Below are 246,768 nucleotides of genomic sequence, written 5' to 3' on the forward strand. Positions count from 1 at the left end.
TACTTGTGAGCATAGCAGTCTTCCAAACTGTTGACCAGGCTTCAGTTCAAATCTTTTGTATTTCATCTGCTGTGTCTTTCACATTCTGTCTTCTTAAGCCGCGACAGCAAACTGATGATGAGTGTTGACAAATGAATATTGAGCAAAATGAGGTCAATTAATATTTTAAAAGAGAAAATGAAAAAATAAAACTTAAAAAAGAATGGAGCTCATTTATTTTGAGTCGATTGATGCATCAGTACGTGAATCAAAGTAAACGAACATAAAAAATACCCATTCAAATCGATCAGTTTTCAACTAGAGAGATTGAAACGCGTCGTATCTGTCTCAAGCCTCCGTAACTGTTTATGTTACAACTCCACATCTGCAATAAATGGTGGTGGAGCTAGAGCGGTGTTTGTCAAACCATGAGACATACCAATAATCGGTCTTCTCACAAAAACATCTGTAGCATCTGAACCGTTTGACCTACAACATCGTATGACCACTCCCTGGAAAGGGGAGACCCTCACAAACACGGTGGTGTTCTCAATTTGTCTCTACGTCCCCCACAAGTGTCAGGGGACTCGTCTGAAGTCGGAACCCTCTATGTGCAAACATCTGTTTGTAGAATCCAAAATCTTTGGGCTACAAACTAATGTGACCCCACTTGTCACAATGTTCTCCATTTTGCCCTACGTTATCCACAAGTGTCACGGGACTAATCTGAAGGTAACAGGTACTGATTAAAATGATAGATTTTTTAACCAGGGACCTCTCGCACCCTAAGCCATAATAGTACAACTATACCAACGATCCGTTTGGTCAAAGAATTTTCACTTTCCACAAAAATGGCGGTCAGGATATGAATCGATGTCTCCATGTTGCTTACGAGCTTCGCATAGCATTGGTGGTATAGTGGTGAGCATAGCTGCCTTCCAAGCAATTGACCCGGGTTCCATTCTCGGCCAATGCACAGCATGAGATATTCACTAGTTTTAGGGGCTGGGTGTCATTTCAAGTGTATTACATTGGAATCATTGTTCGTGGAAGTCAGATTTGCTCATAGTTTTTGCAGGTTTTCTAAATGAAGTGCGATATTGAGCCAACTAGTAAATATCACAATAGATACGCAGTCCATCGCCTAAACCATTCAGCCACCTCGTCCTGCGCCCAAGAGGTGGCTGTTTGCAACCAGTGGCCAGAGATCTGCCTGTCTGAGCTTGTTAAAAGATCTGCAAAAGGGCTCATCTGGGATTTGAACCCGGGACCTCTCGCACCCAAAGCGAGAATCATACCCCTAGACCAACGAGCCTTAGACAAGAATAAAATTGTTTTGCTTTCTGCGGCAATTACAATGAGGATATCAATTGTTCTTGTCCATGGTGCTTGGAAAGATTGAACCTCATGTGAGTGTTTGTGCTATACTTGTGAGCATAGCAGTCTTCCAAACTGTTGACCAGGCTTCAGTTCAAATCTTTTGTATTTCATCTGCTGTGTCTTTCACATTCTGTCTTCTTAAGCCGCGACAGCAAACTGATGATGAGTGTTGACAAATGAATATTGAGCAAAATGAGGTCAATTAATATTTTAAAAGAGAAAATGAAAAAATAAAACTTAAAAAAGAATGGAGCTCATTTATTTTGAGTCGATTGATGCATCAGTACGTGAATCAAAGTAAACGAACATAAAAAATACCCATTCAAATCGATCAGTTTTCAACTAGAGAGATTGAAACGCGTCGTATCTGTCTCAAGCCTCCGTAACTGTTTATGTTACAACTCCACATCTGCAATAAATGGTGGTGGAGCTAGAGCGGTGTTTGTCAAACCATGAGACATACCAATAATCGGTCTTCTCACAAAAACATCTGTAGCATCTGAACCGTTTGACCTACAACATCGTATGTATGACCACTCCCTGGAAAGGGGAGACCCTCACAAACACGGTGGTGTTCTCAATTTGTCTCTACGTCCCCCACAAGTGTCAGGGGACTCGTCTGAAGTCGGAACCCTCTATGTGCAAACATCTGTTTGTAGAATCCAAAATCTTTGGGCTACAAACTAATGTGACCCCACTTGTCACAATGTTCTCCATTTTGCCCTACGTTATCCACAAGTGTCACGGGACTAATCTGAAGGTAACAGGTACTGATTAAAATGATCGATTTTTTAACCAGGGACCTCTCGCACCCTAAGCCATAATAGTACAACTATACCAACGATCCGTTTGGTCAAAGAATTTTCACTTTCCACAAAAATGGCGGTCAGGATATGAATCGATGTCTCCATGTTGCTTACGAGCTTCGCATAGCATTGGTGGTATAGTGGTGAGCATAGCTGCCTTCCAAGCAATTGACCCGGGTTCCATTCTCGGCCAATGCAGAGCATGAGATATTCACTAGTTTTAGGGGCTGGGTGTCATTTCAAGTGTATTACATTGGAATCATTGTTCGTGGAAGTCAGATTTGCTCATAGTTTTTGCAGGTTTTCTAAATGAAGTGCGATATTGAGCCAACTAGTAAATATCACAATAGATACGCAGTCCATCGCCTAAACCATTCAGCCACCTCGTCCTGCGCCCAAGAGGTGGCTGTTTGCAACCAGTGGCCAGAGATCTGCCTGTCTGAGCTTGTTAAAAGATCTGCAAAAGGGCTCATCTGGGATTTGAACCCGGGACCTCTCGCACCCAAAGCGAGAATCATACCCCTAGACCAACGAGCCTTAGACAAGAATAAAATTGTTTTGCTTTCTGCGGCAATTACAATGAGGATATCAATTGTTCTTGTCCATGGTGCTTGGAAAGATTGAACCTCATGTGAGTGTTTGTGCTATACTTGTGAGCATAGCAGTCTTCCAAACTGTTGACCAGGCTTCAGTTCAAATCTTTTGTATTTCATCTGCTGTGTCTTTCACATTCTGTCTTCTTAAGCCGCGACAGCAAACTGATGATGAGTGTTGACAAATGAATATTGAGCAAAATGAGGTCAATTAATATTTTAAAAGAGAAAATGAAAAAATAAAACTTAAAAAAGAATGGAGCTCATTTATTTTGAGTCGATTGATGCATCAGTACGTGAATCAAAGTAAACGAACATAAAAAATACCCATTCAAATCGATCAGTTTTCAACTAGAGAGATTGAAACGCGTCGTATCTGTCTCAAGCCTCCGTAACTGTTTATGTTACAACTCCACATCTGCAATAAATGGTGGTGGAGCTAGAGCGGTGTTTGTCAAACCATGAGACATACCAATAATCGGTCTTCTCACAAAAACATCTGTAGCATCTGAACCGTTTGACCTACAACATCGTATGACCACTCCCTGGAAAGGGGAGACCCTCACGAACACGGTGGTGTTCTCAATTTGTCTCTACGTCCCCCACAAGTGTCAGGGGACTCGTCTGAAGTCGGAACCCTCTATGTGCAAACATCTGTTTGTAGAATCCAAAATCTTTGGGCTACAAACTAATGTGACCCCACTTGTCACAATGTTCTCCGTTTTGCCCTACGTTATCCACAAGTGTCACGGGACTAATCTGAAGGTAACAGGTACTGATTAAAATGATAGATTTTTTAACCAGGGACCTCTCGCACCCTAAGCCATAATAGTACAACTATACCAACGATCCGTTTGGTCAAAGAATTTTCACTTTCCACAAAAATGGCGGTCAGGATATGAATCGATGTCTCCATGTTGCTTACGAGCTTCGCATAGCATTGGTGGTATAGTGGTGAGCATAGCTGCCTTCCAAGCAATTGACCCGGGTTCCATTCTCGGCCAATGCAGAGCATGAGATATTCACTAGTTTTAGGGGCTGGGTGTCATTTCAAGTGTATTACATTGGAATCATTGTTCGTGGAAGTCAGATTTGCTCATAGTTTTTGCAGGTTTTCTAAATGAAGTGCGATATTGAGCCAACTAGTAAATATCACAATAGATACGCAGTCCATCGCCTAAACCATTCAGCCACCTCGTCCTGCGCCCAAGAGGTGGCTGTTTGCAACCAGTGGCCAGAGATCTGCCTGTCTGAGCTTGTTAAAAGATCTGCAAAAGGGCTCATCTGGGATTTGAACCCGGGACCTCTCGCACCCAAAGCGAGAATCATACCCCTAGACCAACGAGCCTTAGACAAGAATAAAATTGTTTTGCTTTCTGCGGCAATTACAATGAGGATATCAATTGTTCTTGTCCATGGTGCTTGGAAAGATTGAACCTCATGTGAGTGTTTGTGCTATACTTGTGAGCATAGCAGTCTTCCAAACTGTTGACCAGGCTTCAGTTCAAATCTTTTGTATTTCATCTGCTGTGTCTTTCACATTCTGTCTTCTTAAGCCGCGACAGCAAACTGATGATGAGTGTTGACAAATGAATATTGAGCAAAATGAGGTCAATTAATATTTTAAAAGAGAAAATGAAAAAATAAAACTTAAAAAAGAATGGAGCTCATTTATTTTGAGTCGATTGATGCATCAGTACGTGAATCAAAGTAAACGAACGTAAAAAATACCCATTCAAATCGATCAGTTTTCAACTAGAGAGATTGAAACGCGTCGTATCTGTCTCAAGCCTCCATAACTGTTTATGTTACACCTCCACATCTGCAATAAATGGTGGTGGAGCTAGAGCGGTGTTTGTCAAACCATGAGACATACCAATAATCGGTCTTCTCACAAAAACATCTGTAGCATCTGAACCGTTTGACCTACAACATCGTATGACCACTCCCTGGAAAGGGGAGACCCTCACGAACACGGTGGTGTTCTCAATTTGTCTCTACGTCCCCCACAAGTGTCAGGGGACTCGTCTGAAGTCGGAACCCTCTATGTGCAAACATCTGTTTGTAGAATCCAAAATCTTTGGGCTACAAACTAATGTGACCCCACTTGTCACAATGTTCTCCGTTTTGCCCTACGTTATCCACAAGTGTCACGGGACTAATCTGAAGGTAACAGGTACTGATTAAAATGATAGATTTTTTAACCAGGGACCTCTCGCACCCTAAGCCATAATAGTACAACTATACCAACGATCCGTTTGGTCAAAGAATTTTCACTTTCCACAAAAATGGCGGTCAGGATATGAATCGATGTCTCCATGTTGCTTACGAGCTTCGCATAGCATTGGTGGTATAGTGGTGAGCATAGCTGCCTTCCAAGCAATTGACCCGGGTTCCATTCTCGGCCAATGCAGAGCATGAGATATTCACTAGTTTTAGGGGCTGGGTGTCATTTCAAGTGTATTACATTGGAATCATTGTTCGTGGAAGTCAGATTTGCTCATAGTTTTTGCAGGTTTTCTAAATGAAGTTCGATATTGAGCCAACTAGTAAATATCACAATAGATACGCAGTCCATCGCCTAAACCATTCAGCCACCTCGTCCTGCGCCCAAGAGGTGGCTGTTTGCAACCAGTGGCCAGAGATCTGCCTGTCTGAGCTTGTTAAAAGATCTGCAAAAGGGCTCATCTGGGATTTGAACCCGGGACCTCTCGCACCCAAAGCGAGAATCATACCCCTAGACCAACGAGCCTTAGACAAGAATAAAATTGTTTTGCTTTCTGCGGCAATTACAATGAGGATATCAATTGTTCTTGTCCATGGTGCTTGGAAAGATTGAACCTCATGTGAGTGTTTGTGCTATACTTGTGAGCATAGCAGTCTTCCAAACTGTTGACCAGGCTTCAGTTCAAATCTTTTGTATTTCATCTGCTGTGTCTTTCACATTCTGTCTTCTTAAGCCGCGACAGCAAACTGATGATGAGTGTTGACAAATGAATATTGAGCAAAATGAGGTCAATTAATATTTTAAAAGAGAAAATGAAAAAATAAAACTTAAAAAAGAATGGAGCTCATTTATTTTGAGTCGATTGATGCATCAGTACGTGAATCAAAGTAAACGAACATAAAAAATACCCATTCAAATCGATCAGTTTTCAACTAGAGAGATTGAAACGCGTCGTATCTGTCTCAAGCCTCCGTAACTGTTTATGTTACAACTCCACATCTGCAATAAATGGTGGTGGAGCTAGAGCGGTGTTTGTCAAACCATGAGACATACCAATAATCGGTCTTCTCACAAAAACATCTGTAGCATCTGAACCGTTTGACCTACAACATCGTATGTATGACCACTCCCTGGAAAGGGGAGACCCTCACAAACACGGTGGTGTTCTCAATTTGTCTCTACGTCCCCCACAAGTGTCAGGGGACTCGTCTGAAGTTGGAACCCTCTATGTGCAAACATCTGTTTGTAGAATCCAAAATCTTTGGGCTACAAACTAATGTGACCCCACTTGTCACAATGTTCTCCGTTTTGCCCTACGTTATCCACAAGTGTCACGGGACTAATCTGAAGGTAACAGGTACTGATTAAAATGATCGATTTTTTAACCAGGGACCTCTCGCACCCTAAGCCATAATAGTACAACTATACCAACGATCCGTTTGGTCAAAGAATTTTCACTTTCCACAAAAATGACGGTCAGGATATGAATCGATGTCTCCATGTTGCTTACGAGCTTCGCATAGCATTGGTGGTATAGTGGTGAGCATAGCTGCCTTCCAAGCAATTGACCCGGGTTCGATTCTCGGCCAATGCAGAGCATGAGATATTCACTAGTTTTAGGGGCTGGGTGTCATTTCAAGTGTATTACATTGGAATCAATGTCCTTGTTCGTGGAAGTCAGATTTGCTCTTCGTTTTTGTAGGTTTTCTAAATGAAGTGCGATATTGAGCCAACTAGTGAATATCACAATAGATACGGAGTCCATCGCCTAAACCATTCAGCCACCTCGTCCTGCGCCCAAGAGGTGGCTGTTTGCAACCAGTGGCCAGAGATCTGCCTGTCTGAGCTTGTTAAAAGATCTGCAAAAGGGCTCATCCGGGATTTGAACGCGGGACCTCTCGCACCCAAAGCGAGAATCATACCCCTAGACCAACGAGCCTTTGACAAGAATAAAATTGTTTTGCTTTCTGCGGCAATTACAATGAGGATATCAATTGTTCTTGTCCATGGTGCTTGGAAAGATTGAACCTCATGTGAGTGTTTGTGCTATACTTGTGAGCATAGCAGTCTTCCAAACTGTTGACCAGGCTTCAGTTCAAATCTTTTGTATTTCATCTGCTGTGTCTTTCACATTCTGTCTTCTTAAGCCGCGACAGCAAACTGATGATGAGTGTTGACAAATGAATATTGAGCAAAATGAGGTCAATTAATATTTTAAAAGAGAAAATGAAAAAATAAAACTTCAAAAAGAATGGAGCTCATTTATTTTGAGTCGATTGATGCATCAGTACGTGAATCAAAGTAAACGAACGTAAAAAATACCCATTCAAATCGATCAGTTTTCAACTAGAGAGATTGAAACGCGTCGTATCTGTCTCAAGCCTCCATAACTGTTTATGTTACACCTCCACATCTGCAATAAATGGTGGTGGAGCTAGAGCGGTGTTTGTCAAACCATGAGACATACCAATAATCGGTCTTCTCACAAAAACATCTGTAGCATCTGAACCCTTTGACCTACAACATCGTATGACCACTCCCTGGAAAGGGGAGACCCTCACGAACACGGTGGTGTTCTCAATTTGTCTCTACGTCCCCCACAACTGTCAGGGGATTCGTCTGGAGTCGGAACCCTCTATGTGCCAACTTCTGTTTGTAGAATCCAAAATCTTTGGGCTACAAACTAATGTGACCCCACTTGTCACAATGTTCTCCGTTTTGCCCTACGTTTTCCACAAGTGTCACGGGACTAATCTGAAGGTAACAGGTACTGATTAAAATGATAGATTTTTTAACCAGGGACCTCTCGCACCCTAAGCCATAATAGTACAACTATACCAACGATCCGTTTGGTCAAAGAATTTTCACTTTCCACAAAAATGACGGTCAGGATATGAATCGATGTCTCCATGTTGCTTACGAGCTTCGCATAGCATTGGTGGTATAGTGGTGAGCATAGCTGCCTTCTAAGCAATTGACCCGGGTTCGATTCTCGGCCAATGCAGAGCATGAGATATTCACTAGTTTTAGGGGCTGGGTGTCATTTCAAGTGTATTACATTGGAATCAATGTCCTTGTTCGTGGAAGTCAGATTTGCTCTTCGTTTTTGTAGGTTTTCTAAATGAAGTGCGATATTGAGCCAACTAGTGAATATCACAATAGATACGGAGTCCATCGCCTAAACCATTCAGCCACCTCGTCCTGCGCCCAAGAGGTGGCTGTTTGCAACCAGTGGCCAGAGATCTGCCTGTCTGAGCTTGTTAAAAGATCTGCAAAAGGGCTCATCCGGGATTTGAACGCGGGACCTCTCGCACCCAAAGCGAGAATCATACCCCTAGACCAACGAGCCTTAGACAAGAATAAAATTGTTTTGCTTTCTGCGGCAATTACAATGAGGATATCAATTGTTCTTGTCCATGGTGCTTGGAAAGATTGAACCTCATGTGAGTGTTTGTGCTATACTTGTGAGCATAGCAGTCTTCCAAACTGTTGACCAGGCTTCAGTTCAAATCTTTTGTATTTCATCTGCTGTGTCTTTCACATTCTGTCTTCTTAAGCCGCGACAGCAAACTGATGATGAGTGTTGACAAATGAATATTGAGCAAAATGAGGTCAATTAATATTTTAAAAGAGAAAATGAAAAAATAAAACTTAAAAAAGAATGGAGCTCATTTATTTTGAGTCGATTGATGCATCAGTACGTGAATCAAAGTAAACGAACGTAAAAAATACCCATTCAAATCGATCAGTTTTCAACTAGAGAGATTGAAACGCGTCGTATCTGTCTCAATCCTCCATAACTGTTTATGTTACACCTCCACATCTGCAATAAATGGTGGTGGAGCTAGAGCGGTGTTTGTCAAACCATGAGACATACCAATAATCGGTCTTCTCACAACAACATCTGTAGCATCTGAACCGTTTGACCTAAAACATCGTATGACCACTCCCTGGAAAGGGGAGACCCTCACGAACACGGTGGTGTTCTCAATTTGTCTCTACGTCCCCCACAAGTGTCAGGGGACTCGTCTGAAGTCGGAACGCTCTATGTGCAAACATCTGTTTGTAGAATCCAAAATCTTTGGGCTACAAACTAATGTGACCCCACTTGTCACAATGTTCTCCGTTTTGCCCTACGTTTTCCACAAGTGTCACGGGACTAATCTGAAGGTAACAGGTACTGATTAAAATGATAGATTTTTTAACCAGGGACCTCTCGCACCCTAAGCCATAATAGTACAACTATACCAACGATCCGTTTGGTCAAAGAATTTTCACTTTCCACAAAAATGACGGTCAGGATTTGAATCGATGTCTCCATGTTGCTTACGAGCTTCGCATAGCATTGGTGGTATATTGGTGAGCATAGCTGCCTTCCAAGCAATTGACCCGGGTTCGATTCTCGGCCAATGCAGAGCATGAGATATTCACTAGTTTTAGGGGCTGGGTGTCATTTCAAGTGTATTACATTGGAATCAATGTCCTTGTTCGTGGAAGTCAGATTTGCTCTTCGTTTTTGTAGGTTTTCTAAATGAAGTGCGATATTGAGCCAACTAGTGAATATCACAATAGATACGGAGTCCATCGCCTAAACCATTCAGCCACCTCGTCCTGCGCCCAAGAGGAGGCTGTTTGCAACCAGTGGCCAGAGATCTGCCTGTCTGAGCTTGTTAAAAGATCTGCAAAAGGGCTCATCCGGGATTTGAACGCGGGACCTCTCGCACCCAAAGCGAGAATCATACCCCTAGACCAACGAGCCTTAGACAAGAATAAAATTGTTTTGCTTTCTGCGGCAATTACAATGAGGATATCAATTGTTCTTGTCCATGGTGCTTGGAAAGATTGAACCTCATGTGAGTGTTTGTGCTATACTTGTGAGCATAGCAGTCTTCCAAACTGTTGACCAGGCTTCAGTTCAAATCTTTTGTATTTCATCTGCTGTGTCTTTCACATTCTGTCTTCTTAAGCCGCGACAGCAAACTGATGATGAGTGTTGACAAATGAATATTGAGCAAAATGAGGTCAATTAATATTTTAAAAGAGAAAATGAAAAAATAAAACTTAAAAAAGAATGGAGCTCATTTATTTTGAGTCGATTGATGCATCAGTACGTGAATCAAAGTAAACGAACGTAAAAAATACCCATTCAAATCGATCAGTTTTCAACTAGAGAGATTGAAACGCGTCGTATCTGTCTCAAGCCTCCATAACTGTTTATGTTACACCTCCACATCTGCAATAAATGGTGGTGGAGCTAGAGCGGTGTTTGTCAAACCATGAGACATACCAATAATCGGTCTTCTCACAACAACATCTGTAGCATCTGAACCGTTTGACCTACAACATCGTATGACCACTCCCTGGAAAGGGGAGACCCTCACGAACACGGTGGTGTTCTCAATTTGTCTCTACGTCCCCCACAAGTGTCAGGGGACTCGTCTGAAGTCGGAACCCTCTATGTGCAAACATCTGTTTGTAGAATCCAAAATCTTTGGGCTACAAACTAATGTGACCCCACTTGTCACAATGTTCTCCGTTTTGCCCTACGTTTTCCACAAGTGTCACGGGACTAATCTGAAGGTAACAGGTACTGATTAAAATGATAGATTTTTTAACCAGGGACCTCTCGCACCCTAAGCCATAATAGTAAAACTATACCAACGATCCGTTTGGTCAAAGAATTTTCACTTTCCACAAAAATGACGGTCAGGATATGAATCGATGTCTCCATGTTGCTTACGAGCTTCGCATAGCATTGGTGGTATAGTGGTGAGCATAGCTGCCTTCCAAGCAATTGACCCGGGTTCGATTCTCGGCCAATGCAGAGCATGAGATATTCACTAGTTTTAGGGGCTGGGTGTCATTTCAAGTGTATTACATTGGAATCAATGTCCTTGTTCGTGGAAGTCAGATTTGCTCTTCGTTTTTGTAGGTTTTCTAAATGAAGTGCGATATTGAGCCAACTAGTGAATATCACAATAGATACGGAGTCCATCGCCTAAACCATTCAGCCACCTCGTCCTGCGCCCAAGAGGAGGCTGTTTGCAACCAGTGGCCAGAGATCTGCCTGTCTGAGCTTGTTAAAAGATCTGCAAAAGGGCTCATCCGGGATTTGAACGCGGGACCTCTCGCACCCAAAGCGAGAATCATACCCCTAGACCAACGAGCCTTAGACAAGAATAAAATTGTTTTGCTTTCTGCGGCAATTACAATGAGGATATCAATTGTTCTTGTCCATGGTGCTTGGAAAGATTGAACCTCATGTGAGTGTTTGTGCTATACTTGTGAGCATAGCAGTCTTCCAAACTGTTGACCAGGCTTCAGTTCAAATCTTTTGTATTTCATCTGCTGTGTCTTTCACATTCTGTCTTCTTAAGCCGCGACAGCAAACTGATGATGAGTGTTGACAAATGAATATTGAGCAAAATGAGGTCAATTAATATTTTAAAAGAGAAAATGAAAAAATAAAACTTAAAAAAGAATGGAGCTCATTTATTTTGAGTCGATTGATGCATCAGTACGTGAATCAAAGTAAACGAACGTAAAAAATACCCATTCAAATCGATCAGTTTTCAACTAGAGAGATTGAAACGCGTCGTATCTGTCTCAAGCCTCCATAACTGTTTATGTTACACCTCCACATCTGCAATAAATGGTGGTGGAGCTAGAGCGGTGTTTGTCAAACCATGAGACATACCAATAATCGGTCTTCTCACAACAACATCTGTAGCATCTGAACCGTTTGACCTACAACATCGTATGACCACTCCCTGGAAAGGGGAGACCCTCACGAACACGGTGGTGTTCTCAATTTGTCTCTACGTCCCCCACAAGTGTCAGGGGACTCGTCTGAAGTCGGAACCCTCTATGTGCAAACATCTGTTTGTAGAATCCAAAATCTTTGGGCTACAAACTAATGTGACCCCACTTGTCACAATGTTCTCCGTTTTGCCCTACGTTTTCCACAAGTGTCACGGGACTAATCTGAAGGTAACAGGTACTGATTAAAATGATAGATTTTTTAACCAGGGACCTCTCGCACCCTAAGCCATAATAGTAAAACTATACCAACGATCCGTTTGGTCAAAGAATTTTCACTTTCCACAAAAATGACGGTCAGGATATGAATCGATGTCTCCATGTTGCTTACGAGCTTCGCATAGCATTGGTGGTATAGTGGTGAGCATAGCTGCCTTCCAAGCAATTGACCCGGGTTCGATTCTCGGCCAATGCAGAGCATGATTTATTCACTAGTTTTAGGGGCTGGGTGTCATTTCAAGTGTATTACATTGGAATCAATGTCCTTGTTCGTGGAAGTCAGATTTGCTCTTCGTTTTTGTAGGTTTTCTAAATGAAGTGCGATATTGAGCCAACTAGTGAATATCACAATAGATACGGAGTCCATCGCCTAAACCATTCAGCCACCTCGTCCTGCGCCCAAGAGGTGGCTGTTTGCAACCAGTGGCCAGAGATCTGCCTGTCTGAGCTTGTTAAAAGATCTGCAAAAGGGCTCATCCGGGATTTGAACGCGGGACCTCTCGCACCCAAAGCGAGAATCATACCCCTAGACCAACGAGCCTTAGACAAGAATAAAATTGTTTTGCTTTCTGCGGCAATTACAATGAGGATATCAATTGTTCTTGTCCATGGTGCTTGGAAAGATTGAACCTCATGTGAGTGTTTGTGCTATACTTGTGAGCATAGCAGTCTTCCAAACTGTTGACCAGGCTTCAGTTCAAATCTTTTGTATTTCATCTGCTGTGTCTTTCACATTCTGTCTTCTTAAGCCGCGACAGCAAACTGATGATGAGTGTTGACAAATGAATATTGAGCAAAATGAGGTCAATTAATATTTTAAAAGAGAAAATGAAAAAATAAAACTTAAAAAAGAATGGAGCTCATTTATTTTGAGTCGATTGATGCATCAGTACGTGAATCAAAGTAAACGAACGTAAAAAATACCCATTCAAATCGATCAGTTTTCAACTAGAGAGATTGAAACGCGTCGTATCTGTCTCAAGCCTCCATAACTGTTTATGTTACACCTCCACATCTGCAATAAATGGTGGTGGAGCTAGAGCGGTGTTTGTCAAACCATGAGACATACCAATAATCGGTCTTCTCACAACAACATCTGTAGCATCTGAACCGTTTGACCTACAACATCGTATGACCACTCCCTGGAAAGGGGAGACCCTCACGAACACGGTGGTGTTCTCAATTTGTCTCTACGTCCCCCACAAGTGTCAGGGGACTCGTCTGAAGTCGGAACCCTCTATGTGCAAACATCTGTTTGTAGAATCCAAAATCTTTGGGCTACAAACTAATGTGACCCCACTTGTCACAATGTTCTCCGTTTTGCCCTACGTTTTCCACAAGTGTCACGGGACTAATCTGAAGGTAACAGGTACTGATTAAAATGATAGATTTTTTAACCAGGGACCTCTCGCACCCTAAGCCATAATAGTACAACTACACCAACGATCCGTTTGGTCAAAGAATTTTCACTTTCCACAAAAATGACGGTCAGGATATGAATCGATGTCTCCATGTTGCTTACGAGCTTCGCATAGCATTGGTGGTATAGTGGTGAGCATAGCTGCCTTCCAAGCAATTGACCCGGGTTCGATTCTCGGCCAATGCAGAGCATGATTTATTCACTAGTTTTAGGGGCTGGGTGTCATTTCAAGTGTATTACATTGGAATCAATGTCCTTGTTCGTGGAAGTCAGATTTGCTCTTCGTTTTTGTAGGTTTTCTAAATGAAGTGCGATATTGAGCCAACTAGTGAATATCGCAATAGATACGGAGTCCATCGCCTAAACCATTCAGCCACCTCGTCCTGCGCCCAAGAGGTGGCTGTTTGCAACCAGTGGCCAGAGATCTGCCTGTCTGAGCTTGTTAAAAGATCTGCAAAAGGGCTCATCCGGGATTTGAACGCGGGACCTCTCGCACCCAAAGCGAGAATCATACCCCTAGACCAACGAGCCTTAGACAAGAATAAAATTGTTTTGCTTTCTGCGGCAATTACAATGAGGATATCAATTGTTCTTGTCCATGGTGCTTGGAAAGATTGAACCTCATGTGAGTGTTTGTGCTATACTTGTGAGCATAGCAGTCTTCCAAACTGTTGACCAGGCTTCAGTTCAAATCTTTTGTATTTCATCTGCTGTGTCTTTCACATTCTGTCTTCTTAAGCCGCGACAGCAAACTGATGATGAGTGTTGACAAATGAATATTGAGCAAAATGAGGTCAATTAATATTTTAAAAGAGAAAATGAAAAAATAAAACTTAAAAAAGAATGGAGCTCATTTATTTTGAGTCGATTGATGCATCAGTACGTGAATCAAAGTAAACGAACGTAAAAAATACCCATTCAAATCGATCAGTTTTCAACTAGAGAGATTAAAACGCGTCGTATCTGTCTCAAGCCTCCATAACTGTTTATGTTACACCTCCACATCTGCAATAAATGGTGGTGGAGCTAGAGCGGTGTTTGTCAAACCATGAGACATACCAATAATCGGTCTTCTCACAAAAACATCTGTAGCATCTGAACCGTTTGACCTACAACATCGTATGACCACTCCCTGGAAAGGGGAGACCCTCACGAACACGGTGGTGTTCTCAATTTGTCTCTACGTCCCCCACAAGTGTCAGGGGACTCGTCTGAAGTCGGAACCCTCTATGTGCAAACATCTGTTTGTAGAATCCAAAATCTTTGGGCTACAAACTAATGTGACCCCACTTGTCACAATGTTCTCCGTTTTGCCCTACGTTTTCCACAAGTGTCACGGGACTAATCTGAAGGTAACAGGTACTGATTAAAATGATAGATTTTTTAACCAGGGACCTCTCGCACCCTAAGCCATAATAGTACAACTATACCAACGATCCGTTTGGTCAAAGAATTTTCACTTTCCACAAAAATGACGGTCAGGATATGAATCGATGTCTCCATGTTGCTTACGAGCTTCGCATAGCATTGGTGGTATAGTGGTGAGCATAGCTGCCTTCCAAGCAATTGACCCGGGTTCGATTCTCGGCCAATGCAGAGCATGATTTATTCACTAGTTTTAGGGGCTGGGTGTCATTTCAAGTGTATTACATTGGAATCAATGTCCTTGTTCGTGGAAGTCAGATTTGCTCTTCGTTTTTGTAGGTTTTCTAAATGAAGTGCGATATTGAGCCAACTAGTGAATATCACAATAGATACGGAGTCCATCGCCTAAACCATTCAGCCACCTCGTCCTGCGCCCAAGAGGTGGCTGTTTGCAACCAGTGGCCAGAGATCTGCCTGTCTGAGCTTGTTAAAAGATCTGCAAAAGGGCTCATCCGGGATTTGAACGCGGGACCTCTCGCACCCAAAGCGAGAATCATACCCCTAGACCAACGAGCCTTAGACAAGAATAAAATTGTTTTGCTTTCTGCGGCAATTACAATGAGGATATCAATTGTTCTTGTCCATGGTGCTTGGAAAGATTGAACCTCATGTGAGTGTTTGTGCTATACTTGTGAGCATAGCAGTCTTCCAAACTGTTGACCAGGCTTCAGTTCAAATCTTTTGTATTTCATCTGCTGTGTCTTTCACATTCTGTCTTCTTAAGCCGCGACAGCAAACTGATGATGAGTGTTGACAAATGAATATTGAGCAAAATGAGGTCAATTAATATTTTAAAAGAGAAAATGAAAAAATAAAACTTAAAAAAGAATGGAGCTCATTTATTTTGAGTCGATTGATGCATCAGTACGTGAATCAAAGTAAACGAACGTAAAAAATACCCATTCAAATCGATCAGTTTTCAACTAGAGAGATTGAAACGCGTCGTATCTGTCTCAAGCCTCCATAACTGTTTATGTTACACCTCCACATCTGCAATAAATGGTGGTGGAGCTAGAGCGGTGTTTGTCAAACCATGAGACATACCAATAATCGGTCTTCTCACAACAACATCTGTAGCATCTGAACCGTTTGACCTACAACATCGTATGACCACTCCCTGGAAAGGGGAGACCCTCACGAACACGGTGGTGTTCTCAATTTGTCTCTACGTCCCCCACAAGTGTCAGGGGACTCGTCTGAAGTCGGAACCCTCTATGTGCAAACATCTGTTTGTAGAATCCAAAATCTTTGGGCTACAAACTAATGTGACCCCACTTGTCACAATGTTCTCCGTTTTGCCCTACGTTTTCCACAAGTGTCACGGGACTAATCTGAAGGTAACAGGTACTGATTAAAATGATAGATTTTTTAACCAGGGACCTCTCGCACCCTAAGCCATAATAGTAAAACTATACCAACGATCCGTTTGGTCAAAGAATTTTCACTTTCCACAAAAATGACGGTCAGGATATGAATCGATGTCTCCATGTTGCTTACGAGCTTCGCATAGCATTGGTGGTATAGTGGTGAGCATAGCTGCCTTCCAAGCAATTGACCCGGGTTCGATTCTCGGCCAATGCAGAGCATGATTTATTCACTAGTTTTAGGGGCTGGGTGTCATTTCAAGTGTATTACATTGGAATCAATGTCCTTGTTCGTGGAAGTCAGATTTGCTCTTCGTTTTTGTAGGTTTTCTAAATGAAGTGCGATATTGAGCCAACTAGTGAATATCACAATAGATACGGAGTCCATCGCCTAAACCATTCAGCCACCTCGTCCTGCGCCCAAGAGGTGGCTGTTTGCAACCAGTGGCCAGAGATCTGCCTGTCTGAGCTTGTTAAAAGATCTGCAAAAGGGCTCATCCGGGATTTGAACCCGGGACCTCTCGCACCCAAAGCGAGAATCATACCCCTAGACCAACGAGCCTTAGACAAGAATAAAATTGTTTTGCTTTCTGCGGCAATTACAATGAGGATATCAATTGTTCTTGTCCATGGTGCTTGGAAAGATTGAACCTCATGTGAGTGTTTGTGCTATACTTGTGAGCATAGCAGTCTTCCAAACTGTTGACCAGGCTTCAGTTCAAATCTTTTGTATTTCATCTGCTGTGTCTTTCACATTCTGTCTTCTTAAGCCGCGACAGCAAACTGATGATGAGTGTTGACAAATGAATATTGAGCAAAAGGAGGTCAATTAATATTTTAAAAGAGAAAATGAAAAAATAAAACTTCAAAAAGAATGGAGCTCATTTATTTTGAGTCGATTGATGCATCAGTACGTGAATCAAAGTAAACGAACGTAAAAAATACCCATTCAAATCGATCAGTTTTCAACTAGAGAGATAGAAACGCGTCGTATCTGTCTCAAGTCTCCATAACTGTTTATGTTACACCTCCACATCTGCAATAAATGGTGGTGGAGCTAGAGCGGTGTTTGTCAAACCATGAGACATACCAATAATCGGTCTTCTCACAAAAACATCTGTAGCATCTGAACCGTTTGACCTACAACATCGTATGACCACTCCTTGGAAAGGGGAGACCCTCACGAACACGGTGGTGTTCTCAATTTGTCTCTACGTCCCCCACAACTGTCAGGGGACTCGTCTGGAGTCGGAACCCTCTATGTGCCAACTTCTGTTTGTAGAATCCAAAATCTTTGGGCTACAAACTAATGTGACCCCACTTGTCACAATGTTCTCCGTTTTGCCCTACGTTTTCCACAAGTGTCACGGGACTAATCTGAAGGTAACAGGTACTGATTAAAATGATAGATTTTTTAACCAGGGACCTCTCGCACCCTAAGCCATAATAGTACAACTATACCAACGATCCGTTTGGTCAAAGTATTTTCACTTTCCACAAAAATGACGGCCAGGATATGAATCGATGTCTCCATGTTGCTTACGAGCTATACATAGTATTGGTGGTATAGTGGTGAGCATAGCTGCCTTCCAAGCAGTTGACCCGGGTTCAATTCCTGGCCAATGTAGAGCATGAGATATTGACTAGTTTTAGGGGCTGGGTGTCATTTCAAGTGTATTACATTGGAATCAATGTCCTTGTTCGTGGAAGTCAGATTTGCTCTTCGTTTTTGTAGGTTTTCTAAATGAAGTGCGATATTGAGCCAACTAGTGAATATCACAATAGATACGGAGTCCATCGCCTAAACCATTCAACCACCTCGTCCTGCGCCCAAGAGGTGGCTGTTTGCAACCAGTGGCCAGAGATCTGCCTGTCTGAGCTTGTTAAAAGATCTGCAAAAGGGCTCATCCGGGATTTGAACCCGGGACCTCTCGCACCCAAAGCGAGAATCATACCCCTAGACCAACGAGCCTTAGACAAGAATAAAATTGTTTTGCTTTCTGCGGCAATTACAATGAGGATATCAATTGTTCTTGTCCATGGTGCTTGGAAAGATTGAACCTCATGTGAGTGTTTGTGCTATACTTGTGAGCATAGCAGTCTTCCAAACTGTTGACCAGGCTTCAGTTCAAATCTTTTGTATTTCATCTGCTGTGTCTTTCACATTCTGTCTTCTTAAGCCGCGACAGCAAACTGATGATGAGTGTTGACAAATGAATATTGAGCAAAAGGAGGTCAATTAATATTTTAAAAGAGAAAATGAAAAAATAAAACTTCAAAAAGAATGGAGCTCATTTATTTTGAGTCGATTGATGCATCAGTACGTGAATCAAAGTAAACGAACGTAAAAAATACCCATTCAAATCGATCAGTTTTCAACTAGAGAGATAGAAACGCGTCGTATCTGTCTCAAGTCTCCATAACTGTTTATGTTACACCTCCACATCTGCAATAAATGGTGGTGGAGCTAGAGCGGTGTTTGTCAAACCATGAGACATACCAATAATCGGTCTTCTCACAAAAACATCTGTAGCATCTGAACCGTTTGACCTACAACATCGTATGACCACTCCTTGGAAAGGGGAGACCCTCACGAACACGGTGGTGTTCTCAATTTGTCTCTACGTCCCCCACAACTGTCAGGGGACTCGTCTGGAGTCGGAACCCTCTATGTGCCAACTTCTGTTTGTAGAATCCAAAATCTTTGGGCTACAAACTAATGTGACCCCACTTGTCACAATGTTCTCCGTTTTGCCCTACGTTTTCCACAAGTGTCACGGGACTAATCTGAAGGTAACAGGTACTGATTAAAATGATAGATTTTTTAACCAGGGACCTCTCGCACCCTAAGCCATAATAGTACAACTATACCAACGATCCGTTTGGTCAAAGTATTTTCACTTTCCACAAAAATGACGGCCAGGATATGAATCGATGTCTCCATGTTGCTTACGAGCTATACATAGTATTGGTGGTATAGTGGTGAGCATAGCTGCCTTCCAAGCAGTTGACCCGGGTTCAATTCCTGGCCAATGTAGAGCATGAGATATTCACTAGTTTTAGGGGCTGGGTGTCATTTCAAGTGTATTACATTGGAATCAATGTCCTTGTTCGTGGAAGTCAGATTTGCTCTTCGTTTTTGTAGGTTTTCTAAATGAAGTGCGATATTGAGCCAACGAGTGAATATCACAATAGATACGGAGTCCATCGCCTAAACCATTCAGCCACCTCGTCCTGCGCCCAAGAGGTGGCTGTTTGCAACCAGTGGCCAGAGATCTGCCTGTCTGAGCTTGTTAAAAGATCTGCAAAAGGGCTCATCCGGGATTTGAACCCGGGACCTCTCGCACCCAAAGCGAGAATCATACCCCTAGACCAACGAGCCTAAGACAAGAATAAAATTGTTTTGCTTTCTGCGGCAATTACAATGAGGATATCAATTGTTCTTGTCCATGGTGCTTGGAAAGATTGAACCTCATGTGAGTGTTTGTGCTATACTTGTGAGCATAGCAGTCTTCCAAACTGTTGACCAGGCTTCAGTTCAAATCTTTTGTATTTCATCTGCTGTGTCTTTCACATTCTGTCTTCTTAAGCCGCGACAGCAAACTGATGATGAGTGTTGACAAATGAATATTGAGCAAAAGGAGGTCAATTAATATTTTAAAAGAGAAAATGAAAAAATAAAACTTCAAAAAGAATGGAGCTCATTTATTTTGAGTCGATTGATGCATCAGTACGTGAATCAAAGTAAACGAACGTAAAAAATACCCATTCAAATCGATCAGTTTTCAACTAGAGAGATTGAAACGCGTCGTATCTGTCTCAAGTCTCCATAACTGTTTATGTTACACCTCCACATCTGCAATAAATGGTGGTGGAGCTAGAGCGGTGTTTGTCAAACCATGAGACATACCAATAATCGGTCTTCTCACAAAAACATCTGTAGCATCTGAACCGTTTGACCTACAACATCGTATGACCACTCCTTGGAAAGGGGAGACCCTCACGAACACGGTGGTGTTCTCAATTTGTCTCTACGTCCCCCACAACTGTCAGGGGACTCGTCTGGAGTCGGAACCCTCTATGTGCCAACTTCTGTTTGTAGAATCCAAAATCTTTGGGCTACAAACTAATGTGACCCCACTTGTCACAATGTTCTCCGTTTTGCCCTACGTTTTCCACAAGTGTCACGGGACTAATCTGAAGGTAACAGGTACTGATTAAAATGATAGATTTTTTAACCTGTTAGGGCTAGGGGGCAGCATTGACACGGCTGGATAAAAAACATACCCGATTTAATCTGGTTACCACTCCTACTCAGTAACTAGAATATGCATATACTTATTACATATGGATAGAAAACACCCTAAATTTTCTAAAACTGTTTGAATGGTGTCTGTGAGTATAACAGAACTCAAATGGCAGGTCAAAACCTGAGAGATTCCTTTACAGGAAGTGGCCTGTCTGACCATTTCTGGAACTTCTTTGCCATCTCTATCATTTACTAAGGATCTCTGCTCTAACGTGACACTTCCCACGTCGTCCATAGGCTCTCAGAGCCCGGGAAAAAAGAGAATGTCGTCATTCCAGCCCCAGGCTGAAACACATTATCGCCTTTCTCAAGTGGCCCATCAAGAGACACTAGCTTATGCGCGTGACCCCGACCGCCCCCGCCTTTGGGATTTTTTCCTCTGTTTGCCGAAAAGGAGATTCCCTGTCGGAATATTATCGCTTTTCTACGAGAAAAATGACGTAAAAATTGATTTTAAACAGCGGTTGACATGCTTCGACGTACGGCAATGGAATACTTTGAATTTTATTGTCAGGAATTGCGCCAAGCGCGCGACACTTCTTTACTATTTCGGATAGTGTCTGGAACGCACGAACAAAACGCCGCTATTCGGATATAACGATGGATTATTTTGGACCAAACCAACATTTGTTATTGAAGTAGACGTCCTGGGTGTGCATTCTGACGAAGACAACAAAAGGTAATGACATTTTTATAATAGTAAATATGATTATGGTGAGTGCTAAACTTGCCGGGTGTCTAAATAGCGAGCCCGTGATGCCTGGGCTATGTACTTAGAATATTGCAAAATGTGCTTTCACCAAAAAGCTATTTTAAAATCGGACATATCGAGTGCATAGAGGAGGTCTGTATCTATAATTCTTAAAATAATTGTTATGCTTTTTGTGAACGTTTATCGTGAGTAATTTAGTAAAATGTTAGCGAATTCCCCGTAAGTTTGCGGGGGGTATGCTAGTTCTGAACGTCACATGCTAATGTAAAAAGCTGGTTTTTGATATAAATATGAACTTGATTGAACAAAACATGCATGTATTGTATAACATAATGTCCTAGGGTTGTCATCTGATGAAGATCATCAAAGGTGAGTGCTGCATTTAGCTGTCTTCTGGGTTTTGGTGACATTATATGCTGGCTTGAAAAATGGGTGTCTGATTATTTCTGGCTTGGTACTCTGCTGACATAATCTAATGTTTTGCTTTCGTTGTAAAGCCTTTTTGAAATCGGACAGTGTGGTTAGATTAACGAGAGTCTTATCTTTAAATGGCTGTAAAATAGTCATATGTTTGAGAAATTGAAGTAATAGGATTTTGAAGATTTTGAAAATCGCGCCACAGGCTGGCAGTGGCTGTTACGTAGGTGGGACGAATTCATCCCGCCGGTCCCATAGAGGTTAACCAGGGACCTCTCGCACCCTAAGCCATAATAGTACAACTATACCAACGATCCGTTTGGTCAAAGTATTTTCACTTTCCACAAAAATGACGGCCAGGATATGAATCGATGTCTCCATGTTGCTTACGAGCTATACATAGTATTGGTGGTATAGTGGTGAGCATAGCTGCCTTCCAAGCAGTTGACCCGGGTTCAATTCCTGGCCAATGTAGAGCATGAGATATTCACTAGTTTTAGGGGCTGGGTGTCATTTCAAGTGTATTACATTGGAATCAATGTCCTTGTTCGTGGAAGTCAGATTTGCTCTTCGTTTTTGTAGGTTTTCTAAATGAAGTGCGATATTGAGCCAACGAGTGAATATCACAATAGATACGGAGTCCATCGCCTAAACCATTCAGCCACCTCGTCCTGCGCCCAAGAGGTGGCTGTTTGCAACCAGTGGCCAGAGATCTGCCTGTCTGAGCTTGTTAAAAGATCTGCAAAAGGGCTCATCCGGGATTTGAACCCGGGACCTCTCGCACCCAAAGCGAGAATCATACCCCTAGACCAACGAGCCTAAGACAAGAATAAAATTGTTTTGCTTTCTGCGGCAATTACAATGAGGATATCAATTGTTCTTGTCCATGGTGCTTGGAAAGATTGAACCTCATGTGAGTGTTTGTGCTATACTTGTGAGCATAGCAGTCTTCCAAACTGTTGACCAGGCTTCAGTTCAAATCTTTTGTATTTCATCTGCTGTGTCTTTCACATTCTGTCTTCTTAAGCCGCGACAGCAAACTGATGATGAGTGTTGACAAATGAATATTGAGCAAAAGGAGGTCAATTAATATTTTAAAAGAGAAAATGAAAAAATAAAACTTCAAAAAGAATGGAGCTCATTTATTTTGAGTCGATTGATGCATCAGTACGTGAATCAAAGTAAACGAACGTAAAAAATACCCATTCAAATCGATCAGTTTTCAACTAGAGAGATTGAAACGCGTCGTATCTGTCTCAAGTCTCCATAACTGTTTATGTTACACCTCCACATCTGCAATAAATGGTGGTGGAGCTAGAGCGGTGTTTGTCAAACCATGAGACATACCAATAATCGGTCTTCTCACAAAAACATCTGTAGCATCTGAACCGTTTGACCTACAACATCGTATGACCACTCCTTGGAAAGGGGAGACCCTCACGAACACGGTGGTGTTCTCAATTTGTCTCTACGTCCCCCACAACTGTCAGGGGACTCGTCTGAAGATAACAGGTACTGATTAAAATGATAGATTTTTTAACCAGGGACCTCTCGCACCCTAAGCCATAATAGTACAACTATACCAACGATCCGTTTGGTCAAAGTATTTTCACTTTCCACAAAAATGACGGTCAGGATATGAATCGATGTCTCCATGTTGCTTAAGAGCTTCACATAGCATTGGTGGTATAGTGGTGAGCCCTAGCTGCCTTCCAAGCAGTTGACCAGGGTTCGATTCCCAGCCAATGCAGAGCATGAGATATTCACTAGGTTTAGGGGCTGGGTGTCATTTCAAGTGTATTACATTGGAATCAATGTCCTTGTTCGTGGAAGTCAGATTTGCTCTTCGTTTTTGCAGGTTTTCTAAATGAAGTGCGATATTGAGCCAACTAGTGAATATCACAATAGATACGCAGTCCATCGCCTAAACCATTCAGCCACCTCGTCCTGCGCCCAAGAGGTGGCTGTTTGCAACCAGTGGCCAGAGATCTGCCTGTCTGAGCTTGTTAAAAGATCTGCAAAAGGGCTCATCCGGGATTTGAACCCGGGACCTCTCGCACCCAAAGCGAGAATCATACCCCTAGACCAACGAGCCTTAGACAAGAATAAAATTGTTTTGCTTTCTGCGGCAATTACAATGAGGATATCAATTGTTCTTGTCCATGGTGCTTGGAAAGATTGAACCTCATGTGAGTGTTTGTGCTATACTTGTGAGCATAGCAGTCTTCCAAACTGTTGACCAGGCTTCAGTTCAAATCTTTTGTATTTCATCTGCTGTGTCTTTCACATTCTGTCTTCTTAAGCCGCGACAGCAAACTGATGATGAGTGTTGACAAATGAATATTGAGCAAAATGAGGTCAATTAATATTTTAAAAGAGAAAATGAAAAAATAAAACTTCAAAAAGAATGGAGCTCATTTATTTTGAGTCGATTGATGCATCAGTACGTGAATCAAAGTAAACGAACGTAAAAAATACCCATTCAAATCGATCAGTTTTCAACTAGAGAGATTGAAACGCGTCGTATCTGTCTCAAGCCTCCATAACTGTTTATGTTACACCTCCACATCTGCAATAAATGGTGGTGGAGCTAGAGCGGTGTTTGTCAAACCATGAGACATACCAATAATCGGTCTTCTCACAAAAACATCTGTAGCATCTGAACCGTTTGACCTACACCATCGTATGACCACTCCCTGGAAAGGGGAGACCCTCACGAACACGGTGGTGTTCTCAATTGGTCTCTACGTCCCCCACAAGTGTCAGGGGACTCGTCTGGAGTCGGAATCCTCTATGTGCCAACTTCTGTTTGTAGAATCCAAAATCTTTGGGCTACAAACTAATGTGACCCCACTTGTCACAATGTTCTCTGTTTTGCCCTACGTTTTCCACAAGTGTCACGGGACTAATCTGAAGATAACAGGTACTGATTAAAATGATAGATTTTTTAACCAGGGACCTCTCGCACCCTAAGCCATAATAGTACAACTATACCAACGATCCGTTTGGTCAAAGTATTTTCACTTTCCACAAAAATGACGGTCAGGATATGAATCGATGTCTCCATGTTGCTTAAGAGCTTCACATAGCATTGGTGGTATAGTGGTGAGCCCTAGCTGCCTTCCAAGCAGTTGACCAGGGTTCGATTCCCAGCCAATGCAGAGCATGAGATATTCACTAGGTTTAGGGGCTGGGTGTCATTTCAAGTGTATTACATTGGAATCAATGTCCTTGTTCGTGGAAGTCAGATTTGCTCTTCGTTTTTGCAGGTTTTCTAAATGAAGTGCGATATTGAGCCAACTAGTGAATATCACAATAGATACGCAGTCCATCGCCTAAACCATTCAGCCACCTCGTCCTGCGCCCAAGAGGTGGCTGTTTGCAACCAGTGGCCAGAGATCTGCCTGTCTGAGCTTGTTAAAAGATCTGCAAAAGGGCTCATCCGGGATTTGAACCCGGGACCTCTCGCACCCAAAGCGAGAATCATACCCCTAGACCAACGAGCCTTAGACAAGAATAAAATTGTTTTGCTTTCTGCGGCAATTACAATGAGGATATCAATTGTTCTTGTCCATGGTGCTTGGAAAGATTGAACCTCATGTGAGTGTTTGTGCTATACTTGTGAGCATAGCAGTCTTCCAAACTGTTGACCAGGCTTCAGTTCAAATCTTTTGTATTTCATCTGCTGTGTCTTTCACATTCTGTCTTCTTAAGCCGCGACAGCAAACTGATGATGAGTGTTGACAAATGAATATTGAGCAAAATGAGGTCAATTAATATTTTAAAAGAGAAAATGAAAAAATAAAACTTAAAAAAGAATGGAGCTCATTTATTTTGAGTCGATTGATGCATCAGTACGTGAATCAAAGTAAACGAAAGTAAAAAATACCCATTCAAATCGATCAGTTTTCAACTAGAGAGATTGAAACGCGTCGTATCTGTCTCAAGCCTCCATAACTGTTTATGTTACACCTCCACATCTGCAATAAATGGTGGTGGAGCTAGAGCGGTGTTTGTCAAACCATGAGACATACCAATAATCGGTCTTCTCACAAAAACATCTGTAGCATCTGAACCGTTTGACCTACAACATCGTATGACCACTCCCTGGAAAGGGGAGACCCTCACGAACACGGTGGTGTTCTCAATTTGTCTCTACGTCCCCCACAAGTGTCAGGGGACTCGTCTGGAGTCGGAACCCTCTATGTGCCAACTTCTGTTTGTAGAATCCAAAATCTTTGGGCTACAAACTAATGTGACCCCACTTGTCACAATGTTCTCTGTTTTGCCCTACGTTTTCCACAAGTGTCACGGGACTAATCTGAAGATAACAGGTACTGATTAAAATGATAGATTTTTTAACCAGGGACCTCTCGCACCCTAAGCCATAATAGTACAACTATACCAACGATCCGTTTGGTCAAAGTATTTTCACTTTCCACAAAAATGACGGTCAGGATATGAATCGATGTCTCCATGTTGCTTAAGAGCTTCACATAGCATTGGTGGTATAGTGGTGAGCCCTAGCTGCCTTCCAAGCAGTTGACCAGGGTTCGATTCCCAGCCAATGCAGAGCATGAGATATTCACTAGGTTTAGGGGCTGGGTGTCATTTCAAGTGTATTACATTGGAATCAATGTCCTTGTTCGTGGAAGTCAGATTTGCTCTTCGTTTTTGCAGGTTTTCTAAATGAAGTGCGATATTGAGCCAACTAGTGAATATCACAATAGATACGCAGTCCATCGCCTAAACCATTCAGCCACCTCGTCCTGCGCCCAAGAGGTGGCTGTTTGCAACCAGTGGCAAGAGATCTGCCTGTCTGAGCTTGTTAAAAGATCTGCAAAAGGGCTCATCCGGGATTTGAACCCGGGACCTCTCGCACCCAAAGCGAGAATCATACCCCTAGACCAACCAGCCTTAGACAAGAATAAAATTGTTTTGCTTTCTGCGGCAATTACAATGAGGATATCAATTGTTCTTGTCCATGGTGCTTGGAAAGATTGAACCTCATGTGAGTGTTTGTGCTATACTTGTGAGCATAGCAGTCTTCCAAACTGTTGACCAGGCTTCAGTTCAAATCTTTTGTATTTCATCTGCTGTGTCTTTCACATTCTGTCTTCTTAAGCCGCGACAGCAAACTGATGATGAGTGTTGACAAATGAATATTGAGCAAAATGAGGTCAATTAATATTTTAAAAGAGAAAATGAAAAAATAAAACTTAAAAAAGAATGGAGCTCATTTATTTTGAGTCGATTGATGCATCAGTACGTGAATCAAAGTAAACGAAAGTAAAAAATACCCATTCAAATCGATCAGTTTTCAACTAGAGAGATTGAAACGCGTCGTATCTGTCTCAAGCCTCCATAACTGTTTATGTTACACCTCCACATCTGCAATAAATGGTGGTGGAGCTAGAGCGGTGTTTGTCAAACCATGAGACATACCAATAATCGGTCTTCTCACAAAAACATCTGTAGCATCTGAACCGTTTGACCTACACCATCGTATGACCACTCCCTGGAAAGGGGAGACCCTCACGAACACGGTGGTGTTCTCAATTTGTCTCTACGTCCCCCACAAGTGTCAGGGGACTCGTCTGGAGTCGGAACCCTCTATGTGCCAACTTCTGTTTGTAGAATCCAAAATCTTTGGGCTACAAACTAATGTGACCCCACTTGTCACAATGTTCTCCGTTTTGCCCTACGTTTTCCACAAGTGTCACGGGACTAATCTGAAGGTAACAGGTACTGATTAAAATGATAGATTTTTTAACCAGGGACCTCTCGCACCCTAAGCCATAATAGTACAACTATACCAACGATCCGTTTGGTCAAAGTATTTTCACTTTCCACAAAAATGACGGCCAGGATATGAATCGATGTCTCCATGTAGCTTACGAGCTATACATAGCATTGGTGGTATAGTGGTGAGCACAGCTACCTTCCAAGCAGTTGACCCGGATCAATTCCTGGCCAATGCAGAGCATGAGATATTCACTAGTTTTAGGGGCTGGGTGTCATTTCAAGTGTATTACATTGGAATCAATGTCCTTGTTCGTGGAAGTCAGATTTGCTCTTCGTTTTTGCAGGTTTTCTAAATGAAGTGCGATATTGAGCCAACTAGTGAATATCACAATAGATACGCAGTCCATCGCCTAATCCATTCAGCCACCTCGTCCTGCGCCCAAGAGGTGGCTGTTTGCAACCAGTGGCCAGAGATCTGCCTGTCTGAGCTTGTTAAAAGATCTGCAAAAGGGCTCATCCGGGATTTGAACCCGGGACCTCTCGCACCCAAAGCGAGAATCATACCCCTAGACCAACGAGCCTTAGACAAGAATAAAATTGTTTTGCTTTCTGCGGCAATTACAATGAGGATATCAATTGTTCTTGTCCATGGTGCTTGGAAAGATTGAACCTCATGTGAGTGTTTGTGCTATACTTGTGAGCATAGCAGTCTTCCAAACTGTTGACCAGGCTTCAGTTCAAATCTTTTGTATTTCATCTGCTGTGTCTTTCACATTCTGTCTTCTTAAGCCGCGACAGCAAACTGATGATGAGTGTTGACAAATGAATATTGAGCAAAATGAGGTCAATTAATATTTTAAAAGAGAAAATGAAAAAATAAAACTTAAAAAAGAATGGAGCTCATTTATTTTGAGTCGATTGATGCATCAGTACGTGAATCAAAGTAAACGAAAGTAAAAAATACCCATTCAAATCGATCAGTTTTCAACTAGAGAGATTGAAACGCGTCGTATCTGTCTCAAGCCTCCATAACTGTTTATGTTACACCTCCACATCTGCAATAAATGGTGGTGGAGCTAGAGCGGTGTTTGTCAAACCATGAGACATACCAATAATCGGTCTTCTCACAAAAACATCTGTAGCATCTGAACCGTTTGACCTACACCATCGTATGACCACTCCCTGGAAAGGGGAGACCCTCACGAACACGGTGGTGTTCTCAATTTGTCTCTACGTCCCCCACAAGTGTCAGGGGACTCGTCTGGAGTCGGAACCCTCTATGTGCCAACTTCTGTTTGTAGAATCCAAAATCTTTGGGCTACAAACTAATGTGACCCCACTTGTCACAATGTTCTCCGTTTTGCCCTACGTTTTCCACAAGTGTCACGGGACTAATCTGAAGGTAACAGGTACTGATTAAAATGATAGATTTTTTAACCAGGGACCTCTCGCACCCTAAGCCATAATAGTACAACTATACCAACGATCCGTTTGGTCAAAGTATTTTCACTTTCCACAAAAATGACGGCCAGGATATGAATCGATGTCTCCATGTAGCTTACGAGCTATACATAGCATTGGTGGTATAGTGGTGAGCACAGCTACCTTCCAAGCAGGTGACCCGGATCAATTCCTGGCCAATGCAGAGCATGAGATATTCACTAGTTTTAGGGGCTGGGTGTCATTTCAAGTGTATTACATTGGAATCAATGTCCTTGTTCGTGGAAGTCAGATTTGCTCTTCGTTTTTGCAGGTTTTCTAAATGAAGTGCGATATTGAGCCAACTAGTGAATATCACAATAGATACGCAGTCCATCGCCTAATCCATTCAGCCACCTCGTCCTGCGCCCAAGAGGTGGCTGTTTGCAACCAGTGGCCAGAGATCTGCCTGTCTGAGCTTGTTAAAAGATCTGCAAAAGGGCTCATCCGGGATTTGAACCCGGGACCTCTCGCACCCAAAGCGAGAATCATACCCCTAGACCAACGAGCCTTAGACAAGAATAAAATTGTTTTGCTTTCTGCGGCAATTACAATGAGGATATCAATTGTTCTTGTCCATGGTGCTTGGAAAGATTGAACCTCATGTGAGTGTTTGTGCTATACTTGTGAGCATAGCAGTCTTCCAAACTGTTGACCAGGCTTCAGTTCAAATCTTTTGTATTTCATCTGCTGTGTCTTTCACATTCTGTCTTCTTAAGCCGCGACAGCAAACTGATGATGAGTGTTGACAAATGAATATTGAGCAAAATGAGGTCAATTAATATTTTAAAAGAGAAAATGAAAAAATAAAACTTAAAAAAGAATGGAGCTCATTTATTTTGAGTCGATTGATGCATCAGTACGTGAATCAAAGTAAACGAAAGTAAAAAATACCCATTCAAATCGATCAGTTTTCAACTAGAGAGATTGAAACGCGTCGTATCTGTCTCAAGCCTCCATAACTGTTTATGTTACACCTCCACATCTGCAATAAATGGTGGTGGAGCTAGAGCGGTGTTTGTCAAACCATGAGACATACCAATAATCGGTCTTCTCACAAAAACATCTGTAGCATCTGAACCGTTTGACCTACACCATCGTATGACCACTCCCTGGAAAGGGGAGACCCTCACGAACACGGTGGTGTTCTCAATTTGTCTCTACGTCCCCCACAAGTGTCAGGGGACTCGTCTGGAGTCGGAATCCTCTATGTGCCAACTTCTGTTTGTAGAATCCAAAATCTTTGGGCTACAAACTAATGTGACCCCACTTGTCACAATGTTCTCTGTTTTGCCCTACGTTTTCCACAAGTGTCACGGGACTAATCTGAAGATAACAGGTACTGATTAAAATGATAGATTTTTTAACCAGGGACCTCTCGCACCCTAAGCCATAATAGTACAACTATACCAACGATCCGTTTGGTCAAAGTATTTTCACTTTCCACAAAAATGACGGTCAGGATATGAATCGATGTCTCCATGTTGCTTAAGAGCTTCACATAGCATTGGTGGTATAGTGGTGAGCATAGCTGCCTTCCAAGCAGTTGACCAGGGTTCGATTCCCAGCCAATGCAGAGCATGAGATATTCACTAGGTTTAGGGGCTGGGTGTCATTTCAAGTGTATTACATTGGAATCAATGTCCTTGTTCGTGGAAGTCAGATTTGCTCTTCGTTTTTGCAGGTTTTCTAAATGAAGTGCGATATTGAGCCAACTAGTGAATATCACAATAGATACGCAGTCCATCGCCTAAACCATTCAGCCACCTCGTCCTGCGCCCAAGAGGTGGCTGTTTGCAACCAGTGGCCAGAGATCTGCCTGTCTGAGCTTGTTATAAGATCTGCAAAAGTGCTCATCCGGGATTTGAACCCGGGACCTCTCGCACCCAAAGCGAGAATCATACCCCTAGACCAACGAGCCTTAGACAAGAATAAAATTGTTTTGCTTTCTGCGGCAATTACAATGAGGATATCAATTGTTCTTGTCCATGGTGCTTGGAAAGATTGAACCTCATGTGAGTGTTTGTGCTATACTTGTGAGCATAGCAGTCTTCCAAACTGTTGACCAGGCTTCAGTTCAAATCTTTTGTATTTCATCTGCTGTGTCTTTCACATTCTGTCTTCTTAAGCCGCGACAGCAAACTGATGATGAGTGTTGACAAATGAATATTGAGCAAAATGAGGTCAATTAATATTTTAAAAGAGAAAATGAAAAAATAAAACTTAAAAAAGAATGGAGCTCATTTATTTTGAGTCGATTGATGCATCAGTACGTGAATCAAAGTAAACGAAAGTAAAAAATACCCATTCAAATCGATCAGTTTTCAACTAGAGAGATTGAAACGCGTCGTATCTGTCTCAAGCCTCCATAACTGTTTATGTTACACCTCCACATCTGCAATAAATGGTGGTGGAGCTAGAGCGGTGTTTGTCAAACCATGAGACATACCAATAATCGGTCTTCTCACAAAAACATCTGTAGCATCTGAACCGTTTGACCTACACCATCGTATGACCACTCCCTGGAAAGGGGAGACCCTCACGAACACGGTGGTGTTCTCAATTTGTCTCTACGTCCCCCACAAGTGTCAGGGGACTCGTCTGGAGTCGGAATCCTCTATGTGCCAACTTCTGTTTGTAGAATCCAAAATCTTTGGGCTACAAACTAATGTGACCCCACTTGTCACAATGTTCTCTGTTTTGCCCTACGTTTTCCACAAGTGTCACGGGACTAATCTGAAGATAACAGGTACTGATTAAAATGATAGATTTTTTAACCAGGGACCTCTCGCACCCTAAGCCATAATAGTACAACTATACCAACGATCCGTTTGGTCAAAGTATTTTCACTTTCCACAAAAATGACGGTCAGGATATGAATCGATGTCTCCATGTTGCTTAAGAGCTTCACATAGCATTGGTGGTATAGTGGTGAGCATAGCTGCCTTCCAAGCAGTTGACCAGGGTTCGATTCCCAGCCAATGCAGAGCATGAGATATTCACTAGGTTTAGGGGCTGGGTGTCATTTCAAGTGTATTACATTGGAATCAATGTCCTTGTTCGTGGAAGTCAGATTTGCTCTTCGTTTTTGCAGGTTTTCTAAATGAAGTGCGATATTGAGCCAACTAGTGAATATCACAATAGATACGCAGTCCATCGCCTAAACCATTCAGCCACCTCGTCCTGCGCCCAAGAGGTGGCTGTTTGCAACCAGTGGCCAGAGATCTGCCTGTCTGAGCTTGTTATAAGATCTGCAAAAGTGCTCATCCGGGATTTGAACCCGGGACCTCTCGCACCCAAAGCGAGAATCATACCCCTAGACCAACGAGCCTTAGACAAGAATAAAATTGTTTTGCTTTCTGCGGCAATTACAATGAGGATATCGATTGTTCTTGTCCATGGTGCTTGGAAAGATTGAACCTCATGTGAGTGTTTGTGCTATACTTGTGAGCATAGCAGTCTTCCAAACTGTTGACCAGGCTTCAGTTCAAATCTTTTGTATTTCATCTGCTGTGTCTTTCACATTCTGTCTTCTTAAGCCGCGACAGCAAACTGATGATGAGTGTTGACAAATGAATATTGAGCAAAATGAGGTCAATTAATATTTTAAAAGAGAAAATGAAAAAATAAAACTTAAAAAAGAATGGAGCTAATTTATTTTGAGTCGATTGATGCATCAGTACGTGAATCAAAGTAAACGAACGTAAAAAATACCCATTCAAATCGATCAGTTTTCAACTAGAGAGATTGAAACGCGTCGTATCTGTCTCAAGCCTCCATAACTGTTTATGTTACACCTCCACATCTGCAATAAATGGTGGTGGAGCTAGAGCGGTGTTTGTCAAACCATGAGACATACCAATAATCGGTCTTCTCACAAAAACATCCTTAGCATCTGAACCGTTTGACCTACACCATCGTATGACCACTCCCTGGAAAGGGGAGACCCTCACGAACACGGTGGTGTTCTCAATTTGTCTCTACGTCCCCCACAAGTGTCAGGGGACTCGTCTGGAGTCGGAATCCTCTATGTGCCAACTTCTGTTTGTAGAATCCAAAATCTTTGGGCTACAAACTAATGTGACCCCACTTGTCACAATGTTCTCTGTTTTGCCCTACGTTTTCCACAAGTGTCACGGGACTAATCTGAAGATAACAGGTACTGATTAAAATGATAGATTTTTTAACCAGGGACCTCTAGCACCCTAAGCCATAATAGTACAACTATACCAACGATCCGTTTGGTCAAAGTATTTTCACTTTCCACAAAAATGACGGTCAGGATATGAATCGATGTCTCCATGTTGCTTAAGAGCTTCACATAGCATTGGTGGTATAGTGGTGAGCATAGCTGCCTTCCAAGCAGTTGACCAGGGTTCGATTCCCAGCCAATGCAGAGCATGAGATATTCACTAGGTTTAGGGGCTGGGTGTCATTTCAAGTGTATTACATTGGAATCAATGTCCTTGTTCGTGGAAGTCAGATTTGCTCTTCATTTCTGCAGGTTTTCTAAATGAAGTGCGATATTGAGCCAACTAGTGAATATCACAATAGATACGCAGTCCATCGCCTAAACCATTCAGCCACCTCGTCCTGCGCCCAAGAGGCGGCTGTTTGCAACCAGTGGCCAGAGATCTGCCTGTCTGAGCTTGTTAAAAGATCTGCAAAAGGGCTCATCCGGGATTTGAACCCGGGACCTCTCGCACCCAAAGCGAGAATCATACCCCTAGACCAACGAGCCTTAGACAAGAATAAAATTGTTTTGCTTTCTGCGGCAATTACAATGAGGATATCAATTGTTCTTGTCCATGGTGCTTGGAAAGATTGAACCTCATGTGAGTGTTTGTGCTATACTTGTGAGCATAGCAGTCTTCCAAACTGTTGACCAGGCTTCAGTTCAAATCTTTTGTATTTCATCTGCTGTGTCTTTCACATTCTGTCTTCTTAAGCCGCGACAGCAAACTGATGATGAGTGTTGACAAATGAATATTGAGCAAAATGAGGTCAATTAATATTTTAAAAGAGAAAATGAAAAAATAAAACTTCAAAAAGAATGGAGCTCATTTATTTTGAGTCGATTGATGCATCAGTACGTGAATCAAAGTAAACGAATGTAAAAAATACCCATTCAAATCGATCAGTTTTCAACTAGAGAGATTGAAACGCGTCGTATCTGTCTCAAGCCTCCATAACTGTTTATGTTACACCTCCACATCTGCAATAAATGGTGGTGGAGCTAGAGCGGTGTTTGTCAAACCATGAGACATACCAATAATCGGTCTTCTCACAAAAACATCTGTAGCATCTGAACCGTTTGACCTACAACATCGTATGACCACTCCCTGGAAAGGGGAGACCCTCACGAACACGGTGGTGTTCTCAATTTGTCTCTACGTCCCCCACAAGTGTCAGGGGACTCGTCTGAAGTCGGAACCCTCTATGTGCAAACATCTGTTTGTAGAATCCAAAATCTTTGGGCTACAAACTAATGTGACCCCACTTGTCACAATGTTCTCCGTTTTGCCCTACGTTTTCCACAAGTGTCACGGGACTAATCTGAAGGTAACAGGTACTGATTAAAATGATAGATTTTTTAACCAGGGACCTCTCGCACCCTAAGCCATAATAGTACAACTATACCAACGATCCGTTTGGTCAAAGTATTTTCACTTTCCACAAAAATGACGGTCAGGATATGAATCGATGTCTCCATGTTGCTTAAGAGCTTCACATAGCATTGGTGGTATAGTGGTGAGCATAGCTGCCTTCCAAGCAGTTGACCAGGGTTCGATTCCCAGCCAATGCAGAGCATGAGATATTCACTAGGTTTAGGGGCTGGGTGTCATTTCAAGTGTATTACATTGGAATCAATGTCCTTGTTCGTGGAAGTCAAATTTGCTCTTCATTTTTGCAGGTTTTCTAAATGAAGTGCGATATTGAGCCAACTAGTGAATATCACAATAGATACGCAGTCCATCGCCTAAACCATTCAGCCACCTCGTCCTGCGCCCAAGAGGCGGCTGTTTGCAACCAGTGGCCAGAGATCTGCCTGTCTGAGCTTGTTAAAAGATCTGCAAAAGGGCTCATCCGGGATTTGAACCCGGGACCTCTCGCACCCAAAGCGAGAATCATACCCCTAGACCAACGAGCCTTAGACAAGAATAAAATTGTTTTGCTTTCTGCGGCAATTACAATGAGGATATCAATTGTTCTTGTCCATGGTGCTTGGAAAGATTGAACCTCATGTGAGTGTTTGTGCTATACTTGTGAGCATAGCAGTCTTCCAAACTGTTGACCAGGCTTCAGTTCAAATCTTTTGTATTTCATCTGCTGTGTCTTTCACATTCTGTCTTCTTAAGCCGCGACAGCAAACTGATGATGAGTGTTGACAAATGAATATTGAGCAAAATGAGGTCAATTAATATTTTAAAAGAGAAAATGAAAAAATAAAACTTCAAAAAGAATGGAGCTCATTTATTTTGAGTCGATTGATGCATCAGTACGTGAATCAAAGTAAACGAATGTAAAAAATACCCATTCAAATCGATCAGTTTTCAACTAGAGAGATTGAAACGCGTCGTATCTGTCTCAAGCCTCCATAACTGTTTATGTTACACCTCCACATCTGCAATAAATGGTGGTGGAGCTAGAGCGGTGTTTGTCAAACCATGAGACATACCAATAATCGGTCTTCTCACAAAAACATCTGTAGCATCTGAACCGTTTGACCTACAACATCGTATGACCACTCCCTGGAAAGGGGAGACCCTCACGAACACGGTGGTGTTCTCAATTTGTCTCTACGTCCCCCACAAGTGTCAGGGGACTCGTCTGGATTCGGAACCCTCTATGTGCCAACTTCTGTTTGTAGAATCCAAAATCTTTGGGCTACAAACTAATGTGACCCCACTTGTCACAATGTTCTCTGTTTTGCCCTACGTTTTCCACAAGTGTCACGGGACTAATCTGAAGATAACAGGTACTGATTAAAATGATAGATTTTTTAACCAGGGACCTCTCGCACCCTAAGCCATAATAGTACAACTATACCAACGATCCGTTTGGTCAAAGTATTTTCACTTTCCACAAAAATGACGGTCAGGATATGAATCGATGTCTCCATGTTGCTTAAGAGCTTCACATAGCATTGGTGGTATAGTGGTGAGCCCTAGCTGCCTTCCAAGCAGTTGACCAGGGTTCGATTCCCAGCCAATGCAGAGCATGAGATATTCACTAGGTTTAGAGGCTGGGTGTCATTTCAAGTGTATTACATTGGAATCAATGTCCTTGTTCGTGGAAGTCAGATTTGCTCTTCGTTTTTGCAGGTTTTCTAAATGAAGTGCGATATTGAGCCAACTAGTGAATATCAAAATAGATACGCAGTCCATCGCCTAAACCATTCAGCCACCTCGTCCTGCGCCCAAGAGGTGGCTGTTTGCAACCAGTGGCAAGAGATCTGCCTGTCTGAGCTTGTTAAAAGATCTGCAAAAGGGCTCATCCGGGATTTGAACTCGGGACCTCTCGCACCCAAAGCGAGAATCATACCCCTAGACCAACCAGCCTTAGACAAGAATAAAATTGTTTTGCTTTCTGCGGCAATTACAATGAGGATATCAATTGTTCTTGTCCATGGTGCTTGGAAAGATTGAACCTCATGTGAGTGTTTGTGCTATACTTGTGAGCATAGCAGTCTTCCAAACTGTTGACCAGGCTTCAGTTCAAATCTTTTGTATTTCATCTGCTGTGTCTTTCACATTCTGTCTTCTTAAGCCGCGACAGCAAACTGATGATGAGTGTTGACAAATGAATATTGAGCAAAATGAGGTCAATTAATATTTTAAAAGAGAAAATGAAAAAATAAAACTTAAAAAAGAATGGAGCTCATTTATTTTGAGTCGATTGATGCATCAGTACGTGAATCAAAGTAAACGAAAGTAAAAAATACCCATTCAAATCGATCAGTTTTCAACTAGAGAGATTGAAACGCGTCGTATCTGTCTCAAGCCTCCATAACTGTTTATGTTACACCTCCACATCTGCAATAAATGGTGGTGGAGCTAGAGCGGTGTTTGTCAAACCATGAGACATACCAATAATCGGTCTTCTCACAAAAACATCTGTAGCATCTGAACCGTTTGACCTACACCATCGTATGACCACTCCCTGGAAAGGGGAGACCCTCACGAACACGGTGGTGTTCTCAATTTGTCTCTACGTCCCCCACAAGTGTCAGGGGACTCGTCTGGAGTCGGAACCCTCTATGTGCCAACTTCTGTTTGTAGAATCCAAAATCTTTGGGCTACAAACTAATGTGACCCCACTTGTCACAATGTTCTCCGTTTTGCCCTACGTTTTCCACAAGTGTCACGGGACTAATCTGAAGGTAACAGGTACTGATTAAAATGATAGATTTTTTAACCAGGGACCTCTCGCACCCTAAGCCATAATAGTACAACTATACCAACGATCCGTTTGGTCAAAGTATTTTCACTTTCCACAAAAATGACGGTCAGGATATGAATCGATGTCTCCATGTTGCTTAAGAGCTTCACATAGCATTGGTGGTATAGTGGTGAGCATAGCTGCCTTCCAAGCAGTTGACCAGGGTTCGATTCCCAGCCAATGCAGAGCATGAGATATTCACTAGGTTTAGGGGCTGGGTGTCATTTCAAGTGTATTACATTGGAATCAATGTCCTTGTTCGTGGAAGTCAAATTTGCTCTTCATTTTTGCAGGTTTTCTAAATGAAGTGCGATATTGAGCCAACTAGTGAATATCACAATAGATACGCAGTCCATCGCCTAAACCATTCAGCCACCTCGTCCTGCGCCCAAGAGGCGGCTGTTTGCAACCAGTGGCCAGAGATCTGCCTGTCTGAGCTTGTTAAAAGATCTGCAAAAGGGCTCATCCGGGATTTGAACCCGGGACCTCTCGCACCCAAAGCGAGAATCATACCCCTAGACCAACGAGCCTTAGACAAGAATAAAATTGTTTTGCTTTCTGCGGCAATTACAATGAGGATATCAATTGTTCTTGTCCATGGTGCTTGGAAAGATTGAACCTCATGTGAGTGTTTGTGCTATACTTGTGAGCATAGCAGTCTTCCAAACTGTTGACCAGGCTTCAGTTCAAATCTTTTGTATTTCATCTGCTGTGTCTTTCACATTCTGTCTTCTTAAGCCGCGACAGCAAACTGATGATGAGTGTTGACAAATGAATATTGAGCAAAATGAGGTCAATTAATATTTTAAAAGAGAAAATGAAAAAATAAAACTTCAAAAAGAATGGAGCTCATTTATTTTGAGTCGATTGATGCATCAGTACGTGAATCAAAGTAAACGAATGTAAAAAATACCCATTCAAATCGATCAGTTTTCAACTAGAGAGATTGAAACGCGTCGTATCTGTCTCAAGCCTCCATAACTGTTTATGTTACACCTCCACATCTGCAATAAATGGTGGTGGAGCTAGAGCGGTGTTTGTCAAACCATGAGACATACCAATAATCGGTCTTCTCACAAAAACATCTGTAGCATCTGAACCGTTTGACCTACAACATCGTATGACCACTCCCTGGAAAGGGGAGACCCTCGCGAACACGGTGGTGTTCTCAATTTGTCTCTACGTCCCCCACAAGTGTCAGGGGACTCGTCTGGAGTCGGAACCCTCTATGTGCCAACTTCTGTTTGTAGAATCCAGATCTTTGGGCTACAAACTAATGTGACCCCACTTGTCACAATGTTCTCCGTTTTGCCCTACGTTTTCCACAAGTGTCACGGGACTAATCTGAAGGTAACAGGTACTGATTAAAATGATAGATTTTTTAACCAGGGACCTCTCGCACCCTAAGCCATAATAGTACAACTATACCAACGATCCGTTTGGTCAAAGTATTTTCACTTTCCACAAAAATGACGGCCAGGATCTGAATCGATGTCTCCATGTTGCTTCCGAGCTATACATAGCATTGGTGGTATAGTGGTGAGCATAGCTGCCTTCCAAGCAGTTGACCTGGGTTCAATTCCTGGCCAATGTAGAGCATGAGATATTCACTAGTTTTAGGGGCTGGGTGTCATTTCAAGTGTATTACATTGGAATCAATGTCCTTGTTCGTGGAAGTCAGATTTGCTCTTCGTTTTTGTAGGTTTTCTAAATGAAGTGCGATATTGAGCCAACTAGTGAATATCACAATAGATACGGAGTCCATCGCCTAAACCATTCAGCCACCTCGTCCTGCGCCCAAGAGGTGGCTGTTTGCAACCAGTGGCCAGAGATCTGCCTGTCTGAGCTTGTTAAAAGATCTGCAAAAGGGCTCATCCGGGATTTGAACCCGGGACCTCTCGCACCCAAAGCGAGAATCATACCCCTAGACCAACGAGCCTTAGACAAGAATAAAATTGTTTTGCTTTCTGCGGCAATTACAATGAGGATATCAATTGTTCTTGTCCATGGTGCTTGGAAAGATTGAACCTCATGTGAGTGTTTGTGCTATACTTGTGAGCATAGCAGTCTTCCAAACTGTTGACCAGGCTTCAGTTCAAATCTTTTGTATTTCATCTGCTGTGTCTTTCACATTCTGTCTTCTTAAGCCGCGACAGCAAACTGATGATGAGTGTTGACAAATGAATATTGAGCAAAATGAGGTCAATTAATATTTTAAAAGAGAAAATGAAAAAATAAAACTTCAAAAAGAATGGAGCTCATTTATTTTGAGTCGATTGATGCATCAGTACGTGAATCAAAGTAAACGAATGTAAAAAATACCCATTCAAATCGATCAGTTTTCAACTAGAGAGATTGAAACGCGTCGTATCTGTCTCAAGCCTCCATAACTGTTTATGTTACACCTCCACATCTGCAATAAATGGTGGTGGAGCTAGAGCGGTGTTTGTCAAACCATGAGACATACCAATAATCGGTCTTCTCACAAAAACATCTGTAGCATCTGAACCGTTTGACCTACAACATCGTATGACCACTCCCTGGAAAGGGGAGACCCTCACGAACACGGTGGTGTTCTCAATTTGTCTCTACGTCCCCCACAAGTGTCAGGGGACTCGTCTGGAGTCGGAACCCTCTATGTGCCAACTTCTGTTTGTAGAATCCAGATCTTTGGGCTACAAACTAATGTGACCCCACTTGTCACAATGTTCTCCGTTTTGCCCTACGTTTTCCACAAGTGTCACGGGACTAATCTGAAGGTAACAGGTACTGATTAAAATGATAGATTTTTTAACCAGGGACCTCTCGCACCCTAAGCCATAATAGTACAACTATACCAACGATCCGTTTGGTCAAAGTATTTTCACTTTCCACAAAAATGACGGCCAGGATCTGAATCGATGTCTCCATGTTGCTTCCGAGCTATACATAGCATTGGTGGTATAGTGGTGAGCATAGCTGCCTTCCAAGCAGTTGACCTGGGTTCAATTCCTGGCCAATGTAGAGCATGAGATATTCACTAGTTTTAGGGGCTGGGTGTCATTTCAAGTGTATTACATTGGAATCAATGTCCTTGTTCGTGGAAGTCAGATTTGCTCTTCGTTTTTGTAGGTTTTCTAAATGAAGTGCGATATTGAGCCAACTAGTGAATATCACAATAGATACGGAGTCCATCGCCTAAACCATTCAGCCACCTCGTCCTGCGCCCAAGAGGTGGCTGTTTGCAACCAGTGGCCAGAGATCTGCCTGTCTGAGCTTGTTAAAAGATCTGCAAAAGGGCTCATCCGGGATTTGAACCCGGGACCTCTCGCACCCAAAGCGAGAATCATACCCCTAGACCAACGAGCCTTAGACAAGAATAAAATTGTTTTGCTTTCTGCGGCAATTACAATGAGGATATCAATTGTTCTTGTCCATGGTGCTTGGAAAGATTGAACCTCATGTGAGTGTTTGTGCTATACTTGTGAGCATAGCAGTCTTCCAAACTGTTGACCAGGCTTCAGTTCAAATCTTTTGTATTTCATCTGCTGTGTCTTTCACATTCTGTCTTCTTAAGCCGCGACAGCAAACTGATGATGAGTGTTGACAAATGAATATTGAGCAAAATGAGGTCAATTAATATTTTAAAAGAGAAAATGAAAAAATAAAACTTCAAAAAGAATGGAGCTCATTTATTTTGAGTCGATTGATGCATCAGTACGTGAATCAAAGTAAACGAATGTAAAAAATACCCATTCAAATCGATCAGTTTTCAACTAGAGAGATTGAAACGCGTCGTATCTGTCTCAAGCCTCCATAACTGTTTATGTTACACCTCCACATCTGCAATAAATGGTGGTGGAGCTAGAGCGGTGTTTGTCAAACCATGAGACATACCAATAATCGGTCTTCTCACAAAAACATCCTTAGCATCTGAACCGTTTGACCTACACCATCGTATGACCACTCCCTGGAAAGGGGAGACCCTCACGAACACGGTGGTGTTCTCAATTTGTCTCTACGTCCCCCACAAGTGTCAGGGGACTCGTCTGGAGTCGGAATCCTCTATGTGCCAACTTCTGTTTGTAGAATCCTAAATCTTTGGGCTACAAACTAATGTGACCCCACTTGTCACAATGTTCTCTGTTTTGCCCTACGTTTTCCACAAGTGTCACGGGACTAATCTGAAGATAACAGGTACTGATTAAAATGATAGATTTTTTAACCAGGGACCTCTAGCACCCTAAGCCATAATAGTACAACTATACCAACGATCCGTTTGGTCAAAGTATTTTCACTTTCCACAAAAATGACGGTCAGGATATGAATCGATGTCTCCATGTTGCTTAAGAGCTTCACATAGCATTGGTGGTATAGTGGTGAGCATAGCTGCCTTCCAAGCAGTTGACCAGGGTTCGATTCCCAGCCAATGCAGAGCATGAGATATTCACTAGGTTTAGGGGCTGGGTGTCATTTCAAGTGTATTACATTGGAATCAATGTCCTTGTTCGTGGAAGTCAGATTTGCTCTTCATTTCTGCAGGTTTTCTAAATGAAGTGCGATATTGAGCCAACTAGTGAATATCACAATAGATACGCAGTCCATCGCCTAAACCATTCAGCCACCTCGTCCTGCGCCCAAGAGGCGGCTGTTTGCAACCAGTGGCCAGAGATCTGCCTGTCTGAGCTTGTTAAAAGATCTGCAAAAGGGCTCATCCGGGATTTGAACCCGGGACCTCTCGCACCCAAAGCGAGAATCATACCCCTAGACCAACGAGCCTTAGACAAGAATAAAATTGTTTTGCTTTCTGCGGCAATTACAATGAGGATATCAATTGTTCTTGTCCATGGTGCTTGGAAAGATTGAACCTCATGTGAGTGTTTGTGCTATACTTGTGAGCATAGCAGTCTTCCAAACTGTTGACCAGGCTTCAGTTCAAATCTTTTGTATTTCATCTGCTGTGTCTTTCACATTCTGTCTTCTTAAGCCGCGACAGCAAACTGATGATGAGTGTTGACAAATGAATATTGAGCAAAATGAGGTCAATTAATATTTTAAAAGAGAAAATGAAAAAATAAAACTTCAAAAAGAATGGAGCTCATTTATTTTGAGTCGATTGATGCATCAGTACGTGAATCAAAGTAAACGAATGTAAAAAATACCCATTCAAATCGATCAGTTTTCAACTAGAGAGATTGAAACGCGTCGTATCTGTCTCAAGCCTCCATAACTGTTTATGTTACACCTCCACATCTGCAATAAATGGTGGTGGAGCTAGAGCGGTGTTTGTCAAACCATGAGACATACCAATAATCGGTCTTCTCACAAAAACATCTGTAGCATCTGAACCGTTTGACCTACAACATCGTATGACCACTCCCTGGAAAGGGGAGACCCTCACGAACACGGTGGTGTTCTCAATTTGTCTCTACGTCCCCCACAAGTGTCAGGGGACTCGTCTGAAGTCGGAACCCTCTATGTGCAAACATCTGTTTGTAGAATCCAAAATCTTTGGGCTACAAACTAATGTGACCCCACTTGTCACAATGTTCTCCGTTTTGCCCTACGTTTTCCACAAGTGTCACGGGACTAATCTGAAGGTAACAGGTACTGATTAAAATGATAGATTTTTTAACCAGGGACCTCTCGCACCCTAAGCCATAATAGTACAACTATACCAACGATCCGTTTGGTCAAAGTATTTTCACTTTCCACAAAAATGACGGTCAGGATATGAATCGATGTCTCCATGTTGCTTAAGAGCTTCACATAGCATTGGTGGTATAGTGGTGAGCATAGCTGCCTTCCAAGCAGTTGACCAGGGTTCGATTCCCAGCCAATGCAGAGCATGAGATATTCACTAGGTTTAGGGGCTGGGTGTCATTTCAAGTGTATTACATTGGAATCAATGTCCTTGTTCGTGGAAGTCAAATTTGCTCTTCATTTTTGCAGGTTTTCTAAATGAAGTGCGATATTGAGCCAACTAGTGAATATCACAATAGATACGCAGTCCATCGCCTAAACCATTCAGCCACCTCGTCCTGCGCCCAAGAGGCGGCTGTTTGCAACCAGTGGCCAGAGATCTGCCTGTCTGAGCTTGTTAAAAGATCTGCAAAAGGGCTCATCCGGGATTTGAACCCGGGACCTCTCGCACCCAAAGCGAGAATCATACCCCTAGACCAACGAGCCTTAGACAAGAATAAAATTGTTTTGCTTTCTGCGGCAATTACAATGAGGATATCAATTGTTCTTGTCCATGGTGCTTGGAAAGATTGAACCTCATGTGAGTGTTTGTGCTATACTTGTGAGCATAGCAGTCTTCCAAACTGTTGACCAGGCTTCAGTTCAAATCTTTTGTATTTCATCTGCTGTGTCTTTCACATTCTGTCTTCTTAAGCCGCGACAGCAAACTGATGATGAGTGTTGACAAATGAATATTGAGCAAAATGAGGTCAATTAATATTTTAAAAGAGAAAATGAAAAAATAAAACTTCAAAAAGAATGGAGCTCATTTATTTTGAGTCGATTGATGCATCAGTACGTGAATCAAAGTAAACGAATGTAAAAAATACCCATTCAAATCGATCAGTTTTCAACTAGAGAGATTGAAACGCGTCGTATCTGTCTCAAGCCTCCATAACTGTTTATGTTACACCTCCACATCTGCAATAAATGGTGGTGGAGCTAGAGCGGTGTTTGTCAAACCATGAGACATACCAATAATCGGTCTTCTCACAAAAACATCTGTAGCATCTGAACCGTTTGACCTACAACATCGTATGACCACTCCCTGGAAAGGGGAGACCCTCACGAACACGGTGGTGTTCTCAATTTGTCTCTACGTCCCCCACAAGTGTCAGGGGACTCGTCTGGAGTCGGAACCCTCTATGTGCCAACTTCTGTTTGTAGAATCCAAAATCTTTGGGCTACAAACTAATGTGACCCCACTTGTCACAATGTTCTCTGTTTTGCCCTACGTTTTCCACAAGTGTCACGGGACTAATCTGAAGATAACAGGTACTGATTAAAATGATAGATTTTTTAACCAGGGACCTCTCGCACCCTAAGCCATAATAGTACAACTATACCAACGATCCGTTTGGTCAAAGTATTTTCACTTTCCACAAAAATGACGGTCAGGATATGAATCGATGTCTCCATGTTGCTTAAGAGCTTCACATAGCATTGGTGGTATAGTGGTGAGCCCTAGCTGCCTTCCAAGCAGTTGACCAGGGTTCGATTCCCAGCCAATGCAGAGCATGAGATATTCACTAGGTTTAGAGGCTGGGTGTCATTTCAAGTGTATTACATTGGAATCAATGTCCTTGTTCGTGGAAGTCAGATTTGCTCTTCGTTTTTGCAGGTTTTCTAAATGAAGTGCGATATTGAGCCAACTAGTGAATATCACAATAGATACGCAGTCCATCGCCTAAACCATTCAGCCACCTCGTCCTGCGCCCAAGAGGTGGCTGTTTGCAACCAGTGGCAAGAGATCTGCCTGTCTGAGCTTGTTAAAAGATCTGCAAAAGGGCTCATCCGGGATTTGAACTCGGGACCTCTCGCACCCAAAGCGAGAATCATACCCCTAGACCAACCAGCCTTAGACAAGAATAAAATTGTTTTGCTTTCTGCGGCAATTACAATGAGGATATCAATTGTTCTTGTCCATGGTGCTTGGAAAGATTGAACCTCATGTGAGTGTTTGTGCTATACTTGTGAGCATAGCAGTCTTCCAAACTGTTGACCAGGCTTCAGTTCAAATCTTTTGTATTTCATCTGCTGTGTCTTTCACATTCTGTCTTCTTAAGCCGCGACAGCAAACTGATGATGAGTGTTGACAAATGAATATTGAGCAAAATGAGGTCAATTAATATTTTAAAAGAGAAAATGAAAAAATAAAACTTAAAAAAGAATGGAGCTCATTTATTTTGAGTCGATTGATGCATCAGTACGTGAATCAAAGTAAACGAAAGTAAAAAATACCCATTCAAATCGATCAGTTTTCAACTAGAGAGATTGAAACGCGTCGTATCTGTCTCAAGCCTCCATAACTGTTTATGTTACACCTCCACATCTGCAATAAATGGTGGTGGAGCTAGAGCGGTGTTTGTCAAACCATGAGACATACCAATAATCGGTCTTCTCACAAAAACATCTGTAGCATCTGAACCGTTTGACCTACACCATCGTATGACCACTCCCTGGAAAGGGGAGACCCTCACGAACACGGTGGTGTTCTCAATTTGTCTCTACGTCCCCCACAAGTGTCAGGGGACTCGTCTGGAGTCGGAACCCTCTATGTGCCAACTTCTGTTTGTAGAATCCAAAATCTTTGGGCTACAAACTAATGTGACCCCACTTGTCACAATGTTCTCCGTTTTGCCCTACGTTTTCCACAAGTGTCACGGGACTAATCTGAAGGTAACAGGTACTGATTAAAATGATAGATTTTTTAACCAGGGACCTCTCGCACCCTAAGCCATAATAGTACAACTATACCAACGATCCGTTTGGTCAAAGTATTTTCACTTTCCACAAAAATGACGGTCAGGATATGAATCGATGTCTCCATGTTGCTTAAGAGCTTCACATAGCATTGGTGGTATAGTGGTGAGCATAGCTGCCTTCCAAGCAGTTGACCAGGGTTCGATTCCCAGCCAATGCAGAGCATGAGATATTCACTAGGTTTAGGGGCTGGGTGTCATTTCAAGTGTATTACATTGGAATCAATGTCCTTGTTCGTGGAAGTCAAATTTGCTCTTCATTTTTGCAGGTTTTCTAAATGAAGTGCGATATTGAGCCAACTAGTGAATATCACAATAGATACGCAGTCCATCGCCTAAACCATTCAGCCACCTCGTCCTGCGCCCAAGAGGCGGCTGTTTGCAACCAGTGGCCAGAGATCTGCCTGTCTGAGCTTGTTAAAAGATCTGCAAAAGGGCTCATCCGGGATTTGAACCCGGGACCTCTCGCACCCAAAGCGAGAATCATACCCCTAGACCAACGAGCCTTAGACAAGAATAAAATTGTTTTGCTTTCTGCGGCAATTACAATGAGGATATCAATTGTTCTTGTCCATGGTGCTTGGAAAGATTGAACCTCATGTGAGTGTTTGTGCTATACTTGTGAGCATAGCAGTCTTCCAAACTGTTGACCAGGCTTCAGTTCAAATCTTTTGTATTTCATCTGCTGTGTCTTTCACATTCTGTCTTCTTAAGCCGCGACAGCAAACTGATGATGAGTGTTGACAAATGAATATTGAGCAAAATGAGGTCAATTAATATTTTAAAAGAGAAAATGAAAAAATAAAACTTCAAAAAGAATGGAGCTCATTTATTTTGAGTCGATTGATGCATCAGTACGTGAATCAAAGTAAACGAATGTAAAAAATACCCATTCAAATCGATCAGTTTTCAACTAGAGAGATTGAAACGCGTCGTATCTGTCTCAAGCCTCCATAACTGTTTATGTTACACCTCCACATCTGCAATAAATGGTGGTGGAGCTAGAGCGGTGTTTGTCAAACCATGAGACATACCAATAATCGGTCTTCTCACAAAAACATCTGTAGCATCTGAACCGTTTGACCTACAACATCGTATGACCACTCCCTGGAAAGGGGAGACCCTCGCGAACACGGTGGTGTTCTCAATTTGTCTCTACGTCCCCCACAAGTGTCAGGGGACTCGTCTGGAGTCGGAACCCTCTATGTGCCAACTTCTGTTTGTAGAATCCAGATCTTTGGGCTACAAACTAATGTGACCCCACTTGTCACAATGTTCTCCGTTTTGCCCTACGTTTTCCACAAGTGTCACGGGACTAATCTGAAGGTAACAGGTACTGATTAAAATGATAGATTTTTTAACCAGGGACCTCTCGCACCCTAAGCCATAATAGTACAACTATACCAACGATCCGTTTGGTCAAAGTATTTTCACTTTCCACAAAAATGACGGCCAGGATCTGAATCGATGTCTCCATGTTGCTTCCGAGCTATACATAGCATTGGTGGTATAGTGGTGAGCATAGCTGCCTTCCAAGCAGTTGACCTGGGTTCAATTCCTGGCCAATGTAGAGCATGAGATATTCACTAGTTTTAGGGGCTGGGTGTCATTTCAAGTGTATTACATTGGAATCAATGTCCTTGTTCGTGGAAGTCAGATTTGCTCTTCGTTTTTGTAGGTTTTCTAAATGAAGTGCGATATTGAGCCAACTAGTGAATATCACAATAGATACGGAGTCCATCGCCTAAACCATTCAGCCACCTCGTCCTGCGCCCAAGAGGTGGCTGTTTGCAACCAGTGGCCAGAGATCTGCCTGTCTGAGCTTGTTAAAAGATCTGCAAAAGGGCTCATCCGGGATTTGAACCCGGGACCTCTCGCACCCAAAGCGAGAATCATACCCCTAGACCAACGAGCCTTAGACAAGAATAAAATTGTTTTGCTTTCTGCGGCAATTACAATGAGGATATCAATTGTTCTTGTCCATGGTGCTTGGAAAGATTGAACCTCATGTGAGTGTTTGTGCTATACTTGTGAGCATAGCAGTCTTCCAAACTGTTGACCAGGCTTCAGTTCAAATCTTTTGTATTTCATCTGCTGTGTCTTTCACATTCTGTCTTCTTAAGCCGCGACAGCAAACTGATGATGAGTGTTGACAAATGAATATTGAGCAAAATGAGGTCAATTAATATTTTAAAAGAGAAAATGAAAAAATAAAACTTCAAAAAGAATGGAGCTCATTTATTTTGAGTCGATTGATGCATCAGTACGTGAATCAAAGTAAACGAATGTAAAAAATACCCATTCAAATCGATCAGTTTTCAACTAGAGAGATTGAAACGCGTCGTATCTGTCTCAAGCCTCCATAACTGTTTATGTTACACCTCCACATCTGCAATAAATGGTGGTGGAGCTAGAGCGGTGTTTGTCAAACCATGAGACATACCAATAATCGGTCTTCTCACAAAAACATCTGTAGCATCTGAACCGTTTGACCTACAACATCGTATGACCACTCCCTGGAAAGGGGAGACCCTCACGAACACGGTGGTGTTCTCAATTTGTCTCTACGTCCCCCACAAGTGTCAGGGGACTCGTCTGGAGTCGGAACCCTCTATGTGCCAACTTCTGTTTGTAGAATCCAAAATCTTTGGGCTACAAACTAATGTGACCCCACTTGTCACAATGTTCTCTGTTTTGCCCTACGTTTTCCACAAGTGTCACGGGACTAATCTGAAGATAACAGGTACTGATTAAAATGATAGATTTTTTAACCAGGGACCTCTCGCACCCTAAGCCATAATAGTACAACTATACCAACGATCCGTTTGGTCAAAGTATTTTCACTTTCCACAAAAATGACGGTCAGGATATGAATCGATGTCTCCATGTTGCTTAAGAGCTTCACATAGCATTGGTGGTATAGTGGTGAGCATAGCTGCCTTCCAAGCAGTTGACCAGGGTTCGATTCCCAGCCAATGCAGAGCATGAGATATTCACTAGGTTTAGGGGCTGGGTGTCATTTCAAGTGTATTACATTGGAATCAATGTCCTTGTTCGTGGAAGTCAAATTTGCTCTTCATTTTTGCAGGTTTTCTAAATGAAGTGCGATATTGAGCCAACTAGTGAATATCACAATAGATACGCAGTCCATCGCCTAAACCATTCAGCCACCTCGTCCTGCGCCCAAGAGGCGGCTGTTTGCAACCAGTGGCCAGAGATCTGCCTGTCTGAGCTTGTTAAAAGATCTGCAAAAGGGCTCATCCGGGATTTGAACCCGGGACCTCTCGCACCCAAAGCGAGAATCATACCCCTAGACCAACGAGCCTTAGACAAGAATAAAATTGTTTTGCTTTCTGCGGCAATTACAATGAGGATATCAATTGTTCTTGTCCATGGTGCTTGGAAAGATTGAACCTCATGTGAGTGTTTGTGCTATACTTGTGAGCATAGCAGTCTTCCAAACTGTTGACCAGGCTTCAGTTCAAATCTTTTGTATTTCATCTGCTGTGTCTTTCACATTCTGTCTTCTTAAGCCGCGACAGCAAACTGATGATGAGTGTTGACAAATGAATATTGAGCAAAATGAGGTCAATTAATATTTTAAAAGAGAAAATGAAAAAATAAAACTTCAAAAAGAATGGAGCTCATTTATTTTGAGTCGATTGATGCATCAGTACGTGAATCAAAGTAAACGAATGTAAAAAATACCCATTCAAATCGATCAGTTTTCAACTAGAGAGATTGAAACGCGTCGTATCTGTCTCAAGCCTCCATAACTGTTTATGTTACACCTCCACATCTGCAATAAATGGTGGTGGAGCTAGAGCGGTGTTTGTCAAACCATGAGACATACCAATAATCGGTCTTCTCACAAAAACATCTGTAGCATCTGAACCGTTTGACCTACAACATCGTATGACCACTCCCTGGAAAGGGGAGACCCTCACGAACACGGTGGTGTTCTCAATTTGTCTCTACGTCCCCCACAAGTGTCAGGGGACTCGTCTGGAGTCGGAACCCTCTATGTGCCAACTTCTGTTTGTAGAATCCAAAATCTTTGGGCTACAAACTAATGTGACCCCACTTGTCACAATGTTCTCTGTTTTGCCCTACGTTTTCCACAAGTGTCACGGGACTAATCTGAAGATAACAGGTACTGATTAAAATGATAGATTTTTTAACCAGGGACCTCTCGCACCCTAAGCCATAATAGTACAACTATACCAACGATCCGTTTGGTCAAAGTATTTTCACTTTCCACAAAAATGACGGTCAGGATATGAATCGATGTCTCCATGTTGCTTAAGAGCTTCACATAGCATTGGTGGTATAGTGGTGAGCATAGCTGCCTTCCAAGCAGTTGACCAGGGTTCGATTCCCAGCCAATGCAGAGCATGAGATATTCACTAGGTTTAGGGGCTGGGTGTCATTTCAAGTGTATTACATTGGAATCAATGTCCTTGTTCGTGGAAGTCAAATTTGCTCTTCATTTTTGCAGGTTTTCTAAATGAAGTGCGATATTGAGCCAACTAGTGAATATCACAATAGATACGCAGTCCATCGCCTAAACCATTCAGCCACCTCGTCCTGCGCCCAAGAGGCGGCTGTTTGCAACCAGTGGCCAGAGATCTGCCTGTCTGAGCTTGTTAAAAGATCTGCAAAAGGGCTCATCCGGGATTTGAACCCGGGACCTCTCGCACCCAAAGCGAGAATCATACCCCTAGACCAACGAGCCTTAGACAAGAATAAAATTGTTTTGCTTTCTGCGGCAATTACAATGAGGATATCAATTGTTCTTGTCCATGGTGCTTGGAAAGATTGAACCTCATGTGAGTGTTTGTGCTATACTTGTGAGCATAGCAGTCTTCCAAACTGTTGACCAGGCTTCAGTTCAAATCTTTTGTATTTCATCTGCTGTGTCTTTCACATTCTGTCTTCTTAAGCCGCGACAGCAAACTGATGATGAGTGTTGACAAATGAATATTGAGCAAAATGAGGTCAATTAATATTTTAAAAGAGAAAATGAAAAAATAAAACTTCAAAAAGAATGGAGCTCATTTATTTTGAGTCGATTGATGCATCAGTACGTGAATCAAAGTAAACGAATGTAAAAAATACCCATTCAAATCGATCAGTTTTCAACTAGAGAGATTGAAACGCGTCGTATCTGTCTCAAGCCTCCATAACTGTTTATGTTACACCTCCACATCTGCAATAAATGGTGGTGGAGCTAGAGCGGTGTTTGTCAAACCATGAGACATACCAATAATCGGTCTTCTCACAAAAACATCTGTAGCATCTGAACCGTTTGACCTACAACATCGTATGACCACTCCCTGGAAAGGGGAGACCCTCACGAACACGGTGGTGTTCTCAATTTGTCTCTACGTCCCCCACAAGTGTCAGGGGACTCGTCTGGAGTCGGAACCCTCTATGTGCCAACTTCTGTTTGTAGAATCCAAAATCTTTGGGCTACAAACTAATGTGACCCCACTTGTCACAATGTTCTCTGTTTTGCCCTACGTTTTCCACAAGTGTCACGGGACTAATCTGAAGATAACAGGTACTGATTAAAATGATAGATTTTTTAACCAGGGACCTCTCGCACCCTAAGCCATAATAGTACAACTATACCAACGATCCGTTTGGTCAAAGTATTTTCACTTTCCACAAAAATGACGGTCAGGATATGAATCGATGTCTCCATGTTGCTTAAGAGCTTCACATAGCATTGGTGGTATAGTGGTGAGCCCTAGCTGCCTTCCAAGCAGTTGACCAGGGTTCGATTCCCAGCCAATGCAGAGCATGAGATATTCACTAGGTTTAGAGGCTGGGTGTCATTTCAAGTGTATTACATTGGAATCAATGTCCTTGTTCGTGGAAGTCAGATTTGCTCTTCGTTTTTGCAGGTTTTCTAAATGAAGTGCGATATTGAGCCAACTAGTGAATATCACAATAGATACGCAGTCCATCGCCTAAACCATTCAGCCACCTCGTCCTGCGCCCAAGAGGTGGCTGTTTGCAACCAGTGGCAAGAGATCTGCCTGTCTGAGCTTGTTAAAAGATCTGCAAAAGGGCTCATCCGGGATTTGAACCCGGGACCTCTCGCACCCAAAGCGAGAATCATACCCCTAGACCAACCAGCCTTAGACAAGAATAAAATTGTTTTGCTTTCTGCGGCAATTACAATGAGGATATCAATTGTTCTTGTCCATGGTGCTTGGAAAGATTGAACCTCATGTGAGTGTTTGTGCTATACTTGTGAGCATAGCAGTCTTCCAAACTGTTGACCAGGCTTCAGTTCAAATCTTTTGTATTTCATCTGCTGTGTCTTTCACATTCTGTCTTCTTAAGCCGCGACAGCAAACTGATGATGAGTGTTGACAAATGAATATTGAGCAAAATGAGGTCAATTAATATTTTAAAAGAGAAAATGAAAAAATAAAACTTAAAAAAGAATGGAGCTCATTTATTTTGAGTCGATTGATGCATCAGTACGTGAATCAAAGTAAACGAAAGTAAAAAATACCCATTCAAATCGATCAGTTTTCAACTAGAGAGATTGAAACGCGTCGTATCTGTCTCAAGCCTCCATAACTGTTTATGTTACACCTCCACATCTGCAATAAATGGTGGTGGAGCTAGAGCGGTGTTTGTCAAACCATGAGACATACCAATAATCGGTCTTCTCACAAAAACATCTGTAGCATCTGAACCGTTTGACCTACACCATCGTATGACCACTCCCTGGAAAGGGGAGACCCTCACGAACACGGTGGTGTTCTCAATTTGTCTCTACGTCCCCCACAAGTGTCAGGGGACTCGTCTGGAGTCGGAACCCTCTATGTGCCAACTTCTGTTTGTAGAATCCAAAATCTTTGGGCTACAAACTAATGTGACCCCACTTGTCACAATGTTCTCCGTTTTGCCCTACGTTTTCCACAAGTGTCACGGGACTAATCTGAAGGTAACAGGTACTGATTAAAATGATAGATTTTTTAACCAGGGACCTCTCGCACCCTAAGCCATAATAGTACAACTATACCAACGATCCGTTTGGTCAAAGTATTTTCACTTTCCACAAAAATGACGGTCAGGATATGAATCGATGTCTCCATGTTGCTTAAGAGCTTCACATAGCATTGGTGGTATAGTGGTGAGCATAGCTGCCTTCCAAGCAGTTGACCAGGGTTCGATTCCCAGCCAATGCAGAGCATGAGATATTCACTAGGTTTAGGGGCTGGGTGTCATTTCAAGTGTATTACATTGGAATCAATGTCCTTGTTCGTGGAAGTCAAATTTGCTCTTCATTTTTGCAGGTTTTCTAAATGAAGTGCGATATTGAGCCAACTAGTGAATATCACAATAGATACGCAGTCCATCGCCTAAACCATTCAGCCACCTCGTCCTGCGCCCAAGAGGCGGCTGTTTGCAACCAGTGGCCAGAGATCTGCCTGTCTGAGCTTGTTAAAAGATCTGCAAAAGGGCTCATCCGGGATTTGAACCCGGGACCTCTCGCACCCAAAGCGAGAATCATACCCCTAGACCAACGAGCCTTAGACAAGAATAAAATTGTTTTGCTTTCTGCGGCAATTACAATGAGGATATCAATTGTTCTTGTCCATGGTGCTTGGAAAGATTGAACCTCATGTGAGTGTTTGTGCTATACTTGTGAGCATAGCAGTCTTCCAAACTGTTGACCAGGCTTCAGTTCAAATCTTTTGTATTTCATCTGCTGTGTCTTTCACATTCTGTCTTCTTAAGCCGCGACAGCAAACTGATGATGAGTGTTGACAAATGAATATTGAGCAAAATGAGGTCAATTAATATTTTAAAAGAGAAAATGAAAAAATAAAACTTCAAAAAGAATGGAGCTCATTTATTTTGAGTCGATTGATGCATCAGTACGTGAATCAAAGTAAACGAATGTAAAAAATACCCATTCAAATCGATCAGTTTTCAACTAGAGAGATTGAAACGCGTCGTATCTGTCTCAAGCCTCCATAACTGTTTATGTTACACCTCCACATCTGCAATAAATGGTGGTGGAGCTAGAGCGGTGTTTGTCAAACCATGAGACATACCAATAATCGGTCTTCTCACAAAAACATCTGTAGCATCTGAACCGTTTGACCTACAACATCGTATGACCACTCCCTGGAAAGGGGAGACCCTCGCGAACACGGTGGTGTTCTCAATTTGTCTCTACGTCCCCCACAAGTGTCAGGGGACTCGTCTGGAGTCGGAACCCTCTATGTGCCAACTTCTGTTTGTAGAATCCAAAATCTTTGGGCTACAAACTAATGTGACCCCACTTGTCACAATGTTCTCCGTTTTGCCCTACGTTTTCCACAAGTGTCACGGGACTAATCTGAAGGTAACAGGTACTGATTAAAATGATAGATTTTTTAACCAGGGACCTCTCGCACCCTAAGCCATAATAGTACAACTATACCAACGATCCGTTTGGTCAAAGTATTTTCACTTTCCACAAAAATGACGGTCAGGATATGAATCGATGTCTCCATGTTGCTTAAGAGCTTCACATAGCATTGGTGGTATAGTGGTGAGCATAGCTGCCTTCCAAGCAGTTGACCAGGGTTCGATTCCCAGCCAATGCAGAGCATGAGATATTCACTAGGTTTAGGGGCTGGGTGTCATTTCAAGTGTATTACATTGGAATCAATGTCCTTGTTCGTGGAAGTCAAATTTGCTCTTCATTTTTGCAGGTTTTCTAAATGAAGTGCGATATTGAGCCAACTAGTGAATATCACAATAGATACGCAGTCCATCGCCTAAACCATTCAGCCACCTCGTCCTGCGCCCAAGAGGCGGCTGTTTGCAACCAGTGGCCAGAGATCTGCCTGTCTGAGCTTGTTAAAAGATCTGCAGAAGGGCTCATCCGGGATTTGAACCCGGGACCTCTCGCACCCAAAGCGAGAATCATACCCCTAGACCAACGAGCCTTAGACAAGAATAAAATTGTTTTGCTTTCTGCGGCAATTACAATGAGGATATCAATTGTTCTTGTCCATGGTGCTTGGAAAGATTGAACCTCATGTGAGTGTTTGTGCTATACTTGTGAGCATAGCAGTCTTCCAAACTGTTGACCAGGCTTCAGTTCAAATCTTTTGTATTTCATCTGCTGTGTCTTTCACATTCTGTCTTCTTAAGCCGCGACAGCAAACTGATGATGAGTGTTGACAAATGAATATTGAGCAAAATGAGGTCAATTAATATTTTAAAAGAGAAAATGAAAAAATAAAACTTCAAAAAGAATGGAGCTCATTTATTTTGAGTCGATTGATGCATCAGTACGTGAATCAAAGTAAACGAATGTAAAAAATACCCATTCAAATCGATCAGTTTTCAACTAGAGAGATTGAAACGCGTCGTATCTGTCTCAAGCCTCCATAACTGTTTATGTTACACCTCCACATCTGCAATAAATGGTGGTGGAGCTAGAGCGGTGTTTGTCAAACCATGAGACATACCAATAATCGGTCTTCTCACAAAAACATCTGTAGCATCTGAACCGTTTGACCTACAACATCGTATGACCACTCCCTGGAAAGGGGAGACCCTCGCGAACACGGTGGTGTTCTCAATTTGTCTCTACGTCCCCCACAAGTGTCAGGGGACTCGTCTGGAGTCGGAACCCTCTATGTGCCAACTTCTGTTTGTAGAATCCAGATCTTTGGGCTACAAACTAATGTGACCCCACTTGTCACAATGTTCTCCGTTTTGCCCTACGTTTTCCACAAGTGTCACGGGACTAATCTGAAGGTAACAGGTATTGATTAAAATGATAGATTTTTTAACCAGGGACCTCTCGCACCCTAAGCCATAATAGTACAACTATACCAACGATCCGTTTGGTCAAAGTATTTTCACTTTCCACAAAAATGACGGCCAGGATCTGAATCGATGTCTCCATGTTGCTTCCGAGCTATACATAGCATTGGTGGTATAGTGGTGAGCATAGCTGCCTTCCAAGCAGTTGACCTGGGTTCAATTCCTGGCCAATGTAGAGCATGAGATATTCACTAGTTTTAGGGGCTGGGTGTCATTTCAAGTGTATTACATTGGAATCAATGTCCTTGTTCGTGGAAGTCAGATTTGCTCTTCGTTTTTGTAGGTTTTCTAAATGAAGTGCGATATTGAGCCAACTAGTGAATATCACAATAGATACGGAGTCCATCGCCTAAACCATTCAGCCACCTCGTCCTGCGCCCAAGAGGTGGCTGTTTGCAACCAGTGGCCAGAGATCTGCCTGTCTGAGCTTGTTAAAAGATCTGCAAAAGGGCTCATCCGGGATTTGAACCCGGGACCTCTCGCACCCAAAGCGAGAATCATACCCCTAGACCAACGAGCCTTAGACAAGAATAAAATTGTTTTGCTTTCTGCGGCAATTACAATGAGGATATCAATTGTTCTTGTCCATGGTGCTTGGAAAGATTGAACCTCATGTGAGTGTTTGTGCTATACTTGTGAGCATAGCAGTCTTCCAAACTGTTGACCAGGCTTCAGTTCAAATCTTTTGTATTTCATCTGCTGTGTCTTTCACATTCTGTCTTCTTAAGCCGCGACAGCAAACTGATGATGAGTGTTGACAAATGAATATTGAGCAAAATGAGGTCAATTAATATTTTAAAAGAGAAAATGAAAAAATAAAACTTCAAAAAGAATGGAGCTCATTTATTTTGAGTCGATTGATGCATCAGTACGTGAATCAAAGTAAACGAATGTAAAAAATACCCATTCAAATCGATCAGTTTTCAACTAGAGAGATTGAAACGCGTCGTATCTGTCTCAAGCCTCCATAACTGTTTATGTTACACCTCCACATCTGCAATAAATGGTGGTGGAGCTAGAGTGGTGTTTGTCAAACCATGAGACATACCAATAATCGGTCTTCTCACAAAAACATCTGTAGCATCTGAACCGTTTGACCTACAACATCGTATGACCACTCCCTGGAAAGGGGAGACCCTCGCGAACACGGTGGTGTTCTCAATTTGTCTCTACGTCCCCCACAAGTGTCAGGGGACTCGTCTGGAGTCGGAACCCTCTATGTGCCAACTTCTGTTTGTAGAATCCAGATCTTTGGGCTACAAACTAATGTGACCCCACTTGTCACAATGTTCTCCGTTTTGCCCTACGTTTTCCACAAGTGTCACGGGACTAATCTGAAGGTAACAGGTACTGATTAAAATGATAGATTTTTTAACCAGGGACCTCTCGCACCCTAAGCCATAATAGTACAACTATACCAACGATCCGTTTGGTCAAAGTATTTTCACTTTCCACAAAAATGACGGCCAGGATCTGAATCGATGTCTCCATGTTGCTTCCGAGCTATACATAGCATTGGTGGTATAGTGGTGAGCATAGCTGCCTTCCAAGCAGTTGACCTGGGTTCAATTCCTGGCCAATGTAGAGCATGAGATATTCACTAGTTTTAGGGGCTGGGTGTCATTTCAAGTGTATTACATTGGAATCAATGTCCTTGTTCGTGGAAGTCAGATTTGCTCTTCGTTTTTGTAGGTTTTCTAAATGAAGTGCGATATTGAGCCAACTAGTGAATATCACAATAGATACGGAGTCCATCGCCTAAACCATTCAGCCACCTCGTCCTGCGCCCAAGAGGTGGCTGTTTGCAACCAGTGGCCAGAGATCTGCCTGTCTGAGCTTGTTAAAAGATCTGCAAAAGGGCTCATCCGGGATTTGAACCCGGGACCTCTCGCACCCAAAGCGAGAATCATACCCCTAGACCAACGAGCCTTAGACAAGAATAAAATTGTTTTGCTTTCTGCGGCAATTACAATGAGGATATCAATTGTTCTTGTCCATGGTGCTTGGAAAGATTGAACCTCATGTGAGTGTTTGTGCTATACTTGTGAGCATAGCAGTCTTCCAAACTGTTGACCAGGCTTCAGTTCAAATCTTTTGTATTTCATCTGCTGTGTCTTTCACATTCTGTCTTCTTAAGCCGCGACAGCAAACTGATGATGAGTGTTGACAAATGAATATTGAGCAAAATGAGGTCAATTAATATTTTAAAAGAGAAAATGAAAAAATAAAACTTCAAAAAGAATGGAGCTCATTTATTTTGAGTCGATTGATGCATCAGTACGTGAATCAAAGTAAACGAATGTAAAAAATACCCATTCAAATCGATCAGTTTTCAACTAGAGAGATTGAAACGCGTCGTATCTGTCTCAAGCCTCCATAACTGTTTATGTTACACCTCCACATCTGCAATAAATGGTGGTGGAGCTAGAGCGGTGTTTGTCAAACCATGAGACATACCAATAATCGGTCTTCTCACAAAAACATCTGTAGCATCTGAACCGTTTGACCTACAACATCGTATGACCACTCCCTGGAAAGGGGAGACCCTCGCGAACACGGTGGTGTTCTCAATTTGTCTCTACGTCCCCCACAAGTGTCAGGGGACTCGTCTGGAGTCGGAACCCTCTATGTGCCAACTTCTGTTTGTAGAATCCAGATCTTTGGGCTACAAACTAATGTGACCCCACTTGTCACAATGTTCTCCGTTTTGCCCTACGTTTTCCACAAGTGTCACGGGACTAATCTGAAGGTAACAGGTACTGATTAAAATGATAGATTTTTTAACCAGGGACCTCTCGCACCCTAAGCCATAATAGTACAACTATACCAACGATCCGTTTGGTCAAAGTATTTTCACTTTCCACAAAAATGACGGCCAGGATCTGAATCGATGTCTCCATGTTGCTTCCGAGCTATACATAGCATTGGTGGTATAGTGGTGAGCATAGCTGCCTTCCAAGCAGTTGACCTGGGTTCAATTCCTGGCCAATGTAGAGCATGAGATATTCACTAGTTTTAGGGGCTGGGTGTCATTTCAAGTGTATTACATTGGAATCAATGTCCTTGTTCGTGGAAGTCAGATTTGCTCTTCGTTTTTGTAGGTTTTCTAAATGAAGTGCGATATTGAGCCAACTAGTGAATATCACAATAGATACGGAGTCCATCGCCTAAACCATTCAGCCACCTCGTCCTGCGCCCAAGAGGTGGCTGTTTGCAACCAGTGGCCAGAGATCTGCCTGTCTGAGCTTGTTAAAAGATCTGCAAAAGGGCTCATCCGGGATTTGAACCCGGGACCTCTCGCACCCAAAGCGAGAATCATACCCCTAGACCAACGAGCCTTAGACAAGAATAAAATTGTTTTGCTTTCTGCGGCAATTACAATGAGGATATCAATTGTTCTTGTCCATGGTGCTTGGAAAGATTGAACCTCATGTGAGTGTTTGTGCTATACTTGTGAGCATAGCAGTCTTCCAAACTGTTGACCAGGCTTCAGTTCAAATCTTTTGTATTTCATCTGCTGTGTCTTTCACATTCTGTCTTCTTAAGCCGCGACAGCAAACTGATGATGAGTGTTGACAAATGAATATTGAGCAAAATGAGGTCAATTAATATTTTAAAAGAGAAAATGAAAAAATAAAACTTCAAAAAGAATGGAGCTCATTTATTTTGAGTCGATTGATGCATCAGTACGTGAATCAAAGTAAACGAACGTAAAAAATACCCATTCAAATCGATCAGTTTTCAACTAGAGAGATTGAAACGCGTCGTATCTGTCTCAAGCCTCCATAACTGTTTATGTTACACCTCCACATCTGCAATAAATGGTGGTGGAGCTAGAGCGGTGTTTGTCAAACCATGAGACATACCAATAATCGGTCTTCTCACAAAAACATCTGTAGCATCTGAACCGTTTGACCTACAACATCGTATGACCACTCCCTGGAAAGGGGAGACCCTCACGAACACGGTGGTGTTCTCAATTTGTCTCTACGTCCCCCACAAGTGTCAGGGGACTCGTCTGGAGTCGGAACCCTCTATGTGCCAACTTCTGTTTGTAGAATCCAGATCTTTGGGCTACAAACTAATGTGACCCCACTTGTCACAATGTTCTCCGTTTTGCCCTACGTTTTCCACAAGTGTCACGGGACTAATCTGAAGGTAACAGGTACTGATTAAAATGATAGATTTTTTAACCAGGGACCTCTCGCACCCTAAGCCATAATAGTACAACTATACCAACGATCCGTTTGGTCAAAGTATTTTCACTTTCCACAAAAATGACGGCCAGGATCTGAATCGATGTCTCCATGTTGCTTCCGAGCTATACATAGCATTGGTGGTATAGTGGTGAGCATAGCGGCCTTCCAAGCAGTTGACCATGGTTCGATTCCCAGCCAATGCAGAGCATGAGATATTCACTAGGTTTAGGGGCTGGGTGTCATTTCAAGTGTATTACATTGGAATAAATGTCCTTGTTCGTGGAAGTCAGATTTGCTCTTCGTTTTTGCAGGTTTTCTAAATGAAGTGCGATATTGAGCCAACTAGTGAATATCACAATAGATACGGAGTCCATCGCCTAAACCATTCAGCCACCTCGTCCTGCGCCCAAGAGGTGGCTGTTTGCAACCAGTGGCCAGAGATCTGCCTGTCTGAGCTTGTTAAAAGATCTGCAAAAGGACTCATCCGGGATTTGAACCCGGGACCTCTCGCACCCAAAGCGAGAATCATACCCCTAGAGCAACGAGCCTTAGACAAGAATAAAATTGTTTTGCTTTCTGCGGCAATTACAATGAGGATATCAATTGTTCTTGTCCATGGTGCTTGGAAAGATTGAACCTCATGTGAGTGTTTGTGCTATACTTGTGAGCATAGCAGTCTTCCAAACTGTTGACCAGGCTTCAGTTCAAATCTTTTGTATTTCATCTGCTGTGTCTTTCACATTCTGTCTTCTTAAGCCGCGACAGCAAACTGATGATGAGTGTTGACAAATGAATATTGAGCAAAATGAGGTCAATTAATATTTTAAAAGAGAAAATGAAAAAATAAAACTTCAAAAAGAATGGAGCTCATTTATTTTGAGTCGATTGATGCATCAGTACGTGAATCAAAGTAAACGAACGTAAAAAATACCCATTCAAATCGATCAGTTTTCAACTAGAGAGATTGAAACGCGTCGTATCTGTCTCAAGCCTCCATAACTGTTTATGTTACACCTCCACATCTGCAATAAATGGTGGTGGAGCTAGAGCGGTGTTTGTCAAACCATGAGACATACCAATAATCGGTCTTCTCACAAAAACATCTGTAGCATCTGAACCGTTTGACCTACACCATCGTATGACCACTCCCTGGAAAGGGGAGACCCTCACGAACACGGTGGTGTTCTCAATTGGTCTCTACGTCCCCCACAAGTGTCAGGGGACTCGTCTGGAGTCGGAATCCTCTATGTGCCAACTTCTGTTTGTAGAATCCAAAATCTTTGGGCTACAAACTAATGTGACCCCACTTGTCACAATGTTCTCTGTTTTGCCCTACGTTTTCCACAAGTGTCACGGGACTAATCTGAAGATAACAGGTACTGATTAAAATGATAGATTTTTTAACCAGGGACCTCTCGCACCCTAAGCCATAATAGTACAACTATACCAACGATCCGTTTGGTCAAAGTATTTTCACTTTCCACAAAAATGACGGCCAGGATCTGAATCGATGTCTCCATGTTGCTTCCGAGCTATACATAGCATTGGTGGTATAGTGGTGAGCATAGCGGCCTTCCAAGCAGTTGACCATGGTTCGATTCCCAGCCAATGCAGAGCATGAGATATTCACTAGGTTTAGGGGCTGGGTGTCATTTCAAGTGTATTACATTGGAATAAATGTCCTTGTTCGTGGAAGTCAGATTTGCTCTTCGTTTTTGCAGGTTTTCTAAATGAAGTGCGATATTGAGCCAACTAGTGAATATCACAATAGATACGGAGTCCATCGCCTAAACCATTCAGCCACCTCGTCCTGCGCCCAAGAGGTGGCTGTTTGCAACCAGTGGCCAGAGATCTGCCTGTCTGAGCTTGTTAAAAGATCTGCAAAAGGACTCATCCGGGATTTGAACCCGGGACCTCTCGCACCCAAAGCGAGAATCATACCCCTAGAGCAACGAGCCTTAGACAAGAATAAAATTGTTTTGCTTTCTGCGGCAATTACAATGAGGATATCAATTGTTCTTGTCCATGGTGCTTGGAAAGATTGAACCTCATGTGAGTGTTTGTGCTATACTTGTGAGCATAGCAGTCTTCCAAACTGTTGACCAGGCTTCAGTTCAAATCTTTTGTATTTCATCTGCTGTGTCTTTCACATTCTGTCTTCTTAAGCCGCGACAGCAAACTGATGATGAGTGTTGACAAATGAATATTGAGCAAAATGAGGTCAATTAATATTTTAAAAGAGAAAATGAAAAAATAAAACTTCAAAAAGAATGGAGCTCATTTATTTTGAGTCGATTGATGCATCAGTACGTGAATCAAAGTAAACGAACGTAAAAAATACCCATTCAAATCGATCAGTTTTCAACTAGAGAGATTGAAACGCGTCGTATCTGTCTCAAGCCTCCATAACTGTTTATGTTACACCTCCACATCTGCAATAAATGGTGGTGGAGCTAGAGCGGTGTTTGTCAAACCATGAGACATACCAATAATCGGTCTTCTCACAAAAACATCTGTAGCATCTGAACCGTTTGACCTACACCATCGTATGACCACTCCCTGGAAAGGGGAGACCCTCACGAACACGGTGGTGTTCTCAATTGGTCTCTACGTCCCCCACAAGTGTCAGGGGACTCGTCTGGAGTCGGAATCCTCTATGTGCCAACTTCTGTTTGTAGAATCCAAAATCTTTGGGCTACAAACTAATGTGACCCCACTTGTCACAATGTTCTCTGTTTTGCCCTACGTTTTCCACAAGTGTCACGGGACTAATCTGAAGATAACAGGTACTGATTAAAATGATAGATTTTTTAACCAGGGACCTCTCGCACCCTAAGCCATAATAGTACAACTATACCAACGATCCGTTTGGTCAAAGTATTTTCACTTTCCACAAAAATGACGGTCAGGATATGAATCGATGTCTCCATGTTGCTTAAGAGCTTCACATAGCATTGGTGGTATAGTGGTGAGCATAGCTGCCTTCCAAGCAGTTGACCAGGGTTCGATTCCCAGCCAATGCAGAGCATGAGATATTCACTAGGTTTAGGGGCTGGGTGTCATTTCAAGTGTATTACATTGGAATCAATGTCCTTGTTCGTGGAAGTCAGATTTGCTCTTCGTTTTTGCAGGTTTTCTAAATGAAGTGCGATATTGAGCCAACTAGTGAATATCACAATAGATACGCAGTCCATCGCCTAAACCATTCAGCCACCTCGTCCTGCGCCCAAGAGGTGGCTGTTTGCAACCAGTGGCCAGAGATCTGCCTGTCTGAGCTTGTTAAAAGATCTGCAAAAGGACTCATCCGGGATTTGAACCCGGGACCTCTCGCACCCAAAGCGAGAATCATACCCCTAGACCAACGAGCCTTAGACAAGAATAAAATTGTTTTGCTTTCTGCGGCAATTACAATGAGGATATCAATTGTTCTTGTCCATGGTGCTTGGAAAGATTGAACCTCATGTGAGTGTTTGTGCTATACTTGTGAGCATAGCAGTCTTCCAAACTGTTGACCAGGCTTCAGTTCAAATCTTTTGTATTTCATCTGCTGTGTCTTTCACATTCTGTCTTCTTAAGCCGCGACAGCAAACTGATGATGAGTGTTGACAAATGAATATTGAGCAAAATGAGGTCAATTAATATTTTAAAAGAGAAAATGAAAAAATAAAACTTCAAAAAGAATGGAGCTCATTTATTTTGAGTCGATTGATGCATCAGTACGTGAATCAAAGTAAACGAACGTAAAAAATACCCATTCAAATCGATCAGTTTTCAACTAGAGAGATTGAAACGCGTCGTATCTGTCTCAAGCCTCCATAACTGTTTATGTTACACCTCCACATCTGCAATAAATGGTGGTGGAGCTAGAGCGGTGTTTGTCAAACCATGAGACATACCAATAATCGGTCTTCTCACAAAAACATCTGTAGCATCTGAACCGTTTGACCTACACCATCGTATGACCACTCCCTGGAAAGGGGAGACCCTCACGAACACGGTGGTGTTCTCAATTTGTCTCTACGTCCCCCACAAGTGTCAGGGGACTCGTCTGGAGTCGGAATCCTCTATGTGCCAACTTCTGTTTGTAGAATCCAAAATCTTTGGGCTACAAACTAATGTGACCCCACTTGTCACAATGTTCTCTGTTTTGCCCTACGTTTTCCACAAGTGTCACGGGACTAATCTGAAGATAACAGGTACTGATTAAAATGATAGATTTTTTAACCAGGGACCTCTGGCACCCTAAGCCATAATAGTACAACTATACCAACGATCCGTTTGGTCAAAGTATTTTCACTTTCCACAAAAATGACGGTCAGGATATGAATCGATGTCTCCATGTTGCTTAAGAGCTTCACATAGCATTGGTGGTATAGTGGTGAGCATAGCTGCCTTCCAAGCAGTTGACCAGGGTTCGATTCCCAGCCAATGCAGAGCATGAGATATTCACTAGGTTTAGGGGCTGTGTGTCATTTCAAGTGTATTACATTGGAATCAATGTCCTTGTTCGAGGAAGTCAGATTTGCTCTTCGTTTTTGCAGGTTTTCTAAATGAAGTGCGATATTGAGCCAACTAGTGAATATCACAATAGATACGCAGTCCATCGCCTAAACCATTCAGCCACCTCGTCCTGCGCCCAAGAGGTGGCTGTTTGCAACCAGTGGCCAGAGATCTGCCTGTCTGAGCTTGTTAAAAGATCTGCAAAAGGGCTCATCCGGGATTTGAACCCGGGACCTCTCGCACCCAAAGCGAGAATCATACCCCTAGACCAACGAGCCTTAGACAAGAATAAAATTGTTTTGCTTTCTGCGGCAATTACAATGAGGATATCAATTGTTCTTGTCCATGGTGCTTGGAAAGATTGAACCTCATGTGAGTGTTTGTGCTATACTTGTGAGCATAGCAGTCTTCCAAACTGTTGACCAGGCTTCAGTTCAAATCTTTTGTATTTCATCTGCTGTGTCTTTCACATTCTGTCTTCTTAAGCCGCGACAGCAAACTGATGATGAGTGTTGACAAATGAATATTGAGCAAAATGAGGTCAATTAATATTTTAAAAGAGAAAATGAAAAAATAAAACTTCAAAAAGAATGGAGCTCATTTATTTTGAGTCGATTGATGCATCAGTACGTGAATCAAAGTAAACGAACGTAAAAAATACCCATTCAAATCGATCAGTTTTCAACTAGAGAGATTGAAACGCGTCGTATCTGTCTCAAGCCTCCATAACTGTTTATGTTACACCTCCACATCTGCAATAAATGGTGGTGGAGCTAGAGCGGTGTTTGTCAAACCATGAGACATACCAATAATCGGTCTTCTCACAAAAACATCTGTAGCATCTGAACCGTTTGACCTACACCATCGTATGACCACTCCCTGGAAAGGGGAGACCCTCACGAACACGGTGGTGTTCTCAATTTGTCTCTACGTCCCCCACAAGTGTCAGGGGACTCGTCTGGAGTCGGAATCCTCTATGTGCCAACTTCTGTTTGTAGAATCCAAAATCTTTGGGCTACAAACTAATGTGACCCCACTTGTCACAATGTTCTCTGTTTTGCCCTACGTTTTCCACAAGTGTCACGGGACTAATCTGAAGATAACAGGTACTGATTAAAATGATAGATTTTTTAACCAGGGACCTCTGGCACCCTAAGCCATAATAGTACAACTATACCAACGATCCGTTTGGTCAAAGTATTTTCACTTTCCACAAAAATGACGGTCAGGATATGAATCGATGTCTCCATGTTGCTTAAGAGCTTCACATAGCATTGGTGGTATAGTGGTGAGCATAGCTGCCTTCCAAGCAGTTGACCAGGGTTCGATTCCCAGCCAATGCAGAGCATGAGATATTCACTAGGTTTAGGGGCTGTGTGTCATTTCAAGTGTATTACATTGGAATCAATGTCCTTGTTCGTGGAAGTCAGATTTGCTCTTCGTTTTTGCAGGTTTTCTAAATGAAGTGCGATATTGAGCCAACTAGTGAATATCACAATAGATACGCAGTCCATCGCCTAAACCATTCAGCCACCTCGTCCTGCGCCCAAGAGGCGGCTGTTTGCAACCAGTGGCCAGAGATCTGCCTGTCTGAGCTTGTTAAAAGATCTGCAAAAGGGCTCATCCGGGATTTGAACCCGGGACCTCTCGCACCCAAAGCGAGAATCAGACCCCTAGAGCAACGAGCCTTAGACAAGAATAAAATTGTTTTGCTTTCTGCGGCAATTACAATGAGGATATCAATTGTTCTTGTCCATGGTGCTTGGAAAGATTGAACCTCATGTGAGTGTTTGTGCTATACTTGTGAGCATAGCAGTCTTCCAAACTGTTGACCAGGCTTCAGTTCAAATCTTTTGTATTTCATCTGCTGTGTCTTTCACATTCTGTCTTCTTAAGCCGCGACAGCAAACTGATGATGAGTGTTGACAAATGAATATTGAGCAAAATGAGGTCAATTAATATTTTAAAAGAGAAAATGAAAAAATAAAACTTCAAAAAGAATGGAGCTCATTTATTTTGAGTCGATTGATGCATCAGTACGTGAATCAAAGTAAACGAACGTAAAAAATACCCATTCAAATCGATCAGTTTTCAACTAGAGAGATTGAAACGCGTCGTATCTGTCTCAAGCCTCCATAACTGTTTATGTTACACCTCCACATCTGCAATAAATGGTGGTGGAGCTAGAGCGGTGTTTGTCAAACCATGAGACATACCAATAATCGGTCTTCTCACAAAAACATCTGTAGCATCTGAACCGTTTGACCTACACCATCGTATGACCACTCCCTGGAAAGGGGAGACCCTCACGAACACGGTGGTGTTCTCAATTTGTCTCTACGTCCCCCACAAGTGTCAGGGGACTCGTCTGGAGTCGGAATCCTCTATGTGCCAACTTCTGTTTGTAGAATCCAAAATCTTTGGGCTACAAACTAATGTGACCCCACTTGTCACAATGTTCTCTGTTTTGCCCTACGTTTTCCACAAGTGTCACGGGACTAATCTGAAGATAACAGGTACTGATTAAAATGATAGATTTTTTAACCAGGGACCTCTCGCACCCTAAGCCATAATAGTACAACTATACCAACGATCCGTTTGGTCAAAGTATTTTCACTTTCCACAAAAATGACGGTCAGGATATGAATCGATGTCTCCATGTTGCTTAAGAGCTTCACATAGCATTGGTGGTATAGTGGTGAGCATAGCTGCCTTCCAAGCAGTTGACCATGGTTCGATTCCCAGCCAATGCAGAGCATGAGATATTCACTAGGTTTAGGGGCTGTGTGTCATTTCAAGTGTATTACATTGGAATAAATGTCCTTGTTCGTGGAAGTCAGATTTGCTCTTCGTTTTTGCAGGATTTCTAAATGAAGTGCGATATTGAGCCAACTAGTGAATATCACAATAGATACGCAGTCCATCGCCTAAACCATTCAGCCACCTCGTCCTGCGCCCAAGAGGTGGCTGTTTGCAACCAGTGGCCAGAGATCTGCCTGTCTGAGCTTGTTAAAAGATCTGCAAAAGGGCTCATCCGGGATTTGAACCCGGGACCTCTCGCACCCAAAGCGAGAATCATACCCCTAGACCAACGAGCCTTAGACAAGAATAAAATTGTTTTGCTTTCTGCGGCAATTACAATGAGGATATCAATTGTTCTTGTCCATGGAGCTTGGAAAGATTGAACCTCATGTGAGTGTTTGTGCTATACTTGTGAGCATAGCAGTCTTCCAAACTGTTGACCAGGCTTCAGTTCAAATCTTTTGTATTTCATCTGCTGTGTCTTTCACATTCTGTCTTCTTAAGCCGCGACAGCAAACTGATGATGAGTGTTGACAAATGAATATTGAGCAAAATGAGGTCAATTAATATTTTAAAAGAGAAAATGAAAAAATAAAACTTCAAAAAGAATGGAGCTCATTTATTTTGAGTCGATTGATGCATCAGTACGTGAATCAAAGTAAACGAACGTAAAAAATACCCATTCAAATCGATCAGTTTTCAACTAGAGAGATTGAAACGCGTCGTATCTGTCTCAAGCCTCCATAACTGTTTATGTTACACCTCCACATCTGCAATAAATGGTGGTGGAGCTAGAGCGGTGTTTGTCAAACCATGAGACATACCAATAATCGGTCTTCTCACAAAAACATCTGTAGCATCTGAACCGTTTGACCTACACCATCGTATGACCACTCCCTGGAAAGGGGAGACCCTCACGAACACGGTGGTGTTCTCAATTTGTCTCTACGTCCCCCACAAGTGTCAGGGGACTCGTCTGGAGTCGGAATCCTCTATGTGCCAACTTCTGTTTGTAGAATCCAAAATCTTTGGGCTACAAACTAATGTGACCCCACTTGTCACAATGTTCTCTGTTTTGCCCTACGTTTTCCACAAGTGTCACGGGACTAATCTGAAGATAACAGGTACTGATTAAAATGATAGATTTTTTAACCAGGGACCTCTCGCACCCTAAGCCATAATAGTACAACTATACCAACGATCCGTTTGGTCAAAGTATTTTCACTTTCCACAAAAATGACGGTCAGGATATGAATCGATGTCTCCATGTTGCTTAAGAGCTTCACATAGCATTGGTGGTATAGTGGTGAGCATAGCTGCCTTCCAAGCAGTTGACCAGGGTTCGATTCCCAGCCAATGCAGAGCATGAGATATTCACTAGGTTTAGGGGCTGTGTGTCATTTCAAGTGTATTACATTGGAATCAATGTCCTTGTTCGTGGAAGTCAGATTTGCTCTTCGTTTTTGCAGGTTTTCTAAATGAAGTGCGATATTGAGCCAACTAGTGAATATCACAATAGATACGCAGTCCATCGCCTAAACCATTCAGCCACCTCGTCCTGCGCCCAAGAGGTGGCTGTTTGCAACCAGTGGCCAGAGATCTGCCTGTCTGAGCTTGTTAAAAGATCTGCAAAAGGGCTCATCCGGGATTTGAACCCGGGACCTCTCGCACCCAAAGCGAGAATCATACCCCTAGACCAACGAGCCTTAGACAAGAATAAAATTGTTTTGCTTTCTGCGGCAATTACAATGAGGATATCAATTGTTCTTGTCCATGGTGCTTGGAAAGATTGAACCTCATGTGAGTGTTTGTGCTATACTTGTGAGCATAGCAGTCTTCCAAACTGTTGACCAGGCTTCAGTTCAAATCTTTTGTATTTCATCTGCTGTGTCTTTCACATTCTGTCTTCTTAAGCCGCGACAGCAAACTGATGATGAGTGTTGACAAATGAATATTGAGCAAAATGAGGTCAATTAATATTTTAAAAGAGAAAATGAAAAAATAAAACTTCAAAAAGAATGGAGCTCATTTATTTTGAGTCGATTGATGCATCAGTACGTGAATCAAAGTAAACGAACGTAAAAAATACCCATTCAAATCGATCAGTTTTCAACTAGAGAGATTGAAACGCGTCGTATCTGTCTCAAGCCTCCATAACTGTTTATGTTACACCTCCACATCTGCAATAAATGGTGGTGGAGCTAGAGCGGTGTTTGTCAAACCATGAGACATACCAATAATCGGTCTTCTCACAAAAACATCTGTAGCATCTGAACCGTTTGACCTACACCATCGTATGACCACTCCCTGGAAAGGGGAGACCCTCACGAACACGGTGGTGTTCTCAATTTGTCTCTACGTCCCCCACAAGTGTCAGGGGACTCGTCTGGAGTCGGAATCCTCTATGTGCCAACTTCTGTTTGTAGAATCCAAAATCTTTGGGCTACAAACTAATGTGACCCCACTTGTCACAATGTTCTCTGTTTTGCCCTACGTTTTCCACAAGTGTCATGGGACTAATCTGAAGATAACAGGTACTGATTAAAATGATAGATTTTTTAACCAGGGACCTCTCGCACCCTAAGCCATAATAGTACAACTATACCAACGATCCGTTTGGTCAAAGTATTTTCACTTTCCACAAAAATGACGGTCAGGATATGAATCGATGTCTCCATGTTGCTTAAGAGCTTCACATAGCATTGGTGGTATAGTGGTGAGCATAGCTGCCTTCCAAGCAGTTGACCAGGGTTCGATTCCCAGCCAATGCAGAGCATGAGATATTCACTAGGTTTAGGGGCTGGGTGTCATTTCAAGTGTATTACATTGGAATCAATGTCCTTGTTCGTGGAAGTCAGATTTGCTCTTCGTTTTTGCAGGTTTTCTAAATGAAGTGCGATATTGAGCCAACTAGTGAATATCACAATAGATACGCAGTCCATCGCCTAAACCATTGAGCCACCTCGTCCTGCGCCCAAGAGGTGGCTGTTTGCAACCAGTGGCCAGAGATCTGCCTGTCTGAGCTTGTTAAAAGATCTGCAAAAGGGCTCATCCGGGATTTGAACCCCGGACCTCTCGCACCCAAAGCGAGAATCATACCCCTAGACCAACGAGCCTTAGACAAGAATAAAATTGTTTTGCTTTCTGCGGCAATTACAATGAGGATATCAATTGTTCTTGTCCATGGTGCTTGGAAAGATTGAACCTCATGTGAGTGTTTGTGCTATACATGTGAGCATAGCAGTCTTCCAAACTGTTGACCAGGCTTCAGTTCAAATCTTTTGTATTTCATCTGCTGTGTCTTTCACATTCTGTCTTCTTAAGCCGCGACAGCAAACTGATGATGAGTGTTGACAAATGAATATTGAGCAAAATGAGGTCAATTAATATTTTAAAAGAGAAAATGAAAAAATAAAACTTCAAAAAGAATGGAGCTCATTTATTTTGAGTCGATTGATGCATCAGTACGTGAATCAAAGTAAACGAACGTAAAAAATACCCATTCAAATCGATCAGTTTTCAACTAGAGAGATTGAAACGCGTCGTATCTGTCTCAAGCCTCCATAACTGTTTATGTTACACCTCCACATCTGCAATAAATGGTGGTGGAGCTAGAGCGGTGTTTGTCAAACCATGAGACATACCAATAATCGGTCTTCTCACAAAAACATCTGTAGCATCTGAACCGTTTGACCTACACCATCGTATGACCACTCCCTGGAAAGGGGAGACCCTCACGAACACGGTGGTGTTCTCAATTTGTCTCTACGTCCCCCACAAGTGTCAGGGGACTCGTCTGGAGTCGGAATCCTCTATGTGCCAACTTCTGTTCGTAGAATCCAAAATCTTTGGGCTACAAACTAATGTGACCCCACTTGTCACAATGTTCTCTGTTTTGCCCTACGTTTTCCACAAGTGTCACGGGACTAATCTGAAGATAACAGGTACTGATTAAAATGATAGATTTTTTAACCAGGGACCTCTCGCACCCTAAGCCATAATAGTACAACTATACCAACGATCCGTTTGGTCAAAGTATTTTCACTTTCCACAAAAATGACGGTCAGGATATGAATCGATGTCTCCATGTTGCTTAAGAGCTTCACATAGCATTGGTGGTATAGTGGTGAGCATAGCTGCCTTCCAAGCAGTTGACCATGGTTCGATTCCCAGCCAATGCAGAGCATGAGATATTCACTAGGTTTAGGGGCTGGGTGTCATTTCAAGTGTATTACATTGGAATAAATGTCCTTGTTCGTGGAAGTCAGATTTGCTCTTCGTTTTTGCAGGATTTCTAAATGAAGTGCGATATTGAGCCAACTAGTGAATATCACAATAGATACGCAGTCCATCGCCTAAACCATTCAGCCACCTCGTCCTGCGCCCAAGAGGTGGCTGTTTGCAACCAGTGGCCAGAGATCTGCCTGTCTGAGCTTGTTAAAAGATCTGCAAAAGGGCTCATCCGGGATCTCTCGCACCCAAAGCGAGAATCATACCCCTAGACCAACGAGCCTTAGACAAGAATAAAATTGTTTTGCTTTCTGCGGCAATTACAATGAGGATATCAATTGTTCTTGTCCATGGTGCTTGGAAAGATTGAACCTCATGTGAGTGTTTGTGCTATACTTGTGAGCATAGCAGTCTTCCAAACTGTTGACCAGGCTTCAGTTCAAATCTTTTGTATTTCATCTGCTGTGTCTTTCACATTCTGTCTTCTTAAGCCGCGACAGCAAACTGATGATGAGTGTTGACAAATGAATATTGAGCAAAATGAGGTCAATTAATATTTTAAAAGAGAAAATGAAAAAATAAAACTTCAAAAAGAATGGAGCTCATTTATTTTGAGTCGATTGATGCATCAGTACGTGAATCAAAGTAAACGAACGTAAAAAATACCCATTCAAATCGATCAGTTTTCAACTAGAGAGATTGAAACGCGTCGTATCTGTCTCAAGCCTCCATAACTGTTTATGTTACACCTCCACATCTGCAATAAATGGTGGTGGAGCTAGAGCGGTGTTTGTCAAACCATGAGACATACCAATAATCGGTCTTCTCACAAAAACATCTGTAGCATCTGAACCGTTTGACCTACACCATCGTATGACCACTCCCTGGAAAGGGGAGACCCTCACGAACACGGTGGTGTTCTCAATTTGTCTCTACGTCCCCCACAAGTGTCAGGGGACTCGTCTGGAGTCGGAATCCTCTATGTGCCAACTTCTGTTTGTAGAATCCAAAATCTTTGGGCTACAAACTAATGTGACCCCACTTGTCACAATGTTCTCTGTTTTGCCCTACGTTTTCCACAAGTGTCACGGGACTAATCTGAAGATAACAGGTACTGATTAAAATGATAGATTTTTTAACCAGGGACCTCTCGCACCCTAAGCCATAATAGTACAACTATACCAACGATCCGTTTGGTCAAAGTATTTTCACTTTCCACAAAAATGACGGTCAGGATATGAATCGATGTCTCCATGTTGCTTAAGAGCTTCACATAGCATTGGTGGTATAGTGGTGAGCATAGCTGCCTTCCAAGCAGTTGACCATGGTTCGATTCCCAGCCAATGCAGAGCATGAGATATTCACTAGGTTTAGGGGCTGGGTGTCATTTCAAGTGTATTACATTGGAATAAATGTCCTTGTTCGTGGAAGTCAGATTTGCTCTTCGTTTTTGCAGGATTTCTAAATGAAGTGCGATATTGAGCCAACTAGTGAATATCACAATAGATACGCAGTCCATCGCCTAAACCATTCAGCCACCTCGTCCTGCGCCCAAGAGGTGGCTGTTTGCAACCAGTGGCCAGAGATCTGCCTGTCTGAGCTTGTTAAAAGATCTGCAAAAGGGCTCATCCGGGATTTGAACCCGGGACCTCTCGCACCCAAAGCGAGAATCATACCCCTAGACCAACGAGCCTTAGACAAGAATAAAATTGTTTTGCTTTCTGCGGCAATTACAATGAGGATATCAATTGTTCTTGTCCATGGTGCTTGGAAAGATTGAACCTCATGTGAGTGTTTGTGCTATACTTGTGAGCATAGCAGTCTTCCAAACTGTTGACCAGGCTTCAGTTCAAATCTTTTGTATTTCATCTGCTGTGTCTTTCACATTCTGTCTTCTTAAGCCGCGACAGCAAACTGATGATGAGTGTTGACAAATGAATATTGAGCAAAATGAGGTCAATTAATATTTTAAAAGAGAAAATGAAAAAATAAAACTTAAAAAAGAATGGAGCTCATTTATTTTGAGTCGATTGATGCATCAGTACGTGAATCAAAGTAAACGAACGTAAAAAATACCCATTCAAATCGATCAGTTTTCAACTAGAGAGATTGAAACGCGTCGTATCTGTCTCAAGCCTCCATAACTGTTTATGTTACACCTCCACATCTGCAATAAATGGTGGTGGAGCTAGAGCGGTGTTTGTCAAACCATGAGACATACCAATAATCGGTCTTCTCACAAAAACATCTGTAGCATCTGAACCGTTTGACCTACACCATCGTATGACCACTCCCTGGAAAGGGGAGACCCTCACGAACACGGTGGTGTTCTCAATTTGTCTCTACGTCCCCCACAAGTGTCAGGGGACTCGTCTGGAGTCGGAATCCTCTATGTGCCAACTTCTGTTTGTAGAATCCAAAATCTTTGGGCTACAAACTAATGTGACCCCACTTGTCACAATGTTCTCTGTTTTGCCCTACGTTTTCCACAAGTGTCACGGGACTAATCTGAAGATAACAGGTACTGATTAAAATGATAGATTTTTTAACCAGGGACCTCTCGCACCCTAAGCCATAATAGTACAACTATACCAACGATCCGTTTGGTCAAAGTATTTTCACTTTCCACAAAAATGACGGTCAGGATATGAATCGATGTCTCCATGTTGCTTAAGAGCTTCACATAGCATTGGTGGTATAGTGGTGAGCATAGCTGCCTTCCAAGCAGTTGACCATGGTTCGATTCCCAGCCAATGCAGAGCATGAGATATTCACTAGGTTTAGGGGCTGGGTGTCATTTCAAGTGTATTACATTGGAATAAATGTCCTTGTTCGTGGAAGTCAGATTTGCTCTTCGTTTTTGCAGGATTTCTAAATGAAGTGCGATATTGAGCCAACTAGTGAATATCACAATAGATACGCAGTCCATCGCCTAAACCATTCAGCCACCTCGTCCTGCGCCCAAGAGGTGGCTGTTTGCAACCAGTGGCCAGAGATCTGCCTGTCTGAGCTTGTTAAAAGATCTGCAAAAGGGCTCATCCGGGATTTGAACCCGGGACCTCTCGCACCCAAAGCGAGAATCATACCCCTAGACCAACGAGCCTTAGACAAGAATAAAATTGTTTTGCTTTCTGCGGCAATTACAATGAGGATATCAATTGTTCTTGTCCATGGTGCTTGGAAAGATTGAACCTCATGTGAGTGTTTGTGCTATACTTGTGAGCATAGCAGTCTTCCAAACTGTTGACCAGGCTTCAGTTCAAATCTTTTGTATTTCATCTGCTGTGTCTTTCACATTCTGTCTTCTTAAGCCGCGACAGCAAACTGATGATGAGTGTTGACAAATGAATATTGAGCAAAATGAGGTCAATTAATATTTTAAAAGAGAAAATGAAAAAATAAAACTTAAAAAAGAATGGAGCTCATTTATTTTGAGTCGATTGATGCATCAGTACGTGAATCAAAGTAAACGAACGTAAAAAATACCCATTCAAATCGATCAGTTTTCAACTAGAGAGATTGAAACGCGTCGTATCTGTCTCAAGCCTCCATAACTGTTTATGTTACACCTCCACATCTGCAATAAATGGTGGTGGAGCTAGAGCGGTGTTTGTCAAACCATGAGACATACCAATAATCGGTCTTCTCACAAAAACATCTGTAGCATCTGAACCGTTTGACCTACACCATCGTATGACCACTCCCTGGAAAGGGGAGACCCTCACGAACACGGTGGTGTTCTCAATTTGTCTCTACGTCCCCCACAAGTGTCAGGGGACTCGTCTGGAGTCGGAATCCTCTATGTGCCAACTTCTGTTTGTAGAATCCAAAATCTTTGGGCTACAAACTAATGTGACCCCACTTGTCACAATGTTCTCTGTTTTGCCCTACGTTTTCCACAAGTGTCACGGGACTAATCTGAAGATAACAGGTACTGATTAAAATGATAGATTTTTTAACCAGGGACCTCTCGCACCCTAAGCCATAATAGTACAACTATACCAACGATCCGTTTGGTCAAAGTATTTTCACTTTCCACAAAAATGACGGTCAGGATATGAATCGATGTCTCCATGTTGCTTAAGAGCTTCACATAGCATTGGTGGTATAGTGGTGAGCATAGCTGCCTTCCAAGCAGTTGACCATTGTTCGATTCCCAGCCAATGCAGAGCATGAGATATTCACTAGGTTTAGGGGCTGGGTGTCATTTCAAGTGTATTACATTGGAATAAATGTCCTTGTTCGTGGAAGTCAGATTTGCTCTTTGTTTTTGCAGGATTTCTAAATGAAGTGCGATATTGAGCCAACTAGTGAATATCACAATAGATACGCAGTCCATCGCCTAAACCATTCAGCCACCTCGTCCTGCGCCCAAGAGGTGGCTGTTTGCAACCAGTGGCCAGAGATCTGCCTGTCTGAGCTTGTTAAAAGATCTGCAAAAGGGCTCATCCGGGATTTGAACCCGGGACCTCTCGCACCCAAAGCGAGAATCATACCCCTAGACCAACGAGCCTTAGACAAGAATAAAATTGTTTTGCTTTCTGCGGCAATTACAATGAGGATATCAATTGTTCTTGTCCATGGAGCTTGGAAAGATTGAACCTCATGTGAGTGTTTGTGCTATACTTGTGAGCATAGCAGTCTTCCAAACTGTTGACCAGGCTTCAGTTCAAATCTTTTGTATTTCATCTGCTGTGTCTTTCACATTCTGTCTTCTTAAGCCGCGACAGCAAACTGATGATGAGTGTTGACAAATGAATATTGAGCAAAATGAGGTCAATTAATATTTTAAAAGAGAAAATGAAAAAATAAAACTTCAAAAAGAATGGAGCTCATTTATTTTGAGTCGATTGATGCATCAGTACGTGAATCAAAGTAAACGAACGTAAAAAATACCCATTCAAATCGATCAGTTTTCAACTAGAGAGATTGAAACGCGTCGTATCTGTCTCAAGCCTCCATAACTGTTTATGTTACACCTCCACATCTGCAATAAATGGTGGTGGAGCTAGAGCGGTGTTTGTCAAACCATGAGACATACCAATAATCGGTCTTCTCACAAAAACATCTGTAGCATCTGAACCGTTTGACCTACACCATCGTATGACCACTCCCTGGAAAGGGGAGACCCTCACGAACACGGTGGTGTTCTCAATTTGTCTCTACGTCCCCCACAAGTGTCAGGGGACTCGTCTGGAGTCGGAATCCTCTATGTGCCAACTTCTGTTTGTAGAATCCAAAATCTTTGGGCTACAAACTAATGTGACCCCACTTGTCACAATGTTCTCTGTTTTGCCCTACGTTTTCCACAAGTGTCACGGGACTAATCTGAAGATAACAGGTACTGATTAAAATGATAGATTTTTTAACCAGGGACCTCTCGCACCCTAAGCCATAATAGTACAACTATACCAACGATCCGTTTGGTCAAAGTATTTTCACTTTCCACAAAAATGACGGTCAGGATATGAATCGATGTCTCCATGTTGCTTAAGAGCTTCACATAGCATTGGTGGTATAGTGGTGAGCATAGCTGCCTTCCAAGCAGTTGACCATGGTTCGATTCCCAGCCAATGCAGAGCATGAGATATTCACTAGGTTTAGGGGCTGGGTGTCATTTCAAGTGTATTACATTGGAATAAATGTCCTTGTTCGTGGAAGTCAGATTTGCTCTTCGTTTTTGCAGGATTTCTAAATGAAGTGCGATATTGAGCCAACTAGTGAATATCACAATAGATACGCAGTCCATCGCCTAAACCATTCAGCCACCTCGTCCTGCGCCCAAGAGGTGGCTGTTTGCAACCAGTGGCCAGAGATCTGCCTGTCTGAGCTTGTTAAAAGATCTGCAAAAGGGCTCATCCGGGATTTGAACCCGGGACCTCTCGCACCCAAAGCGAGAATCATACCCCTAGACCAACGAGCCTTAGACAAGAATAAAATTGTTTTGCTTTCTGCGGCAATTACAATGAGGATATCAATTGTTCTTGTCCATGGAGCTTGGAAAGATTGAACCTCATGTGAGTGTTTGTGCTATACTTGTGAGAAAAGCAGTCTTCTAAACTGTTGACCAGGCTTCAGTTCAAATCTTTTGTATTTCATCTGCTGTGTCTTTCACATTCTGTCTTCTTAAGCCGCGACAGCAAACTGATGATGAGTGTTGACAAATGAATATTGAGCAAAATGAGGTCAATTAATATTTTAAAAGAGAAAATGAAAAAATAAAACTTCAAAAAGAATGGAGCTCATTTATTTTGAGTCGATTGATGCATCAGTACGTGAATCAAAGTAAACGAACGTAAAAAATACCCATTCAAATCGATCAGTTTTCAACTAGAGAGATTGAAACGCGTCGTATCTGTCTCAAGCCTCCATAACTGTTTATGTTACACCTCCACATCTGCAATAAATGGTGGTGGAGCTAGAGCGGTGTTTGTCAAACCATGAGACATACCAATAATCGGTCTTCTCACAAAAACATCTGTAGCATCTGAACCGTTTGACCTACACCATCGTATGACCACTCCCTGGAAACGGGAGACCCTCACGAACACGGTGGTGTTCTCAATTTGTCTCTACGTCCCCCACAAGTGTCAGGGGACTCGTCTGGAGTCGGAATCCTCTATGTGCCAACTTCTGTTTGTAGAATCCAAAATCTTTGGGCTACAAACTAATGTGACCCCACTTGTCACAATGTTCTCTGTTTTGCCCTACGTTTTCCACAAGTGTCACGGGACTAATCTGAAGATAACAGGTACTGATTAAAATGATAGATTTTTTAACCAGGGACCTCTCGCACCCTAAGCCATAATAGTACAACTATACCAACGATCCGTTTGGTCAAAGTATTTTCACTTTCCACAAAAATGACGGTCAGGATATGAATCGATGTCTCCATGTTGCTTAAGAGCTTCACATAGCATTGGTGGTATAGTGGTGAGCATAGCTGCCTTCCAAGCAGTTGACCATGGTTCGATTCCCAGCCAATGCAGAGCATGAGATATTCACTAGGTTTAGGTGCTGGGTGTCATTTCAAGTGTATTACATTGGAATAAATGTCCTTGTTCGTGGAAGTCAGATTTGCTATTCGTTTTTGCAGGTTTTCTAAATGAAGTGCGATATTGAGCCAACTAGTGAATATCACAATAGATACGCAGTCCATCGCCTAAACCATTCAGCCACCTCGTCCTGCGCCCAAGAGGTGGCTGTTTGCAACCAGTGGCCAGAGATCTGCCTGTCTGAGCTTGTTAAAAGATCTGCAAAAGGGCTCATCCGGGATCTCTCGCACCCAAAGCGAGAATCATACCCCTAGACCAACGAGCCTTAGACAAGAATAAAATTGTTTTGCTTTCTGCGGCAATTACAATGAGGATATCAATTGTTCTTGTCCATGGTGCTTGGAAAGATTGAACCTCATGTGAGTGTTTGTGCTATACTTGTGAGCATAGCAGTCTTCCAAACTGTTGACCAGGCTTCAGTTCAAATCTTTTGTATTTCATCTGCTGTGTCTTTCACATTCTGTCTTCTTAAGCCGCGACAGCAAACTGATGATGAGTGTTGACAAATGAATATTGAGCAAAATGAGGTCAATTAATATTTTAAAAGAGAAAATGAAAAAATAAAACTTCAAAAAGAATGGAGCTCATTTATTTTGAGTCGATTGATGCATCAGTACGTGAATCAAAGTAAACGAACGTAAAAAATACCCATTCAAATCGATCAGTTTTCAACTAGAGAGATTGAAACGCGTCGTATCTGTCTCAAGCCTCCATAACTGTTTATGTTACACCTCCACATCTGCAATAAATGGTGGTGGAGCTAGAGCGGTGTTTGTCAAACCATGAGACATACCAATAATCGGTCTTCTCACAAAAACATCTGTAGCATCTGAACCGTTTGACCTACACCATCGTATGACCACTCCCTGGAAAGGGGAGACCCTCACGAACACGGTGGTGTTCTCAATTTGTCTCTACGTCCCCCACAAGTGTCAGGGGACTCGTCTGAAGTCGGAACCCTCTATGTGCAAACATCTGTTTGTAGAATCCAAAATCTTTGGGCTACAAACTAATGTGACCCCACTTGTCACAATGTTCTCTGTTTTGCCCTACGTTTTCCACAAGTGTCACGGGACTAATCTGAAGATAACAGGTACTGATTAAAATGATAGATTTTTTAACCAGGGACCTCTCGCACCCTAAGCCATAATAGTACAACTATACCAACGATCCGTTTGGTCAAAGTATTTTCACTTTCCACAAAAATGACGGTCAGGATATGAATCGATGTCTCCATGTTGCTTAAGAGCTTCACATAGCATTGGTGGTATAGTGGTGAGCATAGCTGCCTTCCAAGCAGTTGACCATGGTTCGATTCCCAGCCAATGCAGAGCATGAGATATTCACTAGGTTTAGGGGCTGGGTGTCATTTCAAGTGTATTACATTGGAATAAATGTCCTTGTTCGTGGAAGTCAGATTTGCTCTTCGTTTTTGCAGGTTTTCTAAATGAAGTGCGATATTGAGCCAACTAGTGAATATCACAATAGATACGCAGTCCATCGCCTAAACCATTCAGCCACCTCGTCCTGCGCCCAAGAGGTGGCTGTTTGCAACCAGTGGCCAGAGATCTGCCTGTCTGAGCTTGTTAAAAGATCTGCAAAAGGGCTCATCCGGGATCTCTCGCACCCAAAGCGAGAATCATACCCCTAGACCAACGAGCCTTAGACAAGAATAAAATTGTTTTGCTTTCTGCGGCAATTACAATGAGGATATCAATTGTTCTTGTCCATGGAGCTTGGAAAGATTGAACCTCATGTGAGTGTTTGTGCTATACTTGTGAGCATAGCAGTCTTCCAAACTGTTGACCAGGCTTCAGTTCAAATCTTTTGTATTTCATCTGCTGTGTCTTTCACATTCTGTCTTCTTAAGCCGCGACAGCAAACTGATGATGAGTGTTGACAAATGAATATTGAGCAAAATGAGGTCAATTAATATTTTAAAAGAGAAAATGAAAAAATAAAACTTCAAAAAGAATGGAGCTCATTTATTTTGAGTCGATTGATGCATCAGTACGTGAATCAAAGTAAACGAACGTAAAAAATACCCATTCAAATCGATCAGTTTTCAACTAGAGAGATTGAAACGCGTAGTATATGTCTCAAGCCTCCATAACTGTTTATGTTACACCTCCACATCTGCAATAAATGGTGGTGGAGCTATAGCGGTGTTTGTCAAACCATGAGACATACCAATAATCGGTCTTCTCACAAAAACATCTGTAGCATCTGAACCGTTTGACCTACACCATCGTATGACCACTCCCTGGAAAGGGGAGACCCTCACGAACACGGTGGTGTTCTCAATTTGTCTCTACGTCCCCCACAAGTGTCAGGGGACTCGTCTGGAGTCGGAATCCTCTATGTGCCAACTTCTGTTTGTAGAATCCAAAATCTTTGGGCTACAAACTAATGTGACCCCACTTGTCACAATGTTCTCTGTTTTGCCCTACGTTTTCCACAAGTGTCACGGGACTAATCTGAAGATAACAGGTACTGATTAAAATGATAGATTTTTTAACCAGGGACCTCTCGCACCCTAAGCCATAATAGTACAACTATACCAACGATCCGTTTGGTCAAAGTATTTTCACTTTCCACAAAAATGACGGTCAGGATATGAATCGATGTCTCCATGTTGCTTAAGAGCTTCACATAGCATTGGTGGTATAGTGGTGAGCATAGCTGCCTTCCAAGCAGTTGACCATGGTTCGATTCCCAGCCAATGCAGAGCATGAGATATTCACTAGGTTTAGGGGCTGGGTGTCATTTCAAGTGTATTACATTGGAATAAATGTCCTTGTTCGTGGAAGTCAGATTTGCACTTCGTTTTTGCAGGTTTTCTAAATGAAGTGCGATATTGAGCCAACAAGTGAATATCACAATAGATACGCAGTCCATCGCCTAAACCATTCAGCCACCTCGTCCTGCGCCCAAGAGGTGGCTGTTTGCAACCAGTGGCCAGAGATCTGCCTGTCTGAGCTTGTTAAAAGATCTGCAAAAGGGCTCATCCGGGATCTCTCGCACCCAAAGCGAGAATCATACCCCTAGACCAACGAGCCTTAGACAAGAATAAAATTGTTTTGCTTTCTGCGGCAATTACAATGAGGATATCAATTGTTCTTGTCCATGGTGCTTGGAAAGATTGAACCTCATGTGAGTGTTTGTGCTATACTTGTGAGCATAGCAGTCTTCCAAACTGTTGACCAGCCTTCAGTTCAAATCTTTTGTATTTCATCTGCTGTGTCTTTCACATTCTGTCTTCTTAAGCCGCGACAGCAAACTGATGATGAGTGTTGACAAATGAATATTGAGCAAAATGAGGTCAATTAATATTTTAAAAGAGAAAATGAAAAAATAAAACTTCAAAAAGAATGGAGCTCATTTATTTTGAGTCGATTGATGCATCAGTACGTGAATCAAAGTAAACGAACGTAAAAAATACCCATTCAAATCGATCAGTTTTCAACTAGAGAGATTGAAACGCGTAGTATATGTCTCAAGCCTCCATAACTGTTTATGTTACACCTCCACATCTGCAATAAATGGTGGTGGAGCTAGAGCGGTGTTTGTCAAACCATGAGACATACCAATAATCGGTCTTCTCACAAAAACATCTGTAGCATCTGAACCGTTTGACCTACACCATCGTATGACCACTCCCTGGAAAGGGGAGACCCTCACGAACACGGTGGTGTTCTCAATTTGTCTCTACGTCCCCCACAAGTGTCAGGGGACTCGTCTGGAGTCGGAATCCTCTATGTGCCAACTTCTGTTTGTAGAATCCAAAATCTTTGGGCTACAAACTAATGTGACCCCACTTGTCACAATGTTCTCTGTTTTGCCCTACGTTTTCCACAAGTGTCACGGGACTAATCTGAAGATAACAGGTACTGATTAAAATGATAGATTTTTTAACCAGGGACCTCTCGCACCCTAAGCCATAATAGTACAACTATACCAACGATCCGTTTGGTCAAAGTATTTTCACTTTCCACAAAAATGACGGTCAGGATATGAATCGATGTCTCCATGTTGCTTAAGAGCTTCACATAGCATTGGTGGTATAGTGGTGAGCATAGCTGCCTTCCAAGCAGTTGACCCGGCTTCAATTCCTGGCCAATGCAGAGCATGAGATATTCACTAGGTTTAGGGGCTGGGTGTCATTTCAAGTGTATTACATTGGAATAAATGTCCTTGTTCGTGGAAGTCAGATTTGCTCTTCGTTTTTGCAGGTTTTCTAAATGAAGTGCGATATTGAGCCAACTAGTGAATATCACAATAGATACGCAGTCCATCGCCTAAACCATTCAGCCACCTCGTCCTGCGCCCAAGAGGTGGCTGTTTGCAACCAGTGGCCAGAGATCTGCCTGTCTGAGCTTGTTAAAAGATCTGCAAAAGGGCTCATCTGGGATTTGAACCCGGGACCTCTCGCACCCAAAGCGAGAATCATACCCCTAGACCAACGAGCCTTAGACAAGAATAAAATTGTTTTGCTTTCTGCGGCAATTACAATGAGGATATCAATTGTTCTTGTCCATGGTGCTTGGAAAGATTGAACCTCATGTGAGTGTTTGTGCTATACTTGTGAGCATAGCAGTCTTCCAAACTGTTGACCAGGCTTCAGTTCAAATCTTTTGTATTTCATCTGCTGTGTCTTTCACATTCTGTCTTCTTAAGCCGCGACAGCAAACTGATGATGAGTGTTGACAAATGAATATTGAGCAAAATGAGGTCAATTAATATTTTAAAAGAGAAAATGAAAAAATAAAACTTCAAAAAGAATGGAGCTCATTTATTTTGAGTCGATTGATGCATCAGTACGTGAATCAAAGTAAACGAACGTAAAAAATACCCATTCAAATCGATCAGTTTTCAACTAGAGAGATTGAAACGCGTAGTATATGTCTCAAGCCTCCATAACTGTTTATGTTACACCTCCACATCTGCAATAAATGGTGGTGGAGCTAGAGCGGTGTTTGTCAAACCATGAGACATACCAATAATCGGTCTTCTCACAAAAACATCTGTAGCATCTGAACCGTTTGACCTACACCATCGTATGACCACTCCCTGGAAAGGGGAGACCCTCACGAACACGGTGGTGTTCTCAATTTGTCTCTACGTCCCCCACAAGTGTCAGGGGACTCGTCTGGAGTCGGAATCCTCTATGTGCCAACTTCTGTTTGTAGAATCCAAAATCTTTGGGCTACAAACTAATGTGACCCCACTTGTCACAATGTTCTCTGTTTTGCCCTACGTTTTCCACAAGTGTCACGGGACTAATCTGAAGATAACAGGTACTGATTAAAATGATAGATTTTTTAACCAGGGACCTCTCGCACCCTAAGCCATAATAGTACAACTATACCAACGATCCGTTTGGTCAAAGTATTTTCACTTTCCACAAAAATGACGGTCAGGATATGAATCGATGTCTCCATGTTGCTTAAGAGCTTCACATAGCATTGGTGGTATAGTGGTGAGCATAGCTGCCTTCCAAGCAGTTGACCCGGCTTCAATTCCTGGCCAATGCAGAGCATGAGATATTCACTAGGTTTAGGGGCTGGGTGTCATTTCAAGTGTATTACATTGGAATAAATGTCCTTGTTCGTGGAAGTCAGATTTGCTCTTCGTTTTTGCAGGTTTTCTAAATGAAGTGCGATATTGAGCCAACTAGTGAATATCACAATAGATACGCAGTCCATCGCCTAAACCATTCAGCCACCTCGTCCTGCGCCCAAGAGGTGGCTGTTTGCAACCAGTGGCCAGAGATCTGCCTGTCTGAGCTTGTTAAAAGATCTGCAAAAGGGCTCATCTGGGATTTGAACCCGGGACCTCTCGCACCCAAAGCGAGAATCATACCCCTAGACCAACGAGCCTTAGACAAGAATAAAATTGTTTTGCTTTCTGCGGCAATTACAATGAGGATATCAATTGTTCTTGTCCATGGTGCTTGGAAAGATTGAACCTCATGTGAGTGTTTGTGCTATACTTGTGAGCATAGCAGTCTTCCAAACTGTTGACCAGGCTTCAGTTCAAATCTTTTGTATTTCATCTGCTGTGTCTTTCACATTCTGTCTTCTTAAGCCGCGACAGCAAACTGATGATGAGTGTTGACAAATGAATATTGAGCAAAATGAGGTCAATTAATATTTTAAAAGAGAAAATGAAAAAATAAAACTTCAAAAAGAATGGAGCTCATTTATTTTGAGTCGATTGATGCATCAGTACGTGAATCAAAGTAAACGAACGTAAAAAATACCCATTCAAATCGATCAGTTTTCAACTAGAGAGATTGAAACGCGTAGTATATGTCTCAAGCCTCCATAACTGTTTATGTTACACCTCCACATCTGCAATAAATGGTGGTGGAGCTAGAGCGGTGTTTGTCAAACCATGAGACATACCAATAATCGGTCTTCTCACAAAAACATCTGTAGCATCTGAACCGTTTGACCTACACCATCGTATGACCACTCCCTGGAAAGGGGAGACCCTCACGAACACGGTGGTGTTCTCAATTTGTCTCTACGTCCCCCACAAGTGTCAGGGGACTCGTCTGGAGTCGGAATCCTCTATGTGCCAACTTCTGTTTGTAGAATCCAAAATCTTTGGGCTACAAACTAATGTGACCCCACTTGTCACAATGTTCTCTGTTTTGCCCTACGTTTTCCACAAGTGTCACGGGACTAATCTGAAGATAACAGGTACTGATTAAAATGATAGATTTTTTAACCAGGGACCTCTCGCACCCTAAGCCATAATAGTACAACTATACCAACGATCCGTTTGGTCAAAGTATTTTCACTTTCCACAAAAATGACGGTCAGGATATGAATCGATGTCTCCATGTTGCTTAAGAGCTTCACATAGCATTGGTGGTATAGTGGTGAGCATAGCTGCCTTCCAAGCAGTTGACCCGGCTTCAATTCCTGGCCAATGCAGAGCATGAGATATTCACTAGGTTTAGGGGCTGGGTGTCATTTCAAGTGTATTACATTGGAATAAATGTCCTTGTTCGTGGAAGTCAGATTTGCTCTTCGTTTTTGCAGGTTTTCTAAATGAAGTGCGATATTGAGCCAACTAGTGAATATCACAATAGATACGCAGTCCATCGCCTAAACCATTCAGCCACCTCGTCCTGCGCCCAAGAGGTGGCTGTTTGCAACCAGTGGCCAGAGATCTGCCTGTCTGAGCTTGTTAAAAGATCTGCAAAAGGGCTCATCTGGGATTTGAACCCGGGACCTCTCGCACCCAAAGCGAGAATCATACCCCTAGACCAACGAGCCTTAGACAAGAATAAAATTGTTTTGCTTTCTGCGGCAATTACAATGAGGATATCAATTGTTCTTGTCCATGGTGCTTGGAAAGATTGAACCTCATGTGAGTGTTTGTGCTATACTTGTGAGCATAGCAGTCTTCCAAACTGTTGACCAGGCTTCAGTTCAAATCTTTTGTATTTCATCTGCTGTGTCTTTCACATTCTGTCTTCTTAAGCCGCGACAGCAAACTGATGATGAGTGTTGACAAATGAATATTGAGCAAAATGAGGTCAATTAATATTTTAAAAGAGAAAATGAAAAAATAAAACTTCAAAAAGAATGGAGCTCATTTATTTTGAGTCGATTGATGCATCAGTACGTGAATCAAAGTAAACGAACGTAAAAAATACCCATTCAAATCGATCAGTTTTCAACTAGAGAGATTGAAACGCGTCGTATCTGTCTCAAGCCTCCGTAACTGTTTATGTTACAACTCCACATCTGCAATAAATGGTGGTGGAGCTAGAGCGGTGTTTGTCAAACTATGAGACATACCAATAATCGGTATTCTCACAAAAACATCTGTAGCATCTGAACCGTTTGACCTACAACATCGTATGACCACTCCCTGGAAAGGGGAGACCCTCACGAACACGGTGGTGTTCTCAATTTGTCTCTACGTCCCCCACAAGTGTCAGGGGACTCGTCTGGAGTCGGAATCCTCTATGTGCCAACTTCTGTTTGTAGAATCCAAAATCTTTGGGCTACAAACTAATGTGACCCCACTTGTCACAATGTTCTCCGTTTTGCCCTACGTTTTCCACAAGTGTCACGGGACTAATCTGAAGGTAACAGGTACTGATTAAAATGATAGATTTTTTAACCAGGGACCTCTCGCACCCTAAGCCATAATAGTACAACTATACCAACGATCCGTTTGGTCAAAGTATTTTCACTTTCCACAAAAATGATGGCCAGAATATGAATCGATGTCTCCATGTTGCTTACGAGCTATACATAGCATTGGTGGTATAGTGGTGAGCATAGCTACCTTCCAAGCAGTTGACCCGGCTTCAATTCCTGGCCAATGCAGAGCATGAGATATTCACTAGTTTTAGGGGCTGGGTGTCATTTCAAGTGTATTACATTGGAATCAATGTCCTTGTTCGTGGAAGTCAGATTTGGTCTTCGGTTTTGTAGGTTTTCTAAATGAAGTGCGATATTGAGCCAACTAGTGAATATCACAATAGATACGCAGTCCATCGCCTAAACCATTCAGCCACCTCGTCCTGCGCCCAAGAGGTGGCTGTTTGCAACCAGTGGCCAGAGATCTGCCTGTCTGAGCTTGTTAAAAGATCTGCAAAAGGGCTCATCCGGGATTTGAACCCGGGACCTCTCGCACCCAAAGCGAGAATCATACCCCTAGACCAACGAGCCTTAGACAAGAATAAAATTGTTTTGCTTTCTGCGGCAATTACAATGAGGATATCAATTGTTCTTGTCCATGGTGCTTGGAAAGATTGAACCTCATGTGAGTGTTTGTGCTATACTTGTGAGCATAGCAGTCTTCCAAACTGTTGACCAGGCTTCAGTTCAAATCTTTTGTATTTCATCTGCTGTGTCTTTCACATTCTGTCTTCTTAAGCCGCGACAGCAAACTGATGATGAGTGTTGACAAATGAATATTGAGCAAAATGAGGTCAATTAATATTTTAAAAGAGAAAATGAAAAAATAAAACTTCAAAAAGAATGGAGCTCATTTATTTTGAGTCGATTGATGCATCAGTACGTGAATCAAAGTAAACGAACGTAAAAAATACCCATTCAAATCGATCAGTTTTCAACTAGAGAGATTGAAACGCGTCGTATCTGTCTCAAGCCTCCATAACTGTTTATGTTACACCTCCACATCTGCAATAAATGGTGGTGGAGCTAGAGCGGTGTTTGTCAAACCATGAGACATACCAATAATCGGTCTTCTCACAAAAACATCTGTAGCATCTGAACCGTTTGACCTACACCATCGTATGACCACTCCCTGGAAAGGGGAGACCCTCACAAACACGGTGGTGTTCTCAATTTGTCTCTACGTCCCCCACAAGTGTCAGGGGACTCGTCTGGAGTCGGAATCCTCTATGTGCCAACTTCTGTTTGTAGAATCCAAAATCTTTGGGCTACAAACTAATGTGACCCCACTTGTCACAATGTTCTCCGTTTTGCCCTACGTTTTCCACAAGTGTCACGGGACTAATCTGAAGGTAACAGGTACTGATTAAAATGATAGATTTTTTAACCAGGGACCTCTCGCACCCTAAGCCATAATAGTACAACTATACCAACGATCCGTTTGGTCAAAGTATTTTCACTTTCCACAAAAATGACGGCCAGAATATGAATCGATGTCTCCATGTTGCTTACAAGCTATACATAGCATTGGTGGTATAGTGGTGAGCATAGCTACCTTCCAAGCAGTTGACCCGGCTTCAATTCCTGGCCAATGCAGAGCATGAGATATTCACTAGTTTTAGGGGCTGGGTGTCATTTCAAGTGTATTACATTGGAATCAATGTCCTTGTTCGTGGAAGTCAGATTTGCTCTTAGTTTTTGCAGGTTTTCTAAATGAAGTGCGATATTGAGCCAACTAGTGAATATCACAATAGATACGCAGTCCATCGCCTAAACCATTCAGCCACCTCGTCCTGCGCCCAAGAGGTGGCTGTTTGCAACCAGTGGCCAGAGATCTGCCTGTCTGAGCTTGTTAAAAGATCTGAAAAAGGGCTCATCCGGGATTTGAACCCGGGACCTCTCGCACCCAAAGCGAGAATCATACCCCTAGACCAACGAGCCTTAGACAAGAATAAAATTGTTTTGCTTTCTGTGGCAATTACAATGAGGATATCAATTGTTCTTGTCCATGGTGCTTGGATAGATTGAACCTCATGTGAGTGTTTGTGCTATACTTGTGAGCATAGCAGTCTTCCAAACTGTTGACCAGGCTTCAGTTCAAATCTTTTGTATTTCATCTGCTGTGTCTTTCACATTCTGTCTTCTTAAGCCGCGACAGCAAACTGATGATGAGTGTTGACAAATGAATATTGAGCAAAATGAGGTCAATTAATATTTTAAAAGAGAAAATGAAAAAATAAAACTTCAAAAAGAATGGAGCTCATTTATTTTGAGTCGATTGATGCATCAGTACGTGAATCAAAGTAAACGAACGTAAAAAATACCCATTCAAATCGATCAGTTTTCAACTAGAGAGATTGAAACGCGTCGTATCTGTCTCAAGCCTCCATAACTGTTTATGTTACACCTCCACATCTGCAATAAATGGTGGTGGAGCTAGAGCGGTGTTTGTCAAACCATGAGACATACCAATAATCGGTCTTCTCACAAAAACATCTGTAGCATCTGAACCGTTTGACCTACACCATCGTATGACCACTCCCTGGAAAGGGGAGACCCTCACAAACACGGTGGTGTTCTCAATTTGTCTCTACGTCCCCCACAAGTGTCAGGGGACTCGTCTGGAGTCGGAATCCTCTATGTGCCAACTTCTGTTTGTAGAATCCAAAATCTTTGGGCTACAAACTAATGTGACCCCACTTGTCACAATGTTCTCCGTTTTGCCCTACGTTTTCCACAAGTGTCACGGGACTAATCTGAAGGTAACAGGTACTGATTAAAATGATAGATTTTTTAACCAGGGACCTCTCGCACCCTAAGCCATAATAGTACAACTATACCAACGATCCGTTTGGTCAAAGTATTTTCACTTTCCACAAAAATGACGGCCAGAATATGAATCGATGTCTCCATGTTGCTTACAAGCTATACATAGCATTGGTGGTATAGTGGTGAGCATAGCTACCTTCCAAGCAGTTGACCCGGCTTCAATTCCTGGCCAATGCAGAGCATGAGATATTCACTAGTTTTAGGGGCTGGGTGTCATTTCAAGTGTATTACATTGGAATCAATGTCCTTGTTCGTGGAAGTCAGATTTGCTCTTAGTTTTTGCAGGTTTTCTAAATGAAGTGCGATATTGAGCCAACTAGTGAATATCACAATAGATACGCAGTCCATCGCCTAAACCATTCAGCCACCTCGTCCTGCGCCCAAGAGGTGGCTGTTTGCAACCAGTGGCCAGAGATCTGCCTGTCTGAGCTTGTTAAAAGATCTGAAAAAGGGCTCATCCGGGATTTGAACCCGGGACCTCTCGCACCCAAAGCGAGAATCATACCCCTAGACCAACGAGCCTTAGACAAGAATAAAATTGTTTTGCTTTCTGCGGCAATTACAATGAGGATATCAATTGTTCTTGTCCATGGTGCTTGGATAGATTGAACCTCATGTGAGTGTTTGTGCTATACTTGTGAGCATAGCAGTCTTCCAAACTGTTGACCAGGCTTCAGTTCAAATCTTTTGTATTTCATCTGCTGTGTCTTTCACATTCTGTCTTCTTAAGCCGCGACAGCAAACTGATGATGAGTGTTGACAAATGAATATTGAGCAAAATGAGGTCAATTAATATTTTAAAAGAGAAAATGAAAAAATAAAACTTCAAAAAGAATGGAGCTCATTTATTTTGAGTCGATTGATGCATCAGTACGTGAATCAAAGTAAACGAACGTAAAAAATACCCATTCAAATCGATCAGTTTTCAACTAGAGAGATTGAAACGCGTCGTATCTGTCTCAAGCCTCCATAACTGTTTATGTTACACCTCCACATCTGCAATAAATGGTGGTGGAGCTAGAGCGGTGTTTGTCAAACCATGAGACATACCAATAATCGGTCTTCTCACAAAAACATCTGTAGCATCTGAACCGTTTGACCTACACCATCGTATGACCACTCCCTGGAAAGGGGAGACCCTCACAAACACGGTGGTGTTCTCAATTTGTCTCTACGTCCCCCACAAGTGTCAGGGGACTCGTCTGGAGTCGGAATCCTCTATGTGCCAACTTCTGTTTGTAGAATCCAAAATCTTTGGGCTACAAACTAATGTGACCCCACTTGTCACAATGTTCTCCGTTTTGCCCTACGTTTTCCACAAGTGTCACGGGACTAATCTGAAGGTAACAGGTACTGATTAAAATGATAGATTTTTTAACCAGGGACCTCTCGCACCCTAAGCCATAATAGTACAACTATACCAACGATCCGTTTGGTCAAAGTATTTTCACTTTCCACAAAAATGACGGCCAGAATATGAATCGATGTCTCCATGTTGCTTACAAGCTATACATAGCATTGGTGGTATAGTGGTGAGCATAGCTACCTTCCAAGCAGTTGACCCGGCTTCAATTCCTGGCCAATGCAGAGCATGAGATATTCACTAGTTTTAGGGGCTGGGTGTCATTTCAAGTGTATTACATTGGAATCAATGTCCTTGTTCGTGGAAGTCAGATTTGCTCTTAGTTTTTGCAGGTTTTCTAAATGAAGTGCGATATTGAGCCAACTAGTGAATATCACAATAGATACGCAGTCCATCGCCTAAACCATTCAGCCACCTCGTCCTGCGCCCAAGAGGTGGCTGTTTGCAACCAGTGGCCAGAGATCTGCCTGTCTGAGCTTGTTAAAAGATCTGAAAAAGGGCTCATCCGGGATTTGAACCCGGGACCTCTCGCACCCAAAGCGAGAATCATACCCCTAGACCAACGAGCCTTAGACAAGAATAAAATTGTTTTGCTTTCTGCGGCAATTACAATGAGGATATCAATTGTTCTTGTCCATGGTGCTTGGATAGATTGAACCTCATGTGAGTGTTTGTGCTATACTTGTGAGCATAGCAGTCTTCCAAACTGTTGACCAGGCTTCAGTTCAAATCTTTTGTATTTCATCTGCTGTGTCTTTCACATTCTGTCTTCTTAAGCCGCGACAGCAAACTGATGATGAGTGTTGACAAATGAATATTGAGCAAAATGAGGTCAATTAATATTTTAAAAGAGAAAATGAAAAAATAAAACTTCAAAAAGAATGGAGCTCATTTATTTTGAGTCGATTGATGCATCAGTACGTGAATCAAAGTAAACGAACGTAAAAAATACCCATTCAAATCGATCAGTTTTCAACTAGAGAGATTGAAACGCGTCGTATCTGTCTCAAGCCTCCATAACTGTTTATGTTACACCTCCACATCTGCAATAAATGGTGGTGGAGCTAGAGCGGTGTTTGTCAAACCATGAGACATACCAATAATCGGTCTTCTCACAAAAACATCTGTAGCATCTGAACCGTTTGACCTACACCATCGTATGACCACTCCCTGGAAAGGGGAGACCCTCACGAACACGGTGGTGTTCTCAATTTGTCTCTACGTCCCCCACAAGTGTCAGGGGACTCGTCTGGAGTCGGAATCCTCTATGTGCCAACTTCTGTTTGTAGAATCCAAAATCTTTGGGCTACAAACTAATGTGACCCCACTTGTCACAATGTTCTCCGTTTTGCCCTACGTTTTCCACAAGTGTCACGGGACTAATCTGAAGGTAACAGGTACTGATTAAAATGATAGATTTTTTAACCAGGGACCTCTCGCACCCTAAGCCATAATAGTACAACTATACCAACGATCCGTTTGGTCAAAGTATTTTCACTTTCCACAAAAATGACGGCCAGAATATGAATCGATGTCTCCATGTTGCTTACGAGCTATACATAGCATTGGTGGTATAGTGGTGAGCATAGCTACCTTCCAAGCAGTTGACCCGGCTTCAATTCCTGGCCAATGCAGAGCATGAGATATTCACTAGTTTTAGGGGCTGGGTGTCATTTCAAGTGTATTACATTGGAATCAATGTCCTTGTTCGTGGAAGTCAGATTTGGTCTTCGGTTTTGTAGGTTTTCTAAATGAAGTGCGATATTGAGCCAACTAGTGAATATCACAATAGATACGCAGTCCATCGCCTAAACCATTCAGCCACCTCGTCCTGCGCCCAAGAGGTGGCTGTTTGCAACCAGTGGCCAGAGATCTGCCTGTCTGAGCTTGTTAAAAGATCTGCAAAAGGGCTCATCCGGGATTTGAACCCGGGACCTCTCGCACCCAAAGCGAGAATCATACCCCTAGACCAACGAGCCTTAGACAAGAATAAAATTGTTTTGCTTTCTGCGGCAATTACAATGAGGATATCAATTGTTCTTGTCCATGGTGCTTGGAAAGATTGAACCTCATGTGAGTGTTTGTGCTATACTTGTGAGCATAGCAGTCTTCCAAACTGTTGACCAGGCTTCAGTTCAAATCTTTTGTATTTCATCTGCTGTGTCTTTCACATTCTGTCTTCTTAAGCCGCGACAGCAAACTGATGATGAGTGTTGACAAATGAATATTGAGCAAAATGAGGTCAATTAATATTTTAAAAGAGAAAATGAAAAAATAAAACTTCAAAAAGAATGGAGCTCATTTATTTTGAGTCGATTGATGCATCAGTACGTGAATCAAAGTAAACGAACGTAAAAAATACCCATTCAAATCGATCAGTTTTCAACTAGAGAGATTGAAACGCGTCGTATCTGTCTCAAGCCTCCATAACTGTTTATGTTACACCTCCACATCTGCAATAAATGGTGGTGGAGCTAGAGCGGTGTTTGTCAAACCATGAGACATACCAATAATCGGTCTTCTCACAAAAACATCTGTAGCATCTGAACCGTTTGACCTACACCATCGTATGACCACTCCCTGGAAAGGGGAGACCCTCACAAACACGGTGGTGTTCTCAATTTGTCTCTACGTCCCCCACAAGTGTCAGGGGACTCGTCTGGAGTCGGAATCCTCTATGTGCCAACTTCTGTTTGTAGAATCCAAAATCTTTGGGCTACAAACTAATGTGACCCCACTTGTCACAATGTTCTCCGTTTTGCCCTACGTTTTCCACAAGTGTCACGGGACTAATCTGAAGGTAACAGGTACTGATTAAAATGATAGATTTTTTAACCAGGGACCTCTCGCACCCTAAGCCATAATAGTACAACTATACCAACGATCCGTTTGGTCAAAGTATTTTCACTTTCCACAAAAATGACGGCCAGAATATGAATCGATTTCTCCATGTTGCTTACAAGCTATACATAGCATTGGTGGTATAGTGGTGAGCATAGCTACCTTCCAAGCAGTTGACCCGGCTTCAATTCCTGGCCAATGCAGAGCATGAGATATTCACTAGTTTTAGGGGCTGGGTGTCATTTCAAGTGTATTACATTGGAATCAATGTCCTTGTTCGTGGAAGTCAGATTTGCTCTTAGTTTTTGCAGGTTTTCTAAATGAAGTGCGATATTGAGCCAACTAGTGAATATCACAATAGATACGCAGTCCATCGCCTAAACCATTCAGCCACCTCGTCCTGCGCCCAAGAGGTGGCTGTTTGCAACCAGTGGCCAGAGATCTGCCTGTCTGAGCTTGTTAAAAGATCTGAAAAAGGGCTCATCCGGGATTTGAACCCGGGACCTCTCGCACCCAAAGCGAGAATCATACCCCTAGACCAACGAGCCTTAGACAAGAATAAAATTGTTTTGCTTTCTGCGGCAATTACAATGAGGATATCAATTGTTCTTGTCCATGGTGCTTGGATAGATTGAACCTCATGTGAGTGTTTGTGCTATACTTGTGAGCATAGCAGTCTTCCAAACTGTTGACCAGGCTTCAGTTCAAATCTTTTGTATTTCATCTGCTGTGTCTTTCACATTCTGTCTTCTTAAGCCGCGACAGCAAACTGATGATGAGTGTTGACAAATGAATATTGAGCAAAATGAGGTCAATTAATATTTTAAAAGAGAAAATGAAAAAATAAAACTTCAAAAAGAATGGAGCTCATTTATTTTGAGTCGATTGATGCATCAGTACGTGAATCAAAGTAAACGAACGTAAAAAATACCCATTCAAATCGATCAGTTTTCAACTAGAGAGATTGAAACGCGTCGTATCTGTCTCAAGCCTCCATAACTGTTTATGTTACACCTCCACATCTGCAATAAATGGTGGTGGAGCTAGAGCGGTGTTTGTCAAACCATGAGACATACCAATAATCGGTCTTCTCACAAAAACATCTGTAGCATCTGAACCGTTTGACCTACACCATCGTATGACCACTCCCTGGAAAGGGGAGACCCTCACAAACACGGTGGTGTTCTCAATTTGTCTCTACGTCCCCCACAAGTGTCAGGGGACTCGTCTGGAGTCGGAATCCTCTATGTGCCAACTTCTGTTTGTAGAATCCAAAATCTTTGGGCTACAAACTAATGTGACCCCACTTGTCACAATGTTCTCCGTTTTGCCCTACGTTTTCCACAAGTGTCACGGGACTAATCTGAAGGTAACAGGTACTGATTAAAATGATAGATTTTTTAACCAGGGACCTCTCGCACCCTAAGCCATAATAGTACAACTATACCAACGATCCGTTTGGTCAAAGTATTTTCACTTTCCACAAAAATGACGGCCAGAATATGAATCGATTTCTCCATGTTGCTTACAAGCTATACATAGCATTGGTGGTATAGTGGTGAGCATAGCTACCTTCCAAGCAGTTGACCCGGCTTCAATTCCTGGCCAATGCAGAGCATGAGATATTCACTAGTTTTAGGGGCTGGGTGTCATTTCAAGTGTATTACATTGGAATCAATGTCCTTGTTCGTGGAAGTCAGATTTGCTCTTAGTTTTTGCAGGTTTTCTAAATGAAGTGCGATATTGAGCCAACTAGTGAATATCACAATAGATACGCAGTCCATCGCCTAAACCATTCAGCCACCTCGTCCTGCGCCCAAGAGGTGGCTGTTTGCAACCAGTGGCCAGAGATCTGCCTGTCTGAGCTTGTTAAAAGATCTGAAAAAGGGCTCATCCGGGATTTGAACCCGGGACCTCTCGCACCCAAAGCGAGAATCATACCCCTAGACCAACGAGCCTTAGACAAGAATAAAATTGTTTTGCTTTCTGCGGCAATTACAATGAGGATATCAATTGTTCTTGTCCATGGTGCTTGGATAGATTGAACCTCATGTGAGTGTTTGTGCTATACTTGTGAGCATAGCAGTCTTCCAAACTGTTGACCAGGCTTCAGTTCAAATCTTTTGTATTTCATCTGCTGTGTCTTTCACATTCTGTCTTCTTAAGCCGCGACAGCAAACTGATGATGAGTGTTGACAAATGAATATTGAGCAAAATGAGGTCAATTAATATTTTAAAAGAGAAAATGAAAAAATAAAACTTCAAAAAGAATGGAGCTCATTTATTTTGAGTCGATTGATGCATCAGTACGTGAATCAAAGTAAACGAACGTAAAAAATACCCATTCAAATCGATCAGTTTTCAACTAGAGAGATTGAAACGCGTCGTATCTGTCTCAAGCCTCCATAACTGTTTATGTTACACCTCCACATCTGCAATAAATGGTGGTGGAGCTAGAGCGGTGTTTGTCAAACCATGAGACATACCAATAATCGGTCTTCTCACAAAAACATCTGTAGCATCTGAACCGTTTGACCTACACCATCGTATGACCACTCCCTGGAAAGGGGAGACCCTCACAAACACGGTGGTGTTCTCAATTTGTCTCTACGTCCCCCACAAGTGTCAGGGGACTCGTCTGGAGTCGGAATCCTCTATGTGCCAACTTCTGTTTGTAGAATCCAAAATCTTTGGGCTACAAACTAATGTGACCCCACTTGTCATAATGTTCTCCGTTTTGCCCTACGTTTTCCACAAGTGTCACGGGACTAATCTGAAGGTAACAGGTACTGATTAAAATGATAGATTTTTTAACCAGGGACCTCTCGCACCCTAAGCCATAATAGTACAACTATACAAACGATCCGTTTGGTCAAAGTATTTTCACTTTCCACAAAAATGACGGCCAGAATATGAATCGATGTCTCCATGTTGCTTACAAGCTATACATAGCATTGGTGGTATAGTGGTGAGCATAGCTACCTTCCAAGCAGTTGACCCGGCTTCAATTCCTGGCCAATGCAGAGCATGAGATATTCACTAGGTATAGGGGCTGGGTGTCATTTCAAGTGTATTACATTGGAATCAATGTCCTTGTTAGCGGAAGTCAGATTTGCTCTTAGTTTTTGCAGGTTTTCTAAATGAAGTGCGATATTGAGCCAACTAGTGAATATCACAATAGATACGCAGTCCATCGCCTAAACCATTCAGCCACCTCGTCCTGCGCCCAAGAGGTGGCTGTTTGCAACCAGTGGCCAGAGATCTGCCTGTCTGAGCTTGTTAAAAGATCTGCAAAAGGGCTCATCCGGGATTTGAACCCGGGACCTCTCGCACCCAAAGCGAGAATCATACCCCTAGACCAACGAGCCTTAGACAAGAATAAAATTGTTTTGCTTTCTGCGGCAATTACAATGAGGATATCAATTGTTCTTGTCCATGGTGCTTGGAAAGATTGAACCTCATGTGAGTGTTTGTGCTATACTTGTGAGCATAGCAGTCTTCCAAACTGTTGACCAGGCTTCAGTTCAAATCTTTTGTATTTCATCTGCTGTGTCTTTCACATTCTGTCTTCTTAAGCCGCGACAGCAAACTGATGATGAGTGTTGACAAATGAATATTGAGCAAAATGAGGTCAATTAATATTTTAAAAGAGAAAATGAAAAAATAAAACTTCAAAAAGAATGGAGCTCATTTATTTTGAGTCGATTGATGCATCAGTACGTGAATCAAAGTAAACGAACGTAAAAAATACCCATTCAAATCGATCAGTTTTCAACTAGAGAGATTGAAACGCGTCGTATCTGTCTCAAGCCTCCATAACTGTTTATGTTACACCTCCACATCTGCAATAAATGGTGGTGGAGCTAGAGCGGTGTTTGTCAAACCATGAGACATACCAATAATCGGTCTTCTCACAAAAACATCTGTAGCATCTGAACCGTTTGACCTACACCATCGTATGACCACTCCCTGGAAAGGGGAGACCCTCACAAACACGGTGGTGTTCTCAATTTGTCTCTACGTCCCCCACAAGTGTCAGGGGACTCGTCTGGAGTCGGAATCCTCTATGTGCCAACTTCTGTTTGTAGAATCCAAAATCTTTGGGCTACAAACTAATGTGACCCCACTTGTCACAATGTTCTCCGTTTTGCCCTACGTTTTCCACAAGTGTCACGGGACTAATCTGAAGGTAACAGGTACTGATTAAAATGATAGATTTTTTAACCAGGGACCTCTCGCACCCTAAGCCATAATAGTACAACTATACCAACGATCCGTTTGGTCAAAGTATTTTCACTTTCCACAAAAATGACGGCCAGAATATGAATCGATTTCTCCATGTTGCTTACAAGCTATACATAGCATTGGTGGTATAGTGGTGAGCATAGCTACCTTCCAAGCAGTTGACCCGGCTTCAATTCCTGGCCAATGCAGAGCATGAGATATTCACTAGTTTTAGGGGCTGGGTGTCATTTCAAGTGTATTACATTGGAATCAATGTCCTTGTTCGTGGAAGTCAGATTTGCTCTTAGTTTTTGCAGGTTTTCTAAATGAAGTGCGATATTGAGCCAACTAGTGAATATCACAATAGATACGCAGTCCATCGCCTAAACCATTCAGCCACCTCGTCCTGCGCCCAAGAGGTGGCTGTTTGCAACCAGTGGCCAGAGATCTGCCTGTCTGAGCTTGTTAAAAGATCTGAAAAAGGGCTCATCCGGGATTTGAACCCGGGACCTCTCGCACCCAAAGCGAGAATCATACCCCTAGACCAACGAGCCTTAGACAAGAATAAAATTGTTTTGCTTTCTGCGGCAATTACAATGAGGATATCAATTGTTCTTGTCCATGGTGCTTGGATAGATTGAACCTCATGTGAGTGTTTGTGCTATACTTGTGAGCATAGCAGTCTTCCAAACTGTTGACCAGGCTTCAGTTCAAATCTTTTGTATTTCATCTGCTGTGTCTTTCACATTCTGTCTTCTTAAGCCGCGACAGCAAACTGATGATGAGTGTTGACAAATGAATATTGAGCAAAATGAGGTCAATTAATATTTTAAAAGAGAAAATGAAAAAATAAAACTTCAAAAAGAATGGAGCTCATTTATTTTGAGTCGATTGATGCATCAGTACGTGAATCAAAGTAAACGAACGTAAAAAATACCCATTCAAATCGATCAGTTTTCAACTAGAGAGATTGAAACGCGTCGTATCTGTCTCAAGCCTCCATAACTGTTTATGTTACACCTCCACATCTGCAATAAATGGTGGTGGAGCTAGAGCGGTGTTTGTCAAACCATGAGACATACCAATAATCGGTCTTCTCACAAAAACATCTGTAGCATCTGAACCGTTTGACCTACACCATCGTATGACCACTCCCTGGAAAGGGGAGACCCTCACAAACACGGTGGTGTTCTCAATTTGTCTCTACGTCCCCCACAAGTGTCAGGGGACTCGTCTGGAGTCGGAATCCTCTATGTGCCAACTTCTGTTTGTAGAATCCAAAATCTTTGGGCTACAAACTAATGTGACCCCACTTGTCATAATGTTCTCCGTTTTGCCCTACGTTTTCCACAAGTGTCACGGGACTAATCTGAAGGTAACAGGTACTGATTAAAATGATAGATTTTTTAACCAGGGACCTCTCGCACCCTAAGCCATAATAGTACAACTATACAAACGATCCGTTTGGTCAAAGTATTTTCACTTTCCACAAAAATGACGGCCAGAATATGAATCGATGTCTCCATGTTGCTTACAAGCTATACATAGCATTGGTGGTATAGTGGTGAGCATAGCTACCTTCCAAGCAGTTGACCCGGCTTCAATTCCTGGCCAATGCAGAGCATGAGATATTCACTAGGTATAGGGGCTGGGTGTCATTTCAAGTGTATTACATTGGAATCAATGTCCTTGTTAGCGGAAGTCAGATTTGCTCTTAGTTTTTGCAGGTTTTCTAAATGAAGTGCGATATTGAGCCAACTAGTGAATATCACAATAGATACGCAGTCCATTGCCTAAACCATTCAGCCACCTCGTCCTGCGCCCAAGAGGTGGCTGTTTGCAACCAGTGGCCAGAGATCTGCCTGTAGGAGCTTGTTAAAAGATCTGAAAAAGGGCTCATCCAGGATTTGAACCCGGGACCTCTCGCACCCAAAGCGAGAATCATACCCCTAGACCAACGAGCCTTAGACAAGAATAAAATTGTTTTGCTTTCTGCGGCAATTACAATGAGGATATCAATTGTTCTTGTCCATGGTGCTTGGATAGATTGAACCTCATGTGAGTGTTTGTGCTATACTTGTGAGCATAGCAGTCTTCCAAACTGTTGACCAGGCTTCAGTTCAAATATTGTGTATTTCATCTGCTGTGTCTTTCACATTCTGTCTTCTTAAGCCGCGACAGCAAACTGATGATGAGTGTTGACAAATGAATATTGAGCAAAATGAGGTCAATTAATATTTTAAAAGAGAAAATGAAAAAATAAAACTTAAAAAAGAATGGAGCTCATTTATTTTGAGTCGATTGATGCATCAGTACGTGAATCAAAGTAAACGAACGTAAAAAATACCCATTCAAATCGATCAGTTTTCAACTACAGAGATTGAAACGCGTCGTATCTGTCTCAAGCCTCCGTAACTGTTTATGTTACAACTCCACATCTGCAATAAATGGTGGTGGAGCTAGAGCGGTGTTTGTCAAACCATGAGACATACCAATAATCGGTATTCTCACAAAAACGTCTGTAGCATCTGAACCGTTTGACCTACAACATCGTATGACCACTCCCTGGAAAGGGGAGACCCTCACGAACACGGTGGTGTTCTCAATTTGTCTCTACGTCCCCCACAAGTGTCAGGGGACTCGTCTGAAGTCGGAACCCTCTATGTGCAAACATCTGTTTGTAGAATCCAAAATCTTTGGGCTACAAACTAATGTGACCCCACTTGTCACAATGTTCTCCGTTTTGCCCTACGTTTTCCACAAGTGTCACGGGACTAATCTGAAGGTAACAGGTACTGATTAAAATGATAGATTTTTTAACCAGGGACCTCTCGCACCCTAAGCCATAATAGTACAACTATACCAACGATCCGTTTGGTCAAAGAATTTTCACTTTCCACAAAAATGACTGTCAGGATATGAATCGATGTCTCCATGTTGCTTACGAGCTTCACATAGCATTGGTGGTATAGTGGTGAGCATAGCTGCCTTCCAAGCAGTTGACCAGGGTTCGATTCCCAGCCAATGCAGAGCATGAGATATTCACTAGGTTTAGGGGCTGGGTGTCATTTCAAGTGTATTACATTGGAATCAATGTCCTTGTTAGCGGAAGTCATATTTGCTCTTAGTTTTTGCAGGTTTTCGAAATGAAGTGCGATATTGAGCCAACTAGTGAATATCACAATAGATACGCAGTCCATCGCCTAAACCATTCAGCCACCTCGTCCTGCGCCCAAGAGGTGGCTGTTTGCAACCAGTGGCCAGAGATCTGCCTGTCTGAGCTTGTTAAAAGATCTGAAAAAGGGCTCATCCGGGATTTGAACCCGGGACCTCTCGCACCCAAAGCGAGAATCATACCCCTAGACCAACGAGCCTTAGACAAGAATAAAATTGTTTTGCTTTCTGCGGCAATTACAATGAGGATATCAATTGTTCTTGTCCATGGTGCTTGGATAGATTGAACCTCATGTGAGTGTTTGTGCTATACTTGTGAGCATAGCAGTCTTCCAAACTGTTGACCAGGCTTCAGTTCAAATCTTTTGTATTTCATCTGCTGTGTCTTTCACATTCTGTCTTCTTAAGCCGCGACAGCAAACTGATGATGAGTGTTGACAAATGAATATTGAGCAAAATGAGGTCAATTAATATTTTAAAAGAGAAAATGAAAAAATAAAACTTAAAAAAGAATGGAGCTCATTTATTTTGAGTCGATTGATGCATCAGTACGTGAATCAAAGTAAACGAACGTAAAAAATACCCATTCAAATCGATCAGTTTTCAACTAGAGAGATTGAAACGCGTCGTATCTGTCTCAAGCCTCCGTAACTGTTTATGTTACAACTACCACATCTGCAATAAATGGTGGTGGAGCTAGAGCGGTGTTTGTCAAACCATGAGACATACCAATAATCGGTATTCTCACAAAAACATCTGTAGCATCTGAACCGTTTGACCTACAACATGGTATGACCACTCCCTGGAAAGGGGAGACCCTCGCGAACACGGTGGTGTTCTCAATTTGTCTCTACGTCCCCCACAAGTGTCAGGGGACTCGTCTGAAGTCGAAACCCTCTATGTGCAAACATCTGTTTGTAGAATCCAAAATCTTTGGGCTACAAACTAATGTGACCCCACTTGTCACAATGTTCTCCGTTTTGCCCTACGTTTTCCACAAGTGTCACGGGACTAATCTGAAGGTAACAGGTACTGATTAAAATGATAGATTTTTTAACCAGGGACCTCTCGCACCCTAAGCCATAATAGTACAACTATACAAACGATCCGTTTGGTCAAAGTATTTTCACTTTCCACAAAAATGACGGCCAGAATATGAATCGATGTCTCCATGTTGCTTACAAGCTATACATAGCATTGGTGGTATAGTGGTGAGCATAGCTACCTTCCAAGCAGTTGACCCGGCTTCAATTCCTGGCCAATGCAGAGCATGAGATATTCACTAGGTATAGGGGCTGGGTGTCATTTCAAGTGTATTACATTGGAATCAATGTCCTTGTTAGCGGAAGTCAGATTTGCTCTTAGTTTTTGCAGGTTTTCTAAATGAAGTGCGATATTGAGCCAACTAGTGAATATCACAATAGATACGCAGTCCATTGCCTAAACCATTCAGCCACCTCGTCCTGCGCCCAAGAGGTGGCTGTTTGCAACCAGTGGCCAGAGATCTGCCTGTAGGAGCTTGTTAAAAGATCTGAAAAAGGGCTCATCCAGGATTTGAACCCGGGACCTCTCGCACCCAAAGCGAGAATCATACCCCTAGACCAACGAGCCTTAGACAAGAATAAAATTGTTTTGCTTTCTGCGGCAATTACAATGAGGATATCAATTGTTCTTGTCCATGGTGCTTGGATAGATTGAACCTCATGTGAGTGTTTGTGCTATACTTGTGAGCATAGCAGTCTTCCAAACTGTTGACCAGGCTTCAGTTCAAATCTTGTGTATTTCATCTGCTGTGTCTTTCACATTCTGTCTTCTTAAGCCGCGACAGCAAACTGATGATGAGTGTTGACAAATGAATATTGAGCAAAATGAGGTCAATTAATATTTTAAAAGAGAAAATGAAAAAATAAAACTTAAAAAAGAATGGAGCTCATTTATTTTGAGTCGATTGATGCATCAGTACGTGAATCAAAGTAAACGAACGTAAAAAATACCCATTCAAATCGATCAGTTTTCAACTACAGAGATTGAAACGCGTCGTATCTGTCTCAAGCCTCCGTAACTGTTTATGTTACAACTCCACATCTGCAATAAATGGTGGTGGAGCTAGAGCGGTGTTTGTCAAACCATGAGACATACCAATAATCGGTATTCTCACAAAAACGTCTGTAGCATCTGAACCGTTTGACCTACAACATCGTATGACCACTCCCTGGAAAGGGGAGACCCTCACGAACACGGTGGTGTTCTCAATTTGTCTCTACGTCCCCCACAAGTGTCAGGGGACTCGTCTGAAGTCGGAACCCTCTATGTGCAAACATCTGTTTGTAGAATCCAAAATCTTTGGGCTACAAACTAATGTGACCCCACTTGTCACAATGTTCTCCGTTTTGCCCTACGTTTTCCACAAGTGTCACGGGACTAATCTGAAGGTAACAGGTACTGATTAAAATGATAGATTTTTTAACCAGGGACCTCTCGCACCCTAAGCCATAATAGTACAACTATACCAACGATCCGTTTGGTCAAAGAATTTTCACTTTCCACAAAAATGACTGTCAGGATATGAATCGATGTCTCCATGTTGCTTACGAGCTTCACATAGCATTGGTGGTATAGTGGTGAGCATAGCTGCCTTCCAAGCAGTTGACCAGGGTTCGATTCCCAGCCAATGCAGAGCATGAGATATTCACTAGGTTTAGGGGCTGGGTGTCATTTCAAGTGTATTACATTGGAATCAATGTCCTTGTTAGCGGAAGTCATATTTGCTCTTAGTTTTTGCAGGTTTTCTAAATGAAGTGCGATATTGAGCCAACTAGTGAATATCACAATAGATACGCAGTCCATTGCCTAAACCATTCAGCCACCTCGTCCTGCGCCCAAGAGGTGGCTGTTTGCAACCAGTGGCCAGAGATCTGCCTGTAGGAGCTTGTTAAAAGATCTGAAAAAGGGCTCATCCAGGATTTGAACCCGGGACCTCTCGCACCCAAAGCGAGAATCATACCCCTAGACCAACGAGCCTTAGACAAGAATAAAATTGTTTTGCTTTCTGCGGCAATTACAATGAGGATATCAATTGTTCTTGTCCATGGTGCTTGGATAGATTGAACCTCATGTGAGTGTTTGTGCTATACTTGTGAGCATAGCAGTCTTCCAAACTGTTGACCAGGCTTCAGTTCAAATCTTGTGTATTTCATCTGCTGTGTCTTTCACATTCTGTCTTCTTAAGCCGCGACAGCAAACTGATGATGAGTGTTGACAAATGAATATTGAGCAAAATGAGGTCAATTAATATTTTAAAAGAGAAAATGAAAAAATAAAACTTAAAAAAGAATGGAGCTCATTTATTTTGAGTCGATTGATGCATCAGTACGTGAATCAAAGTAAACGAACGTAAAAAATACCCATTCAAATCGATCAGTTTTCAACTACAGAGATTGAAACGCGTCGTATCTGTCTCAAGCCTCCGTAACTGTTTATGTTACAACTCCACATCTGCAATAAATGGTGGTGGAGCTAGAGCGGTGTTTGTCAAACCATGAGACATACCAATAATCGGTATTCTCACAAAAACGTCTGTAGCATCTGAACCGTTTGACCTACAACATCGTATGACCACTCCCTGGAAAGGGGAGACCCTCACGAACACGGTGGTGTTCTCAATTTGTCTCTACGTCCCCCACAAGTGTCAGGGGACTCGTCTGAAGTCGGAACCCTCTATGTGCAAACATCTGTTTGTAGAATCCAAAATCTTTGGGCTACAAACTAATGTGACCCCACTTGTCACAATGTTCTCCGTTTTGCCCTACGTTTTCCACAAGTGTCACGGGACTAATCTGAAGGTAACAGGTACTGATTAAAATGATAGATTTTTTAACCAGGGACCTCTCGCACCCTAAGCCATAATAGTACAACTATACCAACGATCCGTTTGGTCAAAGAATTTTCACTTTCCACAAAAATGACTGTCAGGATATGAATCGATGTCTCCATGTTGCTTACGAGCTTCACATAGCATTGGTGGTATAGTGGTGAGCATAGCTGCCTTCCAAGCAGTTGACCAGGGTTCGATTCCCAGCCAGTGCAGAGCATGAGATATTCACTAGGTTTAGGGGCTGGGTGTCATTTCAAGTGTATTACATTGGAATCAATGTCCTTGTTAGCGGAAGTCATATTTGCTCTTAGTTTTTGCAGGTTTTCTAAATGAAGTGCGATATTGAGCCAACTAGTGAATATCACAATAGATACGCAGTCCATTGCCTAAACCATTCAGCCACCTCGTCCTGCGCCCAAGAGGTGGCTGTTTGCAACCAGTGGCCAGAGATCTGCCTGTAGGTGCTTGTTAAAAGATCTGAAAAAGGGCTCATCCAGGATTTGAACCCGGGACCTCTCGCACCCAAAGCGAGAATCATACCCCTAGACCAACGAGCCTTAGACAAGAATAAAATTGTTTTGCTTTCTGCGGCAATTACAATGAGGATATCAATTGTTCTTGTCCATGGTGCTTGGATAGATTGAACCTCATGTGAGTGTTTGTGCTATACTTGTGAGCATAGCAGTCTTCCAAACTGTTGACCAGGCTTCAGTTCAAATCTTGTGTATTTCATCTGCTGTGTCTTTCACATTCTGTCTTCTTAAGCCGCGACAGCAAACTGATGATGAGTGTTGACAAATGAATATTGAGCAAAATGAGGTCAATTAATATTTTAAAAGAGAAAATGAAAAAATAAAACTTCAAAAAGAATGGAGCTCATTTATTTTGAGTCGATTGATGCATCAGTACGTGAATCAAAGTAAACGAACGTAAAAAATACCCATTCAAATCGATCAGTTTTCAACTACAGAGATTGAAACGCGTCGTATCTGTCTCAAGCCTCCGTAACTGTTTATGTTACAACTCCACATCTGCAATAAATGGTGGTGGAGCTAGAGCGGTGTTTGTCAAACCATGAGACATACCAATAATCGGTATTCTCACAAAAACGTCTGTAGCATCTGAACCGTTTGACCTACAACATCGTATGACCACTCCCTGGAAAGGGGAGACCCTCACGAACACGGTGGTGTTCTCAATTTGTCTCTACGTCCCCCACAAGTGTCAGGGGACTCGTCTGAAGTCGGAACCCTCTATGTGCAAACATCTGTTTGTAGAATCCAAAATCTTTGGGCTACAAACTAATGTGACCCCACTTGTCACAATGTTCTCCGTTTTGCCCTACGTTTTCCACAAGTGTCACGGGACTAATCTGAAGGTAACAGGTACTGATTAAAATGATAGATTTTTTAACCAGGGACCTCTCGCACCCTAAGCCATAATAGTACAACTATACCAACGATCCGTTTGGTCAAAGAATTTTCACTTTCCACAAAAATGACTGTCAGGATATGAATCGATGTCTCCATGTTGCTTACAAGCTTCACATAGCATTGGTGGTATAGTGGTGAGCATAGCTGCCTTCCAAGCAGTTGACCAGGGTTCGATTCCCAGCCAATGCAGAGCATGAGATATTCACTAGGTTTAGGGGCTGGGTGTCATTTCAAGTGTATTACATTGGAATCAATGTCCTTGTTAGCGGAAGTCATATTTGCTCTTAGTTTTTGCAGGTTTTCGAAATGAAGTGCGATATTGAGCCAACTAGTGAATATCACAATAGATACGCAGTCCATCGCCTAAACCATTCAGCCACCTCGTCCTGCGCCCAAGAGGTGGCTGTTTGCAACCAGTGGCCAGAGATCTGCCTGTCTGAGCTTGTTAAAAGATCTGAAAAAGGGCTCATCCGGGATTTGAACCCGGGACCTCTCGCACCCAAAGCGAGAATCATACCCCTAGACCAACGAGCCTTAGACAAGAATAAAATTGTTTTGCTTTCTGCGGCAATTACAATGAGGATATCAATTGTTCTTGTCCATGGTGCTTGGAAAGATTGAACCTCATGTGAGTGTTTGTGCTATACTTGTGAGCATAGCAGTCTTCCAAACTGTTGACCAGGCTTCAGTTCAAATCTTTTGTATTTCATCTGCTGTGTCTTTCACATTCTGTCTTCTTAAGCCGCGACAGCAAACTGATGATGAGTGTTGACAAATGAATATTGAGCAAAATGAGGTCAATTAATATTTTAAAAGAGAAAATGAAAAAATAAAACTTCAAAAAGAATGGAGCTCATTTATTTTGAGTCGATTGATGCATCAGTACGTGAATCAAAGTAAACGAACGTAAAAAATACCCATTCAAATCGATCAGTTTTCAACTAGAGAGATTGAAACGCGTCGTATCTGTCTCAAGCCTCCATAACTGTTTATGTTACACCTCCACATCTGCAATAAATGGTGGTGGAGCTAGAGCGGTGTTTGTCAAACCATGAGACATACCAATAATCGGTCTTCTCACAAAAACATCTGTAGCATCTGAACCGTTTGACCTACACCATCGTATGACCACTCCCTGGAAAGGGGAGACCCTCACAAACACGGTGGTGTTCTCAATTTGTCTCTACGTCCCCCACAAGTGTCAGGGGACTCGTCTGGAGTCGGAATCCTCTATGTGCCAACTTCTGTTTGTAGAATCCAAAATCTTTGGGCTACAAACTAATGTGACCCCACTTGTCACAATGTTCTCCGTTTTGCCCTACGTTTTCCACAAGTGTCACGGGACTAATCTGAAGGTAACAGGTACTGATTAAAATGATAGATTTTTTAACCAGGGACCTCTCGCACCCTAAGCCATAATAGTACAACTATACCAACGATCCGTTTGGTCAAAGTATTTTCACTTTCCACAAAAATGACGGCCAGAATATGAATCGATGTCTCCATGTTGCTTACGAGCTATACATAGCATTGGTGGTATAGTGGTGAGCATAGCTACCTTCCAAGCAGTTGACCCGGCTTCAATTCCTGGCCAATGCAGAGCATGAGATATTCACTAGTTTTAGGGGCTGGGTGTCATTTCAAGTGTATTACATTGGAATCAATGTCCTTGTTCGTGGAAGTCAGATTTGGTCTTCGGTTTTGTAGGTTTTCTAAATGAAGTGCGATATTGAGCCAACTAGTGAATATCACAATAGATACGCAGTCCATCGCCTAAACCATTCAGCCACCTCGTCCTGCGCCCAAGAGGTGGCTGTTTGCAACCAGTGGCCAGAGATCTGCCTGTCTGAGCTTGTTAAAAGATCTGCAAAAGGGATCATCCGGGATTTGAACCCGGGACCTCTCGCACCCAAAGCGAGAATCATACCCCTAGACCAACGAGCCTTAGACAAGAATAAAATTGTTTTGCTTTCTGCGGCAATTACAATGAGGATATCAATTGTTCTTGTCCATGGTGCTTGGAAAGATTGAACCTCATGTGAGTGTTTGTGCTATACTTGTGAGCATAGCAGTCTTCCAAACTGTTGACCAGGCTTCAGTTCAAATCTTTTGTATTTCATCTGCTGTGTCTTTCACATTCTGTCTTCTTAAGCCGCGACAGCAAACTGATGATGAGTGTTGACAAATGAATATTGAGCAAAATGAGGTCAATTAATATTTTAAAAGAGAAAATGAAAAAATAAAACTTCAAAAAGAATGGAGCTCATTTATTTTGAGTCGATTGATGCATCAGTACGTGAATCAAAGTAAACGAACGTAAAAAATACCCATTCAAATCGATCAGTTTTCAACTAGAGAGATTGAAACGCGTCGTATCTGTCTCAAGCCTCCATAACTGTTTATGTTACACCTCCACATCTGCAATAAATGGTGGTGGAGCTAGAGCGGTGTTTGTCAAACCATGAGACATACCAATAATCGGTCTTCTCACAAAAACATCTGTAGCATCTGAACCGTTTGACCTACACCATCGTATGACCACTCCCTGGAAAGGGGAGACCCTCACAAACACGGTGGTGTTCTCAATTTGTCTCTACGTCCCCCACAAGTGTCAGGGGACTCGTCTGGAGTCGGAATCCTCTATGTGCCAACTTCTGTTTGTAGAATCCAAAATCTTTGGGCTACAAACTAATGTGACCCCACTTGTCACAATGTTCTCCGTTTTGCCCTACGTTTTCCACAAGTGTCACGGGACTAATCTGAAGGTAACAGGTACTGATTAAAATGATAGATTTTTTAACCAGGGACCTCTCGCACCCTAAGCCATAATAGTACAACTATACAAACGATCCGTTTGGTCAAAGAATTTTCACTTTCCACAAAAATGACTGTCAGGATATGAATCGATGTCTCCATGTTGCTTAAGAGCTTCACATAGCATTGGTGGTATAGTGGTGAGCATAGCTGCCTTCCAAGCAGTTGACCAGGGTTCGATTCCCAGCCAATGCAGAGCATGAGATATTCACTAGGTTTAGGGGCTGGGTGTCATTTCAAGTGTATTACATTGCAATCAGTGTCCTTGTTAGTGGAAGTCAGATTTGCTCTTAGTTTTTGCAGGTTTTCTAAAATAAGTGCGATATTGAGCCAACTAGTGAATATCACAATAGATACGCAGTCCATCGCCTAAACCATTCAGCCACCTCGTCCTGCGCCCAAGAGGTGGCTGTTTGCAACCAGTGGCCAGAGATCTGCCTGTCTGAGCTTGTTAAAAGATCTGAAAAAGGGCTCATCCGGGATTTGAACCCGGGACCTCTCGCACCCAAAGCGAGAATCATACCCCTAGACCAACGAGCCTTAGACAAGAATAAAATTGTTTTGCTTTCTGCGGCAATTACAATGAGGATATCAATTGTTCTTGTCCATGGTGCTTGGAAAGATTGAACCTCATGTGAGTGTTTGTGCTATACTTGTGAGCATAGCAGTCTTCCAAACTGTTGACCAGGCTTCAGTTCAAATCTTTTGTATTTCATCTGCTGTGTCTTTCACATTCTGTCTTCTTAAGCCGCGACAGCAAACTGATGATGAGTGTTGACAAATGAATATTGAGCAAAATGAGGTCAATTAATATTTTAAAAGAGAAAATGAAAAAATAAAACTTCAAAAAGAATGGAGCTCATTTATTTTGAGTCGATTGATGCATCAGTACGTGAATCAAAGTAAACGAACGTAAAAAATACCCATTCAAATCGATCAGTTTTCAACTAGAGAGATTGAAACGCGTCGTATCTGTCTCAAGCCTCCATAACTGTTTATGTTACACCTCCACATCTGCAATAAATGGTGGTGGAGCTAGAGCGGTGTTTGTCAAACCATGAGACATACCAATAATCGGTCTTCTCACAAAAACATCTGTAGCATCTGAACCGTTTGACCTACACCATCGTATGACCACTCCCTGGAAAGGGGAGACCCTCACAAACACGGTGGTGTTCTCAATTTGTCTCTACGTCCCCCACAAGTGTCAGGGGACTCGTCTGGAGTCGGAATCCTCTATGTGCCAACTTCTGTTTGTAGAATCCAAAATCTTTGGGCTACAAACTAATGTGACCCCACTTGTCACAATGTTCTCCGTTTTGCCCTACGTTTTCCACAAGTGTCACGGGACTAATCTGAAGGTAACAGGTACTGATTAAAATGATAGATTTTTTAACCAGGGACCTCTCGCACCCTAAGCCATAATAGTACAACTATACCAACGATCCGTTTGGTCAAAGTATTTTCACTTTCCACAAAAATGACGGCCAGAATATGAATCGATGTCTCCATGTTGCTTACGAGCTATACATAGCATTGGTGGTATAGTGGTGAGCATAGCTACCTTCCAAGCAGTTGACCCGGCTTCAATTCCTGGCCAATGCAGAGCATGAGATATTCACTAGTTTTAGGGGCTGGGTGTCATTTCAAGTGTATTACATTGGAATCAATGTCCTTGTTCGTGGAAGTCAGATTTGGTCTTCGGTTTTGTAGGTTTTCTAAATGAAGTGCGATATTGAGCCAACTAGTGAATATCACAATAGATACGCAGTCCATCGCCTAAACCATTCAGCCACCTCGTCCTGCGCCCAAGAGGTGGCTGTTTGCAACCAGTGGCCAGAGATCTGCCTGTCTGAGCTTGTTAAAAGATCTGCAAAAGGGATCATCCGGGATTTGAACCCGGGACCTCTCGCACCCAAAGCGAGAATCATACCCCTAGACCAACGAGCCTTAGACAAGAATAAAATTGTTTTGCTTTCTGCGGCAATTACAATGAGGATATCAATTGTTCTTGTCCATGGTGCTTGGAAAGATTGAACCTCATGTGAGTGTTTGTGCTATACTTGTGAGCATAGCAGTCTTCCAAACTGTTGACCAGGCTTCAGTTCAAATCTTTTGTATTTCATCTGCTGTGTCTTTCACATTCTGTCTTCTTAAGCCGCGACAGCAAACTGATGATGAGTGTTGACAAATGAATATTGAGCAAAATGAGGTCAATTAATATTTTAAAAGAGAAAATGAAAAAATAAAACTTCAAAAAGAATGGAGCTCATTTATTTTGAGTCGATTGATGCATCAGTACGTGAATCAAAGTAAACGAACGTAAAAAATACCCATTCAAATCGATCAGTTTTCAACTAGAGAGATTGAAACGCGTCGTATCTGTCTCAAGCCTCCATAACTGTTTATGTTACACCTCCACATCTGCAATAAATGGTGGTGGAGCTAGAGCGGTGTTTGTCAAACCATGAGACATACCAATAATCGGTCTTCTCACAAAAACATCTGTAGCATCTGAACCGTTTGACCTACACCATCGTATGACCACTCCCTGGAAAGGGGAGACCCTCACAAACACGGTGGTGTTCTCAATTTGTCTCTACGTCCCCCACAAGTGTCAGGGGACTCGTCTGGAGTCGGAATCCTCTATGTGCCAACTTCTGTTTGTAGAATCCAAAATCTTTGGGCTACAAACTAATGTGACCCCACTTGTCACAATGTTCTCCGTTTTGCCCTACGTTTTCCACAAGTGTCACGGGACTAATCTGAAGGTAACAGGTACTGATTAAAATGATAGATTTTTTAACCAGGGACCTCTCGCACCCTAAGCCATAATAGTACAACTATACAAACGATCCGTTTGGTCAAAGAATTTTCACTTTCCACAAAAATGACTGTCAGGATATGAATCGATGTCTCCATGTTGCTTAAGAGCTTCACATAGCATTGGTGGTATAGTGGTGAGCATAGCTGCCTTCCAAGCAGTTGACCAGGGTTCGATTCCCAGCCAATGCAGAGCATGAGATATTCACTAGGTTTAGGGGCTGGGTGTCATTTCAAGTGTATTACATTGCAATCAGTGTCCTTGTTAGTGGAAGTCAGATTTGCTCTTAGTTTTTGCAGGTTTTCTAAAATAAGTGCGATATTGAGCCAACTAGTGAATATCACAATAGATACGCAGTCCATCGCCTAAACCATTCAGCCACCTTGTCCTGCGCCCAAGAGGTGGCTGTTTGCAACCAGTGGCCAGAGATCTGCCTGTCTGAGCTTGTTAAAAGATCTGAAAAAGGGCTCATCCGGGATTTGAACCCGGGACCTCTCGCACCCAAAGCGAGAATCATACCCCTAGACCAACGAGCCTTAGACAAGAATAAAATTGTTTTGCTTTCTGCGGCAATTACAATGAGGATATCAATTGTTCTTGTCCATGGTGCTTGGATAGATTGAACCTCATGTGAGTGTTTGTGCTATACTTGTGAGCATAGCAGTCTTCCAAACTGTTGACCAGGCTTCAGTTCAAATCTTTTGTATTTCATCTGCTGTGTCTTTCACATTCTGTCTTCTTAAGCCGCGACAGCAAACTGATGATGAGTGTTGACAAATGAATATTGAGCAAAATGAGGTCAATTAATATTTTAAAAGAGAAAATGAAAAAATAAAACTTCAAAAAGAATGGAGCTCATTTATTTTGAGTCGATTGATGCATCAGTACGTGAATCAAAGTAAACGAACGTAAAAAATACCCATTCAAATCGATCAGTTTTCAACTAGAGAGATTGAAACGCGTCGTATCTGTCTCAAGCCTCCGTAACTGTTTATGTTACAACTCCACATCTGCAATAAATGGTGGTGGAGCTAGAGCGGTGTTTGTCAAACCATGAGACATACCAATAATCGGTATTCTCACAAAAACGTCTGTAGCATCTGAACCGTTTGACCTACAACATCGTATGACCACTCCCTGGAAAGGGGAGACCCTCACGAACACGGTGGTGTTCTCAATTTGTCTCTACGTCCCCCACAAGTGTCAGGGGACTCGTCTGAAGTCGGAACCCTCTATGTGCAAACATCTGTTTGTAGAATCCAAAATCTTTGGGCTACAAACTAATGTGACCCCACTTGTCACAATGTTCTCCGTTTTGCCCTACGTTTTCCACAAGTGTCACGGGACTAATCTGAAGGTAACAGGTACTGATTAAAATGATAGATTTTTTAACCAGGGACCTCTCGCACCCTAAGCCATAATAGTACAACTATACCAACGATCCGTTTGGTCAAAGAATTTTCACTTTCCACAAAAATGACTGTCAGGATATGAATCGATGTCTCCATGTTGCTTACAAGCTTCACATAGCATTGGTGGTATAGTGGTGAGCATAGCTGCCTTCCAAGCAGTTGACCAGGGTTCGATTCCCAGCCAATGCAGAGCATGAGATATTCACTAGGTTTAGGGGCTGGGTGTCATTTCAAGTGTATTACATTGGAATCAATGTCCTTGTTAGCGGAAGTCATATTTGCTCTTAGTTTTTGCAGGTTTTCGAAATGAAGTGCGATATTGAGCCAACTAGTGAATATCACAATAGATACGCAGTCCATCGCCTAAACCATTCAGCCACCTCGTCCTGCGCCCAAGAGGTGGCTGTTTGCAACCAGTGGCCAGAGATCTGCCTGTCTGAGCTTGTTAAAAGATCTGAAAAAGGGCTCATCCGGGATTTGAACCCGGGACCTCTCGCACCCAAAGCGAGAATCATACCCCTAGACCAACGAGCCTTAGACAAGAATAAAATTGTTTTGCTTTCTGCGGCAATTACAATGAGGATATCAATTGTTCTTGTCCATGGTGCTTGGAAAGATTGAACCTCATGTGAGTGTTTGTGCTATACTTGTGAGCATAGCAGTCTTCCAAACTGTTGACCAGGCTTCAGTTCAAATCTTTTGTATTTCATCTGCTGTGTCTTTCACATTCTGTCTTCTTAAGCCGCGACAGCAAACTGATGATGAGTGTTGACAAATGAATATTGAGCAAAATGAGGTCAATTAATATTTTAAAAGAGAAAATGAAAAAATAAAACTTCAAAAAGAATGGAGCTCATTTATTTTGAGTCGATTGATGCATCAGTACGTGAATCAAAGTAAACGAACGTAAAAAATACCCATTCAAATCGATCAGTTTTCAACTAGAGAGATTGAAACGCGTCGTATCTGTCTCAAGCCTCCATAACTGTTTATGTTACACCTCCACATCTGCAATAAATGGTGGTGGAGCTAGAGCGGTGTTTGTCAAACCATGAGACATACCAATAATCGGTCTTCTCACAAAAACATCTGTAGCATCTGAACCGTTTGACCTACACCATCGTATGACCACTCCCTGGAAAGGGGAGACCCTCACAAACACGGTGGTGTTCTCAATTTGTCTCTACGTCCCCCACAAGTGTCAGGGGACTCGTCTGGAGTCGGAATCCTCTATGTGCCAACTTCTGTTTGTAGAATCCAAAATCTTTGGGCTACAAACTAATGTGACCCCACTTGTCACAATGTTCTCCGTTTTGCCCTACGTTTTCCACAAGTGTCACGGGACTAATCTGAAGGTAACAGGTACTGATTAAAATGATAGATTTTTTAACCAGGGACCTCTCGCACCCTAAGCCATAATAGTACAACTATACCAACGATCCGTTTGGTCAAAGTATTTTCACTTTCCACAAAAATGACGGCCAGAATATGAATCGATGTCTCCATGTTGCTTACGAGCTATACATAGCATTGGTGGTATAGTGGTGAGCATAGCTACCTTCCAAGCAGTTGACCCGGCTTCAATTCCTGGCCAATGCAGAGCATGAGATATTCACTAGTTTTAGGGGCTGGGTGTCATTTCAAGTGTATTACATTGGAATCAATGTCCTTGTTCGTGGAAGTCAGATTTGGTCTTCGGTTTTGTAGGTTTTCTAAATGAAGTGCGATATTGAGCCAACTAGTGAATATCACAATAGATACGCAGTCCATCGCCTAAACCATTCAGCCACCTCGTCCTGCGCCCAAGAGGTGGCTGTTTGCAACCAGTGGCCAGAGATCTGCCTGTCTGAGCTTGTTAAAAGATCTGCAAAAGGGATCATCCGGGATTTGAACCCGGGACCTCTCGCACCCAAAGCGAGAATCATACCCCTAGACCAACGAGCCTTAGACAAGAATAAAATTGTTTTGCTTTCTGCGGCAATTACAATGAGGATATCAATTGTTCTTGTCCATGGTGCTTGGAAAGATTGAACCTCATGTGAGTGTTTGTGCTATACTTGTGAGCATAGCAGTCTTCCAAACTGTTGACCAGGCTTCAGTTCAAATCTTTTGTATTTCATCTGCTGTGTCTTTCACATTCTGTCTTCTTAAGCCGCGACAGCAAACTGATGATGAGTGTTGACAAATGAATATTGAGCAAAATGAGGTCAATTAATATTTTAAAAGAGAAAATGAAAAAATAAAACTTCAAAAAGAATGGAGCTCATTTATTTTGAGTCGATTGATGCATCAGTACGTGAATCAAAGTAAACGAACGTAAAAAATACCCATTCAAATCGATCAGTTTTCAACTAGAGAGATTGAAACGCGTCGTATCTGTCTCAAGCCTCCATAACTGTTTATGTTACACCTCCACATCTGCAATAAATGGTGGTGGAGCTAGAGCGGTGTTTGTCAAACCATGAGACATACCAATAATCGGTCTTCTCACAAAAACATCTGTAGCATCTGAACCGTTTGACCTACACCATCGTATGACCACTCCCTGGAAAGGGGAGACCCTCACAAACACGGTGGTGTTCTCAATTTGTCTCTACGTCCCCCACAAGTGTCAGGGGACTCGTCTGGAGTCGGAATCCTCTATGTGCCAACTTCTGTTTGTAGAATCCAAAATCTTTGGGCTACAAACTAATGTGACCCCACTTGTCACAATGTTCTCCGTTTTGCCCTACGTTTTCCACAAGTGTCACGGGACTAATCTGAAGGTAACAGGTACTGATTAAAATGATAGATTTTTTAACCAGGGACCTCTCGCACCCTAAGCCATAATAGTACAACTATACAAACGATCCGTTTGGTCAAAGAATTTTCACTTTCCACAAAAATGACTGTCAGGATATGAATCGATGTCTCCATGTTGCTTAAGAGCTTCACATAGCATTGGTGGTATAGTGGTGAGCATAGCTGCCTTCCAAGCAGTTGACCAGGGTTCGATTCCCAGCCAATGCAGAGCATGAGATATTCACTAGGTTTAGGGGCTGGGTGTCATTTCAAGTGTATTACATTGCAATCAGTGTCCTTGTTAGTGGAAGTCAGATTTGCTCTTAGTTTTTGCAGGTTTTCTAAAATAAGTGCGATATTGAGCCAACTAGTGAATATCACAATAGATACGCAGTCCATCGCCTAAACCATTCAGCCACCTCGTCCTGCGCCCAAGAGGTGGCTGTTTGCAACCAGTGGCCAGAGATCTGCCTGTCTGAGCTTGTTAAAAGATCTGAAAAAGGGCTCATCCGGGATTTGAACCCGGGACCTCTCGCACCCAAAGCGAGAATCATACCCCTAGACCAACGAGCCTTAGACAAGAATAAAATTGTTTTGCTTTCTGCGGCAATTACAATGAGGATATCAATTGTTCTTGTCCATGGTGCTTGGAAAGATTGAACCTCATGTGAGTGTTTGTGCTATACTTGTGAGCATAGCAGTCTTCCAAACTGTTGACCAGGCTTCAGTTCAAATCTTTTGTATTTCATCTGCTGTGTCTTTCACATTCTGTCTTCTTAAGCCGCGACAGCAAACTGATGATGAGTGTTGACAAATGAATATTGAGCAAAATGAGGTCAATTAATATTTTAAAAGAGAAAATGAAAAAATAAAACTTCAAAAAGAATGGAGCTCATTTATTTTGAGTCGATTGATGCATCAGTACGTGAATCAAAGTAAACGAACGTAAAAAATACCCATTCAAATCGATCAGTTTTCAACTAGAGAGATTGAAACGCGTCGTATCTGTCTCAAGCCTCCATAACTGTTTATGTTACACCTCCACATCTGCAATAAATGGTGGTGGAGCTAGAGCGGTGTTTGTCAAACCATGAGACATACCAATAATCGGTCTTCTCACAAAAACATCTGTAGCATCTGAACCGTTTGACCTACACCATCGTATGACCACTCCCTGGAAAGGGGAGACCCTCACAAACACGGTGGTGTTCTCAATTTGTCTCTACGTCCCCCACAAGTGTCAGGGGACTCGTCTGGAGTCGGAATCCTCTATGTGCCAACTTCTGTTTGTAGAATCCAAAATCTTTGGGCTACAAACTAATGTGACCCCACTTGTCACAATGTTCTCCGTTTTGCCCTACGTTTTCCACAAGTGTCACGGGACTAATCTGAAGGTAACAGGTACTGATTAAAATGATAGATTTTTTAACCAGGGACCTCTCGCACCCTAAGCCATAATAGTACAACTATACCAACGATCCGTTTGGTCAAAGTATTTTCACTTTCCACAAAAATGACGGCCAGAATATGAATCGATGTCTCCATGTTGCTTACGAGCTATACATAGCATTGGTGGTATAGTGGTGAGCATAGCTACCTTCCAAGCAGTTGACCCGGCTTCAATTCCTGGCCAATGCAGAGCATGAGATATTCACTAGTTTTAGGGGCTGGGTGTCATTTCAAGTGTATTACATTGGAATCAATGTCCTTGTTCGTGGAAGTCAGATTTGGTCTTCGGTTTTGTAGGTTTTCTAAATGAAGTGCGATATTGAGCCAACTAGTGAATATCACAATAGATACGCAGTCCATCGCCTAAACCATTCAGCCACCTCGTCCTGCGCCCAAGAGGTGGCTGTTTGCAACCAGTGGCCAGAGATCTGCCTGTCTGAGCTTGTTAAAAGATCTGCAAAAGGGATCATCCGGGATTTGAACCCGGGACCTCTCGCACCCAAAGCGAGAATCATACCCCTAGACCAACGAGCCTTAGACAAGAATAAAATTGTTTTGCTTTCTGCGGCAATTACAATGAGGATATCAATTGTTCTTGTCCATGGTGCTTGGAAAGATTGAACCTCATGTGAGTGTTTGTGCTATACTTGTGAGCATAGCAGTCTTCCAAACTGTTGACCAGGCTTCAGTTCAAATCTTTTGTATTTCATCTGCTGTGTCTTTCACATTCTGTCTTCTTAAGCCGCGACAGCAAACTGATGATGAGTGTTGACAAATGAATATTGAGCAAAATGAGGTCAATTAATATTTTAAAAGAGAAAATGAAAAAATAAAACTTCAAAAAGAATGGAGCTCATTTATTTTGAGTCGATTGATGCATCAGTACGTGAATCAAAGTAAACGAACGTAAAAAATACCCATTCAAATCGATCAGTTTTCAACTAGAGAGATTGAAACGCGTCGTATCTGTCTCAAGCCTCCATAACTGTTTATGTTACACCTCCACATCTGCAATAAATGGTGGTGGAGCTAGAGCGGTGTTTGTCAAACCATGAGACATACCAATAATCGGTCTTCTCACAAAAACATCTGTAGCATCTGAACCGTTTGACCTACACCATCGTATGACCACTCCCTGGAAAGGGGAGACCCTCACAAACACGGTGGTGTTCTCAATTTGTCTCTACGTCCCCCACAAGTGTCAGGGGACTCGTCTGGAGTCGGAATCCTCTATGTGCCAACTTCTGTTTGTAGAATCCAAAATCTTTGGGCTACAAACTAATGTGACCCCACTTGTCACAATGTTCTCCGTTTTGCCCTACGTTTTCCACAAGTGTCACGGGACTAATCTGAAGGTAACAGGTACTGATTAAAATGATAGATTTTTTAACCAGGGACCTCTCGCACCCTAAGCCATAATAGTACAACTATACAAACGATCCGTTTGGTCAAAGAATTTTCACTTTCCACAAAAATGACTGTCAGGATATGAATCGATGTCTCCATGTTGCTTAAGAGCTTCACATAGCATTGGTGGTATAGTGGTGAGCATAGCTGCCTTCCAAGCAGTTGACCAGGGTTCGATTCCCAGCCAATGCAGAGCATGAGATATTCACTAGGTTTAGGGGCTGGGTGTCATTTCAAGTGTATTACATTGCAATCAGTGTCCTTGTTAGTGGAAGTCAGATTTGCTCTTAGTTTTTGCAGGTTTTCTAAAATAAGTGCGATATTGAGCCAACTAGTGAATATCACAATAGATACGCAGTCCATCGCCTAAACCATTCAGCCACCTTGTCCTGCGCCCAAGAGGTGGCTGTTTGCAACCAGTGGCCAGAGATCTGCCTGTCTGAGCTTGTTAAAAGATCTGAAAAAGGGCTCATCCGGGATTTGAACCCGGGACCTCTCGCACCCAAAGCGAGAATCATACCCCTAGACCAACGAGCCTTAGACAAGAATAAAATTGTTTTGCTTTCTGCGGCAATTACAATGAGGATATCAATTGTTCTTGTCCATGGTGCTTGGATAGATTGAACCTCATGTGAGTGTTTGTGCTATACTTGTGAGCATAGCAGTCTTCCAAACTGTTGACCAGGCTTCAGTTCAAATCTTTTGTATTTCATCTGCTGTGTCTTTCACATTCTGTCTTCTTAAGCCGCGACAGCAAACTGATGATGAGTGTTGACAAATGAATATTGAGCAAAATGAGGTCAATTAATATTTTAAAAGAGAAAATGAAAAAATAAAACTTCAAAAAGAATGGAGCTCATTTATTTTGAGTCGATTGATGCATCAGTACGTGAATCAAAGTAAACGAACGTAAAAAATACCCATTCAAATCGATCAGTTTTCAACTAGAGAGATTGAAACGCGTCGTATCTGTCTCAAGCCTCCGTAACTGTTTATGTTACAACTCCACATCTGCAATAAATGGTGGTGGAGCTAGAGCGGTGTTTGTCAAACCATGAGACATACCAATAATCGGTATTCTCACAAAAACATCTGTAGCATCTGAACCGTTTGACCTACAACATCGTATGACCACTCCCTGGAAAGGGGAGACCCTCACGAACACGGTGGTGTTCTCAATTTGTCTCTACGTCCCCCACAAGTGTCAGGGGACTCGTCTGGAGTCGGAATCCTCTATGTGCCAACTTCTGTTTGTAGAATCCAAAATCTTTGGGCTACAAACTAATGTGACCCCACTTGTCACAATGTTCTCCGTTTTGCCCTACGTTTTCCACAAGTGTCACGGGACTAATCTGAAGGTAACAGGTACTGATTAAAATGATAGATTTTTTAACCAGGGACCTCTCGCACCCTAAGCCATAATAGTACAACTATACCAACGATCCGTTTGGTCAAAGTATTTTCACTTTCCACAAAAATGACGGCCAGAATATGAATCGATGTCTCCATGTTGCTTACGAGCTATACATAGCATTGGTGGTATAGTGGTGAGCATAGCTACCTTCCAAGCAGTTGACCCGGCTTCAATTCCTGGCCAATGCAGAGCATGAGATATTCACTAGTTTTAGGGGCTGGGTGTCATTTCAAGTGTATTACATTGGAATCAATGTCCTTGTTCGTGGAAGTCAGATTTGGTCTTCGGTTTTGTAGGTTTTCTAAATGAAGTGCGATATTGAGCCAACTAGTGAATATCACAATAGATACGCAGTCCATCGCCTAAACCATTCAGCCACCTCGTCCTGCGCCCAAGAGGTTGGCTGTTTGCAACCAGTGGCCAGAGATCTGCCTGTCTGAGCTTGTTAAAAGATCTGCAAAAGGGCTCATCCGGGATTTGAACCCGGGACCTCTCGCACCCAAAGCGAGAATCATACCCCTAGACCAACGAGCCTTAGACAAGAATAAAATTGTTTTGCTTTCTGCGGCAATTACAATGAGGATATCAATTGTTCTTGTCCATGGTGCTTGGAAAGATTGAACCTCATGTGAGTGTTTGTGCTATACTTGTGAGCATAGCAGTCTTCCAAACTGTTGACCAGGCTTCAGTTCAAATCTTTTGTATTTCATCTGCTGTGTCTTTCACATTCTGTCTTCTTAAGCCGCGACAGCAAACTGATGATGAGTGTTGACAAATGAATATTGAGCAAAATGAGGTCAATTAATATTTTAAAAGAGAAAATGAAAAAATAAAACTTCAAAAAGAATGGAGCTCATTTATTTTGAGTCGATTGATGCATCAGTACGTGAATCAAAGTAAACGAACGTAAAAAATACCCATTCAAATCGATCAGTTTTCAACTAGAGAGATTGAAACGCGTCGTATCTGTCTCAAGCCTCCATAACTGTTTATGTTACACCTCCACATCTGCAATAAATGGTGGTGGAGCTAGAGCGGTGTTTGTCAAACCATGAGACATACCAATAATCGGTCTTCTCACAAAAACATCTGTAGCATCTGAACCGTTTGACCTACACCATCGTATGACCACTCCCTGGAAAGGGGAGACCCTCACAAACACGGTGGTGTTCTCAATTTGTCTCTACGTCCCCCACAAGTGTCAGGGGACTCGTCTGGAGTCGGAATCCTCTATGTGCCAACTTCTGTTTGTAGAATCCAAAATCTTTGGGCTACAAACTAATGTGACCCCACTTGTCACAATGTTCTCCGTTTTGCCCTACGTTTTCCACAAGTGTCACGGGACTAATCTGAAGGTAACAGGTACTGATTAAAATGATAGATTTTTTAACCAGGGACCTCTCGCACCCTAAGCCATAATAGTACAACTATACAAACGATCCGTTTGGTCAAAGTATTTTCACTTTCCACAAAAATGACGGCCAGAATATGAATCGATGTCTCCATGTTGCTTACAAGCTATACATAGCATTGGTGGTATAGTGGTGAGCATAGCTACCTTCCAAGCAGTTGACCCGGCTTCAATTCCTGGCCAATGCAGAGCATGAGATATTCACTAGGTATAGGGGCTGGGTGTCATTTCAAGTGTATTACATTGGAATCAATGTCCTTGTTAGCGGAAGTCAGATTTGCTCTTAGTTTTTGCAGGTTTTCTAAATGAAGTGCGATATTGAGCCAACTAGTGAATATCACAATAGATACGCAGTCCATTGCCTAAACCATTCAGCCACCTCGTCCTGCGCCCAAGAGGTGGCTGTTTGCAACCAGTGGCCAGAGATCTGCCTGTAGGAGCTTGTTAAAAGATCTGAAAAAGGGCTCATCCAGGATTTGAACCCGGGACCTCTCGCACCCAAAGCGAGAATCATACCCCTAGACCAACGAGCCTTAGACAAGAATAAAATTGTTTTGCTTTCTGCGGCAATTACAATGAGGATATCAATTGTTCTTGTCCATGGTGCTTGGATAGATTGAACCTCATGTGAGTGTTTGTGCTATACTTGTGAGCATAGCAGTCTTCCAAACTGTTGACCAGGCTTCAGTTCAAATCTTGTGTATTTCATCTGCTGTGTCTTTCACATTCTGTCTTCTTAAGCCGCGACAGCAAACTGATGATGAGTGTTGACAAATGAATATTGAGCAAAATGAGGTCAATTAATATTTTAAAAGAGAAAATGAAAAAATAAAACTTAAAAAAGAATGGAGCTCATTTATTTTGAGTCGATTGATGCATCAGTACGTGAATCAAAGTAAACGAACGTAAAAAATACCCATTCAAATCGATCAGTTTTCAACTACAGAGATTGAAACGCGTCGTATCTGTCTCAAGCCTCCGTAACTGTTTATGTTACAACTCCACATCTGCAATAAATGGTGGTGGAGCTAGAGCGGTGTTTGTCAAACCATGAGACATACCAATAATCGGTATTCTCACAAAAACGTCTGTAGCATCTGAACCGTTTGACCTACAACATCGTATGACCACTCCCTGGAAAGGGGAGACCCTCACGAACACGGTGGTGTTCTCAATTTGTCTCTACGTCCCCCACAAGTGTCAGGGGACTCGTCTGGAGTCGGAATCCTCTATGTGCCAACTTCTGTTTGTAGAATCCAAAATCTTTGGGCTACAAACTAATGTGACCCCACTTGTCACAATGTTCTCCGTTTTGCCCTACGTTTTCCACAAGTGTCACGGGACTAATCTGAAGGTAACAGGTACTGATTAAAATGATAGATTTTTTAACCAGGGACCTCTCGCACCCTAAGCCATAATAGTACAACTATACAAACGATCCGTTTGGTCAAAGTATTTTCACTTTCCACAAAAATGACGGCCAGAATATGAATCGATGTCTCCATGTTGCTTACAAGCTATACATAGCATTGGTGGTATAGTGGTGAGCATAGCTACCTTCCAAGCAGTTGACCCGGCTTCAATTCCTGGCCAATGCAGAGCATGAGATATTCACTAGGTATAGGGGCTGGGTGTCATTTCAAGTGTATTACATTGGAATCAATGTCCTTGTTAGCGGAAGTCAGATTTGCTCTTAGTTTTTGCAGGTTTTCTAAATGAAGTGCGATATTGAGCCAACTAGTGAATATCACAATAGATACGCAGTCCATTGCCTAAACCATTCAGCCACCTCGTCCTGCGCCCAAGAGGTGGCTGTTTGCAACCAGTGGCCAGAGATCTGCCTGTAGGAGCTTGTTAAAAGATCTGAAAAAGGGCTCATCCAGGATTTGAACCCGGGACCTCTCGCACCCAAAGCGAGAATCATACCCCTAGACCAACGAGCCTTAGACAAGAATAAAATTGTTTTGCTTTCTGCGGCAATTACAATGAGGATATCAATTGTTCTTGTCCATGGTGCTTGGATAGATTGAACCTCATGTGAGTGTTTGTGCTATACTTGTGAGCATAGCAGTCTTCCAAACTGTTGACCAGGCTTCAGTTCAAATCTTGTGTATTTCATCTGCTGTGTCTTTCACATTCTGTCTTCTTAAGCCGCGACAGCAAACTGATGATGAGTGTTGACAAATGAATATTGAGCAAAATGAGGTCAATTAATATTTTAAAAGAGAAAATGAAAAAATAAAACTTAAAAAAGAATGGAGCTCATTTATTTTGAGTCGATTGATGCATCAGTACGTGAATCAAAGTAAACGAACGTAAAAAATACCCATTCAAATCGATCAGTTTTCAACTACAGAGATTGAAACGCGTCGTATCTGTCTCAAGCCTCCGTAACTGTTTATGTTACAACTCCACATCTGCAATAAATGGTGGTGGAGCTAGAGCGGTGTTTGTCAAACCATGAGACATACCAATAATCGGTATTCTCACAAAAACGTCTGTAGCATCTGAACCGTTTGACCTACAACATCGTATGACCACTCCCTGGAAAGGGGAGACCTTCACGAACACGGTGGTGTTCTCAATTTGTCTCTACGTCCCCCACAAGTGTCAGGGGACTCGTCTGAAGTCGGAACCCTCTATGTGCAAACATCTGTTTGTAGAATCCAAAATCTTTGGGCTACAAACTAATGTGACCCCACTTGTCACAATGTTCTCCGTTTTGCCCTACGTTTTCCACAAGTGTCACGGGACTAATCTGAAGGTAACAGGTACTGATTAAAATGATAGATTTTTTAACCAGGGACCTCTCGCACCCTAAGCCATAATAGTACAACTATACCAACGATCCGTTTGGTCAAAGAATTTTCACTTTCCACAAAAATGACTGTCAGGATATGAATCGATGTCTCCATGTTGCTTACGAGCTTCACATAGCATTGGTGGTATAGTGGTGAGCATAGCTGCCTTCCAAGCAGTTGACCAGGGTTCGATTCCCAGCCAATGCAGAGCATGAGATATTCACTAGGTTTAGGGGCTGGGTGTCATTTCAAGTGTATTACATTGGAATCAATGTCCTTGTTAGCGGAAGTCATATTTGCTCTTAGTTTTTGCAGGTTTTCGAAATGAAGTGCGATATTGAGCCAACTAGTGAATATCACAATAGATACGCAGTCCATCGCCTAAACCATTCAGCCACCTCGTCCTGCGCCCAAGAGGTGGCTGTTTGCAACCAGTGGCCAGAGATCTGCCTGTCTGAGCTTGTTAAAAGATCTGAAAAAGGGCTCATCCGGGATTTGAACCCGGGACCTCTCGCACCCAAAGCGAGAATCATACCCCTAGACCAACGAGCCTTAGACAAGAATAAAATTGTTTTGCTTTCTGCGGCAATTACAATGAGGATATCAATTGTTCTTGTCCATGGTGCTTGGATAGATTGAACCTCATGTGAGTGTTTGTGCTATACTTGTGAGCATAGCAGTCTTCCAAACTGTTGACCAGGCTTCAGTTCAAATCTTTTGTATTTCATCTGCTGTGTCTTTCACATTCTGTCTTCTTAAGCCGCGACAGCAAACTGATGATGAGTGTTGACAAATGAATATTGAGCAAAATGAGGTCAATTAATATTTTAAAAGAGAAAATGAAAAAATAAAACTTAAAAAAGAATGGAGCTCATTTATTTTGAGTCGATTGATGCATCAGTACGTGAATCAAAGTAAACGAACGTAAAAAATACCCATTCAAATCGATCAGTTTTCAACTAGAGAGATTGAAACGCGTCGTATCTGTCTCAAGCCTCCGTAACTGTTTATGTTACAACTACCACATCTGCAATAAATGGTGGTGGAGCTAGAGCGGTGTTTGTCAAACCATGAGACATACCAATAATCGGTATTCTCACAAAAACATCTGTAGCATCTGAACCGTTTGACCTACAACATGGTATGACCACTCCCTGGAAAGGGGAGACCCTCGCGAACACGGTGGTGTTCTCAATTTGTCTCTACGTCCCCCACAAGTGTCAGGGGACTCGTCTGAAGTCGAAACCCTCTATGTGCAAACATCTGTTTGTAGAATCCAAAATCTTTGGGCTACAAACTAATGTGACCCCACTTGTCACAATGTTCTCCGTTTTGCCCTACGTTTTCCACAAGTGTCACGGGACTAATCTGAAGGTAACAGGTACTGATTAAAATGATAGATTTTTTAACCAGGGACCTCTCGCACCCTAAGCCATAATAGTACAACTATACCAACGATCCGTTTGGTCAAAGAATTTTCACTTTCCACAAAAATGACTGTCAGGATATGAATCGATGTCTCCATGTTGCTTAAGAGCATCACATAGCATTGGTGGTATAGTGGTGAGCATAGCTGCCTTCCAAGCAGTTGACCAGGGTTCGATTCCCAGCCAATGCAGAGCATGAGATATTCACTAGGTTTAGGGGCTGGGTGTCATTTCAAGTGTATTACATTGCAATCAGTGTCCTTGTTAGTGGAAGTCAGATTTGCTCTTAGTTTTTGCAGGTTTTCTAAATGAAGTGCGATATTGAGCCAACTAGTGAATATCACAATAGATACGCAGTCCATCGCCTAAACCATTCAGCCACCTCGTCCTGCGCCCAAGAGGTGGCTGTTTGCAACCAGTGGCCAGAGATCTGCCTGTCTGAGCTTGTTAAAAGATCTGAAAAAGGGCTCATCCGGGATTTGAACCCGGGACCTCTCGCACCCAAAGCGAGAATCATACCCCTAGACCAACGAGCCTTAGACAAGAATAAAATTGTTTTGCTTTCTGCGGCAATTACAATGAGGATATCAATTGTTCTTGTCCATGGTGCTTGGATAGATTGAACCTCATGTGAGTGTTTGTGCTATACTTGTGAGCATAGCAGTCTTCCAAACTGTTGACCAGGCTTCAGTTCAAATCTTTTGTATTTCATCTGCTGTGTCTTTCACATTCTGTCTTCTTAAGCCGCGACAGCAAACTGATGATGAGTGTTGACAAATGAATATTGAGCAAAATGAGGTCAATTAATATTTTAAAAGAGAAAATGAAAAAATAAAACTTAAAAAAGAATGGAGCTCATTTATTTTGAGTCGATTGATGCATCAGTACGTGAATCAAAGTAAACGAACGTAAAAAATACCCATTCAAATCGATCAGTTTTCAACTAGAGAGATTGAAACGCGTCGTATCTGTCTCAAGCCTCCGTAACTGTTTATGTTACAACTACCACATCTGCAATAAATGGTGGTGGAGCTAGAGCGGTGTTTGTCAAACCATGAGACATACCAATAATCGGTATTCTCACAAAAACATCTGTAGCATCTGAACCGTTTGACCTACAACATGGTATGACCACTCCCTGGAAAGGGGAGACCCTCGCGAACACGGTGGTGTTCTCAATTTGTCTCTACGTCCCCCACAAGTGTCAGGGGACTCGTCTGAAGTCGAAACCCTCTATGTGCAAACATCTGTTTGTAGAATCCAAAATCTTTGGGCTACAAACTAATGTGACCCCACTTGTCACAATGTTCTCCGTTTTGCCCTACGTTTTCCACAAGTGTCACGGGACTAATCTGAAGGTAACAGGTACTGATTAAAATGATAGATTTTTTAACCAGGGACCTCTCGCACCCTAAGCCATAATAGTACAACTATACCAACGATCCGTTTGGTCAAAGAATTTTCACTTTCCACAAAAATGACTGTCAGGATATGAATCGATGTCTCCATGTTGCTTAAGAGCATCACATAGCATTGGTGGTATAGTGGTGAGCATAGCTGCCTTCCAAGCAGTTGACCAGGGTTCGATTCCCAGCCAATGCAGAGCATGAGATATTCACTAGGTTTAGGGGCTGGGTGTCATTTCAAGTGTATTACATTGCAATCAGTGTCCTTGTTAGTGGAAGTCAGATTTGCTCTTAGTTTTTGCAGGTTTTCTAAATGAAGTGCGATATTGAGCCAACTAGTGAATATCACAATAGATACGCAGTCCATCGCCTAAACCATTCAGCCACCTCGTCCTGCGCCCAAGAGGTGGCTGTTTGCAACCAGTGGCCAGAGATCTGCCTGTCTGAGCTTGTTAAAAGATCTGAAAAAGGGCTCATCCGGGATTTGAACCCGGGACCTCTCGCACCCAAAGCGAGAATCATACCCCTAGACCAACGAGCCTTAGACAAGAATAAAATTGTTTTGCTTTCTGCGGCAATTACAATGAGGATATCAATTGTTCTTGTCCATGGTGCTTGGATAGATTGAACCTCATGTGAGTGTTTGTGCTATACTTGTGAGCATAGCAGTCTTCCACACTGTTGACCAGGCTTCAGTTCAAATCTTTTGTATTTCATCTGCTGTGTCTTTCACATTCTGTCTTCTTAAGCCGCGACAGCAAACTGATGATGAGTGTTGACAAATGAATATTGAGCAAAATGAGGTCAATTAATATTTTAAAAGAGAAAATGAAAAAATAAAACTTAAAAAAGAATGGAGCTCATTTATTTTGAGTCGATTGATGCATCAGTACGTGAATCAAAGTAAACGAACGTAAAAAATACCCATTCAAATCGATCAGTTTTCAACTAGAGAGATTGAAACGCGTCGTATCTGTCTCAAGCCTCCGTAACTGTTTATGTTACAACTACCACATCTGCAATAAATGGTGGTGGAGCTAGAGCGGTGTTTGTCAAACCATGAGACATACCAATAATCGGTATTCTCACAAAAACATCTGTAGCATCTGAACCGTTTGACCTACAACATGGTATGACCACTCCCTGGAAAGGGGAGACCCTCGCGAACACGGTGGTGTTCTCAATTTGTCTCTACGTCCCCCACAAGTGTCAGGGGACTCGTCTGAAGTCGAAACCCTCTATGTGCAAACATCTGTTTGTAGAATCCAAAATCTTTGGGCTACAAACTAATGTGACCCCACTTGTCACAATGTTCTCCGTTTTGCCCTACGTTTTCCACAAGTGTCACGGGACTAATCTGAAGGTAACAGGTACTGATTAAAATGATAGATTTTTTAACCAGGGACCTCTCGCACCCTAAGCCATAATAGTACAACTATACCAACGATCCGTTTGGTCAAAGAATTTTCACTTTCCACAAAAATGACTGTCAGGATATGAATCGATGTCTCCATGTTGCTTAAGAGCATCACATAGCATTGGTGGTATAGTGGTGAGCATAGCTGCCTTCCAAGCAGTTGACCAGGGTTCGATTCCCAGCCAATGCAGAGCATGAGATATTCACTAGGTTTAGGGGCTGGGTGTCATTTCAAGTGTATTACATTGCAATCAGTGTCCTTGTTAGTGGAAGTCAGATTTGCTCTTAGTTTTTGCAGGTTTTCTAAATGAAGTGCGATATTGAGCCAACTAGTGAATATCACAATAGATACGCAGTCCATCGCCTAAACCATTCAGCCACCTCGTCCTGCGCCCAAGAGGTGGCTGTTTGCAACCAGTGGCCAGAGATCTGCCTGTCTGAGCTTGTTAAAAGATCTGAAAAAGGGCTCATCCGGGATTTGAACCCGGGACCTCTCGCACCCAAAGCGAGAATCATACCCCTAGACCAACGAGCCTTAGACAAGAATAAAATTGTTTTGCTTTCTGCGGCAATTACAATGAGGATATCAATTGTTCTTGTCCATGGTGCTTGGATAGATTGAACCTCATGTGAGTGTTTGTGCTATACTTGTGAGCATAGCAGTCTTCCACACTGTTGACCAGGCTTCAGTTCAAATCTTTTGTATTTCATCTGCTGTGTCTTTCACATTCTGTCTTCTTAAGCCGCGACAGCAAACTGATGATGAGTGTTGACAAATGAATATTGAGCAAAATGAGGTCAATTAATATTTTAAAAGAGAAAATGAAAAAATAAAACTTAAAAAAGAATGGAGCTCATTTATTTTGAGTCGATTGATGCATCAGTACGTGAATCAAAGTAAACGAACGTAAAAAATACCCATTCAAATCGATCAGTTTTCAACTAGAGAGATGGAAACGCTTCGTATCTGTCTCAAGCCTCCGTAACTGTTTATGTTACAACTCCACATCTGCAATAAATGGTGGTGGAGCTAGAGCGGTGTTTGTCAAACCATGAGACATACCAATAATCGGTATTCTCACAAAAACATCTGTAGCATCTGAACCGTTTGACCTACAACATCGTATGACCACTCCCTGGAAAGGGGAGACCCTCGCGAACACGGTGGTGTTCTCAATTTGTCTCTACGCCCACCACAAGTGTCAGGGGACTCGTCTGAAGTCGAAACCCTCTATGTGCAAACATCTGTTTGTAGAATCCAAAATCTTTGGGCTACAAACTAATGTGACCCCACTTGTCACAATGTTCTCCGTTTTGCCCTACGTTTTCCACAAGTGTCACGGGACTAATCTGAAGGTAACAGGTACTGATTAAAATGATAGATTTTTTAACCAGTGACCTCTCGCACCCTAAGCCATAATAGTACAACTATACCAACGATCCGTTTGGTCAAAGAATTTTCACTTTCCACAAAAATGACTGTCAGGATATGAATCGATGTCTCCATGTTGCTTAAGAGCATCACATAGCATTGGTGGAATAGTGGTGAGCATAGCTGCCTTCCAAGCAGTTGACCAGGGTTCGATTCCCAGCCAATGCAGAGCATGAGATATTCACTAGGTTTAGGGGCTGGGTGTCATTTCAAGTGTATTACATTGCAATCAGTGTCCTTGTTAGTGGAAGTCAGATTTGCTCTTAGTTTTTGCAGGTTTTCTAAATGAAGTGCGATATTGAGCCAACTAGTGAATATCACAATAGATACGCAGTCCATCGCCTAAACCATTCAGCCACCTCGTCCTGCGCCCAAGAGGTGGCTGTTTGCAACCAGTGGCCAGAGATCTGCCTGTCTGAGCTTGTTAAAAGATCTGAAAAAGGGCTCATCCGGGATTTGAACCCGGGACCTCTCGCACCCAAAGCGAGAATCATACCCCTAGACCAACGAGCCTTAGACAAGAATAAAATTGTTTTGCTTTCTGCGGCAATTACAATGTGGATATCAATTGTTCTTGTCCATGGTGCTTGGATAGATTGAACCTCATGTGAGTGTTTGTGCTATACTTGTGAGCATAGCAGTCTTCCAAACTGTTGACCAGGCTTCAGTTCAAATCTTTTGTATTTCATCTGCTGTGTCTTTCACATTCTGTCTTCTTAAGCCGCGACAGCAAACTGATGATGAGTGTTGACAAATGAATATTGAGCAAAATGAGGTCAATTAATATTTTAAAAGAGAAAATGAAAAAATAAAACTTAAAAAAGAATGGAGCTCATTTATTTTGAGTCGATTGATGCATCAGTACGTGAATCAAAGTAAACGAACGTAAAAAATACCCATTCAAATCGATCAGTTTTCAACTAGAGAGATTGAAACGCGTCATATCTGTCTCAAGCCTCCGTAACTGTTTATGTTACAACTCCACATCTGCAATAAATGGTGGTGGAGCTAGAGCGGTGTTTGTCAAACCATGAGACATACCAATAATCGGTATTCTCACAAAAACATCTGTAGCATCTGAACCGTTTGACCTACAACATCGTATGACCACTCCCTGGAAAGGGGAGTCCCTCGCGAACACGGTGGTGTTCTCAATTTGTCTCTACGCCCCCCACAAGTGTCAGGGGACTCGTCTGAAGTCGAAACCCTCTATGTGCAAACATCTGTTTGTAGAATCCAAAATCTTTGGGCTACAAACTAATGTGACCCCACTTGTCACAATGTTCTCCGTTTTGCCCTACGTTTTCCACAAGTGTCACGGGACTAATCTGAAGGTAACAGGTACTGATTAAAATGATAGATTTTTTAACCAGGGACCTCTCGCACCCTAAGCCATAATAGTACAACTATACCAACGATCCGTTTGGTCAAAGAATTTTCACTTTCCACAAAAATGACTGTCAGGATATGAATCGATGTCTCCATGTTGCTTAAGAGCATCACATAGCATTGGTGGAATAGTGGTGAGCATAGCTGCCTTCCAAGCAGTTGACCAGGGTTCGATTCCCAGCCAATGCAGAGCATGAGATATTCACAAGGTTTAGGGGCTGGGTGTCATTTCAAGTGTATTACATTGCAATCAGTGTCCTTGTTAGTGGAAGTCAGATTTGCTCTTAGTTTTTGCAGGTTTTCTAAATGAAGTGCGATATTGAGCCAACTAGTGAATATCACAATAGATACGCAGTCCATCGCCTAAACCATTCAGCCACCTCGTCCTGCGCCCAAGAGGTGGCTGTTTGCAACCAGTGGCCAGAGATCTGCCTGTCTGAGCTTGTTAAAAGATCTGAAAAAGGGCTCATCCGGGATTTGAACCCGGGACCTCTCGCACCCAAAGCGAGAATCATACCCCTAGACCAACGAGCCTTAGACAAGAATAAAATTGTTTTGCTTTCTGCGGCAATTACAATGAGGATATCAATTGTTCTTGTCCATGGTGCTTGGATAGATTGAACCTCATGTGAGTGTTTGTGCTATACTTGTGAGCATAGCAGTCTTCCACACTGTTGACCAGGCTTCAGTTCAAATCTTTTGTATTTCATCTGCTGTGTCTTTCACATTCTGTCTTCTTAAGCCGCGACAGCAAACTGATGATGAGTGTTGACAAATGAATATTGAGCAAAATGAGGTCAATTAATATTTTAAAAGAGAAAATGAAAAAATAAAACTTAAAAAAGAATGGAGCTCATTTATTTTGAGTCGATTGATGCATCAGTACGTGAATCAAAGTAAACGAACGTAAAAAATACCCATTCAAATCGATCAGTTTTCAACTAGAGAGATTGAAACGCGTCGTATCTGTCTCAAGCCTCCGTAACTGTTTATGTTACAACTCCACATCTGCAATAAATGGTGGTGGAGCTAGAGCGGTGTTTGTCAAACCATGAGACATACCAATAATCGGTATTCTCACAAAAACATCTGTAGCATCTGAACCGTTTGACCTACAACATCGTATGACCACTCCCTGGAAAGGGGAGACCCTCACAAACACGGTGGTGTTCTCAATTTGTCTCTACGTCCCCCACAAGTGTCAGGGGACTCGTCTGGAGTCGGAATCCTCTATGTGCAAACATCTGTTTGTAGAATCCAAAATCTTTGGGCTACAAACTAATGTGACCCCACTTGTCACAATGTTCTCCGTTTTGCCCTACGTTTTCCACAAGTGTCACGGGACTAATCTGAAGGTAACAGGTACTGATTAAAATGATAGATTTTTTAACCAGGGACCTCTCGCACCCTAAGCCATAATAGTACAACTATACAAACGATCCGTTTGGTCAAAGAATTTTCACTTTCCACAAAAATGACTGTCAGGATATGAATCGATATCTCCATGTTGCTTAAGAGCTTCACATAGCATTGGTGGTATAGTGGTGAGCATAGCTGCCTTCCAAGCAGTTGACCAGGGTTCGATTCCCAGCCAATGCAGAGCATGAGATATTCACTAGGTTTAGGGGCTGGGTGTCATTTCAAGTGTATTACATTGCAATCAGTGTCCTTGTTAGTGGAAGTCAGATTTGCTCTTAGTTTTTGCAGGTTTTCTAAAATAAGTGCGATATTGAGCCAACTAGTGAATATCACAATAGATACGCAGTCCATCGCCTAAACCATTCAGCCACCTTGTCCTGCGCCCAAGAGGTGGCTGTTTGCAACCAGTGGCCAGAGATCTGCCTGTCTGAGCTTGTTAAAAGATCTGAAAAAGGGCTCATCCGGGATTTGAACCCGGGACCTCTCGCACCCAAAGCGAGAATCATACCCCTAGACCAACGAGCCTTAGACAAGAATAAAATTGTTTTGCTTTCTGCGGCAATTACAATGAGGATATCAATTGTTCTTGTCCATGGTGCTTGGATAGATTGAACCTCATGTGAGTGTTTGTGCTATACTTGTGAGCATAGCAGTCTTCCAAACTGTTGACCAGGCTTCAGTTCAAATCTTTTGTATTTCATCTGCTGTGTCTTTCACATTCTGTCTTCTTAAGCCGCGACAGCAAACTGATGATGAGTGTTGACAAATGAATATTGAGCAAAATGAGGTCAATTAATATTTTAAAAGAGAAAATGAAAAAATAAAACTTCAAAAAGAATGGAGCTCATTTATTTTGAGTCGATTGATGCATCAGTACGTGAATCAAAGTAAACGAACGTAAAAAATACCCATTCAAATCGATCAGTTTTCAACTAGAGAGATTGAAACGCGTCGTATCTGTCTCAAGCCTCCGTAACTGTTTATGTTACAACTCCACATCTGCAATAAATGGTGGTGGAGCTAGAGCGGTGTTTGTCAAACCATGAGACATACCAATAATCGGTATTCTCACAAAAACATCTGTAGCATCTGAACCGTTTGACCTACAACATCGTATGACCACTCCCTGGAAAGGGGAGACCCTCACGAACACGGTGGTGTTCTCAATTTGTCTCTACGTCCCCCACAAGTGTCAGGGGACTCGTCTGGAGTCGGAATCCTCTATGTGCCAACTTCTGTTTGTAGAATCCAAAATCTTTGGGCTACAAACTAATGTGACCCCACTTGTCACAATGTTCTCCGTTTTGCCCTACGTTTTCCACAAGTGTCACGGGACTAATCTGAAGGTAACAGGTACTGATTAAAATGATAGATTTTTTAACCAGGGACCTCTCGCACCCTAAGCCATAATAGTACAACTATACCAACGATCCGTTTGGTCAAAGTATTTTCACTTTCCACAAAAATGACGGCCAGAATATGAATCGATGTCTCCATGTTGCTTACGAGCTATACATAGCATTGGTGGTATAGTGGTGAGCATAGCTACCTTCCAAGCAGTTGACCCGGCTTCAATTCCTGGCCAATGCAGAGCATGAGATATTCACTAGTTTTAGGGGCTGGGTGTCATTTCAAGTGTATTACATTGGAATCAATGTCCTTGTTCGTGGAAGTCAGATTTGGTCTTCGGTTTTGTAGGTTTTCTAAATGAAGTGCGATATTGAGCCAACTAGTGAATATCACAATAGATACGCAGTCCATCGCCTAAACCATTCAGCCACCTCGTCCTGCGCCCAAGAGGTGGCTGTTTGCAACCAGTGGCCAGAGATCTGCCTGTCTGAGCTTGTTAAAAGATCTGCAAAAGGGCTCATCCGGGATTTGAACCCGGGACCTCTCGCACCCAAAGCGAGAATCATACCCCTAGACCAACGAGCCTTAGACAAGAATAAAATTGTTTTGCTTTCTGCGGCAATTACAATGAGGATATCAATTGTTCTTGTCCATGGTGCTTGGAAAGATTGAACCTCATGTGAGTGTTTGTGCTATACTTGTGAGCATAGCAGTCTTCCAAACTGTTGACCAGGCTTCAGTTCAAATCTTTTGTATTTCATCTGCTGTGTCTTTCACATTCTGTCTTCTTAAGCCGCGACAGCAAACTGATGATGAGTGTTGACAAATGAATATTGAGCAAAATGAGGTCAATTAATATTTTAAAAGAGAAAATGAAAAAATAAAACTTCAAAAAGAATGGAGCTCATTTATTTTGAGTCGATTGATGCATCAGTACGTGAATCAAAGTAAACGAACGTAAAAAATACCCATTCAAATCGATCAGTTTTCAACTAGAGAGATTGAAACGCGTCGTATCTGTCTCAAGCCTCCATAACTGTTTATGTTACACCTCCACATCTGCAATAAATGGTGGTGGAGCTAGAGCGGTGTTTGTCAAACCATGAGACATACCAATAATCGGTCTTCTCACAAAAACATCTGTAGCATCTGAACCGTTTGACCTACACCATCGTATGACCACTCCCTGGAAAGGGGAGACCCTCACAAACACGGTGGTGTTCTCAATTTGTCTCTACGTCCCCCACAAGTGTCAGGGGACTCGTCTGGAGTCGGAATCCTCTATGTGCCAACTTCTGTTTGTAGAATCCAAAATCTTTGGGCTACAAACTAATGTGACCCCACTTGTCACAATGTTCTCCGTTTTGCCCTACGTTTTCCACAAGTGTCACGGGACTAATCTGAAGGTAACAGGTACTGATTAAAATGATAGATTTTTTAACCAGGGACCTCTCGCACCCTAAGCCATAATAGTACAACTATACAAACGATCCGTTTGGTCAAAGTATTTTCACTTTCCACAAAAATGACGGCCAGAATATGAATCGATGTCTCCATGTTGCTTACAAGCTATACATAGCATTGGTGGTATAGTGGTGAGCATAGCTACCTTCCAAGCAGTTGACCCGGCTTCAATTCCTGGCCAATGCAGAGCATGAGATATTCACTAGGTATAGGGGCTGGGTGTCATTTCAAGTGTATTACATTGGAATCAATGTCCTTGTTAGCGGAAGTCAGATTTGCTCTTAGTTTTTGCAGGTTTTCTAAATGAAGTGCGATATTGAGCCAACTAGTGAATATCACAATAGATACGCAGTCCATTGCCTAAACCATTCAGCCACCTCGTCCTGCGCCCAAGAGGTGGCTGTTTGCAACCAGTGGCCAGAGATCTGCCTGTAGGAGCTTGTTAAAAGATCTGAAAAAGGGCTCATCCAGGATTTGAACCCGGGACCTCTCGCACCCAAAGCGAGAATCATACCCCTAGACCAACGAGCCTTAGACAAGAATAAAATTGTTTTGCTTTCTGCGGCAATTACAATGAGGATATCAATTGTTCTTGTCCATGGTGCTTGGATAGATTGAACCTCATGTGAGTGTTTGTGCTATACTTGTGAGCATAGCAGTCTTCCAAACTGTTGACCAGGCTTCAGTTCAAATCTTGTGTATTTCATCTGCTGTGTCTTTCACATTCTGTCTTCTTAAGCCGCGACAGCAAACTGATGATGAGTGTTGACAAATGAATATTGAGCAAAATGAGGTCAATTAATATTTTAAAAGAGAAAATGAAAAAATAAAACTTAAAAAAGAATGGAGCTCATTTATTTTGAGTCGATTGATGCATCAGTACGTGAATCAAAGTAAACGAACGTAAAAAATACCCATTCAAATCGATCAGTTTTCAACTACAGAGATTGAAACGCGTCGTATCTGTCTCAAGCCTCCGTAACTGTTTATGTTACAACTCCACATCTGCAATAAATGGTGGTGGAGCTAGAGCGGTGTTTGTCAAACCATGAGACATACCAATAATCGGTATTCTCACAAAAACGTCTGTAGCATCTGAACCGTTTGACCTACAACATCGTATGACCACTCCCTGGAAAGGGGAGACCCTCACGAACACGGTGGTGTTCTCAATTTGTCTCTACGTCCCCCACAAGTGTCAGGGGACTCGTCTGGAGTCGGAATCCTCTATGTGCCAACTTCTGTTTGTAGAATCCAAAATCTTTGGGCTACAAACTAATGTGACCCCACTTGTCACAATGTTCTCCGTTTTGCCCTACGTTTTCCACAAGTGTCACGGGACTAATCTGAAGGTAACAGGTACTGATTAAAATGATAGATTTTTTAACCAGGGACCTCTCGCACCCTAAGCCATAATAGTACAACTATACAAACGATCCGTTTGGTCAAAGAATTTTCACTTTCCACAAAAATGACTGTCAGGATATGAATCGATATCTCCATGTTGCTTAAGAGCTTCACATAGCATTGGTGGTATAGTGGTGAGCATAGCTGCCTTCCAAGCAGTTGACCAGGGTTCGATTCCCAGCCAATGCAGAGCATGAGATATTCACTAGGTTTAGGGGCTGGGTGTCATTTCAAGTGTATTACATTGCAATCAGTGTCCTTGTTAGTGGAAGTCAGATTTGCTCTTAGTTTTTGCAGGTTTTCTAAAATAAGTGCGATATTGAGCCAACTAGTGAATATCACAATAGATACGCAGTCCATCGCCTAAACCATTCAGCCACCTTGTCCTGCGCCCAAGAGGTGGCTGTTTGCAACCAGTGGCCAGAGATCTGCCTGTCTGAGCTTGTTAAAAGATCTGAAAAAGGGCTCATCCGGGATTTGAACCCGGGACCTCTCGCACCCAAAGCGAGAATCATACCCCTAGACCAACGAGCCTTAGACAAGAATAAAATTGTTTTGCTTTCTGCGGCAATTACAATGAGGATATCAATTGTTCTTGTCCATGGTGCTTGGATAGATTGAACCTCATGTGAGTGTTTGTGCTATACTTGTGAGCATAGCAGTCTTCCAAACTGTTGACCAGGCTTCAGTTCAAATCTTTTGTATTTCATCTGCTGTGTCTTTCACATTCTGTCTTCTTAAGCCGCGACAGCAAACTGATGATGAGTGTTGACAAATGAATATTGAGCAAAATGAGGTCAATTAATATTTTAAAAGAGAAAATGAAAAAATAAAACTTCAAAAAGAATGGAGCTCATTTATTTTGAGTCGATTGATGCATCAGTACGTGAATCAAAGTAAACGAACGTAAAAAATACCCATTCAAATCGATCAGTTTTCAACTAGAGAGATTGAAACGCGTCGTATCTGTCTCAAGCCTCCGTAACTGTTTATGTTACAACTCCACATCTGCAATAAATGGTGGTGGAGCTAGAGCGGTGTTTGTCAAACCATGAGACATACCAATAATCGGTATTCTCACAAAAACATCTGTAGCATCTGAACCGTTTGACCTACAACATCGTATGACCACTCCCTGGAAAGGGGAGACCCTCACGAACACGGTGGTGTTCTCAATTTGTCTCTACGTCCCCCACAAGTGTCAGGGGACTCGTCTGGAGTCGGAATCCTCTATGTGCCAACTTCTGTTTGTAGAATCCAAAATCTTTGGGCTACAAACTAATGTGACCCCACTTGTCACAATGTTCTCCGTTTTGCCCTACGTTTTCCACAAGTGTCACGGGACTAATCTGAAGGTAACAGGTACTGATTAAAATGATAGATTTTTTAACCAGGGACCTCTCGCACCCTAAGCCATAATAGTACAACTATACCAACGATCCGTTTGGTCAAAGTATTTTCACTTTCCACAAAAATGACGGCCAGAATATGAATCGATGTCTCCATGTTGCTTACGAGCTATACATAGCATTGGTGGTATAGTGGTGAGCATAGCTACCTTCCAAGCAGTTGACCCGGCTTCAATTCCTGGCCAATGCAGAGCATGAGATATTCACTAGTTTTAGGGGCTGGGTGTCATTTCAAGTGTATTACATTGGAATCAATGTCCTTGTTCGTGGAAGTCAGATTTGGTCTTCGGTTTTGTAGGTTTTCTAAATGAAGTGCGATATTGAGCCAACTAGTGAATATCACAATAGATACGCAGTCCATCGCCTAAACCATTCAGCCACCTCGTCCTGCGCCCAAGAGGTGGCTGTTTGCAACCAGTGGCCAGAGATCTGCCTGTCTGAGCTTGTTAAAAGATCTGCAAAAGGGCTCATCCGGGATTTGAACCCGGGACCTCTCGCACCCAAAGCGAGAATCATACCCCTAGACCAACGAGCCTTAGACAAGAATAAAATTGTTTTGCTTTCTGCGGCAATTACAATGAGGATATCAATTGTTCTTGTCCATGGTGCTTGGAAAGATTGAACCTCATGTGAGTGTTTGTGCTATACTTGTGAGCATAGCAGTCTTCCAAACTGTTGACCAGGCTTCAGTTCAAATCTTTTGTATTTCATCTGCTGTGTCTTTCACATTCTGTCTTCTTAAGCCGCGACAGCAAACTGATGATGAGTGTTGACAAATGAATATTGAGCAAAATGAGGTCAATTAATATTTTAAAAGAGAAAATGAAAAAATAAAACTTCAAAAAGAATGGAGCTCATTTATTTTGAGTCGATTGATGCATCAGTACGTGAATCAAAGTAAACGAACGTAAAAAATACCCATTCAAATCGATCAGTTTTCAACTAGAGAGATTGAAACGCGTCGTATCTGTCTCAAGCCTCCATAACTGTTTATGTTACACCTCCACATCTGCAATAAATGGTGGTGGAGCTAGAGCGGTGTTTGTCAAACCATGAGACATACCAATAATCGGTCTTCTCACAAAAACATCTGTAGCATCTGAACCGTTTGACCTACACCATCGTATGACCACTCCCTGGAAAGGGGAGACCCTCACAAACACGGTGGTGTTCTCAATTTGTCTCTACGTCCCCCACAAGTGTCAGGGGACTCGTCTGGAGTCGGAATCCTCTATGTGCCAACTTCTGTTTGTAGAATCCAAAATCTTTGGGCTACAAACTAATGTGACCCCACTTGTCACAATGTTCTCCGTTTTGCCCTACGTTTTCCACAAGTGTCACGGGACTAATCTGAAGGTAACAGGTACTGATTAAAATGATAGATTTTTTAACCAGGGACCTCTCGCACCCTAAGCCATAATAGTACAACTATACAAACGATCCGTTTGGTCAAAGTATTTTCACTTTCCACAAAAATGACGGCCAGAATATGAATCGATGTCTCCATGTTGCTTACAAGCTATACATAGCATTGGTGGTATAGTGGTGAGCATAGCTACCTTCCAAGCAGTTGACCCGGCTTCAATTCCTGGCCAATGCAGAGCATGAGATATTCACTAGGTATAGGGGCTGGGTGTCATTTCAAGTGTATTACATTGGAATCAATGTCCTTGTTAGCGGAAGTCAGATTTGCTCTTAGTTTTTGCAGGTTTTCTAAATGAAGTGCGATATTGAGCCAACTAGTGAATATCACAATAGATACGCAGTCCATTGCCTAAACCATTCAGCCACCTCGTCCTGCGCCCAAGAGGTGGCTGTTTGCAACCAGTGGCCAGAGATCTGCCTGTAGGAGCTTGTTAAAAGATCTGAAAAAGGGCTCATCCAGGATTTGAACCCGGGACCTCTCGCACCCAAAGCGAGAATCATACCCCTAGACCAACGAGCCTTAGACAAGAATAAAATTGTTTTGCTTTCTGCGGCAATTACAATGAGGATATCAATTGTTCTTGTCCATGGTGCTTGGATAGATTGAACCTCATGTGAGTGTTTGTGCTATACTTGTGAGCATAGCAGTCTTCCAAACTGTTGACCAGGCTTCAGTTCAAATCTTGTGTATTTCATCTGCTGTGTCTTTCACATTCTGTCTTCTTAAGCCGCGACAGCAAACTGATGATGAGTGTTGACAAATGAATATTGAGCAAAATGAGGTCAATTAATATTTTAAAAGAGAAAATGAAAAAATAAAACTTAAAAAAGAATGGAGCTCATTTATTTTGAGTCGATTGATGCATCAGTACGTGAATCAAAGTAAACGAACGTAAAAAATACCCATTCAAATCGATCAGTTTTCAACTACAGAGATTGAAACGCGTCGTATCTGTCTCAAGCCTCCGTAACTGTTTATGTTACAACTCCACATCTGCAATAAATGGTGGTGGAGCTAGAGCGGTGTTTGTCAAACCATGAGACATACCAATAATCGGTATTCTCACAAAAACGTCTGTAGCATCTGAACCGTTTGACCTACAACATCGTATGACCACTCCCTGGAAAGGGGAGACCCTCACGAACACGGTGGTGTTCTCAATTTGTCTCTACGTCCCCCACAAGTGTCAGGGGACTCGTCTGGAGTCGGAATCCTCTATGTGCCAACTTCTGTTTGTAGAATCCAAAATCTTTGGGCTACAAACTAATGTGACCCCACTTGTCACAATGTTCTCCGTTTTGCCCTACGTTTTCCACAAGTGTCACGGGACTAATCTGAAGGTAACAGGTACTGATTAAAATGATAGATTTTTTAACCAGGGACCTCTCGCACCCTAAGCCATAATAGTACAACTATACAAACGATCCGTTTGGTCAAAGTATTTTCACTTTCCACAAAAATGACGGCCAGAATATGAATCGATGTCTCCATGTTGCTTACAAGCTATACATAGCATTGGTGGTATAGTGGTGAGCATAGCTACCTTCCAAGCAGTTGACCCGGCTTCAATTCCTGGCCAATGCAGAGCATGAGATATTCACTAGGTATAGGGGCTGGGTGTCATTTCAAGTGTATTACATTGGAATCAATGTCCTTGTTAGCGGAAGTCAGATTTGCTCTTAGTTTTTGCAGGTTTTCTAAATGAAGTGCGATATTGAGCCAACTAGTGAATATCACAATAGATACGCAGTCCATTGCCTAAACCATTCAGCCACCTCGTCCTGCGCCCAAGAGGTGGCTGTTTGCAACCAGTGGCCAGAGATCTGCCTGTAGGAGCTTGTTAAAAGATCTGAAAAAGGGCTCATCCAGGATTTGAACCCGGGACCTCTCGCACCCAAAGCGAGAATCATACCCCTAGACCAACGAGCCTTAGACAAGAATAAAATTGTTTTGCTTTCTGCGGCAATTACAATGAGGATATCAATTGTTCTTGTCCATGGTGCTTGGATAGATTGAACCTCATGTGAGTGTTTGTGCTATACTTGTGAGCATAGCAGTCTTCCAAACTGTTGACCAGGCTTCAGTTCAAATCTTGTGTATTTCATCTGCTGTGTCTTTCACATTCTGTCTTCTTAAGCCGCGACAGCAAACTGATGATGAGTGTTGACAAATGAATATTGAGCAAAATGAGGTCAATTAATATTTTAAAAGAGAAAATGAAAAAATAAAACTTAAAAAAGAATGGAGCTCATTTATTTTGAGTCGATTGATGCATCAGTACGTGAATCAAAGTAAACGAACGTAAAAAATACCCATTCAAATCGATCAGTTTTCAACTACAGAGATTGAAACGCGTCGTATCTGTCTCAAGCCTCCGTAACTGTTTATGTTACAACTCCACATCTGCAATAAATGGTGGTGGAGCTAGAGCGGTGTTTGTCAAACCATGAGACATACCAATAATCGGTATTCTCACAAAAACGTCTGTAGCATCTGAACCGTTTGACCTACAACATCGTATGACCACTCCCTGGAAAGGGGAGACCTTCACGAACACGGTGGTGTTCTCAATTTGTCTCTACGTCCCCCACAAGTGTCAGGGGACTCGTCTGAAGTCGGAACCCTCTATGTGCAAACATCTGTTTGTAGAATCCAAAATCTTTGGGCTACAAACTAATGTGACCCCACTTGTCACAATGTTCTCCGTTTTGCCCTACGTTTTCCACAAGTGTCACGGGACTAATCTGAAGGTAACAGGTACTGATTAAAATGATAGATTTTTTAACCAGGGACCTCTCGCACCCTAAGCCATAATAGTACAACTATACCAACGATCCGTTTGGTCAAAGAATTTTCACTTTCCACAAAAATGACTGTCAGGATATGAATCGATGTCTCCATGTTGCTTACGAGCTTCACATAGCATTGGTGGTATAGTGGTGAGCATAGCTGCCTTCCAAGCAGTTGACCAGGGTTCGATTCCCAGCCAATGCAGAGCATGAGATATTCACTAGGTTTAGGGGCTGGGTGTCATTTCAAGTGTATTACATTGGAATCAATGTCCTTGTTAGCGGAAGTCATATTTGCTCTTAGTTTTTGCAGGTTTTCGAAATGAAGTGCGATATTGAGCCAACTAGTGAATATCACAATAGATACGCAGTCCATCGCCTAAACCATTCAGCCACCTCGTCCTGCGCCCAAGAGGTGGCTGTTTGCAACCAGTGGCCAGAGATCTGCCTGTCTGAGCTTGTTAAAAGATCTGAAAAAGGGCTCATCCGGGATTTGAACCCGGGACCTCTCGCACCCAAAGCGAGAATCATACCCCTAGACCAACGAGCCTTAGACAAGAATAAAATTGTTTTGCTTTCTGCGGCAATTACAATGAGGATATCAATTGTTCTTGTCCATGGTGCTTGGATAGATTGAACCTCATGTGAGTGTTTGTGCTATACTTGTGAGCATAGCAGTCTTCCAAACTGTTGACCAGGCTTCAGTTCAAATCTTTTGTATTTCATCTGCTGTGTCTTTCACATTCTGTCTTCTTAAGCCGCGACAGCAAACTGATGATGAGTGTTGACAAATGAATATTGAGCAAAATGAGGTCAATTAATATTTTAAAAGAGAAAATGAAAAAATAAAACTTAAAAAAGAATGGAGCTCATTTATTTTGAGTCGATTGATGCATCAGTACGTGAATCAAAGTAAACGAACGTAAAAAATACCCATTCAAATCGATCAGTTTTCAACTAGAGAGATTGAAACGCGTCGTATCTGTCTCAAGCCTCCGTAACTGTTTATGTTACAACTACCACATCTGCAATAAATGGTGGTGGAGCTAGAGCGGTGTTTGTCAAACCATGAGACATACCAATAATCGGTATTCTCACAAAAACATCTGTAGCATCTGAACCGTTTGACCTACAACATGGTATGACCACTCCCTGGAAAGGGGAGACCCTCGCGAACACGGTGGTGTTCTCAATTTGTCTCTACGTCCCCCACAAGTGTCAGGGGACTCGTCTGAAGTCGAAACCCTCTATGTGCAAACATCTGTTTGTAGAATCCAAAATCTTTGGGCTACAAACTAATGTGACCCCACTTGTCACAATGTTCTCCGTTTTGCCCTACGTTTTCCACAAGTGTCACGGGACTAATCTGAAGGTAACAGGTACTGATTAAAATGATAGATTTTTTAACCTCTATGGGACCGGCGGGACGAATTCGTCCCACCTACGTAACATCCACTGCCAGCCTGTGGCGCGATTTTCAAAATCTTCAAAATCCTATTACTTCAATTTCTCAAACATATGACTATTTTACAGCCATTTAAAGATAAGACTCTCGTTAATCTAACCACACTGTCCGATTTCAAAAAGGCTTTACAACGAAAGCAAAACATTAGATTATGTCAGCAGAGTACCAAGCCAGAAATAATCAGACACCCATTTTTCAAGCCAGCATATAATGTCACCAAAACCCAGAAGACAGCTAAATGCAGCACTCACCTTTGATGATCTTCATCAGATGACAACCCTAGGACATTATGTTATACAATACATGCATGTTTTGTTCAATCAAGTTCATATTTATATCAAAAACCAGCTTTTTACATTAGCATGTGACGTTCAGAACTAGCATACCCCCCGCAAACTTACGGGGAATTCGCTAACATTTTACTAAATTACTCACGATAAACGTTCACAAAAAGCATAACAATTATTTTAAGAATTATAGATACAGACCTCCTCTATGCACTCGATATGTCCGATTTTAAAATAGCTTTTTGGTGAAAGCACATTTTGCAATATTCTAAGTATATAGCCCAGGCATCACGGGCTCGCTATTTAGACATCCGGCAAGTTTAGCACTCACCATAATCATATTTACTATTATAAAAATGTCATTACCTTTTGTTGTCTTCGTCAGAATGCACACCCAGGACGTCTACTTCAATAACAAATGTTGGTTTGGTCCAAAATAATCCATCGTTATATCCGAATAGCGGCGTTTTGTTCGTGCGTTCCAGACACTATCCGAAATAGTAAAGAAGTGTCGCGCGCTTGGCGCAATTCCTGACAATAAAATTCAAAGTATTCAATTGCCGTACGTCGAAGCATGTCAACCGCTGTTTAAAATCAATTTTTACGTCATTTTTCTCGTAGAAAAGCGGTAAAATTCCGACAGGGAATCTCCTTTTCGGCAAACAGAGGAAAAAATCCCAAAGGCGGGGGCGGTCGGGGTCACGCGCATAAGCTAGTGTCTCTTGATGGGCCACTTGAGAAAGGCGATAATGTGTTTCAGCCTGGGGCTGGAATGACGACATTCTCTTTTTTCCCGGGCTATGAGAGCCTATGGAAGACGTGGGAAGTGTCACGTTAGAGCAGAGATCCTTAGTAAATGATAGAGATGGCAAAGAAGTTCCAGAAATGGTCAGACAGGCCACTTCCTGTAAAGGAATCTCTCAGGTTTTGACCTGCCATTTGAGTTCTGTTATACTCACAGACACCATTCAAACAGTTTTAGAAAATTTAGGGTGTTTTCTATCCATATGTAATAAGTATATGCATATTCTAGTTACTGAGTAGGAGTGGTAACCAGATTAAATCGGGTATGTTTTTTATCCAGCCGTGTCAATGCTGCCCCCTAGCCCTAACAGGTTAACCAGGGACCTCTCGCACCCTAAGCCATAATAGTGCAACTATACCAACGATCCGTTTGGTCAAAGAATTTTCACTTTCCACAAAAATGACTGTCAGGATATGAATCGATGTCTCCATGTTGCTTAAGAGCTTCACATAGCATTGGTGGTATAGTGGTGAGCATAGCTGCCTTCCAAGCAGTTGACCAGGGTTCGATTCCCAGCCAATGCAGAGCATGAGATATTCACTAGGTTTAGGGGCTGGGTGTCATTTCAAGTGTATTACATTGCAATCAGTGTCCTTGTTAGTGGAAGTCAGATTTGCTCTTAGTTTTTGCAGGTTTTCTAAATGAAGTGCGATATTGAGCCAACTAGTGAATATCACAATAGATACGCAGTCCATCGCCTAAACCATTCAGCCACCTCGTCCTGCGCCCAAGAGGTGGCTGTTTGCAACCAGTGGCCAGAGATCTGCCTGTCTGAGCTTGTTAAAAGATCTGAAAAAGGGCTCATCCGGGATTTGAACCCGGGACCTCTCGCACCCAAAGCGAGAATCATACCCCTAGACCAACGAGCCTTAGACAAGAATAAAATTGTTTTGCTTTCTGCGGCAATTACAATGAGGATATCAATTGTTCTTGTCCATGGTGCTTGGATAGATTGAACCTCATGTGAGTGTTTGTGCTATACTTGTGAGCATAGCAGTCTTCCAAACTGTTGACCAGGCTTCAGTTCAAATCTTTTGTATTTCATCTGCTGTGTCTTTCACATTCTGTCTTCTTAAGCCGCGACAGCAAACTGATGATGAGTGTTGACAAATGAATATTGAGCAAAATGAGGTCAATTAATATTTTAAAAGAGAAAATGAAAAAATAAAACTTAAAAAAGAATGGAGCTCATTTATTTTGAGTCGATTGATGCATCAGTACGTGAATCAAAGTAAACGAACGTAAAAAATACCCATTCAAATCGATCAGTTTTCAACTAGAGAGATTGAAACGCGTCGTATCTGTCTCAAGCCTCCGTAACTGTTTATGTTACAACTACCACATCTGCAATAAATGGTGGTGGAGCTAGAGCGGTGTTTGTCAAACCATGAGACATACCAATAATCGGTATTCTCACAAAAACATCTGTAGCATCTGAACCGTTTGACCTACAACATGGTATGACCACTCCCTGGAAAGGGGAGACCCTCGCGAACACGGTGGTGTTCTCAATTTGTCTCTACGTCCCCCACAAGTGTCAGGGGACTCGTCTGAAGTCGAAACCCTCTATGTGCAAACATCTGTTTGTAGAATCCAAAATCTTTGGGCTACAAACTAATGTGACCCCACTTGTCACAATGTTCTCCGTTTTGCCCTACGTTTTCCACAAGTGTCACGGGACTAATCTGAAGGTAACAGGTACTGATTAAAATGATAGATTTTTTAACCAGGGACCTCTCGCACCCTAAGCCATAATAGTACAACTATACCAACGATCCGTTTGGTCAAAGAATTTTCACTTTCCACAAAAATGACTGTCAGGATATGAATCGATGTCTCCATGTTGCTTAAGAGCATCACATAGCATTGGTGGTATAGTGGTGAGCATAGCTGCCTTCCAAGCAGTTGACCAGGGTTCGATTCCCAGCCAATGCAGAGCATGAGATATTCACTAGGTTTAGGGGCTGGGTGTCATTTCAAGTGTATTACATTGCAATCAGTGTCCTTGTTAGTGGAAGTCAGATTTGCTCTTAGTTTTTGCAGGTTTTCTAAATGAAGTGCGATATTGAGCCAACTAGTGAATATCACAATAGATACGCAGTCCATCGCCTAAACCATTCAGCCACCTCGTCCTGCGCCCAAGAGGTGGCTGTTTGCAACCAGTGGCCAGAGATCTGCCTGTCTGAGCTTGTTAAAAGATCTGAAAAAGGGCTCATCCGGGATTTGAACCCAGGACCTCTCGCACCCAAAGCGAGAATCATACCCCTAGACCAACGAGCCTTAGACAAGAATAAAATTGTTTTGCTTTCTGCGGCAATTACAATGAGGATATCAATTGTTCTTGTCCATGGTGCTTGGATAGATTGAACCTCATGTGAGTGTTTGTGCTATACTTGTGAGCATAGCAGTCTTCCAAACTGTTGACCAGGCTTCAGTTCAAATCTTTTGTATTTCATCTGCTGTGTCTTTCACATTCTGTCTTCTTAAGCCGCGACAGCAAACTGATGATGAGTGTTGACAAATGAATATTGAGCAAAATGAGGTCAATTAATATTTTAAAAGAGAAAATGAAAAAATAAAACTTAAAAAAGAATGGAGCTCATTTATTTTGAGTCGATTGATGCATCAGTACGTGAATCAAAGTAAACGAACGTAAAAAATACCCATTCAAATCGATCAGTTTTCAACTAGAGAGATTGAAACGCGTCGTATCTGTCTCAAGCCTCCGTAACTGTTTATGTTACAACTACCACATCTGCAATAAATGGTGGTGGAGCTAGAGCGGTGTTTGTCAAACCATGAGACATACCAATAATCGGTATTCTCACAAAAACATCTGTAGCATCTGAACCGTTTGACCTACAACATGGTATGACCACTCCCTGGAAAGGGGAGACCCTCGCGAACACGGTGGTGTTCTCAATTTGTCTCTACGTCCCCCACAAGTGTCAGGGGACTCGTCTGAAGTCGAAACCCTCTATGTGCAAACATCTGTTTGTAGAATCCAAAATCTTTGGGCTACAAACTAATGTGACCCCACTTGTCACAATGTTCTCCGTTTTGCCCTACGTTTTCCACAAGTGTCACGGGACTAATCTGAAGGTAACAGGTACTGATTAAAATGATAGATTTTTTAACCAGGGACCTCTCGCACCCTAAGCCATAATAGTACAACTATACCAACGATCCGTTTGGTCAAAGAATTTTCACTTTCCACAAAAATGACTGTCAGGATATGAATCGATGTCTCCATGTTGCTTAAGAGCATCACATAGCATTGGTGGTATAGTGGTGAGCATAGCTGCCTTCCAAGCAGTTGACCAGGGTTCGATTCCCAGCCAATGCAGAGCATGAGATATTCACTAGGTTTAGGGGCTGGGTGTCATTTCAAGTGTATTACATTGCAATCAGTGTCCTTGTTAGTGGAAGTCAGATTTGCTCTTAGTTTTTGCAGGTTTTCTAAATGAAGTGCGATATTGAGCCAACTAGTGAATATCACAATAGATACGCAGTCCATCGCCTAAACCATTCAGCCACCTCGTCCTGCGCCCAAGAGGTGGCTGTTTGCAACCAGTGGCCAGAGATCTGCCTGTCTGAGCTTGTTAAAAGATCTGAAAAAGGGCTCATCCGGGATTTGAACCCGGGACCTCTCGCACCCAAAGCGAGAATCATACCCCTAGACCAACGAGCCTTAGACAAGAATAAAATTGTTTTGCTTTCTGCGGCAATTACAATGAGGATATCAATTGTTCTTGTCCATGGTGCTTGGATAGATTGAACCTCATGTGAGTGTTTGTGCTATACTTGTGAGCATAGCAGTCTTCCACACTGTTGACCAGGCTTCAGTTCAAATCTTTTGTATTTCATCTGCTGTGTCTTTCACATTCTGTCTTCTTAAGCCGCGACAGCAAACTGATGATGAGTGTTGACAAATGAATATTGAGCAAAATGAGGTCAATTAATATTTTAAAAGAGAAAATGAAAAAATAAAACTTAAAAAAGAATGGAGCTCATTTATTTTGAGTCGATTGATGCATCAGTACGTGAATCAAAGTAAACGAACGTAAAAAATACCCATTCAAATCGATCAGTTTTCAACTAGAGAGATGGAAACGCTTCGTATCTGTCTCAAGCCTCCGTAACTGTTTATGTTACAACTCCACATCTGCAATAAATGGTGGTGGAGCTAGAGCGGTGTTTGTCAAACCATGAGACATACCAATAATCGGTATTCTCACAAAAACATCTGTAGCATCTGAACCGTTTGACCTACAACATCGTATGACCACTCCCTGGAAAGGGGAGACCCTCGCGAACACGGTGGTGTTCTCAATTTGTCTCTACGCCCACCACAAGTGTCAGGGGACTCGTCTGAAGTCGAAACCCTCTATGTGCAAACATCTGTTTGTAGAATCCAAAATCTTTGGGCTACAAACTAATGTGACCCCACTTGTCACAATGTTCTCCGTTTTGCCCTACGTTTTCCACAAGTGTCACGGGACTAATCTGAAGGTAACAGGTACTGATTAAAATGATAGATTTTTTAACCAGTGACCTCTCGCACCCTAAGCCATAATAGTACAACTATACCAACGATCCGTTTGGTCAAAGAATTTTCACTTTCCACAAAAATGACTGTCAGGATATGAATCGATGTCTCCATGTTGCTTAAGAGCATCACATAGCATTGGTGGAATAGTGGTGAGCATAGCTGCCTTCCAAGCAGTTGACCAGGGTTCGATTCCCAGCCAATGCAGAGCATGAGATATTCACTAGGTTTAGGGGCTGGGTGTCATTTCAAGTGTATTACATTGCAATCAGTGTCCTTGTTAGTGGAAGTCAGATTTGCTCTTAGTTTTTGCAGGTTTTCTAAATGAAGTGCGATATTGAGCCAACTAGTGAATATCACAATAGATACGCAGTCCATCGCCTAAACCATTCAGCCACCTCGTCCTGCGCCCAAGAGGTGGCTGTTTGCAACCAGTGGCCAGAGATCTGCCTGTCTGAGCTTGTTAAAAGATCTGAAAAAGGGCTCATCCGGGATTTGAACCCGGGACCTCTCGCACCCAAAGCGAGAATCATACCCCTAGACCAACGAGCCTTAGACAAGAATAAAATTGTTTTGCTTTCTGCGGCAATTACAATGTGGATATCAATTGTTCTTGTCCATGGTGCTTGGATAGATTGAACCTCATGTGAGTGTTTGTGCTATACTTGTGAGCATAGCAGTCTTCCAAACTGTTGACCAGGCTTCAGTTCAAATCTTTTGTATTTCATCTGCTGTGTCTTTCACATTCTGTCTTCTTAAGCCGCGACAGCAAACTGATGATGAGTGTTGACAAATGAATATTGAGCAAAATGAGGTCAATTAATATTTTAAAAGAGAAAATGAAAAAATAAAACTTAAAAAAGAATGGAGCTCATTTATTTTGAGTCGATTGATGCATCAGTACGTGAATCAAAGTAAACGAACGTAAAAAATACCCATTCAAATCGATCAGTTTTCAACTAGAGAGATTGAAACGCGTCGTATCTGTCTCAAGCCTCCGTAACTGTTTATGTTACAACTCCACATCTGCAATAAATGGTGGTGGAGCTAGAGCGGTGTTTGTCAAACCATGAGACATACCAATAATCGGTATTCTCACAAAAACATCTGTAGCATCTGAACCGTTTGACCTACAACATCGTATGACCACTCCCTGGAAAGGGGAGTCCCTCGCGAACACGGTGGTGTTCTCAATTTGTCTCTACGCCCCCCACAAGTGTCAGGGGACTCGTCTGAAGTCGAAACCCTCTATGTGCAAACATCTGTTTGTAGAATCCAAAATCTTTGGGCTACAAACTAATGTGACCCCACTTGTCACAATGTTCTCCGTTTTGCCCTACGTTTTCCACAAGTGTCACGGGACTAATCTGAAGGTAACAGGTACTGATTAAAATGATAGATTTTTTAACCAGGGACCTCTCGCACCCTAAGCCATAATAGTACAACTATACCAACGATCCGTTTGGTCAAAGAATTTTCACTTTCCACAAAAATGACTGTCAGGATATGAATCGATGTCTCCATGTTGCTTAAGAGCATCACATAGCATTGGTGGAATAGTGGTGAGCATAGCTGCCTTCCAAGCAGTTGACCAGGGTTCGATTCCCAGCCAATGCAGAGCATGAGATATTCACAAGGTTTAGGGGCTGGGTGTCATTTCAAGTGTATTACATTGCAATCAGTGTCCTTGTTAGTGGAAGTCAGATTTGCTCTTAGTTTTTGCAGGTTTTCTAAATGAAGTGCGATATTGAGCCAACTAGTGAATATCACAATAGATACGCAGTCCATCGCCTAAACCATTCAGCCACCTCGTCCTGCGCCCAAGAGGTGGCTGTTTGCAACCAGTGGCCAGAGATCTGCCTGTCTGAGCTTGTTAAAAGATCTGAAAAAGGGCTCATCCGGGATTTGAACCCGGGACCTCTCGCACCCAAAGCGAGAATCATACCCCTAGACCAACGAGCCTTAGACAAGAATAAAATTGTTTTGCTTTCTGCGGCAATTACAATGAGGATATCAATTGTTCTTGTCCATGGTGCTTGGATAGATTGAACCTCATGTGAGTGTTTGTGCTATACTTGTGAGCATAGCAGTCTTCCACACTGTTGACCAGGCTTCAGTTCAAATCTTTTGTATTTCATCTGCTGTGTCTTTCACATTCTGTCTTCTTAAGCCGCGACAGCAAACTGATGATGAGTGTTGACAAATGAATATTGAGCAAAATGAGGTCAATTAATATTTTAAAAGAGAAAATGAAAAAATAAAACTTAAAAAAGAATGGAGCTCATTTATTTTGAGTCGATTGATGCATCAGTACGTGAATCAAAGTAAACGAACGTAAAAAATACCCATTCAAATCGATCAGTTTTCAACTAGAGAGATTGAAACGCGTCGTATCTGTCTCAAGCCTCCGTAACTGTTTATGTTACAACTCCACATCTGCAATAAATGGTGGTGGAGCTAGAGCGGTGTTTGTCAAACCATGAGACATACCAATAATCGGTATTCTCACAAAAACATCTGTAGCATCTGAACCGTTTGACCTACAACATCGTATGACCACTCCCTGGAAAGGGGAGACCCTCGCGAACACGGTGGTGTTCTCAATTTGTCTCTACGTCCCCCACAAGTGTCAGGGGACTCGTCTGAAGTCGAAACCCTCTATGTGCAAACATCTGTTTGTAGAATCCAAAATCTTTGGGCTACAAACTAATGTGACCCCACTTGTCACAATGTTCTCCGTTTTGCCCTACGTTTTCCACAAGTGTCACGGGACTAATCTGAAGGTAACAGGTACTGATTAAAATGATAGATTTTTTAACCAGGGACCTCTCGCACCCTAAGCCATAATAGTACAACTATACCAACGATCCGTTTGGTCAAAGAATTTTCACTTTCCACAAAAATGACTGTCAGGATATGAATCGATGTCTCCATGTTGCTTAAGAGCATCACATAGCATTGGTGGAATAGTGGTGAGCATAGCTGCCTTCCAAGCAGTTGACCAGGGTTCGATTCCCAGCCAATGCAGAGCATGAGATATTCACTAGGTTTAGGGGCTGGGTGTCATTTCAAGTGTATTACATTGCAATCAGTGTCCTTGTTAGTGGAAGTCAGATTTGCTCTTAGTTTTTGCAGGTTTTCTAAATGAAGTGCGATATTGAGCCAACTAGTGAATATCACAATAGATACGCAGTCCATCGCCTAAACCATTCAGCCACCTCGTCCTGCGCCCAAGAGGTGGCTGTTTGCAACCAGTGGCCAGAGATCTGCCTGTCTGAGCTTGTTAAAAGATCTGAAAAAGGGCTCATCCGGGATTTGAACCCGGGACCTCTCGCACCCAAAGCGAGAATCATACCCCTAGACCAACGAGCCTTAGACAAGAATAAAATTGTTTTGCTTTCTGCGGCAATTACAATGAGGATATCAATTGTTCTTGTCCATGGTGCTTGGATAGATTGAACCTCATGTGAGTGTTTGTGCTATACTTGTGAGCATAGCAGTCTTCCAAACTGTTGACCAGGCTTCAGTTCAAATCTTTTGTATTTCATCTGCTGTGTCTTTCACATTCTGTCTTCTTAAGCCGCGACAGCAAACTGATGATGAGTGTTGACAAATGAATATTGAGCAAAATGAGGTCAATTAATATTTTAAAAGAGAAAATGAAAAAATAAAACTTAAAAAAGAATGGAGCTCATTTATTTTGAGTCGATTGATGCATCAGTACGTGAATCAAAGTAAACGAACGTAAAAAATACCCATTCAAATCGATCAGTTTTCAACTAGAGAGATTGAAACGCGTCGTATCTGTCTCAAGCCTCCGTAACTGTTTATGTTACAACTCCACATCTGCAATAAATGGTGGTGGAGCTAGAGCGGTGTTTGTCAAACCATGAGACATACCAATAATCGGTATTCTCACAAAAACATCTGTAGCATCTGAACCGTTTGACCTACAACATCGTATGACCACTCCCTGGAAAGGGGAGTCCCTCGCGAACACGGTGGTGTTCTCAATTTGTCTCTACGCCCCCCACAAGTGTCAGGGGACTCGTCTGAAGTCGAAACCCTCTATGTGCAAACATCTGTTTGTAGAATCCAAAATCTTTGGGCTACAAACTAATGTGACCCCACTTGTCACAATGTTCTCCGTTTTGCCCTACGTTTTCCACAAGTGTCACGGGACTAATCTGAAGGTAACAGGTACTGATTAAAATGATAGATTTTTTAACCAGGGACCTCTCGCACCCTAAGCCATAATAGTACAACTATACCAACGATCCGTTTGGTCAAAGAATTTTCACTTTGCACAAAAATGACTGTCAGGATATGAATCGATGTCTCCATGTTGCTTAAGAGCTTCACATAGCATTGGTGGTATAGTGGTGAGCATAGCTGCCTTCCAAGCAGTTGACCAGGGTTCGATTCCCAGCCAATGCAGAGCATGAGATATTCACTAGGTTTAGGGGCTGGGTGTCATTTCAAGTGTATTACATTGCAATCAGTGTCCTTGTTAGTGGAAGTCAGATTTGCTCGTTTTTTTGCAGGTTTTCTAAATGAAGTGCGATATTGAGCCAACTAGTGAATATCACAATAGATACGCAGTCCATCGCCTAAACCATTCAGCCACCTCGTCCTGCGCCCAAGAGGTGGCTGTTTGTAACCAGTGGCCAGAGATCTGCCTGTCTGAGCTTGTTAAAAGATCTGAAAAAGGGCTCATCCGGGATTTGAACCCGGGACCTCTCGCACCCAAAGCGAGAATCATACCCCTAGACCAACGAGCCTTAGACAAGAATAAAATTGTTTTGCTTTCTGCGGCAATTACAATGAGGATATCAATTGTTCTTGTCCATGGTGCTTGGATAGATTGAACCTCATGTGAGTGTTTGTGCTATACTTGTGAGCATAGCAGTCTTCCAAACTGTTGACCAGGCTTCAGTTCAAATCTTTTGTATTTCATCTGCTGTGTCTTTCACATTCTGTCTTCTTAAGCCGCGACAGCAAACTGATGATGAGTGTTGACAAATGAATATTGAGCAAAATGAGGTCAATTAATATTTTAAAAGAGAAAATGAAAAAATAAAACTTAAAAAAGAATGGAGCTCATTTATTTTGAGTCGATTGATGCATCAGTACGTGAATCAAAGTAAACGAACGTAAAAAATACCCATTCAAATCGATCAGTTTTCAACTAGAGAGATTGAAACGCGTCGTATCTGTCTCAAGCCTCCGTAACTGTTTATGTTACAACTCCACATCTGCAATAAATGGTGGTGGAGCTAGAGCGGTGTTTGTCAAACCATGAGACATACCAATAATCGGTATTCTCACAAAAACATCTGTAGCATCTGAACCGTTTGACCTACAACATCGTATGACCACTCCCTGGAAAGGGGAGTCCCTCGCGAACACGGTGGTGTTCTCAATTTGTCTCTACGCCCCCCACAAGTGTCAGGGGACTCGTCTGAAGTCGAAACCCTCTATGTGCAAACATCTGTTTGTAGAATCCAAAATCTTTGGGCTACAAACTAATGTGACCCCACTTGTCACAATGTTCTCCGTTTTGCCCTACGTTTTCCACAAGTGTCACGGGACTAATCTGAAGGTAACAGGTACTGATTAAAATGATAGATTTTTTAACCAGGGACCTCTCGCACCCTAAGCCATAATAGTACAACTATACCAACGATCCGTTTGGTCAAAGAATTTTCACTTTGCACAAAAATGACTGTCAGGATATGAATCGATGTCTCCATGTTGCTTAAGAGCTTCACATAGCATTGGTGGTATAGTGGTGAGCATAGATGCCTTCCAAGCAGTTGACCAGGGTTCGATTCCCAGCCAATGCAGAGCATGAGATATTCACTAGGTTTAGGGGCTGGGTGTCATTTCAAGTGTATTACATTGCAATCAGTGTCCTTGTTAGTGGAAGTCAGATTTGCTCGTTTTTTTGCAGGTTTTCTAAATGAAGTGCGATATTGAGCCAACTAGTGAATATCACAATAGATACGCAGTCCATCGCCTAAACCATTCAGCCACCTCGTCCTGCGCCCAAGAGGTGGCTGTTTGTAACCAGTGGCCAGAGATCTGCCTGTCTGAGCTTGTTAAAAGATCTGAAAAAGGGCTCATCCGGGATTTGAACCCGGGACCTCTCGCACCCAAAGCGAGAATCATACCCCTAGACCAACGAGCCTTAGACAAGAATAAAATTGTTTTGCTTTCTGCGGCAATTACAATGAGGATATCAATTGTTCTTGTCCATGGTGCTTGGATAGATTGAACCTCATGTGAGTGTTTGTGCTATACTTGTGAGCATAGCAGTCTTCCAAACTGTTGACCAGGCTTCAGTTCAAATCTTTTGTATTTCATCTGCTGTGTCTTTCACATTCTGTCTTCTTAAGCCGCGACAGCAAACTGATGATGAGTGTTGACAAATGAATATTGAGCAAAATGAGGTCAATTAATATTTTAAAAGAGAAAATGAAAAAATAAAACTTAAAAAAGAATGGAGCTCATTTATTTTGAGTCGATTGATGCATCAGTACGTGAATCAAAGTAAACGAACGTAAAAAATACCCATTCAAATCGATCAGTTTTCAACTAGAGAGATTGAAACGCGTCGTATCTGTCTCAAGCCTCCGTAACTGTTTATGTTACAACTCCACATCTGCAATAAATGGTGGTGGAGCTAGAGCGGTGTTTGTCAAACCATGAGACATACCAATAATCGGTATTCTCACAAAAACATCTGTAGCATCTGAACCGTTTGACCTACAACATCGTATGACCACTCCCTGGAAAGGGGAGACCCTCGCGAACACGGTGGTGTTCTCAATTTGTCTCTACGTCCCCCACAAGTGTCAGGGGACTCGTCTGAAGTCGAAACCCTCTATGTGCAAACATCTGTTTGTAGAATCCAAAATCTTTGGGCTACAAACTAATGTGACCCCACTTGTCACAATGTTCTCCGTTTTGCCCTACGTTTTCCACAAGTGTCACGGGACTAATCTGAAGGTAACAGGTACTGATTAAAATGATAGATTTTTTAACCAGGGACCTCTCGCACCCTAAGCCATAATAGTACAACTATACCAACGATCCGTTTGGTCAAAGAATTTTCACTTTCCACAAAAATGACTGTCAGGATATGAATCGATGTCTCCATGTTGCTTAAGAGCATCACATAGCATTGGTGGTATAGTGGTGAGCATAGCTGCCTTCCAAGCAGTTGACCAGGGTTCGCTTCCCAGCCAATGCAGAGCATGAGATATTCACTAGGTTTAGGGGCTGGGTGTCATTTCAAGTGTATTACATTGCAATCAGTGTCCTTGTTAGTGGAAGTCAGATTTGCTCGTTTTTTTGCAGGTTTTCTAAATGAAGTGCGATATTGAGCCAACTAGTGAATATCACAATAGATACGCAGTCCATCGCCTAAACCATTCAGCCACCTCGTCCTGCGCCCAAGAGGTGGCTGTTTGTAACCAGTGGCCAGAGATCTGCCTGTCTGAGCTTGTTAAAAGATCTGAAAAAGGCCTCATCCGGGATTTGAACCCGGGACCTCTCGCACCCAAAGCGAGAATCATACCCCTAGACCAACGAGCCTTAGACAAGAATAAAATTGTTTTGCTTTCTGCGGCATTTACAATGAGGATATCAATTGTTCTTGTCCATGGTGCTTGGATAGATTGAACCTCATGTGAGTGTTTGTGCTATACTTGTGAGCATAGCAGTCTTCCAAACTGTTGACCAGGCTTCAGTTCAAATCTTTTGTATTTCATCTGCTGTGTCTTTCACATTCTGTCTTCTTAAGCCGCGACAGCAAACTGATGATGAGTGTTGACAAATGAATATTGAGCAAAATGAGGTCAATTAATATTTTAAAAGAGAAAATGAAAAAATAAAACTTAAAAAAGAATGGAGCTCATTTATTTTGAGTCGATTGATGCATCAGTACGTGAATCAAAGTAAACGAACGTAAAAAATACCCATTCAAATCGATCAGTTTTCAACTAGAGAGATTGAAACGCGTCGTATCTGTCTCAAGCCTCCGTAACTGTTTATGTTACAACTCCACATCTGCAATAAATGGTGGTGGAGCTAGAGCGGTGTTTGTCAAACCATGAGACATACCAATAATCGGTATTCTCACAAAAACATCTGTAGCATCTGAACCGTTTGACCTACAACATCGTATGACCACTCCCTGGAAAGGGGAGACCCTCGCGAACACGGTGGTGTTCTCAATTTGTCTCTACGTCCCCCACAAGTGTCAGGGGACTCGTCTGAAGTCGAAACCCTCTATGTGCAAACATCTGTTTGTAGAATCCAAAATCTTTGGGCTACAAACTAATGTGACCCCACTTGTCACAATGTTCTCCGTTTTGCCCTACGTTTTCCACAAGTGTCACGGGACTAATCTGAAGGTAACAGGTACTGATTAAAATGATAGATTTTTTAACCAGGGACCTCTCGCACCCTAAGCCATAATAGTACAACTATACCAACGATCCGTTTGGTCAAAGAATTTTCACTTTCCACAAAAATGACTGTCAGGATATGAATCGATGTCTCCATGTTGCTTAAGAGCATCACATAGCATTGGTGGTATAGTGGTGAGCATAGCTGCCTTCCAAGCAGTTGACCAGGGTTCGATTCCCAGCCAATGCAGAGCATGAGATATTCACTAGGTTTAGGGGCTGGGTGTCATTTCAAGTGTATTACATTGCAATCAGTGTCCTTGTTAGTGGAAGTCAGATTTGCTCGTTTTTTTGCAGGTTTTCTAAATGAAGTGCGATATTGAGCCAACTAGTGAATATCACAATAGATACGCAGTCCATCGCCTAAACCATTCAGCCACCTCGTCCTGCGCCCAAGAGGTGGCTGTTTGTAACCAGTGGCCAGAGATCTGCCTGTCTGAGCTTGTTAAAAGATCTGAAAAAGGGCTCATCCGGGATTTGAACCCGGGACCTCTCGCACCCAAAGCGAGAATCATACCCCTAGACCAACGAGCCTTAGACAAGAATAAAATTGTTTTGCTTTCTGCGGCAATTACAATGAGGATATCAATTGTTCTTGTCCATGGTGCTTGGATAGATTGAACCTCATGTGAGTGTTTGTGCTATACTTGTGAGCATAGCAGTCTTCCAAACTGTTGACCAGGCTTCAGTTCAAATCTTTTGTATTTCATCTGCTGTGTCTTTCACATTCTGTCTTCTTAAGCCGCGACAGCAAACTGATGATGAGTGTTGACAAATGAATATTGAGCAAAATGAGGTCAATTAATATTTTAAAAGAGAAAATGAAAAAATAAAACTTAAAAAAGAATGGAGCTCATTTATTTTGAGTCGATTGATGCATCAGTACGTGAATCAAAGTAAACGAACGTAAAAAATACCCATTCAAATCGATCAGTTTTCAACTAGAGAGATTGAAACGCGTCGTATCTGTCTCAAGCCTCCGTAACTGTTTATGTTACAACTCCACATCTGCAATAAATGGTGGTGGAGCTAGAGCGGTGTTTGTCAAACCATGAGACATACCAATAATCGGTATTCTCACAAAAACATCTGTAGCATCTGAACCGTTTGACCTACAACATCGTATGACCACTCCCTGGAAAGGGGAGACCCTCACGAACACGGTGGTGTTCTCAATTTGTCTCTACGTCCCCCACAAGTGTCAGGGGACTCGTCTGAAGTCGGAACCCTCTATGTGCAAACATCTGTTTGTAGAATCCAAAATCTTAGGGCTACAAACTAATGTGACCCCACTTGTCACAATGTTCTCCGTTTTGCCCTACGTTTTCCACAAGTGTCACGGGACTAATCTGAAGGTAACAGGTACTGATTAAAATGATAGATTTTTTAACCAGGGACCTCTCGCACCCTAAGCCATAATAGTACAACTATACCAACGATCCGTTTGGTCAAAGAATTTTCACTTTCCACAAAAATGACGATCAGGATATGAATCGATGTCTCCATGTTGCTTACGAGCTTCACATAGCATTGGTGGTATAGTGGTGAGCATAGCTGCCTTCCAAGCAGCTGACCAGGGTTCGATTCCCAGCCAATGCAGAGCATGAGATATTCACTAGGTTTAGGGGCTGGGTGTCATTTCAAGTGTATTACATTGGAATCAATGTCCTTGTTAGTGGAAGTCAGATTTGCTCTTAGTTTTTGCAGGTTTTCTAAATGAAGTGCGATATTGAGCCAACTAGTGAATATCACAATAGATACGCAGTCCATCGCCTAAACCATTCAGCCACCTCGTCCTGCGCCCAAGAGGTGGCTGTTTGCAACCAGTGGCCAGAGATCTGCCTGTCTGAGCTTGTTAAAAGATCTGCAAAAGTGCTCATCCGGGATTTCAACCCGGGACCTCTCGCACCCAAAGCGAGAATCATACCCCTAGACCAACGAGCCTTAGACAAGAATAAAATTGTTTTGCTTTCTGCGGCAATTACAATGAGGATATCAATTGTTCTTGTCCATGGTGCTTGGATAGATTGAACCTCATGTGAGTGTTTGTGCTATACTTGTGAGCATAGCAGTCTTCCAAACTGTTGACCAGGCTTCAGTTCAAATCTTTTGTATTTCATCTGCTGTGTCTTTCACATTCTGTCTTCTTAAGCCGCGACAGCAAACTGATGATGAGTGTTGACAAATGAATATTGAGCAAAATGAGGTCAATTAATATTTTAAAAGAGAAAATGAAAAAATAAAACTTAAAAAAGAATGGAGCTCATTTATTTTGAGTCGATTGATGCATCAGTACGTGAATCAAAGTAAACGAACGTAAAAAATACCCATTCAAATCGATCAGTTTTCAACTAGAGAGATTGAAACGCGTCGTATCTGTCTCAAGCCTCCGTAACTGTTTATGTTACAACTCCACATCTGCAATAAATGGTGGTGGAGCTAGAGCGGTGTTTGTCAAACCATGAGACATACCAATAATCGGTATTCTCACAAAAACATCTGTAGCATCTGAACCGTTTGACCTACAACATCGTATGACCACTCCCTGGAAAGGGGAGACCCTCACGAACACGGTGGTGTTCTCAATTTGTCTCTACGTCCCCCACAAGTGTCAGGGGACTCGTCTGAAGTCGGAACCCTCTATGTGCAAACATCTGTTTGTAGAATCCAAAATCTTTGGGCTACAAACTAATGTGACCCCACTTGTCACAATGTTCTCCGTTTTGCCCTACGTTTTCCACAAGTGTCACGGGACTAATCTGAAGGTAACAGGTACTGATTAAAATGATAGATTTTTTAACCAGGGACCTCTCGCACCCTAAGCCATAATAGTACAACTATACCAACGATCCGTTTGGTCAAAGAATTTTCACTTTCCACAAAAATGACGGTCAGGATATGAATCGATGTCTCCATGTTGCTTACGAGCTTCACATAGCATTGGTGGTATAGTGGTGAGCATAGCTGCCTTCCAAGCAGTTGACCAGGGTTCGATTCCCAGCCAATGCAGAGCATGAGATATTCACTAGGTTTAGGGGCTGGGTGTCATTTCAAGTGTATTACATTGGAATCAATGTCCTTGTTAGTGGAAGTCAGATTTGCTCTTAGTTTTTGCAGGTTTTCTAAATGAAGTGCGATATTGAGCCAACTAGTGAATATCACAATAGATACGCAGTCCATCGCCTAAACCATTCAGCCACCTCGTCCTGCGCCCAAGAGGTGGCTGTTTGCAACCAGTGGCCAGAGATCTGCCTGTCTGAGCTTGTTAAAAGATCTGCAAAAGGGCTCATCCGGGATTTGAAGCCGGGACCTCTCACACCCAAAGCGAGAATCATACCCCTAGACCAACGAGCCTTAGACAAGAATAAAATTGTTTTGCTTTCTGCGGCAATTACAATGAGGATATCAATTGTTCTTGTCCATGGTGCTTGGATAGATTGAACCTCATGTGAGTGTTTGTGCTATACTTGTGAGCATAGCAGTCTTCCAAACTGTTGACCAGGCTTCAGTTCAAATCTTTTGTATTTCATCTGCTGTGTCTTTCACATTCTGTCTTCTTAAGCCGCGACAGCAAACTGATGATGAGTGTTGACAAATGAATATTGAGCAAAATGAGGTCAATTAATATTTTAAAAGAGAAAATGAAAAAATAAAACTTAAAAAAGAATGGAGCTCATTTATTTTGAGTCGATTGATGCATCAGTACGTGAATCAAAGTAAACGAACGTAAAAAATACCCATTCAAATCGATCAGTTTTCAACTAGAGAGATTGAAACGCGTCGTATCTGTCTCAAGCCTCCGTAACTGTTTATGTTACAACTCCACATCTGCAATAAATGGTGGTGGAGCTAGAGCGGTGTTTGTCAAACCATGAGACATACCAATAATCGGTATTCTCACAAAAACATCTGTAGCATCTGAACCGTTTGACCTACAACATCGTATGACCACTCCCTGGAAAGGGGAGACCCTCGCGAACACGGTGGTGTTCTCAATTTGTCCCTACGCCCCCCACAAGTGTCAGGGGACTCGTCTGAAGTCGAAACCCTCTATGTGCAAACATCTGTTTGTAGAATCCAAAATCTTTGGGCTACAAACTAATGTGACCCCACTTGTCACAATGTTCTCCGTTTTGCCCTACGTTTTCCACAAGTGTCACGGGACTAATCTGAAGGTAACAGGTACTGATTAAAATGATAGATTTTTTAACCAGGGACCTCTCGCACCCTAAGCCATAATAGTACAACTATACCAACGATCCGTTTGGTCAAAGAATTTTCACTTTCCACAAAAATGACTGTCAGGATATGAATCGATGTCTCCATGTTGCTTAAGAGCTTCACATAGCATTGGTGGTATAGTGGTGAGCATAGCTGCCTTCCAAGCCGTTGACCAGGGTTCGATTCCCAGCCAATGCAGAGCATGAGATATTCACTAGGTTTAGGGGCTGGGTGTCATTTCAAGTGTATTACATTGCAATCAGTGTCCTTGTTAGTGAAGTCAGATTTGCTCTTATTTTTTGCAGGTTTTCTAAATGAAGTGCGATATTGAGCCAACTAGTGAATATCACAATAGATACGCAGTCCATCGCCTAAACCATTCAGCCACCTCGTCCTGCGCCCAAGAGGTGGCTGTTTGCAACCAGTGGCCAGAGATCTGCCTGTCTGAGCTTGTTAAAAGATCTGAAAAAGGGCTCATCCGGGATTTGAATCCGGGACCTCTCGCATCCAAAGCGAGAATCATACCCCTAGACCAACGAGCCTTAGACAAGAATAAAATTGTTTTGCTTTCTGCGGCAATTACAATGAGGATATCAATTGTTCTTGTCCATGGTGCTTGGATAGATTGAACCTCATGTGAGTGTTTGTGCTATACTTGTGAGCATAGCAGTCTTCCAAACTGTTGACCAGGCTTCAGTTCAAATCTTTTGTATTTCATCTGCTGTGTCTTTCACATTCTGTCTTCTTAAGCCGCGACAGCAAACTGATGATGAGTGTTGACAAATGAATATTGAGCAAAATGAGGTCAATTAATATTTTAAAAGAGAAAATGAAAAAATAAAACTTAAAAAAGAATGGAGCTCATTTATTTTGAGTCGATTGATGCATCAGTACGTGAATCAAAGTAAACGAACGTAAAAAATACCCATTCAAATCGATCAGTTTTCAACTAGAGAGATTGAAACGCGTCGTATCTGTCTCAAGCCTCCGTAACTGTTTATGTTACAACTCCACATCTGCAATAAATGGTGGTGGAGCTAGAGCGGTGTTTGTCAAACCATGAGACATACCAATAATCGGTATTCTCACAAAAACATCTGTAGCATCTGAACCGTTTGACCTACAACATCGTATGACCACTCCCTGGAAAGGGGAGACCCTCGCGAACACGGTGGTGTTCTCAATTTGTCTCTACGCCCCCCACAAGTGTCAGGGGACTCGTCTGAAGTCGAAACCCTCTATGTGCAAACATCTGTTTGTAGAATCCAAAATCTTTGGGCTACAAACTAATGTGACCCCACTTGTCACAATGTTCTCCGTTTTGCCCTACGTTTTCCACAAGTGTCACGGGACTAATCTGAAGGTAACAGGTACTGATTAAAATGATAGATTTTTTAACCAGGGACCTCTCGCACCCTAAGCCATAATAGTACAACTATACCAACGATCCGTTTGGTCAAAGAATTTTCACTTTCCACAAAAATGACGGTCAGGATATGAATCGATGTCTCCATGTTGCTTAAGAGCTTCACATAGCATTGGTGGTATAGTGGTGAGCATAGCTGCCTTCCAAGCCGTTGACCAGGGTTCGATTCCCAGCCAATGCAGAGCATGAGATATTCACTAGGTTTAGGGGCTGGGTGTCATTTCAAGTGTATTACATTGGAATCAATGTCCTTGTTAGTGGAAGTCAGATTTGCTCTTAGTTTTTGCAGGTTTTCTAAATGAAGTGCGATATTGAGCCAACTAGTGAATATCACAATAGATACGCAGTCCATCGCCTAAACCATTCAGCCACCTCGTCCTGCGCCCAAGAGGTGGCTGTTTGCAACCAGTGGCCAGAGATCTGCCTGTCTGAGCTTGTTAAAAGATCTGAAAAAGGGCTCATCCGGGATTTGAACCCGGGACCTCTCGCATCCAAAGCGAGAATCATACCCCTAGACCAACGAGCCTTAGACAAGAATAAAATTGTTTTGCTTTCTGCGGCAATTACAATGAGGATATCAATTGTTCTTGTCCATGGTGCTTGGATAGATTGAACCTCATGTGAGTGTTTGTGCTATACTTGTGAGCATAGCAGTCTTCCAAACTGTTGACCAGGCTTCAGTTCAAATCTTTTGTATTTCATCTGCTGTGTCTTTCACATTCTGTCTTCTTAAGCCGCGACAGCAAACTGATGATGAGTGTTGACAAATGAATATTGAGCAAAATGAGGTCAATTAATATTTTAAAAGAGAAAATGAAAAAATAAAACTTAAAAAAGAATGGAGCTCATTTATTTTGAGTCGATTGATGCATCAGTACGTGAATCAAAGTAAACGAACGTAAAAAATACCCATTCAAATCGATCAGTTTTCAACTAGAGAGATTGAAACGCGTCGTATCTGTCTCAAGCCTCCGTAACTGTTTATGTTACAACTCCACATCTGCAATAAATGGTGGTGGAGCTAGAGCGGTGTTTGTCAAACCATGAGACATACCAATAATCGGTATTCTCACAAAAACATCTGTAGCATCTGAACCGTTTGACCTACAACATCGTATGACCACTCCCTGGAAAGGGGAGACCCTCGCGAACACGGTGGTGTTCTCAATTTGTCTCTACGCCCCCCACAAGTGTCAGGGGACTCGTCTGAAGTCGAAACCCTCTATGTGCAAACATCTGTTTGTAGAATCCAAAATCTTTGGGCTACAAACTAATGTGACCCCACTTGTCACAATGTTCTCCGTTTTGCCCTACGTTTTCCACAAGTGTCACGGGACTAATCTGAAGGTAACAGGTACTGATTAAAATGATAGATTTTTTAACCAGGGACCTCTCGCACCCTAAGCCATAATAGTACAACTATACCAACGATCCGTTTGGTCAAAGAATTTTCACTTTCCACAAAAATGACTGTCAGGATATGAATCGATGTCTCCATGTTGCTTAAAAGCTTCACATAGCATTGGTGGTATAGTGGTGAGCATAGCTGCCTTCCAAGCAGTTGACCAGGGTTCGATTCCCAGCCAATGCAGAGCATGAGATATTCACTAGTTTTAGGGGCTGGGTGTCATTTCAAGTGTATTACATTGCAATCAGTGTCCTTGTTAGTGGAAGTCAGTTTTGCTCTTAGTTTTTGCAGGTTTTCTAAATGAAGTGCGATATTGAGCCAACTAGTGAATATCACAATAGATACGCAGTCCATCGCCTAAACCATTCAGCCACCTCGTCCTGCGCCCAAGAGGTGGCTGTTTGCAACCAGTGGCCAGAGATCTGCCTGTCTGAGCTTGTTAAAAGATCTGAAAAAGGGCTCATCCGGGATTTGAACCCGGGACCTCTCGCACCCAAAGCGAGAATCATACCCCTAGACCAACGAGCCTTAGACAAGAATAAAATTGTTTTGCTTTCTGCGGCAATTACAATGAGGATATCAATTGTTCTTGTCCATGGTGCTTGGATAGATTGAACCTCATGTGAGTGTTTGTGCTATACTTGTGAGCATAGCAGTCTTCCAAACTGTTGACCAGGCTTCAGTTCAAATCTTCTGTATTTCATCTGCTGTGTCTTTCACATTCTGTCTTCTTAAGCCGCGACAGCAAACTGATGATGAGTGTTGACAAATGAATATTGAGCAAAATGAGGTCAATTAATATTTTAAAAGAGAAAATGAAAAAATAAAACTTAAAAAAGAATGGAGCTCATTTATTTTGAGTCGATTGATGCATCAGTACGTGAATCAAAGTAAACGAACGTAAAAAATACCCATTCAAATCGATCAGTTTTCAACTAGAGAGATTGAAACGTGTCGTATCTGTCTCAAGCCTCCGTAACTGTTTATGTTACAACTCCACATCTGCAATAAATGGTGGTGGAGCTAGAGCGGTGTTTGTCAAACCATGAGACATACCAATAATCGGTATTCTCACAAAAACATCTGTAGCATCTGAACCGTTTGACCTACAACATCGTATGACCACTCCCTGGAAAGGGGAGACCCTCGCGAACACGGTGGTGTTCTCAATTTGTCTCTACGCCCCCCACAAGTGTCAGGGGACTCGTCTGAAGTCGAAACCCTCTATGTGCAAACATCTGTTTGTAAAATCCAAAATCTTTGGGCTACAAACTAATGTGACCCCACTTGTCACAATGTTCTCCGTTTTGCCCTACGTTTTCCACAAGTGTCACGGGACTAATCTGAAGGTAACAGGTACTGATTAAAATGATAGATTTTTTAACCAGGGACCTCTCGCACCCTAAGCCATAATAGTACAACTATACCAACGATCCGTTTGGTCAAAGAATTTTCACTTTCCACAAAAATGACTGTCAGGATATGAATCGATGTCTCCATGTTGCTTAAGAGCTTCACATAGCATTGGTGGTATAGTGGTGAGCATAGCTGCCTTCCAAGCAGTTGACCAGGGTTCGATTCCCAGCCAATGCAGAGCATGAGATATTCACTAGTTTTAGGGGCTGGGTGTCATTTCAAGTGTATTACATTGCAATCAGTGTCCTTGTTAGTGGAAGTCAGATTTGCTCTTAGTTTTTGCAGGTTTTCTAAATGAAGTGCGATATTGAGCCAACTAGTGAATATCACAATAGATACGCAGTCCATCGCCTAAACCATTCAGCCACCTCGTCCTGCGCCCAAGAGGTGGCTGTTTGCAACCAGTGGCCAGAGATCTGCCTGTCTGAGCTTGTTAAAAGATCTGAAAAAGGGCTCATCCGGGATTTGAACCCGGGACCTCTCGCACCCAAAGCGAGAATCATACCCCTAGACCAACGAGCCTTAGACAAGAATAAAATTGTTTTGCTTTCTGCGGCAATTACAATGAGGATATCAATTGTTCTTGTCCATGGTGCTTGGATAGATTGAACCTCATGTGAGTGTTTGTGCTATACTTGTGAGCATAGCAGTCTTCCAAACTGTTGACCAGGCTTCAGTTCAAATCTTCTGTATTTCATCTGCTGTGTCTTTCACATTCTGTCTTCTTAAGCCGCGACAGCAAACTGATGATGAGTGTTGACAAATGAATATTGAGCAAAATGAGGTCAATTAATATTTTAAAAGAGAAAATGAAAAAATAAAACTTAAAAAAGAATGGAGCTCATTTATTTTGAGTCGATTGATGCATCAGTACGTGAATCAAAGTAAACGAACGTAAAAAATACCCATTCAAATCGATCAGTTTTCAACTAGAGAGATTGAAACGCGTCGTATCTGTCTCAAGCCTCCGTAACTGTTTATGTTACAACTCCACATCTGCAATAAATGGTGGTGGAGCTAGAGCGGTGTTTGTCAAACCATGAGACATACCAATAATCGGTATTCTCACAAAAACATCTGTAGCATCTGAACCGTTTGACCTACAACATCGTATGACCACTCCCTGGAAAGGGGAGACCCTCGCGAACACGGTGGTGTTCTCAATTTGTCTCTACGCCCCCCACAAGTGTCAGGGGACTCGTCTGAAGTCGAAACCCTCTATGTGCAAACATCTGTTTGTAGAATCCAAAATCTTTGGGCTACAAACTAATGTGACCCCACTTGTCACAATGTTCTCCGTTTTGCCCTACGTTTTCCACAAGTGTCACGGGACTAATCTGAAGGTAACAGGTACTGATTAAAATGATAGATTTTTTAACCAGGGACCTCTCGCACCCTAAGCCATAATAGTACAACTATACCAACGATCCGTTTGGTCAAAGAATTTTCACTTTCCACAAAAATGACGGTCAGGATATGAATCGATGTCTCCATGTTGCTTAAGGGCTTCACATAGCATTGGTGGTATAGTGGTGAGCATAGCTGCCTTCCAAGCCGTTGACCAGGGTTCGATTCCCAGCCAATGCAGAGCATGAGATATTCACTAGGTTTAGGGGCTGGGTGTCATTTCAAGTGTATTACATTGGAATCAATGTCCTTGTTAGTGGAAGTCAGATTTGCTCTTAGTTTTTGCAGGTTTTCTAAATGAAGTGCGATATTGAGCCAACTAGTGAATATCACAATAGATACGCAGTCCATCGCCTAAACCATTCAGCCACCTCGTCCTGCGCCCAAGAGGTGGCTGTTTGCAACCAGTGGCCAGAGATCTGCCTGTCTGAGCTTGTTAAAAGATCTGAAAAAGGGCTCATCCGGGATTTGAACCCGGGACCTCTCACACCCAAAGCGAGAATCATACCCCTAGACCAACGAGCCTTAGACAAGAATAAAATTGTTTTGCTTTCTGCGGCAATTACAATGAGGATATCAATTGTTCTTGTCCATGGTGCTTGGATAGATTGAACCTCATGTGAGTGTTTGTGCTATACTTGTGAGCATAGCAGTCTTCCAAACTGTTGACCAGGCTTCAGTTCAAATCTTTTGTATTTCATCTGCTGTGTCTTTCACATTCTGTCTTCTTAAGCCGCGACAGCAAACTGATGATGAGTGTTGACAAATGAATATTGAGCAAAATGAGGTCAATTAATATTTTAAAAGAGAAAATGAAAAAATAAAACTTAAAAAAGAATGGAGCTCATTTATTTTGAGTCGATTGATGCATCAGTACGTGAATCAAAGTAAACGAACGTAAAAAATACCCATTCAAATCGATCAGTTTTCAACTAGAGAGATTGAAACGCGTCGTATCTGTCTCAAGCCTCCGTAACTGTTTATGTTACAACTCCACATCTGCAATAAATGGTGGTGGAGCTAGAGCGGTGTTTGTCAAACCATGAGACATACCAATAATCGGTATTCTCACAAAAACATCTGTAGCATCTGAACCGTTTGACCTACAACATCGTATGACCACTCCCTGGAAAGGGGAGACCCTCGCGAACACGGTGGTGTTCTCAATTTGTCCCTACGCCCCCCACAAGTGTCAGGGGACTCGTCTGAAGTCGAAACCCTCTATGTGCAAACATCTGTTTGTAGAATCCAAAATCTTTGGGCTACAAACTAATGTGACCCCACTTGTCACAATGTTCTCCGTTTTGCCCTACGTTTTCCACAAGTGTCACGGGACTAATCTGAAGGTAACAGGTACTGATTAAAATGATAGATTTTTTAACCAGGGACCTCTCGCACCCTAAGCCATAATAGTACAACTATACCAACGATCCGTTTGGTCAAAGAATTTTCACTTTCCACAAAAATGACTGTCAGGATATGAATCGATGTCTCCATGTTGCTTAAGAGCTTCACATAGCATTGGTGGTATAGTGGTGAGCATAGCTGCCTTCCAAGCCGTTGACCAGGGTTCGATTCCCAGCCAATGCAGAGCATGAGATATTCACTAGGTTTAGGGGCTGGGTGTCATTTCAAGTGTATTACATTGCAATCAGTGTCCTTGTTAGTGGAAGTCAGATTTGCTCTTATTTTTTGCAGGTTTTCTAAATGAAGTGCGATATTGAGCCAACTAGTGAATATCACAATAGATACGCAGTCCATCGCCTAAACCATTCAGCCACCTCGTCCTGCGCCCAAGAGGTGGCTGTTTGCAACCAGTGGCCAGAGATCTGCCTGTCTGAGCTTGTTAAAAGATCTGAAAAAGGGCTCATCCGGGATTTGAATCCGGGACCTCTCGCACCCAAAGCGAGAATCATACCCCTAGACCAACGAGCCTTAGACAAGAATAAAATTGTTTTGCTTTCTGCGGCAATTACAATGAGGATATCAATTGTTCTTGTCCATGGTGCTTGGATAGATTGAACCTCATGTGAGTGTTTGTGCTATACTTGTGAGCATAGCAGTCTTCCAAACTGTTGACCAGGCTTCAGTTCAAATCTTTTGTATTTCATCTGCTGTGTCTTTCACATTCTGTCTTCTTAAGCCGCGACAGCAAACTGATGATGAGTGTTGACAAATGAATATTGAGCAAAATGAGGTCAATTAATATTTTAAAAGAGAAAATGAAAAAATAAAACTTAAAAAAGAATGGAGCTCATTTATTTTGAGTCGATTGATGCATCAGTACGTGAATCAAAGTAAACGAACGTAAAAAATACCCATTCAAATCGATCAGTTTTCAACTAGAGAGATTGAAACGCGTCGTATCTGTCTCAAGCCTCCGTAACTGTTTATGTTACAACTCCACATCTGCAATAAATGGTGGTGGAGCTAGAGCGGTGTTTGTCAAACCATGAGACATACCAATAATCGGTATTCTCACAAAAACATCTGTAGCATCTGAACCGTTTGACCTACAACATCGTATGACCACTCCCTGGAAAGGGGAGACCCTCGCGAACACGGTGGTGTTCTCAATTTGTCTCTACGCCCCCCACAAGTGTCAGGGGACTCGTCTGAAGTCGAAACCCTCTATGTGCAAACATCTGTTTGTAGAATCCAAAATCTTTGGGCTACAAACTAATGTGACCCCACTTGTCACAATGTTCTCCGTTTTGCCCTACGTTTTCCACAAGTGTCACGGGACTAATCTGAAGGTAACAGGTACTGATTAAAATGATAGATTTTTTAACCAGGGACCTCTCGCACCCTAAGCCATAATAGTACAACTATACCAACGATCCGTTTGGTCAAAGAATTTTCACTTTCCACAAAAATGACGGTCAGGATATGAATCGATGTCTCCATGTTGCTTAAGAGCTTCACATAGCATTGGTGGTATAGTGGTGAGCATAGCTGCCTTCCAAGCCGTTGACCAGGGTTCGATTCCCAGCCAATGCAGAGCATGAGATATTCACTAGGTTTAGGGGCTGGGTGTCATTTCAAGTGTATTACATTGGAATCAATGTCCTTGTTAGTGGAAGTCAGATTTGCTCTTAGTTTTTGCAGGTTTTCTAAATGAAGTGCGATATTGAGCCAACTAGTGAATATCACAATAGATACGCAGTCCATCGCCTAAACCATTCAGCCACCTCGTCCTGCGCCCAAGAGGTGGCTGTTTGCAACCAGTGGCCAGAGATCTGCCTGTCTGAGCTTGTTAAAAGATCTGAAAAAGGGCTCATCCGGGATTTGAACCCGGGACCTCTCGCACCCAAAGCGAGAATCATACCCCTAGACCAACGAGCCTTAGACAAGAATAAAATTGTTTTGCTTTCTGCGGCAATTACAATGAGGATATCAATTGTTCTTGTCCATGGTGCTTGGATAGATTGAACCTCATGTGAGTGTTTGTGCTATACTTGTGAGCATAGCAGTCTTCCAAACTGTTGACCAGGCTTCAGTTCAAATCTTTTGTATTTCATCTGCTGTGTCTTTCACATTCTGTCTTCTTAAGCCGCGACAGCAAACTGATGATGAGTGTTGACAAATGAATATTGAGCAAAATGAGGTCAATTAATATTTTAAAAGAGAAAATGAAAAAATAAAACTTAAAAAAGAATGGAGCTCATTTATTTTGAGTCGATTGATGCATCAGTACGTGAATCAAAGTAAACGAACGTAAAAAATACCCATTCAAATCGATCAGTTTTCAACTAGAGAGATTGAAACGCGTCGTATCTGTCTCAAGCCTCCGTAACTGTTTATGTTACAACTCCACATCTGCAATAAATGGTGGTGGAGCTAGAGCGGTGTTTGTCAAACCATGAGACATACCAATAATCGGTATTCTCACAAAAACATCTGTAGCATCTGAACCGTTTGACCTACAACATCGTATGACCACTCCCTGGAAAGGGGAGACCCTCGCGAACACGGTGGTGTTCTCAATTTGTCTCTACGCCCCCCACAAGTGTCAGGGGACTCGTCTGAAGTCGAAACCCTCTATGTGCAAACATCTGTTTGTAGAATCCAAAATCTTTGGGCTACAAACTAATGTGACCCCACTTGTCACAATGTTCTCCGTTTTGCCCTACGTTTTCCACAAGTGTCACGGGACTAATCTGAAGGTAACAGGTACTGATTAAAATGATAGATTTTTTAACCAGGGACCTCTCGCACCCTAAGCCATAATAGTACAACTATACCAACGATCCGTTTGGTCAAAGAATTTTCACTTTCCACAAAAATGACGGTCAGGATATGAATCGATGTCTCCATGTTGCTTAAGAGCTTCACATAGCATTGGTGGTATAGTGGTGAGCATAGCTGCCTTCCAAGCCGTTGACCAGGGTTCGATTCCCAGCCAATGCAGAGCATGAGATATTCACTAGGTTTAGGGGCTGGGTGTCATTTCAAGTGTATTACATTGGAATCAATGTCCTTGTTAGTGGAAGTCAGATTTGCTCTTAGTTTTTGCAGGTTTTCTAAATGAAGTGCGATATTGAGCCAACTAGTGAATATCACAATAGATACGCAGTCCATCGCCTAAACCATTCAGCCACCTCGTCCTGCGCCCAAGAGGTGGCTGTTTGCAACCAGTGGCCAGAGATCTGCCTGTCTGAGCTTGTTAAAAGATCTGAAAAAGGGCTCATCCGGGATTTGAACCCGGGACCTCTCGCATCCAAAGCGAGAATCATACCCCTAGACCAACGAGCCTTAGACAAGAATAAAATTGTTTTGCTTTCTGCGGCAATTACAATGAGGATATCAATTGTTCTTGTCCATGGTGCTTGGATAGATTGAACCTCATGTGAGTGTTTGTGCTATACTTGTGAGCATAGCAGTCTTCCAAACTGTTGACCAGGCTTCAGTTCAAATCTTTTGTATTTCATCTGCTGTGTCTTTCACATTCTGTCTTCTTAAGCCGCGACAGCAAACTGATGATGAGTGTTGACAAATGAATATTGAGCAAAATGAGGTCAATTAATATTTTAAAAGAGAAAATGAAAAAATAAAACTTAAAAAAGAATGGAGCTCATTTATTTTGAGTCGATTGATGCATCAGTACGTGAATCAAAGTAAACGAACGTAAAAAATACCCATTCAAATCGATCAGTTTTCAACTAGAGAGATTGAAACGCGTCGTATCTGTCTCAAGCCTCCGTAACTGTTTATGTTACAACTCCACATCTGCAATAAATGGTGGTGGAGCTAGAGCGGTGTTTGTCAAACCATGAGACATACCAATAATCGGTATTCTCACAAAAACATCTGTAGCATCTGAACCGTTTGACCTACAACATCGTATGACCACTCCCTGGAAAGGGGAGACCCTCGCGAACACGGTGGTGTTCTCAATTTGTCTCTACGCCCCCCACAAGTGTCAGGGGACTCGTCTGAAGTCGAAACCCTCTATGTGCAAACATCTGTTTGTAGAATCCAAAATCTTTGGGCTACAAACTAATGTGACCCCACTTGTCACAATGTTCTCCGTTTTGCCCTACGTTTTCCACAAGTGTCACGGGACTAATCTGAAGGTAACAGGTACTGATTAAAATGATAGATTTTTTAACCAGGGACCTCTCGCACCCTAAGCCATAATAGTACAACTATACCAACGATCCGTTTGGTCAAAGAATTTTCACTTTCCACAAAAATGACTGTCAGGATATGAATCGATGTCTCCATGTTGCTTAAAAGCTTCACATAGCATTGGTGGTATAGTGGTGAGCATAGCTGCCTTCCAAGCAGTTGACCAGGGTTCGATTCCCAGCCAATGCAGAGCATGAGATATTCACTAGTTTTAGGGGCTGGGTGTCATTTCAAGTGTATTACATTGCAATCAGTGTCCTTGTTAGTGGAAGTCAGATTTGCTCTTAGTTTTTGCAGGTTTTCTAAATGAAGTGCGATATTGAGCCAACTAGTGAATATCACAATAGATACGCAGTCCATCGCCTAAACCATTCAGCCACCTCGTCCTGCGCCCAAGAGGTGGCTGTTTGCAACCAGTGGCCAGAGATCTGCCTGTCTGAGCTTGTTAAAAGATCTGAAAAAGGGCTCATCCGGGATTTGAACCCGGGACCTCTCGCACCCAAAGCGAGAATCATACCCCTAGACCAACGAGCCTTAGACAAGAATAAAATTGTTTTGCTTTCTGCGGCAATTACAATGAGGATATCAATTGTTCTTGTCCATGGTGCTTGGATAGATTGAACCTCATGTGAGTGTTTGTGCTATACTTGTGAGCATAGCAGTCTTCCAAACTGTTGACCAGGCTTCAGTTCAAATCTTTTGTATTTCATCTGCTGTGTCTTTCACATTCTGTCTTCTTAAGCCGCGACAGCAAACTGATGATGAGTGTTGACAAATGAATATTGAGCAAAATGAGGTCAATTAATATTTTAAAAGAGAAAATGAAAAAATAAAACTTAAAAAAGAATGGAGCTCATTTATTTTGAGTCGATTGATGCATCAGTACGTGAATCAAAGTAAACGAACGTAAAAAATACCCATTCAAATCGATCAGTTTTCAACTAGAGAGATTGAAACGCGTCGTATCTGTCTCAAGCCTCCGTAACTGTTTATGTTACAACTCCACATCTGCAATAAATGGTGGTGGAGCTAGAGCGGTGTTTGTCAAACCATGAGACATACCAATAATCGGTATTCTCACAAAAACATCTGTAGCATCTGAACCGTTTGACCTACAACATCGTATGACCACTCCCTGGAAAGGGGAGACCCTCGCGAACACGGTGGTGTTCTCAATTTGTCTCTACGCCCCCCACAAGTGTCAGGGGACTCGTCTGAAGTCGAAACCCTCTATGTGCAAACATCTGTTTGTAGAATCCAAAATCTTTGGGCTACAAACTAATGTGACCCCACTTGTCACAATGTTCTCCGTTTTGCCCTACGTTTTCCACAAGTGTCACGGGACTAATCTGAAGGTAACAGGTACTGATTAAAATGATAGATTTTTTAACCAGGGACCTCTCGCACCCTAAGCCATAATAGTACAACTATACCAACGATCCGTTTGGTCAAAGAATTTTCACTTTCCACAAAAATGACGGTCAGGATATGAATCGATGTCTCCATGTTGCTTAAGAGCTTCACATAGCATTGGTGGTATAGTGGTGAGCATAGCTGCCTTCCAAGCCGTTGACCAGGGTTCGATTCCCAGCCAATGCAGAGCATGAGATATTCACTAGGTTTAGGGGCTGGGTGTCATTTCAAGTGTATTACATTGGAATCAATGTCCTTGTTAGTGGAAGTCAGATTTGCTCTTAGTTTTTGCAGGTTTTCTAAATGAAGTGCGATATTGAGCCAACTAGTGAATATCACAATAGATACGCAGTCCATCGCCTAAACCATTCAGCCACCTCGTCCTGCGCCCAAGAGGTGGCTGTTTGCAACCAGTGGCCAGAGATCTGCCTGTCTGAGCTTGTTAAAAGATCTGAAAAAGGGCTCATCCGGGATTTGAACCCGGGACCTCTCGCATCCAAAGCGAGAATCATACCCCTAGACCAACGAGCCTTAGACAAGAATAAAATTGTTTTGCTTTCTGCGGCAATTACAATGAGGATATCAATTGTTCTTGTCCATGGTGCTTGGATAGATTGAACCTCATGTGAGTGTTTGTGCTATACTTGTGAGCATAGCAGTCTTCCAAACTGTTGACCAGGCTTCAGTTCAAATCTTTTGTATTTCATCTGCTGTGTCTTTCACATTCTGTCTTCTTAAGCCGCGACAGCAAACTGATGATGAGTGTTGACAAATGAATATTGAGCAAAATGAGGTCAATTAATATTTTAAAAGAGAAAATGAAAAAATAAAACTTAAAAAAGAATGGAGCTCATTTATTTTGAGTCGATTGATGCATCAGTACGTGAATCAAAGTAAACGAACGTAAAAAATACCCATTCAAATCGATCAGTTTTCAACTAGAGAGATTGAAACGCGTCGTATCTGTCTCAAGCCTCCGTAACTGTTTATGTTACAACTCCACATCTGCAATAAATGGTGGTGGAGCTAGAGCGGTGTTTGTCAAACCATGAGACATACCAATAATCGGTATTCTCACAAAAACATCTGTAGCATCTGAACCGTTTGACCTACAACATCGTATGACCACTCCCTGGAAAGGGGAGACCCTCGCGAACACGGTGGTGTTCTCAATTTGTCTCTACGCCCCCCACAAGTGTCAGGGGACTCGTCTGAAGTCGAAACCCTCTATGTGCAAACATCTGTTTGTAGAATCCAAAATCTTTGGGCTACAAACTAATGTGACCCCACTTGTCACAATGTTCTCCGTTTTGCCCTACGTTTTCCACAAGTGTCACGGGACTAATCTGAAGGTAACAGGTACTGATTAAAATGATAGATTTTTTAACCAGGGACCTCTCGCACCCTAAGCCATAATAGTACAACTATACCAACGATCCGTTTGGTCAAAGAATTTTCACTTTCCACAAAAATGACGGTCAGGATATGAATCGATGTCTCCATGTTGCTTAAGAGCTTCACATAGCATTGGTGGTATAGTGGTGAGCATAGCTGCCTTCCAAGCCGTTGACCAGGGTTCGATTCCCAGCCAATGCAGAGCATGAGATATTCACTAGGTTTAGGGGCTGGGTGTCATTTCAAGTGTATTACATTGGAATCAATGTCCTTGTTAGTGGAAGTCAGATTTGCTCTTAGTTTTTGCAGGTTTTCTAAATGAAGTGCGATATTGAGCCAACTAGTGAATATCACAATAGATACGCAGTCCATCGCCTAAACCATTCAGCCACCTCGTCCTGCGCCCAAGAGGTGGCTGTTTGCAACCAGTGGCCAGAGATCTGCCTGTCTGAGCTTGTTAAAAGATCTGAAAAAGGGCTCATCCGGGATTTGAACCCGGGACCTCTCGCATCCAAAGCGAGAATCATACCCCTAGACCAACGAGCCTTAGACAAGAATAAAATTGTTTTGCTTTCTGCGGCAATTACAATGAGGATATCAATTGTTCTTGTCCATGGTGCTTGGATAGATTGAACCTCATGTGAGTGTTTGTGCTATACTTGTGAGCATAGCAGTCTTCCAAACTGTTGACCAGGCTTCAGTTCAAATCTTTTGTATTTCATCTGCTGTGTCTTTCACATTCTGTCTTCTTAAGCCGCGACAGCAAACTGATGATGAGTGTTGACAAATGAATATTGAGCAAAATGAGGTCAATTAATATTTTAAAAGAGAAAATGAAAAAATAAAACTTAAAAAAGAATGGAGCTCATTTATTTTGAGTCGATTGATGCATCAGTACGTGAATCAAAGTAAACGAACGTAAAAAATACCCATTCAAATCGATCAGTTTTCAACTAGAGAGATTGAAACGCGTCGTATCTGTCTCAAGCCTCCGTAACTGTTTATGTTACAACTCCACATCTGCAATAAATGGTGGTGGAGCTAGAGCGGTGTTTGTCAAACCATGAGACATACCAATAATCGGTATTCTCACAAAAACATCTGTAGCATCTGAACCGTTTGACCTACAACATCGTATGACCACTCCCTGGAAAGGGGAGACCCTCGCGAACACGGTGGTGTTCTCAATTTGTCTCTACGCCCCCCACAAGTGTCAGGGGACTCGTCTGAAGTCGAAACCCTCTATGTGCAAACATCTGTTTGTAGAATCCAAAATCTTTGGGCTACAAACTAATGTGACCCCACTTGTCACAATGTTCTCCGTTTTGCCCTACGTTTTCCACAAGTGTCACGGGACTAATCTGAAGGTAACAGGTACTGATTAAAATGATAGATTTTTTAACCAGGGACCTCTCGCACCCTAAGCCATAATAGTACAACTATACCAACGATCCGTTTGGTCAAAGAATTTTCACTTTCCACAAAAATGACGGTCAGGATATGAATCGATGTCTCCATGTTGCTTAAGAGCTTCACATAGCATTGGTGGTATAGTGGTGAGCATAGCTGCCTTCCAAGCCGTTGACCAGGGTTCGATTCCCAGCCAATGCAGAGCATGAGATATTCACTAGGTTTAGGGGCTGGGTGTCATTTCAAGTGTATTACATTGGAATCAATGTCCTTGTTAGTGGAAGTCAGATTTGCTCTTAGTTTTTGCAGGTTTTCTAAATGAAGTGCGATATTGAGCCAACTAGTGAATATCACAATAGATACGCAGTCCATCGCCTAAACCATTCAGCCACCTCGTCCTGCGCCCAAGAGGTGGCTGTTTGCAACCAGTGGCCAGAGATCTGCCTGTCTGAGCTTGTTAAAAGATCTGAAAAAGGGCTCATCCGGGATTTGAACCCGGGACCTCTCGCATCCAAAGCGAGAATCATACCCCTAGACCAACGAGCCTTAGACAAGAATAAAATTGTTTTGCTTTCTGCGGCAATTACAATGAGGATATCAATTGTTCTTGTCCATGGTGCTTGGATAGATTGAACCTCATGTGAGTGTTTGTGCTATACTTGTGAGCATAGCAGTCTTCCAAACTGTTGACCAGGCTTCAGTTCAAATCTTTTGTATTTCATCTGCTGTGTCTTTCACATTCTGTCTTCTTAAGCCGCGACAGCAAACTGATGATGAGTGTTGACAAATGAATATTGAGCAAAATGAGGTCAATTAATATTTTAAAAGAGAAAATGAAAAAATAAAACTTAAAAAAGAATGGAGCTCATTTATTTTGAGTCGATTGATGCATCAGTACGTGAATCAAAGTAAACGAACGTAAAAAATACCCATTCAAATCGATCAGTTTTCAACTAGAGAGATTGAAACGCGTCGTATCTGTCTCAAGCCTCCGTAACTGTTTATGTTACAACTCCACATCTGCAATAAATGGTGGTGGAGCTAGAGCGGTGTTTGTCAAACCATGAGACATACCAATAATCGGTATTCTCACAAAAACATCTGTAGCATCTGAACCGTTTGACCTACAACATCGTATGACCACTCCCTGGAAAGGGGAGACCCTCGCGAACACGGTGGTGTTCTCAATTTGTCTCTACGCCCCCCACAAGTGTCAGGGGACTCGTCTGAAGTCGAAACCCTCTATGTGCAAACATCTGTTTGTAGAATCCAAAATCTTTGGGCTACAAACTAATGTGACCCCACTTGTCACAATGTTCTCCGTTTTGCCCTACGTTTTCCACAAGTGTCACGGGACTAATCTGAAGGTAACAGGTACTGATTAAAATGATAGATTTTTTAACCAGGGACCTCTCGCACCCTAAGCCATAATAGTACAACTATACCAACGATCCGTTTGGTCAAAGAATTTTCACTTTCCACAAAAATGACTGTCAGGATATGAATCGATGTCTCCATGTTGCTTAAAAGCTTCACATAGCATTGGTGGTATAGTGGTGAGCATAGCTGCCTTCCAAGCAGTTGACCAGGGTTCGATTCCCAGCCAATGCAGAGCATGAGATATTCACTAGTTTTAGGGGCTGGGTGTCATTTCAAGTGTATTACATTGCAATCAGTGTCCTTGTTAGTGGAAGTCAGTTTTGCTCTTAGTTTTTGCAGGTTTTCTAAATGAAGTGCGATATTGAGCCAACTAGTGAATATCACAATAGATACGCAGTCCATCGCCTAAACCATTCAGCCACCTCGTCCTGCGCCCAAGAGGTGGCTGTTTGCAACCAGTGGCCAGAGATCTGCCTGTCTGAGCTTGTTAAAAGATCTGAAAAAGGGCTCATCCGGGATTTGAACCCGGGACCTCTCGCACCCAAAGCGAGAATCATACCCCTAGACCAACGAGCCTTAGACAAGAATAAAATTGTTTTGCTTTCTGCGGCAATTACAATGAGGATATCAATTGTTCTTGTCCATGGTGCTTGGATAGATTGAACCTCATGTGAGTGTTTGTGCTATACTTGTGAGCATAGCAGTCTTCCAAACTGTTGACCAGGCTTCAGTTCAAATCTTCTGTATTTCATCTGCTGTGTCTTTCACATTCTGTCTTCTTAAGCCGCGACAGCAAACTGATGATGAGTGTTGACAAATGAATATTGAGCAAAATGAGGTCAATTAATATTTTAAAAGAGAAAATGAAAAAATAAAACTTAAAAAAGAATGGAGCTCATTTATTTTGAGTCGATTGATGCATCAGTACGTGAATCAAAGTAAACGAACGTAAAAAATACCCATTCAAATCGATCAGTTTTCAACTAGAGAGATTGAAACGTGTCGTATCTGTCTCAAGCCTCCGTAACTGTTTATGTTACAACTCCACATCTGCAATAAATGGTGGTGGAGCTAGAGCGGTGTTTGTCAAACCATGAGACATACCAATAATCGGTATTCTCACAAAAACATCTGTAGCATCTGAACCGTTTGACCTACAACATCGTATGACCACTCCCTGGAAAGGGGAGACCCTCGCGAACACGGTGGTGTTCTCAATTTGTCTCTACGCCCCCCACAAGTGTCAGGGGACTCGTCTGAAGTCGAAACCCTCTATGTGCAAACATCTGTTTGTAAAATCCAAAATCTTTGGGCTACAAACTAATGTGACCCCACTTGTCACAATGTTCTCCGTTTTGCCCTACGTTTTCCACAAGTGTCACGGGACTAATCTGAAGGTAACAGGTACTGATTAAAATGATAGATTTTTTAACCAGGGACCTCTCGCACCCTAAGCCATAATAGTACAACTATACCAACGATCCGTTTGGTCAAAGAATTTTCACTTTCCACAAAAATGACTGTCAGGATATGAATCGATGTCTCCATGTTGCTTAAGAGCTTCACATAGCATTGGTGGTATAGTGGTGAGCATAGCTGCCTTCCAAGCAGTTGACCAGGGTTCGATTCCCAGCCAATGCAGAGCATGAGATATTCACTAGTTTTAGGGGCTGGGTGTCATTTCAAGTGTATTACATTGCAATCAGTGTCCTTGTTAGTGGAAGTCAGATTTGCTCTTAGTTTTTGCAGGTTTTCTAAATGAAGTGCGATATTGAGCCAACTAGTGAATATCACAATAGATACGCAGTCCATCGCCTAAACCATTCAGCCACCTCGTCCTGCGCCCAAGAGGTGGCTGTTTGCAACCAGTGGCCAGAGATCTGCCTGTCTGAGCTTGTTAAAAGATCTGAAAAAGGGCTCATCCGGGATTTGAACCCGGGACCTCTCGCACCCAAAGCGAGAATCATACCCCTAGACCAACGAGCCTTAGACAAGAATAAAATTGTTTTGCTTTCTGCGGCAATTACAATGAGGATATCAATTGTTCTTGTCCATGGTGCTTGGATAGATTGAACCTCATGTGAGTGTTTGTGCTATACTTGTGAGCATAGCAGTCTTCCAAACTGTTGACCAGGCTTCAGTTCAAATCTTCTGTATTTCATCTGCTGTGTCTTTCACATTCTGTCTTCTTAAGCCGCGACAGCAAACTGATGATGAGTGTTGACAAATGAATATTGAGCAAAATGAGGTCAATTAATATTTTAAAAGATAAAATGAAAAAATAAAACTTAAAAAAGAATGGAGCTCATTTATTTTGAGTCGATTGATGCATCAGTACGTGAATCAAAGTAAACGAACGTAAAAAATACCCATTCAAATCGATCAGTTTTCAACTAGAGAGATTGAAACGCGTCGTATCTGTCTCAAGCCTCCGTAACTGTTTATGTTACAACTCCACATCTGCAATAAATGGTGGTGGAGCTAGAGCGGTGTTTGTCAAACCATGAGACATACCAATAATCGGTATTCTCACAAAAACATCTGTAGCATCTGAACCGTTTGACCTACAACATCGTATGACCACTCCCTGGAAAGGGGAGACCCTCGCGAACACGGTGGTGTTCTCAATTTGTCTCTACGCCCCCCACAAGTGTCAGGGGACTCGTCTGAAGTCGAAACCCTCTATGTGCAAACATCTGTTTGTAGAATCCAAAATCTTTGGGCTACAAACTAATGTGACCCCACTTGTCACAATGTTCTCCGTTTTGCCCTACGTTTTCCACAAGTGTCACGGGACTAATCTGAAGGTAACAGGTACTGATTAAAATGATAGATTTTTTAACCAGGGACCTCTCGCACCCTAAGCCATAATAGTACAACTATACCAACGATCCGTTTGGTCAAAGAATTTTCACTTTCCACAAAAATGACTGTCAGGATATGAATCGATGTCTCCATGTTGCTTAAAAGCTTCACATAGCATTGGTGGTATAGTGGTGAGCATAGCTGCCTTCCAAGCAGTTGACCAGGGTTCGATTCCCAGCCAATGCAGAGCATGAGATATTCACTAGTTTTAGGGGCTGGGTGTCATTTCAAGTGTATTACATTGCAATCAGTGTCCTTGTTAGTGGAAGTCAGTTTTGCTCTTAGTTTTTGCAGGTTTTCTAAATGAAGTGCGATATTGAGCCAACTAGTGAATATCACAATAGATACGCAGTCCATCGCCTAAACCATTCAGCCACCTCGTCCTGCGCCCAAGAGGTGGCTGTTTGCAACCAGTGGCCAGAGATCTGCCTGTCTGAGCTTGTTAAAAGATCTGAAAAAGGGCTCATCCGGGATTTGAACCCGGGACCTCTCGCACCCAAAGCGAGAATCATACCCCTAGACCAACGAGCCTTAGACAAGAATAAAATTGTTTTGCTTTCTGCGGCAATTACAATGAGGATATCAATTGTTCTTGTCCATGGTGCTTGGATAGATTGAACCTCATGTGAGTGTTTGTGCTATACTTGTGAGCATAGCAGTCTTCCAAACTGTTGACCAGGCTTCAGTTCAAATCTTCTGTATTTCATCTGCTGTGTCTTTCACATTCTGTCTTCTTAAGCCGCGACAGCAAACTGATGATGAGTGTTGACAAATGAATATTGAGCAAAATGAGGTCAATTAATATTTTAAAAGAGAAAATGAAAAAATAAAACTTAAAAAAGAATGGAGCTCATTTATTTTGAGTCGATTGATGCATCAGTACGTGAATCAAAGTAAACGAACGTAAAAAATACCCATTCAAATCGATCAGTTTTCAACTAGAGAGATTGAAACGTGTCGTATCTGTCTCAAGCCTCCGTAACTGTTTATGTTACAACTCCACATCTGCAATAAATGGTGGTGGAGCTAGAGCGGTGTTTGTCAAACCATGAGACATACCAATAATCGGTATTCTCACAAAAACATCTGTAGCATCTGAACCGTTTGACCTACAACATCGTATGACCACTCCCTGGAAAGGGGAGACCCTCGCGAACACGGTGGTGTTCTCAATTTGTCTCTACGCCCCCCACAAGTGTCAGGGGACTCGTCTGAAGTCGAAACCCTCTATGTGCAAACATCTGTTTGTAAAATCCAAAATCTTTGGGCTACAAACTAATGTGACCCCACTTGTCACAATGTTCTCCGTTTTGCCCTACGTTTTCCACAAGTGTCACGGGACTAATCTGAAGGTAACAGGTACTGATTAAAATGATAGATTTTTTAACCAGGGACCTCTCGCACCCTAAGCCATAATAGTACAACTATACCAACGATCCGTTTGGTCAAAGAATTTTCACTTTCCACAAAAATGACTGTCAGGATATGAATCGATGTCTCCATGTTGCTTAAGAGCTTCACATAGCATTGGTGGTATAGTGGTGAGCATAGCTGCCTTCCAAGCAGTTGACCAGGGTTCGATTCCCAGCCAATGCAGAGCATGAGATATTCACTAGTTTTAGGGGCTGGGTGTCATTTCAAGTGTATTACATTGCAATCAGTGTCCTTGTTAGTGGAAGTCAGATTTGCTCTTAGTTTTTGCAGGTTTTCTAAATGAAGTGCGATATTGAGCCAACTAGTGAATATCACAATAGATACGCAGTCCATCGCCTAAACCATTCAGCCACCTCGTCCTGCGCCCAAGAGGTGGCTGTTTGCAACCAGTGGCCAGAGATCTGCCTGTCTGAGCTTGTTAAAAGATCTGAAAAAGGGCTCATCCGGGATTTGAACCCGGGACCTCTCGCACCCAAAGCGAGAATCATACCCCTAGACCAACGAGCCTTAGACAAGAATAAAATTGTTTTGCTTTCTGCGGCAATTACAATGAGGATATCAATTGTTCTTGTCCATGGTGCTTGGATAGATTGAACCTCATGTGAGTGTTTGTGCTATACTTGTGAGCATAGCAGTCTTCCAAACTGTTGACCAGGCTTCAGTTCAAATCTTCTGTATTTCATCTGCTGTGTCTTTCACATTCTGTCTTCTTAAGCCGCGACAGCAAACTGATGATGAGTGTTGACAAATGAATATTGAGCAAAATGAGGTCAATTAATATTTTAAAAGAGAAAATGAAAAAATAAAACTTAAAAAAGAATGGAGCTCATTTATTTTGAGTCGATTGATGCATCAGTACGTGAATCAAAGTAAACGAACGTAAAAAATACCCATTCAAATCGATCAGTTTTCAACTAGAGAGATTGAAACGCGTCGTATCTGTCTCAAGCCTCCGTAACTGTTTATGTTACAACTCCACATCTGCAATAAATGGTGGTGGAGCTAGAGCGGTGTTTGTCAAACCATGAGACATACCAATAATCGGTATTCTCACAAAAACATCTGTAGCATCTGAACCGTTTGACCTACAACATCGTATGACCACTCCCTGGAAAGGGGAGACCCTCGCGAACACGGTGGTGTTCTCAATTTGTCTCTACGCCCCCCACAAGTGTCAGGGGACTCGTCTGAAGTCGAAACCCTCTATGTGCAAACATCTGTTTGTAGAATCCAAAATCTTTGGGCTACAAACTAATGTGACCCCACTTGTCACAATGTTCTCCGTTTTGCCCTACGTTTTCCACAAGTGTCACGGGACTAATCTGAAGGTAACAGGTACTGATTAAAATGATAGATTTTTTAACCAGGGACCTCTCGCACCCTAAGCCATAATAGTACAACTATACCAACGATCCGTTTGGTCAAAGAATTTTCACTTTCCACAAAAATGACTGTCAGGATATGAATCGATGTCTCCATGTTGCTTAAGAGCTTCACATAGCATTGGTGGTATAGTGGTGAGCATAGCTGCCTTCCAAGCAGTTGACCAGGGTTCGATTCCCAGCCAATGCAGAGCATGAGATATTCACTAGTTTTAGGGGCTGGGTGTCATTTCAAGTGTATTACATTGCAATCAGTGTCCTTGTTAGTGGAAGTCAGATTTGCTCTTAGTTTTTGCAGGTTTTCTAAATGAAGTGCGATATTGAGCCAACTAGTGAATATCACAATAGATACGCAGTCCATCGCCTAAACCATTCAGCCACCTCGTCCTGCGCCCAAGAGGTGGCTGTTTGCAACCAGTGGCCAGAGATCTGCCTGTCTGAGCTTGTTAAAAGATCTGAAAAAGGGCTCATCCGGGATTTGAACCCGGGACCTCTCGCACCCAAAGCGAGAATCATACCCCTAGACCAACGAGCCTTAGACAAGAATAAAATTGTTTTGCTTTCTGCGGCAATTACAATGAGGATATCAATTGTTCTTGTCCATGGTGCTTGGATAGATTGAACCTCATGTGAGTGTTTGTGCTATACTTGTGAGCATAGCAGTCTTCCAAACTGTTGACCAGGCTTCAGTTCAAATCTTCTGTATTTCATCTGCTGTGTCTTTCACATTCTGTCTTCTTAAGCCGCGACAGCAAACTGATGATGAGTGTTGACAAATGAATATTGAGCAAAATGAGGTCAATTAATATTTTAAAAGAGAAAATGAAAAAATAAAACTTAAAAAAGAATGGAGCTCATTTATTTTGAGTCGATTGATGCATCAGTACGTGAATCAAAGTAAACGAACGTAAAAAATACCCATTCAAATCGATCAGTTTTCAACTAGAGAGATTGAAACGCGTCGTATCTGTCTCAAGCCTCCGTAACTGTTTATGTTACAACTCCACATCTGCAATAAATGGTGGTGGAGCTAGAGCGGTGTTTGTCAAACCATGAGACATACCAATAATCGGTATTCTCACAAAAACATCTGTAGCATCTGAACCGTTTGACCTACAACATCGTATGACCACTCCCTGGAAAGGGGAGACCCTCGCGAACACGGTGGTGTTCTCAATTTGTCTCTACGCCCCCCACAAGTGTCAGGGGACTCGTCTGAAGTCGAAACCCTCTATGTGCAAACATCTGTTTGTAAAATCCAAAATCTTTGGGCTACAAACTAATGTGACCCCACTTGTCACAATGTTCTCCGTTTTGCCCTACGTTTTCCACAAGTGTCACGGGACTAATCTGAAGGTAACAGGTACTGATTAAAATGATAGATTTTTTAACCAGGGACCTCTCGCACCCTAAGCCATAATAGTACAACTATACCAACGATCCGTTTGGTCAAAGAATTTTCACTTTCCACAAAAATGACTGTCAGGATATGAATCGATGTCTCCATGTTGCTTAAGAGCTTCACATAGCATTGGTGGTATAGTGGTGAGCATAGCTGCCTTCCAAGCAGTTGACCAGGGTTCGATTCCCAGCCAATGCAGAGCATGAGATATTCACTAGTTTTAGGGGCTGGGTGTCATTTCAAGTGTATTACATTGCAATCAGTGTCCTTGTTAGTGGAAGTCAGATTTGCTCTTAGTTTTTGCAGGTTTTCTAAATGAAGTGCGATATTGAGCCAACTAGTGAATATCACAATAGATACGCAGTCCATCGCCTAAACCATTCAGCCACCTCGTCCTGCGCCCAAGAGGTGGCTGTTTGCAACCAGTGGCCAGAGATCTGCCTGTCTGAGCTTGTTAAAAGATCTGAAAAAGGGCTCATCCGGGATTTGAACCCGGGACCTCTCGCACCCAAAGCGAGAATCATACCCCTAGACCAACGAGCCTTAGACAAGAATAAAATTGTTTTGCTTTCTGCGGCAATTACAATGAGGATATCAATTGTTCTTGTCCATGGTGCTTGGATAGATTGAACCTCATGTGAGTGTTTGTGCTATACTTGTGAGCATAGCAGTCTTCCAAACTGTTGACCAGGCTTCAGTTCAAATCTTCTGTATTTCATCTGCTGTGTCTTTCACATTCTGTCTTCTTAAGCCGCGACAGCAAACTGATGATGAGTGTTGACAAATGAATATTGAGCAAAATGAGGTCAATTAATATTTTAAAAGAGAAAATGAAAAAATAAAACTTAAAAAAGAATGGAGCTCATTTATTTTGAGTCGATTGATGCATCAGTACGTGAATCAAAGTAAACGAACGTAAAAAATACCCATTCAAATCGATCAGTTTTCAACTAGAGAGATTGAAACGCGTCGTATCTGTCTCAAGCCTCCGTAACTGTTTATGTTACAACTCCACATCTGCAATAAATGGTGGTGGAGCTAGAGCGGTGTTTGTCAAACCATGAGACATACCAATAATCGGTATTCTCACAAAAACATCTGTAGCATCTGAACCGTTTGACCTACAACATCGTATGACCACTCCCTGGAAAGGGGAGACCCTCGCGAACACGGTGGTGTTCTCAATTTGTCTCTACGCCCCCCACAAGTGTCAGGGGACTCGTCTGAAGTCGAAACCCTCTATGTGCAAACATCTGTTTGTAAAATCCAAAATCTTTGGGCTACAAACTAATGTGACCCCACTTGTCACAATGTTCTCCGTTTTGCCCTACGTTTTCCACAAGTGTCACGGGACTAATCTGAAGGTAACAGGTACTGATTAAAATGATAGATTTTTTAACCAGGGACCTCTCGCACCCTAAGCCATAATAGTACAACTATACCAACGATCCGTTTGGTCAAAGAATTTTCACTTTCCACAAAAATGACTGTCAGGATATGAATCGATGTCTCCATGTTGCTTAAGAGCTTCACATAGCATTGGTGGTATAGTGGTGAGCATAGCTGCCTTCCAAGCAGTTGACCAGGGTTCGATTCCCAGCCAATGCAGAGCATGAGATATTCACTAGTTTTAGGGGCTGGGTGTCATTTCAAGTGTATTACATTGCAATCAGTGTCCTTGTTAGTGGAAGTCAGATTTGCTCTTAGTTTTTGCAGGTTTTCTAAATGAAGTGCGATATTGAGCCAACTAGTGAATATCACAATAGATACGCAGTCCATCGCCTAAACCATTCAGCCACCTCGTCCTGCGCCCAAGAGGTGGCTGTTTGCAACCAGTGGCCAGAGATCTGCCTGTCTGAGCTTGTTAAAAGATCTGAAAAAGGGCTCATCCGGGATTTGAACCCGGGACCTCTCGCACCCAAAGCGAGAATCATACCCCTAGACCAACGAGCCTTAGACAAGAATAAAATTGTTTTGCTTTCTGCGGCAATTACAATGAGGATATCAATTGTTCTTGTCCATGGTGCTTGGATAGATTGAACCTCATGTGAGTGTTTGTGCTATACTTGTGAGCATAGCAGTCTTCCAAACTGTTGACCAGGCTTCAGTTCAAATCTTCTGTATTTCATCTGCTGTGTCTTTCACATTCTGTCTTCTTAAGCCGCGACAGCAAACTGATGATGAGTGTTGACAAATGAATATTGAGCAAAATGAGGTCAATTAATATTTTAAAAGAGAAAATGAAAAAATAAAACTTAAAAAAGAATGGAGCTCATTTATTTTGAGTCGATTGATGCATCAGTACGTGAATCAAAGTAAACGAACGTAAAAAATACCCATTCAAATCGATCAGTTTTCAACTAGAGAGATTGAAACGCGTCGTATCTGTCTCAAGCCTCCGTAACTGTTTATGTTACAACTCCACATCTGCAATAAATGGTGGTGGAGCTAGAGCGGTGTTTGTCAAACCATGAGACATACCAATAATCGGTATTCTCACAAAAACATCTGTAGCATCTGAACCGTTTGACCTACAACATCGTATGACCACTCCCTGGAAAGGGGAGACCCTCGCGAACACGGTGGTGTTCTCAATTTGTCTCTACGCCCCCCACAAGTGTCAGGGGACTCGTCTGAAGTCGAAACCCTCTATGTGCAAACATCTGTTTGTAGAATCCAAAATCTTTGGGCTACAAACTAATGTGACCCCACTTGTCACAATGTTCTCCGTTTTGCCCTACGTTTTCCACAAGTGTCACGGGACTAATCTGAAGGTAACAGGTACTGATTAAAATGATAGATTTTTTAACCAGGGACCTCTCGCACCCTAAGCCATAATAGTACAACTATACCAACGATCCGTTTGGTCAAAGAATTTTCACTTTCCACAAAAATGACTGTCAGGATATGAATCGATGTCTCCATGTTGCTTAAGAGCTTCACATAGCATTGGTGGTATAGTGGTGAGCATAGCTGCCTTCCAAGCAGTTGACCAGGGTTCGATTCCCAGCCAATGCAGAGCATGAGATATTCACTAGTTTTAGGGGCTGGGTGTCATTTCAAGTGTATTACATTGCAATCAGTGTCCTTGTTAGTGGAAGTCAGATTTGCTCTTAGTTTTTGCAGGTTTTCTAAATGAAGTGCGATATTGAGCCAACTAGTGAATATCACAATAGATACGCAGTCCATCGCCTAAACCATTCAGCCACCTCGTCCTGCGCCCAAGAGGTGGCTGTTTGCAACCAGTGGCCAGAGATCTGCCTGTCTGAGCTTGTTAAAAGATCTGAAAAAGGGCTCATCCGGGATTTGAACCCGGGACCTCTCGCACCCAAAGCGAGAATCATACCCCTAGACCAACGAGCCTTAGACAAGAATAAAATTGTTTTGCTTTCTGCGGCAATTACAATGAGGATATCAATTGTTCTTGTCCATGGTGCTTGGATAGATTGAACCTCATGTGAGTGTTTGTGCTATACTTGTGAGCATAGCAGTCTTCCAAACTGTTGACCAGGCTTCAGTTCAAATCTTCTGTATTTCATCTGCTGTGTCTTTCACATTCTGTCTTCTTAAGCCGCGACAGCAAACTGATGATGAGTGTTGACAAATGAATATTGAGCAAAATGAGGTCAATTAATATTTTAAAAGAGAAAATGAAAAAATAAAACTTAAAAAAGAATGGAGCTCATTTATTTTGAGTCGATTGATGCATCAGTACGTGAATCAAAGTAAACGAACGTAAAAAATACCCATTCAAATCGATCAGTTTTCAACTAGAGAGATTGAAACGCGTCGTATCTGTCTCAAGCCTCCGTAACTGTTTATGTTACAACTCCACATCTGCAATAAATGGTGGTGGAGCTAGAGCGGTGTTTGTCAAACCATGAGACATACCAATAATCGGTATTCTCACAAAAACATCTGTAGCATCTGAACCGTTTGACCTACACCATCGTATGACCACTCCCTAGAAAGGGGAGACCCTCACGAACACGGTGGTGTTCTCAATTTGTCTCTACGTCCCCCACAAGTGTCAGGGGACTCGTCTGAAGTCGGAACCCTCTATGTGCAAACATCTGTTTGTAGAATCCAAAATCTTTGGGCTACAAACTAATGTGACCCCACTTGTCACAATGTTCTCCGTTTTGCCCTACGTTTTCCACAAGTGTCACGGGACTAATCTGAAGGTAACAGGTACTGATTAAAATGATAGATTTTTTAACCAGGGACCTCTCGCACCCTAAGCCATAATAGTACAACTATACCAACGATCCGTTTGGTCAAAGAATTTTCACTTTCCACAAAAATGACGGTCAGGATATGAATCGATGTCTCCATGTTGCTTACGAGCTTCACATAGCATTGGTGGTATAGTGGTGAGCATAGCTGCCTTCCAAGCAGTTGACCAGGGTTCGATTCCCAGCCAATGCAGAGCATGAGATATTCACTAGGTTTAGGGGCTGGGTGTCATTTCAAGTGTATTACATTGGAATCAATGTCCTTGTTAGTGGAAGTCAGATTTGCTCTTAGTTTTTGCAGGTTTTCTAAATGAAGTGCGATATTGAGCCAACTAGTGAATATCACAATAGATACGCAGTCCATCGCCTAAACCATTCAGCCACCTCGTCCTGCGCCCAAGAGGTGGCTGTTTGCAACCAGTGGCCAGAGATCTGCCTGTCTGAGCTTGTTAAAAGATCTGCAAAAGGGCTCATCCGGGATTTCAACCCGGGACCTCTCGCACCCAAAGCGAGAATCATACCCCTAGACCAACGAGCCTTAGACAAGAATAAAATTGTTTTGCTTTCTGCGGCAATTACAATGAGGATATCAATTGTTCTTGTCCATGGTGCTTGGATAGATTGAACCTCATGTGAGTGTTTGTGCTATACTTGTGAGCATAGCAGTCTTCCAAACTGTTGACCAGGCTTCAGTTCAAATCTTTTGTATTTCATCTGCTGTGTCTTTCACATTTTGTCTTCTTAAGCCGCGACAGCAAACTGATGATGAGTGTTGACAAATGAATATTGAGCAAAATGAGGTCAATTAATATTTTAAAAGAGAAAATGAAAAAATAAAACTTAAAAAAGAATGGAGCTCATTTATTTTGAGTCGATTGATGCATCAGTACGTGAATCAAAGTAAACGAACGTAAAAAATACCCATTCAAATCGATCAGTTTTCAACTAGAGAGATTGAAACGCGTCGTATCTGTCTCAAGCCTCCGTAACTGTTTATGTTACAACTCCACATCTGCAATAAATGGTGGTGGAGCTAGAGCGGTGTTTGTCAAACCATGAGACATACCAATAATCGGTATTCTCACAAAAACATCTGTAGCATCTGAACCGTTTGACCTACAACATCGTATGACCACTCCCTGAAAGGGGAGACCCTCACGAACACGGTGGTGTTCTCAATTTGTCTCTACGCCCCCCACAAGTGTCAGGGGACTCGTCTGAAGTCGAAACCCTCTATGTGCAAACATCTGTTTGTAGAATCCAAAATCTTTGGGCTACAAACTAATGTGACCCCACTTGTCACAATGTTCTCCGTTTTGCCCTACGTTTTCCACAAGTGTCACGGGACTAATCTGAAGGTAACAGGTACTGATTAAAATGATAGATTTTTTAACCAGGGACCTCTCGCACCCTAAGCCATAATAGTACAACTATACCAACGATCCGTTTGGTCAAAGAATTTTCACTTTCCACAAAAATGACTGTCAGGATATGAATCGATGTCTCCATGTTGCTTAAGAGCTTCACATAGCATTGGTGGTATAGTGGTGAGCATAGCTGCCTTCCAAGCAGTTGACCAGGGTTCGATTCCCAGCCAATGCAGAGCATGAGATATTCACTAGTTTTAGGGGCTGGGTGTCATTTCAAGTGTATTACATTGCAATCAGTGTCCTTGTTAGTGGAAGTCAGATTTGCTCTTAGTTTTTGCAGGTTTTCTAAATGAAGTGCGATATTGAGCCAACTAGTGAATATCACAATAGATACGCAGTCCATCGCCTAAACCATTCAGCCACCTCGTCCTGCGCCCAAGAGGTGGCTGTTTGCAACCAGTGGCCAGAGATCTGCCTGTCTGAGCTTGTTAAAAGATCTGAAAAAGGGCTCATCCGGGATTTGAACCCGGGACCTCTCGCACCCAAAGCGAGAATCATACCCCTAGACCAACGAGCCTTAGACAAGAATAAAATTGTTTTGCTTTCTGCGGCAATTACAATGAGGATATCAATTGTTCTTGTCCATGGTGCTTGGATAGATTGAACCTCATGTGAGTGTTTGTGCTATACTTGTGAGCATAGCAGTCTTCCAAACTGTTGACCAGGCTTCAGTTCAAATCTTCTGTATTTCATCTGCTGTGTCTTTCACATTCTGTCTTCTTAAGCCGCGACAGCAAACTGATGATGAGTGTTGACAAATGAATATTGAGCAAAATGAGGTCAATTAATATTTTAAAAGAGAAAATGAAAAAATAAAACTTAAAAAAGAATGGAGCTCATTTATTTTGAGTCGATTGATGCATCAGTACGTGAATCAAAGTAAACGAACGTAAAAAATACCCATTCAAATCGATCAGTTTTCAACTAGAGAGATTGAAACGCGTCGTATCTGTCTCAAGCCTCCGTAACTGTTTATGTTACAACTCCACATCTGCAATAAATGGTGGTGGAGCTAGAGCGGTGTTTGTCAAACCATGAGACATACCAATAATCGGTATTCTCACAAAAACATCTGTAGCATCTGAACCGTTTGACCTACAACATCGTATGACCACTCCCTGGAAAGGGGAGACCCTCGCGAACACGGTGGTGTTCTCAATTTGTCTCTACGCCCCCCACAAGTGTCAGGGGACTCGTCTGAAGTCGAAACCCTCTATGTGCAAACATCTGTTTGTAGAATCCAAAATCTTTGGGCTACAAACTAATGTGACCCCACTTGTCACAATGTTCTCCGTTTTGCCCTACGTTTTCCACAAGTGTCACGGGACTAATCTGAAGGTAACAGGTACTGATTAAAATGATAGATTTTTTAACCAGGGACCTCTCGCACCCTAAGCCATAATAGTACAACTATACCAACGATCCGTTTGGTCAAAGAATTTTCACTTTCCACAAAAATGACTGTCAGGATATGAATCGATGTCTCCATGTTGCTTACGAGCTTCACATAGCATTGGTGGTATAGTGGTGAGCATAGCTGCCTTCCAAGCAGTTGACCAGGGTTCGATTCCCAGCCAATGCAGAGCATGAGATATTCACTAGGTTTAGGGGCTGGGTGTCATTTCAAGTGTATTACATTGGAATCAATGTCCTTGTTAGTGGAAGTCAGATTTGCTCTTAGTTTTTGCAGGTTTTCTAAATGAAGTGCGATATTGAGCCAACTAGTGAATATCACAATAGATACGCAGTCCATCGCCTAAACCATTCAGCCACCTCGTCCTGCGCCCAAGAGGTGGCTGTTTGCAACCAGTGGCCAGAGATCTGCCTGTCTGAGCTTGTTAAAAGATCTGCAAAAGGGCTCATCCGGGATTTCAACCCGGGACCTCTCGCACCCAAAGCGAGAATCATACCCCTAGACCAACGAGCCTTAGACAAGAATAAAATTGTTTTGCTTTCTGCGGCAATTACAATGAGGATATCAATTGTTCTTGTCCATGGTGCTTGGATAGATTGAACCTCATGTGAGTGTTTGTGCTATACTTGTGAGCATAGCAGTCTTCCAAACTGTTGACCAGGCTTCAGTTCAAATCTTTTGTATTTCATCTGCTGTGTCTTTCACATTTTGTCTTCTTAAGCCGCGACAGCAAACTGATGATGAGTGTTGACAAATGAATATTGAGCAAAATGAGGTCAATTAATATTTTAAAAGAGAAAATGAAAAAATAAAACTTAAAAAAGAATGGAGCTCATTTATTTTGAGTCGATTGATGCATCAGTACGTGAATCAAAGTAAACGAACGTAAAAAATACCCATTCAAATCGATCAGTTTTCAACTAGAGAGATTGAAACGCGTCGTATCTGTCTCAAGCCTCCGTAACTGTTTATGTTACAACTCCACATCTGCAATAAATGGTGGTGGAGCTAGAGCGGTGTTTGTCAAACCATGAGACATACCAATAATCGGTATTCTCACAAAAACATCTGTAGCATCTGAACCGTTTGACCTACAACATCGTATGACCACTCCCTGAAAGGGGAGACCCTCACGAACACGGTGGTGTTCTCAATTTGTCTCTACGCCCCCCACAAGTGTCAGGGGACTCGTCTGAAGTCGAAACCCTCTATGTGCAAACATCTGTTTGTAGAATCCAAAATCTTTGGGCTACAAACTAATGTGACCCCACTTGTCACAATGTTCTCCGTTTTGCCCTACGTTTTCCACAAGTGTCACGGGACTAATCTGAAGGTAACAGGTACTGATTAAAATGATAGATTTTTTAACCAGGGACCTCTCGCACCCTAAGCCATAATAGTACAACTATACCAACGATCCGTTTGGTCAAAGAATTTTCACTTTCCACAAAAATGACGGTCAGGATATGAATCGATGTCTCCATGTTGCTTAAGAGCTTCACATAGCATTGGTGGTATAGTGGTGAGCATAGCTGCCTTCCAAGCAGTTGTCCAGGGTTCAATTCCCAGCCAATGCAGAGCATGAGATATTCACTAGTTTCAGGGGCTGGGTGTCATTTCAAGTCTATTACATTGGAATCAATGTCCTTGTTCGTGGAAGTCAGATTTGCTCTTAGTTTTTGCAGGTTTTCTAAATGAAGTGCGATATTGAGCCAACTAGTGAATATCACAATAGATACGCAGTCCATCGCCTAAACCATTCAGCCACCTCGTCCTGCGCCCAAGAGGTGGCTGTTTGCAACCAGTGGCCAGAGATCTGCCTGTCTGAGCTTGTTAAAAGATCTGAAAAAGGGCTCATCCGGGATTTGAACCCGGGACCTCTCGCACCCAAAGCGAGAATCATACCCCTAGACCAACGAGCCTTAGACAAGAATAAAATTGTTTTGCTTTCTGCGGCAATTACAATGAGGATATCAATTGTTCTTGTCCATGGTGCTTGGATAGATTGAACCTCATGTGAGTGTTTGTGCTATACTTGTGAGCATAGCAGTCTTCCAAACTGTTGACCAGGCTTCAGTTCAAATCTTTTGTATTTCATCTGCTGTGTCTTTCACATTTTGTCTTCTTAAGCCGCGACAGCAAACTGATGATGAGTGTTGACAAATGAATATTGAGCAAAATGAGGTCAATTAATATTTTAAAAGAGAAAATGAAAAAATAAAACTTAAAAAAGAATGGAGCTCATTTATTTTGAGTCGATTGATGCATCAGTACGTGAATCAAAGTAAACGAACGTAAAAAATACCCATTCAAATCGATCAGTTTTCAACTAGAGAGATTGAAACGCGTCGTATCTGTCTCAAGCCTCCGTAACTGTTTATGTTACAACTCCACATCTGCAATAAATGGTGGTGGAGCTAGAGCGGTGTTTGTCAAACCATGAGACATACCAATAATCGGTATTCTCACAAAAACATCTGTAGCATCTGAACCGTTTGACCTACAACATCGTATGACCACTCCCTGAAAGGGGAGACCCTCACGAACACGGTGGTGTTCTCAATTTGTCTCTACGCCCCCCACAAGTGTCAGGGGACTCGTCTGAAGTCGAAACCCTCTATGTGCAAACATCTGTTTGTAGAATCCAAAATCTTTGGGCTACAAACTAATGTGACCCCACTTGTCACAATGTTCTCCGTTTTGCCCTACGTTTTCCACAAGTGTCACGGGACTAATCTGAAGGTAACAGGTACTGATTAAAATGATAGATTTTTTAACCAGGGACCTCTCGCACCCTAAGCCATAATAGTACAACTATACCAACGATCCGTTTGGTCAAAGAATTTTCACTTTCCACAAAAATGACGGTCAGGATATGAATCGATGTCTCCATGTTGCTTAAGAGCTTCACATAGCATTGGTGGTATAGTGGTGAGCATAGCTGCCTTCCAAGCAGTTGTCCAGGGTTCAATTCCCAGCCAATGCAGAGCATGAGATATTCACTAGTTTCAGGGGCTGGGTGTCATTTCAAGTCTATTACATTGGAATCAATGTCCTTGTTCGTGGAAGTCAGATTTGCTCTTAGTTTTTGCAGGTTTTCTAAATGAAGTGCGATATTGAGCCAACTAGTGAATATCACAATAGATACGCAGTCCATCGCCTAAACCATTCAGCCACCTCGTCCTGCGCCCAAGAGGTGGCTGTTTGCAACCAGTGGCCAGAGATCTGCCTGTCTGAGCTTGTTAAAAGATCTGAAAAAGGGCTCATCCGGGATTTGAACCCGGGACCTCTCGCACCCAAAGCGAGAATCATACCCCTAGACCAACGAGCCTTAGACAAGAATAAAATTGTTTTGCTTTCTGCGGCAATTACAATGAGGATATCAATTGTTCTTGTCCATGGTGCTTGGATAGATTGAACCTCATGTGAGTGTTTGTGCTATACTTGTGAGCATAGCAGTCTTCCAAACTGTTGACCAGGCTTCAGTTCAAATCTTTTGTATTTCATCTGCTGTGTCTTTCACATTTTGTCTTCTTAAGCCGCGACAGCAAACTGATGATGAGTGTTGACAAATGAATATTGAGCAAAATGAGGTCAATTAATATTTTAAAAGAGAAAATGAAAAAATAAAACTTAAAAAAGAATGGAGCTCATTTATTTTGAGTCGATTGATGCATCAGTACGTGAATCAAAGTAAACGAACGTAAAAAATACCCATTCAAATCGATCAGTTTTCAACTAGAGAGATTGAAACGCGTCGTATCTGTCTCAAGCCTCCGTAACTGTTTATGTTACAACTCCACATCTGCAATAAATGGTGGTGGAGCTAGAGCGGTGTTTGTCAAACCATGAGACATACCAATAATCGGTATTCTCACAAAAACATCTGTAGCATCTGAACCGTTTGACCTACAACATCGTATGACCACTCCCTGGAAAGGGGAGACCCTCACGAACACGGTGGTGTTCTCAATTTGTCTCTACGCCCCCCACAAGTGTCAGGGGACTCGTCTGAAGTCGAAACCCTCTATGTGCAAACATCTGTTTGTAGAATCCAAAATCTTTGGGCTACAAACTAATGTGACCCCACTTGTCACAATGTTCTCCGTTTTGCCCTACGTTTTCCACAAGTGTCACGGGACTAATCTGAAGGTAACAGGTACTGATTAAAATGATAGATTTTTTAACCAGGGACCTCTCGCACCCTAAGCCATAATAGTACAACTATACCAACGATCCGTTTGGTCAAAGAATTTTTACTTTCCACAAAAATGACGGTCAGGATATGAATCGATGTCTCCATGTTGCTTAAGAGCTTCACATAGCATTGGTGGTATAGTGGTGAGCATAGCTGCCTTCCAAGCAGTTGACCAGGGTTCGATTCCCAGCCAATGCAGAGCATGAGATATTCACTAGGTTTAGGGGCTGGGTGTCATTTCAAGTGTATTACATTGGAATCAATGTCCTTGTTAGTGGAAGTCAGATTTGCTCTTAGTTTTTGCAGGTTTTCTAAATGAAGTGCGATATTGAGCCAACTAGTGAATATCACAATAGATACGCAGTCCATCGCCTAAACCATTCAGCCACCTCGTCCTGCCCCCAAGAGGTGGCTGTTTGCAACCAGTGGCCAGAGATCTGCCTGTCTGAGCTTGTTAAAAGATCTGAAAAAGGGCTCATCCGGGATTTGAACCCGGGACCTCTCGCACCCAAAGCGAGAATCATACCCCTAGACCAACGAGCCTTAGACAAGAATAAAATTGTTTTGCTTTCTGCGGCAATTACAATGAGGATATCAATTGTTCTTGTCCATGGTGCTTGGATAGATTGAACCTCATGTGAGTGTTTGTGCTATACTTGTGAGCATAGCAGTCTTCCAAACTGTTGACCAGGCTTCAGTTCAAATCTTTTGTATTTCATCTGCTGTGTCTTTCACATTTTGTCTTCTTAAGCCGCGACAGCAAACTGATGATGGGTGTTGACAAATGAATATTGAGCAAAATGAGGTCAATTAATATTTTAAAAGAGAAAATGAAAAAATAAAACTTAAAAAAGAATGGAGCTCATTTATTTTGAGTCGATTGATGCATCAGTACGTGAATCAAAGTAAACGAACGTAAAAAATACCCATTCAAATCGATCAGTTTTCAACTAGAGAGATTGAAACGCGTCGTATCTGTCTCAAGCCTCCGTAACTGTTTATGTTACAACTCCACATCTGCAATAAATGGTGGTGGAGCTAGAGCGGTGTTTGTCAAACCATGAGACATACCAATAATCGGTCTTCTCACAAAAACATCTGTAGCATCTGAACCGTTTGACCTACACCATCGTATGACCACTCCCTGGAAAGGGGAGACCCTCACGAACACGGTGGTGTTCTCAATTTGTCTCTACGTCCCCCACAAGTGTCAGGGGACTCGTCTGAAGTCGGAACCCTCTATGTGCAAACATCTGTTTGTAGAATCCAAAATCTTTGGGCTACAAACTAATGTGACCCCACTTGTCACAATGTTCTCCGTTTTGCCCTACGTTTTCCACAAGTGTCACGGGACTAATCTGAAGGTAACAGGTACTGATTAAAATGATAGATTTTTTAACCAGGGACCTCTCGCACCCTAAGCCATAATAGTACAACTATACCAACGATCCGTTTGGTCAAAGAATTTTCACTTTCCACAAAAATGACGGTCAGGATATGAATCGATGTCTCCATGTTGCTTACGAGCTTCACATAGCATTGGTGGTATAGTGGTGAGCATAGCTGCCTTCCAAGCAGTTGACCAGGGTTCGATTCCCAGCCAATGCAGAGCATGAGATATTCACTAGGTTTAGGGGCTGGGTGTCATTTCAAGTGTATTACATTGGAATCAATGTCCTTGTTAGTGGAAGTCAGATTTGCTCTTAGTTTTTGCAGGTTTTCTAAATGAAGTGCGATATTGAGCCAACTAGTGAATATCACAATAGATACGCAGTCCATCGCCTAAACCATTCAGCCACCTCGTCCTGCGCCCAAGAGGTGGCTGTTTGCAACCATTTACATTTACATTTACATTTTAGTCATTTAGCAGACGCTCTTATCCAGAGCGACTTACAAATTGGTGCATTCACCTATAATATCCAGTGGAACAACCACTTACAATAGTGCATCTAACTCTTTTAAGGGGGGGGGGTTAGAAGGATTACCTTATCCTAACCCAGGTATTCCTTGAAGAGGTGGGGTTTCAGGTGTCTCCGGAAGGTGGTGATTGACTCCGCTGTCCTGGCGTCGTGAGGGAGCTTGTTCCACCATTGGGGTGCCAGAGCAGCGAACAGTTTTGACTGGGCTGAGCGGGAACTGTGCTTCCTCAGAGGTAGGGAGGCGAGCAGGCCAGAGGTGGATGAACGGAGTGCCCTTGTTTGGGTGTAGGGCCTGATCAGAGCCTGAAGGTACGGAGGTGCCGTTCCCCTAACAGCTCCGTAGGCAATCACCATGGTCTTGTAGCGGATGCGAGCTTCGACTGGAAGCCAGTGGAGAGAGCGGAGGAGCGGGGTGACGTGAGAGAACTTGGGAAGGTTGAACACCAGACGGGCTGCGGCGTTCTGGATGAGTTGTAGGGGTTTAATGGCACAGGCAGGGAGCCCAGCCAACAGCGAGTTGCAGTAATCCAGACGGGAGATGACAAGTGCCTGGATTAGGACCTGCGCCGCTTCCTGTGTGAGGCAGGGTCGTACTCTGCGAATGTTGTAGAGCATGAACCTACAGGATCGGGTCACCGCCTTGATGTTGGTGGAGAACGACAGGGTGTTGTCCAGGATCACGCCAAGGCTCTTAGCACTCTGGGAGGAGGACACAATGGAGTTGTCAACCGTGATGGCGAGATCATGGAACGGGCAGTCCTTCCCCGGGAGGAAGAGCAGCTCCGTCTTGCCGAGGTTCAGCTTGAGGTGGTGATCCGTCATCCACACTGATATGTCTGCCAGACATGCAGAGATGCGATTCGCCACCTGGTTGTCAGAAGGGGGAAAGGAGAAGATTAATTGTGTGTCATCTGCATAGCAATGATATGAGAGACCATGTGAGGATATGACAGAGCCAAGTGACTTGGTGTATAGCGAGAATAGGAGTGGGCCAAGAACAGAGCCCTGGGGGACACCAGTGGTGAGAGCACGTGGTGCGGAGACAGATTCTCGCCACGCCACCTGGTAGGAGCGACCTGTCAGGTAGGACGCAATCCAAGCGTGCGCGGTGCCAGAGATGCCCAGCTCGGAGAGGGTGGAGAGGAGGATCTGATGGTTCACGGTATCAAAGGCAGCAGATAGGTCTAGAAGGATGAGAGCAGAGGAGAGAGAGTTAGCTTTAGCAGTGCGGAGAGCCTCCGTGACACAGAGAAGAGCAGTCTCAGTTGAATGCCCAGTCTTGAAACCTGACTGATTAGGATCAAGAAGGTCATTCTGAGAGAGATAGCAAGAGAGCTGGCCAAGCACGGCGCGTTCAAGAGTTTTGGAGAGAAAGGAAAGAAGGGATACTGGCCTGTAGTTGTTGACATCGGAGGGGTCGAGTGTAGGTTTTTTCAGAAGGGGTGCAACTCTCGCTCTCTTGAAGACGGAAGGGACGTAGCCAGCGGTCAAGGATGCGTTGATGAGCGAGGTGAGGTAGGGGAGAAGGTCTCCGGAAATGGTCTGGAGAAGAGAGGAGGGGATAGGGTCAAGTGGGCAGGTTGTTGGGCGGCCGGCCGTCACAAGACGCGAGATTTCATCTGGAGAGAGAGGGGAGAAAGAGGTCAAAGCACAGGGTAGGGCAGTGTGAGCAGGACCAGCAGTGTCGTTTGACTTAGCAAACGAGGATCGGATGTCGTCAACCTTCTTTTCAAAATGGTTGACGAAGTCATCCGCAGAGAGGGAGGAGGGGGGGGGAGGGGGAGGAGGATTCAGGAGGGAGGAGAAGGTAGCAAAGAGCTTCCTAGGGTTAGAGGCAGATGCTTGGAGTATAGAGTGGTAGAAAGTGGCTTTAGCAGCGGAGACAGAAGAGGAAAATGTAGAGAGGAGGGAGTGAAAGGATGCCAGGTCCGCAGGGAGGCGAGTTTTCCTCCATTTCCGCTCGGCTGCCCGGAGCCCTGTTCTGTGAGCTCGCAGTGAGTCGTCGAGCCACGGAGCAGGAGGGGAGGACCGAGCCGGCCTGGAGGATAGGGGACAGAGGAGATCAAAGGATGCAGAGAGGGAGGAGAGGAGGGTTGAGGAGGCAGAATCAGGAGATAGGTTGGAGAAGGTTTGAGCAGAGGGAAGAGATGATAGGATGGAAGAGGAGAGAGTAGCAGGAGAGAGAGAGCGAAGGTTGGGACGGCGCAATACCATCCGAGTAGGGGGAGAGTGAGAAGTGTTGGATGAGAGCGAGAGGGAAAAGGATACAAGGTAGTGGTCGGAGACTTGGAGGGGAGTTGCAATGAGATTAGTGGAAGAACAGCATCTAGTAAAGATGAGGTCAAGCGTATTGCCTGCCTTGTGAGTAGGGGGGGAAGGTGAGAGGGTGAGGTCGAAAGAGGAGAGGAGTGGAAAGAAGGAGGCAGAGAGGAATGAGTCGAAGGTAGACGTGGGGAGGTTAAAGTCACCCAGAACTGTGAGAGGTGAGCCATCCTCAGGAAAGGAACTTATCAAGGCGTCAAGCTCATTGATGAACTCTCCAAGGGAACCTGGAGGGCGATAAATGATAAGGATGTTAAGCTTGAAAGGGCTGGTAACTGTGACAGCATGGAATTCAAATGAGGAGATAGACAGATGGGTCAGGGGAGAAAGAGAGAATGTCCACTTGGGAGAGATGAGGATTCCAGTGCCACCACCCCGCTGGCTCGATGCTCTAGGGGTATGCGAGAACACGTAGTCAGACGAGGAGAGAGCAGTAGGAGTAGCAGTGTTATCTGTGGTGATCCATGTTTCCGTCAGCGCCAGGAAGTCTAGGGACTGGAGGGTAGCATAGGCTGAGATGAACTCAGCCTTGTTGGCTGCAGACCGGCAGTTCCAGAGGCTGCCGGAGACCTGGAACTCCACGTGGGTCGTGCGCGCTGGGACCACCAGGTTAGAGTGGCAGCGGCCACGCGGTGTGGAGCGTTTGTATGGCCTGTGCAGAGGAGAGAGAACAGGGATAGGCAGACACATAGTAGACAAGCTACAGAAGAGGCTACGCTAATGCAAATGAGATTGGAGTGACAAGTGGACTACACGTCTCGAATGTTCAGGAAGTTAAGCTTACGTTGCAAAAATGTTATTGACTAAGATGATACAGTACTGCTGGCTGGTGGAGTAGGCTAGCTAGCAGTGGCTGCGTTGTTGACTTTGAACGTGTAGCTGGCTAGGTAACCTCGGTAGTTTCAGTACTACACCTTGTCATGATACAAAGCAACTTTGTAGCTAGCTAGCTAACATAACACTAATCAAGACGTTCCTTGTAGTGTATTTAGTTTCAACAATGCTGCTCGTCGGTAATAGTTGGCTAGGTTAGGAAAAATGGCGTCGCGGGGGACGGAAATAGCTGGCTAGCTAACCTCGATGGCTGGCTAGCTAACAATTATCAATTAACAATTATCAAGTTATGACAAAGACAACTAGGTAGCTAGCTAGGTAACACTGCACTAGTCTAATCGTTCCGTTGTTTAGTATTAGTAACTACAGCGCTGCTAGTCGGTAACGGATGGCTAGCTGGCAGTGGGTTAATGATGACTAGGTGTGTTGAGTAAGTCTGGCGCCGCGTCGCGGCTGGCTAGCACACCTCGATAATACTCAAACTCAAACTACACAATTATCTTAGATACAGAGACAGCACGGACAACTATGTAGCTGGCTAACTAACACTAACACCACACTAATCAAGTCGTTGCGTTGTAATGTAATAGTTTCTGCTAGTCGGTAGAAGTTGGCTAGCTAACGGTGATGACTAGCTAGCTAGCAGCTAGCAGTGTTGACTACGTTAGGAGGACGAAGATAGCTAGCCTCGATAATTACTCAGTTACTCTAAACTACACAATTATCTTTGATACAAAGACGGCTATGTAGCTAGCTAAGAAGAATTGCTCAGATCAAACAAATCAAGCCGTTGTAATGTAGCGAAGTGGAATATTACCTGTGGAGCGAAGCGTGGTGCGACTGCTCGCTCCAAACCGGAAACCGGAAGACCAGTGGCCAGAGATCTGCCTGTCTGAGCTTGTTAAAAGATCTGAAAAAGGGCTCATCCGGGATTTGAACCCGGGACCTCTCGCACCCAAAGCGAGAATCATACCCCTAGACCAACGAGCCTTAGACAAGAATAAAATTGTTTTGCTTTCTGCGGCAATTACAATGAGGATATCAATTGTTCTTGTCCATGGTGCTTGGATAGATTGAACCTCATGTGAGTGTTTGTGCTATACTTGTGAGCATAGCAGTCTTCCAAACTGTTGACCAGGCTTCAGTTCAAATCTTTTGTATTTCATCTGCTGTGTCTTTCACATTCTGTCTTCTTAAGCCGCGACAGCAAACTGATGATGAGTGTTGACAAATGAATATTGAGCAAAATGAGGTCAATTAATATTTTAAAAGAGAAAATGAAAAAATAAAACTTAAAAACGAATGGAGCTCATTTATTTTGAGTCGATTGATGCATCAGTACGTGAATCAAAGTAAACGAACGTAAAAAATACCCATTCAAATCGATCAGTTTTCAACTAGAGAGATTGAAACGCGTCGTATCTGTCTCAAGCCTCCGTAACTGTTTATGTTACAACTCCACATCTGCAATAAATGGTGGTGGAGCTAGAGCGGTGTTTGTCAAACCATGAGACATACCAATAATCGGTATTCTCACAAAAACATCTGTAGCATCTGAACCGTTTGACCTACAACATCGTATGACCACTCCCTGGAAAGGGGAGACCCTCACGAACACGGTGGTGTTCTCAATTTGTCTCTACGTCCCCCACAAGTGTCAGGGGACTCGTCTGAAGTCGGAACCCTCTATGTGCAAACATCTGTTTGTAGAATCCAAAATCTTTGGGCTACAAACTAATGTGACCCCACTTGTCACAATGTTCTCCGTTTTGCCCTACGTTTTCCACAAGTGTCACGGGACTAATCTGAAGGTAACAGGTACTGATTAAAATGATAGATTTTTTAACCAGGGACCTCTCGCACCCTAAGCCATAATAGTACAACTATACCAACGATCCGTTTGGTCAAAGAATTTTCACTTTCCACAAAAATGACGGTCAGGATATGAATCGATGTCTCCATGTTGCTTAAGAGCTTCACATAGCATTGGTGGTATAGTGGTGAGCATAGCTGCCTTCCAAGCAGTTGTCCAGGGTTCAATTCCCAGCCAATGCAGAGCATGAGATATTCACTAGTTTCAGGGGCTGGGTGTCATTTCAAGTCTATTACATTGGAATCAATGTCCTTGTTCGTGGAAGTCAGATTTGCTCTTAGTTTTTGCAGGTTTTCTAAATGAAGTGCGATATTGAGCCAACTAGTGAATATCACAATAGATACGCAGTCCATCGCCTAAACCATTCAGCCACCTCGTCCTGCGCCCAAGAGGTGGCTGTTTGCAACCAGTGGCCAGAGATCTGCCTGTCTGAGCTTGTTAAAAGATCTGAAAAAGGGCTCATCCGGGATTTGAACCCGGGACCTCTCGCACCCAAAGCGAGAATCATACCCCTAGACCAACGAGCCTTAGACAAGAATAAAATTGTTTTGCTTTCTGCGGCAATTACAATGAGGATATCAATTGTTCTTGTCCATGGTGCTTGGATAGATTGAACCTCATGTGAGTGTTTGTGCTATACTTGTGAGCATAGCAGTCTTCCAAACTGTTGACCAGGCTTCAGTTCAAATCTTTTGTATTTCATCTGCTGTGTCTTTCACATTTTGTCTTCTTAAGCCGCGACAGCAAACTGATGATGAGTGTTGACAAATGAATATTGAGCAAAATGAGGTCAATTAATATTTTAAAAGAGAAAATGAAAAAATAAAACTTAAAAAAGAATGGAGCTCATTTATTTTGAGTCGATTGATGCATCAGTACGTGAATCAAAGTAAACGAACGTAAAAAATACCCATTCAAATCGATCAGTTTTCAACTAGAGAGATTGAAACGCGTCGTATCTGTCTCAAGCCTCCGTAACTGTTTATGTTACAACTCCACATCTGCAATAAATGGTGGTGGAGCTAGAGCGGTGTTTGTCAAACCATGAGACATACCAATAATCGGTATTCTCACAAAAACATCTGTAGCATCTGAACCGTTTGACCTACAACATCGTATGACCACTCCCTGGAAAGGGGAGACCCTCACGAACACGGTGGTGTTCTCAATTTGTCTCTACGTCCCCCACAAGTGTCAGGGGACTCGTCTGAAGTCGGAACCCTCTATGTGCAAACATCTGTTTGTAGAATCCAAAATCTTTGGGCTACAAACTAATGTGACCCCACTTGTCACAATGTTCTCCGTTTTGCCCTACGTTTTCCACAAGTGTCACGGGACTAATCTGAAGGTAACAGGTACTGATTAAAATGATAGATTTTTTAACCAGGGACCTCTCGCACCCTAAGCCATAATAGTACAACTATATCAACGATCCGTTTGGTCAAAGAATTTTCACTTTCCACAAAAATGACGGTCAGGATATGAATCGATGTCTCCATGTTGCTTAAGAGCTTCACATAGCATTGGTGGTATAGTGGTGAGCATAGCTGCCTTCCAAGCAGTTGTCCAGGGTTCAATTCCCAGCCAATGCAGAGCATGAGATATTCACTAGTTTCAGGGGCTGGGTGTCATTTCAAGTCTATTACATTGGAATCAATGTCCTTGTTCGTGGAAGTCAGATTTGCTCTTAGTTTTTGCAGGTTTTCTAAATGAAGTGCGATATTGAGCCAACTAGTGAATATCACAATAGATACGCAGTCCATCGCCTAAACCATTCAGCCACCTCGTCCTGCGCCCAAGAGGTGGCTGTTTGCAACCAGTGGCCAGAGATCTGCCTGTCTGAGCTTGTTAAAAGATCTGAAAAAGGGCTCATCCGGGATTTGAACCCGGGACCTCTCGCACCCAAAGCGAGAATCATACCCCTAGACCAACGAGCCTTAGACAAGAATAAAATTGTTTTGCTTTCTGCGGCAATTACAATGAGGATATCAATTGTTCTTGTCCATGGTGCTTGGATAGATTGAACCTCATGTGAGTGTTTGTGCTATACTTGTGAGCATAGCAGTCTTCCAAACTGTTGACCAGGCTTCAGTTCAAATCTTTTGTATTTCATCTGCTGTGTCTTTCACATTCTGTCTTCTTAAGCCGCGACAGCAAACTGATGATGAGTGTTGACAAATGAATATTGAGCAAAATGAGGTCAATTAATATTTTAAAAGAGAAAATGAAAAAATAAAACTTAAAAACGAATGGAGCTCATTTATTTTGAGTCGATTGATGCATCAGTACGTGAATCAAAGTAAACGAACGTAAAAAATACCCATTCAAATCGATCAGTTTTCAACTAGAGAGATTGAAACGCGTCGTATCTGTCTCAAGCCTCCGTAACTGTTTATGTTACAACTCCACATCTGCAATAAATGGTGGTGGAGCTAGAGCGGTGTTTGTCAAACCATGAGACATACCAATAATCGGTATTCTCACAAAAACATCTGTAGCATCTGAACCGTTTGACCTACAACATCGTATGACCACTCCCTGGAAAGGGGAGACCCTCACGAACACGGTGGTGTTCTCAATTTGTCTCTACGTCCCCCACAAGTGTCAGGGGACTCGTCTGAAGTCGGAACCCTCTATGTGCAAACATCTGTTTGTAGAATCCAAAATCTTTGGGCTACAAACTAATGTGACCCCACTTGTCACAATGTTCTCCGTTTTGCCCTACGTTTTCCACAAGTGTCACGGGACTAATCTGAAGGTAACAGGTACTGATTAAAATGATAGATTTTTTAACCAGGGACCTCTCGCACCCTAAGCCATAATAGTACAACTATACCAACGATCCGTTTGGTCAAAGAATTTTCACTTTCCACAAAAATGACGGTCAGGATATGAATCGATGTCTCCATGTTGCTTAAGAGCTTCACATAGCATTGGTGGTATAGTGGTGAGCATAGCTGCCTTCCAAGCAGTTGTCCAGGGTTCAATTCCCAGCCAATGCAGAGCATGAGATATTCACTAGTTTCAGGGGCTGGGTGTCATTTCAAGTCTATTACATTGGAATCAATGTCCTTGTTCGTGGAAGTCAGATTTGCTCTTAGTTTTTGCAGGTTTTCTAAATGAAGTGCGATATTGAGCCAACTAGTGAATATCACAATAGATACGCAGTCCATCGCCTAAACCATTCAGCCACCTCGTCCTGCGCCCAAGAGGTGGCTGTTTGCAACCAGTGGCCAGAGATCTGCCTGTCTGAGCTTGTTAAAAGATCTGAAAAAGGGCTCATCCGGGATTTGAACCCGGGACCTCTCGCACCCAAAGCGAGAATCATACCCCTAGACCAACGAGCCTTAGACAAGAATAAAATTGTTTTGCTTTCTGCGGCAATTACAATGAGGATATCAATTGTTCTTGTCCATGGTGCTTGGATAGATTGAACCTCATGTGAGTGTTTGTGCTATACTTGTGAGCATAGCAGTCTTCCAAACTGTTGACCAGGCTTCAGTTCAAATCTTTTGTATTTCATCTGCTGTGTCTTTCACATTCTGTATTCTTAAGCCGCGACAGCAAACTGATGATGAGTGTTGACAAATGAATATTGAGCAAAATGAGGTCAATTAATATTTTAAAAGAGAAAATGAAAAAATAAAACTTAAAAACGAATGGAGCTCATTTATTTTGAGTCGATTGATGCATCAGTACGTGAATCAAAGTAAACGAACGTAAAAAATACCCATTCAAATCGATCAGTTTTCAACTAGAGAGATTGAAACGCGTCGTATCTGTCTCAAGCCTCCGTAACTGTTTATGTTACAACTCCACATCTGCAATAAATGGTGGTGGAGCTAGAGCGGTGTTTGTCAAACCATGAGACATACCAATAATCGGTATTCTCACAAAAACATCTGTAGCATCTGAACCGTTTGACCTACAACATCGTATGACCACTCCCTGGAAAGGGGAGACCCTCACGAACACGGTGGTGTTCTCAATTTGTCTCTACGTCCCCCACAAGTGTCAGGGGACTCGTCTGAAGTCGGAACCCTCTATGTGCAAACATCTGTTTGTAGAATCCAAAATCTTTGGGCTACAAACTAATGTGACCCCACTTGTCACAATGTTCTCCGTTTTGCCCTACGTTTTCCACAAGTGTCACGGGACTAATCTGAAGGTAACAGGTACTGATTAAAATGATAGATTTTTTAACCAGGGACCTCTCGCACCCTAAGCCATAATAGTACAACTATACCAACGATCCGTTTGGTCAAAGAATTTTCACTTTCCACAAAAATGACGGTCAGGATATGAATCGATGTCTCCATGTTGCTTAAGAGCTTCACATAGCATTGGTGGTATAGTGGTGAGCATAGCTGCCTTCCAAGCAGTTGTCCAGGGTTCAATTCCCAGCCAATGCAGAGCATGAGATATTCACTAGTTTCAGGGGCTGGGTGTCATTTCAAGTCTATTACATTGGAATCAATGTCCTTGTTCGTGGAAGTCAGATTTGCTCTTAGTTTTTGCAGGTTTTCTAAATGAAGTGCGATATTGAGCCAACTAGTGAATATCACAATAGATACGCAGTCCATCGCCTAAACCATTCAGCCACCTCGTCCTGCGCCCAAGAGGTGGCTGTTTGCAACCAGTGGCCAGAGATCTGCCTGTCTGAGCTTGTTAAAAGATCTGAAAAAGGGCTCATCCGGGATTTGAACCCGGGACCTCTCGCACCCAAAGCGAGAATCATACCCCTAGACCAACGAGCCTTAGACAAGAATAAAATTGTTTTGCTTTCTGCGGCAATTACAATGAGGATATCAATTGTTCTTGTCCATGGTGCTTGGATAGATTGAACCTCATGTGAGTGTTTGTGCTATACTTGTGAGCATAGCAGTCTTCCAAACTGTTGACCAGGCTTCAGTTCAAATCTTTTGTATTTCATCTGCTGTGTCTTTCACATTTTGTCTTCTTAAGCCGCGACAGCAAACTGATGATGAGTGTTGACAAATGAATATTGAGCAAAATGAGGTCAATTAATATTTTAAAAGAGAAAATGAAAAAATAAAACTTAAAAAAGAATGGAGCTCATTTATTTTGAGTCGATTGATGCATCAGTACGTGAATCAAAGTAAACGAACGTAAAAAATACCCATTCAAATCGATCAGTTTTCAACTAGAGAGATTGAAACGCGTCGTATCTGTCTCAAGCCTCCGTAACTGTTTATGTTACAACTCCACATCTGCAATAAATGGTGGTGGAGCTAGAGCGGTGTTTGTCAAACCATGAGACATACCAATAATCGGTATTCTCACAAAAACATCTGTAGCATCTGAACCGTTTGACCTACAACATCGTATGACCACTCCCTGGAAAGGGGAGACCCTCACGAACACGGTGGTGTTCTCAATTTGTCTCTACGTCCCCCACAAGTGTCAGGGGACTCGTCTGAAGTCGGAACCCTCTATGTGCAAACATCTGTTTGTAGAATCCAAAATCTTTGGGCTACAAACTAATGTGACCCCACTTGTCACAATGTTCTCCGTTTTGCCCTACGTTTTCCACAAGTGTCACGGGACTAATCTGAAGGTAACAGGTACTGATTAAAATGATAGATTTTTTAACCAGGGACCTCTCGCACCCTAAGCCATAATAGTACAACTATACCAACGATCCGTTTGGTCAAAGAATTTTCACTTTCCACAAAAATGACGGTCAGGATATGAATCGATGTCTCCATGTTGCTTAAGAGCTTCACATAGCATTGGTGGTATAGTGGTGAGCATAGCTGTCTTCCAAGCAGTTGTCCAGGGTTCAATTCCCAGCCAATGCAGAGCATGAGATATTCACTAGTTTCAGGGGCTGGGTGTCATTTCAAGTCTATTACATTGGAATCAATGTCCTTGTTCGTGGAAGTCAGATTTGCTCTTAGTTTTTGCAGGTTTTCTAAATGAAGTGCGATATTGAGCCAACTAGTGAATATCACAATAGATACGCAGTCCATCGCCTAAACCATTCAGCCACCTCGTCCTGCGCCCAAGAGGTGGCTGTTTGCAACCAGTGGCCAGAGATCTGCCTGTCTGAGCTTGTTAAAAGATCTGAAAAAGGGCTCATCCGGGATTTGAACCCGGGACCTCTCGCACCCAAAGCGAGAATCATACCCCTAGACCAACGAGCCTTAGACAAGAGTAAAATTGTTTTGCTTTCTGCGGCAATTACAATGAGGATATCAATTGTTCTTGTCCATGGTGCTTGGATAGATTGAACCTCATGTGAGTGTTTGTGCTATACTTGTGAGCATAGCAGTCTTCCAAACTGTTGACCAGGCTTCAGTTCAAATCTTTTGTATTTCATCTGCTGTGTCTTTCACATTTTGTCTTCTTAAGCCGCGACAGCAAACTGATGATGGGTGTTGACAAATGAATATTGAGCAAAATGAGGTCAATTAATATTTTAAAAGAGAAAATGAAAAAATAAAACTTAAAAACGAATGGAGCTCATTTATTTTGAGTCGATTGATGCATCAGTACGTGAATCAAAGTAAACGAACGTAAAAAATACCCATTCAAATCGATCAGTTTTCAACTAGAGAGATTGAAACGCGTCGTATCTGTCTCAAGCCTCCGTAACTGTTTATGTTACAACTCCACATCTGCAATAAATGGTGGTGGAGCTAGAGCGGTGTTTGTCAAACCATGAGACATACCAATAATCGGTATTCTCACAAAAACATCTGTAGCATCTGAACCGTTTGACCTACAACATCGTATGACCACTCCCTGGAAAGGGGAGACCCTCACGAACACGGTGGTGTTCTCAATTTGTCTCTACGCCCCCCACAAGTGTCAGGGGACTCGTCTGAAGTCGGAACCCTCTATGTGCAAACATCTGTTTGTAGAATCCAAAATCTTTGGGCTACAAACTAATGTGACCCCACTTGTCACAATGTTCTCCGTTTTGCCCTACGTTTTCCACAAGTGTCACGGGACTAATCTGAAGGTAACAGGTACTGATTAAAATGATAGATTTTTTAACCAGGGACCTCTCGCACCCTAAGCCATAATAGTACAACTATACCAACGATCCGTTTGGTCAAAGAATTTTCACTTTCCACAAAAATGACGGTCAGGATATGAATCGATGTCTCCATGTTGCTTAAGAGCTTCACATAGCATTGGTGGTATAGTGGTGAGCATAGCTGTCTTCCAAGCAGTTGTCCAGGGTTCAATTCCCAGCCAATGCAGAGCATGAGATATTCACTAGTTTCAGGGGCTGGGTGTCATTTCAAGTCTATTACATTGGAATCAATGTCCTTGTTCGTGGAAGTCAGATTTGCTCTTAGTTTTTGCAGGTTTTCTAAATGAAGTGCGATATTGAGCCAACTAGTGAATATCACAATAGATACGCAGTCCATCGCCTAAACCATTCAGCCACCTCGTCCTGCGCCCAAGAGGTGGCTGTTTGCAACCAGTGGCCAGAGATCTGCCTGTCTGAGCTTGTTAAAAGATCTGAAAAAGGGCTCATCCGGGATTTGAACCCGGGACCTCTCGCACCCAAAGCGAGAATCATACCCCTAGACCAACGAGCCTTAGACAAGAGTAAAATTGTTTTGCTTTCTGCGGCAATTACAATGAGGATATCAATTGTTCTTGTCCATGGTGCTTGGATAGATTGAACCTCATGTGAGTGTTTGTGCTATACTTGTGAGCATAGCAGTCTTCCAAACTGTTGACCAGGCTTCAGTTCAAATCTTTTGTATTTCATCTGCTGTGTCTTTCACATTTTGTCTTCTTAAGCCGCGACAGCAAACTGATGATGGGTGTTGACAAATGAATATTGAGCAAAATGAGGTCAATTAATATTTTAAAAGAGAAAATGAAAAAATAAAACTTAAAAAAGAATGGAGCTCATTTATTTTGAGTCGATTGATGCATCAGTACGTGAATCAAAGTAAACGAACGTAAAAAATACCCATTCAAATCGATCAGTTTTCAACTAGAGAGATTGAAACGCGTCGTATCTGTCTCAAGCCTCCGTAACTGTTTATGTTACAACTCCACATCTGCAATAAATGGTGGTGGAGCTAGAGCGGTGTTTGTCAAACCATGAGACATACCAATAATCGGTCTTCTCACAAAAACATCTGTAGCATCTGAACCGTTTGACCTACACCATCGTATGACCACTCCCTGGAAAGGGGAGACCCTCACGAACACGGTGGTGTTCTCAATTTGTCTCTACGTCCCCCACAAGTGTCAGGGGACTCGTCTGAAGTCGGAACCCTCTATGTGCAAACATCTGTTTGTAGAATCCAAAATCTTTGGGCTACAAACTAATGTGACCCCACTTGTCACAATGTTCTCCGTTTTGCCCTACGTTTTCCACAAGTGTCACGGGACTAATCTGAAGGTAACAGGTACTGATTAAAATGATAGATTTTTTAACCAGGGACCTCTCGCACCCTAAGCCATAATAGTACAACTATACCAACGATCCGTTTGGTCAAAGAATTTTCACTTTCCACAAAAATGACGGTCAGGATATGAATCGATGTCTCCATGTTGCTTACGAGCTTCACATAGCATTGGTGGTATAGTGGTGAGCATAGCTGCCTTCCAAGCAGTTGACCAGGGTTCGATTCCCAGCCAATGCAGAGCATGAGATATTCACTAGGTTTAGGGGCTGGGTGTCATTTCAAGTGTATTACATTGGAATCAATGTCCTTGTTAGTGGAAGTCAGATTTGCTCTTAGTTTTTGCAGGTTTTCTAAATGAAGTGCGATATTGAGCCAACTAGTGAATATCACAATAGATACGCAGTCCATCGCCTAAACCATTCAGCCACCTCGTCCTGCGCCCAAGAGGTGGCTGTTTGCAACCATTTACATTTACATTTACATTTTAGTCATTTAGCAGACGCTCTTATCCAGAGCGACTTACAAATTGGTGCATTCACCTATAATATCCAGTGGAACAACCACTTACAATAGTGCATCTAACTCTTTTAAGGGGGGGGGGTTAGAAGGATTACCTTATCCTAACCCAGGTATTCCTTGAAGAGGTGGGGTTTCAGGTGTCTCCGGAAGGTGGTGATTGACTCCGCTGTCCTGGCGTCGTGAGGGAGCTTGTTCCACCATTGGGGTGCCAGAGCAGCGAACAGTTTTGACTGGGCTGAGCGGGAACTGTGCTTCCTCAGAGGTAGGGAGGCGAGCAGGCCAGAGGTGGATGAACGGAGTGCCCTTGTTTGGGTGTAGGGCCTGATCAGAGCCTGAAGGTACGGAGGTGCCGTTCCCCTAACAGCTCCGTAGGCAATCACCATGGTCTTGTAGCGGATGCGAGCTTCGACTGGAAGCCAGTGGAGAGAGCGGAGGAGCGGGGTGACGTGAGAGAACTTGGGAAGGTTGAACACCAGACGGGCTGCGGCGTTCTGGATGAGTTGTAGGGGTTTAATGGCACAGGCAGGGAGCCCAGCCAACAGCGAGTTGCAGTAATCCAGACGGGAGATGACAAGTGCCTGGATTAGGACCTGCGCCGCTTCCTGTGTGAGGCAGGGTCGTACTCTGCGAATGTTGTAGAGCATGAACCTACAGGATCGGGTCACCGCCTTGATGTTGGTGGAGAACGACAGGGTGTTGTCCAGGATCACGCCAAGGCTCTTAGCACTCTGGGAGGAGGACACAATGGAGTTGTCAACCGTGATGGCGAGATCATGGAACGGGCAGTCCTTCCCCGGGAGGAAGAGCAGCTCCGTCTTGCCGAGGTTCAGCTTGAGGTGGTGATCCGTCATCCACACTGATATGTCTGCCAGACATGCAGAGATGCGATTCGCCACCTGGTTGTCAGAAGGGGGAAAGGAGAAGATTAATTGTGTGTCATCTGCATAGCAATGATATGAGAGACCATGTGAGGATATGACAGAGCCAAGTGACTTGGTGTATAGCGAGAATAGGAGTGGGCCAAGAACAGAGCCCTGGGGGACACCAGTGGTGAGAGCACGTGGTGCGGAGACAGATTCTCGCCACGCCACCTGGTAGGAGCGACCTGTCAGGTAGGACGCAATCCAAGCGTGCGCGGTGCCAGAGATGCCCAGCTCGGAGAGGGTGGAGAGGAGGATCTGATGGTTCACGGTATCAAAGGCAGCAGATAGGTCTAGAAGGATGAGAGCAGAGGAGAGAGAGTTAGCTTTAGCAGTGCGGAGAGCCTCCGTGACACAGAGAAGAGCAGTCTCAGTTGAATGCCCAGTCTTGAAACCTGACTGATTAGGATCAAGAAGGTCATTCTGAGAGAGATAGCAAGAGAGCTGGCCAAGCACGGCGCGTTCAAGAGTTTTGGAGAGAAAGGAAAGAAGGGATACTGGCCTGTAGTTGTTGACATCGGAGGGGTCGAGTGTAGGTTTTTTCAGAAGGGGTGCAACTCTCGCTCTCTTGAAGACGGAAGGGACGTAGCCAGCGGTCAAGGATGCGTTGATGAGCGAGGTGAGGTAGGGGAGAAGGTCTCCGGAAATGGTCTGGAGAAGAGAGGAGGGGATAGGGTCAAGTGGGCAGGTTGTTGGGCGGCCGGCCGTCACAAGACGCGAGATTTCATCTGGAGAGAGAGGGGAGAAAGAGGTCAAAGCACAGGGTAGGGCAGTGTGAGCAGGACCAGCAGTGTCGTTTGACTTAGCAAACGAGGATCGGATGTCGTCAACCTTCTTTTCAAAATGGTTGACGAAGTCATCCGCAGAGAGGGAGGAGGGGGGGGGAGGGGGAGGAGGATTCAGGAGGGAGGAGAAGGTAGCAAAGAGCTTCCTAGGGTTAGAGGCAGATGCTTGGAGTATAGAGTGGTAGAAAGTGGCTTTAGCAGCGGAGACAGAAGAGGAAAATGTAGAGAGGAGGGAGTGAAAGGATGCCAGGTCCGCAGGGAGGCGAGTTTTCCTCCATTTCCGCTCGGCTGCCCGGAGCCCTGTTCTGTGAGCTCGCAGTGAGTCGTCGAGCCACGGAGCAGGAGGGGAGGACCGAGCCGGCCTGGAGGATAGGGGACAGAGGAGATCAAAGGATGCAGAGAGGGAGGAGAGGAGGGTTGAGGAGGCAGAATCAGGAGATAGGTTGGAGAAGGTTTGAGCAGAGGGAAGAGATGATAGGATGGAAGAGGAGAGAGTAGCAGGAGAGAGAGAGCGAAGGTTGGGACGGCGCAATACCATCCGAGTAGGGGGAGAGTGAGAAGTGTTGGATGAGAGCGAGAGGGAAAAGGATACAAGGTAGTGGTCGGAGACTTGGAGGGGAGTTGCAATGAGATTAGTGGAAGAACAGCATCTAGTAAAGATGAGGTCAAGCGTATTGCCTGCCTTGTGAGTAGGGGGGGAAGGTGAGAGGGTGAGGTCGAAAGAGGAGAGGAGTGGAAAGAAGGAGGCAGAGAGGAATGAGTCGAAGGTAGACGTGGGGAGGTTAAAGTCACCCAGAACTGTGAGAGGTGAGCCATCCTCAGGAAAGGAACTTATCAAGGCGTCAAGCTCATTGATGAACTCTCCAAGGGAACCTGGAGGGCGATAAATGATAAGGATGTTAAGCTTGAAAGGGCTGGTAACTGTGACAGCATGGAATTCAAATGAGGAGATAGACAGATGGGTCAGGGGAGAAAGAGAGAATGTCCACTTGGGAGAGATGAGGATTCCAGTGCCACCACCCCGCTGGCTCGATGCTCTAGGGGTATGCGAGAACACGTAGTCAGACGAGGAGAGAGCAGTAGGAGTAGCAGTGTTATCTGTGGTGATCCATGTTTCCGTCAGCGCCAGGAAGTCTAGGGACTGGAGGGTAGCATAGGCTGAGATGAACTCAGCCTTGTTGGCTGCAGACCGGCAGTTCCAGAGGCTGCCGGAGACCTGGAACTCCACGTGGGTCGTGCGCGCTGGGACCACCAGGTTAGAGTGGCAGCGGCCACGCGGTGTGGAGCGTTTGTATGGCCTGTGCAGAGGAGAGAGAACAGGGATAGGCAGACACATAGTAGACAAGCTACAGAAGAGGCTACGCTAATGCAAATGAGATTGGAGTGACAAGTGGACTACACGTCTCGAATGTTCAGGAAGTTAAGCTTACGTTGCAAAAATGTTATTGACTAAGATGATACAGTACTGCTGGCTGGTGGAGTAGGCTAGCTAGCAGTGGCTGCGTTGTTGACTTTGAACGTGTAGCTGGCTAGGTAACCTCGGTAGTTTCAGTACTACACCTTGTCATGATACAAAGCAACTTTGTAGCTAGCTAGCTAACATAACACTAATCAAGACGTTCCTTGTAGTGTATTTAGTTTCAACAATGCTGCTCGTCGGTAATAGTTGGCTAGGTTAGGAAAAATGGCGTCGCGGGGGACGGAAATAGCTGGCTAGCTAACCTCGATGGCTGGCTAGCTAACAATTATCAATTAACAATTATCAAGTTATGACAAAGACAACTAGGTAGCTAGCTAGGTAACACTGCACTAGTCTAATCGTTCCGTTGTTTAGTATTAGTAACTACAGCGCTGCTAGTCGGTAACGGATGGCTAGCTGGCAGTGGGTTAATGATGACTAGGTGTGTTGAGTAAGTCTGGCGCCGCGTCGCGGCTGGCTAGCACACCTCGATAATACTCAAACTCAAACTACACAATTATCTTAGATACAGAGACAGCACGGACAACTATGTAGCTGGCTAACTAACACTAACACCACACTAATCAAGTCGTTGCGTTGTAATGTAATAGTTTCTGCTAGTCGGTAGAAGTTGGCTAGCTAACGGTGATGACTAGCTAGCTAGCAGCTAGCAGTGTTGACTACGTTAGGAGGACGAAGATAGCTAGCCTCGATAATTACTCAGTTACTCTAAACTACACAATTATCTTTGATACAAAGACGGCTATGTAGCTAGCTAAGAAGAATTGCTCAGATCAAACAAATCAAGCCGTTGTAATGTAGCGAAGTGGAATATTACCTGTGGAGCGAAGCGTGGTGCGACTGCTCGCTCCAAACCGGAAACCGGAAGACCAGTGGCCAGAGATCTGCCTGTCTGAGCTTGTTAAAAGATCTGAAAAAGGGCTCATCCGGGATTTGAACCCGGGACCTCTCGCACCCAAAGCGAGAATCATACCCCTAGACCAACGAGCCTTAGACAAGAATAAAATTGTTTTGCTTTCTGCGGCAATTACAATGAGGATATCAATTGTTCTTGTCCATGGTGCTTGGATAGATTGAACCTCATGTGAGTGTTTGTGCTATACTTGTGAGCATAGCAGTCTTCCAAACTGTTGACCAGGCTTCAGTTCAAATCTTTTGTATTTCATCTGCTGTGTCTTTCACATTCTGTCTTCTTAAGCCGCGACAGCAAACTGATGATGAGTGTTGACAAATGAATATTGAGCAAAATGAGGTCAATTAATATTTTAAAAGAGAAAATGAAAAAATAAAACTTAAAAAAGAATGGAGCTCATTTATTTTGAGTCGATTGATGCATCAGTACGTGAATCAAAGTAAACGAACGTAAAAAATACCCATTCAAATCGATCAGTTTTCAACTAGAGAGATTGAAACGCGTCGTATCTGTCTCAAGCCTCCGTAACTGTTTATGTTACAACTCCACATCTGCAATAAATGGTGGTGGAGCTAGAGCGGTGTTTGTCAAACCATGAGACATACCAATAATCGGTCTTCTCACAAAAACATCTGTAGCATCTGAACCGTTTGACCTACACCATCGTATGACCACTCCCTGGAAAGGGGAGACCCTCACGAACACGGTGGTGTTCTCAATTTGTCTCTACGTCCCCCACAAGTGTCAGGGGACTCGTCTGAAGTCGGAACCCTCTATGTGCAAACATCTGTTTGTAGAATCCAAAATCTTTGGGCTACAAACTAATGTGACCCCACTTGTCACAATGTTCTCCGTTTTGCCCTACGTTTTCCACAAGTGTCACGGGACTAATCTGAAGGTAACAGGTACTGATTAAAATGATAGATTTTTTAACCAGGGACCTCTCGCACCCTAAGCCATAATAGTACAACTATACCAACGATCCGTTTGGTCAAAGAATTTTCACTTTCCACAAAAATGACGGTCAGGATATGAATCGATGTCTCCATGTTGCTTACGAGCTTCACATAGCATTGGTGGTATAGTGGTGAGCATAGCTGCCTTCCAAGCAGTTGACCAGGGTTCGATTCCCAGCCAATGCAGAGCATGAGATATTCACTAGGTTTAGGGGCTGGGTGTCATTTCAAGTGTATTACATTGGAATCAATGTCCTTGTTAGTGGAAGTCAGATTTGCTCTTAGTTTTTGCAGGTTTTCTAAATGAAGTGCGATATTGAGCCAACTAGTGAATATCACAATAGATACGCAGTCCATCGCCTAAACCATTCAGCCACCTCGTCCTGCGCCCAAGAGGTGGCTGTTTGCAACCAGTGGCCAGAGATCTGCCTGTCTGAGCTTGTTAAAAGATCTGCAAAAGGGCTCATCCGGGATTTCAACCCGGGACCTCTCGCACCCAAAGCGAGAATCATACCCCTAGACCAACGAGCCTTAGACAAGAATAAAATTGTTTTGCTTTCTGCGGCAATTACAATGAGGATATCAATTGTTCTTGTCCATGGTGCTTGGATAGATTGAACCTCATGTGAGTGTTTGTGCTATACTTGTGAGCATAGCAGTCTTCCAAACTGTTGACCAGGCTTCAGTTCAAATCTTTTGTATTTCATCTGCTGTGTCTTTCACATTCTGTCTTCTTAAGCCGCGACAGCAAACTGATGATGAGTGTTGACAAATGAATATTGAGCAAAATGAGGTCAATTAATATTTTAAAAGAGAAAATGAAAAAATAAAACTTAAAAAAGAATGGAGCTCATTTATTTTGAGTCGATTGATGCATCAGTACGTGAATCAAAGTAAACGAACGTAAAAAATACCCATTCAAATCGATCAGTTTTCAACTAGAGAGATTGAAACGCGTCGTATCTGTCTCAAGCCTCCGTAACTGTTTATGTTACAACTCCACATCTGCAATAAATGGTGGTGGAGCTAGAGCGGTGTTTGTCAAACCATGAGACATACCAATAATCGGTCTTCTCACAAAAACATCTGTAGCATCTGAACCGTTTGACCTACACCATCGTATGACCACTCCCTGGAAAGGGGAGACCCTCACGAACACGGTGGTGTTCTCAATTTGTCTCTACGTCCCCCACAAGTGTCAGGGGACTCGTCTGAAGTCGGAACCCTCTATGTGCAAACATCTGTTTGTAGAATCCAAAATCTTTGGGCTACAAACTAATGTGACCCCACTTGTCACAATGTTCTCCGTTTTGCCCTACGTTTTCCACAAGTGTCACGGGACTAATCTGAAGGTAACAGGTACTGATTAAAATGATAGATTTTTTAACCAGGGACCTCTCGCACCCTAAGCCATAATAGTACAACTATACCAACGATCCGTTTGGTCAAAGAATTTTCACTTTCCACAAAAATGACGGTCAGGATATGAATCGATGTCTCCATGTTGCTTAAGAGCTTCACATAGCATTGGTGGTATAGTGGTGAGCATAGCTGCCTTCCAAGCAGTTGTCCAGGGTTCAATTCCCAGCCAATGCAGAGCATGAGATATTCACTAGTTTCAGGGGCTGGGTGTCATTTCAAGTCTATTACATTGGAATCAATGTCCTTGTTCGTGGAAGTCAGATTTGCTCTTAGTTTTTGCAGGTTTTCTAAATGAAGTGCGATATTGAGCCAACTAGTGAATATCACAATAGATACGCAGTCCATCGCCTAAACCATTCAGCCACCTCGTCCTGCGCCCAAGAGGTGGCTGTTTGCAACCAGTGGCCAGAGATCTGCCTGTCTGAGCTTGTTAAAAGATCTGAAAAAGGGCTCATCCGGGATTTGAACCCGGGACCTCTCGCACCCAAAGCGAGAATCATACCCCTAGACCAACGAGCCTTAGACAAGAATAAAATTGTTTTGCTTTCTGCGGCAATTACAATGAGGATATCAATTGTTCTTGTCCATGGTGCTTGGATAGATTGAACCTCATGTGAGTGTTTGTGCTATACTTGTGAGCATAGCAGTCTTCCAAACTGTTGACCAGGCTTCAGTTCAAATCTTTTGTATTTCATCTGCTGTGTCTTTCACATTTTGTCTTCTTAAGCCGCGACAGCAAACTGATGATGAGTGTTGACAAATGAATATTGAGCAAAATGAGGTCAATTAATATTTTAAAAGAGAAAATGAAAAAATAAAACTTAAAAAAGAATGGAGCTCATTTATTTTGAGTCGATTGATGCATCAGTACGTGAATCAAAGTAAACGAACGTAAAAAATACCCATTCAAATCGATCAGTTTTCAACTAGAGAGATTGAAACGCGTCGTATCTGTCTCAAGCCTCCGTAACTGTTTATGTTACAACTCCACATCTGCAATAAATGGTGGTGGAGCTAGAGCGGTGTTTGTCAAACCATGAGACATACCAATAATCGGTATTCTCACAAAAACATCTGTAGCATCTGAACCGTTTGACCTACAACATCGTATGACCACTCCCTGGAAAGGGGAGACCCTCACGAACACGGTGGTGTTCTCAATTTGTCTCTACGTCCCCCACAAGTGTCAGGGGACTCGTCTGAAGTCGGAACCCTCTATGTGCAAACATCTGTTTGTAGAATCCAAAATCTTTGGGCTACAAACTAATGTGACCCCACTTGTCACAATGTTCTCCGTTTTGCCCTACGTTTTCCACAAGTGTCACGGGACTAATCTGAAGGTAACAGGTACTGATTAAAATGATAGATTTTTTAACCAGGGACCTCTCGCACCCTAAGCCATAATAGTACAACTATACCAACGATCCGTTTGGTCAAAGAATTTTCACTTTCCACAAAAATGACGGTCAGGATATGAATCGATGTCTCCATGTTGCTTAAGAGCTTCACATAGCATTGGTGGTATAGTGGTGAGCATAGCTGCCTTCCAAGCAGTTGTCCAGGGTTCAATTCCCAGCCAATGCAGAGCATGAGATATTCACTAGTTTCAGGGGCTGGGTGTCATTTCAAGTCTATTACATTGGAATCAATGTCCTTGTTCGTGGAAGTCAGATTTGCTCTTAGTTTTTGCAGGTTTTCTAAATGAAGTGCGATATTGAGCCAACTAGTGAATATCACAATAGATACGCAGTCCATCGCCTAAACCATTCAGCCACCTCGTCCTGCGCCCAAGAGGTGGCTGTTTGCAACCAGTGGCCAGAGATCTGCCTGTCTGAGCTTGTTAAAAGATCTGAAAAAGGGCTCATCCGGGATTTGAACCCGGGACCTCTCGCACCCAAAGCGAGAATCATACCCCTAGACCAACGAGCCTTAGACAAGAATAAAATTGTTTTGCTTTCTGCGGCAATTACAATGAGGATATCAATTGTTCTTGTCCATGGTGCTTGGATAGATTGAACCTCATGTGAGTGTTTGTGCTATACTTGTGAGCATAGCAGTCTTCCAAACTGTTGACCAGGCTTCAGTTCAAATCTTTTGTATTTCATCTGCTGTGTCTTTCACATTTTGTCTTCTTAAGCCGCGACAGCAAACTGATGATGAGTGTTGACAAATGAATATTGAGCAAAATGAGGTCAATTAATATTTTAAAAGAGAAAATGAAAAAATAAAACTTAAAAAAGAATGGAGCTCATTTATTTTGAGTCGATTGATGCATCAGTACGTGAATCAAAGTAAACGAACGTAAAAAATACCCATTCAAATCGATCAGTTTTCAACTAGAGAGATTGAAACGCGTCGTATCTGTCTCAAGCCTCCGTAACTGTTTATGTTACAACTCCACATCTGCAATAAATGGTGGTGGAGCTAGAGCGGTGTTTGTCAAACCATGAGACATACCAATAATCGGTATTCTCACAAAAACATCTGTAGCATCTGAACCGTTTGACCTACAACATCGTATGACCACTCCCTGGAAAGGGGAGACCCTCACGAACACGGTGGTGTTCTCAATTTGTCTCTACGTCCCCCACAAGTGTCAGGGGACTCGTCTGAAGTCGGAACCCTCTATGTGCAAACATCTGTTTGTAGAATCCAAAATCTTTGGGCTACAAACTAATGTGACCCCACTTGTCACAATGTTCTCCGTTTTGCCCTACGTTTTCCACAAGTGTCACGGGACTAATCTGAAGGTAACAGGTACTGATTAAAATGATAGATTTTTTAACCAGGGACCTCTCGCACCCTAAGCCATAATAGTACAACTATACCAACGATCCGTTTGGTCAAAGAATTTTCACTTTCCACAAAAATGACGGTCAGGATATGAATCGATGTCTCCATGTTGCTTAAGAGCTTCACATAGCATTGGTGGTATAGTGGTGAGCATAGCTGCCTTCCAAGCAGTTGTCCAGGGTTCAATTCCCAGCCAATGCAGAGCATGAGATATTCACTAGTTTCAGGGGCTGGGTGTCATTTCAAGTCTATTACATTGGAATCAATGTCCTTGTTCGTGGAAGTCAGATTTGCTCTTAGTTTTTGCAGGTTTTCTAAATGAAGTGCGATATTGAGCCAACTAGTGAATATCACAATAGATACGCAGTCCATCGCCTAAACCATTCAGCCACCTCGTCCTGCGCCCAAGAGGTGGCTGTTTGCAACCAGTGGCCAGAGATCTGCCTGTCTGAGCTTGTTAAAAGATCTGAAAAAGGGCTCATCCGGGATTTGAACCCGGGACCTCTCGCACCCAAAGCGAGAATCATACCCCTAGACCAACGAGCCTTAGACAAGAGTAAAATTGTTTTGCTTTCTGCGGCAATTACAATGAGGATATCAATTGTTCTTGTCCATGGTGCTTGGATAGATTGAACCTCATGTGAGTGTTTGTGCTATACTTGTGAGCATAGCAGTCTTCCAAACTGTTGACCAGGCTTCAGTTCAAATCTTTTGTATTTCATCTGCTGTGTCTTTCACATTTTGTCTTCTTAAGCCGCGACAGCAAACTGATGATGGGTGTTGACAAATGAATATTGAGCAAAATGAGGTCAATTAATATTTTAAAATGAGAAAATGAAAAAATAAAACTTAAAAACGAATGGAGCTCATTTATTTTGAGTCGATTGATGCATCAGTACGTGAATCAAAGTAAACGAACGTAAAAAATACCCATTCAAATCGATCAGTTTTCAACTAGAGAGATTGAAACGCGTCGTATCTGTCTCAAGCCTCCGTAACTGTTTATGTTACAACTCCACATCTGCAATAAATGGTGGTGGAGCTAGAGCGGTGTTTGTCAAACCATGAGACATACCAATAATCGGTATTCTCACAAAAACATCTGTAGCATCTGAACCGTTTGACCTACAACATCGTATGACCACTCCCTGGAAAGGGGAGACCCTCACGAACACGGTGGTGTTCTCAATTTGTCTCTACGTCCCCCACAAGTGTCAGGGGACTCGTCTGAAGTCGGAACCCTCTATGTGCAAACATCTGTTTGTAGAATCCAAAATCTTTGGGCTACAAACTAATGTGACCCCACTTGTCACAATGTTCTCCGTTTTGCCCTACGTTTTCCACAAGTGTCACGGGACTAATCTGAAGGTAACAGGTACTGATTAAAATGATAGATTTTTTAACCAGGGACCTCTCGCACCCTAAGCCATAATAGTACAACTATACCAACGATCCGTTTGGTCAAAGAATTTTCACTTTCCACAAAAATGACGGTCAGGATATGAATCGATGTCTCCATGTTGCTTAAGAGCTTCACATAGCATTGGTGGTATAGTGGTGAGCATAGCTGCCTTCCAAGCAGTTGTCCAGGGTTCAATTCCCAGCCAATGCAGAGCATGAGATATTCACTAGTTTCAGGGGCTGGGTGTCATTTCAAGTCTATTACATTGGAATCAATGTCCTTGTTCGTGGAAGTCAGATTTGCTCTTAGTTTTTGCAGGTTTTCTAAATGAAGTGCGATATTGAGCCAACTAGTGAATATCACAATAGATACGCAGTCCATCGCCTAAACCATTCAGCCACCTCGTCCTGCGCCCAAGAGGTGGCTGTTTGCAACCAGTGGCCAGAGATCTGCCTGTCTGAGCTTGTTAAAAGATCTGAAAAAGGGCTCATCCGGGATTTGAACCCGGGACCTCTCGCACCCAAAGCGAGAATCATACCCCTAGACCAACGAGCCTTAGACAAGAATAAAATTGTTTTGCTTTCTGCGGCAATTACAATGAGGATATCAATTGTTCTTGTCCATGGTGCTTGGATAGATTGAACCTCATGTGAGTGTTTGTGCTATACTTGTGAGCATAGCAGTCTTCCAAACTGTTGACCAGGCTTCAGTTCAAATCTTTTGTATTTCATCTGCTGTGTCTTTCACATTCTGTATTCTTAAGCCGCGACAGCAAACTGATGATGAGTGTTGACAAATGAATATTGAGCAAAATGAGGTCAATTAATATTTTAAAAGAGAAAATGAAAAAATAAAACTTAAAAACGAATGGAGCTCATTTATTTTGAGTCGATTGATGCATCAGTACGTGAATCAAAGTAAACGAACGTAAAAAATACCCATTCAAATCGATCAGTTTTCAACTAGAGAGATTGAAACGCGTCGTATCTGTCTCAAGCCTCCGTAACTGTTTATGTTACAACTCCACATCTGCAATAAATGGTGGTGGAGCTAGAGCGGTGTTTGTCAAACCATGAGACATACCAATAATCGGTATTCTCACAAAAACATCTGTAGCATCTGAACCGTTTGACCTACAACATCGTATGACCACTCCCTGGAAAGGGGAGACCCTCACGAACACGGTGGTGTTCTCAATTTGTCTCTACGTCCCCCACAAGTGTCAGGGGACTCGTCTGAAGTCGGAACCCTCTATGTGCAAACATCTGTTTGTAGAATCCAAAATCTTTGGGCTACAAACTAATGTGACCCCACTTGTCACAATGTTCTCCGTTTTGCCCTACGTTTTCCACAAGTGTCACGGGACTAATCTGAAGGTAACAGGTACTGATTAAAATGATAGATTTTTTAACCAGGGACCTCTCGCACCCTAAGCCATAATAGTACAACTATACCAACGATCCGTTTGGTCAAAGAATTTTCACTTTCCACAAAAATGACGGTCAGGATATGAATCGATGTCTCCATGTTGCTTAAGAGCTTCACATAGCATTGGTGGTATAGTGGTGAGCATAGCTGCCTTCCAAGCAGTTGTCCAGGGTTCAATTCCCAGCCAATGCAGAGCATGAGATATTCACTAGTTTCAGGGGCTGGGTGTCATTTCAAGTCTATTACATTGGAATCAATGTCCTTGTTCGTGGAAGTCAGATTTGCTCTTAGTTTTTGCAGGTTTTCTAAATGAAGTGCGATATTGAGCCAACTAGTGAATATCACAATAGATACGCAGTCCATCGCCTAAACCATTCAGCCACCTCGTCCTGCGCCCAAGAGGTGGCTGTTTGCAACCAGTGGCCAGAGATCTGCCTGTCTGAGCTTGTTAAAAGATCTGAAAAAGGGCTCATCCGGGATTTGAACCCGGGACCTCTCGCACCCAAAGCGAGAATCATACCCCTAGACCAACGAGCCTTAGACAAGAATAAAATTGTTTTGCTTTCTGCGGCAATTACAATGAGGATATCAATTGTTCTTGTCCATGGTGCTTGGATAGATTGAACCTCATGTGAGTGTTTGTGCTATACTTGTGAGCATAGCAGTCTTCCAAACTGTTGACCAGGCTTCAGTTCAAATCTTTTGTATTTCATCTGCTGTGTCTTTCACATTCTGTATTCTTAAGCCGCGACAGCAAACTGATGATGAGTGTTGACAAATGAATATTGAGCAAAATGAGGTCAATTAATATTTTAAAAGAGAAAATGAAAAAATAAAACTTAAAAACGAATGGAGCTCATTTATTTTGAGTCGATTGATGCATCAGTACGTGAATCAAAGTAAACGAACGTAAAAAATACCCATTCAAATCGATCAGTTTTCAACTAGAGAGATTGAAACGCGTCGTATCTGTCTCAAGCCTCCGTAACTGTTTATGTTACAACTCCACATCTGCAATAAATGGTGGTGGAGCTAGAGCGGTGTTTGTCAAACCATGAGACATACCAATAATCGGTATTCTCACAAAAACATCTGTAGCATCTGAACCGTTTGACCTACAACATCGTATGACCACTCCCTGGAAAGGGGAGACCCTCACGAACACGGTGGTGTTCTCAATTTGTCTCTACGTCCCCCACAAGTGTCAGGGGACTCGTCTGAAGTCGGAACCCTCTATGTGCAAACATCTGTTTGTAGAATCCAAAATCTTTGGGCTACAAACTAATGTGACCCCACTTGTCACAATGTTCTCCGTTTTGCCCTACGTTTTCCACAAGTGTCACGGGACTAATCTGAAGGTAACAGGTACTGATTAAAATGATAGATTTTTTAACCAGGGACCTCTCGCACCCTAAGCCATAATAGTACAACTATACCAACGATCCGTTTGGTCAAAGAATTTTCACTTTCCACAAAAATGACGGTCAGGATATGAATCGATGTCTCCATGTTGCTTAAGAGCTTCACATAGCATTGGTGGTATAGTGGTGAGCATAGCTGCCTTCCAAGCAGTTGTCCAGGGTTCAATTCCCAGCCAATGCAGAGCATGAGATATTCACTAGTTTCAGGGGCTGGGTGTCATTTCAAGTCTATTACATTGGAATCAATGTCCTTGTTCGTGGAAGTCAGATTTGCTCTTAGTTTTTGCAGGTTTTCTAAATGAAGTGCGATATTGAGCCAACTAGTGAATATCACAATAGATACGCAGTCCATCGCCTAAACCATTCAGCCACCTCGTCCTGCGCCCAAGAGGTGGCTGTTTGCAACCAGTGGCCAGAGATCTGCCTGTCTGAGCTTGTTAAAAGATCTGAAAAAGGGCTCATCCGGGATTTGAACCCGGGACCTCTCGCACCCAAAGCGAGAATCATACCCCTAGACCAACGAGCCTTAGACAAGAATAAAATTGTTTTGCTTTCTGCGGCAATTACAATGAGGATATCAATTGTTCTTGTCCATGGTGCTTGGATAGATTGAACCTCATGTGAGTGTTTGTGCTATACTTGTGAGCATAGCAGTCTTCCAAACTGTTGACCAGGCTTCAGTTCAAATCTTTTGTATTTCATCTGCTGTGTCTTTCACATTTTGTCTTCTTAAGCCGCGACAGCAAACTGATGATGAGTGTTGACAAATGAATATTGAGCAAAATGAGGTCAATTAATATTTTAAAAGAGAAAATGAAAAAATAAAACTTAAAAAAGAATGGAGCTCATTTATTTTGAGTCGATTGATGCATCAGTACGTGAATCAAAGTAAACGAACGTAAAAAATACCCATTCAAATCGATCAGTTTTCAACTAGAGAGATTGAAACGCGTCGTATCTGTCTCAAGCCTCCGTAACTGTTTATGTTACAACTCCACATCTGCAATAAATGGTGGTGGAGCTAGAGCGGTGTTTGTCAAACCATGAGACATACCAATAATCGGTATTCTCACAAAAACATCTGTAGCATCTGAACCGTTTGACCTACAACATCGTATGACCACTCCCTGGAAAGGGGAGACCCTCACGAACACGGTGGTGTTCTCAATTTGTCTCTACGTCCCCCACAAGTGTCAGGGGACTCGTCTGAAGTCGGAACCCTCTATGTGCAAACATCTGTTTGTAGAATCCAAAATCTTTGGGCTACAAACTAATGTGACCCCACTTGTCACAATGTTCTCCGTTTTGCCCTACGTTTTCCACAAGTGTCACGGGACTAATCTGAAGGTAACAGGTACTGATTAAAATGATAGATTTTTTAACCAGGGACCTCTCGCACCCTAAGCCATAATAGTACAACTATACCAACGATCCGTTTGGTCAAAGAATTTTCACTTTCCACAAAAATGACGGTCAGGATATGAATCGATGTCTCCATGTTGCTTAAGAGCTTCACATAGCATTGGTGGTATAGTGGTGAGCATAGCTGCCTTCCAAGCAGTTGTCCAGGGTTCAATTCCCAGCCAATGCAGAGCATGAGATATTCACTAGTTTCAGGGGCTGGGTGTCATTTCAAGTCTATTACATTGGAATCAATGTCCTTGTTCGTGGAAGTCAGATTTGCTCTTAGTTTTTGCAGGTTTTCTAAATGAAGTGCGATATTGAGCCAACTAGTGAATATCACAATAGATACGCAGTCCATCGCCTAAACCATTCAGCCACCTCGTCCTGCGCCCAAGAGGTGGCTGTTTGCAACCAGTGGCCAGAGATCTGCCTGTCTGAGCTTGTTAAAAGATCTGCAAAAGGGCTCATCCGGGATTTCAACCCGGGACCTCTCGCACCCAAAGCGAGAATCATACCCCTAGACCAACGAGCCTTAGACAAGAATAAAATTGTTTTGCTTTCTGCGGCAATTACAATGAGGATATCAATTGTTCTTGTCCATGGTGCTTGGATAGATTGAACCTCATGTGAGTGTTTGTGCTATACTTGTGAGCATAGCAGTCTTCCAAACTGTTGACCAGGCTTCAGTTCAAATCTTTTGTATTTCATCTGCTGTGTCTTTCACATTCTGTCTTCTTAAGCCGCGACAGCAAACTGATGATGAGTGTTGACAAATGAATATTGAGCAAAATGAGGTCAATTAATATTTTAAAAGAGAAAATGAAAAAATAAAACTTAAAAAAGAATGGAGCTCATTTATTTTGAGTCGATTGATGCATCAGTACGTGAATCAAAGTAAACGAACGTAAAAAATACCCATTCAAATCGATCAGTTTTCAACTAGAGAGATTGAAACGCGTCGTATCTGTCTCAAGCCTCCGTAACTGTTTATGTTACAACTCCACATCTGCAATAAATGGTGGTGGAGCTAGAGCGGTGTTTGTCAAACCATGAGACATACCAATAATCGGTATTCTCACAAAAACATCTGTAGCATCTGAACCGTTTGACCTACAACATCGTATGACCACTCCCTGGAAAGGGGAGACCCTCACGAACACGGTGGTGTTCTCAATTTGTCTCTACGTCCCCCACAAGTGTCAGGGGACTCGTCTGAAGTCGGAACCCTCTATGTGCAAACATCTGTTTGTAGAATCCAAAATCTTTGGGCTACAAACTAATGTGACCCCACTTGTCACAATGTTCTCCGTTTTGCCCTACGTTTTCCACAAGTGTCACGGGACTAATCTGAAGGTAACAGGTACTGATTAAAATGATAGATTTTTTAACCAGGGACCTCTCGCACCCTAAGCCATAATAGTACAACTATACCAACGATCCGTTTGGTCAAAGAATTTTCACTTTCCACAAAAATGACGGTCAGGATATGAATCGATGTCTCCATGTTGCTTACGAGCTTCACATAGCATTGGTGGTATAGTGGTGAGCATAGCTGCCTTCCAAGCAGTTGACCAGTGTTCGATTCCCAGCCAATGCAGAGCATGAGATATTCACTAGGTTTAGGGGCTGGGTGTCATTTCAAGTGTATTACATTGGAATCAATGTCCTTGTTAGTGGAAGTCAGATTTGCTCTTAGTTTTTGCAGGTTTTCTAAATGAAGTGCGATATTGAGCCAACTAGTGAATATCACAATAGATACGCAGTCCATCGCCTAAACCATTCAGCCACCTCGTCCTGCGCCCAAGAGGTGGCTGTTTGCAACCAGTGGCCAGAGATCTGCCTGTCTGAGCTTGTTAAAAGATCTGCAAAAGGGCTCATCCGGGATTTCAACCCGGGACCTCTCGCACCCAAAGCGAGAATCATACCCCTAGACCAACGAGCCTTAGACAAGAATAAAATTGTTTTGCTTTCTGCGGCAATTACAATGAGGATATCAATTGTTCTTGTCCATGGTGCTTGGATAGATTGAACCTCATGTGAGTGTTTGTGCTATACTTGTGAGCATAGCAGTCTTCCAAACTGTTGACCAGGCTTCAGTTCAAATCTTTTGTATTTCATCTGCTGTGTCTTTCACATTCTGTCTTCTTAAGCCGCGACAGCAAACTGATGATGAGTGTTGACAAATGAATATTGAGCAAAATGAGGTCAATTAATATTTTAAAAGAGAAAATGAAAAAATAAAACTTAAAAAAGAATGGAGCTCATTTATTTTGAGTCGATTGATGCATCAGTACGTGAATCAAAGTAAACGAACGTAAAAAATACCCATTCAAATCGATCAGTTTTCAACTAGAGAGATTGAAACGCGTCGTATCTGTCTCAAGCCTCCGTAACTGTTTATGTTACAACTCCACATCTGCAATAAATGGTGGTGGAGCTAGAGCGGTGTTTGTCAAACCATGAGACATACCAATAATCGGTATTCTCACAAAAACATCTGTAGCATCTGAACCGTTTGACCTACAACATCGTATGACCACTCCCTGGAAAGGGGAGACCCTCACGAACACGGTGGTGTTCTCAATTTGTCTCTACGTCCCCCACAAGTGTCAGGGGACTCGTCTGAAGTCGGAACCCTCTATGTGCAAACATCTGTTTGTAGAATCCAAAATCTTTGGGCTACAAACTAATGTGACCCCACTTGTCACAATGTTCTCCGTTTTGCCCTACGTTTTCCACAAGTGTCACGGGACTAATCTGAAGGTAACAGGTACTGATTAAAATGATAGATTTTTTAACCAGGGACCTCTCGCACCCTAAGCCATAATAGTACAACTATACCAACGATCCGTTTGGTCAAAGAATTTTCACTTTCCACAAAAATGACGGTCAGGATATGAATCGATGTCTCCATGTTGCTTAAGAGCTTCACATAGCATTGGTGGTATAGTGGTGAGCATAGCTGCCTTCCAAGCAGTTGTCCAGGGTTCAATTCCCAGCCAATGCAGAGCATGAGATATTCACTAGTTTCAGGGGCTGGGTGTCATTTCAAGTCTATTACATTGGAATCAATGTCCTTGTTCGTGGAAGTCAGATTTGCTCTTAGTTTTTGCAGGTTTTCTAAATGAAGTGCGATATTGAGCCAACTAGTGAATATCACAATAGATACGCAGTCCATCGCCTAAACCATTCAGCCACCTCGTCCTGCGCCCAAGAGGTGGCTGTTTGCAACCAGTGGCCAGAGATCTGCCTGTCTGAGCTTGTTAAAAGATCTGAAAAAGGGCTCATCCGGGATTTGAACCCGGGACCTCTCGCACCCAAAGCGAGAATCATACCCCTAGACCAACGAGCCTTAGACAAGAATAAAATTGTTTTGCTTTCTGCGGCAATTACAATGAGGATATCAATTGTTCTTGTCCATGGTGCTTGGATAGATTGAACCTCATGTGAGTGTTTGTGCTATACTTGTGAGCATAGCAGTCTTCCAAACTGTTGACCAGGCTTCAGTTCAAATCTTTTGTATTTCATCTGCTGTGTCTTTCACATTTTGTCTTCTTAAGCCGCGACAGCAAACTGATGATGAGTGTTGACAAATGAATATTGAGCAAAATGAGGTCAATTAATATTTTAAAAGAGAAAATGAAAAAATAAAACTTAAAAAAGAATGGAGCTCATTTATTTTGAGTCGATTGATGCATCAGTACGTGAATCAAAGTAAACGAACGTAAAAAATACCCATTCAAATCGATCAGTTTTCAACTAGAGAGATTGAAACGCGTCGTATCTGTCTCAAGCCTCCGTAACTGTTTATGTTACAACTCCACATCTGCAATAAATGGTGGTGGAGCTAGAGCGGTGTTTGTCAAACCATGAGACATACCAATAATCGGTATTCTCACAAAAACATCTGTAGCATCTGAACCGTTTGACCTACAACATCGTATGACCACTCCCTGGAAAGGGGAGACCCTCACGAACACGGTGGTGTTCTCAATTTGTCTCTACGTCCCCCACAAGTGTCAGGGGACTCGTCTGAAGTCGGAACCCTCTATGTGCAAACATCTGTTTGTAGAATCCAAAATCTTTGGGCTACAAACTAATGTGACCCCACTTGTCACAATGTTCTCCGTTTTGCCCTACGTTTTCCACAAGTGTCACGGGACTAATCTGAAGGTAACAGGTACTGATTAAAATGATAGATTTTTTAACCAGGGACCTCTCGCACCCTAAGCCATAATAGTACAACTATACCAACGATCCGTTTGGTCAAAGAATTTTCACTTTCCACAAAAATGACGGTCAGGATATGAATCGATGTCTCCATGTTGCTTAAGAGCTTCACATAGCATTGGTGGTATAGTGGTGAGCATAGCTGCCTTCCAAGCAGTTGTCCAGGGTTCAATTCCCAGCCAATGCAGAGCATGAGATATTCACTAGTTTCAGGGGCTGGGTGTCATTTCAAGTCTATTACATTGGAATCAATGTCCTTGTTCGTGGAAGTCAGATTTGCTCTTAGTTTTTGCAGGTTTTCTAAATGAAGTGCGATATTGAGCCAACTAGTGAATATCACAATAGATACGCAGTCCATCGCCTAAACCATTCAGCCACCTCGTCCTGCGCCCAAGAGGTGGCTGTTTGCAACCAGTGGCCAGAGATCTGCCTGTCTGAGCTTGTTAAAAGATCTGAAAAAGGGCTCATCCGGGATTTGAAACCGGGACCTCTCGCACCCAAAGCGAGAATCATACCCCTAGACCAACGAGCCTTAGACAAGAATAAAATTGTTTTGCTTTCTGCGGCAATTACAATGAGGATATCAATTGTTCTTGTCCATGGTGCTTGGATAGATTGAACCTCATGTGAGTGTTTGTGCTATACTTGTGAGCATAGCAGTCTTCCAAACTGTTGACCAGGCTTCAGTTCAAATCTTTTGTATTTCATCTGCTGTGTCTTTCACATTCTGTCTTCTTAAGCCGCGACAGCAAACTGATGATGAGTGTTGACAAATGAATATTGAGCAAAATGAGGTCAATTAATATTTTAAAAGAGAAAATGAAAAAATAAAACTTAAAAAAGAATGGAGCTCATTTATTTTGAGTCGATTGATGCATCAGTACGTGAATCAAAGTAAACGAACGTAAAAAATACCCATTCAAATCGATCAGTTTTCAACTAGAGAGATTGAAACGCGTCGTATCTGTCTCAAGCCTCCGTAACTGTTTATGTTACAACTCCACATCTGCAATAAATGGTGGTGGAGCTAGAGCGGTGTTTGTCAAACCATGAGACATACCAATAATCGGTATTCTCACAAAAACATCTGTAGCATCTGAACCGTTTGACCTACAACATCGTATGACCACTCCCTGGAAAGGGGAGACCCTCACGAACACGGTGGTGTTCTCAATTTGTCTCTACGTCCCCCACAAGTGTCAGGGGACTCGTCTGAAGTCGGAACCCTCTATGTGCAAACATCTGTTTGTAGAATCCAAAATCTTTGGGCTACAAACTAATGTGACCCCACTTGTCACAATGTTCTCCGTTTTGCCCTACGTTTTCCACAAGTGTCACGGGACTAATCTGAAGGTAACAGGTACTGATTAAAATGATAGATTTTTTAACCAGGGACCTCTCGCACCCTAAGCCATAATAGTACAACTATACCAACGATCCGTTTGGTCAAAGAATTTTCACTTTCCACAAAAATGACGGTCAGGATATGAATCGATGTCTCCATGTTGCTTAAGAGCTTCACATAGCATTGGTGGTATAGTGGTGAGCATAGCTGCCTTCCAAGCAGTTGTCCAGGGTTCAATTCCCAGCCAATGCAGAGCATGAGATATTCACTAGTTTCAGGGGCTGGGTGTCATTTCAAGTCTATTACATTGGAATCAATGTCCTTGTTCGTGGAAGTCAGATTTGCTCTTAGTTTTTGCAGGTTTTCTAAATGAAGTGCGATATTGAGCCAACTAGTGAATATCACAATAGATACGCAGTCCATCGCCTAAACCATTCAGCCACCTCGTCCTGCGCCCAAGAGGTGGCTGTTTGCAACCAGTGGCCAGAGATCTGCCTGTCTGAGCTTGTTAAAAGATCTGAAAAAGGGCTCATCTGGGATTTGAACCCGGGACCTCTCGCACCCAAAGCGAGAATCATACCCCTAGACCAACGAGCCTTAGACAAGAATAAAATTGTTTTGCTTTCTGCGGCAATTACAATGAGGATATCAATTGTTCTTGTCCATGGTGCTTGGATAGATTGAACCTCATGTGAGTGTTTGTGCTATACTTGTGAGCATAGCAGTCTTCCAAACTGTTGACCAGGCTTCAGTTCAAATCTTTTGTATTTCATCTGCTGTGTCTTTCACATTTTGTCTTCTTAAGCCGCGACAGCAAACTGATGATGAGTGTTGACAAATGAATATTGAGCAAAATGAGGTCAATTAATATTTTAAAAGAGAAAATGAAAAAATAAAACTTAAAAAAGAATGGAGCTCATTTATTTTGAGTCGATTGATGCATCAGTACGTGAATCAAAGTAAACGAACGTAAAAAATACCCATTCAAATCGATCAGTTTTCAACTAGAGAGATTGAAACGCGTCGTATCTGTCTCAAGCCTCCGTAACTGTTTATGTTACAACTCCACATCTGCAATAAATGGTGGTGGAGCTAGAGCGGTGTTTGTCAAACCATGAGACATACCAATAATCGGTATTCTCACAAAAACATCTGTAGCATCTGAACCGTTTGACCTACAACATCGTATGACCACTCCCTGGAAAGGGGAGACCCTCACGAACACGGTGGTGTTCTCAATTTGTCTCTACGTCCCCCACAAGTGTCAGGGGACTCGTCTGAAGTCGGAACCCTCTATGTGCAAACATCTGTTTGTAGAATCCAAAATCTTTGGGCTACAAACTAATGTGACCCCACTTGTCACAATGTTCTCCGTTTTGCCCTACGTTTTCCACAAGTGTCACGGGACTAATCTGAAGGTAACAGGTACTGATTAAAATGATAGATTTTTTAACCAGGGACCTCTCGCACCCTAAGCCATAATAGTACAACTATACCAACGATCCGTTTGGTCAAAGAATTTTCACTTTCCACAAAAATGACGGTCAGGATATGAATCGATGTCTCCATGTTGCTTAAGAGCTTCACATAGCATTGGTGGTATAGTGGTGAGCATAGCTGCCTTCCAAGCAGTTGTCCAGGGTTCAATTCCCAGCCAATGCAGAGCATGAGATATTCACTAGTTTCAGGGGCTGGGTGTCATTTCAAGTCTATTACATTGGAATCAATGTCCTTGTTCGTGGAAGTCAGATTTGCTCTTAGTTTTTGCAGGTTTTCTAAATGAAGTGCGATATTGAGCCAACTAGTGAATATCACAATAGATACGCAGTCCATCGCCTAAACCATTCAGCCACCTCGTCCTGCGCCCAAGAGGTGGCTGTTTGCAACCAGTGGCCAGAGATCTGCCTGTCTGAGCTTGTTAAAAGATCTGAAAAAGGGCTCATCCGGGATTTGAAACCGGGACCTCTCGCACCCAAAGCGAGAATCATACCCCTAGACCAACGAGCCTTAGACAAGAATAAAATTGTTTTGCTTTCTGCGGCAATTACAATGAGGATATCAATTGTTCTTGTCCATGGTGCTTGGATAGATTGAACCTCATGTGAGTGTTTGTGCTATACTTGTGAGCATAGCAGTCTTCCAAACTGTTGACCAGGCTTCAGTTCAAATCTTTTGTATTTCATCTGCTGTGTCTTTCACATTCTGTATTCTTAAGCCGCGACAGCAAACTGATGATGAGTGTTGACAAATGAATATTGAGCAAAATGAGGTCAATTAATATTTTAAAAGAGAAAATGAAAAAATAAAACTTAAAAACGAATGGAGCTCATTTATTTTGAGTCGATTGATGCATCAGTACGTGAATCAAAGTAAACGAACGTAAAAAATACCCATTCAAATCGATCAGTTTTCAACTAGAGAGATTGAAACGCGTCGTATCTGTCTCAAGCCTCCGTAACTGTTTATGTTACAACTCCACATCTGCAATAAATGGTGGTGGAGCTAGAGCGGTGTTTGTCAAACCATGAGACATACCAATAATCGGTATTCTCACAAAAACATCTGTAGCATCTGAACCGTTTGACCTACAACATCGTATGACCACTCCCTGGAAAGGGGAGACCCTCACGAACACGGTGGTGTTCTCAATTTGTCTCTACGTCCCCCACAAGTGTCAGGGGACTCGTCTGAAGTCGGAACCCTCTATGTGCAAACATCTGTTTGTAGAATCCAAAATCTTTGGGCTACAAACTAATGTGACCCCACTTGTCACAATGTTCTCCGTTTTGCCCTACGTTTTCCACAAGTGTCACGGGACTAATCTGAAGGTAACAGGTACTGATTAAAATGATAGATTTTTTAACCAGGGACCTCTCGCACCCTAAGCCATAATAGTACAACTATACCAACGATCCGTTTGGTCAAAGAATTTTCACTTTCCACAAAAATGACGGTCAGGATATGAATCGATGTCTCCATGTTGCTTACGAGCTTCACATAGCATTGGTGGTATAGTGGTGAGCATAGCTGCCTTCCAAGCAGTTGACCAGTGTTCGATTCCCAGCCAATGCAGAGCATGAGATATTCACTAGGTTTAGGGGCTGGGTGTCATTTCAAGTGTATTACATTGGAATCAATGTCCTTGTTCGTGGAAGTCAGATTTGCTCTTAGTTTTTGCAGGTTTTCTAAATGAAGTGCGATATTGAGCCAACTAGTGAATATCACAATAGATACGCAGTCCATCGCCTAAACCATTCAGCCACCTCGTCCTGCGCCCAAGAGGTGGCTGTTTGCAACCAGTGGCCAGAGATCTGCCTGTCTGAGCTTGTTAAAAGATCTGCAAAAGGGCTCATCCGGGATTTCAACCCGGGACCTCTCGCACCCAAAGCGAGAATCATACCCCTAGACCAACGAGCCTTAGACAAGAATAAAATTGTTTTGCTTTCTGCGGCAATTACAATGAGGATATCAATTGTTCTTGTCCATGGTGCTTGGATAGATTGAACCTCATGTGAGTGTTTGTGCTATACTTGTGAGCATAGCAGTCTTCCAAACTGTTGACCAGGCTTCAGTTCAAATCTTTTGTATTTCATCTGCTGTGTCTTTCACATTCTGTCTTCTTAAGCCGCGACAGCAAACTGATGATGAGTGTTGACAAATGAATATTGAGCAAAATGAGGTCAATTAATATTTTAAAAGAGAAAATGAAAAAATAAAACTTAAAAAAGAATGGAGCTCATTTATTTTGAGTCGATTGATGCATCAGTACGTGAATCAAAGTAAACGAACGTAAAAAATACCCATTCAAATCGATCAGTTTTCAACTAGAGAGATTGAAACGCGTCGTATCTGTCTCAAGCCTCCGTAACTGTTTATGTTACAACTCCACATCTGCAATAAATGGTGGTGGAGCTAGAGCGGTGTTTGTCAAACCATGAGACATACCAATAATCGGTATTCTCACAAAAACATCTGTAGCATCTGAACCGTTTGACCTACAACATCGTATGACCACTCCCTGGAAAGGGGAGACCCTCACGAACACGGTGGTGTTCTCAATTTGTCTCTACGTCCCCCACAAGTGTCAGGGGACTCGTCTGAAGTCGGAACCCTCTATGTGCAAACATCTGTTTGTAGAATCCAAAATCTTTGGGCTACAAACTAATGTGACCCCACTTGTCACAATGTTCTCCGTTTTGCCCTACGTTTTCCACAAGTGTCACGGGACTAATCTGAAGGTAACAGGTACTGATTAAAATGATAGATTTTTTAACCAGGGACCTCTCGCACCCTAAGCCATAATAGTACAACTATACCAACGATCCGTTTGGTCAAAGAATTTTCACTTTCCACAAAAATGACGGTCAGGATATGAATCGATGTCTCCATGTTGCTTACGAGCTTCACATAGCATTGGTGGTATAGTGGTGAGCATAGCTGCCTTCCAAGCAGTTGACCAGTGTTCGATTCCCAGCCAATGCAGAGCATGAGATATTCACTAGGTTTAGGGGCTGGGTGTCATTTCAAGTGTATTACATTGGAATCAATGTCCTTGTTCGTGGAAGTCAGATTTGCTCTTAGTTTTTGCAGGTTTTCTAAATGAAGTGCGATATTGAGCCAACTAGTGAATATCACAATAGATACGCAGTCCATCGCCTAAACCATTCAGCCACCTCGTCCTGCGCCCAAGAGGTGGCTGTTTGCAACCAGTGGCCAGAGATCTGCCTGTCTGAGCTTGTTAAAAGATCTGCAAAAGGGCTCATCCGGGATTTCAACCCGGGACCTCTCGCACCCAAAGCGAGAATCATACCCCTAGACCAACGAGCCTTAGACAAGAATAAAATTGTTTTGCTTTCTGCGGCAATTACAATGAGGATATCAATTGTTCTTGTCCATGGTGCTTGGATAGATTGAACCTCATGTGAGTGTTTGTGCTATACTTGTGAGCATAGCAGTCTTCCAAACTGTTGACCAGGCTTCAGTTCAAATCTTTTGTATTTCATCTGCTGTGTCTTTCACATTCTGTCTTCTTAAGCCGCGACAGCAAACTGATGATGAGTGTTGACAAATGAATATTGAGCAAAATGAGGTCAATTAATATTTTAAAAGAGAAAATGAAAAAATAAAACTTAAAAAAGAATGGAGCTCATTTATTTTGAGTCGATTGATGCATCAGTACGTGAATCAAAGTAAACGAACGTAAAAAATACCCATTCAAATCGATCAGTTTTCAACTAGAGAGATTGAAACGCGTCGTATCTGTCTCAAGCCTCCGTAACTGTTTATGTTACAACTCCACATCTGCAATAAATGGTGGTGGAGCTAGAGCGGTGTTTGTCAAACCATGAGACATACCAATAATCGGTATTCTCACAAAAACATCTGTAGCATCTGAACCGTTTGACCTACAACATCGTATGACCACTCCCTGGAAAGGGGAGACCCTCACGAACACGGTGGTGTTCTCAATTTGTCTCTACGTCCCCCACAAGTGTCAGGGGACTCGTCTGAAGTCGGAACCCTCTATGTGCAAACATCTGTTTGTAGAATCCAAAATCTTTGGGCTACAAACTAATGTGACCCCACTTGTCACAATGTTCTCCGTTTTGCCCTACGTTTTCCACAAGTGTCACGGGACTAATCTGAAGGTAACAGGTACTGATTAAAATGATAGATTTTTTAACCAGGGACCTCTCGCACCCTAAGCCATAATAGTACAACTATACCAACGATCCGTTTGGTCAAAGAATTTTCACTTTCCACAAAAATGACGGTCAGGATATGAATCGATGTCTCCATGTTGCTTACGAGCTTCACATAGCATTGGTGGTATAGTGGTGAGCATAGCTGCCTTCCAAGCAGTTGACCAGTGTTCGATTCCCAGCCAATGCAGAGCATGAGATATTCACTAGGTTTAGGGGCTGGGTGTCATTTCAAGTGTATTACATTGGAATCAATGTCCTTGTTAGTGGAAGTCAGATTTGCTCTTAGTTTTTGCAGGTTTTCTAAATGAAGTGCGATATTGAGCCAACTAGTGAATATCACAATAGATACGCAGTCCATCGCCTAAACCATTCAGCCACCTCGTCCTGCGCCCAAGAGGTGGCTGTTTGCAACCAGTGGCCAGAGATCTGCCTGTCTGAGCTTGTTAAAAGATCTGCAAAAGGGCTCATCCGGGATTTCAACCCGGGACCTCTCGCACCCAAAGCGAGAATCATACCCCTAGACCAACGAGCCTTAGACAAGAATAAAATTGTTTTGCTTTCTGCGGCAATTACAATGAGGATATCAATTGTTCTTGTCCATGGTGCTTGGATAGATTGAACCTCATGTGAGTGTTTGTGCTATACTTGTGAGCATAGCAGTCTTCCAAACTGTTGACCAGGCTTCAGTTCAAATCTTTTGTATTTCATCTGCTGTGTCTTTCACATTCTGTCTTCTTAAGCCGCGACAGCAAACTGATGATGAGTGTTGACAAATGAATATTGAGCAAAATGAGGTCAATTAATATTTTAAAAGAGAAAATGAAAAAATAAAACTTAAAAAAGAATGGAGCTCATTTATTTTGAGTCGATTGATGCATCAGTACGTGAATCAAAGTAAACGAACGTAAAAAATACCCATTCAAATCGATCAGTTTTCAACTAGAGAGATTGAAACGCGTCGTATCTGTCTCAAGCCTCCGTAACTGTTTATGTTACAACTCCACATCTGCAATAAATGGTGGTGGAGCTAGAGCGGTGTTTGTCAAACCATGAGACATACCAATAATCGGTATTCTCACAAAAACATCTGTAGCATCTGAACCGTTTGACCTACAACATCGTATGACCACTCCCTGGAAAGGGGAGACCCTCACGAACACGGTGGTGTTCTCAATTTGTCTCTACGTCCCCCACAAGTGTCAGGGGACTCGTCTGAAGTCGGAACCCTCTATGTGCAAACATCTGTTTGTAGAATCCAAAATCTTTGGGCTACAAACTAATGTGACCCCACTTGTCACAATGTTCTCCGTTTTGCCCTACGTTTTCCACAAGTGTCACGGGACTAATCTGAAGGTAACAGGTACTGATTAAAATGATAGATTTTTTAACCAGGGACCTCTCCCACCCTAAGCCATAATAGTACAACTATACCAACGATCCGTTTGGTCAAAGAATTTTCACTTTCCACAAAAATGACGGTCAGGATATGAATCGATGTCTCCATGTTGCTTACGAGCTTCACATAGCATTGGTGGTATAGTGGTGAGCATAGCTGCCTTCCAAGCAGTTGACCAGTGTTCGATTCCCAGCCAATGCAGAGCATGAGATATTCACTAGGTTTAGGGGCTGGGTGTCATTTCAAGTGTATTACATTGGAATCAATGTCCTTGTTAGTGGAAGTCAGATTTGCTCTTAGTTTTTGCAGGTTTTCTAAATGAAGTGCGATATTGAGCCAACTAGTGAATATCACAATAGATACGCAGTCCATCGCCTAAACCATTCAGCCACCTCGTCCTGCGCCCAAGAGGTGGCTGTTTGCAACCAGTGGCCAGAGATCTGCCTGTCTGAGCTTGTTAAAAGATCTGCAAAAGGGCTCATCCGGGATTTCAACCCGGGACCTCTCGCACCCAAAGCGAGAATCATACCCCTAGACCAACGAGCCTTAGACAAGAATAAAATTGTTTTGCTTTCTGCGGCAATTACAATGAGGATATCAATTGTTCTTGTCCATGGTGCTTGGATAGATTGAACCTCATGTGAGTGTTTGTGCTATACTTGTGAGCATAGCAGTCTTCCAAACTGTTGACCAGGCTTCAGTTCAAATCTTTTGTATTTCATCTGCTGTGTCTTTCACATTCTGTCTTCTTAAGCCGCGACAGCAAACTGATGATGAGTGTTGACAAATGAATATTGAGCAAAATGAGGTCAATTAATATTTTAAAAGAGAAAATGAAAAAATAAAACTTAAAAAAGAATGGAGCTCATTTATTTTGAGTCGATTGATGCATCAGTACGTGAATCAAAGTAAACGAACGTAAAAAATACCCATTCAAATCGATCAGTTTTCAACTAGAGAGATTGAAACGCGTCGTATCTGTCTCAAGCCTCCGTAACTGTTTATGTTACAACTCCACATCTGCAATAAATGGTGGTGGAGCTAGAGCGGTGTTTGTCAAACCATGAGACATACCAATAATCGGTATTCTCACAAAAACATCTGTAGCATCTGAACCGTTTGACCTACAACATCGTATGACCACTCCCTGGAAAGGGGAGACCCTCACGAACACGGTGGTGTTCTCAATTTGTCTCTACGTCCCCCACAAGTGTCAGGGGACTCGTCTGAAGTCGGAACCCTCTATGTGCAAACATCTGTTTGTAGAATCCAAAATCTTTGGGCTACAAACTAATGTGACCCCACTTGTCACAATGTTCTCCGTTTTGCCCTACGTTTTCCACAAGTGTCACGGGACTAATCTGAAGGTAACAGGTACTGATTAAAATGATAGATTTTTTAACCAGGGACCTCTCGCACCCTAAGCCATAATAGTACAACTATACCAACGATCCGTTTGGTCAAAGAATTTTCACTTTCCACAAAAATGACGGTCAGGATATGAATCGATGTCTCCATGTTGCTTACGAGCTTCACATAGCATTGGTGGTATAGTGGTGAGCATAGCTGCCTTCCAAGCAGTTGACCAGTGTTCGATTCCCAGCCAATGCAGAGCATGAGATATTCACTAGGTTTAGGGGCTGGGTGTCATTTCAAGTGTATTACATTGGAATCAATGTCCTTGTTAGTGGAAGTCAGATTTGCTCTTAGTTTTTGCAGGTTTTCTAAATGAAGTGCGATATTGAGCCAACTAGTGAATATCACAATAGATACGCAGTCCATCGCCTAAACCATTCAGCCACCTCGTCCTGCGCCCAAGAGGTGGCTGTTTGCAACCAGTGGCCAGAGATCTGCCTGTCTGAGCTTGTTAAAAGATCTGCAAAAGGGCTCATCCGGGATTTCAACCCGGGACCTCTCGCACCCAAAGCGAGAATCATACCCCTAGACCAACGAGCCTTAGACAAGAATAAAATTGTTTTGCTTTCTGCGGCAATTACAATGAGGATATCAATTGTTCTTGTCCATGGTGCTTGGATAGATTGAACCTCATGTGAGTGTTTGTGCTATACTTGTGAGCATAGCAGTCTTCCAAACTGTTGACCAGGCTTCAGTTCAAATCTTTTGTATTTCATCTGCTGTGTCTTTCACATTCTGTCTTCTTAAGCCGCGACAGCAAACTGATGATGAGTGTTGACAAATGAATATTGAGCAAAATGAGGTCAATTAATATTTTAAAAGAGAAAATGAAAAAATAAAACTTAAAAAAGAATGGAGCTCATTTATTTTGAGTCGATTGATGCATCAGTACGTGAATCAAAGTAAACGAACGTAAAAAATACCCATTCAAATCGATCAGTTTTCAACTAGAGAGATTGAAACGCGTCGTATCTGTCTCAAGCCTCCGTAACTGTTTATGTTACAACTCCACATCTGCAATAAATGGTGGTGGAGCTAGAGCGGTGTTTGTCAAACCATGAGACATACCAATAATCGGTATTCTCACAAAAACATCTGTAGCATCTGAACCGTTTGACCTACAACATCGTATGACCACTCCCTGGAAAGGGGAGACCCTCACGAACACGGTGGTGTTCTCAATTTGTCTCTACGTCCCCCACAAGTGTCAGGGGACTCGTCTGAAGTCGGAACCCTCTATGTGCAAACATCTGTTTGTAGAATCCAAAATCTTTGGGCTACAAACTAATGTGACCCCACTTGTCACAATGTTCTCCGTTTTGCCCTACGTTTTCCACAAGTGTCACGGGACTAATCTGAAGGTAACAGGTACTGATTAAAATGATAGATTTTTTAACCAGGGACCTCTCGCACCCTAAGCCATAATAGTACAACTATACCAACGATCCGTTTGGTCAAAGAATTTTCACTTTCCACAAAAATGACGGTCAGGATATGAATCGATGTCTCCATGTTGCTTACGAGCTTCACATAGCATTGGTGGTATAGTGGTGAGCATAGCTGCCTTCCAAGCAGTTGACCAGTGTTCGATTCCCAGCCAATGCAGAGCATGAGATATTCACTAGGTTTAGGGGCTGGGTGTCATTTCAAGTGTATTACATTGGAATCAATGTCCTTGTTAGTGGAAGTCAGATTTGCTCTTAGTTTTTGCAGGTTTTCTAAATGAAGTGCGATATTGAGCCAACTAGTGAATATCACAATAGATACGCAGTCCATCGCCTAAACCATTCAGCCACCTCGTCCTGCGCCCAAGAGGTGGCTGTTTGCAACCAGTGGCCAGAGATCTGCCTGTCTGAGCTTGTTAAAAGATCTGCAAAAGGGCTCATCCGGGATTTCAACCCGGGACCTCTCGCACCCAAAGCGAGAATCATACCCCTAGACCAACGAGCCTTAGACAAGAATAAAATTGTTTTGCTTTCTGCGGCAATTACAATGAGGATATCAATTGTTCTTGTCCATGGTGCTTGGATAGATTGAACCTCATGTGAGTGTTTGTGCTATACTTGTGAGCATAGCAGTCTTCCAAACTGTTGACCAGGCTTCAGTTCAAATCTTTTGTATTTCATCTGCTGTGTCTTTCACATTCTGTCTTCTTAAGCCGCGACAGCAAACTGATGATGAGTGTTGACAAATGAATATTGAGCAAAATGAGGTCAATTAATATTTTAAAAGAGAAAATGAAAAAATAAAACTTAAAAAAGAATGGAGCTCATTTATTTTGAGTCGATTGATGCATCAGTACGTGAATCAAAGTAAACGAACGTAAAAAATACCCATTCAAATCGATCAGTTTTCAACTAGAGAGATTGAAACGCGTCGTATCTGTCTCAAGCCTCCGTAACTGTTTATGTTACAACTCCACATCTGCAATAAATGGTGGTGGAGCTAGAGCGGTGTTTGTCAAACCATGAGACATACCAATAATCGGTATTCTCACAAAAACATCTGTAGCATCTGAACCGTTTGACCTACAACATCGTATGACCACTCCCTGGAAAGGGGAGACCCTCACGAACACGGTGGTGTTCTCAATTTGTCTCTACGTCCCCCACAAGTGTCAGGGGACTCGTCTGAAGTCGGAACCCTCTATGTGCAAACATCTGTTTGTAGAATCCAAAATCTTTGGGCTACAAACTAATGTGACCCCACTTGTCACAATGTTCTCCGTTTTGCCCTACGTTTTCCACAAGTGTCACGGGACTAATCTGAAGGTAACAGGTACTGATTAAAATGATAGATTTTTTAACCAGGGACCTCTCGCACCCTAAGCCATAATAGTACAACTATACCAACGATCCGTTTGGTCAAAGAATTTTCACTTTCCACAAAAATGACGGTCAGGATATGAATCGATGTCTCCATGTTGCTTACGAGCTTCACATAGCATTGGTGGTATAGTGGTGAGCATAGCTGCCTTCCAAGCAGTTGACCAGTGTTCGATTCCCAGCCAATGCAGAGCATGAGATATTCACTAGGTTTAGGGGCTGGGTGTCATTTCAAGTGTATTACATTGGAATCAATGTCCTTGTTAGTGGAAGTCAGATTTGCTCTTAGTTTTTGCAGGTTTTCTAAATGAAGTGCGATATTGAGCCAACTAGTGAATATCACAATAGATACGCAGTCCATCGCCTAAACCATTCAGCCACCTCGTCCTGCGCCCAAGAGGTGGCTGTTTGCAACCAGTGGCCAGAGATCTGCCTGTCTGAGCTTGTTAAAAGATCTGCAAAAGGGCTCATCCGGGATTTCAACCCGGGACCTCTCGCACCCAAAGCGAGAATCATACCCCTAGACCAACGAGCCTTAGACAAGAATAAAATTGTTTTGCTTTCTGCGGCAATTACAATGAGGATATCAATTGTTCTTGTCCATGGTGCTTGGATAGATTGAACCTCATGTGAGTGTTTGTGCTATACTTGTGAGCATAGCAGTCTTCCAAACTGTTGACCAGGCTTCAGTTCAAATCTTTTGTATTTCATCTGCTGTGTCTTTCACATTCTGTCTTCTTAAGCCGCGACAGCAAACTGATGATGAGTGTTGACAAATGAATATTGAGCAAAATGAGGTCAATTAATATTTTAAAAGAGAAAATGAAAAAATAAAACTTAAAAAAGAATGGAGCTCATTTATTTTGAGTCGATTGATGCATCAGTACGTGAATCAAAGTAAACGAACGTAAAAAATACCCATTCAAATCGATCAGTTTTCAACTAGAGAGATTGAAACGCGTCGTATCTGTCTCAAGCCTCCGTAACTGTTTAT

At 42.6% G+C, this 246,768-nt stretch overlaps 121 non-coding genes across 121 annotated transcripts; 1 reads left to right on the forward strand and 120 right to left on the reverse strand.

Annotated features, from left to right (window-relative positions):
• The first annotated feature begins 7,917 nt into the window (after positions 1 to 7,917).
• On the forward strand, positions 7,918 to 7,989 carry trnar-ucu (transfer RNA arginine (anticodon UCU)). Its single transcript has one exon. It is a non-coding gene; the product is annotated as a tRNA-Arg (tRNA).
• An 8,733-nt stretch (positions 7,990 to 16,722) lies between these two features.
• On the reverse strand, positions 16,723 to 16,794 carry trnap-ugg (transfer RNA proline (anticodon UGG)). Its single transcript has one exon. It is a non-coding gene; the product is annotated as a tRNA-Pro (tRNA).
• A 1,338-nt stretch (positions 16,795 to 18,132) lies between these two features.
• trnap-ugg (transfer RNA proline (anticodon UGG)) lies at positions 18,133 to 18,204 on the reverse strand. The gene has a single exon. It is a non-coding gene; the product is annotated as a tRNA-Pro (tRNA).
• A 1,338-nt stretch (positions 18,205 to 19,542) lies between these two features.
• On the reverse strand, positions 19,543 to 19,614 carry trnap-ugg (transfer RNA proline (anticodon UGG)). Its single transcript has one exon. It is a non-coding gene; the product is annotated as a tRNA-Pro (tRNA).
• Positions 19,615 to 22,417: 2,803 nt separating this feature from the next.
• Positions 22,418 to 22,489, reverse strand: trnap-ugg (transfer RNA proline (anticodon UGG)). The gene has a single exon. It is a non-coding gene; the product is annotated as a tRNA-Pro (tRNA).
• A 1,204-nt stretch (positions 22,490 to 23,693) lies between these two features.
• trnap-ugg (transfer RNA proline (anticodon UGG)) lies at positions 23,694 to 23,765 on the reverse strand. The gene has a single exon. It is a non-coding gene; the product is annotated as a tRNA-Pro (tRNA).
• A 1,339-nt stretch (positions 23,766 to 25,104) lies between these two features.
• trnap-ugg (transfer RNA proline (anticodon UGG)) lies at positions 25,105 to 25,176 on the reverse strand. The gene has a single exon. It is a non-coding gene; the product is annotated as a tRNA-Pro (tRNA).
• Positions 25,177 to 26,515: 1,339 nt separating this feature from the next.
• On the reverse strand, positions 26,516 to 26,587 carry trnap-ugg (transfer RNA proline (anticodon UGG)). The gene has a single exon. It is a non-coding gene; the product is annotated as a tRNA-Pro (tRNA).
• A 1,337-nt stretch (positions 26,588 to 27,924) lies between these two features.
• On the reverse strand, positions 27,925 to 27,996 carry trnap-ugg (transfer RNA proline (anticodon UGG)). Its single transcript has one exon. It is a non-coding gene; the product is annotated as a tRNA-Pro (tRNA).
• A 1,337-nt stretch (positions 27,997 to 29,333) lies between these two features.
• trnap-ugg (transfer RNA proline (anticodon UGG)) lies at positions 29,334 to 29,405 on the reverse strand. The gene has a single exon. It is a non-coding gene; the product is annotated as a tRNA-Pro (tRNA).
• Positions 29,406 to 30,742: 1,337 nt separating this feature from the next.
• trnap-ugg (transfer RNA proline (anticodon UGG)) lies at positions 30,743 to 30,815 on the reverse strand. The gene has a single exon. It is a non-coding gene; the product is annotated as a tRNA-Pro (tRNA).
• Positions 30,816 to 32,152: 1,337 nt separating this feature from the next.
• On the reverse strand, positions 32,153 to 32,225 carry trnap-ugg (transfer RNA proline (anticodon UGG)). Its single transcript has one exon. It is a non-coding gene; the product is annotated as a tRNA-Pro (tRNA).
• A 1,338-nt stretch (positions 32,226 to 33,563) lies between these two features.
• Positions 33,564 to 33,635, reverse strand: trnap-ugg (transfer RNA proline (anticodon UGG)). Its single transcript has one exon. It is a non-coding gene; the product is annotated as a tRNA-Pro (tRNA).
• Positions 33,636 to 34,973: 1,338 nt separating this feature from the next.
• On the reverse strand, positions 34,974 to 35,045 carry trnap-ugg (transfer RNA proline (anticodon UGG)). Its single transcript has one exon. It is a non-coding gene; the product is annotated as a tRNA-Pro (tRNA).
• Positions 35,046 to 37,794: 2,749 nt separating this feature from the next.
• On the reverse strand, positions 37,795 to 37,866 carry trnap-ugg (transfer RNA proline (anticodon UGG)). The gene has a single exon. It is a non-coding gene; the product is annotated as a tRNA-Pro (tRNA).
• Positions 37,867 to 39,203: 1,337 nt separating this feature from the next.
• On the reverse strand, positions 39,204 to 39,275 carry trnap-ugg (transfer RNA proline (anticodon UGG)). Its single transcript has one exon. It is a non-coding gene; the product is annotated as a tRNA-Pro (tRNA).
• A 1,337-nt stretch (positions 39,276 to 40,612) lies between these two features.
• trnap-ugg (transfer RNA proline (anticodon UGG)) lies at positions 40,613 to 40,684 on the reverse strand. The gene has a single exon. It is a non-coding gene; the product is annotated as a tRNA-Pro (tRNA).
• A 1,338-nt stretch (positions 40,685 to 42,022) lies between these two features.
• On the reverse strand, positions 42,023 to 42,094 carry trnap-ugg (transfer RNA proline (anticodon UGG)). Its single transcript has one exon. It is a non-coding gene; the product is annotated as a tRNA-Pro (tRNA).
• A 1,338-nt stretch (positions 42,095 to 43,432) lies between these two features.
• Positions 43,433 to 43,504, reverse strand: trnap-ugg (transfer RNA proline (anticodon UGG)). Its single transcript has one exon. It is a non-coding gene; the product is annotated as a tRNA-Pro (tRNA).
• Positions 43,505 to 46,253: 2,749 nt separating this feature from the next.
• On the reverse strand, positions 46,254 to 46,325 carry trnap-ugg (transfer RNA proline (anticodon UGG)). The gene has a single exon. It is a non-coding gene; the product is annotated as a tRNA-Pro (tRNA).
• Positions 46,326 to 47,662: 1,337 nt separating this feature from the next.
• On the reverse strand, positions 47,663 to 47,734 carry trnap-ugg (transfer RNA proline (anticodon UGG)). The gene has a single exon. It is a non-coding gene; the product is annotated as a tRNA-Pro (tRNA).
• Positions 47,735 to 49,072: 1,338 nt separating this feature from the next.
• Positions 49,073 to 49,144, reverse strand: trnap-ugg (transfer RNA proline (anticodon UGG)). The gene has a single exon. It is a non-coding gene; the product is annotated as a tRNA-Pro (tRNA).
• A 1,338-nt stretch (positions 49,145 to 50,482) lies between these two features.
• Positions 50,483 to 50,554, reverse strand: trnap-ugg (transfer RNA proline (anticodon UGG)). The gene has a single exon. It is a non-coding gene; the product is annotated as a tRNA-Pro (tRNA).
• A 1,339-nt stretch (positions 50,555 to 51,893) lies between these two features.
• Positions 51,894 to 51,965, reverse strand: trnap-ugg (transfer RNA proline (anticodon UGG)). Its single transcript has one exon. It is a non-coding gene; the product is annotated as a tRNA-Pro (tRNA).
• Positions 51,966 to 53,303: 1,338 nt separating this feature from the next.
• Positions 53,304 to 53,375, reverse strand: trnap-ugg (transfer RNA proline (anticodon UGG)). The gene has a single exon. It is a non-coding gene; the product is annotated as a tRNA-Pro (tRNA).
• Positions 53,376 to 54,713: 1,338 nt separating this feature from the next.
• Positions 54,714 to 54,785, reverse strand: trnap-ugg (transfer RNA proline (anticodon UGG)). Its single transcript has one exon. It is a non-coding gene; the product is annotated as a tRNA-Pro (tRNA).
• Positions 54,786 to 56,122: 1,337 nt separating this feature from the next.
• Positions 56,123 to 56,194, reverse strand: trnap-ugg (transfer RNA proline (anticodon UGG)). The gene has a single exon. It is a non-coding gene; the product is annotated as a tRNA-Pro (tRNA).
• A 1,337-nt stretch (positions 56,195 to 57,531) lies between these two features.
• On the reverse strand, positions 57,532 to 57,603 carry trnap-ugg (transfer RNA proline (anticodon UGG)). The gene has a single exon. It is a non-coding gene; the product is annotated as a tRNA-Pro (tRNA).
• Positions 57,604 to 58,940: 1,337 nt separating this feature from the next.
• trnap-ugg (transfer RNA proline (anticodon UGG)) lies at positions 58,941 to 59,012 on the reverse strand. The gene has a single exon. It is a non-coding gene; the product is annotated as a tRNA-Pro (tRNA).
• Positions 59,013 to 63,169: 4,157 nt separating this feature from the next.
• Positions 63,170 to 63,241, reverse strand: trnap-ugg (transfer RNA proline (anticodon UGG)). Its single transcript has one exon. It is a non-coding gene; the product is annotated as a tRNA-Pro (tRNA).
• A 1,338-nt stretch (positions 63,242 to 64,579) lies between these two features.
• On the reverse strand, positions 64,580 to 64,651 carry trnap-ugg (transfer RNA proline (anticodon UGG)). Its single transcript has one exon. It is a non-coding gene; the product is annotated as a tRNA-Pro (tRNA).
• A 2,748-nt stretch (positions 64,652 to 67,399) lies between these two features.
• trnap-ugg (transfer RNA proline (anticodon UGG)) lies at positions 67,400 to 67,471 on the reverse strand. Its single transcript has one exon. It is a non-coding gene; the product is annotated as a tRNA-Pro (tRNA).
• Positions 67,472 to 68,809: 1,338 nt separating this feature from the next.
• Positions 68,810 to 68,881, reverse strand: trnap-ugg (transfer RNA proline (anticodon UGG)). Its single transcript has one exon. It is a non-coding gene; the product is annotated as a tRNA-Pro (tRNA).
• Positions 68,882 to 73,026: 4,145 nt separating this feature from the next.
• trnap-ugg (transfer RNA proline (anticodon UGG)) lies at positions 73,027 to 73,098 on the reverse strand. Its single transcript has one exon. It is a non-coding gene; the product is annotated as a tRNA-Pro (tRNA).
• Positions 73,099 to 74,436: 1,338 nt separating this feature from the next.
• On the reverse strand, positions 74,437 to 74,508 carry trnap-ugg (transfer RNA proline (anticodon UGG)). Its single transcript has one exon. It is a non-coding gene; the product is annotated as a tRNA-Pro (tRNA).
• Positions 74,509 to 75,846: 1,338 nt separating this feature from the next.
• trnap-ugg (transfer RNA proline (anticodon UGG)) lies at positions 75,847 to 75,918 on the reverse strand. Its single transcript has one exon. It is a non-coding gene; the product is annotated as a tRNA-Pro (tRNA).
• Positions 75,919 to 77,256: 1,338 nt separating this feature from the next.
• Positions 77,257 to 77,328, reverse strand: trnap-ugg (transfer RNA proline (anticodon UGG)). Its single transcript has one exon. It is a non-coding gene; the product is annotated as a tRNA-Pro (tRNA).
• A 9,759-nt stretch (positions 77,329 to 87,087) lies between these two features.
• On the reverse strand, positions 87,088 to 87,159 carry trnap-ugg (transfer RNA proline (anticodon UGG)). Its single transcript has one exon. It is a non-coding gene; the product is annotated as a tRNA-Pro (tRNA).
• A 1,338-nt stretch (positions 87,160 to 88,497) lies between these two features.
• trnap-ugg (transfer RNA proline (anticodon UGG)) lies at positions 88,498 to 88,569 on the reverse strand. The gene has a single exon. It is a non-coding gene; the product is annotated as a tRNA-Pro (tRNA).
• A 1,338-nt stretch (positions 88,570 to 89,907) lies between these two features.
• Positions 89,908 to 89,979, reverse strand: trnap-ugg (transfer RNA proline (anticodon UGG)). The gene has a single exon. It is a non-coding gene; the product is annotated as a tRNA-Pro (tRNA).
• A 1,338-nt stretch (positions 89,980 to 91,317) lies between these two features.
• On the reverse strand, positions 91,318 to 91,389 carry trnap-ugg (transfer RNA proline (anticodon UGG)). The gene has a single exon. It is a non-coding gene; the product is annotated as a tRNA-Pro (tRNA).
• Positions 91,390 to 92,727: 1,338 nt separating this feature from the next.
• Positions 92,728 to 92,799, reverse strand: trnap-ugg (transfer RNA proline (anticodon UGG)). The gene has a single exon. It is a non-coding gene; the product is annotated as a tRNA-Pro (tRNA).
• Positions 92,800 to 94,137: 1,338 nt separating this feature from the next.
• Positions 94,138 to 94,209, reverse strand: trnap-ugg (transfer RNA proline (anticodon UGG)). Its single transcript has one exon. It is a non-coding gene; the product is annotated as a tRNA-Pro (tRNA).
• A 1,338-nt stretch (positions 94,210 to 95,547) lies between these two features.
• Positions 95,548 to 95,619, reverse strand: trnap-ugg (transfer RNA proline (anticodon UGG)). Its single transcript has one exon. It is a non-coding gene; the product is annotated as a tRNA-Pro (tRNA).
• A 1,338-nt stretch (positions 95,620 to 96,957) lies between these two features.
• Positions 96,958 to 97,029, reverse strand: trnap-ugg (transfer RNA proline (anticodon UGG)). Its single transcript has one exon. It is a non-coding gene; the product is annotated as a tRNA-Pro (tRNA).
• A 1,338-nt stretch (positions 97,030 to 98,367) lies between these two features.
• trnap-ugg (transfer RNA proline (anticodon UGG)) lies at positions 98,368 to 98,439 on the reverse strand. The gene has a single exon. It is a non-coding gene; the product is annotated as a tRNA-Pro (tRNA).
• A 1,338-nt stretch (positions 98,440 to 99,777) lies between these two features.
• trnap-ugg (transfer RNA proline (anticodon UGG)) lies at positions 99,778 to 99,849 on the reverse strand. Its single transcript has one exon. It is a non-coding gene; the product is annotated as a tRNA-Pro (tRNA).
• A 1,338-nt stretch (positions 99,850 to 101,187) lies between these two features.
• Positions 101,188 to 101,259, reverse strand: trnap-ugg (transfer RNA proline (anticodon UGG)). The gene has a single exon. It is a non-coding gene; the product is annotated as a tRNA-Pro (tRNA).
• Positions 101,260 to 102,598: 1,339 nt separating this feature from the next.
• On the reverse strand, positions 102,599 to 102,670 carry trnap-ugg (transfer RNA proline (anticodon UGG)). Its single transcript has one exon. It is a non-coding gene; the product is annotated as a tRNA-Pro (tRNA).
• A 1,338-nt stretch (positions 102,671 to 104,008) lies between these two features.
• trnap-ugg (transfer RNA proline (anticodon UGG)) lies at positions 104,009 to 104,080 on the reverse strand. Its single transcript has one exon. It is a non-coding gene; the product is annotated as a tRNA-Pro (tRNA).
• Positions 104,081 to 105,418: 1,338 nt separating this feature from the next.
• On the reverse strand, positions 105,419 to 105,490 carry trnap-ugg (transfer RNA proline (anticodon UGG)). The gene has a single exon. It is a non-coding gene; the product is annotated as a tRNA-Pro (tRNA).
• Positions 105,491 to 106,828: 1,338 nt separating this feature from the next.
• trnap-ugg (transfer RNA proline (anticodon UGG)) lies at positions 106,829 to 106,900 on the reverse strand. The gene has a single exon. It is a non-coding gene; the product is annotated as a tRNA-Pro (tRNA).
• Positions 106,901 to 109,648: 2,748 nt separating this feature from the next.
• Positions 109,649 to 109,720, reverse strand: trnap-ugg (transfer RNA proline (anticodon UGG)). The gene has a single exon. It is a non-coding gene; the product is annotated as a tRNA-Pro (tRNA).
• A 2,748-nt stretch (positions 109,721 to 112,468) lies between these two features.
• trnap-ugg (transfer RNA proline (anticodon UGG)) lies at positions 112,469 to 112,540 on the reverse strand. The gene has a single exon. It is a non-coding gene; the product is annotated as a tRNA-Pro (tRNA).
• Positions 112,541 to 113,878: 1,338 nt separating this feature from the next.
• On the reverse strand, positions 113,879 to 113,950 carry trnap-ugg (transfer RNA proline (anticodon UGG)). The gene has a single exon. It is a non-coding gene; the product is annotated as a tRNA-Pro (tRNA).
• Positions 113,951 to 116,698: 2,748 nt separating this feature from the next.
• On the reverse strand, positions 116,699 to 116,770 carry trnap-ugg (transfer RNA proline (anticodon UGG)). The gene has a single exon. It is a non-coding gene; the product is annotated as a tRNA-Pro (tRNA).
• Positions 116,771 to 119,518: 2,748 nt separating this feature from the next.
• trnap-ugg (transfer RNA proline (anticodon UGG)) lies at positions 119,519 to 119,590 on the reverse strand. Its single transcript has one exon. It is a non-coding gene; the product is annotated as a tRNA-Pro (tRNA).
• Positions 119,591 to 120,929: 1,339 nt separating this feature from the next.
• trnap-ugg (transfer RNA proline (anticodon UGG)) lies at positions 120,930 to 121,001 on the reverse strand. The gene has a single exon. It is a non-coding gene; the product is annotated as a tRNA-Pro (tRNA).
• Positions 121,002 to 122,339: 1,338 nt separating this feature from the next.
• Positions 122,340 to 122,411, reverse strand: trnap-ugg (transfer RNA proline (anticodon UGG)). The gene has a single exon. It is a non-coding gene; the product is annotated as a tRNA-Pro (tRNA).
• Positions 122,412 to 123,749: 1,338 nt separating this feature from the next.
• trnap-ugg (transfer RNA proline (anticodon UGG)) lies at positions 123,750 to 123,821 on the reverse strand. Its single transcript has one exon. It is a non-coding gene; the product is annotated as a tRNA-Pro (tRNA).
• Positions 123,822 to 125,159: 1,338 nt separating this feature from the next.
• trnap-ugg (transfer RNA proline (anticodon UGG)) lies at positions 125,160 to 125,231 on the reverse strand. The gene has a single exon. It is a non-coding gene; the product is annotated as a tRNA-Pro (tRNA).
• Positions 125,232 to 126,570: 1,339 nt separating this feature from the next.
• Positions 126,571 to 126,642, reverse strand: trnap-ugg (transfer RNA proline (anticodon UGG)). The gene has a single exon. It is a non-coding gene; the product is annotated as a tRNA-Pro (tRNA).
• Positions 126,643 to 127,981: 1,339 nt separating this feature from the next.
• On the reverse strand, positions 127,982 to 128,053 carry trnap-ugg (transfer RNA proline (anticodon UGG)). Its single transcript has one exon. It is a non-coding gene; the product is annotated as a tRNA-Pro (tRNA).
• A 1,339-nt stretch (positions 128,054 to 129,392) lies between these two features.
• On the reverse strand, positions 129,393 to 129,464 carry trnap-ugg (transfer RNA proline (anticodon UGG)). The gene has a single exon. It is a non-coding gene; the product is annotated as a tRNA-Pro (tRNA).
• Positions 129,465 to 130,802: 1,338 nt separating this feature from the next.
• Positions 130,803 to 130,874, reverse strand: trnap-ugg (transfer RNA proline (anticodon UGG)). The gene has a single exon. It is a non-coding gene; the product is annotated as a tRNA-Pro (tRNA).
• A 1,338-nt stretch (positions 130,875 to 132,212) lies between these two features.
• trnap-ugg (transfer RNA proline (anticodon UGG)) lies at positions 132,213 to 132,284 on the reverse strand. The gene has a single exon. It is a non-coding gene; the product is annotated as a tRNA-Pro (tRNA).
• Positions 132,285 to 133,622: 1,338 nt separating this feature from the next.
• Positions 133,623 to 133,694, reverse strand: trnap-ugg (transfer RNA proline (anticodon UGG)). Its single transcript has one exon. It is a non-coding gene; the product is annotated as a tRNA-Pro (tRNA).
• A 1,338-nt stretch (positions 133,695 to 135,032) lies between these two features.
• Positions 135,033 to 135,104, reverse strand: trnap-ugg (transfer RNA proline (anticodon UGG)). Its single transcript has one exon. It is a non-coding gene; the product is annotated as a tRNA-Pro (tRNA).
• A 1,338-nt stretch (positions 135,105 to 136,442) lies between these two features.
• trnap-ugg (transfer RNA proline (anticodon UGG)) lies at positions 136,443 to 136,514 on the reverse strand. Its single transcript has one exon. It is a non-coding gene; the product is annotated as a tRNA-Pro (tRNA).
• Positions 136,515 to 137,852: 1,338 nt separating this feature from the next.
• On the reverse strand, positions 137,853 to 137,924 carry trnap-ugg (transfer RNA proline (anticodon UGG)). The gene has a single exon. It is a non-coding gene; the product is annotated as a tRNA-Pro (tRNA).
• A 1,338-nt stretch (positions 137,925 to 139,262) lies between these two features.
• trnap-ugg (transfer RNA proline (anticodon UGG)) lies at positions 139,263 to 139,334 on the reverse strand. Its single transcript has one exon. It is a non-coding gene; the product is annotated as a tRNA-Pro (tRNA).
• Positions 139,335 to 140,672: 1,338 nt separating this feature from the next.
• Positions 140,673 to 140,744, reverse strand: trnap-ugg (transfer RNA proline (anticodon UGG)). Its single transcript has one exon. It is a non-coding gene; the product is annotated as a tRNA-Pro (tRNA).
• A 1,338-nt stretch (positions 140,745 to 142,082) lies between these two features.
• trnap-ugg (transfer RNA proline (anticodon UGG)) lies at positions 142,083 to 142,154 on the reverse strand. Its single transcript has one exon. It is a non-coding gene; the product is annotated as a tRNA-Pro (tRNA).
• Positions 142,155 to 143,492: 1,338 nt separating this feature from the next.
• trnap-ugg (transfer RNA proline (anticodon UGG)) lies at positions 143,493 to 143,564 on the reverse strand. The gene has a single exon. It is a non-coding gene; the product is annotated as a tRNA-Pro (tRNA).
• A 2,804-nt stretch (positions 143,565 to 146,368) lies between these two features.
• Positions 146,369 to 146,440, reverse strand: trnap-ugg (transfer RNA proline (anticodon UGG)). Its single transcript has one exon. It is a non-coding gene; the product is annotated as a tRNA-Pro (tRNA).
• Positions 146,441 to 147,779: 1,339 nt separating this feature from the next.
• Positions 147,780 to 147,851, reverse strand: trnap-ugg (transfer RNA proline (anticodon UGG)). The gene has a single exon. It is a non-coding gene; the product is annotated as a tRNA-Pro (tRNA).
• A 1,339-nt stretch (positions 147,852 to 149,190) lies between these two features.
• trnap-ugg (transfer RNA proline (anticodon UGG)) lies at positions 149,191 to 149,262 on the reverse strand. Its single transcript has one exon. It is a non-coding gene; the product is annotated as a tRNA-Pro (tRNA).
• Positions 149,263 to 150,600: 1,338 nt separating this feature from the next.
• On the reverse strand, positions 150,601 to 150,672 carry trnap-ugg (transfer RNA proline (anticodon UGG)). Its single transcript has one exon. It is a non-coding gene; the product is annotated as a tRNA-Pro (tRNA).
• Positions 150,673 to 152,010: 1,338 nt separating this feature from the next.
• On the reverse strand, positions 152,011 to 152,082 carry trnap-ugg (transfer RNA proline (anticodon UGG)). The gene has a single exon. It is a non-coding gene; the product is annotated as a tRNA-Pro (tRNA).
• Positions 152,083 to 153,420: 1,338 nt separating this feature from the next.
• On the reverse strand, positions 153,421 to 153,492 carry trnap-ugg (transfer RNA proline (anticodon UGG)). Its single transcript has one exon. It is a non-coding gene; the product is annotated as a tRNA-Pro (tRNA).
• Positions 153,493 to 154,829: 1,337 nt separating this feature from the next.
• Positions 154,830 to 154,901, reverse strand: trnap-ugg (transfer RNA proline (anticodon UGG)). The gene has a single exon. It is a non-coding gene; the product is annotated as a tRNA-Pro (tRNA).
• Positions 154,902 to 156,238: 1,337 nt separating this feature from the next.
• On the reverse strand, positions 156,239 to 156,310 carry trnap-ugg (transfer RNA proline (anticodon UGG)). Its single transcript has one exon. It is a non-coding gene; the product is annotated as a tRNA-Pro (tRNA).
• Positions 156,311 to 157,646: 1,336 nt separating this feature from the next.
• trnap-ugg (transfer RNA proline (anticodon UGG)) lies at positions 157,647 to 157,719 on the reverse strand. The gene has a single exon. It is a non-coding gene; the product is annotated as a tRNA-Pro (tRNA).
• Positions 157,720 to 159,056: 1,337 nt separating this feature from the next.
• Positions 159,057 to 159,128, reverse strand: trnap-ugg (transfer RNA proline (anticodon UGG)). Its single transcript has one exon. It is a non-coding gene; the product is annotated as a tRNA-Pro (tRNA).
• Positions 159,129 to 164,695: 5,567 nt separating this feature from the next.
• trnap-ugg (transfer RNA proline (anticodon UGG)) lies at positions 164,696 to 164,767 on the reverse strand. Its single transcript has one exon. It is a non-coding gene; the product is annotated as a tRNA-Pro (tRNA).
• Positions 164,768 to 166,105: 1,338 nt separating this feature from the next.
• Positions 166,106 to 166,177, reverse strand: trnap-ugg (transfer RNA proline (anticodon UGG)). Its single transcript has one exon. It is a non-coding gene; the product is annotated as a tRNA-Pro (tRNA).
• A 1,338-nt stretch (positions 166,178 to 167,515) lies between these two features.
• Positions 167,516 to 167,587, reverse strand: trnap-ugg (transfer RNA proline (anticodon UGG)). Its single transcript has one exon. It is a non-coding gene; the product is annotated as a tRNA-Pro (tRNA).
• A 1,338-nt stretch (positions 167,588 to 168,925) lies between these two features.
• On the reverse strand, positions 168,926 to 168,997 carry trnap-ugg (transfer RNA proline (anticodon UGG)). The gene has a single exon. It is a non-coding gene; the product is annotated as a tRNA-Pro (tRNA).
• A 2,748-nt stretch (positions 168,998 to 171,745) lies between these two features.
• Positions 171,746 to 171,817, reverse strand: trnap-ugg (transfer RNA proline (anticodon UGG)). Its single transcript has one exon. It is a non-coding gene; the product is annotated as a tRNA-Pro (tRNA).
• A 1,338-nt stretch (positions 171,818 to 173,155) lies between these two features.
• On the reverse strand, positions 173,156 to 173,227 carry trnap-ugg (transfer RNA proline (anticodon UGG)). The gene has a single exon. It is a non-coding gene; the product is annotated as a tRNA-Pro (tRNA).
• A 1,338-nt stretch (positions 173,228 to 174,565) lies between these two features.
• trnap-ugg (transfer RNA proline (anticodon UGG)) lies at positions 174,566 to 174,637 on the reverse strand. Its single transcript has one exon. It is a non-coding gene; the product is annotated as a tRNA-Pro (tRNA).
• Positions 174,638 to 175,975: 1,338 nt separating this feature from the next.
• trnap-ugg (transfer RNA proline (anticodon UGG)) lies at positions 175,976 to 176,047 on the reverse strand. The gene has a single exon. It is a non-coding gene; the product is annotated as a tRNA-Pro (tRNA).
• Positions 176,048 to 177,385: 1,338 nt separating this feature from the next.
• On the reverse strand, positions 177,386 to 177,457 carry trnap-ugg (transfer RNA proline (anticodon UGG)). Its single transcript has one exon. It is a non-coding gene; the product is annotated as a tRNA-Pro (tRNA).
• Positions 177,458 to 178,795: 1,338 nt separating this feature from the next.
• On the reverse strand, positions 178,796 to 178,867 carry trnap-ugg (transfer RNA proline (anticodon UGG)). The gene has a single exon. It is a non-coding gene; the product is annotated as a tRNA-Pro (tRNA).
• Positions 178,868 to 180,205: 1,338 nt separating this feature from the next.
• Positions 180,206 to 180,277, reverse strand: trnap-ugg (transfer RNA proline (anticodon UGG)). The gene has a single exon. It is a non-coding gene; the product is annotated as a tRNA-Pro (tRNA).
• A 1,338-nt stretch (positions 180,278 to 181,615) lies between these two features.
• Positions 181,616 to 181,687, reverse strand: trnap-ugg (transfer RNA proline (anticodon UGG)). Its single transcript has one exon. It is a non-coding gene; the product is annotated as a tRNA-Pro (tRNA).
• Positions 181,688 to 183,025: 1,338 nt separating this feature from the next.
• trnap-ugg (transfer RNA proline (anticodon UGG)) lies at positions 183,026 to 183,097 on the reverse strand. The gene has a single exon. It is a non-coding gene; the product is annotated as a tRNA-Pro (tRNA).
• A 1,338-nt stretch (positions 183,098 to 184,435) lies between these two features.
• Positions 184,436 to 184,507, reverse strand: trnap-ugg (transfer RNA proline (anticodon UGG)). Its single transcript has one exon. It is a non-coding gene; the product is annotated as a tRNA-Pro (tRNA).
• A 1,338-nt stretch (positions 184,508 to 185,845) lies between these two features.
• On the reverse strand, positions 185,846 to 185,917 carry trnap-ugg (transfer RNA proline (anticodon UGG)). Its single transcript has one exon. It is a non-coding gene; the product is annotated as a tRNA-Pro (tRNA).
• Positions 185,918 to 187,255: 1,338 nt separating this feature from the next.
• Positions 187,256 to 187,327, reverse strand: trnap-ugg (transfer RNA proline (anticodon UGG)). Its single transcript has one exon. It is a non-coding gene; the product is annotated as a tRNA-Pro (tRNA).
• A 1,338-nt stretch (positions 187,328 to 188,665) lies between these two features.
• Positions 188,666 to 188,737, reverse strand: trnap-ugg (transfer RNA proline (anticodon UGG)). Its single transcript has one exon. It is a non-coding gene; the product is annotated as a tRNA-Pro (tRNA).
• A 1,338-nt stretch (positions 188,738 to 190,075) lies between these two features.
• On the reverse strand, positions 190,076 to 190,147 carry trnap-ugg (transfer RNA proline (anticodon UGG)). Its single transcript has one exon. It is a non-coding gene; the product is annotated as a tRNA-Pro (tRNA).
• Positions 190,148 to 192,894: 2,747 nt separating this feature from the next.
• Positions 192,895 to 192,966, reverse strand: trnap-ugg (transfer RNA proline (anticodon UGG)). Its single transcript has one exon. It is a non-coding gene; the product is annotated as a tRNA-Pro (tRNA).
• A 2,747-nt stretch (positions 192,967 to 195,713) lies between these two features.
• trnap-ugg (transfer RNA proline (anticodon UGG)) lies at positions 195,714 to 195,785 on the reverse strand. Its single transcript has one exon. It is a non-coding gene; the product is annotated as a tRNA-Pro (tRNA).
• A 1,337-nt stretch (positions 195,786 to 197,122) lies between these two features.
• On the reverse strand, positions 197,123 to 197,194 carry trnap-ugg (transfer RNA proline (anticodon UGG)). The gene has a single exon. It is a non-coding gene; the product is annotated as a tRNA-Pro (tRNA).
• Positions 197,195 to 198,532: 1,338 nt separating this feature from the next.
• trnap-ugg (transfer RNA proline (anticodon UGG)) lies at positions 198,533 to 198,604 on the reverse strand. Its single transcript has one exon. It is a non-coding gene; the product is annotated as a tRNA-Pro (tRNA).
• Positions 198,605 to 204,054: 5,450 nt separating this feature from the next.
• Positions 204,055 to 204,126, reverse strand: trnap-ugg (transfer RNA proline (anticodon UGG)). The gene has a single exon. It is a non-coding gene; the product is annotated as a tRNA-Pro (tRNA).
• A 1,338-nt stretch (positions 204,127 to 205,464) lies between these two features.
• Positions 205,465 to 205,536, reverse strand: trnap-ugg (transfer RNA proline (anticodon UGG)). Its single transcript has one exon. It is a non-coding gene; the product is annotated as a tRNA-Pro (tRNA).
• Positions 205,537 to 206,874: 1,338 nt separating this feature from the next.
• Positions 206,875 to 206,946, reverse strand: trnap-ugg (transfer RNA proline (anticodon UGG)). Its single transcript has one exon. It is a non-coding gene; the product is annotated as a tRNA-Pro (tRNA).
• A 1,338-nt stretch (positions 206,947 to 208,284) lies between these two features.
• Positions 208,285 to 208,356, reverse strand: trnap-ugg (transfer RNA proline (anticodon UGG)). Its single transcript has one exon. It is a non-coding gene; the product is annotated as a tRNA-Pro (tRNA).
• A 1,338-nt stretch (positions 208,357 to 209,694) lies between these two features.
• trnap-ugg (transfer RNA proline (anticodon UGG)) lies at positions 209,695 to 209,766 on the reverse strand. The gene has a single exon. It is a non-coding gene; the product is annotated as a tRNA-Pro (tRNA).
• A 1,338-nt stretch (positions 209,767 to 211,104) lies between these two features.
• trnap-ugg (transfer RNA proline (anticodon UGG)) lies at positions 211,105 to 211,176 on the reverse strand. The gene has a single exon. It is a non-coding gene; the product is annotated as a tRNA-Pro (tRNA).
• A 1,338-nt stretch (positions 211,177 to 212,514) lies between these two features.
• Positions 212,515 to 212,586, reverse strand: trnap-ugg (transfer RNA proline (anticodon UGG)). The gene has a single exon. It is a non-coding gene; the product is annotated as a tRNA-Pro (tRNA).
• Positions 212,587 to 218,036: 5,450 nt separating this feature from the next.
• On the reverse strand, positions 218,037 to 218,108 carry trnap-ugg (transfer RNA proline (anticodon UGG)). Its single transcript has one exon. It is a non-coding gene; the product is annotated as a tRNA-Pro (tRNA).
• Positions 218,109 to 220,856: 2,748 nt separating this feature from the next.
• Positions 220,857 to 220,928, reverse strand: trnap-ugg (transfer RNA proline (anticodon UGG)). Its single transcript has one exon. It is a non-coding gene; the product is annotated as a tRNA-Pro (tRNA).
• A 1,338-nt stretch (positions 220,929 to 222,266) lies between these two features.
• On the reverse strand, positions 222,267 to 222,338 carry trnap-ugg (transfer RNA proline (anticodon UGG)). Its single transcript has one exon. It is a non-coding gene; the product is annotated as a tRNA-Pro (tRNA).
• A 1,338-nt stretch (positions 222,339 to 223,676) lies between these two features.
• Positions 223,677 to 223,748, reverse strand: trnap-ugg (transfer RNA proline (anticodon UGG)). Its single transcript has one exon. It is a non-coding gene; the product is annotated as a tRNA-Pro (tRNA).
• Positions 223,749 to 225,087: 1,339 nt separating this feature from the next.
• On the reverse strand, positions 225,088 to 225,159 carry trnap-ugg (transfer RNA proline (anticodon UGG)). The gene has a single exon. It is a non-coding gene; the product is annotated as a tRNA-Pro (tRNA).
• Positions 225,160 to 226,497: 1,338 nt separating this feature from the next.
• trnap-ugg (transfer RNA proline (anticodon UGG)) lies at positions 226,498 to 226,569 on the reverse strand. Its single transcript has one exon. It is a non-coding gene; the product is annotated as a tRNA-Pro (tRNA).
• A 1,338-nt stretch (positions 226,570 to 227,907) lies between these two features.
• On the reverse strand, positions 227,908 to 227,979 carry trnap-ugg (transfer RNA proline (anticodon UGG)). Its single transcript has one exon. It is a non-coding gene; the product is annotated as a tRNA-Pro (tRNA).
• Positions 227,980 to 232,137: 4,158 nt separating this feature from the next.
• Positions 232,138 to 232,209, reverse strand: trnap-ugg (transfer RNA proline (anticodon UGG)). Its single transcript has one exon. It is a non-coding gene; the product is annotated as a tRNA-Pro (tRNA).
• Positions 232,210 to 246,768: the final 14,559 nt, after the last annotated feature.

The sequence above is a fragment of the Salmo salar genome, unplaced genomic scaffold (assembly GCF_965601325.2).
Source record: "Salmo salar unplaced genomic scaffold, fSalSal1 ptg000588l, whole genome shotgun sequence".
NCBI classification, from domain to species: domain Eukaryota; kingdom Metazoa; phylum Chordata; class Actinopteri; order Salmoniformes; family Salmonidae; genus Salmo; species Salmo salar.